Here is a 288,358-nt window from a genome sequence, read left to right as displayed (position 1 = left end):
TTTGCTCCTGTATCTCCGGCCATGTTTTATGAAGTAAAATAGCACCCACTGTTGCCCTGGGTAACCATAAAAATCTAGTGCATGCATGAGCGCTCAGACTACCATTGAGATTATCTCAGCTTGGCGATAAAAAAAAATCTTTGGACTCTAATTTCTATTCTGAGTTTTTTGAGCCACCATCTTTTTTGAGGGCAGAGATGGCATCGTTGTCCCTCTAGCATCCTAAGACTGGACTCTCCATTTCATTTAGGCACCTTGGTTGGTATTGGTTTAGATTTCTCCTTTATTTATGACCCAAGGAGAGGCTTGCTTTGCAGCCTCATGCTGACAGTTTACAGCCAGCTTGTAAATGTCCCTTGTCGCTTGATTTATGACGGGCCCCCTTGGCACTCATGACCTCTTTCTCCCATGTCTGTCCTCGTGTTCATCTCAGGCAACCAGTTGAAATTCATTAGCCTAGGTACCTGTTGAAATAGTAAGGCCAACATGGAGACAATGTCTGTATTATCATCAGCCTCTCCAGGCCAGTGTGTCATACACAAGTCTGAGGCCGGCTTAGGCGAGAATCCGGACTTTGTCCTTGAGTAATTAGAGAAAAGCTAAAAAGGCAAAACTAGTTGGGGGTAATGAAATTAATTGAGAAAAAGCCAGTCTAGCTGTCAAAAGAGAAGAACCTTGGGAAGAAAAGCAGCTTCTAAAGGTCAGTGCTCAGAGAGTTGTAATCTTTACCATCTGGTCTCAGGCTGGTGGGATCCTGAGACTGTCATCTGCAGTCCTCTTGGAAAGGAACAGACAAGGGAAAAATGGCTCGCCTGACAGGGAGCCTGGATGTACTTAGCTGGACGGCAAAGTAAAAACACTGTATGGTATAAACTCAGGTTGACCCTTCCTCTCCCTTCTCTTTGACCTACGCGGGGCCACATATAGTTTCCCCAAAACAGTATGACAGCAAACTGAAGGGTCTCAGACGCCAACAAAATGGACTCATATATTTACAAGGCGAGTTGCTGGACTCAGGGTGGAAGTTCTTTATGTCTGAATCTGTATTCTTCGGCCAGCTAAACATGGTGGGCTTCCTTTGTGTCTAACAGGAACTATTTTTAAAGGAGGTAGGAACAGGTGGTTGGGTTCTCTTTGTCTAAAGGTTTGGCAGGCATTATGCAGTTGAGAGTGCTGTGAGTTGGTTTTGTTTTACTTTATTCTATTCTATGCTGTAACAGTGATGTTGATGCTATAATTGTAGATTTTATGCTTTTAAGACTTTTACCTGATATACAAAAGCTTTTGATTACTGAACACAATAATTACTTTTACTTAGGTTTCTTGAATCTGTAGAATTTCTGAACAATGATAAATGAAAACTAGAAAACTCGTATGTAGTATTTATATATGTGTATATACATGTGTTATACATGCATAAACTTTGTATGTCACATTAATGTTTACTCAACTCATTCTCCTCTATGAACTTCAAATGACTGTTGGAATAATGTGACCTATGATGAATTTTCAGAAGTGCAGAACTTGCTATTTTATCTGCTATCATTGTTTACAAAAGATATTTTTGATATTAGTGTAAGAGTGTATATTTCTGTTTGTTTGTTTGTGTCTAAGACTTCAATCCTTTGGAGATTTTCAGGAATAGCTGACCTTTCCCACAGTACTTACTCCAATTATGGCATTCCTCACTGGAAACCTCTGCACATGTTCTTTAATTTTCTCTGTGTATTTCTCTCCCTTTCTCTCTCGTCCTCTCTATCCTTCCCTTCCTCTTCTCACCCCCTCTTTTTCTCTCCCGCTGTTCTCTGTTTTTATTGTGCTTTCTGTTGACTAGAAGTTCTGGTGGGATAGAACATCTGTCTTTGAAGAAAGCTTAAGACAGTGGATGCTCTAAAGGGAGGTGAAACATTCTATCCTTTGAGGGGAGTTTTTAAACTCAGGATATAAACAACTCAAAGGCTTGAGGAAGTCCCTGAAACTGACCAGATTCACTAAGTCCTACCTTCTCAGGCATATATAAGCACATATAAGCTGAGAGACACTATCAGAGAAAGAGAGCTTCACAGTAAACACTTAGAAAAGTTGGGTACCTAAAAGAGATTCCGACATTCTCCAACCTGATGAGATGCCTGCAAGTTGTGCTGTACCTTCTAGGTTCTGCTCTTTTGTTTTTTAACCTATGCCCCTACCCTACTGGGTAGGCTTTTGGTGACACTGCTGCTTTTAAGTCATTTCAGCTCCTGTAATTAACCCATAACTCTGATAATACTCATCTGTCACCAGTTCCCTATCTAAGATGAGTATGTACTTACTTATATCTCCACAGAAATGGTGTCACGTAGTACCTTTTCCCAGCCTTTCTTCTCTGTTTCTTTTGTCCCTCCCTCCTTCCCTCTTTCCTGCATGTTTGTCTTTATTCCTTTCACCCTCTCTCCCTTCCTCACTCAATTTTTCATCCACCTTTCCTTACCTCACTCAGTCTCCCTCTTTCCCTCCTATCCTTTCTCCTGTCTTCCCTCACTTCTGTCTTTGGTTCTGCCTCTTTTATATCAACATTATCTGATAAACGAAATGAACCACCTGATTCCAGTGGCCGAGCATGCTTCTCTGCTGCCAGATAATCCAACTTCTCCTTGCTATTCTAGCTACAACAGGGGCAGCGGATTTTTTATGAAGCATGCTAACATCTGAACCTCATAGATAAAGACAAGGCTCTCTGACTTATTTTTCCTCTTAATTTCTTTGTGTTGTTTCTAAAACACTAAGCAGGAGTTTCAACTCTCTGCAGTGTTTGTCTCTGCTTCTACAGCCTCTCAGGAATAGGGACCATAAAGTCTTTGACATAAAACATAATAACACTCTCCAAATGCTAGTTAATAAAACGTTCCACCTCTTTAGGGGAAAGAGATATTTTATTTGCTTTCGTTAGGGTGATCTAACATTGCCAGTAGCCTTCATTCTGCTTCTCCCAGCTGATGATGTGGCTTGAACATGTGAAAAGAAGTCTGGGGACCAAACTGTTCCCTCACCTCCTGTGCCTGGGACTTCCTAAACAAAGATCTTTTGTTTCCCCTTTCTCCCTGCTCCCTTTTATTTTCCTCCTGATCCACCTCCTCTGCTTCTTCCTTCCCTTTTCCTCCTTTCTCTGCCCACCAAGCCCTCCCCTTACAAGCCATTCTCTTTTACAGTCTAAAGGCAATCTGATAGTTAAAGCCCCTGTGAGATTTTTGAGTTAGGCTTGCTTTTGTCATCGTTGTTCAAAGATTATAAGTTACATATTTTATACCTCACCTGACTCACGTTGTTCTAAAAGCCTTTTCTTTTCATTTCTTTTCTTTTTTTTTTTTTTTTTGTTTTTGGATGAATGCATCACTATTGAAAAGTTAATAAAGATTTTTTTTTTTAAATTATCTTCGCTAAGGTTGAAGGTCAATAGCAGAGTGCTTCTCAGTAAAGCCAAGGCCTGCAGGGGTTTGGTCTTCAGATCCAACGGCAAAGAAAAGAAAATGTATTATTATTTTTAATGGTGCGTCAGAAGTGGTATACACACATGTGTGTAGGTACCCAAGGAGGTTAGAGACCTTGGATCCTCCAGGATTTGGAGTTCTGCAGCATCAGATGTGGGTGCTGGGAACTGAGCTCAGGTCCTCTGGAAGAGCAACAAAAGCTCTTAACCACTGAGCCATCTCTTCAGCCCTGGGGAAGAAAAAAAAAACAAGCTTAATTATTGAAAATAAAACTGTAGAATAAAAGCTGGTCCTAGGAAAAGAAAATTAGAGAAAGAAAAAATACAAAAGCTTTGTCACTTGAGGGCAGTAAGTGAGGATGCTTATTTTTAAGTTTTGGAAAAAGAACTGTGACCATTAACGACACTGCTCTAAGCCAATCATGAGGACTATGGTATAAGTGACTGTCAATCACTGTGCAGTTCACAGGGCAATAATTCTCCGTAATAACCAAGAGCTCCAGCTAATATATTTGCATCATTTTACTTCAGAGGCTTATGAAATGCAAATGAAAACTCCACTAATGGATGCTCCTTATTTAATTAGTTCTACCTGGTGGGCATTGTCTTTCTTTGGTGAAGACTTCAGAATCAGACCTCTGTCTCTGAGGCTGACACAACCACCTGGCCATTCTCTGTTTGTACAAATGTCACCTTTCTTCAGAGTTGTTGACCAAAGAGATGGGACCTCTGACATGAAAAATGAGACCCTTTCTGAGAAGCATACCTTATAGGAATAGAACATTCAGCATTATTGTTTTGACGTGCAAAGAAAAGCATCCCCACATCATATTATTAACCAATCTTAAAATGCATGTTTAAAATTACAGATCATGTTTTTTCCCTCAGCAGATGCATCTGCCATGAGTGTCAGGTTAGGCCATTCTGCCACATGTATGTGGCATGTTCGTTCAGGAACCCCACCTTAGGGAAACACTGTTCTCTTCATTCCAAACAATTCCTTTTGGAGCCTCGTTTCTTGTCCTTCTTGCTGTTGTTTTGAGACAGGGTCTTGCTGTGGGACAATGGTCTATAGTCTGTCAATTATATTATAAATAAATGCTGATTGGCCAGTAGCCAGGCAGCAAGTATAGGCAGGACAACCGGACAGGAAGTGGAGGTGAGTCAATGAGAACAGGAGAATTCTGGGAAGAAGGAAGTCCTAGTCATCAATCCTGTCCCAGCCACAGAAGAAGCAAGATGTGACTGCCCTGCAAAATAAGGTACCAAGCCACGTGGCTAGTATAAACAAGAATAATGGGATAATATAAGTTATAAGAACTCTGAGCTACTAGGCCAATCAGTTTATAACTAATGTAGACCTCTGTGTGATTTCTTTGGGACTTAACGATTGTGGGAACTGGGCAGGACAGAAACCCCCACAACAGGGTCTCACTCACTCACTCCTGCCTCTGCCTCTCTAGTACTAGGATTATGGTATGTGTCACCGCAACCTGAATTTCATATTGATTCTACTCTGAATCCTTTTACTGCCTTCCAGTGCAGATCTGCATATATGTAGGGTGTATCAGCAGTGCAAGCCTGGCTGGCCTGAACATCCCAGCATCCTGAGTCCACTTAGAAGTGGAACCTGAACACAAGGCAGTGTGTGAACGCTTATGACCATTATCCAAGATCTGCCCTTCACTCCAGAAAGGAGGCACTCACTTACTAGTCTGTCATTCTTTTGCCCCGACTTTTAGTTCTGTGTAGCATGGCTTCACGTGAGCATTGCCAAGGACTCAAGGCAGCTGGATTGCACTTCAGGAACGCGGGCTTTAAATCATGAAGCTGATGTGTTCACAGACAATTGGGAACAATGTGTTTCACACACATGTGCTATTCAAGGGTGTTTTATAAGACATTCCGAGCTATCTTCACCACGGCTGTGCCATAGTATCAATCTGATTTATTACTTTGGATTATGGTAGTGACGTTCTTTCTTTTATAACCCCTCTATAACTTCAAATCTCACATGAATTCAGAAATATACTTTATAAATAAGCCAAGCCGCTGTTACACAATGGACAAGAATTTCTCTTTTTTCTTTTTATTCTTGTGAGACTTTCCCATTCTCGAACCTCTGGCACTTTAAGTGTGTTCTATAGAGACCTACGTACCTGTAGGAAAACAAAAGGATAGAAAATGCAAAGACACTGAATTATTCATTGTATAAGCTCCATCCCTTCGGGCTATATCACTTCCTGTCATATTTGCCTATGTCCTCAGAAGTACTGCATTATTGATTTTAGTGCATATGGATTGATTCTGGTTATACGTACTGTGGTAGTCTAAATGCTCTTGGTCCCCAGTTGGTGGCACTGTTTGAGGAGGTTTAGAAGCAGTGGCCTTGTTGGAGGAAGTATGTTATGGAGGGAAAGACTTTGTAATTTAAAACCCTCATGCTACATCTAGTTGATTTTCTCTGCTTTGTGCTCATGGTTCAAGGTGTGTTCTCTCACCTTCCTGCCCCTGCTGCCTGCTTCCCTGCCTTCCTACAGAGATGGATTCTTATCCCTCTGGAGCTGTAAGCCCAGATACACTCTTTTTATTGTAAGTTGCTTGATTATAATTTTATTGCTGAAACAAAAATGTTATATAATGAATACATATGTATGTGTATATATGCATGTTTGTGTGCACAAAAATATTAATGAAAGACTGAGGGGGTTACAGTAGTCTAGAGGACTGAGCTTGGAAGTTATAGCTATGATTCCACAGTTAAATGAAACACTGGCATGGCAGTTGGCACCATGTTCCTAAAGAGAAGAAAGTGATTTAAGAAAAAATAAGAATAATAGGTAACAAGTTAGGAATGCACCTTCATGGACTACCCGACTGTGCAAAGGGATGTGCCCATCATAATCGCTTTCCTTCTTGACTTGGTATTATATAGCTATTGCCATTGCTGAAAATAAGAATGTATCCATTTTGGGCATAAAGATACTGCCACCCACACCCATATGTGCTAATTCGTTTCCTGCCAAAACATGTCTTTTGAATCATGTAGGCTCATGCAAAGGGAACAGAAACCAGGCAGCATGTTCAGTGGAATGTAGAGAAATATTCATGAAGTCATGACTCTGTGACTTCCCACAGGAAGTTTTGGCTTTTGCTTTTAAATTAACCTGTCCAGGTGCTGCTTCGAGGCCGTTGGATTATGGAGATCAGTTCAAAATGCCCACGGGAATGACTTTTGTTGTTGGATTCTTTGAACAGGTTTCTATGTGGTTAGCAGAAGAGGCAAAAAATATGTATCTCAGTGACCAATTTGTTTCTAAGACACAGGAGTCTAGAGCCATTGCTCAGACAGAGACAAACAAAAGCGAGAATAAAGCTTGCAGATCGCACCTGAACCTTCAGGGTAAATATGAACAAAGTGCAGTCTATATTTTTCCTATTGCGTCTGGGTCTAAACCTCTCCTCCCCTTTGCCAGAAACCATCATGTTTATAGGCGTGTTTTACTGGGATTCTGCTGCCTCTCACAATGTTTCCTGTACAACTGTCAGAGGGAAACTACATCTGGAAATGACAAGCATGCTGTTGTCGATCTGGAAGCCAGTGTGTTGTAATAGCTTGCAGCTACAATATGGCTGTCTTGCTGAATGCCAGAGTGAGTTCCAAAGACACAAGCCAGCTGTATCCCTCTGGAAGGAGTGCTCTTTTTTCCTCGGGGTAAGGGATGGGGTTTAAGAGGTTTGCCATATCTCCTATCAACCAAATAGACCAGGATAGATTGAACAGATCTGTCTTGGACAAACCAATTAGCTTAGAAACTTGGAGAACTTGCTTGGATCTACAGCTGATAGGTGGTCTGAAAGCATGAAGACACCTGTTGAATCACAACCTTCCGGAATCAGACTGGGTATCGGCCTGATGAAGTCTGGTCTTTTTGGATGACCAACAGTCACAAAATACCCATCTTGGGAATTATCTTGCACATCTCTGTTTCTGAGCCCTGGTTGGCTGAAGTGATGCCTAGCAGGGTTCTGAAGAAAGTGGTCCATGCATCCAGCATGCTGCCTTCCCAATGCCCTACTTTTACTCTGTCTCTTTCAAAGTTCACTCATTGTAGTCTAATGTTCAGTGTGCTGGGGTCTTTGAAAAGTGGGGGTGTCTACAAGATGATGAGGTCATGTTAACTCCTCTTTCCCTTCGTAGTGGAATTAAGGTCTCCACATCATTCAGCCCTTTTTACCTTTGGTCCCTTGTACTGTGACAAGGTGACTTCCCCCTCCAGAGGAGGCAGTATCAAGTTGCCGCTTTAGAAAGAGAGAAAAGTTATCTCAACCAGACACTGAACCTGTTAGAGCAGTGGTTCTCAACAATCCTAGTGTTGTGACCCTTTACTACAGTTCCTCATGTTGTGGTGATCCCCAACCATAAAGTTATTTCATTGCTACCTCATAACTATAATTTTGCTACTATTATGAATCATAATGTAAATATCTGATATGTGACCCCAAAGGGTCATGACCCACATGTTAAGAACCACTATACTCGATCTTTGATTTCTCTAGCCTGTGGGACCATGCAACATTATGTTATGAATTACATAGTCTGTGGTATTTTCCTGTTGTGGTGCAAATAAAATAATACACCCTCTGTTGACAGAGGTTTCTGTTTCACCCGGTCCCACAGCTGTTCAATTGCAAGGAAATATACAGAGGCCTACATTAATTATAAACGGGTTGGCCTATTAGCTCATGCTTTCTTATTAACTAACTCTTACATCTTACAGTAACCCATAATTTTTGTCTGTGTTAGTCACATGACTTGGTACCTTTATCAGTGAGGCATTCTCATCTTGCTTCCTCTGCATCTGGGTGATGAATGCAGACTGAGCCTTACTTCTTCCCAGAATTCTCCTGTTCTGGTCACCCCACCTATACTTCTTGCCTGGCTACTGGCCAATCAGCATCTTATTAAACCAATACAAGTGACAAATTTTTACAGGGTACAAGACCATTGCCCCACAGTGGCCCTACATTTCTTTGACTCTTCTAAATTAATGTGGGGAACCAAAGAATCAGGAATAGTGTTTCATTAAATCCACTATGCAGAAAAACCACCATTAAGAACAGCAGCAATAAGCCGAACCAACATTATGTAGTAATGGATCAAAAGTAAAACTAAAAAAATCAATAAAGTAACCAGAAACCACAAAAGTAACCCTAGACTGATAGATGTAAATATCATCATCAGTTTTTCTTTATCCTTCTGTTTTTCTGTCATTGCTACAGGTTTAAATAGTGTGGACTCCCTTACTATCAACATCAGTAACATACACACACACACACACACACACACAGAAGGACGGAAGGAGGAGGAAAGGAAGGAGAATGTTTTCTTTTGTAACTTTCATGACCCTAATGTCATTCTTGTCCAATTTCTTTATCTATCAGTCTTGGTTTCCTCACTGTTTCTGGCTTTTCAAGGATTTATTTTCTCTCAGTAGCAGATTCTCTGGTTCTTATATTTGCATTTGTCTCACTTTTCATCTTGGTGACTCAATGGCCACTCATCTGGTAAAGAGGAAAAGGGAAGAAGGAAAAGGGACAGAGTTTTAATTAAGCTTGTAGTTGTATGTTACCTTTTTATATAAATCCAATGCATGCCTCTTTCCTTCTCCTTCTACTTCTGTTTTAACTTTTAGTCTCAATGCAGCTTGTTAATGTTGATGTTCAGATCACCCTAATTTTTTATTCCTAGTAACAAAGAATCTGAGGTTTAGGTCACCCAGAGCTAGAGTAGGAAACAAAAGACTCAAAGAAGGATTTGGAACATTTTCATCAGGAAGAAATGGTGTGGGATGGTCTTTCTGCACATTGTGAATGTGTGTTGCTTTCATTGGTTAATACATAAAGCTGCTTTGGCCTAAGGCAAAGAAGGATACAGCCAGGTGGGAAATCTAAGCAGAGATACAGGAGAAGAAGGGCAGAGTCTGAGAGATGCCAGTAAGCCGCCAAAGAAGCAAGACATGTAAAAAAATGATGTAACAAATCATGGACTATGTGGCAAAGAATAGATTTTAAAAATATGAGTTAATTTAAATGTAAGAGCTAGCTAATAATAAGCCTAAGTCATTCGTCAAGCATTTAATAGTAATATTAAGCTCTGAGTGGTTATTTAGGAACTGGTGGGCAGGAGAGAAACTGCTGATTCCAAAGAAATGTTAATCTTAATTCTAAGTTTATACCACATATTCATAATATGTGTATACAAACATACAAATTATTATGTGTCCAATCACATCTGAATATTTTATGGTTCAGTTAAGAAAAATGCATATTGTAATCTGGCTGGTTTTTAATCACCCACATAATAAATGACATTTCTGTATAACTAGATGTCTAGAGTAGAAAGAAAGGGAAAGGTGAATTGATTAATAAGCAGCACTAGCTCATTAGTCTTTGTTTCACTAATACATTAATATTATTCTGCCACAGTCCCAAGAAACAGAGTATTCATAGACTTCTTGGTTCCGGTCCTAACCCACTGTCTGGTTGCATTATTCTTCTGTGTTCAGAAGTGACAGTTCTCCTTGGGGACGGTGCAATGGCATACCTCGCAGGCTTGAGGGGAGGAGACACAAAGGGCAGTAAAGCAGCATTATGGACTGTCTGTCTTCCAGTCTACTTCATGGTCAGAATGCCAGGACTCTGTTTACAAACAGCTGTGTCCTTGATGTGTTCAGCTGTGTATGTTGTTTGTTGCTTGCTTGTGTTTAGTTTTCCTAAGTGCCTTCTTTTCAAGAGGCTCCTTGCTGATAACTGACCTTAGACATCTGAAGAGATAAAAGATACATCATCAAGGTATAGAGCAACTGTCTATCATCTCAGCCTTAATATGGAGAGATAGATGGCAAAGACCAAAAAATCCTGGAATGCTCCCAGGTCAGCTAACCTGCTGTGTGTAGCAGCAAAACGACAGCTATCCGGACTGAGACCAAGTGGAAGACGATGACCAACACTCAAGGTTGTCCTGATATCCTCAGGTGCACCATGGCACCCGTGGAACTGCACTCACACACATGAGTGTACGTGCATGCATATACACACAAGCACACACACATATGCAAACAAAATAAATTGGAGATATTTCTTTGAAGCCAAACAGATTTTTTAGATTTATTTATTTTATATTTTATGCATGTTTCACCTGCATGTATGTCTGAGCACCACGTGTGTGCCTGGTGCCCACAGAGGTCAGAAGAAGGCATCAGATCCACTGGAACTAAGATTATACATGGCTGTGAGCCACCACATGGGTGTTAGGAATAAAATCCAGGTCCTCTGCAAGAGCAGGTACTCACAACTACTGAGCCAGCTCTCCAGCCCAAACCCAAACATTTAATGTCCTTGTTTCCACCAAGATAGCAGGAGTGTGTCACCACACTTGACCTGTGTAGTGCTGCTGGGTATCAAACCCAAACCCTCATGAATGATAAACAAGCACTTTGCCAACTGAGGGACATTGCCAGCCCCTGTGACTATGTCTTAAAGGCTTATTTTAAGAAAAGAACTCATACCTGATATTGTAAACTGTGTCACATGTCTGTGGCAGGCTCAGACATAGGACCTGGGGGTAGGGACTTAATCCTATTGTTTAGTTAAATTGAAATAACACCAAACATCTCCTAAATAAATGTATTTATGCCCATAGACAGTTACTATTCTTTGCCTTCATCAGTGAGGACAAAGGGCGAAACATGGCTTCACAGGGTGCTGAGAACACGTGACCTTTTGGATGTCTATATGATCTCTTCCAAGGCTCGTGGAGTGTTGCAGAAGAGGGGCCTGAAAGACTATAAGAACCAGAAGATACAATCAGGGCAGTGAAACAGACTCTTAGACAGCACACAGTCACTGAAATCGTCAACTTTCATCAACTATGCATGACTACACAATCTTTGCAAAAAAAAAAAATTAGAACATTAATAGCAAGGCAAATATGAAGAAGAACTCATGGGTCCCCATCCCTCACTAACCGAACCATTTCCTATGGATAGATTCAAAAGAAAGAGGATTCATTTGTTTCTATTGTATTTTAACTGGTGACCCCACCAGGTTCCAGTGACCACACAGTGGCCCTAATTAAGCCAAATGAGTCATACAATAAACCAAAAATTATTAATCTGGGAAAGGGAGGGGCCGTTAGGATGAAAACAGTAGGAGAGAGATACGAGAGGCTTGGGGGTTAGTAACTAATTCATTATAAACAGGTATGAAATTGTCAAAGAATTGACTCAATTAAAAACAAAACATTCAAGGTAGTTTTTATAATTAGTATCTTAATCATTTCATGGTGTTCATAAACATATGCATATATATGCCATCATCTTCTAAGTGAAATAAATTTATATTTATATGAATAAAGATAAGGAGCTACTATAAGAAAAAATATCTTTTAGCATCATTTCAGTATTTAAGTATAAGCATCTTTTATTTAATAAGAACTCAATGGATATGTTTTAATGTTCATATGGTCTTCTACTGAATGGCAATCATATAATTGAACTGAATGTTTTTCTCTTCTGGGTCGCTTGAGAGTCTTTCCATAGAGTCAAATAGCATATCTTTGAGAGAACGGCAGAAAGAAACATATTTGTTTGTGTTTTCAGCTGGTTTGTTTTCCCACGGCCAGGGCACTGATGCAGACTCTGTGAATCAGAAAGGATGTTTACGGCTCTTGCCGCACAGGGCGCTTGCCCGTTTCCAAGGGTGATGGTTTGTTTCACCTGGCTCCAGATTGTTGGGACTCCGCGGAGTCAATATTTATTTATGAGAACTGTTAACTAAAGGTAACGGAAGTAATTGAGGGGAATTTAAAAGGGGAAGTAATTTGCTTGAAACCCCTACTTGGAAGAGTTATTTTGTCCCTGATCATATTGTATATGTATTTTAATTTGGCTCTTCCGACTACAGAGAACATGCCAGCCCCTTTGGCTTTGCTTTATAAATCATCTTTAACTTTGCTGTTGGTTCTTATGTCGGCTTTCTCTTCCACTTCTTGAGGGAATTTCCTCTCCCTTTCATTGTTTTGCTGCAAGTCTCTCCAGGCTGAGACAAAGGAGATACATTTTCTCTTTCCTCGCTTTTTGTATCCCTTTCACCTGGAACCCAGGTCCTTCCGTGGATTTCAACAGTTTTGGGACTTCTACTAATCACCATCCAGAGGGCCAGAGGACCTCTAGAGGCCACCATCCAGAATGTTACAGTGGGACCCCTTCAAAACATCTTAGAGGTGTTATTCTTATTGTTGCTGAACTCACATGCTTTCCTATGCTTTTCTGTTTTCCTGAAACGGCACTGCATCCTTTGGTTGAAGTCCCATCCAACGACCAAGGCTAGCAATGGATCTGAGCAGTCACAATGGAGAGACACCCTGGAAGCAACAAAATTTGACACAGCAAACTGGGAATGAGTAAACCCAGCTGCCTTGTGATTTCTGAGTTTTGTTTGTCTGTATGATTTCCGCAAGATGGGCAAGAGGATCACAAAAAAAGCGCTAGAACTTGTCTTTTGAATGAGGAACATGGCATTCTGCTGAAGCAGTTCCACATGGAGACTTGTTGCCTAGCAAATTAGGAACTGAGCAAGGAGTGATTGGAGAACATCTTCAGCTTTCCCCGTAAGCAAGGAACTTACTGAAAAAGGGGGACTCGAAAGCATTGGCCTCTGACTCTGGTTGGAAGCTGTGATCTGTGTTTTAGGTCAAAGGCAAGAACACGCTTCCCCTGATCAGTTTCCTGCCTGCGAACGATCAATCATTTATTCCCCAGGGCGTTGTAGTTCATGGGTCTGTGGCCTGTTTCCCATTGACTTCTATTATCATTTGCTAATTAGATTACAACCTAGTATTTACCTTACCGAGGCTCTCAGAGCCCTTCCCCTGCAGTGTTTTTCTGTTAGCTTTAGAAATGTGGCTAATCCTGATGTCTCTGGGCCTGTTTTGTCAAACTGAGCCGAGGGGAACTTCAGATTCTCCTCTGCGTGGAGAGAGCAGCAGTGGTAAAAAGAAAAGAGAATTCAATTGCCCTGATTCATGTTCAGAACCTCATTTACCTTTGAGAATACGCACGTAGGAAATTTGAGAGATTGCAGCATCCCTGGATTGCCTCAGGTTTTAAAATAGAACTCTCACCTTGAATTTATATCTTTCTTATGCTTAATACAAAATTATTTTCTAATATAAAATAGTATCACGTCCTCTATTATGGGCAATCTGTGTATCCGCCTGCCTAGGCTGTGGAGCCATTATTTAGTCAAACACCAGTCTATCCATCATTATGAATGTGGGTACTTCTCTGTATGATTAACCTTTAATTAGTGAAATCAGAGCAATACATATTCTTGTATCTAATGGCAGTGGATTGTTCTGAATCAGTTGAAGTCCTCAGATGACTGATATCTCCTCCGAGAAAGGAAGTTGCATTTCCAAATTGCAGCAAAGAAATTCTGTCTGAGGACCAGCAAGATACATCAGCAATCAAGTTTTCCGTGGCCATTCCTGATAAGTTGAGTTCTAATCTCAACTTATGGTGTAAAGAATGAGAGTAAGAATGGATGACCAGGAGTTGTCCTCTTACCTCCACTTGTACGCTGTGGCATGTGCAGACATCACATACACGCACACACACATACACACACATATTCACACACATATGCATACACACACAAATAAATAACAATTGAATATAGTAAAAAAAAGAGAGAGAGAGAGATCAAGTGGCATCAGTGATCCTATCTGAGGGACAACATAATCAGGCTTTGAAATTATCTTTCCATGTGGCTCCTGGTCTCCATTGTTCTGTGGTTCCACGAATGTGGCTGGTGAAGTAAGCTTTCTCCCTCTGCTCCAGCCAACCAGTGTAGACCAGCGTCTTACTCAGCGATGTCTCAGCTGGCTTTGGGGACTGGATTTGGGCTCTTCTATGGCCAGCTGGTATACAGTAAGCTGGACTAGGGCCCTCATCACTTCTATCCAGTATCAAGCTGTCTACTTTCAGTGGTTTTCTTGTTTCTATATTTTCACAATCAGAAAGGAAAAAAATGGGAAATATCAAAATGGCAAAACCATATCTGGGTCAGGAGACATGAAAATTCTCTGTCAAAATCTTTCCAAATATTTCGTCTTAAGATCTCACCAAAGATTATTGATACACATGGGCTTCATACATATTTATTCCCTCAATTGGTAAAAATCTAGTCTTCCTTTTTGGCTTGAAAATATCTTTTCTGATTAGGAATAAAGTAGAAAAGAAATCACATAAACTGCCAAGAGGAAAATAATACCTCAAGACGTCTGCCATATCCCACTGTAGTTATAGTTCTCTGAGCATTGTTTTGAAATCATCAAATGGAAATTTATCAGAACCCTGGACCTTCAAGTCAGCTCATCTGGAACATGGCATTACATCTGGAACCATATTATCAATAGTCAGAGGGATATGATGTAGGATGTCCTTCTGTATGCTGCAAATATGTGTCTCTCTCACTGGTTGATCAATACAGCTGTTCCAACCAGGGGCCAGGCAGAATAGAAGCAGTCAGGAAGTCCAAACAAAGATACTGAGAGAAAAAAGTTGGAGTCAGGGGGACACCATGTAGCCACATGAAGGAGTAACATGCCAGGGCATCTCTGGTAAGCCACGGTCATGTGACAATACACAGATTCGTAGAAGTGGGCTAAATTAATTGTGAGAGCTAGTCAGTAATATGTCTAACTCATTGACTAAACAATTATAATTAATATTGAGCCTCTGAGTGGTTATCTTAAAAGCAGCCGCAGAGACTGGTAGAGAGATACTGGACCAGGCAAGATGGAAAAAAGTCTCTGTTTACATAAGAATTCCCTGAGGAAATCTCTGGGGCTTCTGACATGTCATAGGTAGGAGGAAGTGGTGGCTATGACAGACACTGTGCAGCCAAAGGCCTGGGGTCATTGAAGTTACGGATGAAAGGACTTTGCCATCCATGTCAGGAAACAGATTTTCCAAACACAACAAACATGATTGGACCTGTTTGGTTTGTTTTTCAGTCTTCTGTGAAACTCTACCTTCCTAAGCGTATCCTTCTTAGCCTTGCCTGCAACTCAAGGGATGTCACACGCTGTAGTGTCCTGGATCACGCAGAACCGGGAGCCCTACCACTTCTGTGGCTCAGGCACCTATCTCTTTGATGACTTTTAACACTTGGGTATTGAATGAATCTCTCTTAGGTATGATTTTGAAAGTACTCGTGGATGCTGGAGGATTACGCAGACTGTAAGAAAGTCTGCACTGAAGTAATAATATGATACCCTTGAAATATTAAATACTCCTACACACTGGATTTTCAATAAAATCAAAGCAAACAAATCTTGAAGCTATCTTTCCTGTTAACTAAAAGTGACACAAATTTAAATTAATAAGTGATATAACAATAAAGTTGCTCAAAGGTAGGATTCATCATGCACTAAGCACTAGATTCTTTATTTAGGCCAGACATGATTATGTGATAATAGGATAAATGCCCTGCTAAGTGCATAAAAATGAAAATGCTCTATATCACAGAGACATATTACATTTCCAGGGCATTAATTTACTTCATTATGCAATGAAATTATATTTTTAAGTGAAATCTCAAGAAGAAATCAATTTGCTGTAGGGAACACAAGATGTATTCACCTTAGATAAGAATCAACATTTACCACAAGTCCCATGTCATGCAATAGCCTTCCCAGGCCCTTTTAAATTAACCAAGCCTAGAAAAATCCTAACACATCTTGACAAACATTCAAGCATTCTTTCTGTTGATGCAAAGTTTTCCCAGAAGAAGAAGAAAGAAAGAGGAGGTAGAGAAAGAAAGAAAGAAAGAAAGAAAGAAAGAAAGAAAGAAAGAAAGAAGGAAGGAAGGAAGGAAGGAAGGAAGGAAGGAAGGAAAGAGGGAGGGAGGGAGGGAGGAAGGAAGGAAGGAAGGAAGGAAGGAAGGAAGGAAGGAAGGGGTGAGGGAAGGAAGGAGGGGGGAGGGAAGAAGAGAGGGAAGGAAGAAGGAAGGTAAAGAAAAGAAAGAGAAAAAGAGAGAAAGAAAAAAGGCTTGCACAGTCCCTAACATGTGTAGCCGATCCTGTTATCTGTTAACTTCTGTATCTCTCTATCCTGTACTCTCCCCCGTATCTAACCTAAGACTCCATCTTATCAGTCCAATTGGCAAACCGCATTTCAAGTTCACCCACTTCCCTCTATTTTCATAGAAACCTGGACCAAGACACCATCATCTCTTTCCTTGTCTGGGAAATTGTTTCCTAGTCTGGATTCCAGACAGAATCTACTCTGCATGTAGTAGGCAGAGGGATATTTTGGAATGTAAATCTTGTGTTATCACCAATGACACTCACTCCCAGTGATATTCTACTACCCAATACATTTCTGTGATTCTCTAGATTATTGGTTCTGTGGAGATGAGGAGAGAGCACGAGACACAAACAAACCCACGTGTATAAGTTTATTAAGAATATCTGTGCACACAAGCTCTGGGAAACTGTGAACAGAAGGAAAGGAAGAGAGCATGGGAATGGCGCTTTTAGCTTTTAAAGGTTTCCCAGCACATGTGCATGAGGGGGAAAGACGTGCCCACGTCAAACACTGGTGACGGGAGACACTACGCCCTGCGCCTGCATATGGGGACTTCTATGTCAGATGCTGGTGACGCTGATGGCAGGCGACTCACGCATGTGCACCTGGAATACATGCGCTGGCCTCAGAACCCGGAAGTGCAGCCTTTACGGGTGGCTAAAGGAATTACAGTTCTCAACCTGTGAATTGGATATCCTGCATATCAAACATGGAAATTATGACTCATAACAGTAGTAAAATAACTTCTGAAGTAGCCATGGAATTATTTTATGATTGGGGTCACTACAACATGAGAAAATGGATTTAAGGGTCACAACATTAGGAAATTTGAGAAGCACTGCTCTAGATCCCATGTTCTTTTTTTCCAGCCCTCTTTTTTAATTGATTTTATTGAGCTATACAATTTTCTCTGCTACCTTCCCTTCCTCTCCCCTCCCATCCAACCCTCTCCCATGGTCCCCATGCTCCCAATTTACTCAAGAGATCTTGTCTGTTTCTACTTCCCATGTAGATTAGATCCACGTATGCTTCTCTTAAGGTCCTCATTGTCTAGGTTCTCTGGGATTGTGAATTGTAGGCTGGTTTTCCTTGCTTTGTGTCTAAAAGCCACTTATGACTGAGTATATATAATATTTGTCTTTCTTGGTCTGAGTTACCTCACTCAATATGATGTTTTATAGATCCACCCATTTGCCTGCAAATTTCAAGATATCATTGCTTTTTTCTGCTGTGTAGTACTCCATTGTGTAAATGTACCACACTTTTTAAAATCCATTCTTCGGTCAAGGGGCATTTAGGTTGTTTCCAGGTTCTGGTTATGACAAACATTGCTTCTATGAACATGGTTGAGTACATGTCCTTGTGGCACAATTGAGCATCCTTTGGGTATATACCCAAAAGTGGTATTGCTTTGTCTTGAGGGAGGTCGTTTCCTAATTGTCTGAGAAATCACTATACAGATATCCAAAGGGGCTGTACCAGCTTGCACTCCCACCAGCAATGCAGAAGTGTTCCCTTTACCCCACAACCTCTCCAGCACAAGTTGTCATCCGTCTTTTTGATCTTGGCCATTCTTATAGGTGTAAGATGGAATCTCAGAGTTGTTTTGATTTGCATTTCTCTGATGGCTAAGAATGTTAACCTATTTAGGTCTGTACTCATATTTTTTTTTTACTGGATTATTTGTTCTTTTGATGACCAATTTCATGAGTTCTTTATATATTTTGGAGATCAGTCCTCTGTCTGATGTGGGGTTGGTGAAGATCTTTTCCCATTCTGTAGGCTGTCATTTTGTCTTCTTGACCGTGTCCTTTGCTTTACAGAAGCTTTTCCATTTCAGGAGGTCCAATTTATTAATTGTTTCTCTCAGTGTCTGTGCTACTGGGGTTATATTTAGGAAGTGGTCTCCTATGCCAATGAATTCAAGTGTACTTCCCACTTTCTCTTCTAGGAGGTTTAATGTGGTTGGTTTCATATTGAGGTCTTTGATCCATTTTGACTTGAGATTTATGCATGGTGATAGATATGGATCTATTTTCATTCTTTTACATTTTGATATTCAGTTATGCCAGCACCATTTGTTAAATATGCTTTTTCCCATTTTATATCTCTTGCTTTTTTTTTCAAAAATCAGGTGTTCGTAGGTGTGTAGATTGATATCTGAGATCCCATGTTCTTAATGTGTTCTGCTTTCTCGCCTTTTACCATAATCAATCTGTTGGTCTACTTCATTTTTTCTTTCTTTTTTTTTTTTTTTTTTTGGGTTTTTCGAGACAGGGTTTCTCTGTGGTTTTGGAGCCTGTCCTGGAACTAGCTCTTGTAGACCAGGCTGGTCTTGAACTCACAGAGATCCGCCTGCCTCTGCCTCCCGAGTGCTGGGATTAAAGGCGTGCGCCACCATCGCCCGGCCTACTTCATTTTTTCAAAACTCCAAACTTATTCCTATTTTCAAGCTATTAAACAATTTGTTTGGGTGGAATGTTTTTATTTTTATCACTCGGGACAAAACCTCCACTGTTTTCTTCTTGGAAAGATCTCAGACCACACTGTGTGCAGTGGCCTTTCCAAGTCCCTTTCCATTCCTTCAGGGATTTTCATATTCATGACAAGGACCTAGCTCATCCATCTATTGTTGGTGTAGGAAGTTCTTCTGTCTATGTGTTGCTTTCATTGGTTGAATAAAGAAACTTCCTTGACCTTTTGATAGGGCAGCAGCTTAGGTAGGCAGGGAGACAGAACTGAATGCTGGGAAGAAGAGCAGAGTCAGGCAGATGCCATGAATCTCCAGCCTGAAATGAACGTAGGTTAGATAGAATCTTGCCAGTAAGCCACAGTCATGTGGTGATACACAGATTTAATAGAAATGGGTTAATCAAGATGTGAGAGCCAATAAAAGAATAAAGCTAATGGGCCAGGCAGAAATTTAATTAATACAATTTCTCTGTGGTTATTTTGGGTGTAAGCTAGCTGGGCCGTGGGATGCAGCCTACTGCTCCTCCTACAACATATTGTGGTCTGTTTCCCTGGTCCAGAGGCTCCAAGGGAATAGTAATTGGGTTGCTTGTTTGTTATAGCTCTAGACACTGTGCTTGGTACTCCCCTGATTCTCCACACTTACTAAATTGATTGACTGACTGACGAGTGTAGATTCTTAGAGATTCCACACTGGGTCATGACGTGTTCTTCTTGTCTGTGAAACAAGAGATATAAAAACACAAATACTCAATCTATTTGCATTGTCTTAATGAGCCATCACCAAAGACCATTTTTAAAAGAGCACATTCATTAAGAAATGATTGGTCTGTTAAAATCCTTTGAACCACCTCTAGAGGCTTGGGATTGACTGATGACATTTTGTGCACTTTTATAGAGGTGTTCTCAAAGTTCCTGTGTTCTCTTATGGGCTATTTCAGCAATACATGTTACTATGTGACATTTTGATTTTCACTCCATCAAGTACACAAGTCAAAAAGGATGCTGCTATCATAGATGATAGGCATTTTATCAATTCCTGCTGCCAGCATTGAAGATAATATTCAGACAATTCTTCCTGGTGCATATTTAATTCTCTTGATAAATTAAAGTCTAGTTTTGGCCTCTGACAGAATTTAATCTATGCAATTAATGAAATGGGATCCTATGCACTCTTGCTTTGGGATGCTAACAATGTACTTTGTACACTTCCTGAAATATAGATGATGGACAAGCAAACATTCCCGATTACTCGCTGTCCAATCCACTCAATTTCCCGCAAATAAATAGAGCTTAAGTGAAGTTACATGAATTAGTTGCTCAAATCAGGAAAGGAAGACATCAATAGCAGAAGGGTTCCTGAGACTCTGCACGACAGTTGAGCCAGTTCCACATGATATGAAGAATGCGGCATAAGAGCAGGGGGGAACATCTGCACAGTACTGTCCTCCCCTCTAGCTTCACAGAGGTCCTACATCAGACCATGGGGAAGCAGGTCACTGTGTCATCGGCTGGTCATCAGCAGCTGGTAGATTCTGGCCATGTGTTCTGGTGTGATCTGTTCAGAGCTGATAGTGACATCCTGAAGCTTCCACTATAAAGAAGACTTTTGCTCCTGCTGGGCTTTCTCCAGTCCCAGAAGACACTGTTCTTCAATTCTATACCATTCATCCTTCCCCACCTCCTGATATCTGCTTCCCTCTCCTTCCATGTCTCATGTGCCCACGATCCAGAGAAAGTATTTGGTGTCTCTCTGATACATTCCTCACCTGATCCAGCTCTCACTGCCCCACCTCTGCTTTCTTCTCCCAAATAGGCCTCCATCTGAACTGCTAAATGAATGAGCGAGTTAGCATCACCTCTTTCGGGTGCCTTGTGCAAACCAGCATCAAAATCCTCAGGGAGTGAGACTCCAGCAGAAAACGTCAATACGGTCTCTTTGGCTTTGGTTAATGAACACATGAGCTTTTTACCGAAGAACGTGTTTAAGGAGGACCTCAGCTAAGACTCCTAGCAATTGTGGGTAGGTAGCCTGAACTGGCCATCTCCTGTAATCATATTGGTGACTGCTTTAAGTGTCAACATAGAACCTTCATCCTGTAGCTCATAAAAGCAGATGTACAGATCCACAGTCAAGCACTGGGCCAAGCTCCAGGACTCCAGATGAAGAAAAGGGAAAGGATTGTATGAGCCTGGGTGGTGGAGGAGGAGGGCTCAAAGTCATTACAAGGAAACAACTAATCTGGGCTCCTAAGAGCACACAGACACTGGACTGACAGCTAAAGAAGCCTGCATGGGACCCACCTAGACCCTCTACATATATCTATGACAGTTGTATAGCTTGGTCTACTTGTGGGACTCCTAGCAGTGGAGGCAGAGCATGTCTTTGTTGCTTTGGCAGACTTTGAGGAACCTATCCCTCATACTGCATTTCCTTACCAAGCCTTTATACAAGAGGAGGAGCTTAGCCCTACCTCAACTTGATATGCCATGCTTTGCTGACATTCATGGGAGGCCTGTCACTTTCTGAACAGAAACAAAGGAGGATCAGGTTTTGGGGGAAGGGGCAGAAGGAAGATGAGGGGAGGGAATGGGAAAAGAGGTAGAAGGGAAAACTGTAGTCACGGAGTAGAATAAATGCATAAATTAAATTAATTAATGAGTTTATTTTCAAAAAAGGAACTTGCTTAGCTGTTATGAGCCTTAAGTCCATAACACGTTCATGCAGGAAATGTCAGTGGTCATAAGTCCCTGAAAAGAAGCAGTGGCATAACCTCCAGGGTCCAAGTAGGAGATGGAAGAACAGGGGTTAGTGAGAATAGGAAATGTCTTTGCCTTGCTCTCTTTAAAGAGTTGCCTCTAGCCGAGCGGTGGTGGTGCACGCCTTTAGTCCCAGCACTCAGGAGGCAGAGGCAGGCGAATCTCTGTGAGTTCGAGGCCAGCCTGGTCTAGAAGAGCTAGTTCCAGGACAGGAACCAAAAAAAAAAAGGTACAGAGAAACTCTGTCTTGAAAAAAGAAGAAGAAGAAGAAGAAGAAGAAGAAGAAGAAGAAGAAGAAGAAGAAGAAGAAGAAGAAGAAGAAGAAGAAGAAGAAGAAGAAGAAGAAGCAGCTTAAAGAGTTGCCTCTGACTGGCTTGCCCCCAGAACAAACCTCCTCCTTCCTTGGTCATGAACTCCTTCTTTACTTGGAGCCTTCCTCTAGCCACTGCCCGACCATTCAGACTGAAGCGCAGGAACCGCTCTTCTACTAGACCATCTGTAAATCATCGGCCTTTGAATATGCTTTTAGCTTCCTGTACTTGTCGGGTAATTATTCTCATCCTGGTACCCTGCCGAATGGCCAAGACCCTGAGCTGAAGCTGGGGAGATGGAAAGAGAAGTCATCTCAGTGTCTGCTTCGGGGCATGCGCGTGTTTGAGATGATCAACACCTGGCATCCCTCGGGTTAATAAGCCTGTGGGATATTTTGCAAAAATGTTTGCCTCCTTTTGGTGTTATTGTACCTTGATTTATGCCTGTATTCAGAAGGCAAATGAAGGGCAAAGGAGCACAATTAATCTTTGCCTATTTTGCTTTTTTTAAAATTAAGTACCCATTATGGTGGGTGGAACATGGGGACAGAGGAGAAATAAGCAAAAATGATTTACCAGTCAGTTAAAAGGACTCCAGAGTAAAACAAAGTTGAGTGTCAAGTCGGGCTTTCCATTTGAGGCAGACTGAGCAGGGAGGCCTCAGAGAATGGGTATACATTGAGCTAAGGGGAATCAGGAATGGGTTAAGAGGGCCACAAGCCCTTCACAACCCATACTGGGATTCCTCCACCCGGAGACCGTATGTAATCATGCAGGCATGTATTCTGTGGTCATAAGGACTCAGCAGAGGAAACTGAGAGGAGGAGCAATCTCTATTTGGAATTTGTTGATCCGAGGTAGCTCAGTGCCCTACCGTATTCAGTTCAGCCACCGACAATTGTTTAACTAAAGATGCCAGTGTAATAGTGAGCAGAAATAGGAAAGGTGGAAGTCTTGAGACTCGCACAGCACAGCATGTGCCGTGTGTGTGTGCGTGCACATGTGCACACGTGTGCACATGTGTATGTGTTTCATTTAAAACAGGCTGTTGTGAACCATGCATCTTGACATTTTCCCTACTACCTTGCAACCCTGTGATCCCCACGTAGGTCAGGCTGTTGTTCATGGGTGTGGGTTTTGCCCAGGACCTGAGCTGAGCAGAGCAAGAGAACCTTTGATAAGCACAGATGTGGTTGCCTTTCAGGCTAGAAGGATTTACCGGTGGCCCCTGATTCTCATAAGACTGGAAAGCTCGGCAAGAGGGCAAGGATCTGAAAGAGAAGCTCTGCCTCAAGGGCTCTTTGTACCGACGAGAAACCCATTGACACTCAAGAGGACTTCACTCTCTTCACTGGAAACTAAAATAACTCAGCTTACATTTTTTTCTAGGCAATTTAGACTCAAATTGATCAATTTATGGGCTGTCCTTGTAGAGAAATGTGACTTTTTTTTACAGATTTCTCTTTCTCTTTGAGTATGTTCATAATTTCTTTGAAAGTGGATCATTTGAGATCATTGGTTTAGACTTCACATGTACTTTATGCATTTTTTTGTTTCATTTTATTACAAGATTTCAAAAATAGTAGGATTAATAATCTTAGGCTGTGCCTTTAATAAATTCAACGTTTTTGAAACAATACGCTTCTTACCTAAAAGCCATTTAATATAATCCTCCTGTGTATTCAACCTGCTCCGCCATCTTCTCCTTAGTCACTGAGGATCTTACAAGCTTGTTAATGCTCCTATTTTACTACCTTTGAATAAAAACAGGGATGCATCCCATTTTACTCTATAATGTATTATATTGAAAAGCATCCTGAAGAGGAATCAGAATGATGGCATCCAACTAAGGTTTGGGTGCTCTAGCAAAGAAGCCATGCAACAACCAAACTCCAGGAAGATATTCCAGACATGTGTGTCCTGGAAGCCCCCTCAGGCCACTGCCAGGGATACCAGTGCCCGGGGCCTTACAAGTTTGAGGACATCCAGAGCTGTACATTGAGATCCTGTTTCTCCACCAATGATGAGGTTCCAGTAAACAGAGACCTCTTCCTTGATTGGCTCAATGTTTTTGGCAAGATGACTTACTTTGTCTTAAACTAGGAGCAGGCAGAATGAAGGTTGGAGTTGAAGAGAGAGCCTGCTGAGTCATTTCTTCACTCCATCAAAGAAAGGTATTTCCTTTCTCTGGTAACTCCCTAGTACCCATATTAATAACACATACAAGGCTTGGTTGCTGGAACTGGGCTGTACCTCATTTCTTTCTTACAGCCCTGAAGCACATAACAATTCATCTCCTGTGGCACCGAAAGCAGAACAAACTTGGTTCTTTGCATATTTAACTTGAGTGGTGTTCATGATCAATTACTGGGAAGGAATATTTAAGTTCTACTGACCGGTAGTCCAGGTAGAAATTATTCGATGGACATTTCTAAAGAGAAGAAACACATAAATGTGCTAGGGGATAATTTGGGGGGTGATTAGTACCCAGAAATCTAAACCATTTTCTAGCTGGTTCTTTTCAGTTGATGATGGCCAGGTGAGCATGGCCAGAGGAGCAAAACCTTGTAATAGTTTAAACCTCTCTGATTATAGGAATAAACAAAGCAACTGTTTGATTTTGTAAAAAAAAAAAATAAAAATAAAGTAAAAAGCCGGGCGGTGGTGGCGCATGCCTTTAATCCCAGCACTTGGGAGGCAGAGGCAGGCGGATCTCTGTGAGTTCGAGACCAGCCTGGTCTACAAGAGCTAGTTCCAGGACAGGCTCCAAAACCACAGAGAAACCCCATCTCGAAAAACCAAATAAATAAATAAATAAATAAAGTAAAATAAAAAAGCAAATTAAAAAAAAAAAACCTTCCTTCTTTTTCTGATGGCGTTACACTCATCCTGAGATGAAGTCCTCAGGGGCTCACACACAGGAATGTGAAAAGGGGCAAAGCAGAGACTAGCTCTTTCCACAGTCCCTGTGCACTGTCCAATTTCCATCAATGTTTCACGATTCTGGGTGATCTATAGAATTACCATGAAGGCGCTGCTAAGGCTTGACATTGTTGTTACTCTAAATATTGAGGGAAAAACAGTTTCTTTGAGGTTACAAGCTCCGCAAAAGCACCCCATAATTATTTCCTCTTCTTAAGCTCCATTTCAAGGGTATATTTTTGGAGTTCAACTCATTCTTTCCTCCAAATTGTATTTATGTATCCTTTTAGGTATTTTTGCTGTCTCCCCTATTCCCCCACTTCCTCCTCCTTCTTTTTCTTCATAGAAGCAGTGGGAGATTAGTACAGATGGCTATTAAATGAGGACCAAACACACGAATTCAAACCCAGACATGCATACACCCAGCATTGGTACTATTTCAAGACTTATGATAGATGGCCATCATCCGTTGCTTAAGGCAGACTTACACTTTTTATTGTACTTTACTTAAAAGTTGATTACCCAGTAAAGATTATATTTAATAAAGCAATAGAGTATTTTCCTGACCATAGAGCCTTTTTTACTTGATTTTCACAACAATCCAGGGATACATTCTAGAGCAGCAGGGCCCAAGCTGTGAGTTGTGATCCCTTTGGAGATCAAATGAACTTTTCATGGGGATCATATATCCAATATCCTGCATATCAGATATTTACATGATGGTTCCTAACAGTAGCAAGATATAGTTATGAAGCAACAATAAAATAATTTTACAGCTGAAGGTCACCACAACTGTATTATAGGGTCACGGCATTAGGAAGGTTGAGAACCACTGATCTAGAGTGTGAATCCTTGGGGCAAACATTTCAGTTCCTCTAGGCATTCCATGAGCTGTGTAATGCTCCTATGTCAGTGAGTTACATTTGGTAGTCCCCATTTTTTTTTTACGCAAAATTTCTTTAATCTCTTTTACTCTTACTGGAATGAATTTAGATTTTAGAACAAAATGTATGGTCCTTTGAGGGTAAATGCAACTCTGTTATCTAAGCATGAAATGCCATATGGAAAGACAAAATGCTGGATGGTTTGTATCCTTGCTAAAAATCTTGCCTCTTCTTCAAGCTCACCATTTGCATTGTATAGCTTGTTTGAATCTACTCGTAAGACCAGTTGGAACGGAGGGGTGAAATAGTCAAGCAAAGGCTGGAAATACACCTCAAAGTGGAGATGTCCCTTAAGCAAAGATGGTGGTTCTAAGAATTCTGACCATGACCTGGTCTTGACCTGACCATGTAGCTAGAAACTTTCATTTTTGATCCTAGAGTAAATTCTATATGTAGCTCTCCCCTGGTTACATTTTCCCTCTTTTAAAAACCTAAAAGAAATAATAACAATATTAGAATTTCTCATAAAAGAATCAGCAAGCCAACCTAATTGCAGAAGGTCAATTAAACATCATACTTGCCAGCTGAAGCAGAGTGCCATCTTCTATACAAGATACAACAATTACATGGTTAATTTGACATGTAACCAGGATTCAATAACCCAACATGCAATCCCATTTCTTCGACTTTTAACTTGTTACTTTAACCTGATTTTCATGAGGATTCATTTGTAGGTTAAATTTTCTTCCTAGGTTGCTTTGGAAACCGTGCAGTTGAGTAAGATTCAAAGATACATTTAATGTAGTCTGACTCTATCCTGTGGTTATTCTACCAAAGCTGTCTTTTGGTTAATTCTTGGCTTGGTATCCAACTAGGAAGACATTGAATGAACGTCCTTATGAAGAAAATAGCCAAGTAAAACCTCTTTCTAGTGAATGAAGAAATTTTCATTTTCTTAAAATGGTTCTGAAATAGCAGAGTTTTATAAACATTACCTGGAGAGGTGATTAAAACAAACCAGTTCCAAGGCTTCTGAAAAACACACTTGGTAAACATCTAGTCCACAACTCTGCATTTTAATAAGTATACACTAGTGAATTTTTAAAATGTAGTCTACAGAATATATTTAGAAAGGGACGACATATTAAATACATGCCAAACCCTCTCCATTGCCTTCCTTTCACAGTTATGATTATTAAGCTAAGATGGATAAGTGATCTTAGACAATGGGGATTCCAAGGACCAAAATTCTATATTCTCAGTTAGAAAAAAATCACTTCCTGAAACTATAATACCTTAAGCTTAATCTTTCTTTAGACAGAATTCCAGAACCAGCTGCCATTCCTTTCGAAAGCCTAGCCATCCTTAACCATGTGTTTCTCTTGATGAAAGGTGTGTGCTTATAGCTTCTCCATATCTCTCCAGGCTGTGTGGACCCCTCTGTCTGCCATTGGGGGATTGATTTCTGTGTATAGTGTAGTTAGGCACATCCAGAGGTCCTGAGACATTGTACGGGTTTCTGGATAGCAGTTGGAGTTAACAGGGAGTATTAGACAAAGACCATGGGGAACAGAGATTTTTCTTTTTTTTTTTTTTTTTTTTACTTATTTGTTTATTTTTATTCTTTTTTAATTAAAATTTCCACCTGCTCCCCATTTCCCATTTCCCTCCCCTCCTCCCAAATATTGCCCTCCCCCCACTTCCCTCCCCCTATCCCCACTCCTCTTCTCCTCCCCCCACTCCATTCCCCCTCCCTCTCAATACTGAAGAGCAGTCCAAATTCCCTGCCCTGCGGGAAGACCAAGGTCCTTCTATCTACGTCCAGAAAGGTGAGCATCCAAACAGGCTAAGCTCCCACAAAGCCAGTTCATGTATTAGGATCGAAACCTAGTGCCATTGTCCTTGGCTTCTCATCAGTCTTCATTGACCGCCATGCTCAGAGAGTCCGGAATCAACCCATGCTTATTCAGTCCCAGACCAGCTGGCCTTGGTGGGCTCCCAATAAATCAGTTCCACTGTCACAGTGGGTGGGTGCATCCCTCGTGGTCCTGATTTTTTGCTCATGTTCTCCCTCCTTCTGCTCCTCATTTGGACCTTAAGAGCTCAGACCGTTGCTCCAAATTGAGACTCTGTCTCTACCTCGATCCATCGCCAGATGAAGGTTCTAAGGTGATATGCAAGATATTCATCAGTATAGGATAGGGTCATTTCAGGTTCCCTCTCCTTAGTTGCCCAAGGTACCAGCTGGGGACATATTCCTGGACACCTGCGAACCCCTCAAGAGTCAAGTCTCTTGCCAACCCTAAGATGGCTCCCTTAGATAGGATATATACTTCGCTGCTCCCGTATCCATCCTTCCTATATCCCAACCATCCCAATCCTCCGAGCTCCTCCCATCCTCCCCTTCTCATATTTCTCATCCCATTTCCCCTTTGCCCCATGCCACCTCACCCGCAAGTTCCCAGTTTTTGCCCTGGAATCTTGTCTACTTCCCCCTCTCCATGCGGATGACTATATGATTTTCTTTGGGTTCACTTTCTTATTTAGCTTCTAAAACAAAGCAAAACAAATATCACAGACTATCACAAAGCTTCCTTATTCATCAAGATCTGGTCTCGCCAGTAAAAAGAAATAAGCCTTACAACATGGATTTAGGGGAAGGCTTGTCTGCCTTTTGAAGATATAACTGTGATTCATAAGAAAAAATTCATTTTCAGAGTCCAGCAATCACTGAGACAAACCAAATAATGGTATCCTTCAAAGTGTGCTCTAGCCTGGAGTAACTGCCTTCTAGGACAGATCCTGGTCAGCCATCATAAATAGGTGGTCCCCAGACCCATCTTTTGAGCAGAGATACTCTTGACTCAGTGCATGTGAAACTCAAGTTTTGTTTTTACTTAAGTAACCTATGCAACCAGACTAACGACAGCTCTGCTATTAGAGTCCCCAAAGCTTCCATTCTGGGTTTGCTCAGCACCTAGGGTTGGTTTTGGACCTCCTAAAGCAGGATCTCATGGACCCTAATAAATGATCATGCTATAATAACTTGTAACCCCAAATAGTACACTGTTCCAAAAAGTTTTCTAGATCACTCTTTTGTGCACTAATCCCAGAACTCCTAGAGACTGTTACCGTAGAACTTTCTTACATTCAAAGTAAGATTTTAAGACACTAAATATTACAAGATCTTTGGTGCTAATATGCCAAGGACAACAGGCCCTCTCAATTATTCTTATGCCATTTTCAATGCCCTTCAACCCAAATCATAGAGCTAGCACCTCCCAGAGGATATTAGCCTCCCAAGAGCAAGGCTTCCCAAGCTGAATCGGGCCCAGCCTCAGCCTCGCCTGGTAGGTGGCGAGGGACTAGATAAGTATGAAAGGTTTTTGTAGAGCATGCATTCCTTCAATCACAAATTGGCTTAAAAACTTAGGATGAAGAAGAAATTATGTTCATATAAACATCTGGACATTTTGGATAAGGGTGCTTCATTTTGCAACGTGAAAATAAGATTACAAAGATGAGGTCTACTTGCGCTGGCTGCTTAGACCCCTGTCTAGTAATTACGTCAGGGGGCATGTTCATTCTCTCCTGTCACGCGGGGTCTTCATCTGGAATTGGGAGTCATTGCTTATTTCTTCATCTTCCAGAAGAGAGAAACTGAAGCCATGATTTGGTCAAGGTCAGCAATAGGCTATTGTCAGAACTAATCAAACTTTGTCAAAGCCAATCTTCATATTTTAAAAAAAAAAAAACTTACAGTGTTGTGATCCCAGTGAGCATGAAAGACATCGATATATTTTAAAATATATTGGCCATTGATAGGTTTTAGTCTTCCACAGGAGAGAGGAGAGGCTGAGTACGATGGAATGTTGAAGTGAGTGTGACAGCGGTCTAAACTGCGTTTGTGTGTGTGTACGTTCATGCACATGTTTCTATAAGTATCATGAGTCTAGATTTCTGAGTTTTGCAGTCAAAATGCACCAAAGCCAGAGAAATAAAACAAAAACAGTGACTGTTCAGAGCACCGAATATTTATTTTCCTATTGTCCAATTGGTACAATATAATAGTGCTCATTAAAACACAAGTGTGGCCCACCTAACCTCAGCCCTTTGCTTGGGAAAAAAAAATCATGCTTTCTTAAGTGTTTCCATCATTCAAGTGAAAATCTAAGCGGGCTAAACATCTTTCCACTCGCAGCTGCCTGCAGTAATGGATTATGCCTTTGAACTTGCCAGTAAACTTCACGGTCCTCGTATAAATATCAGACTTGTCAAACTTGCTTTCTAAGGCAGACGGATAATGAAAGGCTTATCTGTTTGGGGAGTAAGTTAATGCCTCAACTTCACCTCAAAGTCCGATCCTGAGAAAGTTTCAATTCTAGAGAAGTTCCTGTCAGCTATCGGGGTCATCTCTGGCTAGGCCTGGAGGCTGCGTTCACTGAAGTTTGGGCCCACTGTTCTCGCCACCTTCCAGAGCCTCGAGCACTCTGATGAACTCTGTGCCTTCCTTTGCTCTCCCCTTCCTTTTGAGTCAGGGTACCTGACGATCAAAGGAGTCCAAAGGCATGAGGTACTGCGGAAAGAAGTCTGTGCGGATGTGCCCGGGTTACCCCAAGGACCTAAGGGGTAGCCAGTGCTGTGAAGTGAATAGTCAAACGCTACCCACCTGGTGCAATTCAGGACTCAGGCTGCCTTCCCAAAGGGGCCAAGGGCAATTTTTCTGTATCTATAAGAGGACAACTAACAGTTCCTCCTTTTCTAAGAAATAAATATGTGTATATATTTACATATATACAAGACATATCTCATATATACATATATGAGTATTGTGTTTATGTATGTGTGTATGTATATATACATATACATGTATACACACACACACACACACACACACACACACACACACACATATATATATATATATATATATATATATATATATGAAATGTCTATCTTTAATCTGATAACCATTTCTACCACCATTTTTCAGCATCAGATTGCGGGGCGCTAGGGAGCATGTTGCGAATTTTGAAGGAGAGCATTATTTAAAATATGAAGAATGGCTTTTGCGCCGGCCGCCATCCATTTTCGCTCCTCCCAAGCGCTCACACTCACATCATGTTTTCAGGACACAAAGCTTGCTTCGCTCTCAGATGTCTCGTTAACTTCTTAACAACCCCCACACGGTACTGACCACTTGGGCCACATAAAGATCCCTCCCTGGGAAGATGGGGGCGGGGGGGGCGAGCTTTGTTTTCCTCGTAGGTAGTTGAGGAATGAACTTCTAATGAGAAACTTCTGGACTTCTTCAAACATGAAACTCTGTGATCTCAAGTTTCTGCGGCATGCCCCCAGAGAAAGGGCTGTGGGTTTTAACGTATGCAGTGGTACCGGCTAAGGGGAAATACAGGAGCAATTGTGGACCCCCAGAGCCGCCCCCTTGGGGCAAATCTCTACCTGGGCCTTAACAGAGACATCAGAATTCTTGTGCTTGTCCCACCACCTAACCACTCCCAGATCTATGGCCAGCTGTCTTGTAGTTAAATTTCAAAATCCTCATTTAGCAGCTTTCTACAGTGGTGCGGGCGATGGTTATAAAACCCGCGGCGCACGTTGGAAAGTGGCAGGCACAGATACACACTTTAAAGAGGCATAAAACGACCGAAACACATTACCGATGCGAGACCAAGTATTAACCACATTCACCTGAGTTGTATGCTTGTGCCAATAAACCCATGGGGCCAGGTGTAAAACAGGCCTGTAAAGTTTCTGTCCACATTATCATCTACTGTTGCTATGTGCAAACACCAGTGAACAAAGGTGATGTCTTTCTTTAAACGAGTTGAAGCAGTGCACACCACTCCCAGCACACGTGCATTCGCAGTACACCATGTATGTCGATACTCATATACCACATAATGTATTGTTATGCATAGAATGCCCAGGCATGTAAGTATATGTACATGTGTTTCTATAGAATAGTTACAACGACTTTGACCGCTGGGGAAATTGAATGAGACTCTGGTTTCCCCTTTGACTTACGTCAGAGAATTTTTAAACTTATGTTAAAGAATTCTGAAAAGCCCATGTTCCCCACACTTGTCCCGTGACACTGTTCTAGAAAGAGAACTGATATTTTGTGGGAAAGTTCTCTGATGTATTTTCAGCCAGTGCACCCCATCCATTCTTCAGACAGAAGCATCTGGATGTCCCCCAGGAACTCCACCTGCTGATCAAGTCCCTTTAACTCAAGAATGAGTATCAGGCCTGGATAAGTTGGTCACTTGGTACCAAGTGTCTCCAGTTAGTTTTCCTGGATTGCCATATAGGCCAAATCAGTACCGTGTGTTGGGACATACTCTATTTTGTTTTTCCTGACAGTAGGAGAGACTGAAGCTAGTGTCTCACACGTGCTGGTGTGTGTGCAGTCAACTGCTGAGCTACAGCCCAGCCCCGGGGTTGAATCTCATTAGAAACTTTGGGAAGTCAGAGGTAGTGGAATATGTCTGTAATCCTGGCGCTTGGGAGGCAAAGCAAGGAGATCTTGAGTTCAAGTTTTCCAGCCTGGGATCTAATAGAAGGAAGGAAGAAGAGAATGGAAGGAAAAGGAAGGAAAGAAAGAAGGAGGAAGGAAGGAAAAAGAAAGACATGAAGGAGGGAAGGTAGGAGAGAGGAAATGAGAGAGGAAGAAACAGAAGGAGAAAGAAAAGAAGAGAGGAAGGTAGGGAGAGAGGGGGAGGGGAGAAAAGAAGGAGGGGTGAAAGAAAGGAGGGAACATTTAGAAAATAAGATGCTTGTCTCTCAAATCCCAAAGCTGTGAATGAGCTTTGCTGTTACTAATAGGGACATCTTAGGAGGAAGGGCCACCCAACCATGGAGCTGACTCGGGGAGCACAATTAAAGCCAGAAGAGGAGTTCATCGGTGATATCATCATTAAAGTGTCTGACTCCCAGTGCCTAAAGCTGGTCCCTCCATGGCCTTAGCAGTTGATTTGATAAATCAGTTTTTAATGCATAAGTACAATGTTGTGTTAGGTTCTCCATTGTTGGCTGGAATGGAGAATGAATGCTGGTTAAAGCATTTTGGTTGAGTAAGCTCTCGTCAGTCTTGTGATAATCGGTGAGACTGAGATTACTGTCATTTATCAGATCCTAAGTACCTGAGGATTAGAGGACACAAGTAAGTTCACCCATTTGCCTAAGACCACCCAATGATGAAGTCATAACTCAAAAACTTGGTTTTCAATATAGGTAAACCTAGGGTTTAAATGTGACTTTAAATGTAAATATCTTTAGAAGGAGAAATAATTTATTCAAGCTATAAATAATTCGAATCTCAATTAAGTAAAAGAGCTATGTGTTCTCTCAGTTCAGAAATGAACTTCAAAGGAAGAGGCGGGTAGAAGGGGGCCAGATGTGAGTCTGTATAAGGAACACCGGGAAGAAGCCACAGTGAAGAGTTGACATTCACTGAAGACACATGTATGAAGCTGACTTCATTCCCCGCCAAGTCCCACGAGATAGATCTTCTCTGTGTTCTCACTGTAAAAACAAGGTGTTCAGAGGTGGAACGGGAGACCCAGCATCACACAGCATGCAGATGGAGGAGCCTTCTCCATCTGGTTCTCGCCTGGTGTACACAGACGGGAGGCAGGACCGCATTGCCTATGTTGACAAATATTCATTAACTGCTTTGGCAATCAACTCTCGAATCCCACAGCTTCAGGAAGTTGGTCTGAGATGGCATATAATCAGACAAATGGGTTCATGTTTGAGACTTTAAGGAGAACCTGCTGCTGTGTAGAAATACAGCATAAACTCTCATTTCCCACTTAGAGTTCTAGAAACAGGTGAACATTCTCCAGGAGATCCAGACTACAAGAGCTCTTGCTATTGAAAATCTTACCGCCCCCCCCCCGACTCTGAAACCCAAAGATGTTTATAGTGTAGAGGATAAAGAGAAACTATGCCAGAAATATTTTGTGTCCTAACTGCTGAAGGCATTTTAGTTGTTTGATGATTACAGACTCAGTGCTGCAGAACCTGGGGTATTTGGAAGGGCTCTCAGTAATGATTTTTCATGACTCTTGAGAATTTGAATAAGTTCTGAAAAGGAGCACAGCTGGACTGTGGGAAGGGGTATTTGGAGGTGACACACCTGAACTGCCATCTTCAAATCTTCAGAGAGCTCATTGATAAGGAAAGGGACGAAAGGTCACCTCCAACACCCCTTTAAGCCCTGTGTATTTGAGTGGCCCCGTTCTCAGCCCATTTTAAATGGCCCATGGCTTTTAGACAGTTCTAAAAAGAGCTTTGTCTAAAAGGCATCTTTAGATGGTCCTGTATGACCCTACCCTAATTTCCCAGTGACATTGGGCTGGCTTCTTTTTTGTGGCGGAGGTCACACAAGAATATCTTAAAAGAAGATGAAAGGGAGGTGGAAGAAATGAAGAGAATGTAATTCTCTCAAAGCCCTACCATAAAGCCACCTCCGTGTGCTAAGAATAATTCCACATTATAGATGCCTGCTACTTTCGGGGCTTTTATGTATAAATAGTAACTTTAGAGGAACTTGCATTTGGTCATTTTTGCTCCCTGTTAGCACTGCCCAACTTATTAGACCTCAGATCTCCAGCCAGGACTTTCTTGGACCTAACAGAATAAAAAGGGAGAATGATCCAATCCATTTTAATAATATATATATATATATATATATATATATGTTATAGTGGATTTTATTATTTATAGGCATGTACAGGCAAGACACGAAGGAATATTGCCTAAAACTTTTGAAAATATCCCATTTAATTATTCCATAAGAGGGAAAAGTCAGTCTCCCAAAGAATAATTATTACTTCATAAATGGGCATAGAACTTCCTACAGGTGTCTTCCAAATTTTGGGAATCCTCAACCAGAATCTCAAGTTGCTGTTTTTGTGCTAAGTGGGTTCTCAAACATGAAGGAATTCTTACCAAAGCTGACAGTTCATTTTCCTATTTCATTTCTGTCAAACAGGGAAAAGAAAGTAAGTGAAGAGCATGTCACATTTTGATCATGGTTTTACTTTTGTTTTCCTCCCAGGGGAAGAGCTGAGATTCCCAGGGCTGTAAATGGGGAAGTATCATGCCATCAAATCGTAGCGTCTGGTACATCCACACTGGTATAGGCAAGCACTGACCCAGCACAAGCTATGATGCAGATGAGTCTCCGTGTTGAGGGGCAAAGGCCCAGCCATCTTCTACTTTTCTCTGTCTGAATTTTGTATCACTCATATTTTGGTTCCCCTTCATTTGAGAGGGTAATGGAGAACGCGCTATAATTGTATTCAACTCAGTGCTTGTCAGGGTTGAGGTCATCAGCTGGCTATTATTTCTTGGCATTATAAATTTTCCTACTCCTGTGATGAGTGTCCTTAGATTCCGCATATTCCTGGTTGACATTTTAAAATTTGAATTTAAGAATTTCTCTAATACTCTTAGAAAATAAAGATTAATAAACTGTGCCCTGCATTAGATAAATCAAGCATGGATAATTACATTCATTTTAATAATTTGCCTTTATAATAGTCTTCCATAAAAATAAATCAAAAGTACTTAGATTTGATTACTAATCAGCCTTTCTCATACACAGCATACAATAAAATGTAATTTACTTAAAAATCAATACTTTAATGGGAACCCATTCTGGAATACCAAAGCATATAATACAAGTGAGCAATATCCTTTGGATGTTTTCTGCAACCTGTATTTTGTCCAAGATATTTTCTGTGATGGTTCCAAGCATGGAGCTTCCTTTAGTTATAAAATAAGATCTCAGTTTAATAATCATTTTCCAGGAAAAATAAGATTGAGTATCTAAGTTTTAATGTGCCAATCACAATAGTAAATAGATATCTCAAATTATACCCCTTACTTTCTTTTGTCTTACAAAGTATGAATCTAATTATATTTCATATACATTATATACATTTCTATTGATCATGTTGGCCTTGATATATATGTTTACCATTTTTCCTCTGAATTCATATCCTCCATCTTCACATACAAAATATTCTTAAAAGCTGGGGGCTGGGAGTGACCTATGCCTTTAATCCCAACAGCCGGGAGGCAGAAGCAGGCAGATTTCTGTGAGTTTGAGGCCAGTCTGGTCTACAAGAACAGCTAGGGCTGTTACACAGAAAAATCCTGTCTCGAAAAACAAAAAAAAAAAAAAAAAAAAAAAATTAAATAAATAAATAAATAAATAAAGAAAGAAAGAAAGAAAGAAAGAAAGAAACACCCCCCCAAAAGCATTCTTAAGACTGACAGCATAACTTCAATATATAGAAAACATGCTACGCTATTTAGTCTGCATTTACATTTAGTAAACAATATTATCGTCTTAGTTTGGGAGTATTCGAAATAGTTTCCTTATTTTTTGAAGTCACACGAGAACTCTTTAAACTCTGCCAGAAGATATTGACAGATGTTCAGGTCTTTCAACTTTCAAAATTCAAGAACAAATTATATTAGCTTCACATAGCTATGAATATTCTATAGTCTTTGCTAAGTGTTTTGGCAATTTCTACTGCTTTTAATTATGTGTAACTTGCTGTATATACAATGAACTTTCATTTTGATTGTGTTTTCTATCACGATTTTATTGGAAATAATGAATTTTAATCTTTAGTGAAAACCCAACTGCAAGTGTAGCCACTGTTGCCAAAAATCTAATTAAGGTGACAAAAGAAAGTCACCTCCATACACAGCTGATCTCACATATGTGCCTTCAGAGACCACTGCTTCACAGCGACTCCCTGCTTGGTACTGATTGGAACAGAAGAACCAACTTCTCAGTGATTTCTTTAAAAAATGAAATAAAACTTATGCCTTATACTTGGGTGTTTCCATTTTCAAACCCCTTTAGACCCTCCCATATATTTATTATTAAAACTTCTATGAATTTTTCAAGACTTCTGTATCCTCTGGCAGAGTAATTCCTCTCTCTTATAATGTGTAATGTTGCATGTTTATTTATGGATTTGTCTTATTTATTCTACTAAATTGTAATGATGGAAACATGTGTGGAGGACCATGCTTCTCCATGCATGCTTAGCCTGGCTTCTGGCTGGAGCACACTGCCTTTCCCTGCATTGTTCTGAGAGTTTCATCAAAATTCACTCAATGCAGAGGATTGGTGTGATTATGGTTCTGCCTTATTGCATAGTCATACTGTAATGTTATCAAACATTGGAACTGAAAGAGCTCTAATTCATGAAATATTATTTTCTGGGAAATAACATGGAAAATATTCAGTTATAGCTCTGTATCATCCTAGCAAATAATACACCCAAGGTAGCCCCGAGGATGCAGCCTAGTGCAGACATAAGTGATTACTCAGCTCGTGGTCTCCGTTTTTGGAAAAAAATAGAACACTGAAAGTTGTTGAAGGTCACATGCAACTTTATGTCATAGTCAGTGCCCCCAAATAATGAGTCCTGCTCTTCCCCGCCCTCCTCATGATACATTGCCCTATTCAGATACTTCTGGTCCTCCAGCTACTTCCATCAGGCTGTTCTAGCATCCTCTTATGGCCTCTCGGGTCTGACTCAGATCTCCAGGTGGCGAGCCTCTGCATCAGTTTCTCTTTGCTCGGGTTGAGAAATTAAACACACATTGATAATTCCTTGCTGTAAAAATGTAGGAATTGAGGCAGTGGGGCTAGCTGATGGTTAAGTGCTTGCTTTTCAGAGAGTAGGACTTCAATGTGACCAGTGGAACCCACATAAAAAGCCAGGCAGAGTTCCTTACACTTGGAATTCTAGTGCTTGGGAGAACAAGACAGGAAGGTCTCTGTGGCTTGCGAGGCAGCAAACCTAGACTTGGTGGGGCCCAGGTCACTGAGAAGGGCTGCCTAACAACAAACAGAAGACAGCATGGTTGTCCTCTTACAGGCACAGGCACAAGCATGCACAAACACCTGCATGCATGCATACACACAAAGCAGAAACTGAATCTGCATGGATTTCCACACATGTACTTTTGCTGCAAGCAAAACCCTCTTAGCGGATGGCTGGCAGTCCTCTCCACATGCTGATTGCTCCATGAGTCTCAGGAAGGAGACATTGAATTCCATCTTAGAACAATTTCCTGGCTTTTGTTTGCCCTGTTTTTAATCTCCCTGGTTTCTCTGTTCTTTCTATGTAGTTAACAGTGACTGATTGCCCACTATGCATACAAAGAATGGCCTTTTCCCTTCCATTCCTTTCAGAATTTAGATCCATGGGGATCATACTGAGGACTCAGTAGAGTGTGTGCTGTGGACCCAAGGTGCCCAGGTTCCAATCTAGGCTGTCTTGAATTAGCTGTGCAAATAATCCTTCCTTTCTGTCTATTGTGAAGAATGAGCAAATACATAAAATAACTTTAACAGTCTTTTAAGAGTTAGCTATTCTAATTGGCATCAATCCCACACCAGCATATTACTGTAAATTCACCTATAAATGTGGACAATCTCTATTTGTGGGGAGGAACATAGATTTGAATCTAAAAGATCATGAAGAGTCTAACACTGATTAACAAAACAACATCATCTGCATTGACTTCACCTATAAGCAAGAAAAAGGCATTCTCTGAAAATAGAAATTAAAGGGAATCATAGAAGTCTGTTGTTAAGTTAGCTTAGCTATTAGGGTGTGTGAATTGTAAAAGGCTACACTACTTACTGTCCATCAAATCACAGTAGAATATTTAGCAAGATGCTGAATGGTAAGGAAGGAGACAGTTCATACACAAGGTGTAAGAATTCTTCAGGGCAGAATGAATCTCACTGAAACCAAAAAACACTAGGGGAAGAAGATGCAAGGACTCCATAAATAAGGAAACCACTTTGTTTAATTCAAAAAGTGAGAAACAAATGACCACCTAGAAATACCTATAATTAGCAAAGCTGTTTATGGTATCTGGAATGAAGCATGGTGAGGAGCCAGTCTGTACTGCTAGGAAGACACAAGCTCTCCCAGGGAGTGGTACAGACATATTCAAGACATCATGAAGGAGTCATTGGGGGTTTAAGCAAAGGAATTATAGAAGTTATGAGTTTTCATATGTTTTCTCTTACCAGTGGGCAGCTTCCCTATGTGTTACCTGTTCTCTCCTTAAACCCTCCTGCTGCAAGCATACATGCATGTGTGTGCACATATGTACACACACAAGTATACACACACACACATTGGTAGATGATTGCATAGGAGCCTCATGGATTCATAAAATAAAGGAGAAGAAAAACTATCATAATAAGTAAGGGCAGATGTTTCTGAGGGTTTATGTTTTTTTCAACGAAAAGAACACAAGCTTGAATTTTAAGTTACAGTGTTTGTTAAATTCCCGCTCTTGCCTCAGCAGTGGCTTGTGTAGAAAGTCAAGCCTCCTGAAACTTTTGAACCCCCAAGGGAGCCATGCCCAAGAGGAACTATAAGAACCTGAACTCCTCAATAAAAGAAGACATTGGTGGAGAAAGAGGGCGCATCCCACCGGTATTTCGAATTCAGCTTCTTCCAGCTCTGACTGGTTTTGCCCTTTCTTCCTCCCTCTTCTCCCTCCCTCCCCAGCACACACGTGTGCATGCTTTAGATGACACATCTGCAAAACATTTGGTCACCAGGAGAGTCAAACACACTGAGTCAAGTGATTGCCAAGAAACCTGATTTCCACTCTCATCTTCTATCAGGAGGACCTTGTGATCATTCTGGAATGGTGAAGAGAAACAGACAAATTTAGGACCCTGAATGAGGCAGTCTCCAGATCCCTCCGCCGTTTCTCACTCTAGTTTGAAATATGATGATAAAGAGATGCAAAATGGGTTTCTTTCAAAAGAACTAGAATGGCTCCTGGTGAGCGTAGAGGGAGGTGGGAGTGGACGGTTCAGACTTCTCAGTTTATATTTCATGCTATTTTCAAAAGGATGAAAAAATATCCTTTGAAAAGAAATGGATGATTCAAATATGGTTGGTAGGCATACAATTTTTATTACCAGACTTAGGTGTCTGAATGTGTGTAAATCCATGGGCTGGGAAAGGAGGGTTCATGAGCCTCTTGTTCTTTGTCCTGATCTCAGCATCTTGTCTTCACATCATGACGAAGGGCAGTAGGGGACGCTTGTTTTATGGCAAAGCTCCACGCATTTAACCTATGAATAATAACACTGATTCTGTCTTAAATGTTCTTAATTTTAAGATGTTCATTACCAAAAAAAAAAAAATATTCATCCTCTACTTACTTTGTCTTTATCTATTTGTAGGGGTTTTCAAAGCTTCCAGTTTAACCACGTTCTTCTCAACCAACATTACTCAATGTTAGGTCTCTAGTCGTAGTTCTTGTGAATTGTCTAAACCTACTCTGTGCTACTTCGTAAACATTCTTAATAGTTTCACAGAACCAGGAAATGCCTCGAGAGTTGATTAACCCACCTTCTGTTCCCAGCTCTTTTGCCCCCACACACCGTGTTCCGCGGAACACAGCATAAGCTGGGCATCAACAGACAAACATGTACCTTTATTTGCTGCGCCAGGAAGGATGGCATGTGACCCTGCCTGTTGACCCTTGTCACCCCTGTCTTCGCTTCTCAAAAACTGTCTTGCACTCCCAGACGACTCTGTGAAAACATAAGCCCCCCCCCCCCCACCAGAAAAGTGTTCATCAGCTTCAATCCTCCCACTTTATTAATGAGGAATCTTGCATCTAGAAAAATGAACTGGTTTCTAGAACATCACGGAGGCCGTGCCAACGCATCTAAGGCTTTGTGTACACCTTATACCTATTCCGGATCGTGCAAAGTCTAACATGTTGGAGGTAAAAGCTTTATGATCTAATTATTTTTAGTCCTTTCCCTAATTCAAATCAAGTTGGAATTTTGACATCGGATAAATATTTATTAATTAGCTGTCTCTGTTTCGCAAACCAGTGCAGAGATGAGTGAAGTGTTAATGGTGGAGAGTTAGGTTTAAGTAAACAGCAAAGCTATAGAGTGATGGAATGGGGAGATTAAATCTCAAGGGGAGGAGATGGGCTGGCTGTAAATATTGCCTACTATCAAGATACGTTAAATTCCAAACCAAACGGATTCAAAGACACTACATTTCTCATTCTGAACTATTTCTTTGCAGTATGACCTAATTGTACTATGTGAAGTAACAGGAATGCCATACCCCCTGTAAAAAAATTAATACAGCGCATTTTCAAGTTCAATACACATACCTTTTGGATTACCAATGATTCCTGAATTCTTCACACACTGCTTCTTCCCATTAAGACTAATGATCAAGGACTAATGGTGAGATTAGCTAAAGGGAGACCATCACAAGTCCTAATAAATTCTTTCTATCTTTGGTAACAAAGACCACACCTGAGCGTTAACTCACTGAGAAGTCCTCATCACAGAGAGCCACCGTCACGTTTCATCAGAAAAAGGAATGCAGATACTTGGGTTTTATGCATGCAAATCCAAATGCTATTAAATGAAGAAATTAAATATAAAAGCACAAATATCAGCAATTGATGCAATGCTAGAAATTATTTTTCCATCCAACAGTTGTGTGCCCCTAACCTCCTCTGGTATCTTAACTGCAAGTGTCCTGTAGTTGCTATGGCTCTATTTGGGAGTCAATTTAAATTATTACTACTGAGGCCATATGTTTCAGATTTCCAAGGAGGGTTCTGATTTCCAGAGCCATCCTGATTGCCAATATCCTGCCCTGTTATTAAACCATGTGTTCCATGATTTTTCAAAATTTTCTGTTAAAAAAAATATTCTTGAAGAGCCCAGTTAGGTTTTGGTAATAGGTCACCATTCCCATGCTCCCATTTTGGAAGTCTACTCAAGCTTGTTTGTTCAAAGATTTGTTCTTCCCCAAGGGACATGGAAAGACAACCTAGTATTCCAACCTGTTGTATGTTAAATATGAGGCATCTCTGGCAAGTGACAATGACCTCTGAGACTCTGATTCCACAGGGTGAGACCAGAAGACAACAGACTCCTTTTGTGCCCAGTCTTTGCCCTTGTCCCAGACGAAGCATCTAGCTTTGGTCTTTCACTGACCCAAATCCCTGCGTTGGTGCTAAAATCTGTTTAAGTCCCCCGAGGGGAGGTTTATTAATGCCCCTCCCTCTGTTCTCTTCTTTAAATTGCACCAAAAAAGTCTGCAGCTTCCAAACCCTCTGGTTTGATGAATGTAGTGCAGATGGAAAGCAGAAGAGAGGTCAGAGTTCATTCCCCTTGGGCTAAGGTTGTCCTCTTTTCTTGAAAGTGTAAAAGATGACTTGTAAAGTATAAAACCAATGTTCATGTAGGACCCACATTAAACTCACAAAGCCCCATTAGCAAACAATAGCAGCAGTACAAAGTCTCTCATTTCGCAGGTCAGGTGGCTCTAAATCTTTTTCAGCCTCCCACATGTCCTAAGCAATATCAGGAGATAGAAAATAGGATGGCATTTGTGTGTGCGTGTGTGTGTGTGTGTTTGTATGTGTGGTGTGTGTGTGTGTGTGTGGTGTGTGTGTATGTGTGTGTGGTGTGTGTGTGTGGTGTGTGTGTGGTGTGTGTATGTGTGTGGTGTGTCTGTGTGTGTGTGTCTGTGTGTGGTGTGTCTGTGTGTGTGTGTATGTGTGTGGTGTGTCTGTGTGTGTGTATGTGTGTGTGTGGTGTGTGTGGTGTGTATGTGTGTGTGTGGTGTGTGTGTATATGTGTGTGTGTGGTGTGGTGTGTGTGTGTGGTGTGTGTGGTGTGTGTATGTATGTGTGGGGTGTGTGTGTGTGTGTGGTGTGTGTTGCTGTCTTGGTTCCATCTGGAAACTAATGAATATAAATGGACTGTAGGTAAATGAATTAAAATATAGTGTACGTGTGTAGGGTGTGGACTTGTGTGTATTTGTATGTGGGGGCCTGCATTGACATCATATTATTGACATCAGTTATTCTCCACCTTATTCACTGAGGCTGGGACAGTGAACCCAGAGTTCACTGGTACGGATTGTGCAGCTAGCTAACTTGTTCTGGGGAATTCCCCTTTCTCTGCTTTCCCAGAACTGGAATGACATACAAGGTGCCATTCCTACTTGGCATTTACTTGGGTAAATTTTAGTCTTCATACATATGGGCCAAGTTCCTATACCTGCTGAATCATCTGCTGAGCACAAATATACCTGTCTATGCTTGCATCTATAGCTGGATATATCAGTGAGGAATCACATACCACCTTTTGGAACTCTACCCACTGTCTGTGATACATAGTCACTCACTGGCCTTGAACTTCCTAAGTAAGGATGACTTACTGGCCAATAAATCACAGGGATGTCTCTGCCTCCCCAGCACATATCTGGCAGTTTTATATACTTTCTAGAAATCAAATTCAGTTCTTTGTGCTTGAATTACCTCCCATACCCATGATACATACCTTTATATGATTTGCATTCAATTACTTTAAATCTGTCCCTGATAAAAGAACGAGTGATCAACAAAACTAGTGTTCAAATGGTTGACAGATTTGGAGTTTTTTTACACATTACTTTGACTTTTTTTTTTTTCTGTATCTGGTGAATGGTGGTATTGGGTAGGGGTCTTGGAATTGAATGGTTGCCTCCTTGGTTAGGTAGAAATCCTGGAAGGGACTCTACCTGCTATGAAATCTTCAAGTACTCTTTAACAAGTTTCCACAAGTGGTTTTGTGATCAAAATGCTTTAGAACCCCATAAACAGGATTCATCTTGGGACTTGGCTATGCAGCTGGTTCTACAGCTGGGAAACTGGACCATGGATTACTCAGTCAATTCATTTGGCCGATTCCATGATTGCCAGTAATTGCTCCAGCTGTCCTGATGTGCAGTGATCAATATTCATGGTAAAGATGGCAAAGTTGGACATGGATGGCCCCCTTGTCTTTTCATCTCACACACGTGGACCTGGCCTTCTAAGCATAGAGTGATTCATTCACCAGACGGCACCTGGCTTCTTGTTCTCCCCCTGCAGAATTTCACAGCATCAAATAATTGTTAAAACCATGAAAAATAAAGCTCTCTAGCAACTGGATGTCTTCATCAATATAAAAACTAGTTTGAAGATGGATGGTTGGGAGGATGTGTGAATGGATGCAGAAGATGGCAAAATGCCAATGGTCCAATATGCAGTAGGAGAGACACAAAGCCACATCCTGGAAGAATGAGTTGAGCCCTTGAACTTATGAAGAAAAGGAAAGTTGGCATCCTAAGGATGATCAGAAAGACAGATTGAATCCCCAACACTGCAGAGTGAGGAGGTGGCTTTTACCCTTGGGTTTCAGTCAGCTAAGCCTCAGTAGGATGACTGTCTCTTCCTAAATTCCCTTAGCCCAGTGGTTCTCAACCTTCCTAATGCTGCAGTTCATTAGTACTGTTCCTCATGTTGTGGTGACCCTCAACCATAACATTATTTTCATTGCTACTTCATAACTGTAATATTGATACTGTTGTGAATTGTGATGTGAATATTTTTCAAAATAGAGGCTTTCCAAAGAGGTTGTGACCCACATGTTGAAAACCTCTGCTTTTGAACAACTTTCTCTTCAAGGTAACTTTCTATATTATGTGTGAAATGAGACTCTCTAAGATAAGAAAACTTGTTGAAACCATTACCAAGCAACCTAGAGGCCTAATATTTAGGGTTGAGGAATGCTAGAAGAAAGAAGGCTCTTCACTGACACCATGGCAATTGGCCTTGAAACCTGTCCTCTACCCCTGAGGGACCAGTGGGTGTCTCCTCATGTGATACTTCCTTTCATAATAAGTTTTGAGTCTATAAATGGGAGATTAAATGTCTAAAGACAAGATTTACAAACAAAGTAAATGGGAAAATGAGCAGGTGATTGAATAACAAAGGTCATATCTCTCTACATAGAAAACATACAGTTGCCTAAATAATAAAATACAGATTTCAGTCAAGTCATCATTATAGTCTAGAGGGCAAAAAAAAAAAATGATGCTTGGTTAAGTTAGCAATGCCAAGCTGAGCTATTTTCTCTCGTCTACTTTTTCTTTCAAAATTATGTTGTTAGTATGCTTTAACATAGCTGAACATGGTCTCATCAACACGAAACGAGAGTTTAAACCTGGAATTTTTCCTGGACTCAGCATGTATCCTCCCACTATTACCATAACATCCTAGACTTCAGTTACGTTGGTGACAAAAGTTAAACTCAGCCACCTTTAAGTGGAGGGTGATCTATAATGAGAAATGACATACTAGGTAGGGAACAGTGATTAATTCTGTGTCAAGAGCTCTTGAAAAATGACCATTTGCTTTTCCTTCTCTCTTCTCCATAACATTAATCTGTTCCTTCCATAAATATCTGTCTACTACATAGTCTTATTGCCTTTTGATTCATATGATTCAGTTAATCATGTGATTATACATGCATATAGACACATCTACATATACACAATGGCACTGTGTGAAGCAGATCAGAGGTTGGCACACATTGCCTTCTTAATCACTCTTCACTTAATTTACTGAGATGGTGTCTCTCATTGAACCCAAAGTTCACCTATTTGACCAGTCTAGGCAGCCAGCTTGGCTGAGAAATCCACTGTCTCTGCTTCCTGAGTGCTGGGATTCTAAGTGGGCTGCCTCGCATGCCTGACTTGATGTGGTCATAGGGATTTTCATACGCGCAATGCAATGGCATATTCTCCCAACACACTTTTCTTGGACTGAGAGTTGCAAATCTCAGTGTTTAGCTCCTATTGGTACTAAAATTGCAGCAGAGCCCAAGCTTAGTGCCACCAGTCCTGAGCCAAAAGTGACCCTGAGCGCTCTAGTACTAGTGTTCCCCTTATGAGACTTAGAGGTGGAGTTTATTCTTTTAACCATTTCTTTTCTGGATTCAAAATGAAGAAATCATTCCTTAAGATCTCAAATTCCAAGTTCTAGATTCCTTGGAATTGGTAGCAGGACAACACTTTAGTCCTAGGTATTACCTTTTTAAATCAATTCATTGGTTGTATTTTGGCTTTTAAATCAATGTTCATAGTCATAATGACCCCTGTGGCTGTCCATATTCAGTCCTGGCACTTGCTTTGCTTCATGCAGCTAATCACATATAGAACAATACAGGGAAAAATAGAGATTGAGATTCTGAACTGAGTATCACAAACAGATTTTTTTAATGGAAAAATTTTATTCCTATTAATTAGAGATGGGGCATTAGTACTTAATCCTGTGTGAGATTCAAAATTAATTGCTTGGTTATCTATATATCATTCAATGATTTAAATGACAGAGAAGCTCGTGACTATTTGCATTGTATGCAGAAAGGAATTGAACTTCAGAGAGATTTCTTGGTGAATGTTACAGTGCAAATGAGTGATGGGTTTGGGGTTCACTTTTGTGTGCCTTATGTATCAAAAACAGTGCGCTGTGTGGTGGTTTCTCTTTGTTTTCTGAGACAGGGTCTCACTATATATTCAAGGCTGCTCTTAAATTGGTCCTCCTACCTCTGCTTCTAATTGCTGGTCTATAGGTGTACAGCATCATGAGTGTTTAATCAATGTTCTTAATGATTACCTAGTAATATTACCTTTAAGAAAGTGATTGCAGTACCATCAGCATATTGTGTATTGTGTGCCTACACTGACATGTACATGTGCTTACACACATGTGTCAGAAAAATATGTCTGTATTAAAGTGAAGGAATAGCTGATGGAGAACTAGGCTACAAGTATGCATGCAGGCAGCATTGTGCCTGTGTACAGTTTTAGTTATACAAGCTTCTTTTCTAACTCAAAAAACATCATTCTTTACCAACTGGCTTTCTGAGTAGCTGCCAACAACAAATGTCTTCTTTGTGCTATATTTTTAATATTATATATATATATATATGGAATTATATATCTACATGAGTAGAACACAAACACAAAACCCAGGAATGCCTTTGAAACTGTCTACCATTTCATAAGAGTCAGAATAGCGCTGAACAGTAGTTGAGGGAATGTTGATGTGAAGCCCTGCTGGTCGATTGGAGAGAACTGATTGCATATGGCAATTGACTTTATTTACAGTCTGGTGGCTACTCTAAACCGGGTAGTTTTTCAAAGGAAGGCTATCTGTTCAGTAGACAAGGTGGATATTCTTTAGAGTAATATTTCTTGCAAATAATATCATCAGATACATTGATTTGTTAGGTAACAAGAGCAGAGCAAGCAAGTCACCATTTAAAATGTGCATGCCATTCCAAAATTCCCCTGACCATATTCCTAACCCTGAGTGCACTTGAGCTATCGACTGTCCAGAAACATATCTATCTTTCAGTCTATTATGCAGCTACTACATCTTTTCTTTGAGAAGAAAGACCAGTTTCATTTGGAAGTTATTACCCCTTAGATGACCAAATCCTGCCCCATGATGCCTAATATTTACTTTGCCTTTGAAGCATGATAGTTAAAGTTATTTTCCCATCTGCATGACTTTTTTTTAAAGGCTTCTTAAACTCTTTCTAGTTATGACAGAGACCAAGATTCCGCAATGTAAAATGTGCCTCATTAATCAACTGTATTATTTAGGGGAGTAATGAATATGTTGCTTTTTGACATCTGGTAGTGATTTACAGTAACAGGAATTCCTAGTTTGCAAAAGTGCGCATGTACGTTTTGATTTCTTTTGGTGTATTAAAAAAATCCCCATTGCTTTTCTTGGCAAAAAAAATTAATGTAGGAGCAAGAGAGCTATCAGAATGGGGTTAGAGCTTAAACTGTATATAGATTGATAACTAACCAGCCGGTTTAGTGCTAACCTTCATATGTGCTATGTAATGGGTAAAACCTGGTCTTTATGCAGGTCTGAGGCTGGCTTGATACCAGACACTAGTGAGTGGTAGCTAAACATGAAATAATTTCTACATAAACTGTGGATTTGTAAAACTGTAAGCACTGTATTTTTGTATAGTCTGAAAGAAGTGTTCTTTCCAATAGATTATTAGTGCAGGGTACAACTTTCTCTCTCTCTCTCTCTCTCTCTCTCTCTCTCTCTCTCTCTCTCTCTCTTCTTTCTTGGAAGGTTGATTAAGAAGTTGGGCCTTTACCAAAAAGCCAACATGTACTTATAAAGATCTTGATATGTGATCCACTGATGAAAATGAAGTTTGTGATTTCCTTCAAGTCGGCCTTGCTACTGTGCAATGCTTGTTTTAAGCGAACGCATAATCGTTAGGAATGTGTAGCCTCCCACTAAGCCATCAGTGCGCAGGCAGACTTCTTGGTAGTGTTACCTTACAAACAACACTGATGCTATGTTAATGATTAAATATAAAGAAAAAAAATCCCTCAGCTTGAGGCGGAAAGAAAAATGAGATTAGAAAAGATTTTCAAATCATGAGAATTAAGCATTAATGGGTAGTTGTTTAGATTGAAGAAATGCAATACTGTCTTCTACAGTGGGCTATGAAATTAGGTATTTATCCCTTTTAACAAATTCCACATGCAATGGATGAATGTCAGGGCGAGTCATGGTACATTTTCAAAGAGCACCTTCAAGCCTTCTTTACATACTCAGACTTCTTGTGTTCTCTTGTTAAAGTCATATCTAGCTGTACATAGTCACCTAGACATCTTGATAAGAGCCAATGCTTCCAGAAGACAACAATGGGGGTGGACCCATTGGATACTGCTGGTAAAAACAAAGATAATCTCATGAGGGACAATAAATCAGGAAAGGGATCAGTTCAAACCCAGAGGTTTCTCCCTAGTTCCTGGCTGCCTCTTGAGCTCAGAGGCGGTAAAACCTTTGTCAGTTATTAGAACTCTGGAAAGACAGAGTTGTGAGTATGATCTATCAAGTGTGCTTACCTGCTACTGCAAATGACTGGGTCTCATTGAAAATGGATTAGAAAAGGCATAGTCTTATTAGCTGAGACTCTCAGGGATAATGTCAGCCTCCAGCGCAGTGGGATTTGAGATCCATGCCTCATCAGGAATTAGCTACTCGTCCTGTTTTGGCTTCTTTCCAGTGTAACAGATTTGATCATTGTATAGTGATCCTTAGCAGCTCCCTACTCACAAGCAACACGTGTCTTAGATCCAGGAACACCAGAGCTCAGTAATGCCACACCTGCAGTTTCATGAGCCCACATGTCACAGACCCAAGGAGCTGGGTGTTACTAAAGAAACGGGATTGACTGTGACAGGAAATGGGGGAATTAGATCTGGAGCAAGCACCAGCCACAAACCTTAGGGCAACTAATACTTGTTGCATCAGAACAATTAACCATTAACCATGGCTTTCAATGAGTGCTGTGGCAGGTCAGGCTGCTGACATGGGAGGTGAGCACTTCTTTTGAGGACAGGAGTATCTTAGGTACCGCAGGCATTACATAAGAGAACGGTAAAACTTGTTAACCTATCAACTCACCCAGAAAGCATAAGGAAATATTCATCCTGGGTGATTTGGAGTCTTTGTTTTCTTTTTGTATCCCACTCCACGGGTCAGGAAGGACACATGAATTAGCACCACACTTCCCATAGCTGGGCACTGTGGCTGATCAATACAATATAATAGACTGTTCTTCTTAAATTTGTACATATTTACATCTACATAACTCATACTAGATGAATATGCATGGAATGGCCACTTACCCTTGGAAGCTAAAGTAACTGTGACATTTTTATGAGAATATTTAATAAGACTTGTTTCAAAAATTAAAGTGAAACTTCACTTAAATATTCTCATTAAAATAATTTGAAGATAATTATAAATAGTACATTCTCCTTTAAAACTATCTCTATTTTGAATATTAAGAAATACTTCAGAAGCTAAACTTACATTTAATTTTTACCATGTAATTTTATTTACATTTTTGATTAAAATATACTCAGATATTATGGTTTTGTTTTACCCACAGCCTTTTAGATGATGAGATAATTAGCTAAAAAGGAGAATAAATTGAAATAAGAAGCTTCCAGCCTTATAAAAAACAAAAAAACAACAACAAAAATACAAACAAAACAAAACAAAACAAAAACCCAGTAGCATTAAGCCTGGTTCCACTTTTTTTTCCAGCATTTTAAAGGTCAAGATGTAGATGGGGAACCAGAACACAGGGTATTAAATCCTATTTTTGTGTTGAGGTATAGCTTTAAGAGGTGACTAATGTTTGCCTGGGTTTTTGTTCTTTATCCAGACTATAGACACCGGGGAAGGGTCGACTCATCTAATTTCAGTACCGTGACCAGCAGAATAAAGACTCCTGGAAGCAAGGGAAGAAATGTCACTTAAAGTGTTGAAATTCTGTTTACTTGTATTAAACAGTTTGATGTCATTAAATATCCCTCAATTAATACCCATCGACGTTTGTGTTCAATACTGCTGCAAGAGAATGAGTGAGTGGATCAATGTTTTTAGAGGCTTTCAAGCTCTGTATCCTGGGTCACACATCGCAAGTTCTGGCACATAGTTCTAGGAAAAAATTAAATATAGTTTAGTTGTAATGGTGAGGGCATTAAACTCCATGCCACTCACAGGCATTTATGTTCAGTTTGAGAAGTTTTTGCTTTGCCTTACAAAGGTGACCCCAAAAATTAAAGATGAAAGCTTTGATTTTCTTTGTGCATCTGAATGGTTTCACTCACAAGAGCCTCCACAGTTCACTTCCCACCCGAAACATGCCTGCTTGTGGGTAGACATGGAACTCACAGCTCGATGTTCATATTACTACACACATAATCGGGTTAAGTCTAGCATAAAATGGATAACCATCGTGCGAAATATAAGCCAGCAGCTATCTGATTTTAAATAGCACACCATTAAAAGAATCCCAAAGACTAAAACACTGGTAGAAACTTACTAATAATTATAATACTATATTACCTTTTGAAAAGTTTTCCATCTTTTGAAAATGCCCTGACACACACACACTGTCTCATTTTGTTATGTAATTCCAATAATGTATTTCATGAAATTGCCTTGGCTTCCTTTTCAACGAAGAGGCATGCTATGCAAGGTAAGATGGAGAAGCATTTTTAAAATTAGCCTAGACTTTAATAGGCTTATTTTTAATACCATATGTGTGTTTGATGTGTGTGTGTGTGTGTGTGTGTGTGTGTGTGTGTGTACCTACATGCTCATGCTTGGAAGGCCAGAAGACAACCTCAGGGACTCCATCCCCTCCGAGACAAGACTCTCATTAGCCTGGAGCCTACCACTTAGGTTTCATCTATGGTGGAGGGGGTATCAGGTCCAGGGACCCCTGTCTCTACCTCCTCAGCGCTGGATTAGAAATACACACCAGCATGCCTTTTCACATGGGTTCTGGAGTTAAAACTCAAGTCATTGCAGTAAAATATCTTCCCAGTCCTGGGTTTACATCAAAAATCTTTACTTAGTTTTGGTCTTCTTCGGTTGTATCTAGAGTCCCTGAAAACTATTTAAATAAAATGGCCAAAAGTTATGATAGGGCAACTTACTAGCAGTTATCAGTATTGGAGGTCACAAAGGACATGACATCCCCATCCCCAAATATAATTGATAACTGAGTTCTGTAGCTTCGGGAGGATACATTTTATATCTTGGTATCAGAGGAAGGTGCTCACTCTTCAATCTAAGTGCATGATACCACATGTTTTGCTCCCTAGATTGGAATTGGCTCCGATGTATGGATATTCTTTGAAGGGCATACAATACTTGATTCACTCATTCATTTATTTCACAAGAAATGCCAAATGATGAGCAGAAGGAGGAAGAACATGAGCAAGGAAGTCAGGACCGCAAGGGGTGCACCTACCCACTGTGACAGTGGGGCTGATCTATTGGGAGCTCACCAAGGCCAGCTGGACTGGGACTGAATAAGCATGGGATAAAAACGGACTCTCTGAACATGGTGGACAATGAAGGCTGATGAGAAGCCAAGGACAATGGCACTAGGTTTCAATCCTACTGCATGAACTGGCTTTGTGGAAGCCTAGCCTATTTGGATGCTCACCTTCCTGGACGTGGATGGAGCGGAGAGAACCTTGGACTTCCCACAGGGCAGGGAATCCAGACTGCTCATCAGACTCTAGAGGGAGGGGGAATGGAGTAGGCTGAGGGGGAGAGGAGTGGGAGGAGGGGGAGGGAAATGGGAGGCGGCAGAAATTTCTTTCAACAAAAAATTAATTAATTAATTAATTTAAAAAAATGCTTTTTGAGCAGCCTTCCTCTTGCTAAGACTAGTGTATCTCAGGGAGTCACACAGCCTGAAGTTACGTCAAGAGGGAGGCATTCTGTTTTGAAGGCAACTTACCAACACACATCTAAACTTTAGCCTTAGGTGAAGGCAAGGTCTTAGGCTGAAGCCACGTTTAGCATATAGTGGAGATGAAATCTGCTTGATGAGTCTTCAGCCAACTCCACCTCCCCTAGGCTTTCCCAGCTCGTCTTCAAATTCCCTTGGCTGACTCCACAAAGAGGTCTTTCCAAATCTTGCACTGAGACTATCCAGGCTATCTTTTTGTCTTCCTCTAGTTACTCAACCATGAACGTGATTTATAGATAGAAGAGAAGCTTTTTTTTTTTTTCTTTTTTTTTTACTTATTTATTTATTTTTATTCTTTTTTAATTAAAATTTCCACCTGCTCCCCATTTCCCATTTCCCTCCCCTCCTCCCAAATATTGCCCTCCCCCCACTTCCCTCCCCCTATCCCCACTCCTCTTCTCCTCCCCCCACTCCATTCCCCCTCCCTCTCGATACTGAAGAGCAGTCCAAATTCCCTGCCCTGCGGGAAGACCAAGGTCCTTCTATCTACGTCCAGAAAGGTGAGCATCCAAACAGGCTAAGCTCCCACAAAGCCAGTTCATGTATTAGGATCGAAACCTAGTGCCATTGTCCTTGGCTTCTCATCAGTCTTCATTGACCGCCATGCTCAGAGAGTCCGGAATCAACCCATGCTTATTCAGTCCCAGACCAGCTGGCCTTGGTGGGCTCCCAATAAATCAGTTCCACTGTCACAGTGGGTGGGTGCATCCCTCGTGGTCCTGATTTTTTGCTCATGTTCTCCCTCCTTCTGCTCCTCATTTGGACCTTAAGAGCTCAGACCGTTGCTCCAAATTGAGACTCTGTCTCTACCTCGATCCATCGCCAGATGAAGGTTCTAAGGTGATATGCAAGATATTCATCAGTATAGGATAGGGTCATTTCAGGTTCCCTCTCCTTAGTTGCCCAAGGTACCAGCTGGGGACATATTCCTGGACACCTGCGAACCCCTCAAGAGTCAAGTCTCTTGCCAACCCTAAGATGGCTCCCTTAGATAGGATATATACTTCGCTGCTCCCGTATCCATCCTTCCTATATCCCAATCATCCCAATCCTCCGAGCTCCTCCCATCCTCCCCTTCTCATATTTCTCATCCCATTTCCCCTTTGCCCCATGCCACCTCACCCGCAAGTTCCCAGTTTTTGCCCTGGAATCTTGTCTACTTCCCCCTCTCCATGCGGATGACTATATGATTTTCTTTGGGCAGTTTGGATGCTCACCTTACTAGACCTGGATGGAGGTAGGTGGTCCTTGGACTTCCCACAGGGCAGGGAACCTGGATTACTCTTAGGGATGATGAGGGAGGGGGACTTGATGGGGGAGGGGGAGGGAAATGGGAGGTGGTGGCGGGGAGATGGCAGAAATCTTTAATAAATAAATAAACAATAAAAAGAAAAAAAAGAAAACAAAACAAAAAAATAAAGAAATACCTAAGGCTTCAATGATTTTACTCTCTACAAATAAGGAAATAAAAACTCAGTAAAGAAATAATTTCAACCAATTTATCTGGCTTTTCATTGTCTATTACACTTCCTGCTGACCAAGAAACAAAATTCTCTTAGCCCTTAATACCTTAAAACAGCTTCTCTAAAGGTGTGCCATGATTAATTTTCATTATCAAACCGGAAGAACTGAGAACCATCATGAAAACATACCTCTAGGAATTTCCAAAAAAGTTGGACTGAGCAGAGATGATCTCCCTATATGTGGGTAGAAGTTTTCATGGGTTATATCCTGAATTGAATTAAAAATATATAAAGCAAACTAAATGCCAACATTTGCCATAATTTGCTTCCTGCATTCAAATGCAATGTGAGCAGTCATCTCATTGTCTATGGCCATAACTTTCCCCCCATGATGCACTGTTCCATCCTTCTTTTCTGAACCTTGTGTGTGTCAAGTATATTGTCTAGTCGATGGAAAAATTAACACAGATAAGTGCTCGACTGATTGCTTAATTTGCATACAATAGTTTGCTTGAACAAAATGGGGAAATTTATCTCTGAACTCAGTGACAGAATACACCACACACACACACACACACACACACACACACACACACACACATATATATATATATAAAATCCTTGTATAAGTATGAAGGCTCAGAGTTGGGTTTATGAAATATGTGTGAGATGATTTCTTATACTGCAGTACATCATTTCTCAGAATATCCTGCGTTATATTCTACACAGACACCTCAGTCCTTTGTGTCTTGGGAAACATAGATGTGAAGAAACATATAGATGATGGTCCCATCAGAACAGGGGCTAGCACACATTGTGTGGGTAGCTGCCCAATAGGCAGAGCAACCTCGATCAAGAGGAGCAGGGTTCAGAAGGTTGTGATCTGTTGATTTACCTTCAGGGGTCACTTTTAAGAACTTCCCAATCACTTCTAGTGATTGTGAAGATGGGCCTCTTCAACCCAGGAAGCGTGAGAGTGAAACTCCCCACTAAGCCAGCTGCTCTCACAGCGTCAGCTGGGATTTTGTAAAGTCCAAGTTTGCCAGTTTCTGACTAGCTGTGGATCAAAGCAGTCTCTAGCCCTCTGTCAGGCCCACGACAGCAGTTCCATCCATGACTGTCACTATTATTATTGTTATTATGGGGAAAGACATACCACAGGATGTCTTCACTAGTTCCAATGAACTGGGTGGGTGCTGACTCACCGAAAGTAGGTGGATGGGAATAAAAGGACGATCTATTTAGGTTTTAATAAACTCCTATTTTTTATGGGAGCTCTGAGTTTATCATTAAAGTCTCAATATTGCTACCGTCCAGACAGTTTTTGTTTCCCTACCTCTACCTGTTTGCAACAACCAAGTAATCAAACCGTGTTAACATTTAGTTAACCTTCTGTGAGAGAATACCTGAAATAATCAATTTAATAAACAAAGGGATTATTCTGGTCACAGTTTTCGAGACTATAGTCCATAGCAGCGTGGTCCCATGAGCCAATGTCAGAGAAAGAGTGCCTGCCAGAGGCAGAAGCTCATTTAACATGAGAGGAAGCAAAGACAGAGGAAGTTGAGAGTCTAGGACCCGTCTATGACTTTAAGGGCATGGTCTCCAGTTACCTTACTTTCTTCTATTATATTCTGTTTCCTGAAGGTTCTAGCACCTTCTAGTAGTGTCAGAGGCTAGTGACCAAGCCGTCAACTGTGAGGAAGACACTCAAAATTCAAAGTGTAGCATTGATAGAGTTCTTTCAGTATTCAAATCAATTAGTACCTTGAAGAGTCCTTAAACGAGAACATGCCTCTGAGCTTTTCTAGGCACCCTGGAGCAGCTCCTGAAGCATCATGGTCTGTATGTCCCCTAGAGTTGCAGGACTTCATCATTGCACAGTCATTGTATCTGGTAGACCCACAGGCATGCTACATTTGCACAGAGCAAGGTTAGATCTATGCCTTTGATTTCTCAATAAGATTTACACCATTTTTGGGAAACAAAGATCTCCTTTTGTGTCAGTAGTCAAATACTAGGGAATTGTTTTCTCAGGGGTGTAAACCCCTGACCCACTTAAGCAAGAGATAAGCAAACAGATGATGAAAGACTGTTTATATGACCTCTTCAGACCTGGGGGAATGTCCCCAGTGAGAATGAAAGGCTTGCCTCCCGACTGTGGGAATGGAGGTGGGGGAGGAGTGGGAGAAAGGGAGTTGCCCCCTCCTACTCAGAGCTGACTCCCGGCATTGGTTTTGACTTTGCCCGATGCGGTGGGCTCGCTTCTGCGCCCGATTCCTCCCAGCTTCCATCAGCTACGAATCAATTTCTAAATTGTTCTGGGAAAGCCACATAATGAAAACTTGTCAGGGAAGAAAAATGACTAGCGTCAGTTGTAGCCCTGACTCGTGACCGCTGACTAGCGGGGGTTTAATGTTCCTAGCATCTCCCTTAGTGGAATATTATATACACCCCCTTCCTAATGCACACGGAGGGTGCGAATTAGCCTTCTGAAACTGCAGGAGAGGCTGTAATTTAGACACTCCAGGCCATAACCACAGCAGAGGAAAGGATTAGGGTCAAAAATAGAATGGTCCTAAAATACCATCAGAGACATTTTTACCTAGGTTTTGTCAAAAGAAAAGACAGCGAGTATACTCTCAATATCTCCTTAGAGGACCTTCAACTCAGAAGTATGGTTTAGATTTGTCAATAAGATACACAAAACCCAATACACCATGACGATAATTAAATCACTTTAAACCCCCAATCTAAAACACAATAACATCCTAGTGACATTGTGTTGTCTGTGGAAAGAACAAGGACATTAGAGATAGTGGGCGAATTGTCGAAAGGTGGAATTGTATTGTATACTCAAATGAGCTCTTGCTAACTCTACATGAATGGGTAACCAGAATACACAAGAGGGGTTTCTATGACTCCATGGGAAGATGTTCCCGAAGTTTCTCTGTATATTATTAAAACCCACTATGCAAAGCAAAGTGGTTGTTCACATGTTGTACTCTGATGCCAAAAGCCAAAGGCAGGGCCAGAAGATCCAAGCCCAGCAAGGATATTTGCTTGAAAATTCCCATTGATCTTGCATGTAAACCCACCAGAGAAGAAAGCTCACAAAGGACTCCCGAGGTTGTTAATCTGTTTGAAGATCATCTAAGTTCTTCCTAGTAGGAGGCACTGTTGCAGACTCTCATTCCAGATTTCCTTTGACCTGTGCCCTCTTGCAGGGCACACGATCACACTGCAGTCACCTTGACTATGGCTTCTGAGCTCCCGACCTTATTTCTACTTCACTCTCGGTCCTCTGAAGCCTTCAGCACTGAAGTGATGGACCAGAGCTTTCTACTGTTCTCCACGACCTAACCCCCTCCACTCGGCCTCACACCACCCAGCCTAACCTTGAACTTTCTTTCTATGATATTTTGCACTTTCCCTCCTCAGTGACCCCACCTACTTGTCTGGGCCTTTGGGGTCCGCCTGAGAGAAGTCAAGTCTTCTACTTCAGTCTTCCAATTCACTGACCCTACCCCCACTCCTAAACATTGGTCCTCGGTTAATTTCAGAAAGTTCATTCAAACTTCGGGGCAATTTTAACTTTATCAGGAATCCGAATATGAAGGCCACAGACAAAGTCACGCTACCACCCACCTCTCTCTCTTGTTCCTATTTTCCCAAAGCATCTCACACGACCCTAGCCTGTTCTCCACTGCTCTAACAGACGCACGAATGGGTGGCCATTCCATAGCCCCCCTTTCTCTGAACGAATGTCATATTCTAGAAGGAAGAAGCCATTTGCATTTCCTGTTATATTCTTACCACCAAAACCAGAAAAGAATCAATAAATCTTGAGAGTAGAGACATCCACGAGTGTGAAAGAAAAGAATTCGAAACGAAATCCATGCAAGCAGAGGTGCTCACAAGAATGACACTTTACACTAGTAATTTCAGACTCACCAGATCATAAAAACCACTTTGATTGCTTTAAAAAAAAAACAGTTAAATCAATAAATACAATTCTTCGGACTTATCTCAGACATAGTAAATTAGGGACTCCAGAGTGAGACCTCCCTTCTTGGTCACCTGCAGCTGACACACTGAAATACCACAGACTAGGTGACTCAAATGGCAGATTTATTGTTTCGTGGGTTTAAAATATATTTGTTTATTTATATTCAGAGATGGGTACTCAGGGTCTTATACTCATCTCATCCCAGGCCTTGGCAATTTGTCCTTTTATGGTTCAGCAGTATAGAAGTCACAAGTCAGGATCCTGAAGATGCAAGGCCTCAATTTCTGAAAAGAAGTCTTCACTTGGCCCACACATATGCACCTTCTAACTGTTTCCTCCGGTGGCCTCTTGTTCGCAGCACTGGACAGATTGCGGGGGCTCCTCCTCCACTCGTGAGGGCCCTTGTCTTGTAGGATTGGGCTCCCACAATTGTGTTCTCCTCATTTAACCTTAGGCAGGGTCCTTGGAGATCCCACGGACCTATATTGAAATACAGTCACATTACAAGGAGACACCTTCAGCATCTACCACAAAGGAAGACATGATTCAGTTCATAATGCCCCAGAAACAGAATTGATAAAGCATCCCAAGTTTCCAGTGAGATCCTAGCGAGGGAAGTGTGGGAAGCAGGACTTGAAACCATGCCTACTCCTTCAAGCTGTGTTGGAAAAGGGTTCTGTTGTTCTCGGTGGTTGAGTCAGTGGGAGAATTTGAGAGGAAATCATTTTAAAAAATGAATTGCTGAGTATTTAAAAATAAAAGATCATAAGCACTTCTGTAGACAGCCAAAAGGGTTCTCCAGTCTCACTGAAAGTTAACTGATTCTCTTTTTTATTGAGCTGTTTTACAGGGGCTGCTAGCATAAGGTTGAGGGAAAGGAAACGTTCTAGGACTTCCTTCCATATCTTCAGCTGTAACCCTTGGAATCTCCCATTGCAAACCTCAGTTGCAAGGCTCAGAAATAGCAATAAAATCCAAGTATTCAGGAGGCTGGTCATGTTCCTGTCAACTGACAGCTTGATTCACAGATCCACTAAGAACTCCTGACCAGCCTCTAAGATCATAGAGGGAGGTCTGTAGAGTACCCCGCCATGATGGTATCCTGCCATTATGATACCCCACCATGACGGTGCCCTGCCATGATGCTTCACACTCAAGACTAGGGAGGATGTGTGTGGGAAGGGAGGGTTGAAAGGACAGAACTACTTTGCACTAAGAGATGCAGTATTCTCCCTGTGGCTTCTGATGCTTCTCTATGACATAAGAATTCAAATCCTATCTTGTAGAAATATCAGTGAATTCTGCAACAGACACCTTGGGAAGGATCTCCAACCCATAGTTGCTGGCTGGAGAGACAGACTATGCAACTCTTTTGAAATTCTCTTAGCTCTCTCCCCCATGAATGTACACTGAATCTCTGCCCATCTTCATGATACTTTAATGACTAATGGGGAAATGGCAAAACAGGTCAAATAGTAGGAGTCCAAGATGCTTCAACATTGTGTCATTTTCCCTCATTGCTTTCTCTCCCTTCCTTCCCCTTTTTTCCTCTCATAATTCTCCCCCCCCCCACTGCACCCCTTCTGTTTCCCTCTCCTTCTTTCTTGTCTTCCCACTTCCCTGATTCTTGGTTGAAGAGACACCCTGCCCATGGAAACTACGACAAAGGAAGACAGTTAATTAGGGTGACTCGCTTACATTGCAGATGCTGGTTCAGTCCATTGTCACCATGGTGGGACACGGCAGTATGTGGGCTCACACGGTGCTGGAGAAGAAGCTGAGAGCCCCGCCTCTGGCAGGCAAATGAAAGTGGTCTGTCTCACTCGGCATGGGTTGAGCATCATATGAACCCTCAATGTTGGCCCCCACAGTGACACACTTCCTCCAATAAGACCATAGCTACTCCAACAGAGCCACACCTACTAGTACCACCCCCTGTGAGTTTATGGGAGCCAATTACAACCAAACAACTGTAACTTACCTTTTCTTCTCCTGACCACTCCCCTTTTCTTCTCCCTTCCCCTCATTTTCCATCAACTTCCTTCTCTTTCTTTCCTTTCCTTTCATTCATCACATAAATCAACATATCTGCTATCCACCTTTGTATCCGATAAAAGATGGGAAGGCAATCTTTCATGCTGTCGCTGTCCTCATCACTAGCAGCATCCATCCCAAAGTGTCTTCTGCCACCCCCGTCTGGAGAGATCCTCAGGTCTCCTCTGCAAGCTAATCCCTCCCTAGACTGGCTTGGTATTCCCTTTCTTCCTGTATTTTTGATTACCAGAGTTTGGAGGGAAGAAGGTGGGATACAGACAGCTGATTGGACCTTTCTTGACCCAGAACAGGTTCATGGACATCCAGAAATGTTATTCTTACCATTAATGTCTTGCTGCAGTTATGGGAACACTAAGAAAGTCCCTTTCAAATTCACTTTCAAATGTTTCAATGATATTTTCAGTGTGGACTCAGTGTCACGAGTTTCTGAAAAAGGCAACTCAGGATATCATGCCCTTGGTCATTAAAGTGTCTCTAGAAACTTCTCATGGACTATTAAATGGCAGGGTTGTTTGTTTTGTTTTGTCCGTATGCTACTGCACAGCAAACACGTTTGATATATTCAACTTGATCAACAAACCACGCCCTTCCTTATGAAAATTAAATGCCACAGAGATATTGTATGACCACATGTTGGCTAGTGTGGTGATATTTTGTTTGTGATCTAACAAATAAAGCCTGCTTGAAGATCAGAGTGCAGAGCTAAGCCGCTTGTCAACCATAGAGGCCAGGCAATGGTGACACACTCCTTTAATCCCAGCACTTGGGAGGCAAAGGCAGACATAATTCAAGGCTACCCTGGGCTACACTAGTTTATCCAGTCTCAAAGAGAAACAAAGTCAGGCAGTGGTAGCTCACAATCCCAGTACTTGGAAGTCACATGCCTTTAACCCCAACACTGGTAGGGAAGTGGAGACAGGAAGGGATATGGCTGTCAGAGAGAGGAATATAAGACAGGAGGAGACGGGAGCTCAAGGCATTCAATCTAAGGATTCGTAGAGACAGGATCTTGCCCTCTTGATTCTGAGGATTTTGTAGAGAGAAGAACTCGTGGCTGGCTGCTCTGCTTCTCTGATCTTTCAACTTTCACTCCCTGATATCTGTCTGACTCCAGGTTTTTATTATTAAGACCAATTCAAATTCAAACTACAGGCTAATCCTTAGGAATGTAACAAAACCAAGGCCACCTGAATGAGGAAATATCTCCATCAGATTGACCTGTGATCATGTATTTGGGGCATTTTCTTTATTTTCGATTGATGTAGGGGTGCCAAGCCATCCCTAGTCAGGGCCTGATCTGTACAAGGATGGTAGCTGAGCAAGTCAGAGGGAGCAAGGCAGGAAGCAGCACTTCTCTATGGTCTCTAGTTTCCGCCTCCAGGTTCCCACCTTGACTCCTTGCCTTGGCTTCCTTAGATGATGGGCTGTAGCTGTAATCCAGATCAGCCCTTTCTTCCCAACAGTGCTTTCAGCCACTTTTTTGTCACAACAAAAGAGAAGCTAATTGGGACAGCCTGTGGATGTGATTGTCTGATATTTTTCTACCCCTATCCCAAGAAGTTATTTTACCCCCTAGAGGACAATATTGTTCCACTGAGACCGCGCAGGGCTAAAGGGACAGTGGTGGAGCTACAGTTTTTAGTTTGCTCTGAAGTATAATAATATATAAAATATCATAAAATGTATCTGATAAAGTTGCTGAAATGATTGGTATGAATACCTTTTGTCCATTCTGCAGTAACTCCAAGAGTTTCACACCAAGGTTCCTGGGCTAAAGGAAAAACAATTAGCAAACTTACTTCTTAAAATAGGACTCGCCTCCATCACCTGCACAAGCTCCGTTAATATATTTCCTCTTCGGCTTCCATTTTTAGCTCTTTAAATTGCAAGTCCTTTCCTGTCATAGATAGCCTCTTTATAGACACAGAACTTCATTTGGTCTTAACCTCTGAGGACGGGGCAGCTCTCGGCAGCTTCAGACAGGTGAGTGCTGGCGTTTTCAAAGCCTAGCTCCCCACTGGAGTCTGCTATGTCAGAGAGGGGCCCAGCGTGTGATTTTTCTGCCCCACCTTCACTGTAAAGGCGAACTTCAAATTTCAATTAAAAGTAATAGTCTATAAACCTCCACATAAAATGTACAATTTTCCTTCCCGATATATAGTCTTATTCTTTCTCATTAGAGAGCCATAAGGAACAATGGGGCTTTGCTTGTGTGCATTAATGAGAGTGCCAAGCCTGGGAAGAGAAAGCTATAAACTGGGAATGAAAACAAAAGGCTGGAGAAATTTATATAAAGATTTGGGGCTTTGTGTAATACCTCTGGAATAGTGCTACACACAGTGCCTTTTAAATCTCTTCTAAGACTACGGGGAGGAAAATTGGGAAATAATAGACCAGTCCTTTATTTGAATATTCTCTTTATGCCCTCCTCCCCCAAACCTAATCAGCTGAGAATTCAATTGTAACAATAATTACAAAAGTGGAAATTAGAATTTGGACTTGTACAGAAGGTAGTTATATTTTCTGTTAAAAAAAGAACTCTACTGGAATAAAACACACACAAAAAAAGAGAAAAGCTGAATAAAAGATAATAATAGAAAATTAAGGGAAAAAAAGCCAGGAAATAATCTTTACCTATTCTTGTATTGTATTCAGCTACAGGAAATAGAAAAGTCTGATATCTTAATAAAAAGAAAAGCCCAGGGAAGAAAGAGCGATGAATTGTTTGGTAATGGTGTTATGGACCCATCTCTGCTCTGCCATACATCCACAGAAACTATTTTCCTCATCGTCACAAGATAGCTGCAGACGTTCCTAGCATCTTATCCATGTCTGATAAGGACAAAGTGAGGTTCTTCCTTACATTTACTTTTGTTAGTCGGAGAAACGGTATCGAGAAGTTCTCCAGCAAATTTCCTATAACTGTTACTGACTGATATTGTGTTATTTGTATACTCTGGATGAGGCAGATCTCCTAATTTAAAAAAAAAAATAAGGTGTGGGGTTGGGATGAGTGGAAGATAGAAGCAAAGTTACTTCCAAACTCTGTTTGCCAGGCAAAGAGGCTATGATAAGGCAGTAATTGCTTGGCAGTCACCAGCATCCAGTTTGTATTTCAAATTTAACTTGACAGAAACACTTGCAATTTCTCTTTTGAAAGAGCTAAACTATCTAATTCAGAACTTCTGCAGATATTTTACCTATTTGTCTTGAGTGTGCCTGTATTTGGTACTTATATGCAGTGTTCTTTCTTGGTATCATGGTGAATGTTGAGGAAGGACTCCTATCACTGTCCTTCCAAATGAATCCTGCTACTTTGTCTTAGGCCTCAAGCCAACCGCCTTGACTTCAGTGGTATTCACTGTTGATGTCTTCCTCCATTGAGCTCCCCAATCTTCTTCAAGTGCCCCCTTCTCTCGATTTTCATAGCCCCTCTCCTGAGTCACACACTTGCTTTCCCTTACCCCATCTCTGGTGACCCTTGAGCCCATCCCTTTGATTTGGGTTTACTATCTCTCACTCTGCATTGGTCCTTTTGTATTTGTCATTAGCTTTCAGAGGTTGAGTGTCCAAGTCTCTGAGGCATAGCTCAGAGCTCACTAGTCTTGCATGTTGCATTTGCTAAAGGAAATCCTCCCAACCTTAACACAGCCAAAAGTTATGCCCACATATTGCTCTCCAGTTTATTGAATCTCCAGATTTCACAGTATCATCCTTCTGATATGCTAAGACTCAAAATTCTTGTAGCATGTTTGAATACTTATGTATTACCATTTGTATTATCAAGTGAATTCTACTTTCTTTTTCCACTGATCTGTTTCTCACATTAGCGTCCTAAAAAGATACTGCGTGTAAAGTGTTCAATAACATAGCATAAAAAAGCAACCCATGGTTGTGGCTAATGTTGTTCTCATAATAGCGAAGAGTATCCCACTTGGGTTAAAGAGAAAACTTTCTTAAAATCTACTCTAATAAATTTATGATTCAACCTTTTTTTAACATTCACCTAGTTTCTTTTCCTTAAGAGGCTTCATATCTTTGAGACCCACGTAACACTTGTATCTCATCCCAGCATGTCAGCGTGAATGTCAGATCCCTCACAGGCAGGGTTTCCCACCTATCCCCAACACACCTCTCATCCCACCAAATTCATCAAGTTTATAATCTTGCTTTCTTGAATTGTTCACTCTGTTTTCATTTTTCTCCCTTTATTCCTACCTTTAGATGTTGCTCTAAGTTGGGAGAACTTCATCTACCTTCCTCAGAGTGTAGATATGAAGACTAAACACCACAGTCTTGTCTAGGGACCATAATCACCAAGAGAGATCATCAGGAAGAAACAGAGTTTGGATTCATACTCAAATGTTCTGTGTCCAACACGACTAGACCAACAGGATCTCTCATGTTCCCATCTCTGCATCCCCTCCCTTCCACCCCCACTTTACCCAGGAGATCTCATCGATTTCCCCTTCCAGGGAAATCCACGAGTCTCTCTTAGGGTCGTCCTTGTTATCTAGATTCTCTGGGGCTGAGGGTCATAGGCTGGTTATTCTTTGCTTTGCATCTAATACCCTCTCATTAGTTAGTACATATCATGTTTGTCTTTCTGGATCTGGGTTACCTCACTAAGCCAAGCACTGGGTCAAGCTCTAGGAGTTGAAGAAAGGAAGAAGAGTTTATACAAGCAAGGGGTGGGGGTGGGGTCAAGATCATGATGAGGGAACCCACAGATAAGCTGACCTGAGCTAGTAGGAGCTCAAACTCTGGACTGACAGTTAGGGTGCATGTATGGGACTAACCTAGGTCTTCTGCATGTGAGTGACAGTTGTGTAGCTTGGACTGTTTGTGGGGACCCCCAGCAATGAGATCAGGACCAGTCCCTGGTGCATGAACTGACTTTTGAAACTTATTCCCCATTCAGGGACCCCTTTCCCAGCCTTGATGAAAGGGGAGGAGCTTGGTCCTGCCTCAACTTGATATGTCATGCTTTGTTGACTCCCATGGAAGGCCTGCCCCTTTCTAAATGGAGGGGGGAAAGCTGGGGGGGGTTAGACAGGAGGTGGGAGAGGAAAGATGGGAACAGAGGAGGGAGGGGAAACTGTGGTTGGTATGCCAAATAAATAAAAAAAATAATTAAAAAATGAAACAAACAAACAAACAAAAAACCAAATCAAATATTCTAGCTTTCCATTCAAAGATTTTCCTAATTCTTCACATCTTCATATTGATACTGATTTAAATTGAATTAGTATTTAACTACCTCTCTTGTTGACTTTTATGTAAGTCAGTATAAATTTACACTAACTAGTATACTAAAACTTTGACAGAGAGACTATTAATTGACTCTCAATTCTTAATTTGTTAAAAGCACTTAGATCCAAGGCTCTGTTCTGACCTATGCTACCTCCTCAGCTCCAGCCTTTTCATGTCAGTAATTCTTGGAGCCAAACACCAATGTTAGTTGATGTGGGATTTCCCTCTGTGAGCTGTGATTACCATTAGAGAATAAAAAAACTGCTTTGTACCTATAGCTTTGGCAGAGCAGAACTTAGCTAGGTGGGGAAAACTAAACTGAATGCTGAGAGAAAGAAGGGTGGAGTCAGGGAGAAGCCATGGAGCCACTGCCGGAGACAGATGTGCTGAAATTTTGCTGGTAGGCCACGACCTCATGGTAATGTACAGATTAACAAAGATGGGTTAAATTAAGATGTAAGAGTTAGCCAATTAAAAGCTAGAGCTAATGGGCCAAGTAGTGATTAATTAATATAGTTTCTGTGTGATTATTTCGGGGTTAAGTGGCCAGGAACCAACAAGTGGCTGGGAACCAACAAGTGACCTCCTTACTACAGTTAGTATCCAACATATGAGAAATACTGAATAGGATCCAGTGACTGACAGCGGAAGCTCAGGGTAAGATGTACACACTGGTGAGCCACAGGCAATATAGTTTGGTCTCACTCACAGAAACTTTAGTGAACCCAGCCTCACACAGCTCTAAGTAATTTCTTTAACCACTCGGTCAGCATTGTGTTTAGTGCAGAACCGGGTCACATAAATCACCGCAGAGACATTTTCACAGTGACTCAGTGTGCTAAAGTATGTGTGTGGTGGGGCAATAAACAACCAAAGCTTACTCTGCAAGCTGGAACATGCTTATCAATAGCACCATGCTCATAATGGATGCTTCTGTAATTCTGGCCTCTCATTGTCCTGAGATGATGCCAAGACTAATAATTACATTCCTATTATCTCAATCTGTATTTTCATATCAACTTTCTCATTTACATCATAGTCCCATCAACAGAGGGGGAAAAATGCAATATGGGTTATGCCAGTCTGACTCTGAGGTTGGGGGAATGACAATAAGGGAACTGACAGTAAAGAACATATGTAGTCTAAACTTTACAATCTTTGATGTGCAGCATCTAGAAGAATTCAGACCCGATACATGACCCTGTAGGACAAGCTGATCTGTGCATCAAAGGGTAGGAAGTATAAGATGAACAGGGTAGAGTCCATCTTCAATAACTCATATGCAAGTGAAAATAGGAGTATGCACAACAGCAGGAAGTAGTAAAGGAAGGAACGACTTCAGGTAGCTCTTGGCAGTGTCTACATCATGGAATTATCCCTCAGCGCCTCTCACAGTTTTGTATCAGGGTTGATATGGAGGATGTGACTCAGAATAAAGGTTCTTGGTGTGGCCTTGGAGATGCAGTGAGGAGCAAACAGGCAGAACTGATGTCTAAAGCTGGTGCCAGCAGTGCACCGGATAGTTGGCTTGCAGACGAAACATTTGCTCTTTTTTTAAAAAAAAATTTCATGTGCATTCATGCTTCTCCTGCATATACGTCTGGGAAAGAGTCAGATCTCCATGGACTTATAGACAGTTATAAGCCTCCATGTGGGTGCTGGTAATTAAACCCAGGTCCTCTGGAAGAACAGCCAGTGCTCTTAACTGTGGAGCCATCTCTCCAGTCCAGAAAATTTACTCTTCAATGAAGATAATACAAATGTGCCATTTGCCCCCTTGTTCTGCTTATTGCCTCGCTCTGTGGTCCTGATGTACTCAGGGTCTGAAGACAGGCCTCTGACACACTGGCAGAGTCCTCATGCATTCATCTGGCTTCAGGCTCACCTCATTCATTTAGGAGAATTTGACTATTAAAGAAAACAAAACTCTTTCCTGAGATATAAATTGCTTTCCAACAGTCTCTAAGCTGACTCTAAATTTCTGTAACTGCCTCTTCTGAAACTCATATCTATGACCTATTTTAAGTGCACCATTGCCCCAGGGGAACCACTCTTTCTTATTATGACACAAGATCCAATTATCCAATGAGTCAGTATAACCCAAGAGATAACATACATGTTTCTCCCCTGAAGATTTCCTTAGACAGAATGACTTGGTTTCTCTCTAGAAGAGACCAATGGGATTTTCCTCTAAAAGCAATCATTTATACTAAGATTAATTCTTGTTCAAACACTCCCCTGATGTGTCATTTGTCTCCTTAGTACAAAGCAGGTATTGATTAAGAATATTTTAGCGTCTTTAGATTTAGTGATGAACTCAAAGTAATAATGATAAACTACTAAAATAGCTTGTGTTTTATCTTTCATGATCTCTATAATCCTTGACAATAGAGGATCAATTAGCTTTAGAAGAAGTTTAGCAGAAAAGATCTGTGTTAACCATGCTGTCTGAAGTTTTATTTACTACTTCCAAGGGAAAAAAAAATACGTCAAATCATTCATACACAAATATTTCACCTTCCAGACCAAAAGAAGAACTGCACCCAATCGCCTTCATTTAATCTCTGATCCTTGGCTATGTTTTTTTATATATCTAGTGTTTCCTACAAATATCTGTCTCAGATCATCTCGAATAGCTCAAAATGGCTTGAGTGTAAAATGGCATTTATTTGAGAAATTCGGGATGCCTCATGGTGTCTGTGTGAGTGGCAGAACTGAAAGCGGGGAAGGATAGAAACACCACAGGAGGCCACTTACATGATGAAGGTGCTGGGGGCAGTGAGGAGTTACACCCACCTTTCTCTTGCTTCCTTTCTTAATTCGGATTGCTTTGCTCTAATCCCTGAATTGATAGGTGAGCTCCTGAAGATTTCAGTTCCCCTGGAGTTCAGGACCTTGGGTAATAACAAGTATACTTCTATGATTTTCCTAAGCAACCAATTCATTGCATAACTCTGGCTTCAAGAGCATTCTGTATGCCGCTGTATAATTTATTTTGAAATATGACCAACATCAGCCTTCTGTACTTCCTCACTCAGGTATGTTCATTGACCATGTTCCTGTAAGGACAAACTTCAGACAATTTGTACTTTTGTTTCTCTCTGACAAGGGAGGGTTGTAGGAGACATGAGAAAATACAGCTAGTAAAGAGACGCAAGTATAACCCAGTTATAAGATGGAGAAACTAACCCATAATGGTAGTTGATCACTCTTAACTTGACAGCACCTAAAAACCCCTAGGATACATTTGGGCATCACTCCTAGGATACCAACATCTGTACATTTCTCTAAGAAAGGGTCTACATCAGATTAATTAAGTTGGGGGGAGAGCTATCTTAGATGTGCACAATTCTATGACTTGGGCTGGAGTTCAGAACTAAATACAAAGAAGCAGTGAGATGAACTTGAGCGTTCACCCTTCTATACTTCCTGACCAGCTCACACTTCTGCCACCAGGCTCTCCTCATGATGATGAAATGTACTTTCAAACTGCACCAAAATAAACCCTCCCTTTTTTTTCAATTGCTTCTTCTCAAGTATTTGGCACCAGCGAAGAGGAAAGCAAGTAATACACCTGCCGAATTTTGCAGCCAATGTGCAAGATGTTCTTCCAAAGGCATTTGAAGAGCTCCCTTAACAATTGAATGGTGCCAGGAATTGAACTTCTGACCTTTAGAAGGGCAGCCAGTATTCTTAACCACTGAGCTATCTCTCGAGCGCTTGCTGGAAACAACCTAGATGTCCTTCAATGGAAGAATGGATGAAGAAAGTATGGAATATATACATATTAGAGTACTACTCAGCAGTAAAAAACAATGACTTCTTGAATTTTGCATACAAATGGACGGAAATTGAAAACACTATCCTGAGTGAGGTAAGCCAGACCCAAAAAGAGGAACATGGGATGTACTCACTCATATTTGGTTTCTAACCATAAATAAAGGACATTGAGACTATAATTCGTGACTCTAGAGAAGCTAAATAAGAAGGTGAACCCAAAGAAAAACATATAAGCATCCCCCTGAATATTAACCTTCATCAGGCGATGAAAGAAGACAGAGACAGAGACCAACATTGGAGCACTGGACTGAAGTCTCACGATCCAAAGGAGGAGCAGAAGGAGTGTGAGCACGAGCAAGGAACTCAGGACGGCGAGGGGTGCACCCACACACTGAGGCAATGGGGATGATCTATCGGGAACTCACCAAGGCCAGCTGGCCGGGGTCTGAAAAAGCATGGGACAAAACCGATCTCGCTGAACATAATGGACAATGAGGACTACTGAGAACTGAAGAACAATGGCAATGGGTTCTTGATCCTATTGCATGTAATGGCTTTGTGGGAGCCCAGGTAGTTTGGATGCTCACCTTAATAGACCTGGATGGAGGTGGGTGGTCCTTGGACCTCCCACAGGGCAGAGAAACCTGCTTGCTCTTTGGGCTGAGGAGGAAGGAAGACTTGATTGGGGGAGGGGGAGGGAATGGGAGGTGGTGGCGGGGAAGAGGCAGAAATCTTTAATAATTAAATTAATTAATTAATAAAAAAAATCAGCAAGAAAAAAAAAACAAAAAAACAATTGAATGGTGTTGCTAAACATATGGCGGTAGAAATAGTCCTTGAATTTGGAAAGCAAGCATTGTAACATATACATCAAGGGAGGTGCCTGGCATATGATAAACAATGAATGTCTGAATCATAATCAAAACATCAAAGCAAAGTGTTAGTTGTTATCCTTGATGAAAGAATGTGGTGTGCCCTAAGTTTATCATCAGGGTAAACTTCACAGAGGATGAAAATAGCATCAAAAATTATTTAGACATGCAATTATTCTGTTATTCGTTATGCAATAGTGGCACTCCAACTCCAGATTTATCTCTCCACTCCTGTGTTACTCTTGAGTGGTTTGCAGTCGCTGATAGGATGGGATGAGTTTCTGCATAGAGACTGAGTTAGGGGTTGCTATCAGGAGATAAAGTGGGCTCCTTACTGCTTGGTTGGGCTGAAAGGATTCACCACATTCCCGGAGTTAGCAAATGGAAGAGGAGTTTTCCTTCTGCTGTGGAGCTGAGTGAGAATGGACCCAGGATGAGGTCTAAGCAGAACCTAATTCTTTTAGTCTTGGAACTCAGTCAACTGGCATCTCTAGTGTGAAGTCTCAGAATCATACACCAGCATAGCTGAACTGAATTTTTTCTCAAACTTTGCTAATGGGGATCTGCAAAAGATACACACATTATGACTCATCGCTGCTTGGAAAGGACCTAGTATCTGGATTATTATTAATTGGTATGTGTAAATATTTTTATGTGTATTTATCCTTTTACATGTGTGTGTACATGATATATAGAGCCTTTCTGTTTATGAGGGTGATTTGGTACCACAGTACACATGTAGAAGTAAAAGGACAAAATCCAAGGTCAGTCCTTGTCTTCCACACTGTTGGGATTCCAGTGTTCACTGCTACATGAATCGGGCTACCTGCTCCATGAGCTTCCAGACTCTACCTCCCACCCCTCTCTATGAATGAGATGGAATTACAGAAGTTTGCACTATGCATATGGATTTTACAGGGTTCTGGGGCTCCAAACCCAGGTTGATTGACAGGCTTACGCAGTGAGCACTTTACCCACTGAACATCTCTTCAGATTTATTTACATACATTTTAACAGCACATGCAAACTAGTACTAAGTTCAATAGACTGGTGTGCTGGGCCTGCCTTTAAAATTGGCTATGTCTTTATAGGGACTGTGGGTTTAGAGTCTCACATTAATTATGTTTGTTGTCCTCATGTTAAAGCCCATGATTTGATTCATGCTTCTGATGACCATGAGATTCTGAAAGACTGCTGAAGTCACATGCCTCCAAGATGGTGCTGGCATGTAATCCCCATGGCCAGCAGCAGTGCTGTTATTTTCCCCATTAGCACTGGCAGCCAATGGGTCAAGAACTCAATGACTATACATTGAATGAATTAAATGGATAATGATGTTTTCTTAAACAGAAACACATTAAGAAAAATGCCCCTTAAATCCTACAATTAGGGCCAATAAAACAAACTAGGAAATTCGTGCCAGGTCAAAGTTTCATTGACGTCTCCCATTAATGAAAATCCCTGCCTGTGCCTCAAATAGGTTAGAACTCAAACTGCTTCATTCCCCTCCGGAGCCATCTTTTTCTAGGGGCATCTGGGCACTTCAGGGCTTTTTACAGACTGCGTTTCTTTAAAATGCTAATATACACACAGACACCAACCTTGGAAGCAGGCATTGCCCATCTTTAAAACAAAACAAAAACCACATGCTTTCGGAGTACTTTGGAACAAACACATTAACACATCCTTGTAAACTTTCTGAATAAATTAAAATTTTTCATTAATTAAAAATGTATGAGAACAATAATTCAGGTACTTGAAAAATTGTTGCGATGAACCTTGTGTTACTTCTTTCTTTCTTTCTTCTTTCTTTCTTTCTTTCTTTCTTTCTTTCTTTATTTATTTATTTATTTATAGACAGCTCTGTTGGTCCTGGAACTCACTTTGTAGACCAGGCTGGCCTCAAACTTACTGAGATCCACCCGCCTCTGCTTCACAAGTGCTGGGGCAAAAGGTGTGTGCCACCACCGCCCAACTGTGTTACTTATTCTTTTCTAAGCTTGTCTTCTACATTCAAAAACTTAAAATATAAGATTTTGGGGTTGTAGAGATGGCTCAGAAGTTAAGAGTGTTTGCAAAGCAATCACAAGGACCACAATTCAAATCCCAGCACCCACATAACAGCACCCATTCCTTTTCTGAGGGATCTGATAGCCTTTGTTGGCCCCTGTGTGTACAGACAGACACATATGCATACTTGCACACACACACAGAGAGAGAGAGAGAGAGAGAGAGAGAGAGAGAAACACAGATAAACAAATTTAATTGTTTTTAGAAAAGGTAGGCTATTTTTAACATGAACTCATTCATTCCACAGAATTGGTATGTATGGTCGTGAAGAATGTGATAAAGGTGGCCGTCTAGGTTTTGAACAAGTACACTGACCTTCAGAACAGTATTTTAGAAAATACTAGAGGATTCTTCTTAGAATTATTTGGCAGCTGTCTATAAACATTTAAGCTTGTTGCAGGGGGAAAAGTGGCTCGCAATATCAAGACAACAGGCCCATTAAAAAGAAGTGGTTCTGAGCATCACATTCTTACAATAATACTATTGGCCTTTTGCCTCTGTCAAAACACACGTTAAATATTCATGCTGATGTTTATTTTCTAAATACAAAATGGAGTTAGAATAACAAATAAAGCCCAGCATCTGGTGATCAGATTTTGGTATATATTATATTTTGTTTTGTTTTGTGGTTTTTTATATCTTTGATCAAGGTAACTCACTGAATAATGCATAAACATTTCAAAAATGCATTTTCATGGTTGAGGTTAGGGTGGGTACTCAGGTTCTCATCCTGAACGGAAACTGGTGATTTTCTCCTTCAACAGGACAAAACTACAGTGAAGATAGGCCTTGCACCCCTAACCGGTTCTGAACCAAAATATTCTCTGTCAGTTCATTTTCTAGAAAAGCATAATGCTATTTGCAATAAAGACTAGATTACATGAGACATCTTCCTTGAAGTGACCTAACAATAATCAGAGGGTCTAAGAAATGTGTTGTATTTATAAAAGGTAAAATTACTGACCAGTGTGAAATGTAGCAGAGAAAATACTCTAGAGAGTTACTCTATGATGTTTGTGCCTTTGGGGGTGGTGGTGGTCATTTTTATCTCTCTCTCTTCATTTTAAACCAAATGGTTCGTGTAGTTAAACTTTTCTTGGGGGTAAACAGATATTGGAGCTTTTGTCTCTGTGCTGAGGGCTTTCAAAGTGATAACTATCTTAAAAACAAATAAACAAACAAAAACAAGGTGTTGTAGATCTAAACTCAGAGAATTGCTGTGAGGTTGTCCATGCTTGGTTTAAACTGACTATAATTTGAAAAACCCACTGAAGATGAAATTCCTCCGTGCTAACTTTTGACAATCAACATAACCACACATTAGACCTACCAGCTACATAATTGGCAGAGTCCCATGTCAAACAAAACCATGCCTTACCTCATTCAAAGTGACAGGAATTTCAAGCTAGTAGTCACAGAATAGCAAATGTAGCCTCGCTGAGAGTGAAAGATGTGAGCTACTGCATGGTCACGTGTTCACAAAACTGGCCCCAGTTCCACTAATACATCTACCATAGACTGTGTGTAAGTATTGAGGAGGGGGGTTTGACTACACACCGTATTCCCCGCAGGGCTAGCTCAGTGACTCTCCCTAGTGCTGGAGAGTGAAGAACACACATCTGTCCTTCTCACTGCTGGACGCCGTTATTTAGCTCTGTGGCCTTCTGCTACAGCAAGGTGGTGACTCTCTCTGTCGAGTTATAATCCAGCTGAGCTGATAACATCTTTTGTGAAAAGCCCCTTGTCTTTTTAATTGGATTCCATAGATGATCCCTTTCGTAGGCCACTCTTTGACAACATTCTGTACATAATGGGCTGGCTCTCGGCGATTTTTATTTCAGAGGATTGTCATTCTCAGCTTTATGTCTGAACTGTGAAGAAACTTAGAACAATAATCTTTTCACTGACTAGGCAGAGGCTCTCATTCAACACATCTTTATTGAGTGCCTCATGCTCATGTGTGCGGTGATTCTGCATTTGCTATAGTTTAACAGAAAAACAACACGTCTCTTCGCTTTTCTTGACCATGAATATTAATTAGGATCATATTAATTGCACTAGTGAAATTTAACTCAATCTATTCTAAAAATTTCACAGGTATTATAGTTACTTAAATAGATGATAGATAATAGATTTATCTGATGGGTGAATAATAGGAAGTTACTAGAATGCTTGGTATGTGTATGATCAATAGATTGATGATAGATGATTTATAGACAGGTAAGTAGTTAGATAGATGATAGATGGGTGATTGACAGTTTGATAAGTAGATAGGCAAAAAGACAGACAGATTGCCTTCATGTTTGTTTAGATTTGGAATACAAAGCATGCTATGGGAAAAGTGTTTCTCTGCCTTCCTCCTTCCCCTTCCCTCTGTCTTCTTCCTTCCCCTTCCTTTTGCCTTCCTCCCCATCGTCTCTTTCTTTGTTAGCACACTTTCCTATGGGTTGGTTTTATAATAAAAGCAGGATATTTTTTTTCCATGTGATGGGACAAATGCTCATAAATTCCTCCATGGCACACGTCAAAAGGGAAAAGACTCTCCATTTTATCATCCAAAATGTCTATCTTCCATTGGAAGCAACTGAATAGCCTTGCCTCTGGTAGGGAGGGTCTGAACTGCTATTTCCAGGTTCATGGCCTCTGACCCAAAGAATTGAAAATGGAGCTCACACATACACACACACAAAAAAAAAAAAAGAAGAAAGAAAGAAAGAAAGAAAGAAAGAAAGAAAGAAAGAAAGAAAGAAAGAAAGAAAGAAAGAAAGGAAAAGAAAAAAAGGTGCAGGTGGTAGGGGGATATACTATTAAGACGGACAGCAAGTCACATGTGTGAGGATGCTCCGAGGGCCTAATTCTCAGGGCTCCTTTCTGAAGGGTTCTAGAGAAGAAGTAGTTAAGTGCTGTAGCATTGCAGCATGAGTGGTTCTTTGTTTTGATTGGTAGATGAGGTCAAATATTCACTGCTCCTCCTGTTCATGTCTCTTCTCATAATGCATCTGATTTTGGTCTTAAGCATTTCCCAATATTACATAGTCATAAGATGGTAAGTAAGGGATTCTCCACAAAAAGTTAGTAGAGGCCACATTTTTGCCTTACTACCCATGGGCACAAAACAAGTTCAGGTCGGAAGAGCCCTTCTGTTCTTCATACTTGGATACATTAGAACAGGTTTGAATACAAGTGTCTGAATTTGATTGTTACTGGGAAAAGGGAAACTTCTACCATTGTTCAGAGGTTGGAGTAAGTGTAGCCCAGTACAGATGAGGGCTTGAAATGTTCCTGAGGTTCCTAGATGCACTGCTTTTAGAGGAGTGTGTGTGTGTGTGTGTGTGTGTGTGTATGTGTGTGTAAGTAAGTGCAGGTAAAAAACAACAACAGCAAGGAATTAGGTGCCAAATACATTGTTGTAAGAGTGGGTGGACACAATCCAAACCCAAATGGGGGGCAGCTAAACTGTCACCTATGATTGTCTACTTAAGTCATAGTTGCAACACATGCCTGATGCCTGCTCTGAAGGAATAGCCACTTCCTGAAGTCTGAGATACTGTTACTAGCCATCCATGAGACCAATAGTTGGCATCCCTTAATACTCAGGGAAGTAGGGGTGGGAGCTTTTATAAAAGAGAGAAGAACAGCTTTGGTTACTTCATCTGCAGGATTCTGGGCACATGAAATAGTGACTGTCTACATCATGTCTACACTAAGACCCTCAGCTCGCTGCAAAGGGACCTGGAGATCTAAGCTCTGGAGGGAGATGTGTGCTGCTGAGACCTGCTGTCCTAGTGGGTGTGGTCCAATCACTGCACTAAGGATAGTTCTTCAAAAGCCAGGTGGTGGCAGCGCACACCTTTAATCCTACACTCCGGAGGCAGAGGTAATCAGATGTCTGTGAGTTTGGGGCCAGTCTGATCTACAAGAGGCAATTCCAGGATTCTATGAGCAGCCATGTGTGAGGGCAGTATTGAATTTTTGAACTTGTTCAAAATATTTAACCTTTAGTGACCAGAACTGCTAGTCAGTGAAATGGGACATATAGTAGTCATGGGGAGCCATTCCTCTGTGACAAGCAACACAGACAATGGTAAGACATCTGACTCCCCTTAAGGAAAGACCAGACACTCTGGAGTTCTTTTGGCCTTTTTCTCGAACTTTGTTTGTTCTTTGTAGTGAACTCTGAAGAAAGGTCATAGTGTCCCTGTAGAAGGCTAGGGAACCTGGTTATAGAAAGACAGCTGGCAAACAGCCTTGCGTGTGACAACTAGGAGGAGTGAGACTGTCACTATGTCATTTCTTCCCCCCCTGTGAGCGACCAGACACAACAAACCCAGAAAAGTCACAGTGCTCCTTGCAAAGACATGGCGGGCCTCTCCTTCCCCAGTGCTACCTCGTCCTCCACACCCACACTCTAAGCGTTTGACAGCACACTCTGACCCATGTGACAACACCCTGGGAAAATGTCCCTCTTGTATATATTCTTTACCAGTGGGGTGATGGAACCCTTAAGCTTGTCTCCAAAACTCCTCAGCTGCATCAGAGGACACTTCTGGGGGCCATGGTGTTAGTTGGAGTACATCTTCTCCTAATGGAGGGAGGTGGTGATGGGAGCATTCCTGTTGCTCTGTGAGATGCTCCACCAGGTCCCATTGTGTGGCAGTTATTGCAGCCTCTGAAATCCCCAGTCAGTGAATTGCTGGGCTTCTGAAGATGAGATGACCAAAGCAATGACTTCAGCAGCAGAAAAGCTGACCAGTTTCAAACAGTTGCATCATTACTGTCTGTTCTCAATGTGGCCTGAGTGGTGTGGTCATTTTGGCACGAGTCTCAGGGCAGGAGTTTGAATGAAGTGGATCAGAGCATCTGAAGGACAGGGATGGCACTGGGCTGGTGACAACACCCACTTGGAGGAACAGCACAGTAGTAGCAGGTTTTTATTGGGTAACAAATAAATTCACTGTGTCCGGGTATGGAGTGTGTGTGTGTGTGTGTTATTGTTTTTAACTTTAGACAGGAGAAAGAAAAGGAAGCAAGGTAAATAAAATGGTATGAATAGAAACTTCAGGAACCACCTAAGGAAACCTAAAAATACCACATTCCCTAAGTGGCATTTGCCAGCTGCCTGCAGCATAGGTTTTGGAGCCTGCGCTGTCCAGGGGATCTACCAATGTCCCAAGAAGATCATTGTTTTCTACCTTTAACGCATCCTGTCAGCACACTAACAGCCCCAAATCTCTCTAATGGCAACAATGTTCCCAACAGGCCAGTTGGCAGGTGTCTGAGGGAAGATCCTCTTCTCAAAATGGCACAGTCCTTCTGTGCTGCCGTCCTTCCTACGGGCTCTGGGACCCTCACAGGTGTCCTTCTGGCTCTAAAGAAGCAGAGCTGTGATCCCAACAGGGTCTTATTTTTGCCTCAGGTTGCTGGAACCTAAGGCAAAAAACTCAAGACAGCTTACCTTTATGAAATGTCATTACAATAATCTTGCTCGTATTAAATAATGACAACAGGAATGGATTGCCTGATACGGGTCTTTGATTTGATTTAATCTATCAAAAAATGTCCACAACTCCTCTCGATCTGCTTTTTACCTTATATCCTTTATTTTAGACTTGTCAAAATCTTTCTACCATGCAAGCTCAGACTTAGGTCTTCAGTAGTGGTATTTATTTCTCTTTCCATAGATATTTGTTCAAAGTTGCCTGGAGGCAATGTTGTGAAGATGCTTGCCTATGGTAGCCCTTATCTGTCTTTTCTTACTGTGTCCACTTGAAGGCGAAGGCGTAAGTCACAAACACCAGTTTGGAATTATGATTAATAAAATGGTTATTTATTCAAAAGGGAAAAACTTTACAGATCACCGTCACAGACAACAGCCCTCTGCGCAATCAGGAAGGGAGTCCAGTCATCGGAAGCGAGCAGGAAGTAAGAGAGAGCAAGGAGGGAAGTGGCCGCTTTCTTAAAGGGAGAGAGACCACGCCCCAATGGGCTGGTTTCTCAGCAGCTTTTGGCTGGAGGAGCAGAAGGACCTCCCGCAACACCCACTCTTTTAAAGAGGCCTTGCTCCTGCTTCCCTCAGGCTCACAGGATTTTTTTTTGGTTTTGTTTTATTTGCTGGCTACTAAGGATCCACCTCTATAATGAGACCTCACTTACCAGTCCTTGCCCAGGCCAGTTCACCCCAGAACTCCAAGGGCAGAATTTGGGAAGGTGAACTGGAGCAGACACCTTTCACTGGCAGTCCCAAACTGTAGAGCTCCAGGCAGCTCAATTATAACGGGTCTCACTGATGTGGGATTCTGTATTTGTGTTGCTTTTATTGGTTGATGAGCAAAGCTATTTTGGCAAGTGGCTTAGCACAGTAAAGCCAGGCAGGAAATCTGAACAGAGATATATAAAGAGAGTAGACAGAGTCAAGGAGACGCCATGTTGCTACCTAAGGAGAAAGATGTCAGAACATTACTGGTAAGCCGCAGCCCTGTGGCAATACATAGATGAATAGCAATGGGCTAATTTCCAGTGTAAGAGCTACCTAGGAATATGCCTGAGCCTTTGGCCCAACAGTGTTGTAATTAATATAGTTTCTGTGTGATTATTTAGGTCTGGGCAGCCAGGAAACAAAACTGCAGACTCTATTACATCTTACTTTTCCCATCTGTATCACAGAAAGATATTTACTACAGAATGCTTTCTCATGCCTGAAGCCCTCTTCACAGTTGGGTTCTACCCTGCTCAATCTCACATCTCCTCATCAGCTCTTTTTTTCTTTTTCGTTTTTTAACAGTCTAAGTCCGACCAGATGGCTTAGCACTTGCTACCAAGCCTGAAGATCTGAAGGCAACTCCAGGTTCCATATGGCAGTAAAAGAGAACTCCTAGATATTGTCCCCTGGATTCCACATGTGTGCTGCGCAACATAGGCACACACATAGACACACACGTGTGTATGCAAACACACATGCAAACACAATTATGTAAGTTTCAAAACTGGGAAAAATCTGTTCCAAGGACACATAACTATTATTCATATGTGTGTAGTATCCCATGATAATTACATATACATATTTAAAACATAATGATGCCAAAATATCTGTATGTTTAACATTTGCTGGTTTTTTCCATAATGAAGCCTCAGATTCCTCTTGTGTACAGGCGGTACATGACATCGGCTTCTGTAAACTGGAGCGGTTGCCTATGCTGAAAAGCTAGCCCTCCCTCTTCCTCCTGTGTACCTTTGTTACTCTCCCTTCCTCCCACCCTTCATGCTCCTCTCTCCACGTCCAGCCTCTGGTCACAACTATTCTATTCCACTCCCTTATGGTATCAACTGTTTCAGTTCTCATATTGAAGCAAGATCATCTGGCATTTCTCTTCTCCCATTCTATTTGCTGCAGAATTTCGCTATTTTTAAAGCACAATGATGTGATGTCTCATCTTGTATACATGCTACCTTTGCTTTCTTCTTCATCTGCTGATGGCTGACGGATACCCTGTAGGTTGGCTATGGTGTCTCGGGGAGTTCTTCTTTGGTCTAGTGCTCTTTTACTTCTCGAGTCTCACCTTAAGGTTTACTTCAGGGAAATCAGTCCCACCTGTATAAGCCTAGTCAGCGAAGCATCCTTATTTTTAGCCACCACAATTTTAAATCATCTTGTGCTATTTATTTATCCCACTGTTTCCAGCTTTTTAAATGTTGGATGACTTGTTCTAGTAGGTTACAATCCCTCTTAGGGGAGTGACCACCTCACTTCTTTCTTGTTATGCTTCTTAGGATAACACCTAGTGACCAGAATCAAGTTTTTTTGTTGTTGTTGTTTTTTGATCTTCACTAGCATTTATAGAGACATACCAAAGGGGAACTAATAGCCTATTTACTCAGACTGTTATGCAGCTAGAGACAGCCACAAGTCCTTATGTTTGACAGATACTTAAAGGCTATCAGGAAGTGAGACAATTCACAGTAAGAGGAAAATTTAATAAAAAAGCATGATATAATTTAGACTTGGATGTACCCTAAGGCTTGTGTGCTAAGCATGAAATAATTTAGACCTTGAATGTACCTTACAGGCTTGTGTGCTAAGCATGATATAATTTAGATATTGGATATACCTTACAGGCTTGAGTGCTGAAGGTCTCTAGCCTGTAGCAGAATTGGAAAAGGATAGGAATCTCAAAGGTGGAATCTAGTCAAAGGAACTTAGGCCTTTGAGTGTGTGTAATCAGAGACTGTTCTGTTGTTCTCCAGCCACCAGACCTGAATAATCATACAGAAATTATAAAAATTGCAACACTCTTTGACCTATTAGCTCAGGCTTCTTACTAACTAACTCTTACATTTTAAATTAGCCCATTTCTATTATTTTACATTTCACCATGAGGCTTGTGGTTTGTTACCTCTTGCTTTTTGGCTGCTACATGGTGTCTCCCTGACTCCACCTTCTTTCTTCCTCTATCTCTGCTTGGATTTCCCACCTTGCTATATTCTGCCCTGACATAGGCCAAAACAGATTCTTTATTAACCAATGGTACTAAAGCATATTCACAGCATACAGAGGGGAGTCATACATCAGGCATGTGCTCTTGAAGAGGATATTGAGAGCTCAGACCTTCCCCCACTACTCTGTCACCCAAACCCAGTGCCACAGAACCAAGTTACATGGACTGTGTCTTAGCTACTTTTCTAGTAACATCCTAGAACATCATGACAAAAGGTAACTTATAAAAGAAAGCATTGAATTGGGGAGCTCACAGTTCTGGAGAGTGTGGCAGAATGTCCCCATGGCCTGGTGCCAGAGGGATAGCAAGTAACCTCCACTAGCCATGAAACCCCACTGGGTTATACCAGGCCTGGCTCCAGAGTTTTCACACAGTATCTAGCATTTCCTTTGAGTTAAAAATACCTTGTGTTATCCTATGTGACTCTTGACTGGGAGTTTTCTACGGATACAAAGTTTATGCAAAACTTGGTTCAGGGGAAACCTGGGAAATCGTGGTACTTCATGAATCAGATATTTGCACTTGGTATTGTATTATTAGAAGTTCCTCTCAGTTTGTTTTGAGATATGGAAATATTCTAGCTAAAGTGTAAATATAAGAAAAAGGTGAAGGCAAGGCACTTCAGTTCACTGAGACTGAGCCCAATGCAGCCACAGAGGCTAGGGTCATTCTCCATGTGACTCTGAGTCTTCATTTCTCAGATCTGCATGAACTCACACACCAATGCCAAAATATTAGCAACATGAGAGTTAGAGTCCATGGCCATCATGACAGGAAGCAGGGGGACAGGCAGACAGGCAGGCAGGCTTGATGCTTGAGCAGTAGCTGAGCACTTATATCCAACCCACAGGCATGAAGCAGAAAGCAAGAGAAAGAAAGACAGAGACAGAGAGAGGCAGAGAGAGTTAACTGAGAACAGCATGGGCTTTGGAAACCTTAAGTCCATTCCTGATGCCAACAAGGCCGTATTTCCTAATCCTTCCAAAACAGCCAGGAACTAGGTACCAAGCATCCAAATATGGGGGCTTATGGGAGCCATTCTCATTCAAACCACCACAGACAGAGACCTCTAAACTCAAGAGCCCAAATAAACCCTTCCTCTTCATATCTTCTGTACTTTGTCACAGTATCACCCAGATCACCAACCCCAAAGAGAAAGAGAAGAACACTATTGGCTTCTGAATGGGGACTATCTAGCCAGGAAGCTGGATGAGCGTTCTCTGCGGGAATGGCATCTTGAGGGATAGGATTTTGGGGTGTTTTTGGCTTTCTGTGGGTGGGTTTGGGTCAGAAGAGGGAGCAAAATGAAGAGAAGCTGGAGTTGTTGATCAAAAGCTGATCTTCTGGTCTGGTGGCCACAGAGGTTGTAGGTGAGATTGACTATGGCCGCAAGCAATTTAGCGACAATATCTACATTCAGTCTCTTGTTCCACTTTCTTCTTTTTCTCCTTGTACCTGGATCATAACTTACTCTACCAAAAAGCTCATGGATGAGCAGATGGGACATATAAACTATCTTCACAGATGCTGCTGAGAATATGTCAAGGCCTTCTCAGTGCCCAGGGAAGTGACATTAGAATTATTGAAGAATTAAACAAAGCACTAGATAAGGAATGATAAAGACCAGTAAGGTGAACATTACCGGGGCGGGAGCATATTTTTTTTTTATTCTATTTACAGGGCTCTGTCAAAACAATTCTGTGTTGTGTTTCTTTTTAAAATAAACAAATAAAATGGGGTAGAAATTTCTAGCAATACTAAACTTATTAAAGAAAAGCCCAAACTGCTACTTTTGATGCCTAGACACTCCATGTATGTACTTGCCTCTGCAGTCCTTGTGTCTGAGACTCTATGCCCCTTGCCAAGAAAGATCTGGTTTCTGCCTTTTGACATATACATGAGAGTCTTCCTCCACACAGTCAGCAGCCAAAACAGGGATGCAGCCACTCACTGCCCTCTGGATTCCTGAGTCTTTTATTTGTGTCATTCAACCCATAAGACATTTTGCATTAGGGTATTTTTCAAGTCTGTGTTCTGTCTAACCAACTTGGTTGAAAGTTCCCCTGACTTTGTGTATCCATGGCAGCGACCATTAATGTGTCCTTCTCCATTAACAGCAGTAGAGAAGGTAGCAGAAAGGGAGTGCTACGTGATATTTAATTACAGGAGCTCTTGCTTTGGCTCTGAGGTTTAGGACTATAGTTAACTATAGTGACTGCACAATCTTAGGTTAGTTTTTTAAAATATCTTTAAACTTTGTCTCCTTTCTTTATGAACTGAAAAGAATAATAAAATAACCCCTTAAAGCCTACTGCAAGCCAAATATTTGGGACCAAATCAATCATGAATGTTACTTCTTATATTATTTCAAATATGAAAGCCAGTTGAAATTAATTAGAAATAGTTTCTTTGTAAAATATGTGTGCACATAAATATTTCCAAATGTTAGATTGTTATGAAAATGGGCTGTTTTTGAAAATGTTCAAATCAATGTGAACACTAATTCAACTAGAAATAGTGGGAATATGTTCATTCTATGATTATTTACATCAGTGTGAGGGCCAAATGAAAAGAGAGATTGATCTAGAAATATAATATATCAGTAAATGTATATATATATACATATATGATTGATATTCTAGAAGAAACCATCCAAAGTACAGTTTTCTTCTATGAACTTCTCAGGCAATATATTCATCCACTGGACAAATGACAGCTCCTGAAAAAATTAAGGTCACACGATGTGGTAAAAAGACCTGAACTTGAAATCAAAACTGATGACTTGCTAACCATGCGGCCTCCTGTAAACTGTCTATCTTAAAGAAGTCCTTTAACTCCCTTATAAAATGGGGCCATAACTTTGAACTCAGGATTAGTGAATCATACATGTGAAGAAACTTCCATTCTGGGCTATTATTGGCATGCTCGTCTGAGAACAGAAGTTGCACCACGATTTAGCTGGAATGGAGAAAATATATACAAATGTATTTCCATGAAGACAGTGGGCGGAGGCACAGGTTAACCACGTCTGAGAGTTAAGATCCTACAGAAAAGCGCAATGGCCACAGTTTAACTCAACTTCTCCTCTGTCTTTCTTTCCTCTTAGGACTTCGGTTTGTTTTTGTCTGATTGAGAGCCTGCAAAGCCAGGGAGAAGGTGGCTGCCAGAGGGCAGGGGAGCCAGCAGTCCTGGCACTGTCCTGGGACTATGCAGAGAACTGGAGTTCAGGCCAACAAGGAATCAAGGGCTTGAGAGACCAAGATCATTGAAAATAAAGAGGCACAGAGAAGGAAGCCTGGCGTTGTCTGATGCTCTGCCTTAGGCGTGGGCCAACTCTTCATTAAGCAATGTCAGAGGTTAAGAAGCTCAGTAAAAACGCAGCTGAAAAGAGAAGTGGGATCTGGCAATCTCACAACACTGAGTAAACAAAACTCGGAACTCAGCCCTGCCAAGGAGAGAGAGGTCATTTGTAAACACTCCAGTCTTTTTAGTCTGTCTGGGTCCTTGGCAATGCTGCACTCTAGGAACTAGAGAGAAAACAGAAGTAGGCCAGGACTTAAAGTGAAAGCAAGCTATCCAAAGGTGAAGTGCTTGAGAGCAGGAAGAGATGAACCTTACCTGCAGGGAGGAAGTCATGCAGACTCCATCACGGGGTCATAGGACATGCCCAGAGTGCTGCAGTTAACCGCACACAGGCCCCGAAATCTAAAGAAGAGAGAGTTACAGGTCAACTGGATGCTGATAGTTTTTAGACACAGACATTTAATTAACAACTTGAAGGAAAATGATAAGTGCAAATTTCAATAGATTGGAGGCTGTGCTCAATATTCAAGTGGAACCACTGAGTTCTGCAAAGCTGGTGGGGAGGATCATAGGGAGAGAGAGCCACCCGTGTCTCAGACCTTGGAGCTAGCAGATTAGGATTTTAACTGATGTTCATATGAGATTATTCTCTTTTTCTGTGAGTTCTTGCATACATATTTACCAAAGTGTAAGTGGGTTTCCATGTGTGCACATGTATTTGGTGACCAAGTTGATATAAAAGGCCTTCTGCCTTGTTCTTTGAGGGGGGTCTCTCAAGTAAATCCAGAGTTTGCTCATCTAAAAGCCTTGATAACCTACTTTCCTCAGGGATTGCCCCCATCTCTCCCTTTCAAGGTTGGAGCTACAGGCATCCAACAAGCATTTAGCAGTTACATGGGTTTAGGAAACCCGTCTCTGGTCTTCTTACTTATACCTTAACGTACTTAGCTATATTCTTAACCCAGAGAGTATCTTATTTTGATCAAGTTCTTACTTTTCTGCTAGGAAAAAAGTGAAGACTGTGGCTTTTCTCCAGCAGTGCAGAGTTGAAGCAGCTTTTGCAAAGTGAAGTCCTTGTGCATCTCTGGTCCTCCCCAGGTGTCTCTGCTCCTCCCCTGTTCTAGAACATAACTCTAGAATTGAGGCCGGTGTGGCTCACAGGGGTCCAAGCCCCTGTATGTCCTGCCTTCTAATTGAAATCCAGTCAACAGTTTGGAGTTGAGGAGTTTCTGTTCTGGATGTTTCCAACGGTTTCCCTGCTGCCTGTTCTACACTCTCAGAGTCTGGAAGATGAGTGGATAGAAACATGGAGACATCATTTGGTGTTGGAGCCTTGACGTCCTCGTTTTTGTTTTTCTGGTGTTACAGAACTGTTTGCATCTTTTCAGCCTTTTTCCTCAAGCAGATCCTGGATTCTTGGCCTGGTGCCCACACCAAGAATCTACACATCCTCCTAGGGAAAAAGAAATTTCTAGAAACGAAATCCCCACATGTATTCACTGCTCCTCTCTTAGGAATCTTGGCTTTTCTAGCTCGTTCTGTTTTAGCAGCTTTCTCGCGGCTCGAGGGAAATGTTTTCTTGTAGACACATTTGAGTTGATCTTATAAAGAGGCTTTGTCTGCTCAATTTAAACTTATTCTTTCCCGCTAGGTAGGACCAATAATGCCTCTTGTTGACATTTATTGATAGGAATATGTCACAAGCCTTTTGTTCTAGCACTTTAATCCCAGCAGAGGCAGGCAGATCTCTGTGGATTTGAGGCCAGTCTGGTTGACAAAGCAAGCTCCAGGACAGACAGGGTGACACAGAGCAACCCTGTCTTCAGGAAACAAAAGCAAAAACAAAACAATAACAACAAAAGAGGAATGTGAATGGTGACTCTCACACTGTCACTGAGTCAGTGAGAAATAATAAACACAACCGCTTAGAAAAAGTGACATAAAGTGTCTATCTCTAAGGTGTTAGTAATGCTTTTTTGCTCACTGTGACAGAATACCTGGAAAGAAGCAACTTGAGGCAGAACAAGTTTATTATTTATGGCTTACAGTCTGTAGGAGTTCAATCCCCACCCCCCCGGCAGAAAAGCCTCGACTATGGGTGTCCCAGTGATGGCAGGAGTGAGGAGACATCTTACATCAAACTCATTGCTTCCCCACATCTCAGGGGATCAAGATGGGGCAGAGATTTTCTGGAAGCAGAACCAGGGAATATAAACTTCAAGTCAAAGTCTCAGTGACCCACTGCCTAGGCTAAGCTCCATCTATCTAGTGCTCCACAAAGTCTCAAAACAACACCATCCACTGGGGACCAATTATTCAAGTATAAGAGATGGTGGCCGGGTGTCGGGGACACCTCACATTAAAATAATGTCATCCGATTAGAACAATTCTGCACCAACACGTTTATGTATTTATCAATGCATGTGCACTGGAGTCCCGTTAAAAACAGCTCAAGTCTTCGCCCCAGAAGAATGATGTCAACTGTATTCTATTCATTCAGAGAGAGAACAAACTACAGCCACTGTGGGGATTGAGGCTATGTGTCCACTTAACTGTGCCAAACATATTATCCACGCAGCACCAAAAATAAGCCAAAGACAGTGGAAGGAGAGAGCTGCTGCTTTTGATTGCCACCTGCTTGAGCTGGGACAATGGCCTTCTGCCAGTGGATGGTCACTTACCACTTGCCTACCTTCATCTCCAGTTTGCAGGTGTCTAGCAGGTGGCAGAAGTTGTCAGCTTTCATAAGCTCAGCAACTGATTTCTCGGGATGACCATGTTTCTAAGCATGCTGCATCTGTGTGAATGCACGCTCTTGTGTGTGTGGGCATGTCTGTGAAATGGTTGTTTCCCCGGAGAATCCTGGCTTGTGCAATCACTTACACCCTGGGAATTTCACAGTTTTTAGCAAGTTTTTAAATCCTTAGGAATCGAATGACTTGAGTTCTGAGAAAGAATTGCTAAATAACAAACACCACTGACTTAGTTGATTTCTAATATTCTATATAATTTCAGTGAAAATTTATAGGCAGAAAACTAATAAAAGAGAAAATAAAAAATGTACTGCTCTAGAAATAAACTTAGCAACATCAACAAGTTCTGATAATGCCTTCCCCAAGTCTTTTATTATTATTGTTATTTCTGTAAACTATGAGTGTTGCCAGTATTCCAGCTTATTTTTTTTTGTTTCTGCTGCTCAAAAGCAAAATACATTTTTTATATTGCTTTTGCCAATTGTCTCTTAGTTTCATGCCTTATGTTTAAAAATGTCAGGTTCTAATTTGTAGTGCTGTATCTTAAGTCTGATGTGTCTGGACTTTAATGGATGTAAAGGGTACTTTACCTGGCTCGTCTCAACATTCCAACAATAACAAGACCCTTTGCAGTAAGCAGCGGCTCTTGATCTCATTCTGTGGTCAGACATAAGAATAATGCAACTTTCCCTGCACCAGAGGGACTATTTGAGAAAGATGTGAGAAGACAGAGACTTTTACAAAAGTTACACAATGCCACGTTTTGTTCATAGAAGTGACCTAATATAAAGGACTATCAATACTTCACAAACTCTCATAAAATAAATTATTTATGAGACTGATTTTCTCCCAAATACAAATTCTTGCATTTAGAAATGTCAGCATGTTTGCTAAAAGCAGAGCGGCTTGCCTGAATTTTCACTGTTTCCTAATGCAACAACTTTGCAAACAGACCTTGAACTTAGAAAAGTCACTTCTCAGTCAAAGTCAGGATTCTGGTTGTTTCTGTAATTAAAGGGCTATCTCTATGCTGCGTGGATTTTTTTTTGTCTCATTTTAGAACACACCTGCATACTTTTACAGAATTTCAACTGACAAGCTTTGTAATAATAGCACAAGGGACCGTTATACATACATTAATCTTACTTACCAATTGTTTACAGTAAGTATACCTTCTTTATTCACCCTGTTTCCCTGCTCCTTTTCATATATATATATATATATATATATATATATATATATATATATAGAGAGAGAGAGAGAGAGAGAGAGAGAGATGAATAGAAAGTATTATGCCATCATACCTCTAAATATTCCAATATTTCCTAAGAATAAGAAATTCTCACAAGTACAATTATCAGAGATTTCCATTGATCCTGTACCATTTTCTGATCAACCATTCATATTTTATACTCATTTCTTTAATTTTTCCCCAGTACGGGATGGCCCAGCACACTTACTGCACATGTCTTTCCTGTCACCTGGGCACACTGACTGTTTGCCATTCTTAAACTTGACATTTTTAAGTGGTAAGGAAAAATTAGACTGTGGGCTCCTTTTCCCCATGGATTTGCCAGGTGTCCTTGCATGAGTGGATTCAGCCGAGCATCTGAGCTACAGAGACAGCATGCATGGACTGCTGTGTCCCCCTGTTTCACATCAGAATACACATGATGCTGGGCTTGGTGCTGTTTTTAAGGCTATCATTTGTCACCATAAGGTGCCAATCAGATTATTCCTCCAATTTTACCCATTAGTTTTAATAACTCTGTGGTGTATGTGTGTGTGTGTGTGTTATGTATTCCGTGGTACATGTCTAAAGGTTGGAGAATAACTTCAGGTATCTGTAGTGATGTTTTGTTTATGCTATAACAAGCAAAGCTTGCCTGAGGATCAGAGTGTGGAGCAAGTCACTAGTTAGCAATGGAGGCCAGACAGTAGTAACACACACCTTTAATCCCATCCCAGCACTCAGGAGGCAAGGGCAGATGGATCTCTATGAGTTCAAGGCCACCCTTGAGGTTGATCCAGTGTCAAATAGAAACAGAGCCAGGTGGCTCACATCTCTAATCCCAGTACTTGGGAGTTATCTTTAATACTAACCCTGGGGAGGTGGAGACAGAAAGGGATATGGCTGGGTAGAGAGAGGAATAAGGTGGGAGGAGATGGGAGCCCAAGGCATTCAGTCCTTGGGACTTGTAGAGATTCGATCGCCCTTTGGCCTGAGCATTCGTGTAGACAGGATCTTGTCCCCTTCAGTCTGAGGATTCGGTAGAGGTAAAAATTTTCTCTAGTGGCTGACTGCTTTACTTCTCTGATCTTTCAGCATTTACCCCTATATCTGACTCTGGGTTTTTTTTTTTTATTATGAACAATTAGAATTTGTGTTGCAGGTTATCCGTCTTCTCATTCTACCCTGATTAAGGTAGGGTATCGTGTTAACCACAGTGTATGCCAGCTTAGATGGCCCTTCTGCTTTCAAGGATTGGTTCTCCCATCTCAGCTTCCCAGCCTGCAATAGGGATGCAGGAGTCTCAAGCACACCTTACTATGTGTGGAATTACAGAATTATAGGCTCTGGGACTCTGAACTCAGACCTCACTTTTGGTGCGGGAGAATTGTCTGTATTCTGTCAATCATGTTTTAAATAAACACTGATTGGCCAGGCAGGAAATATAGGCAGGAAAACCAGACTGGAAGTAGAAATGATGTAATGAGAACAGGAGAATTCTGGGAAGGAGGAAACTGATTCCTCCCACTCCTGCCCAGACCATGGAAGCATCAGGATGTGATATGCCTCACTGAAAAAGGTACTGAGCCACATGGCTAACATAGATCAGAAAAAACGGGTTAATCAAGATGTGAGAGTTAGCCAGTGAGAGGCTAGAGCTAATGGGCCAATCAGCTTATAATTTATGGAGACCCATGTGTGATTTTCTTTGGAGCTAAACAGTTGTGGGGTATCGAGCAGGACAAAAACCCCAACAAGCAGACCTGGCCCTTCATGTTACAACCTTTGTAAGGCAAGCATTCTACCCATCTCTGCAGATCCTATCTCCCCCTCTGTGTTGCCGAACAGCTGCTCTAATGTTCTTCTACAAAGATGTTCTTCCCTCCCTTGGATTTGGTGCCAATTAACTTATTTGATGACTTCATTATGGAACCAAGATTCATAGATTAATCAATGTATTATAGTGGTTGCAATCTATTAATGACATTTTTGTGCTCAAATTTCCCAACATTTGGCTACTCTTCAAAGATGATTCACATGTATGTGAATTTGTATGTGCAGATGTTTCTCTGTGTATGGGGGGGTATGTGTGCATGTTTCTGTGTTTGTGAATATGTATGTGAGTGTTCCTTTATGTGTGTATGTATGCATAGCTCTGTGTGTGTGTGTATGCAAGTCTGCACACCTCTGTGTGTGTGTATGCCTGCCTCTTGCATGTGTTCAAATATTCCCTTTGTTCACTGAGTACTTCTTTACTTAGCATTTAAAGATAAATGTTCATATCTATTTATCCTATTGCTTCTTTAAAGATTGGCTGAAGATTGAAATCCTAGGTCATACCAATCTTTCTTCCTGCATGTGTGTATCTTGTAGGATAAATTGATCTTTTACCAAAAGGTTTGGATCATTCGCTAGTCATATAGAAGGTACTGGCTGACTGAAATCTGTGATCTTCCAAATGCTGCAGAGTTCACTGCATATTCTCAAAGAGAATTACATTTATTAAAATCACCTCTAATGTCACCGGAAAGTTTCTAAGTACCAGGATGCTATCAAGTTCACAGTAAATGGTATGATTTTTTTCCAAAATTCTAATGTTTATTTGAAAGTTTGAATTTAATACTGACTGCAAATACTATCAACTGATTTCCTGAAACTGTCAGATTGATTTCAATCTATCCCAACATAATTCATGTGTCAATCACTTCACCACTCAGAAATGGTATTCCATGAAATGGTTGGCAAGCTCAGTTCACAACTCAACCACCTGTGCATGCTTTTTACGTGTATTTCCTATCTTATCACATACAATAATAAAAAAAAATGTAACTGGGCTCAGGAGATGGCTCAGTTTGTAAAGTCTGCTATGCACCCAGACCAGATGCAGCAATGTATATCTGCAATCACACAGCAGTATGGAAGGTCAACAAAGAAGCATCCCCAGAAGTGTGTAAGCAGTTAGCTTGGTGTATGGAGTGGTAAACAAACAAACAAAACACAAACAAACACTGGCATATTTCTATCCAAACTCACTCATATTAACACATACACACACATTCACATATATGAACACATCCATACCTACCCATGAACACATGAGAACACACACAGAGCCGTATACCCAAGAACTATGATTTTTAAAAAATTAATCCTTTTGGTGCTTCACCTAAGGTATTCCTATGTGAAGTCTATACTCCTTCCCCTTTTGATTGTTAATGCAGAGCAGAGGAAAGATGATTTCCCAGTACAGGTGGATGCCACGGCCTTGAGGCTCACTGGGTGCTAACAGTTTCTCTCAGTTGCTTATCATGGTGTTCGTGAAAATGCTAACAGCACCAAAAAGAGAAGAGAAAGTGGCTGACCTTCCAGTAGTACTGTGAAAATAGTGTTGTCCCTTCTGACCCCTCAAGGCTGTTCTTTAAAAATTGCTGACAGAGCTTTACCAACTGTGAGGGAGTTAAGTTTTATATCAATCACCATCGATAGTTCTTAGCAAGATTTTGAGGACAGAGATGTGTAGTTTCATTTGAAGTGAAGTTTGGCAGAAAGGCTTTAAAACGGAGGATGTGTTGATAGTGTTTTTTTTTACAGAAAAGAGGAGGAGTTTGTCAGAGAAGGATCGTGGTGGATCTGAGCCATATTACATTTGAATTGTCAAAGAAATACCTAAACAGAATGGCTTTGTAGCAACTTCGAAGTCCAAAGCTCAGAGTGAGTTCTACCCTAAAAATCTGTGCCTAGGGCTCATTTACATACAGATAGAATTCAGAATTAAGGTAACTGAAGTTATTAAATAAGAAGAAAGTTACGAGAAGGGAGGGGGAAACTCTTAAACTACTCGTGCATTTCAAATATGTTGCAATGGTTCATCTTTTGAGAGCAAATGTGGAGGAATATAGATAACACGAAAATAAGAATTCACTTTTAAAAACTTTACAGATTCCAGAGAACATGTACTTTTCTGTTTTTCATTGAGGTAAAATCACTGGTAATGAACATTCTGATTTATTGACCAATGAAACTGTGTCTGTGGTCAAGAAGATGCCATGAAAGCATTTCCTGGTTACTCTTCAGAACCTACCTCTCCTCCTACCCTAAGTAGGAAGTTACTATAAGCTGCGATAACTTTTACTCATCAATAAGATAAACAAAACAATGAAATAAACATAGAAAACACAATTTTAAGAAGAGTAAGAATCTAAGAACTGAACTAGCTTTCTCCAAGTGGTTAATTTTTTTATGAAGCAAAGAAGGCTCTAAACCCCAGTGCTTGACTCACAATGGAAGGATTTCTCTGTCCCAGGCTCCTTTCACTGCACCATGATCATGTTTCTTTCTCGTTTGACTCTTCCTGGGATCCTTTTTGACAATTCTGAGGGAGAACTTCTTGCCTGCAAGTTGGAGTCACTCCTTGATATGAGATACACAGTGCCTTCACCTGTAACAGTTCCTAGAGACTGCTACCAAACAGGGTTATCAGGCCTCAGAAACACACCAAAGGCACTTCACTCTTCCCCTTCCATCAAGAAATTCTTGTGACATTTCACATTTTTTATAAGATAATTCAGCAAATACTACATAACTCTGAAGTTTTGAAATTGACCAATCATTGAGCTTATCCATAAGGAAAGAATTAAGAATGGGATAAGACACTGATTTTTTTCATGTTATTGAAATTGTATTAGTTTTTAAGTTGTCCGTTAGTGGATTCTCCTACATGCAGCCTTTGAATCACAAATTTGAATGCCCAGGAAACTCTTGGATAGAGATGAGGAACTGAAATTACAAAGGAACAAAAATCAATTAATGAACAGTCATGATGAACAGCTAAAGTTCAGTCTTGCTGGCCAACTAGAAGATGCCATAGGCTGTGCCTCAGAACTGCTCTGTCTGAAGGATGGTAAGGTGAAATGCCTAGCCTTTAATCACTTCTCAGGGAGTGTGAATCCGGTGGATACCCACCTGCCTCCTGCTTGGATGAGTCACAGTGAAACCTTTGGTGGCGAGGCCTGGATACTGATATTCACATGATTTAGGCTAGGTGATGGTCTCCAGGGTCCTGCCAATGTCTGCTAAATGAACTATAGAATGACTTACGTAGAAAGGTAATTAAAACTTTTGAGGAACCATTTATTCATTCCTATCAGTTCACTTGTGCTAGACAAAAGCTAAAATGGGACTCTGGCAGCCCAGTAGATGGGGATTCATTTCTTAGTCATGCTGGTACCTGATTATAGCAAGTACTCACAGAGTACCTAACGGAGACTGTCTAACCATGGCTGGGAAGGTTCCTGTGAACCACACTCAGGCTCCCTACGAAAGTGTATGTTGGAGTTACGGGCAGTGCATGCTTTATTGTCAGACTGCTCAGTAGTATTTTAGCTCCATCCTTTAATCAATAGTCTAGGTGTCAAAGTTCCTTACTTATAAGTCATGGTGTGTTCATATGTTACATAATCAGTTTCTATGTAAATGTATTATTGTAAGTATTAAATGAGGTAGTTCATGGGAAACAGTTATCACAATATTTGGCACTTGTTAAATGTGAATGGTCTGTTAGCTATTAACAGCACTTAAACATAACCAATTAGATCACCTGACATTTAAAGGGGCCGTATTATGGTTGGCTACTTGAAAGGGCACACATACATACAGTCACCCGAAACGTTCCTGACCTCATCTGAGACACACTTGTCAAAACCACTCACTTTGCAGCAAAGGTAGACATAACTTCATTCTGATCATCACATCCCTCTAGGTCATGTTTTCAAACCTTTAATTTATTTGAGGAAGTTAGAACCGTGTTTTGAGTTAGGAAAATAATACAAACCACTTGAGTAAGAGGTTAAAGTAAAATCTCAGATATTACTTTTCAGCATTATACAGAGTCGAATTTACAAGTTCCTAAACATCACTTTCACAGTTTTTTTTTTTTGGATTTTATTTGTACATCTATTTCTTTCTAAAAGTTTTATTCTTAATTGATTTTTTGATAACTGCATATATAAATACACTATATTTACTTAATATCCACTTCTTGTTCTTTCAACTCTTCCAGGACGCTCCCTTTCTCTTCCAACTTCATGTTTTATTCTTATTTTTTAGATAAGAGAAAGCAATAAAAGGAATACAAATAGGAAAAGAGGAGTCAAATTATCATTGTCTATGGATGATATGATACTGTTCTGTACATATGAGATTCCAAAGACTCAAAAAAGGTCCTAGAAATGATCCACCCACACATCCAGCAAACCCATAAGATACAAAATACATATACAAAATTCAGTAGTCTTTCTGTTTACCAGTAACAAACATAGTGAGAATGAAATCTTGAAAACTATCCCATTCACAAAATCCTCCAAAAAAAGCCTACCAATAAATGTCACAAAGGAAATAAAAGATGCCCACATTAAAGCTTTAAATATGAAGAAATCCACAAAAACACCAGAATATGGAAAACTTCCCATTTTCATGGGTTGACAGATATATTATGTAATGGCCATTCCAGAAAAAGCGATTACAGATTCAATGCAACCCCTAGTATATTATGCACAGAAATAGAAACAATAATCTTAAAATTCGTATGGACAGGCCATAGACCCCCAGATAGCCAAAGCAATCCTGAGAAAAACAAAGCTGGAGAGAGTACCATGTGTGATGCTTAGGCTCCAGAGCCATACTAATTAAAACAGCATGGTATTAGCAGAGAGGAGTGGGTCAAGGGAAGAGAATGGAGAACCCACATACAAGTCAAAGAGGCTGGAAGCACACACGAAGGGAAAGATAGCATCCCGAAAAGATGATGCTGGCAAAACTTACTGTCTGCATGTAGAAGAGCAAAACTGGCCCCTGCCTTTCCAGCTTTTGTTAATACGTCACGTATCTCTCAATTCATGGGTCTACTTTTCTTTAAACTGCTAAATTCATTCTGGGTAAGAGGCATCATAGTAAATGTTTGGGATCTGATTTCCAGCCGCAGCCACAGTACTGACCTCACCTCTCTGGAAAAAAAAGTTGTCTCTAAAGGGAATTTGGGCAGTTTTTTTCAATACACCACCAGAAGCAATGATTTTCTGTATGTGGCGCAGCACTTACATGTCTTTCCTTTCTCCTATCTCCAATGGAAATTTAAACTTAAAAAAAAAAGCCACAAATCCTTTTGAATGTACTTGAAAATTGGCATTGATTATCTTTATTTTGTCTGGACTAAATGGTCTGTGGTTGACTTTATCCTTTGAGGTAAAAAGCAAAACAAGCAAACAAAAAGATCTATGGTGGCAAAAAAAAAAAAATTTAAGCCACTTATGAAGTTAGCAGGAAATCTGAAGTCTGGTCTTATCTTTTACCTTCAAGCCTTTATTTGGTGATATCACAGACAGTGTTGACGATTGTACCAGTGGGCCTGGGACAATCTTGTTAAAGTCTACACATACAGAATTATAAAAATAGCCAACATTTTAATTAGATTTTAATTAAAATTATTTTAGACAGTTTCCCACATGCATATAACTGCATTCTTGTTTCTGTCATCCTTCATCATTTCTGGTCTTCCTCCCACTCCGTGTACCTACTTCTTCCCTACAAGTGCCCCTTTCCATTTTCCTATCATTTGGTTTGATTTTGATTGTAGTTTTGTGATCACAGTGTTGAACCAGGTTTATCCATATGAACATGGATACAGGAGTATTCACTAGAGCCTGGAAGATGTGCCAGTGACTGTGTCACTGAAGACAATACCCCTCTTCCTATCCTTGACAGGATGTTGATGGGAACATGGATACAGAAGTATTCTCTAAAGCCCAAAGGATGTGGCGGTGGCTATGTCACTGAAGACAATACCTCTCCTCCCATCCTTGACTGGATATTGATGGACCCATACTTGTGCAGATCGAGCACAGGTGACCACAGCTTCCTGGAGTTCAGGACTGTACCAGCCATCCATGTCATGCCCAGAAGACAGCCTTTCACTTTTTTTTTTTTTTTTTTTTTGCCTTTCACTCTTAACCAGTTTCTAGCTATTACATTCTTTACCCATCTTCTACCAAGTTGCCTGAGCTTGGAAGGGATGCTATAAACATTTCACTTAGGGCTGAGTATTCAACAGTCACTTATTCTTACTGCCTTGAGCAGCCATGAGGTTTTACATTCATCACCAACTTGCATCAAAATGCCTTTCTGATTAAGACTGAGAGAAGCAGGTGCTAAACACAGCCAGCTCCTGATTAGCACAGGCAGGATCCAGAAGTGATAGATTGACCTTAGGTGAACTGGGAAAGATGTCAGTAACATTTTTCTATACCTAGGCCAAGAATTAGGAGTCCTGTTCAAGCAAACCTGAGTGAAGACACTCCATGATTCCAGCAGGATGGCTGCAGTTCACAAGAGAGGACAGGAGAAACCCAACACAAGCATTGGCCTTGGAGCAGAGTTAGCAGCATTCAAAGGTAGACTGTTGTTAAGGGTGAAAAGTTTGGCATAGTAACAGAGAGCTGAAGAAAAGCATTTTGAGGGGATTTCATGAGCAAAACTGTCAGATGAACAAGGGTTTGTCTTATTTAGAGGCAAAATGAGAAAAATGGGCAAAATAATCAAATTATTATGATAGATTCCCATAAGACGTGCCACGCTAAAAACAAAACATGAATATTTTCCATTTTCAGTAGGACAGATTATAGGTAGAGGGCTTCTCAGCATAACATCTCTCCAGGACAGCAATAAAAGCATAGACCAGTACTGTGCTTTCTTCCATGTGATCTGCTGGACCAGTCTCAGTGGGTAGTAACCATATAGTGTCCATGCATAAAAGGTAGTTAGACTAATGACCTTGGTTCCTTGCCAGAAGTTGACAGGGAACGGCTCCTTGTCTTGTGGGTCTTCCCATAAAGTAGCTTTCTTCCTACAGTCCCAAAGGAAGGGTCCCTACTAGCAAGATACAGGTCAAGTTCTCCTATAGTCTAATTAAAAGAATTGAACCTCATCACTTTTACTGTATTCTACTTGCCAACCATTCTCAGGTCAGACACATTCAAGTGATAACAGGGTTACAAAAATTAAGAATATCCAGGAAAGGCTAGAGAGATCGCTGTGCTTCTAGAAGACCAAGGTTCATTTTCCAGTACCCACATGGTGGCTTAAAGTCATCTATATTCATTCCCAGAGGATCTGGAACCTCAGTGGCTATCATTGGTTGATGTGGGATTCCCCTCTGTATGCAGTGATTACCATTAATGAATAAAGAAAGCTGACTTGAGCCTATAGCAGGGCAGAACAGAGGTAGGCAGGAAAAACTAAACTGAATGTTGGGGGAAAGAAGCCAGAATCAGTGAGAAGCCATGAAGCCCTGCTGGAAACAGATGCCAGAACTTTACCCAGTAAGCCACAGCCTCGTGGTGATACACAGATTAATGGAGATGGGTTAATTTAAGATATGGGTTAACCAGAAATGTGCTTAAGGTATTGGCCAAACAGTATTGCAAATAATATGGTTTCTGAGTGATTATTTAAGAGCTGAGCAGCCGGGAACAAACAAGTGACTCTCCTTACAAAAATTGGTATTCCTCAGGGTCTAACCACTATAGGGAGCTCATATTTTACTGGGTAATATAATCTGTAAAGACTGTGAAAAATTTAAAGTTCTATTTTATTTATTTTTTTTTCTTGCTGATTTTTTTATTAATTAATTAATTTAATTATTAAAGATTTCTGCCTTTAATATGAAATCTTGGGAATGAATCAGAAATGAAAGGCTGTGGCTTGATGATGATGTGTTTGTGTGTCAAGTAGACGAAGGTTCAATTGTGCTGGTTAGTTTTATGTCAACTTGATGAAAACTACAGTCACCTGAGAAGAGGGAACCTCAATTAAGAAAATGCCTCCATAAAACTGAGTTATAGGCAAGCCTGTAAGGCATTTTCTTAATTAGTGATGGATGGGGAAGGGTCCAGCTCACTGTGGATGGTGCTATCCCTGGGTTCTATAAGAAAGCAGGCTGAGCAAATGATAAAGGAGCAAGCCAGTAAGGAACACTCCTCCATGGGCCCTGCATGGAGTTCCTGCCTCCAGTTTCCTGCCCTGCTTGAGTTCCTGTCCTAAGTTCCTCCAGTGATGGACTATGATGAGGAAGTGTAAGCCAAACCTGTTCCTCCTCAAGTTGCTTTTAGTCATGATGTTCATTGTAGCAAGAGTGACCCTAATTAAGACCTGTAGCTACTGTGGAAAGGCACAGTATTAGGAGCTGCTGAAGCCTTCAGTCTTGTGAGGAATGCAGACATCTAGCAGAAAGTTTGTCTGGGAGCTGGAATAAAAATGCCCTCCCTCCCATTTCCTCACCTTGCTTTCACCCAGTTTTCTGGTTTCTTCTCTCAGGAGCCTTCATAAGCATAGCACTGAAACTGTTCCAGGTTTTCCAGATTTCTTCTTCCTTGTGGATTCTGACATTGTTCTTACTTTGAAAAGGATTTGCTAGAGTGCAGTAGACCTATAATAGAATAAGTACTATAGTGTATAAAACATACCTCAGCAAGCCAGCAAAGGCATTTCTGAAAAACATTTTAAGCTACAATTTTTGTATACTGTGTAATTTTACCACTAATTTGCCATAAAATAAGCCACCACCATCCTCAAAAAAAAATCTAAATAAAAATATAGTGCTGAAGAAGGAGAAGTTGAGGGGAAACCTAGACACAGACTGGCATATTTTTGTGCATCTGTGTACCAGGTAGACTAAGACATTTGCCCTTGTGGCTTTATTTGGAAATGAGAGCCGTTACTTTTTCAAAGTATCCCTCATATATTTCATAAGGATTTCTAACCCCTTTAAGCCTCGAGGCCAATCTGTTACTCGCGTTTTCTCCAAATTTCCAATTACCATCCAACTCCCTTACTCAATCCCTTGAGGTTAATGTAGAAAATATATTGCATATGCCTTTGATAGCAAATTAAACTTGTACATGATTTTTGGTCGCTCCAAGGAAGCCTGTGATGACTGGGTTGCTCATGAAGTCATGAAATCTGGGAATGAACTCCCTCCCTGAATGCATGCACATGCTGGCTAGAGTAAGAACCAAATGGCAGGTGACGGGCAGTATGGTTCTTGTCTTTCGTGAGTCAGCAAAGGCTCCAATTTGTACTGAAACAGCTCCTTCCCTCTGGGTCAGCCTACTGGCTGGATTTAATCATAGCTTCTAGTCTGGGCTTGATTCAGTAGCTCAGTATAGACCCAGCTTCAGTCCTTGGCCTTTTACTGCTCCTAAGACCAGTTTTCAAATAAATAACTGGCTCAATGGCTTCCAGATGCGAAAATAAAAACTATACAGATGCAAATATATTACATTTAATTTCAAGGCTGTTTAAGTTTTTTTTTACAGTGCCTACAGAAGACAGCTATTAAAAATGCACATCACTTCAACAGCATACTTCATCAATTACTCCATTAGCAATAACAATGTGGGAAATAAAGGGTGAAATTGAGCACAATAAAGCAACGAGGAGAATGAGCATAAACAAGAAATGGAAATCTAGCAATGAACCATACTTACCCAGAATACATTTCAGGTCTTTTTGGAAAATATGATGTTTCTGACCACCGATCAAAATCCTTGATTTTTAATCGTCTTTCTTCTGACACTGAAGTGCAGTGGATGCTTATGGAGTGATAATCCTATGTCATGTCCTTGTCCTGATGTATGTTACATACTCACAAGATTCTCTGTGGGGTTGTGGTCTTTGAATAGAAAAACCATCTGTCAAATAAGTTCAAAAATGCTGACTTTTTCACCTCCAGGCAGGGTGTGTTAACGCTCACGTGATGCAGGGTGAGAAGAGATCGGTCATGTCCAGGTCACATATGTGGGTACCCCAGTAGGCACAGAAGCAGTTAGATATTGGCCGTCATAGACTTGCCTTCATTAACAACTGGCTATTCAATCAGAAGTTGGTCAGCCCCTGCATTTATTTAAAAATATGTAGGGCACTAATCAGATTAAGATGTAGTAGGAGAAGGCAGCTGAGAGAAATAACAGCTCAGGGATGAAAGCAAAGAGTGGAGTTCACAAAAAAATAAGTTTGACATTTGTTTTATGGAAACCATGATCTTAAAATGACATGATCTCAATTTTGTTAAGGTTTGAACAATTAATGCGCAATGTTTCCTATGAAGGCAGAGAGGTGAACTGTTGTGGTGAAGAGAGCCTTAAAGAGAAACAGCAGCAAAAGCCGAGCATTCCAGTTCAGTTCAAGTCAGCTCTACAGGAGAAAAACAAATCATAAAGAGGAGAAAAATATCCTCGCTTCTTATGCGCTCATCTGACAAAGCCAAAATGCTGAGTCCACAGCCCTTCTCCGGTAATTCTTGAAAAGGCATTGCCAATTGGAAACCTTTTAGTTCCTCCTGAGTAACCTGGCGAATTGGCTAAAAAGAAACTGGACACCTCTGTGGGAGGACTGGGACAGAACCAGGTGCCAATTCCCTCATCATATGGAGGGGAACACTCATGGGGTTTGTCACTCTGACATTATGGCACAGATGTTTCTCTGCACATGCCCAAAGCTGGGGGAGCCCGATAAAACTATCCTTTCTGCCCTGTAGGATTGAAACTCCATGGGCAGTGAACACGTGTGTGTTCTCCCTGGGTTTCTTTTTTTTTTTTTAAAGATTTATTTATTTATTATGTATACAATATTCTGCCTCGATGTATGCCCTCACGCCTGAGGAGGGCGCCAGATCTCAGCACAGATGGTTGTGAGCCACCATGTGGTCGCTGGGAATTGAACTCAGGACCTCTGGAAGAGCAGCCAGTGCTCTTAACCTCTGAGCCGTCTCTCCAGCCCTCTCCCTGGGTTTCTAACTCATTGCTTCTGCAACCAAATGCTCAGGATTGCCAATTTACTATCTTGCTTTGTTAATTGAGTGACTTCTAATTAACTTCTAGATCCATTAACCTCAAAGTCTTCTCATGAAAGACTGGGAACCACGAAACTTTGCACCAATATCCAAAAGCAGGCTCCTGATTTTTCTGACCTTGACCTCAAGATCTCAGTCCTTAATTTATCCAAAATGGAAAAATTATGTATATTCTAACAAATACAACTGGTAAGTCCAGATCCAGTGACCCTGGATACTTTATGCCTGAGTATTCCATCAATGTGTAGCTCTTGTATGGATCCTTTATGGCCAAATATCAGGCTCCATTTGACCACACTATACAACTCCCTAGACTAAAAGAATCAAGCTGAAGACATAAGAGTGAGGCCTTGAAACATGGGGAAAAAATGACTGGGGTAAGAAGTCAAGAGATCAGGATTCTAATTTGAGAGATGTCATATACTTGTGTGACTCCCAAGAAAGCAAAAACTTGGATCGTGTGCCTCACTTCAAAATGCAGCATGTTACCCGGACTTCCCAAGGCTACATTGCGGTATTCCGCTGTGTCAGATGAAGCTGTGTGGTGCTAGCTACTCTAGAGGGAAGGAAAACTCCAGTCAGAGACTTTCTACCTCTTTGCCTGTAGTTTTCTCTCTCTCTGCCCAGTTCCCACAAAGATGAAGAAAAATGAGATATCAGAGGCTGCATTTTATATCCATGAAAAAAAATGCCTTTCAAGAGACTCTTCATTCATGCATTCAGATGTACTGTGCCGCAAACCTGTAAGAACCTGCTGCGTTCATTTACACTTCTGTCATCATCCCTGTGAACACAGCCAGAAGTCTCCGTGGGCTTGCAGATGAAATGCTGAATGGCAACGAAAGTAAACAAAACAGAATCTCACCTTCTATTCCCAGGACTGCTCCACTAGCATTGAATGACATAAGAAATACCCGGAAGCCTCAGCTGTGTCAAGCATGAGCATAAATAAAGTGACAATCCACAGAGAAAGAATATGAATACCCTTAATTCTGAAATCAGAACCCTTCCTCTCAGGGCACCTTTCAAGCTTGAGTTATATTTTTCTATTGTCCTTGCAAAATCTAATGCAACCCTGGGTCTTTCTAAAATCGAAGCTGTAAGCTTAGGAGGTGGGGAAAGATTTTGTGTGAAATCCTCCCAAATTCACCTCTCACACTTTCTCTAGGCACTTCCTCCTCCAGAACAGAGCATCTTTCTGGCCACTCATGCCCCAGGTTAAGGGAATGCAACGGTCTTGATATGTGGGCTACTTAAAACAACTAATTTGTTTTTGTACATATAGCTTGTGTATAGTGTGGTCAGGAAAACAGCTGTTTCTTTCTCTCCTATGGCACACTGGTACTTTGGAATGATAAGTTAGAAATTCCAGGTTAAATGAAAAGAGCAAAGAAACATGTCAATCTAAATATCACCAAGCATCTTTAAAACCAGCGAACCTTCAATATGGCCAGAGTGCACGCCTTTGAACATGTATCAGAGGAAGTGGGAAGTATTTGTAGACATGAGTTGAGAAGAACCTTTTCTACCATATGGGAGCGTCGAAAGTCCCCGGATCTGGAGGATAGTAGAAGTAGCAAGACCATCAGGAAGTTTCTGTGACTATATTGGCAGGCAATGATCAAAGGCAGAGAGGGACCCTGGCTGAGAATCACTGCAGATGCAGTTTGTGGACAGAGTTTCACTCACTGATGGGAGTCAGACTGAATCAGGTTGAGCTGGTTTATGAGTGTGTCTGGGAACAGCAACTTAAGGAGTGGCTCTCGATGTAGATTCTCCCAGCTTCTTTATTTGGTGACCGGGGACACTGTGTCTCTGTGAAGCTAATTCAAGCACTTAGAAACTAGGATGACATCTGTCACTTTGTTAGTCCTGTTTCAGCTACTTAGAGTTATTCTTATTACCAAGAACAATACCTACAAAGAAGACATAAAAATGACTCACATATTAGACTGTGATCTGAAAGTCACCAGTACTAGGCAAGCTGCAGGCAACCGGGGATCTGAGAACACTGAAATTACCTCAGTAACATGAGGTCCTGTTAAGTCATGCCGGTGCCTTCTTGCACCTTCTTAGAAACCGCAGATACAGCCACCATGAATCTGCCTGCCTGTTAATATTCTTCTTGAAGACTCCATAGTCATCCCGAAACATCTCAAAGGATGAGGTATGGGAGAATGAAAAACCAAGTGCCATGGATTGGGATGGTAATCCCTACTCTGTTTCTAGGATCCCTACCTTTCAAGAGATTGTTAGTCTCAATAAAGAACAACAAAATAATCTGCTTAAATATGTTCAAGAAAATATGGGTTTGAACAACATTAAGTAGTTTTCTGTTCAACACTAGACCCTGTGATATTTTATAGAACAGCATACATGATAGCTTCAATGTACTGAAAACACACCTTGAAGTAGGAATACTCAAGTTCAGAGCTACATGGCCATTTCCAAAGACAAGGATCTATTCTGTGCTTGCTTCCTTGTCTCTAAAAGAAAGGTACTCTCCCTTGTAGAGTTGCCATGAGGATTAGAAAGATGATGAAAGGAAAGATATGGAATAAAGCTTAGCATAAACAATAAATCAAGCTTAAAAACCAAATAGGCCAAAGCAGAATTTTATCAATTTGATCTAGGATGTTGTAGCCAGGAAGAGAAGGGAACATTAATTCATGAAAGGAAATTTTTTTAAATTATGGATAAGTAAGTGTTTGTGTCTGCATACACCATATGTGTTGAATACAGGCCAGAAGAGGGAATTTGATCTGCCAGAACTGGAGTTAAAAGCAGTTGTGAACTGCCAGATGTGGGTGCTGGGAACTGAACTCAGGTCCTTTGATGAGTGGTAAATGCTCTTAACTACTGTGTTACCTCTTAGCCCAGAAGGACATTCTTCAAGACAAAGTTCACGAAATTCTGTACCATAAACACTGGTATCTCTGGAGTACATTGAGAGACAAAACAACTGGTAAATAAAGACGAAGAAGGGATAAGAAAAGTAAGGCAAGGATTGGGGTTTGAAGTGGTGATGAGCCTCTGCTCCTCCGGTATCTTTGTAAACAGTGAGCACAGGCAAGCAAGGTGCACCACTCCAGAGGGAAATAGGGTTTTGTTTTATAGTCAGGACTATGTCATGCTTCATGCTACCCCAAGGGAGGAGTTCTGCAGTAGGAAAATTAGGAAAGTACTGCCAGGGTCCCAGCCTCAGAAATCCTGATTCCGTCATTCTAGTTACAGCCTGATATTGTTTTGTTTTGGTCCCAACTTCCCAAAATGTTTCTAATTTTCAGCAAGGATTGAGATCCCTCATGAAAAGTATATACCATATTATATATGTGGTAAATGACTTGTTTAGGTGATGTTTCACAAAGTAGTTACTCTCTGTAACGAAAAGATCAATGTATATGGATTAGGAACTACCTGGAGAATAGAAAAGTTGTGAAAAAGAAACTGAAAATGTGTATGAATCCTCAGGAGCTGGACTGGAAATGATGTTTCTAAGAGTGAGGTCAAGGATGAGAAAACAGAGTCAAGAAAGCTTGCCCTGCATCTCTTCCTTCTGCCATGGAAGCAGCTGAACATTCATAGCAGTGAGCATCAAGAGAAGACAAATGGTGCAACCATAATAACATCAAGAAATGGTATATCAATGAAAAACTTTAATAACAAGTCAGCCTCAAATACACAGTAGAAATGAGATATTTCTCCTCATGCAATTCTCGGAAAATTTTTAGGTAGACAAGAAATAAGAGTCTTACATTTTAGGTATTTTGACCTTTCAAGGCTGCTTTATTGATATTGTGAGAAAAGTTGATAGATAAATAGATGATAAATAATAAATGTTTATATTAAAAGGGAGATAAGCTATAGATATTTGCATTGATATGGATCTTAGTTTATTGATACAAATTTAAGATCAATATTGTTATATGTATATATATTTCTGCTCTTGATTAAGGTATTGTGAATGTGTAGCTCTTCTAAAATGTATTGTAGAATTAAGAAATATAGGTTAATAGATAGTCATCTACAATAGTCAAGCTTATAGTCATGTAGATGTACAGAGCTATATTTCAGATGAATAGGCAATCCTCAATCCTTTCAAAGACTACAGAATATGGCATTTAAAAATGTTTAAAGAACTTATTGCTTTTCATGACAATGAGACACTTTTATTCCTAACTACAACAATCTACTTCAATAGGAAGATGGGCATCAAAGAGGCTCCTTAGGAGTTCGTTAGCCATTTGGACAAGAACCTCCTTGTCAAGACCATACTTGCCTGGTATGCTCGATAAACTGGACATGCAGAACCCACAGAGAAATGACTGATGAACTTGTCTAAAGGTGGGTGAGATGATCCTTCGGGGTTCCAGCTACACAAAGGAGTCTGCCAAAATTTCTGCAGGACAAAGAAAAATGTGATGGACAAGCTGCCAATATAGGTGAAACTGTCTTTGAAATTTCCTGCTTCATGGAAAAGTCTGCTGGATACTATGGGCCTGTGGGCTGAATATTGAATGTCCAACGGTAGAGAAGGACTTTGGGTGACTGTTCAGGCAGCGAGATGTTTCTGTCAATTCTAGAGTTTTGGAAGTTGCTTACAATACACTTCCTATTTACCTAGGTAATATTATATCCTTCTGTAGTCTTTGATAAGTTGAAGAATTTATAGTTATAGTTATAGCTTTCCTTAGTTATGATAAAAGATAAAATAGATATAAATATTATAAATGTAATCTCTTGCTTGATGCCTGTTTTGTTATATGTAATTTTACTATGTTAAAGTTCACACCTTCCTTTTATTTAAACAGAAAAGAGGAGGTGATGTGGGACTTCCCTATGTATGCTGTGATTATCATTAATGAATAAAGAAACTGCTTTGGACCTATGGAAGGACAGAACTTATCTAGGTGGGGAAAACTAAACTGAATGCTGGGAGAGAGAAGGGCAGAGTCAGAGAAAAGCCATGTACACCTGCTGGAGACAGATGACAGAACTTTAGCCAATAAGCCACAGCCACATGGCAATACACAGATTAATAGAAATGGGTTAAATTAATATGTAAGAGTAAGCCAATTAGAAGCTAGAGTTAATGAGCCAAGCAGTGATTTAATTAATACAGTTTCTGTGTGATTATTTTGGGTCTAAGCTAGCCGGGAGGCCGGGAACCAACAAGCAGCCTTCTCCAACAAATTGGCTCTTAACATGGAACTCAAACCAACGACCCTAAAATTAAGAGTCTCATGCTCTACTAACTGAGCTAGCTGGATTACAACAAGCAGCCCCCTACAACAAATTGGTGCCAACATGGTTGACTAAAATCCACTTAAATCCTGAGAGGGCTTAAAAGGAATTCCAGACATAAAAATACAGAGTTTAACACAGCTTCTTGCTGTTTGCTGGCAGCTTGCTGCAGCTCCTTTAAGAGAGGTTTTCCTGACCAGCAGCAGCAGAAAAAAAGCTGTGCCATTTTGAAATGCAGGCTTTCTGGGCCTTGCTGCCAGCAAGACCTCTGGCTCTTTCAGGAGATCAAATATCTGGATGGGGTTTGTGAACAGCAGGTTGTGGCTTGCTTGATGGCAACTTGGACCAGTTATGTATCTAAAAGTGGGGCTGTGTGAGTGTCGCTCTCAGAGGCTGCAAATGGCTCCACCATGCTGAACTGGGCAGGAGGGCAAGCAGGAAAATCTGTATTACTCCTAGCAATGATGCAGCTTAAGTTTTAAAGAAGCACTTAGCATTTTAAGAAGCCATCCTGGTCAGAAAAGGCTTACAGATACATGATAAAAACATATTCAGACATAAAAGACCTCTAAATGGGTCATAGTGTTGGATAAATGTACATAGGCTTGGGAGAGAGAAGAAAAAGTGTATAGAGTTAGAAAAGAAGTAAATGTAGCCGGGCGGTGGTGGCGCACGCCTTTAATCCCAGCACTCGGGAGGCAGAGGCAGGCGGATCTCTGTGAGTTCGAGACCAGCCTGGTCTACAGAGCTAGTTCCAGGACAGGCTCCAAAGCCACAGAGAAACCCTGTCTCGAAAAACAAACAACAAAACAAACAAACAAAAAAAAACAAGAAGTAAATGGTTTAAAAAAATAAACAAAGTCTTTAAAGAGACAGAGTAGTAGAGTAAAAAATAATAAACCATTTAAAGATGAAAAGTCACAGATAGTCTGGATTATGTATATTATCGTGTTTTCTTTGAATTTTTGACTGTGAACAAGCTAAGCACAGAGAGACATTTTATTGTGTGTGCTGCTAAGCTAAACCAGCATATGTGTTCTAAAGTTATCATGACTTCTAAATTTGGGTCTAAGGATATATTGCTTTGGAAAAGAGGTTCTTCTTTTGTTCCCAACCCTGAGAACCAACATTTTGGGGATAGGAGGCATCATCCTCTAGAATTGTTTCCCTCTGTCATGAGGGTGATGTTTTCTTAATGAGATCCTGCAAAAATAAAGTGACGGTTAAGTTTCAAAATTACTGTCTAGTATAGTTGCAAACAATTTCAGAGCAGTCGATAGGGTTGTTTTTAAAATTTTTATTTGGAGTTCTGGCCAGAACAACATGAGAAGGTACACTAAGTCAGCAACTGTACACAAAAACTGGTCTTATAGTAGCACTATCAGCATCATGATGTGATCTCAACCCAGTGGAGTTGTTGCTATGGGGTCCCATCTTTTTCCTAGAAACTTCAAAGATTACTGTAGGAAAAGGATCTGTAGGAAAATCTATTGTTCATTGTGGAAAACTTAAACATCATTCATATAAGCATACATTCAATGAAGAATACAATACAGACAACACAGACATGGAGAAAGTGAAATTTTTTTTCTAAAGTCTTCCTTCTGTCCCATACCAGTTGACTCCTGATATGAAACAGAAACTCTGAATGTTCCTTTTAACAACACATTTGGATTTAGAGAAGTACAGAGCCATTGTCCAATTCCAAAACCAGTTCTATATATTAATAAAGATATATATAGATAGATATTTTAATATATATGTATTAATTGCCTGACCTTATCACTCATATTCCTTTTTGTAGATGATCTTTAGTGGATAGTTATTTTTACTTTTGTCAGCATTGAAACATCCAGGGTCTCTTGAATTTTTGAAGATGTGGATTTTCCTGGAAAGATAAGAGCAGAACCCTGCCCCAACCCTATATGCTTTCCTGATCACCTGTATAATACAGATAGATAGATAGATAGATAGATAGATAGATAGATAGATAGATAGATAGATAATAGATAGATAGATAGATAGATAGATAGATAGATAGATAGATAGATAGATAGATGATAGACAGACAGCACAAGCACTCTTACACATGTACATGAGCAGTGAGTGGCTTTTGTGTTTAGACTGTAAGAGACTAGGTTAGGGAATTGGTTCTTTCTACCATGGGTTTCAGGGATCAGACTGAGGCCATAAGGCTTGTGCAGCAGGCATCTTTACCTATGGAGCCACCTTGCTGGTCCTGATCTATAATAACTTTTAGAAACGGGGTTAGTCAATCAAGATAAATTTTTACTTGACTTCTGACCACACATCAAAGCAGGCCCCAATCCAAAGACTAGCTAGACAATATCGACTGAATTTAATGGGAGAGAAATAAAAGGGAGGAAGAACAAGAACAAGAAGAAGAGAATACAGAAGTGACTTCAAGGCTGGGTGGGAAAAACGGAACTGTTCAGAAGATGGCAAGGGGAGAGTTGGGGGGAAGTGAATATGTTCACAATACATTGCATGAAATTGTCAAAGAATTAATTAAACTTTATTTTAAAGATTAGTTGAATGCCTTGGGGGACTAAAAGCTAGTCCAATGATACAAAGTCCTTGCCAAACTGCAGTTCTGTAGTGTTTTAGAAGACACTAGAGAATGAGGAGCAAGGAAGAGAAAAAGGAAAGGGGGAAACCCCCTCTCATAAACTCTTGGTATCACTGTTTATTCCCGACCTTGGAAGAAAGCAATATCACCTTTCAGAAGTCAACGAATTATTTGCTGCTACATTGCAGGTGTTTGGGAGGTAAGTCTGACCACTTCCGTCATGCATTTGAGACATTGGACTGATACCATGTGGAACCTGGTGGTCAACCAGAACTCTTGAAATGAAGTTCAACTCCAGATGTCAAGGACTGTGGCCAGAATAATTTAGTCTTGATACTCTTTCTGAGATGAAAGCTACAGAATACTATCACTTCCCAGCCCTATAACTCTGTCCCTGTAATCATATCCGAAGAACCATCTCATACTAAATTGTCCATGTCTTAATGTAATTGTAGGGGTTTAAATATCCTTCATTACTTTCCAAAACATTTGCTGTTACAGGGGATGTGAGGTATGGCAACGCCCTAGAGTCTGTTCATCTCACCTCTGAATAACACGGATCTCCCAGACATACCACCTTGGAAACTTAGTTTCCTCACTTATCACTGTTGAGTAATAAAAAACAAATCTCTTCTCAGTTTCTGCCAAGCCAATGCACCAGGGATTTCCATTGTTCCCTGGGCGTCATTACTCTGTTTTGGTTTGGTTGGGTTCAGACCCCTGGAGATGGCCCTTGAGTTTCAGGTTCATTTGAACTGCTGAGTTAGGCCTGGTTTCCATCTGCAGCCATGAAATTGCTTTGAATTTCTCCAAACTCAGCCCAGGTTTTCTGAAAACTCATCTAAGAGTAGGCTCGGGTTCACTGAGAGGTTTGCAGGTCTATTTGATTAGTTCGCCTGTTCAGATACTAATTTCTAAATTGCCAGGTGACAACTTTCTCTGGTTGAAGATTCTCTCCTCTGAAGGCTGTTGTGTATTACTCAGGCCCAATTAAAGATTGATTTTTTTTCACTATAATTTTTTCTAAAAAGAGTGACTAAGGTATTTGAGAAGAGAAAATAAGTCTCCAAGTCTCAAACTACCTCTTGACTTTCCTCCCAAACAAACAGAAGAAACATTGCATATCAAACCCTACTTGGAGTCTCTTCTTCCATTTGAGGTCACTGAGATATCTTCCAACTGAGTCAAAAGAGGAATAAGACACAAAAATTGTGAATAAATTTGAAGGTTCTGGTTTCAAAATCAATTGAGACTAAGCCATGTCTGCAGGCGAGGGGCAGCAACAAGTTCCTGTGTATGAGGAGAAGAGCTAGATCAAAGCAGTTGCATAGTTGAGACTGGAGAAAAGGAACTGGGAGCCATTTGTAAGATATGTTGAGGGCAGTTTCCTCTGAAGTGTGCACTGCACAGAGAAGAGAGCTCTGTAGTTTTATAAGGTTTAACACAATTTTAAAATGTTGCTTAGGAAATAAATGTTTGGATCAATGACTCATTCAACTATGTCTCCCTTCCCCTTCTCCAAAAGGTCTCCTTGCTAAATTGATTTAAACTCAGATCTTTCAGATGTATAACTTATACATACTGTCATCATCTTCAGGCTTTTCCTTCACAAGTCACAATTTTTTTGCACTATGGCTGCCGAGCAGATCAGCTGTCAATCATCCATATACAGAGCTGTGAATGTGGCTAAAACGAAAACTAAAGTTAAAACATAAAACTCATGCGAAATGACTACAGATAACATTTTAAAAGATCTTTTTGATGACCTGAACACCCAACTGTGATGGTGCCAAAACCTAGTCTCATTTTTTTCACTATAGCTATTAACGTCAGTTGTCACTGTTCTCAAGGTCATGGGACCTGGAAGAATGGAGCCAATAAATGAAGGAGACTAAAGTCTCATGCAATAGCCAGCTTTATTCAGAGCCCCAGACAATTTATACTCCGAAGGTTAAGAAAGGTCGCAAGAGTAAAGTTCTCATGAGTTCAAGCTGTACACAATCCAAAAGCAAGCTACATGTGGTAAAAACATGTTTTTCCATAGAGACATATAGAAGATGGTTTAAACATTTAATTGAATACCAACAGCAAGAAATAATGAGTAATCTGAAGTAAACTCACTCCTATTGCTACACTTGGGAAGGGCCCAAAAGCATATTCCAAGAACAATTCCAAAAAAACTGAGGTCACAAGACTCTTGTTTTCTTGAAGTGTTCGCCCAGCACTCGGAATGCTCTTCACAAGACTCCATTCTTGGACCACTTTCCCACAGTAGGTGCCGTGGTGTAGACTTTCACACTCAAGAAGTGAAAACATAGGAAGGAAGGTGGAAATAAAATTACAAAGGAAGATAATGAGCTGGGTGGGTAACCGATTATTTTATTTATTTTTTCTGCGTCACAGAAACTCTTTATTTGTCAAACGCTCAGGAGACAAGTGGGTATGCACATATTATTAGAATTTCACACGGTTCATTCTGGATAAAAACTAGAATATTGCTGGAGACAGCTGTTGGAAGATTTAGAGTTTTGTGAATTTTGATTTTATCCATGAAACTCAGAACACTAATCATAGTATTTAAGTATAAAATTTTACTGCCTGCCATCAAAACAGACCCATCGCACAAAGCCACCGTCTTTGAGGATAATTAAGATTCTACAGAAGATATTTTCAAGGCAGAATAGCTTTAATATATCTGGCCCCACTATGCTGAGGTAGTTACTAGGTTTCATATCTTTGCCCAGTATGAGATAAACTGGTGATTTCCTCAAGCACTTTGAAGGTTAGAAGGAGTAATCTAGAGGTTTCAATCTCAGTATGAGTTTAATTGCTCTCTGACTTGCACAATTTATTTCCACTGAGCTTGGATTTAGTCTGCTTCCGGAGTAGTCACCTCAGAATAAATGATAACCACAGCCTCTTACCCCAAAGAGAACTCTTACTAGACACACAATGTTTATTCAAGAACTTGTTTTTTATTTTTATTTTTCCAGAATTAGTTTAATCTGAAGCTTCTAATAGCAAAAACAAGATTAGGAAGTAGAATAAGCACCTAGCAAGGTGGTTCATGGCTATAATCCAGGTATTTAGGAAGCTGATATAGAGGGATTTGTAAATTCTAGGTTTTACTGGGCTACATAGTGAGTTTGATGCCAGCATGGGAAACATGAAATTCTGTCTTGATTTTAAAAAAGTTGGAGGAGTGCTGAAAGACAAAGAAAAGGGAAGAAATTATCATTTTTCTAATACATGTATATATGTGCTAAGAAATGGAGAATTTTTAGAAAAATTTAAGCAAAGAAGAAAAATAATCTGAAATACTTGGGTTTATCTGTCCAATAATATTTTATCCATTCTATAAAAAATAGATTTTAAAAAAAAAAAATCTATGAGTAAGAGTTAATATTTCTAAATGTGCTTACATCAAAGATCCTTTTTAAGATTCTAAAATGAAAGTAAAATCTGCTAAAAAAAAGTTTAAACTTTTATACTTTTATCCTGTTATTTTATTACAAGAGTATTTTTTTTTACAGAGAAAAAATTTAAATGAACAAGTTTGACAAAAATAGTTTATACGAAGTAAGTTAAATTCTCTTTTTCTATCAAATATGTACTTTTTGGGTCATCATATTTTTAATCAACATCATTGTTGTGTGGCCCCAAAATTCATATTTCGTGTTCCCAATGACCCAGCATGTGCCCACAGTTGGAGATAGAGTTTAGCAGAGGAAATCTAAGCTCATATGAGTCACTAGGGCGGGCTCTGTTCCAAGATGACTGGTGTCTTTATGGTACGATGAAATTCAGACACTTACCTGAATAATGGGAAGGGACTGAACATAATCTCCTCTCATCTCTTAGAAGCAACCAACCTACCGATACTTTCTTTACCCCTACACTATGAAAGAAAGTATCTGGCCTTCAAGCTTCTCCACGTGTGATATTTTATTTCTGTACCACTAGCAAACTAATAGCCAAGCCATTGGCTATGACACTGAGCAACCATCTATGTAAAGTGCTATTCTGTGTTGGTAAGGGAACACCATGAGGACTTCAGGAGATGGAAATAGTTACTACTGACAAACTAACATAGGAAAGGAGAAGAAACATGGTTGGAGATTGGAAGGAAAGTCACATTATGGGTGTTTCTAGAGATAAGATCTCTCTGCAAAAATAAGATCTCTCTGTATTTGACATGGGTAGTACAGCATAGAATACATAAGCAAGGAAGCAGCAGATAACACTGGCAATGGCTGTGGGTAGCTTTCTTTTAGTCTTCTCTTTTCCAGTAGGACAGTTATCCTTGCTAACATCTCTCTGTTCTGTTTCCTTGTCAAGGAAGGATGACCTAGAAGTAGGAAGAAGAAGCCTTCTGTAGCTTGCAATTCCCTGAGTCTGCTAGGCAACCTTGATGACCTACCACCTCACGTGATGAACCAGATGGCCCAAAGGGACTTCCCACTCCAATAATCAATCTATTCCCCTTTTGTCAGAGATCTATCCTTCCATTTACCACTGTGTTTACCTCCAGAGGTCATTTCATCAAATGTCGCAGCTATCATCTTGCTACTTCCATGGTTTAGATGTCTGCCTGGCAAAGAAGAGCATAAATAAGTTCTCTACCATAACCCTACTTGTGTTCCTTAAACTTTGCAACAGCTCATATAGAAAGTTACCACCCAGGAGCTGGCAGGATGCATCAGCAGGTAAATGGTCATGCTGTAAGCCTGATGACCGGAGTCTGGTCATTAGAAACCATGGAAGAAGAGAGCAAAGTCTTGAAAGTTGTCCTCAGACCTTGTGGTGGCTTCAATGATGAGAATGTGCCTACCATGGGCTCATAAGTTTGCATGCTTAGTCCCCAGCTGGTAAACTGTTTGGAAGTATTAGGAGGGTCTTTTGAAGGAGGTGTGTGACTGGGAGTGGGTTTTGAGGTGTCAAAGCCTACCCCAAGCCCAGTCTCTTCTTTCACTCCCTTCCTCCCTCCCCCATCCCAGCCTGTGAATCAGGACGTAAAGTTCTCAGGTTCTGCTCCAGCACCATGCCTGCCTGTGCCCGCCATATTCCCTGCCATGATGGTAATGGCCTAGCCCTCTGAAACTGTAAGCAAACCACCAGTTAGATGCTTCCTTTTATAAGAATTGCACTGGTCATGATATTTCTTCATAGAAATATACTCTAAATATAGCAAAATAGGACTAAAATAGACTTCTACCTACATATGAACCATGGCAGGCATTCAAACACACAGACTCATACGTGCATTAATAGATAAGATTTAAAGAGAAAGGCTACCATTAACTCTCTTTTTAGAGGCAAAATTAAAGGCATACTTTATGTAAATATCAGTCTAAATCTAAATGCAAGACTTTATAGTCTCCTGAAAAGTTGATTTTTTTTCCCACCTCGACAAATACAAGGTTCTTTTTTTGTCATTTGCGTGTGTGGTAGGGGTTCCACACATGGAGTTTGACTGTGGAGAAGACAATGTTGGAGCCTCATGTGCTGGTCACTGCCTTGTTTTTTGTTCACTGATGCACAGGCCAAGCTAACGAACCCATGAACTTTAGCATTCCACTGTCTTTACTTCTGGTCTCCTGGTAGGGTTGTGCTGGGATTACAGAGGTGTGCTCTACTTTCTCAGTCTTTTGTGATCAAACCATCAAGCTTATAGGACAAGCCTTTTATGCACTGATTTCCCCACCCTAAAGATAGGCTGTTGATCCCTTGATAATATTTTATGGACGGGAATTTAGAGCCAATTCCATAGATCTATGGGAGTGGGTAGTAGGGTAGTGGAGTGCCCAACCTCTTTCTGATCATCCAAAGTCTTGCTCCCAGAGATTGGGCTTCATCTGAGCTTAGATGAAGGCAAGCATCAAGACTTCTAGAAGTTTTCTAGAAAATTTTACTGTAGGCTCAAACTAGAAAACTAGTGGTATGGGTAGGAGGCAGGGAATCTCCTTAGGAGTTCAAAGCAAATTAAACTCTTCAAATGGAAATGTTAAAAATCAGTCTGAGGATTTCTATTAAATCTGCAAATATTATACATTATTTGTTAATAACTCTATCCATTAATAATGTAATTATTAATAACATTCAAATTTCTTATTTGGATATGAATTGGTCAAAGACTGTAAAAATATTTAGAGACTCAAACCCAGATATATAACAGCCAGAGTGTGTGCCTTCATTGACACAAATCTGACTCCCATAAAATAACTTAAGAGCCTCTTGCTGGGGACCCTTTTCCAGGCTCTATTTGAGTCTTTATCAAACACCAGTTGACCCAGCAATCCCACAATGTTACTCATCCAACTGCTCACACACTGCCCTACTGAGAACTAAATGCCATCTTTTTCCTTGGGCTTAAAACAGTGAAGTCATGGATTCATTATTTGAAAAAGCCAGAATTCAACAAACAGAGATTTGGGTTACACTGCCATGCATGGATATTTAAAAAAAAAAATAGAAAGTGCTTTATTACCATTGATTTAAAGCCACAAACATGCTTTGAATCGAATTCAATCTATTTCTTATTTGTTTCTGATTTTCCCTTTCTTTTCTTTTAATTATTATTAGAAGGTATAAATTTCGAGAAAAGCTCGGCCCTGACAAAGCCCCATTATTTGCACATGACAAGGTTGATCAAAAACAGTTGGATTTTCCTAAGAAGTCTTTTATGTCTCCTCCACAGAGTATAAATAAATGAAAAGGATTAGACCGAGGAAGCTGAGTGTAATTCATGACCAATGCGAACCACAGACAAGGGGTTGCAGATGGATGAACCCAGAAACTTGGAGGCTGCTTTAGGCAAGAAAACCCTCTTGTCTGTGCCAGCTTCACCAGCACCTTTAACTTTATGAAGAAGCAGGACCCATATTTTAGCTTGTGGTGTCGTCTTTATTTATTAGCGCTCTTTTGTACTTTAGTGCTCAGTATATAAGTATAAAGCTGTTTTTGACTTTCAAAAATCTATCATATTCTGACACTGACCCTAAACCACGGTTAAAAATCTCTGCTGTGTTCCTGGCCCCTCAGGCTCTCCTGCTGCCTCATTCTTACCAAAACTCCGAAAAATACAAAACAGCTTAAAGCCCACAATGCACTGACCTCCGTGACAGAAGTGGCCGTTACTGCATGGAGCACCCTGATTTAATAGATTTTACATCTTGAAGTCAATAATTTGAGTAATTTGGGGAAAGGATTTTTGTGTATAAACACTATGCCTCTCTGACTGTACAAAATCAAGCATTTTCACCAGATTAATCTGAAGCCTGATGAAAATCATTTTGACTTGTATATCCACCTCTAATTTGATCGACCTGGCTGTCAGACACTCTCCTAGGTGAGACAGAAGTTCATGGCACAATTTCCTCCTCAAATCTGCCTGAACGTTCTGAAATAAGAGACTTTTCATGTCCCATATTCTTCCTCTGAGTTCCCATCTCTATCTAATAATAATAAAGCGCTTTATAGCATATAAATCATATTTCTGCTTAAAAGTGGCCTTCCGCATGGCCTCTTTGTCTCTGCCTGTCAGCACATATTTTTCCAGTAATAATAAGCTCCAGCCAAGAATGGAGACTCAAATTAGAACAATTTCAGGGTAAACCCTTATGAACGCCAGGATGCAGTCTATTGTGCGGTAAAATATTTAACAGCTTTTCCCAAAGTACCTATGAACTGGGTGGTGTCATTTTTAAAAGACAAAAGCTGATTGATACTTTTGAAGAAGAGAGAAAGAAAACATATCCCCAAATTTTGAGTTTGAGGGAGGTGAAGTATTTCCAAGTGAAAATACCCACACATTGCAGCATCCGCTAAGGCACAACAAAGAATTGATCATTTCTTTTTAAATCCTAGCCCAGCTCTCAAAGCCATAAGGAATTAAAACCTTAAGCTGGATTGATGGCTCAAGGGTAAGAACACTTGCTACCCAAGTGTGAAGACAAGAATTTGGCCCCAGGTACACACATAAAAAGCCAGGCGTGTAACACTAGCACTGTGTGTGTGTGTACACAGGGGTGCAGAGACAGGGGGATGGTTGGGGATTTTCATGCTACAAGCCTAGCTCTAGGTTCCGTGAGAGAGTTTGTGTAATAAGGCAGAGAATGATAGCATTCAGCTCTGGCTTCCACATAGGCACACACACATACACACACACACACGCACGCACGCGCGCACACACACACACCTTACACATAATCACAAACATGCAATAAAATAAAAATGGTAAAAAAAAAAAAAAAACACTCAATTACAAGGCTTTAGCATAAATACCACAAGTGCACAATTTTCTAAGTTTAGGATTTCTTAGTAATGTTATTTAATGGCTGTAACATTTGTTTAGGGAAATTTGGGACAGGACTGAACTTTTAGATGCTGGCCCCTAGAAGCATTTTAAGCTGTCTCTCTCTGACAATGGACTGAGGGGAGGTGTGCTTCTTATCAAGGAGAGCAATTCATTTGAAAATACTGCTGGAAATATTTCTTAGAAGCACAGTTCTTAAGTTCTAGTAAGAGGGCATCTTTCCTCTGCTGGACTGGTGATTTTTCCATCATGTTCTGTATTGAAGCTAACAGCTTCCACCTAAATACAATGAGACCTGCTGTGCAATGTCCCAGACTGTGAAGGGTGCCCTGCCTAGTTGCACAGACCTGTCAAGGCAGAGATAAAGGAGAGTCTTTGACCACCTTTAAAATCAGAGGATTAGAAAATGTCCTCTTGGCCACACATTAGTCAGCTTCCAGGGGTCAAGGTTAAGGTGAGGTAAGGTAAGGGGGGCTTGCTGAAGACCTGGGAGATCTAGTCCCCTACCCTTCAACACTGTCAACATGAACACACAACAGAGCTGAAAGCTTTCAAGGAACAACCCCCCATTTTCTCGTGTTGAACCCAATGGTCCTTGACTTTAACTCCATAGGAAAAACTTTGCTCATCACAAGCACTCAGATAATTTGATTATAATAACAATTTTCTAGGAACAGTGGCCTGTGAACCACCGCTTTAAAACTCACTGTTTTAATAATAACAAAAAAACTCAGAGGAATAAAGTACCAGCTGCTGAATATCCTAAGGAGCAATGCTAGAATCCCAGCCTTATAACCAACCATCTTGCATTTTTTTACCTAACAACCTCGGAAAAAGGGGCTAATTACATGCTACCTCTATACGGGTAGTCCCATTCCGAGTGATTCTCCTATATCACTGTCTTGATTCATTGAGATAGTTTCCTCAGGAGAGTCTCTCTTGGGCCCCTTTGAACTACAGGCCATGCGAATGATCACGGCCACTATGGAAATATGAGCCTTGCAGTAACATCTTGTCCAGTCACACACAAAGACACATGGCTGGGTTCACTGCTAAGAGAAGCACAGTGGAAGATAAAAGACTCAACGCACATGCGAAGACCCTGACTTTAATAAATGTTCCCCTCACATCTGGTTTGTTGGCTCTGTTCCCCAGGAGTCTTCCTGCAGACAGAATCAGCAGCAGCTCAGTTTTGTCCCCTTAAGTTAATGAAGGGTTGGGAACCAAAGGCAGCAGGAAAGTGTCTTCCTTATTCTTTTCTCTCATCTATGAGTCAGTTTATTTCTCTCAATTAAAAAAAAAATGACTGAGTTCACAAGTCAACTCCATTGCTCAAAAAGTGTGAGAGAAAGAACTCTTAGGGTCAAAATGCTAACTCATCTGGCATAAAATTGGACTGGGAACCAAAATTTCAAAGGAAGCTTGGGCACGTCATAAAACGTCCTAATGGCGAGCAGAGGGAGCGCCCCACCATCTCCGTCCCTTCTACTCACGCTGTCCAGGCTGCTCCTATCAGTGACTTTGATCTTAGCCTATCCTTCTGAATGTCTAGAATGGGCCAGGTGGGAGATTCCCAGGCTCTTGGGGGACTTTACAAAGTTAAGTCTTAAAAAGAAAAGAAAATGATAAATTGCCAGATGCCTGCTGAACTATGAAGCCCCATTCCCTTGTTTGTGTTAGTAGCAAGCTATTCTTCACTGTCTGTGTCTCAGAGACAAAATGCAGGCTTCACTCAGGCCTGTCAATAGCAATGACTTAGAACTGTGAAGAACTCAGTGGAGGGGAGAGGCACCGTGCCTCTGTTCCTCATGGGAATGGTTGTTGATCAAATCGCCATGTTCAAATACCATGCCCAACAACAGATGGGAAAAAAAAGACACCTCAGAATCCTTAATTGTCTGTGACACTGTGTCTCCTCGATGCTAGCCCTCAATTGTTATAAGATATTATAGGTCTTTGTCTTGATTATTTTCCCTTTGTGCTAGGGTAGTGTCTGTCAATGTTTAACATGCATAGAAGTCACCTGGGGATTGGTTGAGCTACAGATTCCAGCTCAAGAGGCCTGGGCTGGGCCCTGGTGAGTTGCCACATCTCTTATGTTGTTCCTGGGTAAGACTCCTGCTTCTTCTAATGTCCTCAACCTCCTGAGTATCAGAGATCCAGCACACTAAACTGAGGACTGAATTGCTGTCATGGTTTCTATCAAGTGTTCAAATAAATCATCAAGTCGTGGGCTGGATTCCCAAATAGTTGCTTGGAGTTCCTGCTAAAAGTTAGGGGTGGCCCATCTTACAAAGTCAGACTCCTACTGGGGTAAGCTGGGAACCTTTGTGCCTTTCAACCACTTCTTCTCATTTATCATCATAGTTCATGAGCTTTGGAATTTTCCAGCTGAAAATGAATGGTAAAGGGCATGCCATCACAGGTTTCAAGTGGCACCTACTTGAACTTTTCTTCTCTTCTGCACACTAATGGAGATATCAGACCTCAAAGGTACTTCTGAATGCTCCTTTGTCAACCCCACCTTTGCCAGGCGAGGCCGAAGAGCAGAGGGGAACAAGGTCAACCTTTGAATGAGTGCTGTCGATTTTTAAAATGCAATCCATTTGTATTCACTTCGGGCAATGTAAAGGTTAAAGTCTGCATTTGAAAGGCAGCTCAATCATAATTCTTCCCTAGGCCGGTATCCTGTAAGTGTAGTCCAGAATATTCACTCCCTCTCTTCATTCAGAGCAACCAACCTGGGATTAGGAAACAAACAAACAAACAGTTTTGGATTGTTGAGATGCTGAATTAGCCGGATACTTCAATCTGTGCATTGAAAAGTAGGAATGGTTATGAAATCACTCAACTCTGGGGGTGAGTGAAAACAGGGCCTTACTCATGAGAAATAGGAGGACAAGGTTGGAGGGTATAGCCACGCCCACCAGTGCCTGCTTAACAATACCAATCCTAGGTTACCTTCACGACCTGCTTTCACCATGTTCTGATCTGGCCAGGCCAACCTCTCCTTGTTACTGTCCTAGCACTTGGGGTCAACACATCCTGCCTCTTTCTCTTAACTGTAGCCAGCCTGATGGCAGGAAATGCACCCACTTCATCTCCCAATCTCTCCAAGGAACATCACAGAAACTCAACTCTTTAGAAAAGAGGGTGGGAAGCCGGGCGGTGGTGGCGCACGCCTTTAATCCCAGCACTCGGGAGGCAGAGGCAGGCGGATCTCTGTGAGTTCGAGACCAGCCTGGTCTACAAGAGCTAGTTCCAGGACAGGCTCCAAAACCACAGAGAAACCCTGTCTCGAAAAACCAAAAAAAAAAAAAAAAAAAAAAAAGAGGGTGGGAGTTGGTGTGTGCATACCTCTAATCTTGGCACTTTAGAGGCAGAGGCAGGCAGATCTCTGTGAGTTCAAGTTCAACCTGATCTACAGAGTGAGTTGCAGTCCAGCTAGAGCTATGAACCTGTCTAAAATGGTAAAAAAAAAAAAAAAAAAAAAAAAAAAAAAAGTGGGTGAGGAAGTAGGGACTTGAGAGACAACTCAGTGGTCACATCAGGAGATTCACAACCTGCTTATAATTGCATATCTGGGGCATCCAATGCCTTCTCTGATCTCCACAGACAGGAACACTTCTACACGCTCGCGCCTGCATGCATACACACACACACACATGCACATACACACATGTATGAGCACACACTCATGCACACACACAAGTGTGTGCATTTGTGGTGACTTGAGGTTGATGTCATACATCTCCCTTGATCACTCTTCTACCTCATCTTGAGACAAGGTCTTAGGGACCAAACCTCAAGCTCACCTGTAGAACTAGTCTTGCTAACTAGTTTGCGCTGAAAATGCCTGGTGTCTGCCTTCCCAGCCTTGGAATTACCAGGTCATGTCACATTTACTTAGGTTTTGGGGTCCGAAACTCTGGTGAGCAGCAAGTGCTTTAACCATTGAGCCTTCTTCCCGGCCCTACTTATTTCTTTTAATTAACAGTTGGCACATTAGCATTATTCATGGAATGGTTTGTTTAAGCATAGATGTTTCTGTAAATCCTTATTTTCTCTAACTTTTTCTTTTAATCTGCTATCTCAAGCGACCAATTTTCCATGTACCACCCTGACTGTATCCTCCCATTCTTCCCTTCCACCTTGCTGGCAAATCAAAATGCATGTCCATTGTTTCTGTTTATTTTAGGAAGCCTCAACATGGGGCATGATTTCAACTGTAATTTTCTTGGTACTTTCCTAGAAGTAAATTGTAATGATGTTCAAAATACACTTAAGGTGCTAATTAACAGATTGACCAGCACCAAATGTTGTCAGTTCATCTATTAGCCTAAGTCCTTCAAACTCCATTGTGCCTTTTATGTTTAGGAAGCTGCTGGGAAGTGGGGCCAGTATTATATCTTTTGATGGTGGATTTAATTCAGTTTAACAAGAACACACGGACAGTAACCAGCAATTCAAGACCTTGTTTGTGTTGGATACAAACTCATTCATTGTTCTTCCTGTTTCAGGGGACCAGTTTTTATTTACTTCGTCTCCGACTGACTCTTTCCTTAATGATGCTGCTGATTTAGAGAACTATGAGCCAACGCAAGCATATCATCTCTTTAGATTGCCACTAAGAGGAAACATTTACCTTAACGTAAAGTTAATTTAAAAGGAAATAGGAGCATAGTTGGTCTTTAAGTCTCTGATATTTTTGACATCTTTGAGATGTTTGATGTGGACCGTAACACAAAGTGAGATGAATAACTCCAACATCCTAAGTCCTTTATCTTTAATCAAACCTTTAAATAATCCACAGGTTAGCGATCCCGAAGGAAACTCACTTCTTCGGAAAGGCAAGATCTCGGCGTTACAAACCTTGACCTTCTGAGGGCATAAAACAAACTGTAAAAGCAATAATCCTAAATTCTCAAGGTGTTAGACCAAGTTTATGTCCTAAGAATTGATTTTATTTTCTCACTGGGTCATTAATGCAGCCTGGCTTCACCTACTGAGCTGGCTCTCTCAGTATGAACTGATTAATGACGTCAGCCTCTCTCTGCTTTAGCTTTACAGGGCACGGGTTATATTTAGAAACTTGTTAGCATTGGCATCCACGGGCTTTCTTCTATGGACAAGCCTTGCGGAATATTTCTTCCTACACTGGCACAAAATGGTTTTCTTTTTCTTTACTTTCCCCTCTCAGCAAGAAGAGGATAAACCTCTGTCATTTACAGAGATTTGTGAATAAACTCCTTGAGAAGCCTTAAGAATCTGTAATGTTTTGCTCCAACTCTCGAATGTAAAGGGAAACACGCGGGGCGCCTTCCTCTGACCTCAGCTGAAAGTCACTGTGGTCTGGATGGCTCACCCTTCTTCGCAAGGTTCTGCAAAACTCCCATTCACATCAGAAGCAAGTACAGACCTTGTTAATATCCTTGCATGTTCATTGCTGTGGATGTTGCTCTGAATAACTTATTGGAGCCAGCGCCCTATCGATCGCACCACTGAAAGCCTGGCATTTGTAAATATTTCTCATTTTTATTGGGTGATTATAGGGTGCTATACCTTACGCAAAATTCTCTTACAAGATTTTTCTATTCATTGACTAATACCTAAAGTGTTAGGCATCCTTGAATTTTTTTTCAAAAGTCAAGGGATCAAAATAAAATTTAAAAATAAATAAAAAGCAAAGGAGGCCAGGTTTGGCGGCACATGTCTTTAATCACAGCACTTGGAAGGCACTGGGAGGCAGATCTCTGTGAGCTGGAGGTTGTGCTGGTCTGCATGGGGAGTTTCAGGCCAGCTACGGTTACACAGTGAGACCCTGTCTCAAAAAAAAAAAAAAAAAAAAGTTGTGTTCTTTAATACCAAAGTTGACTCGGTTGTCTTAAAATGACAAAGATTCATAAGTTTTCTGAATTGAAAAGAAATCAAGCATATAGCTTGAATTTACTTGAGTTCAAATCCAGTTGATACACCAAAGGTTGTACACATTCACTGCTCATTCCTGCCCAGGATTCCCTTACCCCAAAGTAAGTATCTTGGTCTTGACCCCATCTCAATGGCAAGGTTTCTAAGAACACATTCTTCCCACTGGCTGAGGGGTTCGGAGCAGAGTTTTCAGTCATGGCTCCAGCAGTTTACAATATTCTGTGAAGTGAACCAAGCACACATCATCAAGTCCAGGCTCATCTGGACCACGTTTCCCTTCTTTACAAGTATGTTTAGCTCTGTGCATCCATTTGTTTGAAAGCAGCTTTGAGTCATAGGTTGCCCTAGTGTTTTCAGTATCTCCAATGACATGCTAACTTTTCACTGGTACCCAGCATACCCGTGTGTACTTGCCACACAATATCCCACAGAACAGCCTTCATATAGGTGATTCCCATCTTCTCAAGTTTCAGCGAGACCTATGATCACTATATTGAAAACTGAAAAACATTATTCTTTCATTCAAAGCAAAGCAAACAGATCTGATGGTTAAATGGCATCTTCAATAGAGGTGAACACTGTAACCATCCTGATGACCAGGTTAGAATGATTAGCAAATGCCTGTAGGCTTGCTACATAGCTTCAGCACCTGTTTCAGAAGTCGAGACGACAGATATATTCTTGGTAAAATGTGCCCTCTCTACAGACTTTTTTTTTTTTACACACAGCAATTCTATGAAGATATCTCCTTATCAAAATTAGGGTTCAATAGCTGTTCTTCTATTGTGGGAAGAGAGACTTAAAAAAAATGGAACTAAGCTTCAATTTACATGAACCCAATTGTGGTTTAAGGCAACTAAGTACAAGTACCAAAATCTAAGACATTTTATGGCTCACATGAGGAAACGCTTCTAAACCCCTGTTTTCTCTAACAAGGAATTCCTTCGGTATGTTTTGGAAACAATTCTATAAATGTCAGTATGTTTTATGCTAATTCTTCATATACAATGCATTAATTTTATGGGGATGTAAATCACTAGATTTTATTATTCCTTTTACATTGTGTGCTTCTTTGAGAAGACTCGTGACTCCTTGATTTATCTTTATACAATGCTTTAATTGTCGGTACTGGCTTTTTAATAGCGGGTCAGATTCCCTCAGAATTGAACTTGCTGATTATGTTTGTACAGATGCCAATACAAGATTCTTTAGCTGGGTATTATTAGTGCCTCTGAGGGTTTGCACTCTACCGTTAGCATATAACTTTGCGTTGCGTTAGGTGTGTGTTAACACATGTTCATGCATGTGTGTGTGAATGCACATGCACATATCTGTGTGCATACACATGGAGGCCAGATGTCGATGCTATCTTTCCAATAAGACTTGCCACCTTATGATTTAAAGTCAGGGTCTTTCAGTTAGCCTGGAGCTCACCCATTTGTCTAGACTAGCTAGCCAGTAGGTTCCAGGGATCTTGCCCTCTGCTTCTCAGTGCTGGGATTGCAGGTACATGTTAGTGTGCTCAGCTTTTTATGTAGGGGCTGGGTACCCAAACTCGGGTCCTCATTCATGATTAGCAAGTAGTTTACTGACTGAGCCATCTCCCCAGTCCCCAATGCTTTATTTAAAAGTATCTAAAAATTGAAAAATATCTTAGCTCTTGATATGATTTGTGTAACCATGACATTCTTTTCTGCACTTACATGTCCCCAGTTTTGCACACACACACACACACACCCCTCACTGAGCTGTGTCAACTCTCGTATCCGGGAGTTAAATATTTTCACCACTCTTTAGACACTGAATTTTTAGTTTAGAGAAATTACACTCTTTGTTCGAGATTAAGATAGGAGTCAATGCTCCTTCTCCTTCTAGCCCCCTGCCACTATATCTGGAATTGTATGCTGTCCAGAGGGATAACATTCCCCTCGCGGTATTTCAGTGGAGATCAGATCAGCCCATCATATATAAAGTTTCTTTATAAGTTTTTAGACTCAGGATCAAAAGATTAGCTTCATTTAATTTATTACATTCATTTAAAAGAGCCAAGTAAAGAGCAGGCTTAGTGTTGCCAGCCCGTGTCTCTTAGAAAAGGACGGAAATTGACTTCAATGAATTATAAAAGCCACAGTCCCCTAAAAATATTTATGTTAAGATGATTTATGGTTTGTTAATACTTATAAAAAATAAAAATTAACCACGGCTTGGATTTTAGTGTGTTCTTTAAATGTCATTTTGCTTTTTACAAAACATACACGTTGTCCTCACTTAGAGATATATTGTAAGCAGTTTCCTTCAGCCATGCACACTCTGCTGACATACATTCTGTAATCATATATATTGTATGATAGATTTTGTTTCTGAAAGGTGCTGTAATAGCCTTAGGCAGCTTCCTTTGAGTGCTCTCTTCAGCTGCTTCCATTTCCCTTTTGTTTTTCTGAGAAACAAATTCTGTTGTCAAAAATCTTTCTATCGTTCAGGAAACACCAGTGCACTATAACCTTACAAAACATAGGAAGCTATGTCCATGTTTGTTGATCAGAAATACAAGAAGATTTGTACCCTGAGATGAGACTCTTGAGACTTCCTAGCCCCCAACTGACTTGCTAGCATTTTCAAAATTTTAACAATTTCCATTTTGGTAGCTAGAGACTGTTATCTTTGTTCTTGATATGATTTGAGGAAGCCTGATAATATTTTTCCTGTCCTTATGTTTCCCCCAACTTTGCTACATCAGTACTTCTGTTTGCCTTTTGGAAATACCTTACTTGTCATTGAGTGGAATTTCGGTTTAGAAAGGTCTACGGTGTTTTAATATTTCATAAATGCTTACCCAAGTTTTCTACATGTTAATGATTTTATTGGTGAGCCTATTGTTTTGGTTGATCAGGCATACATATTGGTGTGTTACATACGTACTTACATTGAAGTTTTCTTCCTAAGTGTATTTACTGGATGACAGCATGTTGGTTTCACAGTTTCTGCAAGTAGCCACACATAGCAGAGCCAGCTTCTGTCAAGCCTATGATTAACGATGGGAAAGCTTTCACAGAGCTTTTTGTGGTAAAATATCTACTACACATGAGTAAGAGGTTTCCTGATGCCAATAGCAATCGTCTGAAAATATTTATTTTAAAATTCATTCAAATAAATGAAAACTCATGAAACTTTATATTTGAAATGTCATGTTATCATATCTTAAATGTTATTATGTAAACGGTTTCCATGAGTATCTATTCTTTCCCATGAATCATTTTTTTACACAATTCACCAATTTTGTAATTCTGGATTTGCCTCTGCTTTACTTAAATTATAGCTCTTTTATAAAGTATTATGTAATCTAATGATAAATATCTATCTACATTATTCTGATTTTAGAAATATATTTGACTCTTCCCAATGAAATTCAAAGCCATTATGTTAAGTTACAACAAAGTTATGATGAGTTTTTAATTGAAATGATCTTAAAAATAAAACTGACTTAAGACAAAGTACTTTGGTCTTTAAAAATTTTATAGAAAATAAGCGTATTTCCAAACATTTGTTGGCATTTATTCATGGTACACAGTGTTGAGTTTCAAACAGTTCTTTCAATGATATCAGGCATTTGATCATAATTATTCCCTTTTACCCCCTCACCTTAATTCCCATCCACTGGCTTTTTTCCTTCCCTTTGACAGCCTCTTGTTTACATATGGCTTTACATATCTAAAAACAACTCTAGGATACAAAAATGAGAGAAAATACATGTTATTTGTTCTTCATTTACTTCCCTTAATATGAAGATTTTTAGATTCATCTATTTTTATTTTAATTGTGTTGTTTAATTTTGCTGTTATTAAAAATCTAATGGGACCTTCTCCCCATTATTATCTGGAATAGTACTGTTAGCATCTGAAAATTCATTATCTGTGTGCACATACTTTATAATAAACTGCCCTGTGGAAGACATCCCATCACAAACATAGTTATGTTGGAAGCTGGCTCTGCTGAGTGGTCACTTGGGAAATCTGATGGGGCACTCTAAATTTAGCACGTTTGCAGGGAGCTCTCTCCTAGTGATTTCTTTATCATTAACTAATTTCAATTTTCATTCATTCACTCAACAAATATGTCTGACTCCTCTATAGTCTATGGGCTACAACAAACAGAAAAAACTGTGGGACAGTAGCCTTGAGAAGTCTCCTTGGACAACCATAGGAGGGCATTTCCTAACATCCTTCAGTCTGTCAGTCATCCCACTCTAATGACTTCCAATACTTTTCATACTTTGTTGAGCATCAAACTCATACAAAGAACTTGGTAAGATGTCAACGCTCAGGCCTAGTTTTGTTTCTCTGTGCCTAGGCACCCACATCCCCTCTTCAGATGATTCTAAAATTCACCCACATTTAAGTTTTGCAACCTAAAACAACCTCAGAAATCAATGGCATGGGGATCAAACAAGTTTTGCTTATCCTAATAAGGATAAGAATTTCTCATAGTATTTACTGAGCCCTCTTATATATAAATATTTTACTGAACATGTTCAACTCTCAAAACCAATCTAAATAATAGCTACCACCACTGTCCTCACTTTACAGTGAGTCTTCCGAGGTTCGGCAGGGTGAGGTAAACTACCTGGACACTTGCCTGGAGAATAGCTCTAGTAGGTGAGAAGCACATAGTCACTTCATTCTCCACAATCACTCTCCTGTTCCCCAGTAACCCTCACCTCAATTAACTTTCATATTAATGCACTCATTTTTTGTATGCTTTTTCCAGGCTTTTGGTGACAGTGGATCAATAAACTAACTTAAAATACCACCAATAAAATGGAAATTATGATAAATATTTGTTTAACATTTAGTCAGGCAAGAACTTTATAGACTTGAAAGAAATAAAAAGAAATCACAAAAGCATTTGTTGTTTATTCAATTGTGAAGTCTTTTTAAAGGTGCATACCAAAATCAGTGGGTTGAATGAGAATGTCCGCTAAACCCAGGACTTCAGCTATCGTGGTTGTTTGTGGAGGTATGGAGGTGTGTCCTCGCTGGATGAAGTAGGTCACTGGGGACAAACTTTAAGATATTAAAGACTCAAGCCACTCTCAATTTTGTCTCAGATTTGTGTCCCAGCTGGTTCCACAGCTGTTCAGTCCCAAATAAACATACAGAGGCCTATATTAATTATAGATTGCTTTGCCTATTGCTCAGGCTTATTGCTAACTAGCTCTTACATCTTAAATTAACCCATAATTCTTATCTATGTTTAGCCATGTGGCTTAGTACCTTTTCTCAGAGTAGCATTCTCATCTTGCTTCCCCTGCATCAGGTTGGAGATTGCGTCTCTGCCTTTCCTCTTCCCTGAATTCTCCTAGTCTGGTCACCCCACCTATACTTCCTACCTGGCTACTGGCCAATAAGCTGTTTATTAAACCAATATGAGTGACTCATGCCACCTGCTCCAAAGTCAAGTCACTGGGAAAGTTTATGTGAGGGAGTTGGTGTTTGTCAACAGTGCTTTATTTTCTTGAATGTTTTGTAGCACCAATTAATAACCCTCACAGGATAGAGAGCATAGATTTATTACAGAAGCCTGGAAGATTTTCATTCCATCAGCAAGATATGAAAGAATCGACATCTTGCTTCTGCTTCTAAAAATGTCTAATACTGGCTAGCAATTGAAACAAAATTCTATATGTAAGGAAGGAGAAATATCTCATATAAGAAGGATAGCATGAAACATGATCTCAGTTTAAAAGTTCAGTAGGGCTCAGAGGACAGCTTACAAGGGTTTATTCATTCCCTCCATCATGTCAGAACAGGGATATAGCTGCTCCTTAAGATTGGCAATAAGCAACTTCGCCAAGCTGAGCCATCTCTCTGGTCCTGGGAAGAGATTTCGTTCATTGAAACATACCTGAGTTCTAAAGTTTGGAAAACTAAGTTCAGAACTTAAGTCAGTTTTGATAAGTGAACTGATGAATAGTAAGCAGGTTTCTTACAGGGTCTAGTCCCTTGTTCCATTCTTACCGAATAGTGATAAAAATATCCACTCTGTATATGGTGATGTTTGTAAAAGACAGGAAATGTAAAGTGATGAACAGAGAACTGAAAGGAGTATAATACTCATGTGATGAATCAAATCTTATAAAATTTATGTCATGTCACCTATCACTATACTAGCAGAGATGTACTCCTCATTGTAGTTTAAACACATGAAGGGAAGAAGTCATGTGATTCTATGTTTAGTGTATATGATTCTATGTGTAACTACAGTATACAAGGATTCTAGTAGAGCTGGCCATGTAGATTCCGTGTAGGACACATAGCTGGCACATGAAAGGCTAGAAATGTGATCTCCAGCACTATAAAACTAGGAGATCCGTTGTATATGATCAAGGACAATACTTAAACTATGGTAGAAATATCAAAAGGAGGATTGTTCTTATTTCACTATGGTCAGATTCATGCTTCTGAGGCGTGACGGAGCCTGACCCATTTAACCATCATAGAGGGTAGGAGACACACCATTAAATTGTGCCTTCTGGAACCCACTTATATAGATGCAAGTTGTTATCCTGTCATGTCATGACGTAGGTCTACCCCAGTTTCCTCACCTCTCTCCCATTTCCACACTCTGTGCTTTTCAGTGCAATCTCAGCAGAGACAGGATCATGGGCTTCTGTCCTTCATAGGGATCAACTACATGATTTGCGTGGATCAACAGATATTAACATATAGGATGTAAGGAAACTTCTGATTAAATTCAGACTTGTTCTTCCATTATCTGGGACACTGTCACCAAAACATATGAAGACTAGCTTGGTGAGAAGCCCACAGTTGCTCAAGTTGAGAGACATCTGACATCCAAATATGTGTATCTACAGTTCAGAACCAACACAGCCACCTAGCTAAACTTCACTATTCTCCAAACATGTGAAGGCAAGTGGATTGAATTATATTGAAACATTGTGGCTGTTTGTTACAATGCTTATTTTGATTAAAGGTAACTGTTGCATCAATTCCATAAATACAGACCTATCTACATGTAGACATATACCGACCTTGTAGTATTCTGAGCTGGAAATATATCTCCCAAATAATCTGTCATATCTCTACTTTTTAATCTTTTCAGAAGCTTATTGAATAATTAGGATAATTTCAAATGTTGATCGTTAACTGTTTCTGAAAAGGTACAGTAAGGTGAATGTCAGAATTAATGCCTACTCCAAGTTCAAGGTTAATGGTCTACACCTAGATATAACAACCTTCTCCCCACTGTCTATTCTTCCAACAGTAAGAGGAGTCATTATGTAAGGGCTAAATAATTATTTTCTAAGGATTAATTGGCGTGCCGCCTAGCCCATGGACACAACTCTTGAATAGATGCTGAAGTCAAAGGCACTTTTCTTCCACAAAGCATTTATAAACTTAGTTGTCCTTTTCTAAAACCATCACCAAGCAATCCAAATTGTTCATGTCCTCTCATTACTTCAAATTCCAGATCCTGAGCAGTCCCCCTAGTTCCAGAGAAATCTATCAGGATGCCAGCTAAGCATCTCCAATGGGAGGTGTCAGGCATCTGCAACCCAGCATATACAGTGCAGAAGCTGGTGGTTTTCAAATGAAATCTGTTATTGATTCCCCAAATCTGAGGGGCTCCATCCATCACCAGGGTTAAGACTTGAAAATCATCCTTCATGATTTGCATGTATCCAGAACCCATCTCCCCATGTTGGGGGTGACAAAAAGCTTCACACTCCTTTGAAAATAGTTATCTCTTTCTTCTTAACCTATGATACCCATGTTTTTCTCCCCTTTACTAATCCATTCTCATCAGCCCATTTATTTTATATACTAACCCGTTTAGGTGTGCTAGCATAGCTCAGAGGGAAAAAAAACCATAAGAGTCAGTTTTTTAACAATGCTATAAATTCATCATTTGCCTTTATGATCCTTAGTCCATGGAAAGTTTTGTGGGGAGGGGGAACCTTCAGAAAGGTCTGAGAAAGTAGGGTACACCCTTTCTAATCAATCCCCCCTCCAAATCAAGTCTTTCCATGCAAGAGTTAAGGAGGGGGAAAAAAGAGAATTTGAAAGTTAAAACACACACATGGTGATCTGACTTGAATGTACTGAAGAAATTGCTAATGCCTACACGCTCCATGCTTTTCAGTGGCCTGCTGCCTGAACTTAAACAGAGCTTTAATAAAAGTCATACAGAAAAAATAAATGGAATGGAATCCAAGGAGCTCAGCAATTATGTTAGAAATGTTTATCTAAGGGAGAAAAAAAACCTAAACATCAATTTTTAAATCCTTTTTCATTATAAAATTTAAAGGGACTGAAAGTTTATCTCCAGATTGAACTGGGCAAATGAAATGCATGTGTGTTTGCATTAGTCAGCGTTCTCCAAAGAAACAGTGAAACTGTGTGTGTGTGTGTGTGTGTGTGAGAGAGAGAGAGAGAGAGAGAGAGAGAGAGAGAGAATTATGATCAGAATATATGGATATATACATTTAGATGATATTTATTGGAGAAATACATACTTACACATATATTTTGAGATTTATTATAGGAATTGGCGTAGGTGGCTATGGAGTCCAAAGTTTCTGCCATCTGTTGTTTGCAAGCTAGAGAAGCAGGGCAGCTAGAGTTATCGAAAAAGCTAAGGAGTGGAAAAGGATGATGGATGTGTTGATGCTGTAGATCTGGGGCTGGGTTCTGAGGTTCAAAGTCCAGAGTTAACGTTGCAGACATGCAGGTTTGGTCTCTAGCAGAGGAAGGTGGCTCCCTCTTCCTTTGCATCCTCTTCTATTTAGGTCTCAATAAACTGGATGTTGCCCACCTATGGCTGCTCTTCTCAGGTCAGCAATTCAAATGCTAATTTCTTCCAGAAACAGTCTCCACAAGTGATCCTCAGTATCCACATAGAGAAGAGATGGTGTTTTATCAGCTATGTGGGTATCCCTAAAACCCTATCGAATAATATTTGACAGCTACCTAGGGCATACTACATCCAGCTAATTTGTCATATAAAATATCCTCTATCATGTGCAATATACATTGGTGTTTCCCAAATGAGACTGCCACGTGGCTTATTCTTCTCTTCCTTCTTGTGAGATCTTAAAGGCTCACTTCTAATCTTCTTCTTCAATCTAGAAATCTGGTCATATAGGGGTCTTCATAATGATTCCTCTTATTCAAAGCAGATGTATTTCTGCCCATGTGAAAGATGCCAGCAAGCTGGTAACAGAAGGAAGGGGGTGATCATTTTCATTCACCTTCGGCTGTTAATGAGCTGATGCGCCGGGATGAGGATGTGTGTGTTCATGTCTGTGTCCTGTGACTGTGGGCGGGGTTATTTAATAACATGACATCAGGCCCATTGTAGGATAGAGGAGATTCAGTTTTCATCTACATATTTATCAGGAAGCATAAGTTTGCGAACACTTGTCTCTATGCTCCGTCTTGAACATAGCACAGAGGGAAGACAGAACTGGAATAGTCAGGATCTTAAACAGTCAGTAAATCAGCAGAACAGAAAAATGATTTTTTTTTTTTTTGGTTTCTTGAGACAGGGTTTCTCTTTGGAGTCTGCCTAGAACTAGCCCTTGTAGACCAAGCTGGCCTTAAACTCACAGAGATCCACCTGCCTCTGCCTCCTGAATGCTAAGATTAATGGTGTGTGCCACTACCTCCTGGCTATGCCAGTAAAAGTGATTTTAAAAAGACAGCATATAATACAAAAAGCAACTTGTAGATTCGGGGCCTGGAGTACCACAAGCACTGGGAAATGTGAAGACTGGAAATCTGTCATTTTCTTAACATGATATAGGTCATGACTAAAGTCAGAAAAATCTCAAAGCATAGGATCAAGGCAGAACAGATACAAAAAGAAATCTCTCAGACTTGGGTAACATATGTGGACCAAGAACCCTAAACAAAGACAGCATACTGCATAGTTTGATGAGACAACTGGAGATGAGAATTCAAAGACACTACTAAATACTGACAACTTGATGGATTCATGTGCTTAACTTAAAATATCTCTCCGAAGCAATGAGGAGTAAGGGTTTATAATTCTGTTTCCTTGGTGCATGGTGAGTATGCAGTTAATGGTAAGTGCCAAATGAATAGTTTTTCTTTTAATACTTCAAAGCAGGAATTTATGATTTTCAATGCGGTCTTTGACTGCTTGATTCAAATTTGCTTCTCATTCCTCTGTAAACAGAAGATGCAAGGATTCGCTTTGGATTTGTTTGTTATTGTTCATTTTGCGTTATTGTATAAAAATAGCCCTTAATTTGTGGATCAAGCAATAATTTTCTCACAATTTCTACAGATCAGAAACCTGGAGTCTGTTTGACTCACAGAGGTATGAGAGGTACCTAGGGTTATCTCGAGATCCGAGTGGGAATTCATGCCAAAGTTCCTTTGTGTGTCTGTGGGAAGGATTCGGGTTTAGCCAAGTGGTTGGACTGTGTAACTCAGTTCATGCCTGGCTTTGGACCGGAAGGTTCTCTTTGTTCTGTGCCACTTGGATCCCTCTCAAGGCTTCTTATGACTGTTTGCTGCATCAAAACAGCCAAGAAGGAAAAGTCAAGCAGAATGAGGGTAAGCAAGATGAATTCCATGGTCCTTTCTGACATGATCTTGAGAGTGTGATTTTGCAGCACTGATTTTACATCCTTTTCCTTAGAAGGAGACCATACCTCCAGTTCACACCCAAGGACAGAGCCCTAACTCCAGTTCACACCCAAGGACAGACCTAAACAGCGATATGAGAACGTTATAGGTCAAGAACCGCTAGGAGCCGTCTTAGAAGCTGTCGGCTACAGAGTTCATTGAAAATATAGCTCTATGGACAGAAGATTCTAGTTTTGTCTCAGACCCTAGCCTTAGCCAACTGCTGGGTTTAAGCATGGCCCTTGGTGGTGCTAAAGCGCTGTGCTCTAGCGGTTGGTCTGGGATAGACCACTGGCATTTCAATCACGCTTCATACACAGTGCAAATGAAGGACATTCCTAAACCTCTTTGTGGACATTTGCTTTTGTTTCGGCAATACTGGGGATAGCGCCCAGACTCTCACATATTGTAGGCAAGTGTGCTTCCATTAAGCTCCAATCGAAGCCTGCAAACTGGAAAAATTACTAAATGTCTCCACAGTTTACTTATCTATAAAAATGTGAATGATTGCAATAATACTTCATACCATTTGTTGAGAGAATGGAGCGAATTGATACTTAGGAGTCATTTCGCTGATAGCCAACACTGTCAACTCTATGTAGACCGTGTGCTTATTGAGAGGATTTTTTTTTTTACTTATTTATTTATTTTTATTCTTTTTTAATTAAAATTTCCACCTGCTCCCCATTTCCCATTTCCCTCCCCTCCTCCCAAATATTGCCCTCCCCCCACTTCCCTCCCCCTATCCCCACTCCTCTTCTCCTCCCCCCACTCCATTCCCCCTCCCTCTCGATACTGAAGAGCAGTCCAAATTCCCTGCCCTGCGGGAAGACCAAGGTCCTTCTATCTACGTCCAGAAAGGTGAGCGTCCAAACAGGCTAAGCTCCCACAGTGGAAGTTGTTAGCACCAGGCCTGACTAGTTCACTAACAATTGCTCCCACTAACGATTTCAATCCCTTCTTCTGCGAAAGGAGCCTCCAATTCCTCTTGCGCTATAGATTCTGCTCTTCTCAAGTTTCTTTAAGAAGATTTAACTGATTCTTCTTACAGAACACAAGTCAATTAGTCCCCAAAGCTCATAGTGGTCAGCCTGTGGCAGTGCAGCTTTCCGACCTTTAGTGTTTTATGATATCCAGCCAAGTACTAAGGAGGAACCAAGATAAACATGCACAAGTCCTCACCCAATACATAAGCCAGGCTTAATCTTCTAGAAGACCAGAGCGAGTGATAATAACAGGCATAGACATGACACCAGGCAGGAGGACTTCAGAACACGTGAGGTTCTGCAGTGGGGAGGTGATTCTCAGGGCAGAGGACAGTGAGACCTGGCTCGAAATCCCTGAGAAGAATGGGAACATTTTTGCACAGTTTGGGGGTCCTGTGGAGGTGTCTCTGGGGGGGAAATGCCCCTGAACAGCCTTGATGGGATAGAAACGGTGGCATTTTCAAGAGGAAAAATAAAGCCCCTCTGCTACTTACGTCCAAACACTACAACAAATACTAGGACCCTGGGTCTTTTAATGTCATTTCAAAGCTGCAGAAAGAAGCACAATAAAAGTTGAATAAGGGATTTATGTTCTGTAGTCATCCACATGAACAAGTGCCTGGCAAATATAGCACAGGGTGCTTATTACGAGATAGATCCCAGACAGTATGTGCGAGGAATTTATTGCACTGGGGAACTAAGCCTCCTATATTGAGTGAAGCTCTCTGGACATTTAATATGCTTTTTACAGCCAAAACAGCTCTTTAAATGGGAAACAGTACAGTCATGAGCCAGGAGTGGAGGGGGGGTTCATCACACATTGAATTGGGGGGAGGGATATCATACAGTCTATGCTTCTCTTTAAGTAACTGTAAGATACTGGTTCTATCTTTTCCTTCAACTCAGTACCCCCATGACTACACCGACAATCTTTGGTTTTGGAGAGCCAGCATCATAGATAGCACAGGAGAGCTGGATGGGAGCCAAGCATGCACAAAGAAATCTTTTAAATGCAATGTGATCTGCTAAACAAAATTTGGACAAAGTGAAAGTCCTTTGAAAGAAAGTGAGAGAATGTTTCTTATATATTATATAGAGTTTCTTATAAATACATATACCAGATATACATAGACATACATATGCACAAAGACATAAAAACAAGCATATATGTTACACATATCCACACACATTAAGATACTAAATGTGTGTATATATAAACGTTCATATAGCTATATGCATAAATGGTGGTTCTAAAAGTACAGTAAAAAAGAACTAATGTCTAAATTTATTTTGTGTGTGTTATATGTGTGTACGTGTTTGTGTATATAATATGCATGTGCCATGGAGGTCAACATCAGGTGTCTTCTTTAAATTTTTTTTTTTTGAGGCAGGTTCTCTCAGTCAGTCTGAAGCTCAGCAATTCTGCAAGACTGGCTACCCGATAAGACCCAAGGATACTTCTGTGCCTGCTTCTCGGGTGGTGTAGTTACACGCATGCGCTATGACTACACCCGGCTTTTCCATGGGTGCTGAGGATCCAGACTCACTCCTCAGGCTTGAGCTAGAAGCACTTTACCGACTGAGTCATTTCCCTAACGCCTGTAACTAAACACTTTTTGATTTTTTAGTAAAAAGACACAGTGGGTTTTGGCATTGCAACAAAGTCAGTGATAGGTCATCTACAGTTGTATTCTAGAGCAATAACTATCAATGACATCCATAGGCCATCTGAGTTTCCAGAATTTAAAAGCTTATTTTTCTAACAACTAAGTGGAAAATGTTACCATTTGATGAGAATGAGGTTTTTTTTTTTATTTAAAAAAAAAAAAGCATTTCTCAGAAGGAATGACTAAAATCCTGAGCATTTTTTGAAAATTGTGATTATGTTTGTTCAGCAGACAGACATTCTGCTTAAAATCCCCCTTTGATCTCATAAAAGCAGACAATACAGCAGAGGTCTCCGGGCACTAGGGGAGGAGGGGGCTTAGGAGGTTGGGTACCATTAGGCAAGAGATGCTGATTCGGAGTTGCTGGAATCCCTTGGGTTTAAGATGTACTTCTACTAGCTCCAGAAAAGCAGTAATTAAGTAGAATCACATCTACCTTGGGCTGGATTCAAATCAGATGCTTTACAGTAAAATGGTTTACTTGAGTCAATTTATTATAGTCCATTGGTTTAATTTCAGTGACACATATTAATGGTATGTGTGATAATTTCTATATGCAATGCGAATGACCAAATCTGGGTAATTAGCTCTCGCGTCTCCTTATGCATGTATCACTTATAATAGGAGGCTTTGAAGTCTTCCAGTTTATTGTGAGATATATGAGCCGCGCTTATACACTATAGGTGCACCACTGTATGGCAATGCATTTGAATTCCTCTTTTCTATGTAACCTTTGGGGTGCTTTCATCTAATTTTCTTCCCCAGTTCTCCCATTTCTAACTTCAGGTGCCCACTCCTCTATTCTCTACTTCTATGGGCTATCGACTGTTTTAGCTTCAATCTATGCACAAGTACATATAACATTTGTCTTTCTATGCCTGGCTTAATTCTCTTAATATGCTATCCTGCCCCTCTTCCATGTTTGCAATTTAAGATGACAAGATGTGGATCGTTTTTATGGTTATTGGACATTTGAGAAATATGTCTCCCTCAAATAAAAGGTATGGCTTTTCAGATAGTTCTGACTTCTCTGCAATGTATTATGTCAATCTTAATCCATAAGACAACCTGTTCTTCTGAGCTGATATCGTTTTAGGGAAATGATCATTTCTATAATTCTTACTGTCCAAGACAGGTGAAGACTACAGGACGGTTCCAAAGAATTCCTGATGAATCTTTACTCATCTTTGACAAAGAGCTGGGGAGGCTTTTCTGCACATGGGTTGACACTGGTTTTCCCATTTGAGAAACTGGGTCAAACAGTGGGGCTCTGTGCAATTGAAATATTTAATTGTTGAACAAAGGGTGTATCTCTTGTAATAATGTGCATATTATTACATATAAGACTATTCCATGTTGTTAATTCTCATATGCATAATATATGGATACATTATGTTATTCTTTAAGGAATCCGCTAGGAGCTTCCTTAAATCAGTATATTCTATTGCTTCTATTTCTCAGGTACTCTACTGGCTGCTCTTGTTAGATACCTAGGACCAAGGTCAGTGAGAAGTGAATCTTACTCTCTAAAATTCTCTAATTCATTAATTAGAAATTAAAAGGAATTTATGCTGAGTGAAAGCACAGAATAAGGAGGAAGCTGGAGGCCAAAGAAGATTTCCTGACAAAGGTTGCCTTCCAATTCCAACTCTACCTAATAGCCACGTCTCCTCCCACTGTCCTGTGGGAAATGGAAGAAACCAAATGCACTGGAATGAAGTGTCTCTTAGAAAAATCACAGGGAAGGGGTTGGCACCAAGGTCACCAGAGAAGGGTGAGATGCATAGGCCTGTGACCAGGTGCGTTCTTAGGACCAGAGCCAGAACCAACCCTTGGGAAACAATTTTAAGGGTAGATTTTGGTAAAGGCTCTCAGCCACAAAATGAGACATAATTACTTAAGGAGACTGATGTAAGGAAAATCTGGCTTCCAACACAGGCAGTAGCGTGTGATCTTTAGGCTGAAATGGTCTGTTACCAACGTCTTTGTTCTCTCCCAGTGTCTTCAAGGTAGACTTTGGATACTTGCATTCACAAGATTATTTTAGAATGGATATTGCAAGGTCCTTCACATACATTAGGAATGGTGGGTTCAGACCAGCCCTCAAAACACAACAGGGAAGGCCTAGTGACACTGTCTACAGTCTTTGTCAGTAAATCTTTCCCTTTTCCATTTTCTTCTCCCACCATCATCCACCATAATGAAGAATTTCTAAGTACATCCTGGGGGTTCTATTGGTAAAAGGGACTCACAGAGTATTCCCTGCCTCTCCCCATGCCAGAAAGATTATTTTATGTTTTCCTAACTCATGGATGATTGCATGATGCCCCCAGGAAAAAGACCAAGGAGTAAGTCACAGCATCAGGATAGGGGAAGAAAAGATGAATGGATGAGCTGCAGTGCTTATAGCCAACTTGTCTGTGAGATGTAGGGTGAATAATGAAGATACCAGTTCCTCAGCCCTGCTCAAGCTGCGTCAGGAAAACTTAGGACCACTTAGGACATGTTTCTCAACCTGTGGGTCACGACTCTTTTGGGGTTGCATACCAGATATTCTGTATATCAGATATTTACATTATGGTTCCTAACTGTAGTGAAATTGCAGTTATGAAGTAGCAATGAAAATAATTTTATGGTTGGGGGTCACCACAACATAAGGAACTATAATAAAGGGTAACAGCATTAGGAGGATTAAGCACCACTGTCTTAGGAGGACAGGCACACTGTACTGAAAGGGATAAAGCTTCAACGAGTCCGGGTTTCTTGAACTAAGATCCATGGAAGCTCAGAGCCAATTTCTCCCAGGAAACTGGACCTCTGCCTCCAAAAGAAAGACAATCAAGAAGAAAGTAAGACTGAGAATAAATGTTTACAGTCAAAGTTTTGCAGGACTAAAATTTACTCATTTAAGAAAGTTTAAAGAAATGCAAAGGAAAAGAGGAAGGGGGTAGAGGACATGGCGGTGAGAGTGGGGCAAGGGGAGGGCAGAAGAGTCGCGCGTGGATATGATCGATGGATCTATGTAGGAAATTGTCCAAAAATAAGCCAAAGTAAAAAAGAAGGAAGAAACATCAATTCAGGTATCACATGTTAGTTATTTTTTCTCTATTTAGGCAACGCAAAACCACCTGCTGAGATGCAGGAGACATTAAAGAGCTGTCAAAGTGTTTAAGATCAGAAAAAAAAAAAAGATTTCTTCCTTGACTCTGGGTCACTGTGGAAAACACCAAACTTAATCGGAAGACGATGCTAAAGAGATGGCACAGTACCTTTGATGTCATTGACTCCGAGGAGATGTGACAGATGTCGGAACACCAGTAATACATTCTTCCCTGGAAGAGGTTGGGGACCCCTATCAAAATGGATATGAGGATGCTATTGGTTTTGAGTATTTAGTTCATACCACCTAGAGTCCTTTGTGGTTAAAGTATTTTCTGATAGATCTCCTTTTATTTAAAAATGGAATTTACAAGCATTTATTTTTGTCACCACAAGCGCATTAACTCTTAAAGTCCCTTACAGAATTTTCTAGTCTAACCTCATTTTGTTGATAGAAAAAATCAAGACCCAGCCTTGACTGAGATGACCAGGCTCATATATTTACAACGACAAGGATCTCCTAACAGGATTTGTTTGTTTTCATTCCAAACATTTTCCAAGTAATTTCTTCCCTTTTGTGCAATAAAAATGCAGATACTACATGTAAAAGTGTTTGTGGTTCATCTTATTAAGATACAAGAGCAGTGTTATCTGTGTGCTTCATCCTTCTGGACTTGCTCGTAATTAGTATCCCAACCAGCTGGAATGACAGTCACACCATGGACTGAAGCTAATCACACTGTTTTTTGTAAATATTCCTTATTTTCAGTTTTAGTTTTGAGTCACGCCAAAAGAATTGGAATAGGAATACATTTACTACTTCAGTTTGCAATTATTTGAAATTTAGAAAGCAAATTTTGGAATGAAAGTCCTTTTGGGTGAGTCTGATACAGTGTATTAATTTTAATTACATCATTCATGATGATAATATGGCTTTATCATTTGCTTCTGAATTTTCTTACATGGAAATCTATTTGTCCAAGAATGTCTATAGTGCCTATAACAGAGCACTTAAGAGCCTGCATGGAGGGTGAGATTAGTGCAATAATAGCTTCCTTCTCTCTGTAAGGATGTTTTAATGTAGATAAAATGAAAGCATATTAGAACCAGAATTATAATTATACAGCAGGGTTTTATTTTTTCTTAGACCTGAGCCTCAGGTAGTCCAACATCCATTTAGCATCACGAAAGTCTTAAATATTAAAGACAAATGTCTTATGCAAGATACCATCTATGTCTTTCTTAAATTCTTGCAGCTTTAAGGTCATGCCCTTCCAAGTTTCCATTTAAACTGTTCATTCCACTTTATTTGGGTTTCTTCTACCTTTCTGGCGACGATTTTTTAAAAAGTATTTCTTAAGATTTGTGGAATTCGTTTATACTCGTTCAATAAAAGAGATCCTGTTCCTATTCAAACAAAATATTGGAGGACTTTGAAAATGTTTTTAAGTTTAAAACGCCATAATTTAGGCTTGTAGTTATTTCTGGCAAATAAGAACAGTCATGAAAACTGCATGTTAGACATGCTTATATTTCCCATCTTAGTGACATTTCTAATTCAAAGCAGCATCTGAATGCTATTAGATGAGGTCTTCACAATAATTTTTAGACAGATGGTGATGGACGAGGGGAGTCCACTGGTCAGTTGTGAAGGAAATGAACAAGGCTCCTTGGGATGCTTGACGAGTTAGTCGGCACATTGGAAATTAGTAAGCGTTTTGTATTTGACTTCTATGTTTGGGGAAAATGACAATCAGTGTCCTCATCCAAATGTCTATTGATCTGGAACGCGTCCTCAGACTAAGAGACAGCGACAAGTCGGAACACAGACTCCCACCACTTCGGATGACTAATGATTTTTACCACATCACCCTAGGCCAGACTACAAATGAGTTTCTATCTTCTCTTTTCTTCCTATTCATTCCTACCCTGTTCTATTTTGTAGAAATCTGTAAGTTACCATGTAAGCTTTTAAAGAAGATGCAGTTTCCCTGATGCATTTCCATTTAGGAAGCCTGAATTCTCCCAGACCTTGAATCGGGAAGGCCTGGACTTCCTTGGTATTGGCTGGCTGCAGGGACTTCTAGGTCTGCTTTGTAGAATCAAGACGTGTCTCCGAATCTTACCAGGTACCATATGATATAGAATGTAGAGTAGTGGATAGGACACTGTGAGCGTGTGGGTAGTAGGGTCGGGAGGGCGTGCCAGCATCACTTTCCCCAAAGCATTATGGGTACTATATTCAGTACAGTATGTTAACTTGCCTAAGAAATGGCTTTTATCTTTTAATTGAAAATACGAGGAACACAGCAGAAGAGGGTGAAAGAATGTAATAGCCACCAGAAGGCAGGGAGAAGAGCTAGGAAATGCCGTCTTCCATTCATGATGACAAAGCCTACACACATAATCTCACAACACCTATTCTTGCCTGTACCGGGCCTACTCGAGACTGGACCTGTTGACAGCAAATCATACCTGGTGAGGGGCTTAGACAGCCCTGTCCCTCCCTGCTGAACTGTTGGTGACTGGGAGATTATGGGTGGGGATCCCATTTTCAGTTGTTTATCCAGCGGTGAGTCCACCGTGCTCAATGGAGAGTTCCAAACCTGTGATCACACGAACATTCCTGGTAAGATCCGGTGAGGGACTTAACAAGACCACATGAGTGTAGGGACAGTATCTAATAGAGAGAGTTGGGGGGAGGGGTGACAAGGATGAGAAGCAGAAAAGAGAGGGTTGGGGTGAGAGTAAGCCAAATACACTATGCACATTAGAGAATTGCCAGAGAACAAATTTAAACCATAAAAACGGGCAAAGTATTAAAAGAGAGAGAGAGAGAGAAATCCTATACTGGACACTTAGGAACTACAGTTCCAAGCAAGTAAAAACACCAGCCATAGTTCCCTGAGAGTCTGACTAAAGTTTAGCTTCAGTATTAACAATGCCCGAGCCCTTGGTGAGCCACCGGATGCTTGTGAGCTCTGTTCACCCATCTACACAGCGAACAGCTTAAAGACATCCTCACAGCTCTTTCTCCTTCCGGCGGTCTGCAACAATAGACAAGCTGCCGCTCCCCCAGTTCCACCCCAGTGATTAGACGGCCATTCTCTGGAGGGGTAATCTTCATTTAGTGATTTCACAATCTGGAGCCAACTAACCTCATCTATATGTTGACCATCTGCATTTGGTGATTTTTTTGAGTCCTTCTCACTCTCAAAATTCCAGGATTCTATGTTCTTATAAGACACTATTATTAAACATGTAAGAATACAAATGATAGGCCGCTTTGCAGATGCCGCTGTCCCCTCTCACCGCTTGCTGCAGCCATGGTCAACCCCACCGTGTTCTTCGACATCGCGGCCGATGGCGAGCCCTTGGGCCGCGTCTCCTTCGAGCTGTTTGCAGACAAAGTTCCAAAGACAACAGAAAACTTTCGTGCTCTGAGCACTGGAGAGAAAGGATTTGGATATAAGGGTTCTTCCTTTCATAGGATTATTCCAGGATTCATGTGCCAGGGTGGTGACTTCACACGCCATAATGACACTGGCGGCAGATCCATCTACGGAGAAAAATTTGAGGATGAGAACTTCATCCTGAAGCATACAGGTCCTGGCATCTTGTCCATGGCAAATGCTGAACCAAACACAAACGGTTCCCAGTTTTTTATCTGCACCACCAAGACTGAGTGGCTGGATGGCAAACATGTGGTCTTTGGGAAGGTGAAAGAAGGCATGAACATTGTGGAAGCCATTGAGCGTTTTGGGTCCAGGAATGGCAAGACCAGCAAGAAGATCACTATTTCCGACTGTGGACAGCTCTAATTCTTTTGACTTGCAGGCTTCTTACCCACCAGACCATTCCTTCTGTAGCTCAGGAGAGCACCCCAGCCCCATCTGCTCGCAGTACCCTGTAATCTCTGCTCTCACTGAAGTTCTTTGGGTTCCATATTTTCCTCATTTCCCCTTCAAGTCTAGCTGGATTGCAGAGTTAAGTTTATGATTATGAATAAAAACTAAGTAAGAACTGTAAAAAAAAAGAATACAAATGATAGAAGCAGAGTACAGCCTTTATTTTCATTCTCTCTCTCTCTCTCTCTCTCTCTCCTCTCTCTGCAAGCTAACAAGAGAATTTGAAAATTCTCATCATCTTTTAATACATTACATTTCTGATTCTGAATTTATAACTACAAAGGTGGGGGAGACCCCAGGAGGCTGAGAGGTAACTACAGGAGCTTTTACTAGAAAGGGGGGGCAATGGGGCAAGATCAGAGAAGAGCAACAAAGACACTGAAGAAATGCTTGATGTCTGTTTTGAAATGTTGGGTTATTTTGAAAGCACATCACTGAATACATAGCTATGATTCCATTTCTGCATAGAGTATCCTTACAAGATTTAAAATACAGTGCTCTCCTAGCTCTGTAGGTGTTCTAGAAGCTAGTATTATTTAGCGAACTTAATATTATAGCAGATTCTGAATTGTAAAACTATTTGGAAGGTTCTGAGCTCACCACGGTTCCTCTTCCACTTCTCTGCTAACCTCCCCTGCCCGCCCACCCTCAGCGCTGGCCATGCCAGTCAGAATTCTTCTTGGTGCCCCTGAGGAGTTAAGTTATTACCCTCCCAGCTTCAGGCTCACTATCTCTCTCTCTCATGCTCCAACTTTCCTCCTCAATCTCCTCCTCCCTTCCCAGAATCCATCTCGCTACTGTCTGCATATCTAATTCACTCTCCTCTCTCAGCCAAAGTGCTTTTTTTAGCGGTTCCAGTTTGATACAACTTTTTCAGCTCCCGGCTTTATATCCTGTTAGTTCCAGACATCAGCCCTAACTAACTGGTGTCTGCCAGCCCCTATTCCAAATTCACAGTGGGGAGCATGTAGCCATTGAACTCTGCTCCGGTACGCACACCTGGTGGTATCAGCCCCATCCGGACAGTTGCAGAAGTTACCCCCTCGCCGAGCTGAGATGTTGCAGACAAACCCAAGGACTATCAATAGTCCTCATCTCTGTGACTCTGCTCCTTAAAAGATTCCGGGTTCATGTGATCTTTCTGCACACACAGGTTGGGAACGTCCCGCACTCCCACAATCCTCCAATTTACCACATCATTAAGAATTACACATAGCCCATTACCCCCCATGCAAACAAACGCACATTCTGTGACGGGGGAGAATCTGGGCACCGACCCGTGCATCCTCTCTTTGCTTCCGCCTCGCTCTGCTGACATGGATTACACGACATTATTCACTCAGAGCGCCAGTCTCTGGAAATCAGAATTGTCGAGGGGCTGCAAGATTCATCAATGCCCAGCCTTCACACCTCCCCCCAAGTGTCCCGATTATCCCTGGCCTGTCTCCAGGCATGTCAAGAAAGCACGGGTGGTTTCCCGAACAGTCCATGCGTGTGAGCTCATAATCCCTGCCTGAGATCTGACTAATGGGTCATGCTGCCAGCTAGGTAATTAAGTCGTATCACCCAAACACAATGGAGCTGAGGTAGGGGAACAGAGAAACAGCTCAAGACAGCGAGCAACTCCCCTTCGAAAAATGTGCCGGTCCTTCCCACTTAGGCAACACCCAGCACCTCCCCTCCTGTGGGTAATCTAGGGTCTGGCATTTTCCCCTCAAAGAAGGAATGGAAAGCAACGTTGACTTAAACCAGTATTGGGCTGAAGGGCAAGGAAAGCAAAGTCATCCTTGAAGCAGCCTATTAAGGGGGGGAAACCCCTGTAGCACCCGTGTATGCATGACTGGGTGCACACATGCTTAAAATTATAGGATGCACGGTTTGTACACAAGCAGATCATCCAAAGTTATGTAACAGCCCATCTGTCAATCAGGGTTAAGGAGCCGCCCCATTCTTGCCTCTGGGTATCTGCTCCTCCCTCTGCCTCAACTCATAAAAAGAACCAAAGAACCACGGCTCCCCCGCCCTTCAAAGAACTCTGGGCTCTGAAATTACATGCTCTTTTCTGCTTCTCTCGTTCTGCGGACTGTATTCTTTGCTCTGATCTCGCTTTTAAGGAAACCTGTATTTTTGCTAGCACTGAAGCATGGCCTGGCCAATTGATTGTTTGAGATACAAAACTGACCGTTATGACTTGAGAAAGCCAAGGCTCCATCTGGTGATCTGTCACCTCCCTTACACAGGACGTTTCCATCTGGTCTCATCTTATTGAGCTAGCTATTCTTTTGGACTGGCTGACTCCAAATGACATGTGTGTGCTCCCCAATTCAAGTACCGATTTCCTAATCCCGAGTGTACGTGGACTTGGAGATAATACCTTTAAGTTAAGATGAGATGAGATCCTAAGGGTCTGCCTCTAATCCAGCAAGTCTGGGGTCCTTATAGGCAAGGCTAGACACACCAAAGGTAAGCGTGCACAGGGGGAGAGGAAGATGAGGATGCAGGATGCCTAGGAGAGCAATATCACCAGGAACAGCCCAGCACTCCAGGTAGCCCTGCATCTTGACCCAATTTCCAAAACTGTGAGACAATACATTTTCGTTCTCTAAGCCATTTGGTCTACAGCAGCTCTATATGGTAGCCTGAACAGACTGACGCAGTGGCCCCTATACACTTGCCTGGGCGTTAAAAACAGGGTGTTCATCTGTGGCCCAGCCACTCTGAGAGAAAACATTAGCTTTCCCTGAGGTCTGTTTCTCCAGTGACTTTTACATCTCATCGCCGCTGCATTGATCAGATCAGCTCTTCACTGATCTGAACAGGTCACCAAAAATCTCGACTCAACCCTGCCCGCGCCGGCTGCATCTCGGTTGTCTAGACATGCTCATAAATAGCTGGATGATTGCCCACTATAAATTTTTAATGAGCGATTTTGAAATTAGGAAAGGAGGGAAGCAATTGCAATTTATGGCCTGGAGTTAGTCAATAAGCAAGAGCCCCTTCGAAAGGCCAATCGTGCTTCCCCATTGGTCCGCTCACAGCCTTGACCCCCTCAGTTAAGCAAACCAAGACCATCAGTCACAGACTTCCACCCCCACTCTTCCCATAGAAACCCCACAGCAACCCCTCCCGATCCTCGGCTTATGAATGAGAACTGAAATCATTACTGAGGAAGCACAGGTTTAAATGGAGTGGAAATGACTGAGGATTAGCTCTGCGTTCCTAGAATTAAGCAGTTCTAACACTGATTGGCTCCTTAGAGAACAAGAGGCGGGAGACGGGTCTGCAGAGAATATCACAAATTGTAAAGTAATGGTTAGGAACGTTTAGGTGGTCAAGTGCTTATGAATGCTAGCTTAGTGTCCTTACCATACCACCTGTGTCTCAGATCTCTTCTCTAAAACAAACCTAGGTAGTCTGAGCTCTGTTTTTATGTAAATTTTGATATTCAGAAAGCAATATACTGGAGGTACCTTGAATTAAAACTGGTCTTTAATATGGTGCTATACTCTCATAAAGGAAATGCGTTACAGATATTGGTAAAATGTTTGTGTAGCTGAGATGAAGGTCTGTGGGAAGAGAGGAAAAAATCATCACAATATGTTCATGCAACCCTAAACTCAGAGGCAATACAATAATACAATTTGATGTTTACCTTTTTGTTCCTTGACACACAGAAATCCTAGAGCTAAATTATATTGCTTATCACAGTAAGCAATTTATTTTCAGTTCCTAGAAATTTTTCCTTCAAGTTTGTCTGCTATTGTTTTTACTATTTTACCCCATAGGAAATCTTTGAGGGCATAGGTAGGCTATAATGATAAAACAAATAAATGTCTTATTTTAGTAGAGCAAGACTGGCTTTTACAATTTCTTTGTTAACTCAGTAGAATGAATGGCACTCTCCTCTCAAGAGAATGGGGCTAGCCATTGTGTCCTCTGTGGGAGATTCCTGTGTTCTTTTCACACACTTAGATAGCAACTACAATGAGAAGTCAAATACTTCACCCAAAGCAGTGTCACCCCCACCCTTGATCTTGACCAGTACCACAGCAGTCAGTGGAAGAGTTTGTAAAAAATGCAGAATATAGAATCCTAATCCCATCCCCCGAGTGAGAACAGTAAAGAGGACAGGTATCAAGAGTTAGCAATCTTTGAGGGTGATGGTTGTGCAGAAAGGAACACTGTACAAGTAAAAAGGACTTACCCAAATGGCAATTTCCTGTCTAAGTTGCCCCTGCATGCAGTAATCAACTCACAGAAGCATTGAATGGTCACAGTGGCATGCTTGGTGCCACAATATCAACAATAATGACCTGAAATTTTAACCACAGGATCACGCATGAATGCCTAGAGTGATAACTTTAAAGAATGGAGTATGTTTGCCCTTGTAGAAGAATTCCAAATGAAATGTGTTAGAACAAAGGGGAAAAGAAAACTCACCATTAGGCAAACATCCAACAACTCTGTAGACATGGTCGGCCAATAGGTGCCAAAATCTGTGCCTGGGAAATGACAGAAGGGTGGCTACGGGGCCTCCAAGTCCCTTTCGGGAGACACTTCTTTATTACAAAGCAGAGTTTATCAGTTGATCAGGAACGTGACAGAAGCTTCCTTTATCATGAAGTCAAGATTAACATCATCAGGAAAATGAAGCACCAGACCAACCCTTGATAGAAGGCTCCGACAAGAACACAGCATTAATTCTGATGCATTCTTGCCAAAAAACCCTATTACCCCACAAGGACACCAAAACACCTCAGACAGATCCAAACTGTGACACAAATTAACTGTTCAGTATTTCTCAAAAACTGTCAAGGCAAAGAGAGAGAGAAAGGAAAGGAGGAAAGAAAGGGAGGGAGGGAGAGAAACAGGGAGGGAGAAAGGAAGGAAAGAAGGAAGGGAGGGAGGGAGGGAGGGAGGGAGGGAGGAAGGAAGGAAGGAAGGAAGGAAGGAAGGAAGGAAGGAAGGAAGGGGAAAAAAGAAAAGAAGAAAGGAAAAATAACCCAAAGAACAACAGGACCCTACCTATAATCCTGAATAACTAAAGAGCACAGAGGGCTAAGGGGGTTAGTGAGATAGCTCAGTGGTTAGGGTACTTTCCACCCAGGTTGAGGATCTGAAAGCCATCCTTGGAACCACATGGTGGAAGAAGAAAATCAATTCCTGTGGACTATCCTCTAATCCCCCCCTTTCTTTCTCTCTCTCTCTCTCTCTCTCTCTCTCTCTCTCTCTCTCTCTCTCTCTCTCTCTCACACACACACACACACACACACACACACACAAAGTACTTTCTTAACGGACATTAACAGGAAAATTGATAAATCCTAATCTTAAAAACAAGTTGGTTCTTAGTCGCAGCCAAGGTTGATTTCCTGGGTTTGACTATTAAACTCTGGTTATGTGAGGATGCTAATGTTAGTGGTAGTTGGATGAAGGACATAAACTCCTTCGTTGTAGCTCATTTTCATTCTAAAATTCTTTCAAATACATATTCAAATATTAACACATTCCTTGATTTGCACTTTCAAATTCTCACCAGTGTACTGATAAATTATACGACCATCAGGAAACCCTGCAAACCTAACTTTCTTCCTAAGGTCAGAGTCTTTGAAGAATCCCCTCTCAATGGGTCTAGTGGTGTAGAAAGGAGAAACCTTTCTAGCCAGCAGATAGCTCAGCCACTAAAAAGATACGAGGCGGAACTGAACAAAGAGAATAGGGGGTTACTGTTTTCTACTTCCTCCAGTGTCTGCACCTGGCTGGGAAACGCCAGGTCTCTTGAAGGCAGAAACCAGATCAATGCAGTGTAGCTCTCTGAGGAAGCGGGCATTCTTGAGTTCAGACAGCACCTCTGTGGACCTCCGCTATCTGCCTGAAACACTGAGCCGGTTTGGCACACTAAAGGCTCTGGAGACGGTGTGGCGCTTGGCTCCCTCGTTCCGGAGCTGTGACAGCACCTGTGTTTGTGCAGTGCCCAACTCATCAGCCTTGCAGCATCGATCTGGGGACCAGGAACAGGTCATGGTGGCGAGGCATGTTTCTGATCTATCCCGTAAAGCCTGAGAAGAGAATCTCAGCAGAAAGTAGCCTTGCGGGGACCTGAAACCCAAGCAAGAAAACCTGATAACGTCACCAACTTATCTGTAAACACAATGTGCGATATCCCTGGATTTTTAGAAGTGATTGGAAACCCTTGTGCAGTACTTAGCATGCTGGTTGATCGATGCTCATACAAATCATGGGAATGTGACTTACTCTATGCGCTTGACATGTCAGAGCTCCAGTACACGTGAGCTTTTGTTTTCAGTTTTATCCCATGTGAGAGTGCTCTGTGCTCTGGCTAGGGATATCCGCCTGAATGCTAGAACAACTAGAACAGTCAGAACATCTTTCCAGGCGCTGTGTGAGGTGTGAGCGAGAGGCAGAGTCGCAGGGAACAGTGAATGGACAGGGGCATCTGAATCATGGTGTGTGCTCTCGCGCGCTTCTGATCGTCTCCGAGCCCCATAGGTCTCCTTGGACAAATTGGAATGGCTCTGATCATCGGGGGCTTCGTCCGCAAAATTCCTTACACATTCTCCACATTCATTCATTTTCCCGAGCCTCGATCACTCAAGCTCTTGGCTTTTCTTAATTTCGGTGGAAGGCAGAAGGCGTTCCCTAGAGACGCAGTGCCTGGATGTTCGCTCTGATCCCAGAGTGGCTGAAACTCCAGTTGACACTGTTGTTCGGTGAAGTTTGAGCAGCCCGGCTCTGGACTCTTTATCACTGCTCAAGGAAGAAAACTGAGGTTGGCTCCACAGAGAGAAGTGACTCCTCTAAAAGCCTAGAGAGCAGAGGGGCCCCATTCAAAGGCCTGCTTGTTTGTTTGCAGAGTAAAGATGAGGCCTAACTTGGAAAAGGCCCTTCTTATGCATCAGGCATTGGCCTAATTACTGGATGAAGAGACTATCGCTAACACTTGGAGACCCTATTAAGTTGCTAGAATTCTCCTACTCAAATTAAAAAACTGGGGTTCTAGAGGTTAGGGACCATTCTAGATGTCAGCAACATGGCTGCAAGTGGTAGAGAATGAACTGCATATCAGTCTGGAAAGAGCCAATCCAGAATCATTCACAGCACCACAATAGCTGGGAATGGTGACCTTGCTCCCTTCCCTTTTCCTCTCTTCTCTTCCTTCTCTCTCTCTCCTCTTCCTCCCTCCTTCAGTCCATCACCCCCATCACCACCTCTCCTCCTCTATTTCTGCTCTCTTCCCATTTTCCCTTCTTTGTCTGTCCACTCTTCTTAACGCCTGTTCTTACTACCAATGATGCTCTCGTCCCTACCATAGATACAAGAGTCACACAAAAACAAAAGACAAGAATGGGCCGTCTTTGAATCTGAACATGAATTTTCCTTGAAGATGAAAGGAGTTGTTTTAAATCTTAAAACATACATTGTAGATTAATCACTAAAACTGACCTAACATTTTAAAACCCAATATATAACTTTAAAAGACATATATCAGGGGCAGTGAGATGCCTCACTTTCTATATAAACAAAGGGGCTAGAGGTTGGATCCCAGAACCCACAAAAGTTGACGAAAGAGTGTGTACCTATAGTCCCAGTCCTGAGGTTGTTTTCTGAACTCTACATCTGCAATATGACATATATGCACCTTCATGCACGCACAGAGAGAGAGAAAGAGAGAGAGAGAGACAGAGACAGACAGAGAGAGAGAGACAGAGACAGACAGAGAGAGAGACAGAGAGAGAGAATTACATGTATCATAAAAGCATCTGCTTCAGCTTATCCCAGAGATGGGAGAGTTTAGTATCTAGTCCTCTGGTTCTCTCTGCATCTGGAAGCCTTATGGAAATTGCACATATACCCTGAACTGTATCCATCATACGAACATGTGATCTTTGTAATCAAACAAGGGACCCATAATGAAGTGTTAAATCTCGTTAACAAATTCCCACTATTTCATGTTTAATTTGCCAATAAAAGCACCACCATGATTGATGCACTGAGCCAGGCTCAATAGATATCACATGTCCTTGTCAATGAAAGCTCTCACCTCCTAGTTCAACTATTGCTTAGCTTCTACCCTGAGCTCCTCGGGGGATTCTGTGCAGGCAGACATCATCAGTACTGTGGGCCTTTACGATAAATGCAGAATCTCAGACTCCACTTCCTTCCGGCTGGGTCAACATCTGCTCTTGAACAAATCTCAGGAGATGCATGTGCAGGTTAAATCTGAGAAGTACAGCTCTTCTTGTCCACCTACTCCCAAAGTAAATACCTCGATAATTGCTTCTCAGAGCCTGCTCCCTGGATGAGCAGCTCCAACGCCAGAAAGGAACTTGTTACATAACCAAACGTGTGGCTTGTAGACCTAGTGAATCAAAAGCCGTGGTGACAGGGTCAGAATTCCACGTGTTAACCCCTGCGGATGAAGTTCAAACTGTACTCCATATTCAATTGCCTGGACGATATTGCTAAAAATCCGAATATTTAGACCTTTTCTTGGTCCAAAAAAGCAGTTATTCTCACCTCTGGACACATGATAGAATCACAAAGAACATTTTTCAAAAACACCAGTGCCTGAGCCCACTGTTCTGGGATCTCAATTTAATTTTCAAGGATGATGTCCAAGCATGAGACTTTTTACAAAGAATTTTCCCAGTGTATCCCCGCTCCCCTCCCTCCCCCCCGTGGGTACCACATCATCACTTCTAAAAGAGTCAGTTGGTCTCTTTCTCTTCCACTTTCTGAGTGTTTCTATTTCTAGCTTACTCTAGTATGCTATACTCTAGCAATCCAGCCCTCCCTGACCCCTCACTGGCAGCTGTTACCAGCACCCACTGCTCAGTTATAGCCTTCCCCTCTCTGGAGCCTCACTTTTCTCCACACCAAGATGAGAGATTTACCAGAGGCTATTACTACAAACATGCCCTCATTTTCATATTAGAGTCTGGTGTCGGAATTTTCTCTGACACCTGGGATGTTACCTAATAGAGAGCCTTATTGGGTATTCCTAATGGTATCTCTAGTGAACTCTCACCCTGCCCAGCAGTCTGGCAAACATTCCTAGGTGACGTCACTCCCTAGTCATCAGTGTGGCCTGAACAGCTAAAGCTGTCCTCACCCCTGAAGGCTCAGCTATTACTCCTCTGCTCTGCACCCATGGCTGATGCCCTGTCTTCACACTTTAATGTAGAAATGTAAGAAACTGGAAGAGAATGCTCTCTTCACAAAGGCTGTGCTTGGCTTGCATCTGGAACATTGTCACCTGCTTGCCTTCCAGTCTGGCTGGAGGTTGGGGATGCAGTAGGGCAGGCCTCTGTGTCTCTTTCCATCCTCGTATACAAAGGCTTAGTTTCTGTTGGTATTGTTGTCTCCTTTTCCTACTGAATAACACATCTTTTTCTTCTCTACAGGACCATTACTATCAGCTGTGAAATATTTTTATTTATAGACATTTTCCCCCTCTAATCATCTCCACTTCCAGAATCATTTCTTGGTTTACTAGAAAAGCATCATGGGGATGAATTTTCTCCCGTGCTTCACTTACATGGAACTGGACCCACCTGCATGAACCCTTGTCCAGCACCTCCTGCTTCTCCCCTCCAGAGAGACTATCAGTGTCACTTGGGACTTTCACAGGGGACAATCAAATGGCCATTTTTTTCTGGATCTTTTTTTTTCTGAACAGTATCAGACAAATCTTATCAGGATGTCTTTGATGTACTTTCTCTTTTTTAGCACTTGGAAAAATGAGGGGCTCACAGGTTAAGAGCACTTTCTGCACCCACAGAATACCTGGGTTCAGTTTCCAGAACACATACAGTGACTCACAAGCATGTAACTCCAGTTCTAGAGGATCCAGTATCCTCTTCTGGCTTCCAGGGGCATCAGGAATCACTCAATATACTTACATATATACAGGCAAGACATTCATACATATGAAAATAAAAGCAAATTTTTTAAGAGGGAAAACAAAAAATGTATTTCTGTCTATATCCAGTGTTTGCTAGTTTTCTTGTGTTCAAATATCTAAATCTGTAGGGTTTCAGGCTGTAGTCTCTTGTGCTGAGCTTACTCAATAGATATTTTGTCTAAAGCCACGGAGTCCCGATATCATTGACTCCCCAAAGTTTTGACCCAACCATACAACTTAAAGAAGGGGGTCATTCTGTATTTCTCTCCCTGTTTCCAAGAGTTCAGTTCATAGTCTCTAGGCCCCATGAACTTAGACAGAACGTCATGACAAAGTGGGCACATGGAAGTGGTTGTTCACTGATTGGCAGACAGGAAAGAGAAGGAGGGAGGGTCCTGGAACCAGATGTAACTTTCAAAGGCATGGGCCCACTTCTAACCAGTTCCCACATCCTGAGTTTCTATCTCCTCCCACAAACAGTGTCACCAAGCAAGGACTAAGCACTCACCCCATGAAGCTGGGATAAGAACTGTGACCATTTACAATCCTGCTTATTCCCACCAGTGTCTCTGTAGCCCTGATCTCTACCTTGAACTTCAGGCACTTACCACCTCCCTGTTACCTCGGGACTGCTCATAAGGTATCTCAAACCCACTGCGCCCAAACCCAAATGCTTGACTCTTACACGTGAATACGTTCTTCCCGGAACTCTCTAACCTAGTTCACGGCTTAACGTGGTCACACAGACACAGTCTGTGGAAAGAGCATTGACTCTTTTCTTTCTCTTGCTCTGTAGAGATTATCCATCAGCATGTGTTGTCTGTTCTAAGAAAATAATGTTCCAAACTATCCATCAGATTCAACATCAAGCCTTAGTCTCTTTGAGAGCAGGCCCACTACCATGTTGACCAGTAAGGTATGAGCTTGGCATTAGTCCAGGATTGGCTACTTTCGGCGTGTCTGGAGATTCAAGTGTAGAATGCAAATGGGCGTGTGTGTGTATGAGTGTGTATCTATAACATGCATGTCTTCATGTGTGTAAGTTAGATGGACAACTTCTGTGTTTGACTTCTCAATGGCTTCTTTTGCTTTTGCCTGGATAAGCAGCAAATGCTTCATCATTTGTCTCTCTGTTTCACTGGTGACTATCTCAGGTCCATATTGTATTCCCTACCTTCAACCTGGGTGACCATTGTGACTCATATGCCACTCATTCTCTTGTTGACATCTCTTAGTCACTTTTCACACCATCTGAAATAGCCCCAGTGTCCTAATGGTACAAAGCTCATGACAATGGCCCTGCCACACTGTTCCCCAGGGTCCCTCTACTCTAAAAGTGCTGGAACTCCACCCCCTCCCCCACAGCTGGCTCTAGCATTTGCTGTGTTCCTCTACACAGCAGGGGCGTCCTCTGAAGCTCTGTCCTGGGTCTTCCCTCTCTCTGGACTCTCTCCCTCACGCATCTGCATTTCTCATTTCCGTCCTTCGCTGACATTCCTTTTCCGATCCCTCCTCACCTCTCCACAGATGCCTTCTCTGTCCTCCAGCAGTTTGCTGAAGCCAGCTCATCCCAGCCTGCAGGAAATTCCCCTTTCAGTGATGCCTTGCTGGTAGTCAGCACCTAGGAGAGTGAGAATGTTTAAGGGATGGAATCGCAAGCACTGTCAATCGAAGATTCCCCCTTCCTTTTCCCTTAAGAGCACAGCACCAGCTCTGGAATATTGCTTCTCTCGTTATTTTCTTTTCTTTTTCTTTGTAACATCTAGTACAACCTGTATTACATCTCTTCTCTGTGGCAAAATGCCCAGTCAGAAAGAAGGAAGAGATTTCAGTGGCTTACAAGTTGAGGGGGCATCTTCCGCAATGGTGGGGTGAAGGCATGACTACAGTACAAAATGGTGGTCACATCGCGTCCACAGCCAGGAAGCAAAGGATGACTAGGAAGTGGAATGAGGCTATGAAACATTGAGGTCCCCCATCCCCGGTGACCTACTTCCTCCAGCAAGGTTCCTCTTCTAAATGGTTCTCGAACGGTAGGAACCAAGTCCTTAGCTTGTGAGTTTATGGGGTCATTCCTCCCTTACCTGGCAGCACTAACGCTTCGCACGTGAACATTTTCTTCCCATTTTCCCCACTGGAATGCAAGTGTCATGAAGGCAGAGATTTGTGACCTATGTTTTCTACAACTTTATTTGTGATGTCTAGAACAGTGCAGAGCAAGTCAATGTTTTAACTGTTAACTGACTGAGCAGATATATGAACCGCACACTTGAAAGGTCTAAATTAGCCAACTGTATTTATCCCATTATCTGTGCTTTCTATTCCTCCCTTCCCTTCCTTCTCCTTACAGCTTCTCTAACCTCACGACACTCTCAGTCTCTATTCTGCCAGCATGACCTACTCCCCGCTTCCCAACATACTAACTTGCTTTGATTCTCCAACTTAGACTTCTTGACTCTCTAATCAAAAGCCTGTGGGGTGTTCACTTTCTTGTGTCATCAAATCATTTTCTGACCTATGTCTAAAGTCCCAGAGGTCCACAGAGTCACAGTCCTTTATAGTACGATTCATCCAACCTATGGTTATGCCTAATTCTTAGTCATAAACTCATATGTCATGAAAACAAGGAAGAGGACCTGGATAGACACAGAGGCAAATAGGGAAGAAAGAAAGGGGAAGAGATTCTCTGATGCTTGGTGTATTAAGGAAGTCGAAAGAGTTCTATCTTTAAACAAGAATTGCCTCCCTTATTTTCCAGCACATGACTCTCATGTTCAGCTTTGTGACCCCACTCCCACCCCTTCATATACACAAATCCTGTTTAAAAATCCTTCTGAAGTATTGAATCCGTATTTTAAAAGTCATTGACCTGAGACTGATTCCACTGAGCTCTTTCTGTTAATGGACTTAATGTGCCCAGGAGTGAACAGCAAGGACACTGTCACGGTGGCTGATGCCCGTGTTTCGTTACAGGGTCTTGTAGACAATCAATGGGGTATGGGGGGGATGGAGATGCATTCAGGTAAATAAGAAAGCATGTTTGGATTCCCCTGGATCCTGTCAGCAGAGTCCTGTATTTGCTGAGCTTCACTGAACTAGGGCAGCTACTCGATTGTTTTAGAGGCTGAAACGCAAAGGAATGATGATAAATGATAAATCATAAATCTTTGCTTTCTACTGTGTTCAAAATAATAAAATGCAAGAAAATAGACAATTGTGTCTGCTACAATCTTATAAAATGAAAAATTTTAAATTATCTTTTCTAAGAATAGTTAAAAGCACAAAGGTACCAGGCCCCGCCATGCTCGGAAGAACCATATGATAATAAATCACAATGTCATTTGTGTCTTCAACCTTGCATTCCTCGTGTGTTACAAACACTCTCACAAACAGTTATTATTTGAATAATAGACTGGAATTTGCTGTAACATATATCCTGAGATGTCTCTTTGAAAGGACTTAAAGTTAATACTGATAATAAGTATGTCAAACAGAAAAGCCCCCAAACTAGAGAAGGGAGCCTTGATCTGGAGCCCAGATAGGGGTGGCAGCCAGGCACATGTCCCCGAGGGAGGAGAAACAGCATCCTGGCTTCAATTGCTCCCTTGGCTGGTTTAGCAAAACTTCAAATTGAAACACTGACGTTTTTCCTTTGCCTTAATGATTGTAAAATAACACTCTCACCTAGGTGGAATGGTGATTTCTGTTCCTTGTGTGTGTCAACATATGAGTCTCTGTATGTCCCTGTCTCTGTTCTCGTCAACATATGAGTTTCTGCATGTCCCTGTCTCTGTTCTCATCAACATATGAGTCTCTGTATGTCCCTGTCTCCATTCTCTCTGTTCTCTTCTCTCTCTCTCTCTCTCTCTCTCTCTCTCTCTCTCTCTCTCTCTTTCTTTCTTTTCTTTCTCTCTCTCTCTCTCTCCTCTTGCTTTCTCTCTCTCTCTCTCTCTCTCTCTCTCTCTCTCTCTCTCTCTCTCTCTGTGTGTGTGTGTGTGTGTGTGTGTGATGTGTGTGTATCTTTTTTGCCAGAGAGGTGCTTGGTTTTACGAAGCCAGAGGAAGTATCTTGAAGATCATGAAGTTTCTGTGTGGACCTGTGTGTACATGCATGTGTACATGATGTATGACACTGTGTGTACAGGCAAGCATCTGTGTGATGTGGGAGTATTCTTGTACATTTGTTTATGCATACATCACACGCTTTCTTGGTGTGCGAATAGCTGTCATTATGAATAAGCATGCTTCTTTGTATGCATATATCATAGGACTGTGGATCCCTTCGTGTGACTTTCTGTATGTGACATTTATGGATGCTGAGTGCAGGCCTCTCTGTGTCCTATATGTATGAATATACATATGTACATGCATGGGTCTATGTGTGTCTGCCTTTGGAGTTGTGACAGTCGAATGAAACACAGACATGATGGCACTCTGCTGAGGGAGACAAGGAAGGAGAGCCAGGAAGAGAGAGGGGTTCAGAAGTCTGAGCGACAGCAGGAGGGAGAGGGCTGGGTTTCCAATAATCAGCCCCAAAGGTTTCAATAGAAACATTTCGTTCTTATTGGCTGGCATTTTGTGAAAGTGTGTGTGTATATGTGTGTGTGTGTGTGTGTGTGTGTGTGTGTGTGCATAAAAGAGCCACTTCCTGACCACCAGTCCTCGGTCCTCCATCCTTCTCTTCTCTTACTCTGGTCATTTTCTCATTTGTCATCCTCAGAACTTACGCTTGGCTCTTTGTATGTTGGGAGTTGGTGGCCAGTAGCACACGCTCTCCCTAAAACAGCAATAGTTCAGGGAGAAGCCCTGTGAGTCCTTCTGAAGCTGGAAAACTATTCCTCCTGTCTCGGTCAGAGCACGGGCTACGAGCAAGGTTCACAACCCGGAAGTGCACGAGAGGAACAGGCACAGCTGAAGAGGGAGCTGGTCCTGCCCGGGCATGGAGCCTTTACTGTAGATGTTCAGGAGAGCCCCCGGGGACACTTAGCCCAAGGTTCAGGGAGTCTGGGAGGCTTTGTGCAGCAAGAGAAAGAAAAAGCATGGGATGACCTAGAAACTATGTGTCCTCTGTGATATAGATGAGAAATTCAGAGAAGCAAAGGGACAGAATGATCTGCTTTGGGACAGGCTCTGGGTCAGGCTCCCTGGAACCTGGCACCTGTGCCTCGTGCTGGAATGAGTCTGGACAGAGCTCACAGCTTCTTTGTTCTTCACGGAAAGTGACATGAGAGACCACGAAACAACAAAACATAAAATTTGCTCCTGTTTCTTCTTAGATTAATAGAAAATATATATAAGGCAATTCCTAGATGGTTTGAAACATGTAAGCATTCAGCAAACTTTGTTATTGCTGCCCCTGTTATTTTTTATTGTCACTGCTTGGATTTGTCCTCTTAATCTTCTTGCTGTTCTCACCGTACCCCCACAGGCTGCTTGGACCCGGACAAATAGCTTCTCAGCTATTAAATTTATGAACTAGATTGAGGCTCTGTTACCCTAGGTACAGGATAAAATGCTATGGGAAAACATTGATCATCCAGAAAACACCGCCTGACATCTATTTACAATCCAGGAGGGTATGGAAGCCACACAAAATTACAAAGCACCTCAAGAAAAGGCACTATTTGATAAATACCATAAGAGAGAAATAAACAATGGGCTCCAGGACCTATGGAAGATGAAACACTTCCAGCTGCTGGTTTCCTTAGTCATGTTGATGCAAAGATGGGTAGTTAAAGAGGATCAACGGGAGCAAAGGGATGAATGGGGGAACCAGGTCAGGGGATTGGAGAGATGGCTCAGTTAACAAGAGGCATTCCCCAGATCTCACTTAAAAAGCAGGGAATGGAGGAATGCATGTATGATTCCAGGAAGGGGAAAATGAGAGGCAGAGGCAGTTGGATCCCCAGAGCTAATTGGCCAGGTAGCCTAGTCTAATGGATAGTATCTAATGGATAGTATCACAGGCAGATTGGAGTCTCCACCTCAAACAAAAAGAGTAGAAGGTGCTTGGGTAATAATAATACTTGAGGTTGTCTTCTTACCTCCATATAGACATGTGCACGCACACACAAATTTACACATTTATCTCCTACACACAGGGAAAAAGACAAACAAAAAATAAATAGACGGTATTTCAGAAATATAGACACAAATATGTTGCCGAAGAGGAAAACTGTCATATTCTACGCTTAGAAGCCCAGAAAGGTGACAAAGAGAAAGCAACGACAGTGACGGAGGGAGACAATCTGTTGAAGGAAGAAAAGTGATACTTGCTCGTCCGTGTGGAGACTTGAGCAAATGAGTTCCCTTCCTACCCAAACTGGACATCTGCCTTAGCCAAGTTCTCCCACGGAAAGCTGTGTCAGTATGAGCTGTTATTTATTTTTCTTCCCGCCGGCCTCAGAGTTCACTGGTGTTCTGTGGCCGTTTTGCTATGTCACTGTTGGGTCTCCTATTCTGATAATATTTCCCTTTGGAATGGTCATCAGTGAATGAATTTCCTCACTGTTGGGAGCTGATGGCTGTCTATAAATAAAACTGCAAAATCCTTTCGTCTGCCTCCCTAGCACAACTCAAAGTCATCAGTAGCCACACCGAACCCAAAGAAACAAGCGAGAAGCTTGAAGCCAAAGGATGCTGGCTATGGATCACACCTGCTCCCCACTAACAGATGCTTGCATGGTGGTGACATATTGGCAGAAAATTCTCACTCGGTGGCCCTTGTCCTTTTACTCCCAACTGTGCTGTGTGCTATTGTTAGTATTTTGGCTCAGAATAGAACACATATTGTAGAAATACCAGCTGGCTCCTGAGTAAGACACTCAAGTTAATTTTTCTCCAAAGACTGTGTTCCTGTGTTCATCTGGACTAATTATTTTTGTGTTTATCCAAACAAAAGGGCATATTGCAGAAAAGAGAAGTCACTACCGTTTTCTACACAAGCCTTTGGGGCCATGGTTAAGGAGAACTTAGGGCTCAGGCAGAACTCAGACCCTATGTTCTAACACCAAAAAAAAAAAAAAAAAAAAAAAAAAAAGCTAGCACCAGAGAGCAGACTTTATAGATACTATTGGTTACAGGAAATGAGACGACGGCATAGCGAATCAAAGAGCATGACTTTGCGGCTGAAGATAAAGGGAGAGCCTAGACTGGACTCTAGGTTTTGTGACCTTTCAGTATCTTAGTACATACACACAAAAAGAAAACATACAGACAAGAGGAGGTAGGCAGATAGATGCATACCTGACCACTGCTACCCCTCTCAGTCCTGAACCTGGATACCACTGAGACAGGATTGTGACCCCATCAGTACATGCTGAGCTAAGGGAGTCTTGCCCGAGCTTTCAGATTGGTATGTGGTTATTTTCACATAACGCCGGGCATGGAGGCTAGGAAAACTGGAGGAATAACAGTGTGATTTGCCTCTCCGCTTTGGCAGGGATGTCTTCTTCTTCCTGAACACGCTGGCTGCTAAAAGCACCCACTCTGCAGTTCTTCTGTGATTTGTCAAAATCGAAGGAGCAAATGGGAAAGTCCTGGAGGATGCGTTAAGACCCTTCACCACCCACGAGTTAAATGGATCTGGGAGAAGTCAGGTCAGCTTGGGGCGTCCTTCCCTTCATGAAATGAATGCAGGAGCACACACCTCTCTCTTCAACCAGAGTGTGCCCCTTATTCTCATTCTCTCGACTTACTGTCAACCCTTTTTTCTACCTTTCGCGACCTGGCTGAATCTGACCTGCAGCCATAGATGATTGAACCTCCACTCTGAAAAGTGAGCTATTGGGAAAGCAAGGAAGGGTGAGGGGAAAGGAGGGCCAGCCGTCAAAATGCAAGCATCAACTACATCTCAAGGGTCCCCAGTCTCTCCTTACTATCAAATGACCGTGAACAGATAAAGGCTGGATGCACAGGTGTTGCTAGCCTCCTTCAAGACGCACCAAGGATGAAACAGAACACAGCTGCTCACTGTCGGTGTCCGCTAAGTCCAAAGCGACCTAACTAGTTAGGCATGTGTGAATTTGCCATAAACATGGCGTCATGCTACACTGGAATCAAGGAAGACAGCAGTTGCTTTTGCTTCCCGATTAATGTCTCCTAAATCCCAGTTTCCTTCCGTGTAAATGCACTGGAGATTTTCAGGGATAAGTAATTTCTGAAGACGTTGACCTACCTTCACATTTCCTCCCGCGATAAAAAAAAAAAAAAAAAAAGAAACAGACTGCGTCTTGCGTCTTGACAATGATAGTCTTTTGTTCTGCAGCAAAACCAAATAATTTGCTTGGATATGGATTTTGGTTCTAACGATGGGAAGCCGGACTGTCTGCCCAAGTCCCTCACAACTGTGACAGAGTGGAAGCGGCTGCCCCTTACCAGCTGCAGCACTTGGGAGGGTGGCCCCTCCACCTCACCTAGGCAACGCAGTAGGGCTGGTCCTGAAAACTGGTGTGGGAGAACTGACCCTGGAAGACATGAAAGCCGGAGAACCGACCCCGCCCCTTGCTCCCCACTGCAAGAATGAACTAGACAAGAACAGAGTTGGAGATCCCATCCTGATAGCGAAGACAGGAGAGCTGGCGGGCTGACCAAACCCAGACCCAGAACCAGGGTTATGTGTTATCCTACCCCAACACCCACCCCATCTGCTAGAATACGGGGTGGTGGGGGAGGTATCCTGTGGACCCACAGCTCAGATTCCCACAACACAGGGCAGGAACGCAAAGTCCAGGGAGAGTCCCAGTGAAGTATAACAGAGACCAGGGCCCTCAAACCAGACCAATGATTCTTTTCAATGCACACCTGCATGTAAAAATAAAATCTATGGAGAAAGGGGTTTACTGTGTGACCTACTGTGTCACACGGCAGCTTCCGTGATGAGATTTTCTTCCTCCTTCCTTTTTCCTTTCCTCTTTTTCTATTAAATTTTATTTTGTTCTATTTTGGGGTGAGAAGGGAGATGATTGGAATCGGGAGGCGGGATACAAAAGACACAACAAATAAAATAAAAAAATAACAGTTTTTAAATAGCAAGCTGTTTAATTCATTCTTAGCAAGGTAACATTCCAGTTTATTATACCTTGGAGCTTATTGGCTGTCTACTTGATTACTTTCAGAAGTGAAGAAAAGGTGAACGGGTGAGCCTTCCTCATTAAAGCATACATCAGCCACATTACTTTTTCCAGGGTGTCGGGATTTTCTGTACTTACCTCTTCTGTCCTGGTGCCTCTCGTCAGAATTCGGGGTTAATTCTGAGCTTTCACACAAAACAATAGTTAAAAATACCCTTCAAACATCAGCCCTCCCAGCCAGCCATACCCGCTGCCTCTTTCCCCACAGGCAGTGAAGCTCATCCTCAGGTCTTGGACCTGTCCTGATTTTGTAACTGGTGTGATTAGCCAAATGAGGCAGTCTCAACTTTTCATTTACAGAAATAGCCTCAATCAGGTCCACAAGTGTGTGAGCTTCTCTTCTTTCTTCCATATTACCACAGGCAACTGTTTGAATAATTATTTTATTAGCTACTGTATTTAAAAAGAAAAGCATGGATTTCTTGCAGTGTTTCTTATGTTCACCAATAGACCTTGAAGGTCTTGAAAGTCAGTTCCCCAGCTCTGTGGGAGCGCCACGCTTCTGCTACCAACTCTGGACTAATTACTCATTGCTACTGACCTCTTTATCCACACTTAGTGGGGTTTTTTCTTTTCTTTTTATTAAAAACACATTTTTCTTCTATAATTTATACTGATTACAGTTTTTCTTCCCTCTATTCCCCAAAGTTCTTCCCTTCCTCCACTCCCATCCGAATCAACCCCCTTTCTGTCTTTCATTAGGAAGCAAACAGACACTTAAGAGAAAATAATAAGCTATAATATGAAATATCAGGATATAATAAGATGGAAACAAAAAACTAACACATCAGAATAAGACAAATAAAATAAATAGAAGGAAGGATACCGTGACCCACTTGTCTGCACACTCAGTAATCCCATAAAAACACGAAGTGGTAAGCCACAATACATACACAAAGGACCTGCATGGTAAAATAAGGGAAAAATTAAAATACTAAAATATAAAAATAAGATAAAATTAGAGACAAAAACAGGCTCCAACAGAACATTATAACATAAGAAACTTTCAAAGATGACATTGAGTTCATTTTCCTTTGGACTTCTATTGCTGGACAAGCAGCCTACCCTTCAGAATAGTTTTTTTCCCCAGAGAGACTCCCTTGGGGCAAACTAAATTTTCATTTATAAGTGGTTATCAGTTGGGGATAGCTTTGGTATTATGGATAGAAGGATGTAACCACTTCTCCTTTCAGCTCTGGGACCCCATCTGATATAAACTCATGCTTGCCCTGAGCAGGCTGACTTCATCTCCATGAGGTCATATTGTACCAATCCTGTTGATTGAAAGAGCCCTGCTTTCTTGGTGCCCTCCATTCCTTCTGGCTCTTATAGTGTTCCAATCTCCTCTTCCACAGTTCCCTGAGCCCCCACAAGGGGCGGTGTTGGAGAAATCCTATTTATGACCGTGTTCCGTGGTCTCTTGCTCTCTGCATAACATCTGGCTGTGGGTCTCTGCATTTGTGCCCCATCTGCTACAAGAGGAAGCTTCTCTGATGAGGACAGAGCAAGACACTGTTCTGTGAGCATAGGAAAATGTCACTAGGCGCCATTGTATTGCTGTGTTCTTTCGGTAGAACAGTAGTGTTTCATTTTGCTTGGTCACCCAGGCCATGTCAGCTATGGGTTCTATCTCACGGAGTAGATTTTAAGTCAAGTCAGATATTGGTCAGTTACTCCAACAAGCTTTGTGGGACCTCTGAACACCATTGTAGAGCAACAGTTTGTAACTGGGTTGGTGTTTACATGTCTTCTTTGATATCATGCAGAACACCTTCCTGTACCAAAGACTCGCACATGGGGTGAAGGCTCTATATAGGGACCAGCTCTGTTTCTTAAAGTTCAATGAGTTGTGCATCTGTTGTGTTCAGCAATAGGGTTTTGTTCTCAATTTGTGGAAAGAAACTTAGAGTCTTCGTATCAGTCTGGGTTGTTTGGGCATTCCCATTGTACCCCTTTGGCCAACAATTCAGTAGATGTAGCCCATGCCTGATACTGAAGGCTTCATTTGGTGATAAGAGATGGCAATTTGGGGCTCTGTGTCTCCCATTATTTGGCAATTTCAGGTACATTGCCTTTAAATATCTGTTTCCCCCATTATTTACTCTTGGAGATTGCCTTCATATATGTAATATACTTAGGAAGCTTCTACTGTATTGGGTTTCCATACCACTTCTGAAGTGTCCCTTAATTCTATGTGCTTCTCTATATTCCTCCTTCATTCCCGTCTCATAACTTGATCTTACTGTTCCAGCCCCCATATCTATCTCCAGTAATCTATTCTATTTCACTTTCCTAGGGAGATCTTTCTGTCCCCCCACTCCCTTTCTTTATACCTAACTTCTGTGGCTCTGTGGAATGTAGCTTGATTATCAGTGACTTAGCAGCTAATATCCACATATAAGTAAATGCATACTATATTTGTCTTGGTCTGTGTTACCTCACTGAGGATGAGTTCTTTTAGTTTGATCCACCAAAATGTAAATTTCAGGATCTCACTGTTTCACTTTTTAAGACAAGAATTCTCTGTGTAGACCTAACTGTCCGGGAACTCACTCTGTAGACCAAGCTGGCCTCAAAACTCAGAGATCCACCTGCCTCTGTTTCCTGAGTGCTGAGATTAAAGGCGTTCTTTAGCATTGCTCAGCAAGAATCTCATATTTTTAATGACTGAGTAAATACTCCATTGCGCGAATGTGCATTTCTTTACCCATTCATCCGTTATTGAAGATTGGGTTGTTTCCAGTTTCTAGATATTATGAACAGAGCAGTAGTAAACATAGTTGAGCAGGGGTTTATTTGATGGAATAAAGCATCATTTGGACATATGCCCAAGAATAGTAAACCTGAATCTTGAGGGAGATCTATACTCAGCTTCCGGAGGAATAGCCATACTGACTTCCAGTGGCTGTACAAGTTTACAATCCCACCAGCAGGTTTAAGGGAAACATCCTTAAACATGTTTAAGCTCCACATCCCCTCCAGCATGTCCTGTCACTTGTTTTATTGATCTTAGACATTCTAATGGGTATAAGAGGAAATCTCAAAGTAGCTTTGATTTGCATTTCCCTGATGACAAGGATATTGGACTTTTCTAAGTGTATCTCAGCCATTTGATTTTTTTCTTTTGAGAATTTTCTTTTCAAGTTCTGAAACTTTTTGTTTCCAGATTTCCTTCAATTTAATATTATTATTGTTGTTAATAAATTATTATTATTACTATTGATTATATCTCTGTTTTCAGGACTTGAACTGTTTTATTCATTTCCTTCTACTGTTGTGTTTTCATGGATTTCTTTATGAGATTTACTTATTTCCTATTTAAGGACCTCTATTATAAAAAATAAAGGTTATTTTAAGGTCTTTGTTTTGTGCTTCGGCTATGGTACAACTCTCAGGATCTGCTGTGGTAGAATTGCTGGACTCTTGGGGAGACATATGGTCTTGGCTGTTGTCGTGTTTTTATGCTGGCATCAAGGCATCTGGGTTTGGGATCATTGTAATTATAGGTGCTGATATCTGGTCTTTGTTGAATGGGTGTTTTGTTCCTTGGTTTCTGTTGCCCGCTTAGTAGGATGTGATAGCTATGTGTTGCCCGGCAAGGAATTCTTCTGGGATCCTGATAGGTGTGGCTACTGGGTGTTCTTGGTAAAATGTGTTTCTGTATATTGGCAGCTGATAAGAATGGGGATAAGCTAGGAGAGGGGCACTGAGTGGGTACACAGGAGAGAGGAAAGCAGGGTGTCCCACCAGGATCTGCTTAGTTCCTTTGGAATGGGGGCAAAAGGCAAGGAGAGGCCATAACAAATGATCTGGGCATGAAACTAAAGAGCTGAATTGGGAGGAGAAAAGGGAAAGGAAAGATCTGAAGCCTGTCTACCTACTTGGCTGGCCTACTTGTTTCTGCATTGAGCTTGGCCTGTGGGCTCCCAAAGGCCTTCTGGAGTTGGGGGCTGGGATGACAGGAAGAGAAAGGAAGACATTTGTAGCAGATTTGCCTGATTCACTGGAGATGGAGGCAGAGAGTGGGAGGAGGCCACGGCAAGTGATCTACTACAAAGTTGGGGGTGAAACTGGAGGACTTATTTGGAGGCAAGGAGGGAGGGGTGAAGATCCACAGTTAGGCTATCTGCTTCCCTGACTCCGGTGGCCCAAGGATTTCCAGGAAATCTACTTATCGGTTTTGAAACAGCAACAATTTGGTTATCTGTCAAGCGTGTGATTCAGCTGAGATGTTCTGTGGCTCTGGGGAACCTCTGACCGAGCTTCCTGGGCTCAAAACTCCACTGTGGCTTGTCTTCTAGCATGAAGGTGATTTTTAGGTCATCCTGGACTGTGCCGTGGGATGCCTACTCATGCTGTCTTCTTGTAGCTTTTCATTCCTATAGCAGAAGTGCTCTCAGAGGAAGTGGGGTCCGAAGAGGGAGCATTAATAAAGAGAAAATGGAAGCTGCCAACACTCCTGGGCTAGCACCAGATCTGGTCCATCAGCCTTTGTTGCATTTTACAAGCTAGAGCTTCAGCAAGCCATTTCCAAAGGAAATGAGGGAGCTTTTCTTTGTCTTGGAATAGCATCTTCCTTGTGTGCTTCATCTGGTTCAGAGCGAGCCTTTCTTCCTCTCCTCCCCCTCAGCTTTGCGACAGAGGCAGAAGCACCGTGTGTCCTCTCGTGTCTTGGGCCACCTGGAAACATCACCAGATACTCAAATTTACAGTGTAGACAGAACGCAAACAAAAACATGGGTAAGTAAGCTGTATTGATAATTGCTGCAGCTAGGAGGCATGATCGGCTAGGTCAGATTCTCTACCACTGCACGTATTCCAGATTTTCCACTGGGAAAAGTAAAAGCTGGCTAAAATAAGCGATAGGGATATATTCTTCATCAATAATCTTGAGGCAGCACATAGCAGAGGGGGGCATCTTTGTCTGCTCATAAACTTTCTTTAAAAACTTTTCAAAGTTCGGAAATGCACACAGTATAGTCACAGGGAACCCAATTAAATGTGTGGATTTACCTGGTAGCATAATATCGGGTACAGTAGAAGGACATTGTTCTTAAACCATTTAATGGCCTGAACCTTAGGAGGCAGAATTGTATAATTATTATACTGTCAAACTTGCAGCAACAGGAAGGGCCTGATGAAGACTTGGTTTTGTGCTCTGAGTTGGAGCTACAGCATATCCAGATGGATTTAGAATGTTCTTTATTATGCCAAGATTTGATACTGTGTTATCTGAGACACAGGCCCAGAATACTTCCTGGTATATGCAAGCACCATGAAGGCAATTTCTATCGATGCATTGCGGGGGCGGCAGCAGCAAGAAGTGACCTGGCTAGCAGTGACCAGTGTGACTCTGTCTGGGGGTATGGCTGTGGAACAATAGAGAACAAAGCACAGACATAAATGTCCACATCACAGGGAGAAAGAATTGGTAGGTGATTCCCTGCATCCCTTTCTTAAAGTCTACTGGCCAGTTGGAGTTTGATGAGTTCATAAATCTTGTGTTTTACTCGTAATTTTTAAATTTCATTTTACATTTCCTCCACAGTTCTTTCCACCTCTCACCTCCCTTCCAGCCCACCCTCCATCCACTCCTCCTAGTAAGGGATCCCATGGGAAGTCAACAAATCTGGCACATTAAGTTGGGGCAGAACCAAGTCCCTCCCCCACTGCATTAAAAATGAACGTGGCATCCCACCATAGGGAATGAGTTCCAATAAACGTTACAAAGGGAACTGGGAAATTGGCTGGAAACACTCAGAGGCATACTGAAAGCCATTGTCTTGCTCTCCAAATACCAGTATCCTTAAGTCTTTTGTTTTATTATGAAGAATCCATTTCCCTGGGACAGCTTTCTAGTTTGACTGTCTCACTACCATTGATGAACTGACAGCAAGTAAACCCTAGAAAACTGCTATTTCATCTTTTCTTTCCTTTCCTGGCATTCAAGTTCCGAGAGGGCAGAGTTAGCGTTTGTCTCATTCTCTGTCTCGCAGACAACACCCTAGAGTGTTCAATAACTGATTGTCAGCTGGAAAACATAGCCTAGTTATGTCCTTAGTTCAAAGAATTCCCTTAATTAGCACTAACCATAACTTTCCAACAAGGATAAATTAACTTTTTATTTGGTCGCTATCATGATTTTCCAATTTGATGGTAGAGGTCACCTTAGTGATGTCACTTAAGTAAGGACCCTTTCTGTTTAGATATGCACCTCACCTTACAAATAAACAAATGGCTAGCATCAGGTTGGTTCCTTGTCTACCTGGCATGGGTTTTACTTATCAGGTAGATAGTATAATTTATTTTGAGAGAACTCTACCTAAACACGTTTTAACTTTGAGTTTGCTAAAGTTGCCCTATAAATCATATGTAGCATGCACCTAAAATTAAATCATGAAATATACATTTACATTTGCATTTATATACGCGAACATAAATATGGATATATTTTTATGCTTGTGTATATATATGTATTTAAACTCCTCTACCTAAAATTATACCATGAAATATATATATATATATATATATATTTGCATTTATCTTTCCATACAAATATACATGTTTATATATCTATGTGTACATATTTTAACTATTCTATTTTTCCTAGGTTCTTACATCAAATATAAATTGGCTTTTAAAGTAACTGATCAGTGTAGGCCTAAAGTGGGACTCGGTTATGATTGCAATTTGAAGAATTATCAAAAATGCAAAGCATTACACGCCCCTTGCAAAATACTCTGCCAATAAACATAGTAGCTAGTACTGTTGTGCCCGGCTCGTAGCCATTAATGCTTATATAGGCAATATTTTCCTAGTTCTTGAGAGTTTGAAATGTGCTTTCACTCAGTGATTTCCCTGTCAGTCTTCAACATAACTCCACACCTAATGCACTGATTTCTGCCTCAATAAAACCATAGCTACAATGCTGTTTTTTTTTTCTTCTCTTTGTGTAAGCAGAGTTGAGGATTGAGTACCTTGATTGACTTGTCATGGTTTTTAACCTATTGGAATTCTCGTTTATTTAAATGTCATGCATTCCAGGGCGTCTTAATTACACATAAAGCTCTTTAAATGTTTTCCTTCTGTGCAGTCACTGGACCAGCCACATATCAGGAGAGATGAGGCTCCTTCACAGGCATTTGGGGGCACACGTTGCTGGGACTAAACCGGGTGAAGCAAACTTCAATGCCTTGACTGTGGAAGCCTGAAGACATCTGAGGACTAAGTTTCCCTCTTTCTGAGCAAGTTTTTAATCATTCCAGGCCTCTAGAATTCACATCTGTTCATGACATAATGCTGTAGGTCAGCCTGGGTTCTGTCAAAATGAAGCCTGTATTACCAAATCCCAAATTACAGTATGTTTTACTAACCGGTTTTATAGACTAGACATTTCAGTCAGGCAGAAAGGAATTCCCACTGCACTTGAGGGGTAGCAGAGCCTCGTGAACAGGCAGGCTACTGGTTCTGCGGGGGTCTGTCCTGCCCACAGCCTCCAGACACCTCAAAGACAGAGGAGCCAGATACAGCTAACGAGGGATGTAATGGGGGAAACCAGCGTCTTTGATTTTATTTACCCTTGTTTGTGGATGTCATGACCTTGGGCTGCATTTCAGCCAAGGGTTCAAATCTAAAAATAAACATTCTTCAAAACAGAAAATCCAATTCCTGGTGATTTGTGTTTTCTGTAGAAAGAAATGGGAAGAATAGAAGAGAGTGAGAGGGAGAGAGACTGCTTCAGCTCTGGCTTTGTCTTAAGACTTGTTGATGAACTTATTCAGAGCTAATGGCAAGGTTCTAGACACCTAATTTATGCTTTCTATTTGGCTTTACTTGGTGAAATTGCTTTCAAAGATGCTATTTTATTTCTCAGGTACTCTTGTCAGTGTGACCACCATTCTAGGGAGAGAAATTATAAACCAAGACGTGAAGCAAAAGGAAAGGAAGAGATACAAGACCCATAACATGAAAAAAAATGCAGGGCATGGTATGAGACCTTTGCAAACATGTTTACCCATGCACTAAAATGATTGACAGCCATGATTTTTAACAGAACATGTGTTTAAGTATGTGTGTAATAAGGGTCCCAAATTTATGGCCTAAGGTCTATACCTACTATAATTTTGTTTGTCCCTTCATCTGTCTCTTGACATTCCAAATAAATAGTTACTGAGTACCTAGCATGAGCCAGGCAATATTCTAGGATGGAGCTAAGAACAAGGGGGAAAAGGTACCTGCCAGCCTCTTACTTATTCTGTGGTGAGAGACATAGCTAATAAAGAAGTAAGTCAATACACACAAATAATTTCAGCTATAAATCAGTGCATGAATAAGAAGGCAAGCAAGAGGTGATTCTGGGAGCTGAGTAGGACTGAGTATTGTTTTGGTCTAGCTTAGAAATGCCAGCTGAGTGGGTAGCATTGGAGAAGAGTGTGGAGACCTGGTCTAGCTGCCAACTAGAAAGAACTCTATGAAGCTTCATGGATGAATAATGAATGGACTCCGTTCGACACTGGTTCCCAGCTGGGTTTCCTAATCACCAGGACATCCCTAGATGCATACAATGGGAGAAAGGATTCCTGATGAAAGAAGCAGCTTCAATGTTCAGACAGCACCAGAACCCACGCAGCAGACAGAGAACCACTCTTGAACTTCTGCATGAGGTGCTTACTGTCCCCAGATTCTCCAGAGGCCTGGGGCTCTGCCTGTTAGAGGGCTTGAGGGATAAACTAGAAGAGGAGGCGCGGCAGTACCCACCTCACACCATCACCTTTTCCACATTCATGGCTCCTGGTATAGAGTGACCGCTGCGTGGGAGGAGGGCTTTATTTTAGGTTCGATCTTCTCCCACTGCTTCAGAGCATCAGAGAAGATGGCCAGCGAGGTGTGTAGTGGCGGTGACATGTTTGGTGTCTCTCAGACCCTCTTTCCTGAGAAGAATTCATTCACTGTGAGTCAGGTAAACTCACTCACCGTGACGGCGAGAATGACATTTTTGGCCCAGTCAAAATAGACTTTAAAAAGAAAAAAAATAAACTATCACCAAGGGAAGGGTGCTTGACACACACCCTGCTGGTGAGAACCCGTGATAGAATGGTTCTGAGGTGCGTGGTTTTCAGCAGACAGTTTTTAATCTCTGAGAATACTAAAGTTGCCAGCTGTCATTCATGACAGTCATTGCTTCATGGCGAACAGTGCTTCTGAGGAGAGACAGGAACAGTATCCTGATGACAATAACGAACACTAGCTCCATTTGGAGTTACAGCCATAGATATCCCAGGTATATTCCTGACTTTGCTTTTAAACACATTTGTTTGGGATTAATGTAATAATCTACTGGGGGAAAAAGACCTATCTAAGGCTAGCAAGGGATCTAGGTGACCGCATGAATGCTAGAGGCCTCAACAACTGACTAGAGTCAGCAGGGTCATTCTAGGAAATAGAGGAACAGCACACAGAAGAAAATGAGCCCCGCAGATGTCTACAGTCATATGTCTTGTGCACAACAACCTCTAGAGCGAGAGGGAAAGGACTTGTGAGTAACAGTCCATGTGTTCAGAGAGTCTACCCAAGAGCATGGCTGCTTAGGATCAATTGAGGCTCTCTGGTTAATATGACCTTGTCTTAGTTAGGGTTTCCAATCCTGTAATAAAAACACCGCAACCTAAAGGAAGTTGGGGAGGAAAGGGTTTACTTAGCTTCTCCTTCCATATCACAGTTCATCATCAAAGTTCATCATCAGAAAAGGAACTCAAGCAAGGCAAGAACCTGGAGACAGGAGATGATGCAGAGGCCATGGAAGGGTCCTGTTTACTGGCTTATTCCTCATGACTTACTCAGCCTACTTCCTTATAAACCCAGGATCTTTAGACCAAGGACGGCCCCACCCACAGTGTGCGAGGTCTTCCCCAATCAATCACTAATTAAGAAAATGGCCTACAGGCATGCAAGCAGCCCAGCATTATGGAAACATTTTCTTAACTGGTGTTCCCTCCTCCCAGATGACTTCAGTTTGTGTCAGGTTGATCTAACAGCAGCCAGCACAGGCCTATTACTGGCACTTGAATTTACTTTCTTTGATAACTGCCATTTTTAGAATGGGTCATGGAAAGTCCTGGATTTTGATGTTTATTTATCACACATATTCAAGGACTGGGCATGGTAGATTCTGGAGAACAGGGACACAAGTGTTGCTTTTCTTGAAAGTTTCTCAAAAATGGCTACCAGGTTACCACACTTCTAGCCTTCTTGCAAAATTGAAAAAGTCAAATGTCTACGTCAAATAAAATGGTTTGTTCTTACTTCTGAGACAAAAAGAACAAAACAAAAGAAAGATAAGAAGGAAGGAAGGAAGGGAGGGAGGGAGGGAGGGAGGGAGGGAGGGAGGGAGGAAGGAAGGAAGGAAGGAAGGAAGGAAGGAAGGAAGGAAGGAAGGAAGGAAGGAAGGAAGGAAGGGCCTACAATGCTTAAAACTTCCAGAAGAATGAATATCAAAAAAAAATGAATAAGGTACTTAAATCCTTTGGACTGCCTTACAGAAATATTGTGCATGAATTCAGGGTTATATTTTTATGGAACTTTTTAGATTACAATAACACTGAAAAGGAGGTAAGAGGTACAGTTCTCCCACTGATTTCTGGTCCCGCATAAACTGAACCTCCTCATTAACAACACCCCCCACCAACTGGCATGTTTGCTGTAAGTGACATGCCTAAAATAACACACTGAAATCACCCAAAGTTTAAAGTCCATTCTTGGCTTTATTTATTTATTTTTGGTGCTGAACATCCCATTGGTTTGGACAAACATATAATACTATATACCCACCACACAGAATCATCCAAAAGAGTTAATACTCTAACAATTTGCCTTACAGTTAGGCATGGTGAATCATGCTTGTAATTCCACCAGGTTTGGAGGTGGAGACATCACAAGTTCGAAACCTGCCAAGACAACTTGGTGAGACCTGTCAGAACGGAGAAAGGGGCTGGCGGTGTGGCTCAGTGGTAGAGTGCCTGCCTGTACTTGTCAATCTCTACTCCTAAGAATGCTGTTCTCTGTGTAAGTGTGTGTCATGGGATTCACTTTAGCCCAGCCTAGAGGCATCAGCTGGCTCACTCTCTCATTCTGGAAGCTGACCCCTGACGTGTGTCAATCCCCAGGACACTGGAAGTATTGCTTTCTGGATATAGGGTGCACAAGGCAAGGCAATCCTCTGAATTCAGCCGTCCTTGGTGCGTTTTCTCTCTCTCTTTGTCATAGGGAATTGTAGCTTCTTCCAAAAATGACTTTAAGTACTTGGCAATGACAACCCTTGAGCTTCACCAAACTGGTGAAGATGAATGCATTTGGTGGGAGATATGATAGAAAACATCCTCCGATGCTTGTCCTTCTCCTGCCCCAGACCTGTCACCAGGAGCTGTGTCACTGCAGTGGAGATGCAGTGAAGGATGTCACTGCACTGGGCATGCAGGGATTTGGGAAGAGCAGAGTCCCTGGCCAAGGTTTAAATAACAAAGAACAGAGAAGGTGGGAAACAGAAAGGACAATGTGGCACTCCATCTTCCATCCTGGATGGCACACCCAACTCTAAAGGAAACCCCTAGTGCTAAGAAGTGCACTCTGAGAGATGAACTAACTCATGCAAAGACACAATGTCCCTGCAAAAGAGACCGGGTGGCCGTCCTGCTGGCCAGGGCTTGTGTGACTGACTATGCTGCTCTTTCCTTTCCTCTCACAGTATTACACTGTTCCTCATGCACTGAAATCATTTGTGGTTCGGGACTGTGGCTACCAGGGCAGCTCTGGGCATGCGGCCAGCCACCTCAAGAACAGAAGAGGGCAGCTGCTCCCGTGTGCTCTTCAAAATATGAAAGAAGAAAGCGGTCTAAATGTCACTGTGCCCTCTCGCAGGCGACAAAGAACAGACTTATCAGAATTTCCGACAGGGCCTGCACAGTTCATCTAAACTCATTCAAATTAACAGACTGTTGGCTGAAGGGTGTGTTTCTCTCTGTGATGGATAAAACCTAATTTAAATGTGGTGGTACCAGGCAGGGAGCTCATTCCTCCAATGAAGTAAACAAATGTTATTGCCTTCGCTTAGAGATTCTTGCCCAATTAGGTTGATTACGGTGGTCACAGCGATGTATCCTGAATGCAGAAGGGGATAGGCATGTGCAGATTTGTTACGTAATATTTAAAGACAGTGGTAAAACTTCCGATGATTCAAAATATACAATCACAGCTTTCCAAGGACTAGCAGAATGAGATCCACATGTTTGCCAAAAGTGAGAGGCAGAATCAGCAAATTCCCTGACATTTGCATTGATAAGACCTTCTCGGGGAAACTGCAAACTCCTGCTGGCAATCACTATTTTAAACAAAACCCAAGCCGCTTGGCTCTGTCACCTGTGAGCTTTACCTTAAATCACGGCTTGGTCTTTACCTGACATTAGAAACTCTATCATTTTCTCGCTGGCTGACTGACTGATGAGAGCATGTTCTGTGTGAAAATAACATGGCTGACACATAGCCCATGGAATTCATTTTATCATGCCCCAAATGTTACTGGTAATCTCGCTTTCTTAGATATGGCCGTAATGAAATTCTGTGTTTGCCATATTTCTGTAACTATGGCTTGCTAGGCCAAGGCTGTGGTTTCGTTTGTTGGTTGGTTGGTTTTTAGTAAAAGAAACACTTTAAATACAATTCATGTTCGCCATAGAATATGTATTTATAACAATTGAGTTAATAGAGTGGGCTATAAAAGGGGGGGGGGTGGAGAATCACGGTGGAAATTGTGGAAAAGGATTTACTCTCCCCAGACCTGAGCTTCCTAACATAAAAGTACAGAGTTGCCCTGTGTGATATCATAGCCATAACCCATGTGTGCCACATTGGCACTGTGGACAGTAGCCAGCTTAGACAAAGACCTGACTCAATATGACCCACCTTTGTAGATGCTTGAAACCAAAAGGTATCAGATTCGTTGAGACCAGGAACACAGTCAAAACTAGAACAGCAGTAAAAGAGCAGAATGAAGGAATATTGATATATATACACATATACACACATACATAACTGTGGGTGTGTGAAAATATATTTACATTCAAAATAAACATTTATTTCAAGTTCTTATGAATATTATATGTTTTAGGAGAACTAGCTCACTGTTTATGAAAATGACCCAATGGGCTTCTTTGAGTATAGAAACTGAGCCTCATTTTGGAATAGAAAAGAATTGAGGTAGGCTGTCATCCTAACCTTAGGCTCATCCCTCTGCATGACCTAAAAATGGGATAAAGCCACCAATATCAAGCACCATTTTAATTGCCTTTGGCTTGGTATCAGGGTTTCTCCTGTTGATGGCTGCCTAATTGATTTGCTGTCTTCAATCCATGCATTATTAACAAGGGCTGGATCACTAACGAGGGCATGGGTCTGATCTTGGTCCCGATACAGTTTGTTTAAATGCTCCGTCATTGCTTCAGTCTTCATCTTCTCGCTGCCAAACCCTAAGAACACACAGGTCACTATGTGGAGACCGCATCAGAAATGCTGAGAGTCCTAGCTCACAGACTTTGAATGTCCGTGAATCACTGAAGAGATTGATGAGATGTGTATTTCTGGATCCTTCCTGAGAGATATTGATTAGAAGAGCATGGTGGAAGCCAAAAAGAAAAAAAAAAAAAAAAAAAAAGAATTCTCTTGCTATCAGTCTTTCCAGGCAGATTCTGCAAGTCAAGAGGAGGTCCTGTTCTGGGAGTTCCAATTTGCCACATTTTCTCCACTGATGAGTCCCAGACTTTCCTCCACTGGTCACTTCCAGTCCTTCCCTAGCTGCCCTCCCTACTCCATTCCTCATTTTCAGGACCAGTCTCTTGCCAGTTCAGCCAACTGGCCTTACGCAGTCATGGACTGGCCTTGAACATCACCATAAAACGATATTGCTGTCTCTTCCAGGCTGGACATGAGCGATATTTTCTATAGGGAGGGCAGTTGTGATCCCTTCCATTATCATGTCCTTATGGAAGGAGGGAAGGGCTCCCAGTGCCCACAAGACCCCCACAAAGCACCTCTCCTTGAGGGCGTCTGGAACGTGATTGTCCAGGGTCAGTCTCTTTGGAGGTCTGTGCCCAGGGATCTTGTCAATAACGCAGTTTTATGTGAGTTATCCATGCTGCTGCTGGGGCTGCGCAGTGATGAGTTTCCTGTGAGTCAGAGACGCCAATGGTGTGAATTCTCACAGTGTATGTGCTCTCGAGTCCCCTGTGCTCCCGTGAGCAACATCATTAGTTAAAGTCACCAGTTCACTGAGTGGGATGTGGAAAAAATCCTCTCTTTGATACGTTGGTATCCTCTCTAAGGAGAATACACCCAGACATTTCTCACACAGAAAAGCTCATGTAATAGTTACAAAGAGTAGACAACTGGGTAGCAAGTATACACATTTTATCATCAACTCACCCCAGTTAAGACAGATTTTCATGAACATTTTAGACTTGAATCAGACTTCTATGAAAATAAAATTACCTCTGCTGACATTCTGGATAGTCATGCTACAGGGAAATACACAGCTAATTTTTGATTAGGATCTACTAAACTACAGTAGAATACATTATATGGATAATTTAAGAACTCTAGATTCTATCAGTCTAAGAACAATTATGCCTAAATGTTCCGTGGTATATGAAGAAGATTTCTTAAAGCAGGGAGCCAAGGAAGTGAAAGTATAGATGGACTAATAAGGAGAGTCAGAATGATGCCGGATTGTGAAGTAAATAATCAGCAAATCATTTAATCAATCCACCATAAGCTTTGATCAAGCATCTTTGCATGGGGTCACCTGTGCATATACCAAATCAAACCATCCCTTGGATAGGAAAGAGCAGCTGGAAAATAAATTGGAAAAAAAACCTAAACTTTGGGTACTTTGTTTGATTCATTCCTTTCCATAATTGTAAAATGCATGTGGGGGTAAAATTTATGGTCCCCGTGCAATAGAAAAGCATCGCCGTAAGGGATGGGGTGATGGGACCAACTGCTGGTTTCTGAGATGCGGTTAGGATGTGTATTTAAAGAAGACCCTATCAGGCCTTTATTCTGTAAAATAGCTAGACAAATAAATCTGAGGCATCTGAAGGTAATGGCAGCTTGAGAGACAATGGATATTCAATCTGGGAGATGGGAGAGAGATAAAACCTTGGCAAGGGTATGTTTTTAAAAAAAGAACCTCAGACGGCCTCTTAAACTGCAGGATACACTAGTCTCTATAAATTTTCAAGGAGTGTCCTGGGTTTCATCCAGAAGGCTGCTGCAGATGAGATACACACTGCTAAAAACTCTCTCTCGGTCTTTGGGAAATTTTAGGACAAGTCTCATGTAATGTACACCTCATGCCTGGGGTCAATCACCAGTAGTTCTTGGCAGAAAACAACTGGCAATGCGCTTAAAGGAACCCATGAAAAGGGGCGAAAACCTCCTCGACGTTTTACTGCAAATCTGGGATAGGTTCCCTACCTTGTCTCCTGTACACTGTTTCCCAAAAGCTGAAGGAAAAATTAAGGGATAATCCATTACTATTTTTGCTTGTGTGCTCCCCGGAAGTTATGTCTTACCTCCCTCATTTCCGTACTCTTTCAATCCATAGTGTTCTGTATAAGTTTTCTGATGCTCACCGCCGCTTGTATTAGTACCCTTTGAGCAATGTCTACATTTTAAAGCAAAGCGGTTTTTCATCACTATTGCTTTTGCTCAGATTTCCGAGGTGGTCTAGAGGTAGGAAAAGGGTGCAAACAAATACAGCAGTTTTTACAGGTGGTTGACAGAATGAGTGTAAAAACACATCCCTCTTGGGCTCTTGCCCTTTGTCTCATGTTCTTCTGAGTCTGCAATCAGAGGAATCCATGAGTTGCCAAGTGAAGGATAGAAGAGCAGACCTGAGTGATCCAACTGCTCCAGCAACCTGTTTCCCTAGACTGGTCATCCACTGGCAGATGTCTTTCAAAGATGTATGACAGTATCGTCAAAGTCCACAGACCTGGAGACTTGAACTCATCACAAACATGTGTTTGTTCTAGTCAAGTACGAAAGACGGCCCAGCTGACTTTGAGTGGCTAACATCATCGCAATGATAAAAAACTATTTACAGCTACAAGCCATGGAATTTTTAGTATTTTTATAGCTAGTGCATTGATATTGCTGGTCATATCAGCAAATAGTGCATTAATGGGAAAAAATGGGCATATAGTTTTTTCAGAGGGGTAAAATTGTCAATACAATGTTTCAAACTACCATTTATGGCGAGGGGCAGTTCTTCGACTCTTAGTTTCTGACATGAAAAATATCCATTGCAAAGATGACAATAGCATTAAGAAATTACACGTGAAAAAAAATCAAACAAATGTAGATGGACCTTATGCAGGTGGAAGGGGCTTTCTCATATTTACTGTTATTTTTTAAAAGGACCTTCAGATATGCGCCATACATTCAAGCCATGCATCTCATTTTGCTATATATTTCATTAGGCTATAGGCTTCATTAGACACTCAAATCAAGAATCTCATTACACAAACCAGACACACATCTCATTACGCCGTGCATGTCATTAAGAGCTCAGCCAGGAACAGATGTAGAATAGACACATTTCAGCAAGGCTTTGATTCCAGCCCACATGGCACTCTCATCAACAACTGAGCAAGGATGGACCAACAATTGGGTGACTTTTGAATGACACTTGGCAAACGGGAACCAGCTCAAACACGCACTATGAAGTAACCGAGAAGCAAAAAATAGCGTGGTGTCACATTCCCCTTCCCTGTCCACTCTAGGAATGTGCGCCTACTGTCAGTCAGGAATCACCTATCAGTGAAAAGCAGGTGATGGGGTGGAAGAGGGCATGTGTCTGTAACAATGCAATCATCTGTCACGAGAGACACACACAACAAAGGGTGTCATCAATGTCACCTTGTGGTTCCAGCAACTGTGGCTGTTAGCCTTACCAGTTGGAATCACAACTGGCTTCTTCGTGGACAGGTTCCATGTGACATTCCTAGCTAAGCAGTATATCTGTGGCCAGAAATGATAAAATACCAACTCACACTAATATTAGATTAGGATATTATATATATATATATATATATATATATATATATATATATATATATATACAGAGGTGTGAGAGTTTCAAGCTCAACCCTGACCAAAAGTGACATTATCTACAAGAACATGCGCTCTCTGTCTCTTGGTTCTGGTTTAATGGGTGTCAGCTTCATCGTTAGGTATACTTTCGACATGAGAGAGTCACAAGTGGTTCTAATCTTTTTAAATCATCTTCATAACTCCTAATTCTAATAAAATTCAGTGAGTGTCTTTCCAAAGAGACACCCAAGTCCTGGGGGATGATTCTAGCAAGAGTCAGGATGGTAAGAGGTTGATGCAAACACACATATTTACTGTTCCTAATTCTTAGACGTGGTGATAAGAATGCAAAAATGATTGTCACTAAGGTGTGAGGGGTGTCTCTAAAGTATCATAGGAGCTGGATAAATACCGTGGTTATTCCTTGGGCTAATACCAAATGAAAATAATTCTTACTCCAGTTACCTGAGCTAATGTGAGAGTGCTGCTTCATACGCCATGTGGCTTCTACACACACCGTCAAGGCTTCCGTTTGGAATGGCGCTTTAACCGAAGAAGACACACACCAGAAGGTACAGATTAGTGGTACCGCATTTGCCGAGCATTCAGGGAAACTCGAGTTCGGTTCCCTCATTACTACAAAAACCAGAAGATAAGCAAGCAAATACACAAAAACCAAAAACATTAAAAAAAAAAAAAAAAGACCTAGGAAAAAAAATGTAATTGATCAATTCCAGACCTGGGTGCACATGACATGTTGACGGGGTGAATATCTTCCTGAGAGTAAGTTGTGGATAGAAAATAAAGCAGAGTCCTGAGAGTCCCCTCTGGATAAAAATAGAAGGACAGGAAAGACAATGTGGAATAGAGGAGGGGGCGGGAAAGAGGCATGAAGGTCAAAAATACTGATGGCAAATGCTTCAGCTTCATGGACTGCCTGGGGCTATCCCCGGGTAGCGCTCTGCAACTCTGAATAAATAGAATTTTCTAATTTAGAAGGAAAGAAGTTTTGTTATACAGGACTGTGAAGTGATGTCCAACCAGAAACAGTTATTAAAGAATTTTTTCCAGTGGACTTTTCTGCCAGTATTACTCTGAGAAAAGCAATATCAATATCACTGTGACCTACGCATCCTTGTGAAACTCTCGCCTGTGTAAACACAGCGTGTCCATGTTTCTTCCACATTCTTTGGAGATGAAGTGCAGCCTCCACACACCGCTCAAAGCAGACAAAGCAGGCTCTTTTTCCAACAGGGGAATTTTCTCTCAGAATGGTATGGCTGGAAGATGCTGGAATAAAATGATTCTGGGTCAAGTTTGAGTTTCATACTGTAATGGACTCCCTGGGATACAATGCTTCCCTGAAACCAAAGGAATAAACCATTTTTCCTTTGTAATTGATTCTTAATCTAAGAACACCCAGGGATGGAGGGATTGGATGCATTAGGGTTGCTGAAAGTTGCAAACTTCTAACACCGTTTAGAACCAGCAATTCTTATTTATTATTACAGGGTGAATATAATGACTAATAAATCACAAAGGATTAAAAACTTAATCCCTGCTTTTGTTTGACATGATTTGTCTTTGAACTTTTGGAAGCAGCTGCTCGCATCCCATTCATCCTCAGGATGTAGAAAGGAATGCATGCGTAGAATGCATGCGTGCAGGTGCTCAGCTCCCTGTCTCCACCTGCGCAGTCAAGAATCCCACCTAGGGAATGCTGCCTCCCATTATGGGACAGAGCGTCTCAGCTGAATGAATACAATCAGGATGACTCCCATATACAAGCCCAGTGGTCCTTTCCCTAGGAGATTTAAGATTCTGTTGACAATTAACACTAACCATCATAATTTGGAATCCTGGAAACCTATTCGTCTGGGCTTTGCAATGATGAGCTTTGGAATGTGTGTTAATGATGATGGCAAGTTGGCAGACAGCTCTGCTTCTAGATAACACAGAGGAGATGCTTCTATGAGGGTCTCCCCTACAGCGCCATCTTTTAATTTTTTGCTTTAATTAATTAATTAATTTTGGGTTTTTTGAGGCAGGGTTTCTCTGTGTCACTTTGTTGCCTGCCCAGGAAGTTCTTGTAGACCAGGCTGGCCTTGAACTCACAGAAATACTCCTGCCTCTGCCTCCCTTGTGCTGGGATTAAAGGCATGTACCACCACCACCCAGCGAAAACATCCTTTCGACTCTGCTTTAAAAGGACCAGGCTGCATGTTTTTCATACTGAACTTTTTTTTTTTTAAGATTTATTTATTTATTATGTATACAGTATTTTTTTCATGAAGGCCTGCACACCAGAAGGGGGCACCAGATCTCATTATCGATGGCTGTGAGCCACCACGTGGTTGCTGGGAATTGAACTCAGGACTTCTGGAAGAACAGTCAGGGCTCTTAACCTCTGAGCCGTCTCTCCAGCCCACACCATCTATTTAAATGGCAGGAAAAGAGTCAGTGAAGAAATAGGGATTAGGCAACCAGGCCATTTAACATCCATAGCTACGTGAGTCTGCTGCTCAACTGTCCCCTCTGGACCTTCCTCAACTCGTGCCAGAGTTACCTGGTGGTATGTTTGGCTAGGAATTTTGAGCAGAAGCACCTGCTGTCTGGAACTTGACTCCTCCCACACAGTGTCTCTGCTCTTCTCGCAACCCCAGGTTGATGTCTCCACGTTGTTGGGAAACACTTGGCACTTGGATCTCCTTTTACATCCACAATAAATAATATTTAGACTTTCAAAGCTGGAAGGATATGCTCAGTAGGCTAAGGGGGCAGCATATGTCGGCAAAAAGAAAGTGTTCTGACCTTTGGGTGAACAGAAGACTTTAAAAAGCTATTGTTAAAATGTGGCACAGGGAAAGCATGATTTAAATGTAAATCTTTTATCTCCAAAGCCATAAAAGACTATGCCTTGGAGGTACAAGAAAATGCAAGCTCTAATGTGCGGCATATAAAAAAATTAAAACATTTAGTGCTGCAGCAAATCTGCTTTTCTGAACTGCATTTTCCCCATAAAGCACTTAGAGTATATAGGTATTTTATTTATATTTAAAATGAGTTGTTCTTTAACCATCTCATCTCCAGTTCCTCGAGTTCAGGGTGTTACACTTGGAATCTAGCTCCCTGGCAACCCTGCCTTTCTCTTGCTCTTCGCCTCCAAGATCGCCCTGTTCCTGTCACCATGCGGGGACTTGAGTGCCCTTAGCAGGCAGGTTGACTCCCTTGGATCCTCTCCAGCTCCAAGGGCTACAGAAGTCTCTGGGAAGGCTAGACTCAAGATCAAAGTTCATAGTTCCACATCCACATTCTTTGACCCACTCCATGGCTTTGGGGGAAAAGAAATAAAAAGCCTGCAATGATTTGGACTAAGCCGCAGGGGAAGTGGGCTCCTGGCAGGCATTGGATATGGGTTGCAGATTGAGCACAGTTGGAGTTCAGGTTCTTGCCCAGACTTCCCCCCTCCTTCTCCATATGGCTCTTTTGGTGCTGATTGTACCCCTCTCTAAACCAAATCTGCTTTCCCCTTTAGGAGTTCCCTGCCCTTCCCCCATGCTCGCCTTCCCAGGGTGATTGCCCATCCACCCCTGGCATTTGTTTCCCAGGCTTATTCCCTGATACCTCTTTTGGATTGGGCAGGTTTCTTCTCTCACTGTCTCAAAAGGAAACAAATTCCTTATACAGCCTTAACTTGAACTTGGAGCCTCATCTTTTGGATCCCCAACATTCGCAAACAATAGACATTTGATTGCCTTTTTCAGTGCACAAAGAAATGTGATTTACACATAGTTTTCGTTCTGAATTTATTTCTTTACCATTCCATATAACCTGGGGTTAGTTTCCTCTGCCAAGAAGCCTGTTCTGCTCCACCCTCCCTGTATCCAGACTAGAAACTTTCATCTTCTATGAAGTTTTACATACCCATGTGTTTCTTCATAGCCCCAGTGCAATGATTAAAGGATGATATGCATAATTTTATATTTATTGCTTCCCCATCTAGACTCTGAGACTATTGAGAACAGACCGTGTTTATTGTGTTTTTCACTGTGTTTATAATGCCAGGGCAATGTTTGATATTTAAGGCTACAGTACTATTTTTGTTAGCTGAGAGATAAAGGGTGTGAACCAATGATTTTCAAGAAGCACGCATGCTCACTTGTTTTTCCTTTTTGTTCAAAGTAGCTTTAGTTATTCTTCTAAAATCTTTACATTTCTCCAATGTATTTGTTACTAGCCAGATTGTTGGTCTTCAAGCCTCAACTTCTCTTGTTTCTGCCACGGAAGTTACACATGTATCCAGAACAACCTCTATGTAGCCCATACTGGGCTGGCTAACTTCCTGTCAGCTTGCCATGAGTGAGGGTGGATCATCTGGGAAGAAGGACCCTCTACTGAAACAGTGCCTCCATCACATTGGTCTGTGGACAAGTCTAATGAGAAATTTTCTTGATTCAGGGTTGATGTGGAAGGGCCCCCACACAGTAAGCAGGGCCTTGGACAGGCAGTCCTGGTTTGTATAAGATAGCCGGCTGAGCAAGTCATGAGGAGCAAGCCAGTGAAAAGCACTCTTCCATGGCTCTACTTTGGTTCCTGCTTTCAGGTTCCTGCCTTGAGTTCCTGCCCTGAATTCCCTTCATGATAGACTACAACAGTTTGTAAAATAAACCCATTCTTTGCCAGCATGCTTTTGGTCATGATTTTATCACAGTAGAAGAAGCATGACAAAGACAGTCACATACATTCTTGTTCAACCATATATAAGTACTTTAAATTCTATCACTGTGGAAATTAAACCAGAAGTTTTTCCATATGCTTAAGCACATAGGACTATATATATATATATATATATATATATATATATATATATATATATATCAATGGTCTGTAACTTTTTTTACTTTCAAGCCATTGTCCCTGTGAAGCATTGCCATGCTATCTCATATTTAAACAATGTGAAATTCCCTACTATACATTAGATGGTCATTGAATCACTCTACACACACAGGTCCAACATTACCATTAGTCAAATGGCTACCACTTTCTCAGTAGCCACCAAAACGCTTCTCAACTCTAGTTTCAACATTCATCACCTTCAAATGCGTGCTGGAGCTTTACTTCCCCTGAAACACTGTTGAGAAATAGACATCATAAAGCTTGTATAGGCCATGAGGGGTCTACCTTCAGTGACTGGTTGTGTGTTGGTTTAAAAGGGAAATAGTTGTCCTCCTATAATCCATGTCTTCCTTCCTAAACTTCTGCCATGGGACTATGCAACAAGAAGACCTTGCTCAATGCTCTGAAGCAGCTCTTTAAACTTCCCTGCTTCCAGAACTATGAGCCACTATGTGTCTATTCATCATTTATTGCTTAGTCTTAGGCTTTTTGAAAAAAAGCACAGACAGATTGAAACCCTGTCTAATCACTCAACAAGCTTCCTTTTTGAAATCCTACCTGAGGTCATTATATATCTTTCTAAAAGTTTATATAAAAATGTTTTTCACTGTGCTGGGTCATATACTAATCTAGAAAAAGGAGACAATGAGATAATTCATTGGATAGATAGTGGTATTTTATGAACATTGAATTTCTAAATTAAAAAAATATGTTGCCATGTAGAAGCATACCAGCTTTTAGGAAAATATACAGATTGTTCTCAAATTGTTTAGATAGTGGGTATGTGTGAGAGGTGTAGGCACAAATGAGCAAAATGTAAAGAATTGAGGCGAAAGCTCTATGGAAGCCCCTCTATTAATCTCGCAACTTTTTTGCTAATTTTAAAATTATATGAAAGCAAAATATAATAAAACAAGCTTTTAACGGTGTTATTTATAAAAGTGGAGGGGGAAAGCAGAAACAACCCACATCTTAAAAATAGGAGAAAAACTAATTAAATTATGATATATTTACATGATGAAAAATAAAGAAGACAGTAAAAGTGTTTACCAAAAAAAAAAAATTGTCAAGGAAATGAAAGCTGCTTAATTTATAGCAAAGGAAAAATAGTTAAAGAAAGTTGAAAATATTAAATTAGTTAGTTAGGGTCTTTATTGCTGTGAAGAGACACCATGATCATGGCAACTCTTATAAAGGAAAATACTTAATTTGAGTCTGGTTTACAGTTCAGTGGTACATTGTTGTCATGGTGGGAAGTATGGCAGCACACAGGCAGGTTATGGTGCTGTGGAGGTAGCTGAGAGCCCTGCATCTGGTCATGCATGCAGCAAGAAGAAAGAGTGAGGCACTAAGTGTGACTTGAGCATCTGAGACCTCAAAGCCCGCCCCCAGTGCACACTTCCTCCATCGAGACCACACCTCCTACTAGTGCCCCTCCCTATGTGCCAAGTATTCAAACAGGACAAGTATCCAAAAAGGAGCCATTCTTATTCAAACCACCACAGCTTTGTAAAACTATCATTGATGGGACTGTGGGTGATTTTTACTGTTTATCATAGTGTTCCTTTTCTCATACATCTAAAATGACTACTGCATATGAAATTTATAGAAACTAAAAATATATTATTTCCTGGTCTCTGTTTTCTTTTTCTGGGATGTGTTTACTGGCTGGGGATGATGAGAGAAAACAACACTTGTTCTCTAGAAAGGGGTACCTCGGGGTCCAATGTTATAATCCAGCTCAGCATGAGAATGGCAGACATCTGGTCAACCAGCTCTGTAGATGCTTCTCTGAGCCTGTATTCCCTGTTTACAAGATAAGCTTCCAGCACGGGAAAGCATACTGTGGCTATTGTTTTCTAGCAGTTCTGAGTTAGGGAGGTGGGGGAAGGCTGTCCCTGTGCTGAAATGCTTGCTACTCTGGATCCTTGGCAGTGTTTGAAGTCACAGCTTTAGTGATCAGGAAACCTGAATTTGGAACTAACCATATGACCTTGCAAGGATTCTTTTTTTTTATTATTAATTAATTTATTTAATTATTAAAGATTTCTGCCTCTTCCCCGCCACCACCTCCCATTCCCTCCCCCTCCCCCAATCAAGTCTTCCTTCCTCCTCAGCCCAAAGAGCAAGCAGGTTTCTCTGCCCTGTGGGAGGTCCAAGGACCACCCACCTCCATCCAGGTCTATTAAGGTGAGCATCCAAACTACCTGGGCTCCCACAAAGCCATTACGTGCAATAGGATCAAGAACCCATTGCCATTGTTCTTCAGTTCTCAGTAGTCCTCATTGTCCATTATGTTCAGCGAGACCGGTTTTGTCCCACGCTTTTTCAGTCCCCGGCCAGCTAGCCTTGGTGAGTTCCCGATAGAACATCCCCATTGCCTCAGTGTGTGGGTGCACCCCTCGCAGTCCTGAGTTCCTTGCTCGTGCTCACTCTCCTTCTGCTCCTCCTTTGGATCGTGAGACTTCAGTCCAGTGCTCCAATGTTGGTCTCCGTCTCTGTCTTCTTTCATCGCCTGATGAAGGTTAATATTTAGTGGGATGCTTATATGTTTTTCTTTGGGTTCACCTTCTTATTTAGCTTCTCTAGAATAGCAATCAGGGAAATGCAAATCAAGACAACATTAAGATACCATCTTACACCGGTCAGAATGGCTAAAATCAAAAACACCAATGATAGCCTCTGCTGGAGAGGTTGTGGAGAAAGGGGCACTCTCATCCATTGCTGGTGGGAATGCAAACTTGTGCAACCACTTTGGAAAGCAGTGTGGCGGTTTCTCAGGAAAGTCGGGTTCAACCTACCTCTCGACCCAGCAATACCACTATTGGGAATATACCCAAGAGATGCCCAAACATACAACAAAAGTATATGCTCAACTATGTTCATAGCAGCATTGTTTGTAATAGCCAGAACCTGGAAACAACCTAGATGTCCTTCAATGGAAGAATGGATGAAGAAAGTATGGAATATATACATATTAGAGTACTACTCAGCAGTAAAAAACAATGACTTCTTGAATTTTACATACAAATGGACGGAAATTGAAAACACTATCCTGAGTGAGGTAAGCCAGACCCAAAAAGAGGAACATGGGATGTACTCACTCATATTTGGTTTCTAGCAAGGATTCTTAAATCTCTTCGAGCTCTAGTTTTCTCATCTATAAAGTTGGCATGTTAGCACTTAGCTTGTCATGTAGCTATAAAGATAATGGGGCTTCACCGTGCATTTGATGTGTGGTATGCCTCCAACATGTCAGGCACTCCTGTCCATGAAGAGACTGTCTCTTGATCTTTTACATTCTAAGATAAAAAGAGAGATGCATATGCAATTCTCTTTAACCAATAAGCCCTGGGACCTGCACAAACATCCTATGATATGATTTTTTGACACTAAAAGACAAGATAAAAGAGGACAAATTAGAAAATCATCATATTAATAATGTTGAGGTTTTACCATGTCATGTTCTTGCCTTGAAATTCAGATTCTCCCCCCCCCCCCAACTCCAAAAGAAATGTGTTCCTGTGCTTTTGCCAAGGGTCAGAAACTAAAGGTAGTCCACAAAGGCCACCCAAGTGTTTCTTTGGATTCCATTTCCTGTGATGTCACTCACGGAGAGCTGCTCCCTACAAATCTCCTCCTTTAGAGCCAGAGGCTCCAATGCCAAATGAACAGCCACACAGTGGACAGCAGCCACACACAAGCCAAAGACTATTTCCTCCAGAGCAGTGGCTCTGCTTCTCACCCGAGGGCCTGGTGCCTGGACCAAGCTGTCGGGATGCAGCAAGCTTTGGAGGACCTGTCCCTTCGTTGTGTTCCCACATTCCAGGAATGGACCTTTAGGGCCTAATGTCCCCCCTTCTGAGTTTTCGTTTCACTTTGACCTCATCTTCCTACCCTCATTTCTGTTTCTCCCTTTGGAATAGGGATGCCTAGTGTATGCCTGTCCTATCTGTCTTACGTAGGCCTTTCCCATACCTGAAAGTGTTTAACTTTGTTTTGGTCTTAAGGGGGACATAGAGCCCACCTTGAATCTGATTAACAATATACTACCGGAGGAGTTCTGAGAAATGCTGGAACACCTAAAACTCCAGGCATTATTAAGGACTGCATATTGCATTTTTCACTGTGAAATAAACATGAAACACTGAAAGCCAAGGGTAGGTATAGGCTGGATGTTGATTAGACGCTTAAAGGTTTGGTCCCCATTAGAAACTAATGAAATCTTTTGGAGGCAGGGCCTCATGGGCAGTCCCTTGAAGAGCATTATGAATACCAGGCATCTTCCTCTTCTGTTTTCTATTTTCGGTATGAGATGAGTCTGTACTACCACATACGTCCCAATTTTTCCATTTAGCACTTATCTCAAAGGCCCAAAGCATGGGTCTACCCAGTCATCAACAGAGGTTGAACTAACACAGTCTAAAAAACAGGAAAAGCAACTTGGAATAGTTCAAACTCCCCAGACAATGCATACATTCAGCTTTCAGGAAACCTTGAGAATATTTGGCTTTTGAATGAAAATGACCCTGTCTTAGTTCTTTATTAATGTTAGCCTTTTTGTGTGTGGGGGGCGGCGATCAGGGAGGGACAAACAAAACCGCACATTTTATAAACTTCCCATTAAGTAAAGACACGCTAATTAAGAAGGTGAACCCAAAGAAAAACATTTAGGCGATGAAAGGAGACAGAGACAAAGACCCACATTGAAGCACCGGACTGAAATCTCAAGGTCCAAATCAAGAGCAGGAGACAGAGCACGAGCAAGGAACTCAGGACCATGAGGGGTGCACCCACACACTGAGACAATGGAGATGTTCTATCAGGAACTCACCAAGGCCAGCTGGCCTGGGTCTGAAAAAGCATGGGATAAAACCGGACTTGCTGAACATAGCAGACAATGAGGACTACTGAGAACTCAAGAACAATGGCAATGGGTTTTGATCCTACTGCACGTACTGGCTTTGTGGGAGCCTAGGCAGTTTGGATGCTCACCTTACTAGACCTGGATGGAGGTGGGTGGTCCTTGGACTTCCCACAGGGCAGGGAACCCGGATTACTCTTAGGGATGATGAGGGAGGGGGACTTGATGGGGGAGGGGGAGGGAAATGGGAGGTGGTGGTGGGGAGAAGGCAGAAATCTTTAATAAATAAATAAATAAATAAAAATAATTTTAAAAAAAGAAAAAAAAAGACACTCTAATACAAACCTGTCCAAAGTTAGATTCCCCAGTCAAATTGTTTAAGGGCAAAAGCAGAGGGACCAAATAATTCTAAGGACGAAAGAAGTGATAAGAAAGGAGTGTGTGAGCATGAATGTCTTCTAGTTCTCTCTCTCTCTCTCTCTCTCTCTCTCTCTCTCTCTCCCTCTCCCCCCTCTCCCCTCTTCTTTCTCTTTTCTTCTCTCCCTCACTCTCCCTCTTTCCTTCTCTCCTTCTCTGTCCCTCACTCCTTCCCTCTCTGCTCCCCGCCTTTCTTTGCTCAGGCTCACCCACTCAACCACCAGTCTTTGTTCCCTGTCCTCTAGCCGAGCTTAGCAGAACGTGGATAAATCCATAATTATTAACTAACAACAACGATGTGCTCTGCTTCCCCTCAAGGGTATTTACATGGAGGAATGCATATGTGTGCGTGTAATAAGGAAATGAAGCTCTAATGATGAACTAATCAACACCGAGTTGGAGATTTAGTCTTACATTCATTCGTTATTTGCTGTGCGGGTGCAAGGCAGATGCCCAATCTCAAAGAACTCATGGTGCACAGAGTGAGAACACACTTGTCATGTAGTCAGATAGTCAGGCAATTCTTTCTCTTTTTAATATAGGATTTTCCTGTGTAGCCCTGACTGGCTTGGAACTCACTATGTAGCCTCATTTTGCCTTAAGCTGATGGGCTAGCCTCTTGCCTAGGCATGTACCACTACACCCAGCTCTTAGAAAATATTCTACACAATAGTCCAGCTTTCATTCAGGACAATACTGGGTTACCCAAAGCATGGAGAAAGCTCCTCTGAGGAGGGGATTGGGGTCCCTGGGGATTACTGGAGAGAAATCAGAGAGCATTGTTCAGTTCTCATCCCCTATGTAAGATGGGTTAGGGCCATTTGAGAGGTGTTGGTGGTGAAGTATAGAGCAGCTAATGGGCTTAGCCCAGGTAATGCAGCCAGTCATGGCAGTCCCAACTGCATCTCTAACCTCTGGCCACTTTCCCAGACAGCCTTCAGCCTTCTTCCTTCCAGATCACATCAGTGGGTGGCACACTAACAGCAGTACCCCTTCTTCTCAGATGTAGAATGGACCATATGACTGCAAAGTTTCAGATCAAATCTGAACGGCATCACCCTCGCTCAAGGACTCAAACTAAAGCCCCTTCCTCCTCCTTTTAGGAAGAGAATGGGAAATGGCAATCCAGTTCCCTGAGCCATCTGTTATTTATGAGAAAAAAAAAAAAAAACCAAAATGTTGGCTCACTAGAAATATATACATGTGTGTGCATACTGTGTTTATAAATACAAGTAATTATTTTATATTATGCTCAATTTTTTTGAAATCTTTAAATTTTAACTGAGAAGGTATCTGATTTCACCAAAGCCAGAGAACAAGATCTTGACAGCATCGTTGTTTTTAAAACCTCAAAAGCCCATTTATGGATTCATTGAATGAATGTTTGAAGCCTGTTTTATTTAGTCACAGTAAGGGGACCTCAGAAAGCTTAGTGCCACAAAGGGACTGCCTTTCAAATATGTCCAACCGTGGTAGGGTGACTGGTATGGAAAAGAGCAACTTGATTTCAGTTAAGTTCTTCCAGAGAACATGGGGTTCACCTAATCCAGATCTGAAAGCAAAGGACAAATTGGACCACCAGGGCAAAGAGGAGGGTGATGGTGGTATTGGGACTGACTCAGAGGTAGCTGATATCCAGGTACACAGACAACAAAGTGGTGGCTATGTTCCCAGAAGGAAACCATCCAGGTTGCGAGGAATTCAAGGAAGAGATGGGTATGGATGGCACCGGAAGGAAAGCAGAAGCCAGAAACAAGTAGAAAATCAAAGCTTCGTGACAGCAATGGAAATGTGATGACATATTTAGAGCAGATACACAACATGTCAGGGTTGCTCCCTGGGCACCTGGCTGGTGATTTGACTGTGGATTAGGAAATGTTTACAGACACATTTGTATGTAGAGAACATGTCCAGGACCAAAAAAAAAAAAAAAAAGCTGAATTCACCAGATAAAATATGACCACATTAACATACTCCTTGCTATTTAAAAAAAGGTGGTGTTTCAGTGTAGGTTGAACTAAAATTTACCTTTGCGTTGTTGCAAACATTTTAAGACAGTATTGAATGAAGACAAGATTGCTATGCTATTGTGTTTTAAAAAGAAGCTTTTCTTCTGACGTTGTTCCAGACCTAGGATAACCATTTATACATGAAAACTGTACTTGGATAATTACAAATAAATATTAGTTATTCATTAAGAGAGACCTGGCATTTCACTGATCTTAAAATTTTAAGCCTGCATTTAAAAAAAAAAAATCAAACCAACACATGAGTAATTTAGACCTGGCTTCTCTCCAAAAGCAGGATTTACTTTGCCAGCTTTAACTGATTCGCTCACAATGCTAGCAGGCAATTTTGGAATTGTGTAACCAAAATCTAAATGACTCTTAATAGCCCCAAAGAATTAATACATCTTCTACAATGTGAGCAATTTATTCTCTTCACACCAGCAGGTTCTGGGTCACTGATTATTAAATTCTTGGATTATTTGTAGGAAAAGTCGATGAATAAAGTCCTCTTGTAGCTTTGTCCTTTTTTGTTTGATTTTCTTTATTTTCCTTGGGTTTCATTCATTGACAGTAAACCATTCATTTCTCAAATATTGGGCAGAATTGTGCACTAAACACTGCAATGCATTGTGGTTCCTGGGTGATGAAGGTTCTGTTCCTGTCTTCACAGGATCCACCAGATGGTGAGGGACACTGGAAAAGAGAGGACGTGTGTTTGAATGATAAAATAAATTGCAGGAGTTTACTCTGGGTCTTAGGAACCACGACAGAGCAAGCACCCACCTATGGATATAGCTTCTCTGAGCAGGGGGGGTCTCTTTGAAAGCCTGATTAAAACCTGTCCCTGACAAAAGGCATTTTAGACAATGAAACAGAGACACAAACAATGCTGGGTATGTTAGAGAAAGTTAATTATTTGAGACTGCACAGAGATATTTTCTATAGAATTTGGAAGGGATGCAGACTGCCAACAGAGGTGCGACATCTCACAAGGGCTTCACATTCCATACTAAGTATCTTGGCAGCTGCTAACAGGTCTGCCCCTGAATGCCGTGCAAGCCTCCAGCTCCCTAATCCTAGAATACCCTTTATGTCCCTTCTCATCATTTCCAGAAGGTGTTGGCATCCTGCTCAAGTGATAGAGCAACAGGAGATTATGAGAAATCTAGAAGTGAAGCCCCATGTCCCCGAGGCAGCTTCTACTGGAATAACATCATACCTGTCACCAAGTGTCCTTTCCAACACTCCTTGTGTATTCTCACATAAAAAGAAAAGGCTTTGGGAATTTAATCCCAATGATTTAATTTATAAAATAAATGAAAGAACAAGATTAAAACAGCAAATTGGTGCTTTTAAGAATAGTTTCTCTGAGTGGGTTTCTTTGGGCTTTAAGAAGCCTGGTGGAAACTTATAGCTGGTTTTGAAATACTTGGTGCTCAAAGACATAAAAGTCAGAGGCAAGTGGGATATGAAATGCAAAACCGTATCTCAAATCATGTGTGCATATGTCTTCATACATGCTTGAGTGCCTGTTTCGTGTGTAAGCATGTGAGCATTAGCTTTCCTTTGCACCCTGACATTTAGGCAGCAGTATGGTTTTCTATGTGGTAACTATTAGTGGGGTGAGGTATCAACCACAAGAATTCACAGAAAAACTTTTCAAAGACCTAATTTGAATATGAAGAGCAAACACAGGAAGCCTCAAAGCAATGCAATGACATCATCAATCTAAGAATCGGGGAGAATTTGGAGAGAAGAAGACCCCCCTGGGAGCCTTGATCTGGAAATATTCTCAATCTGGGATGGGAACATGAAAAAGGAGACCTCAGCTTTCTGGAGAAGTCTGGTTCCCCTCTCTGTCACCCACTTTTCTTGTTGTTGCCGTAAGACAGAATGAAGCACAACTTGAGAAAGCAAGCATTTGCTGTGGCTTAAGGTTCAAGAGGATACACGCCATCATGCAGGGGAAGAGACTGGGGCAGGACTGGGGAGGCAATCGGTCATATTGCATCTACTGTCTAGAAGCAGAGAGTAAAAATGAATTGAGACTAGGCTGTAGAGCCTCAAGACCAGCCTCTAGCAATTCATTTCCTCCTGGAAAGCTCTAGAAAGAGCGCAGCAGTTTGGAACTGCTTAAACGCAAACACTTGAGGGTACATCTGACATATGAACCGTGGCAACCTCTGCACCTGCCTCCTGGAGATGGAGAAATTTTAGACCTGAAGAAAATGGTTGCCATGGAGGATCTGAGTAGGAGATGGGTTCTTGTGCTGTGGTTGTCCGAGGATTCCTCTGAAAATCAAATCTTACATTCACAGTCCTTCCCATTATAGAACCTAAGACTCTTAGGAAGAGTGGATGGAAGAAGGAAGTCCTATCTTTAGAAAATCAACAGAAAAACTAGGGAACAAAACTATAACATAGCAGCTGCAGTGGTGCACTTGGGAGGCAGAGACAGGCACATCTCTGAATGCAAGGCCAGCCTGGTCTAGAGTGAGTTCCTCCCTGCCCCCCAAAAACCCCACAAAACAAGCAAGCAAAAATGTATCATTGCATCCAAGATTCTTCTAAACCATACTTCATAATTACCCTAGATGTCTGGACAAACTTTCTGTGTGATGCCAACGTCTATGGTCTGCTGTTCAGTGCCATTCAGAAAAACTCAACCCTCTGCTCTAACCATCTAAGACATGACAAAAAGCAAAACAAAACAAACTTTTGCATCCAGAAAGCAACCAGGCCAACTGGTCAACCACGGGGAAATTACGGGAAAAAAATGTTTTGTTTTGTTTTGTTTTCTTCAATACAGCCCTGTGTTTTAACTGCAGAAACCAAAACTGCTCCCTACAAGTCAGGACCAAGAGAGAAGCATGAAGTTACTAATTATACACGCAGGGCTTTATTCTTCCCTAGATACGGATGCCTAGCTTGCTTCAAAATGAGTCAGAGTGGCAGTCAAAGGTGGCGGGGAGACAGGGCTCTGTGGCAGCCACTGCAGAGGTAATGAAATCCTCTTATAAGCCCACGTTGCCTCATAATGATGGAGCATTTTCAAAGCGCAAGTTCGTTAAACAGCAAAGACTCAATACGACTATTCACTGCGCCGCTTTCCAGGGAAAAGCCTCCAGTGTGCATTGAATATTTTAGTATTTTCTTAGAAATGATTAGTTCTTTTAATTGCTACAAAAAGTGTTTAAGCAAAACCACCTTCACAACTATTCCAGCAAGAAGTAAAGTCGGGAACTAAAGAAAAACAGAATGTTACCAAATCCTTAATTTTGCTCTTTGTTTTTTTAACCACATTAGTGAACAAAGTAATGAAATAATACATCGGTATGTGCATGCGATGGAAGTATGGCAGGGTATTATTTATGATAAGGAGTTGGAGGGTAGAAAAATGTTATAAAAGCAAGTGGTGTGATGCCATGTTAAGCAGAAATCTGAATTGCCACTCAATGCACTTACACGCATGTAAAGGCATTTTTCTTTGGCTTAGAGACTAATACTTGGAGAGAAACTAAAATATATGAGTGAAAAATAATCTTACCCCTAAACTCTACTATCTGCAGACTATCAAAGCCAAGGTTTTCCATTTCTCAACTTCTTCTCCCCCCCACCCCCGCCAGGTACATTTAGTTTTACAAAATTGAGATTCTGAATCTGTGTAGTTTCTGATTTAAACTTAACACCTAATAGGTACACTTTATTATATTTTCATTAAACAATTTGTGAAAACATTATTTTCATCAGCCAAGTTAGTGAAAGTGCTATTTTAATTAATTTCACAAGCAGGGTTATTTGGGTCCTGTTTCCCTTTTCCTTTAGTGCTATAAATAGAGTGAGGTCTACATTCTTGCCTGTACCTTTCTCTAGATCAACTACTGAATGCATTCTAAGTGAGATTCCTTAGTAGGCCATTTAGATAGACAATGCCTACTGAGAATGCTAAGCCGGTACCACCAGAAAGACAGTTGAAAAATCAGCCTATCACCTATCTTTTGCTAATATCTGTCCTTTGAGACACAACCCCACTACTAGGTTGTCAGTATATTTTCAGAAATATGATGGCATGATTTTTTTTTAAAGAAGACATCGGCACTTTACTGTAATTCATTTAAAGCTCGATTTTTAGTATCTGTTGGCCTGTGAATGAAGCTCTGATTTGTGAGGGGTCTAACAATATGAAGGACAGTATCCATTGCTCTGTCTACTATGTTTATGCCCTTACTTTCACTGTTCTTGTTAAGAAAGACTCAGAAAGAAACTGCAACCAAATCTGGGCCACCCATACTGTGCCAGCCACTCTTCCCACTCAAATCCAGAGATTGTTTGGGGAGGGGCAAAGGACATTCAAGGTGGGAAATCAAGGACCTTAGTGCATTTAGATGCTGTGGCTGTCATGGAGTCCTTGCTGACAGTGCCACAGACCTGTGTGTCTAGTCGCCATGAAAAGAATGAGGCTAATTCACAAGAAAAAGAACCAAGAAATACAACTGAGCATCGGTAGGCATTGTTTGAATCCGCGATCCAGGAACTGGATTAAGTGACTAGAGTCAAAAGCAAGGTTGGTGTTCAAACACTAGCTTGAGCTATAGTTCTGGCACTCAGATGAAGAAAACTTCATTTCTAGTAAGTAATTCACTGGGTGGTGGTGGAGCATACTTTAATCCTAGCACTTGGAAGACAGAGGCAGACAGATCTCTGAGTTTTAAGTTTGTGGTCTACAGAGCAAGTTCCAGGACAGCCAGGGCTACACAGAGACGTCCTGTCTCAACAACAAAACAAAAGAAACAAACGAAAAAAGACATTTTCTTGTATAATAACCACTGGTTTATAGCAAATAAGAGAAGCTAGACTTCACCTCAGACGAATGCCAGGGAGAAATACAGCACTGGGGAAGATTCCAGAACAGAATTGCCCCATGAAACAGCAATGGCTTGAGAAACTGAGGCAAAATGTAACACAAAATTAGGCCATGCCTCTTGAATGTGCAGATGGCTGTATGCATTGGGAGAGCAGGGAGTTGCAAACACTGCCTGGTGCACCATCCAAAAGGAAGCTTCCCAGCATCTGCCTGCCCAAGTGAGCTTACCTCGCCTTCTGAGTACGACCCTTTGTTTTCTTCTGGTGCTCATTTTTATTATTGAGGAAATTTAGAGCAGCTACCTGTAAAGGTTGAGTGACAGAAAGAGAAGCCTGGGATTTAATACCATTCAAACAATCATGCATTGCCAGGCAGGGAGAACCCACTTCTGAGATCTCAAGTGGCCCTCTTTGCATGTTAAGCTTGGAGGGTTTAGAAACAACTGCCTAGCACTCATCTTTGAGTGAGATCAGCCGGGCTTGTTCTTAGACTCGCCCAGATGGAGTACATTGGAGAAGCAACTCGGCACGAGAAAGACCTAACTCATAAAAGTACGTATGCTTGCTCCAAGGACACACCTAATCCCTTCACACATGCTCACATATGCATGCACATGAAAACCCACACTCTCAAGTGTTTAAGCACACCATCCATGATGTCCATTAGCCATTATGATGATAACAGGTGCTCATTTGGGGAAAGTCATCCCTAAGCTTCTCATGTTTCACGTGGGTTTGAGTTTACACTGGTAAGAAGGAAAGTGAAGAATGCACTAGCATTTCGTCATTCCTTGACAGTCATTATTTGCAATAAATCCCCAGGAAATTGGGGCTCTTTAATGCTCAGATGCTCCCAATCTATTTGCACAGTTCGCTGAGGTCTACAGATGCCCCTCCCTCTCATATCTTGCTCTCTGTCTCGTTGGTTTGAATTGTAGGAGCAAAGTAAACAGAGGGCTCTGTTCAAGTTTCCTTTTTTACAAATGAGCCATAAAATCGTCCATTAATCAGTGCTGGTTCCCAGGGGCCAGTTTGCATTGTGGACATTTCCTTTTCCTTTCCTGATCCCCATTTTGTTGAAAAGATTATTCGGGGAGATGGGGGGGGCGGGAGGCAATGGCATGACACACAGTTATAAGCCCTGAAGAACAGAGTTAGGAAATCCAGCTTTTGTCTTTTCCTGTATGCAGTTTCTGGCCTGAGCCAAATTCTCATCGTTCAGCCATTCAGATTCCAGAATTACTCTTGTTCACTTTAGACATACTTTAGCATTTAAAATGGCCTTTCACCTCCGCCGAGGACATGGAGTACCCATTTACTCAGACAAGTGCTACATGTAAGTTCTTCGGTCTCTTAAAAAATCCCCATAGGGTCTTCAGGGAAGAAAGCCACGAGCACTGAAAGGCTGAGACAGGGAGTCATGTGACTCCTGCATTTCAGCCCTCCCACCCCCACTGCCCTGTCTTCCTGCACAGGCTGTCAGTTCTGACAGCCTCTGCACTTCTCTGAGAGGATTCCCTCCTTCTGCCTTTTAAAGGAAACAAGAGAATAGCAGGCCTAGACTGCCCACCTCTCAGCTGTGACTTTCTTTCTGGGGAGCTGGATCAGAGGCCAGCATGCTACCCGCATTTTCCCTACACAGCCCAAGTAGGATAAGACTCCTGCACACCGAAACAGACACCGCTGCACCCTCATCAACAGACGAGCTGTTTGACATCCGTATATTTAGTACAAATTGGTTCTGAGCACAATCAAATATGCTAAAGTTGGTACAAAATTGGTGCAAAATGTTGGTTTGTTTTGTTTTTGTTTGGTTTGGCTTGGTTTGGTTTTGAGGCATAGTCATTTATCATCCACGTTGGCCTTGAACTTGCTACATAACTGAGGGTGACCTTGAACTCTTGATCCTCTTGCCTCTTACTCTTGTGCGCTGGGATTATAATGTGTTCCCATTCTCTGTTTTATGTGGTGTTAAGGATGGAACACAGGATTTTGTGCTTTCTCAGCAACCACTCAACTGCATCCCCAGGACTCCCCTAATTTTTTTTTGAAAAGTCTTTCACAAAAGAACTTCCTTTATTTGGTTCAGGATGACTGTGCTATGGGGAACCCCTTTCTCTCTATTTCTTCTTTTGTATCTAGCCTCTTATTTACATTTAGAATAGAGCTCCCATACCATCTCTTAAGGGATTTCTTCATTTTTGCTTTACCATTTTCAAAAAGCTAATCTGTTTGTCTAACCCAGTGGGGAGGGAGACCCATAAGTATAGAATAACTGGCGAGAATTTGTACTTCTGAAAGAAAGTCACGCTGAGCTTAATTCGGAAGCTAAGTGGTATTAAAGTTTATCTCACAAGTGTTAGGACAAATACTGATCACCCTCAGTAAACGAAATATGTTGATCTGGATTGATGCTCTCAAGTCTTCCAGGAGATCAGGATGGCTTGCTACTCCATCCTTCAATAACACTGCCTGCCCATCTGAACGTCTGTACTTGCATTGGATGTGACTCACTCACACCCAGTGAGCTGTTGTTCTCATTCAGAGAAGTGTGAGACCCTTGAATCATCGATTTTGTAAGTACAAACATGTTGGATTTCGCTGACATATTTTAAGACTTTATTAGCCTACCTTCCTTCACATGTCCTACAGGCTTTGGCAGTTTTGCACATTTAATTGAAACACACTGACTTCTATAAAAATTAGGAAGAGAGGATGGATGTGTTTAAGTCAGAAAAAGAAAAAGAACTTCTCATAATCTCTCTGAGTGCTTGGACGACCGGCAGTCCCAGCTGCTTTGTGCCCCACAGCGTTATTTACACGGTTCAGATCTGAAGTTTCGTCTGACCCAGGATCTGTTTCAGCCAAGCTTTGTGAAATCTCTTGGCCTTCGTGTGTGTGGAAGGGGGGAAGAAGGTTGGGGTGCTGGGGGTAGGTGGCACTGTCCCCCCTGGAAGTCAAGAGACATCTTCATTATGCATGCTTCCCTTGGCATCTGTGTCACCCAGGAAAACAGTCCTGGAAAAGTCGTGAATGGATGGGCAGTTCCTGTGTCAGGGGATCTATGTCTGGACAAGAACTTGCCAAGTCTGTTCCATCCATCTGCCCAGGCCCACTGACTTCTGTGGCTTCCTAAGCAACTTAATGCTGATTTACCTCTGGGTGAGCCAACGACTGCTGAGTTCCTCTGTGAGGCAAATCATATTATCTCCCTTGGAAACAAACGATGCATTTTAAGAGGAACATACTCAGGCCCTGGTCTTGTTCTCTGGCATGCTATTAAGAAGCCAAACCTGACTCCTGCTAGGACAAGGTGGCCCTATTAGGAGTTGGTGAAAATCTCAGATAATCCGCATTCCCCATGTAGCCATTCCAGTAATTCTTTCCTTGTTGACCTTCGCAGGAGAGACCAGGTTGTTCTTGGATAGCAAAGCAGGATTGCAGACACACTCACACGTCACTGAGAAGGGAGGGAAATGTGCTGCCTTCTCTGTGGGAACGTCACAAACACCCAGGCACTCCCAGAGAAATGCGGAGGGACTTGAACACAATTCGGGTCAGCGATTTAAATTGGTTTTCTAGACATGAGGTAAATGTTCCATTTAAAAAAAAAAAATCTTTTCTCTCAAAAGCAGGGTTGTGTGTTTGCAGAGTGAAGCTGTTTAACACCCTATGAACAGAGGACTGAGAATGAGATGACCAAGAAACCAGGTTTGAGGAACATCAGCCACCTAAGAAGGCTAATGGGGTCCCAGTTCTCTACTGACTAACGCCATGACCTCCAAGGTGAGGCTGGGAGTTCTGTGAAGTTCTGGATGTGTGAAGTTCTGCTTGTGGGCCTCAGTCACTTCCCGCCTCATATGACAAACTCAACCGTTAGCACAAAGAACCTCCCCGAGGCCTTTGCCACGTCACTAAAGCTAGAGAAATCTCTAAGACAGTGGTTCTTAAAGTTCCCAACGCTGCGGCCCTTTAATACAGTTCCTCATGTTGTAGTGCCCCCAAACCAAAGTTTGTCACTACTTCATAAGTGTGATTTTGCTACTGTCGTGAATTGTAATGTAAGTATCGGATATGCAGGCTTTCTGATATGAAACTCTGAAAGGGTCATTTGACCCCCACAGGGGTTGCTTTATGTTGAGACCCCCACTGTTCTAAGAAAACCACTCCCACACCCCACACCCCACCCCACCCCCCTCCACCTTTCTCTGGCCAGGAGGTTCCTGCTGAGGCTAATCTGGGATAATATGGCAGCTGAGACACAACTCTCCTCTAAAGTTCATAGAATTTCAAATAATTTCTTTTAGGAATAGAAGGGTAGGAGGGAACATTCAATACTACAAATATAAAATCTTGTACAGAACTTAATATGATGGAGAAAAATGATTTTAAACAAAATATTAATCTTAAAAAACTGAAATTACTACAAATATAAAAACAAGGAAGAAATCGTTTACATTGCAGTCTTAATCACGGCTGTGCAATTTTCCCTTCAAGTTTCAGCTATAAACTTTTCGTTGCCTCTTCATTTAACAGGGATTTATGTCGTTTTCCATAGAGGCAAGAGCAATGATACTGAATGCCAGATCTTCCGTGGTTTATCACCATTGCCTTGTAGCGCTGAGCATCGAGAAGTCAGGTTCACATGAAGAACTTGGTACTGGGGAGGTCATATGAGCCAGATTCGTTGCAAGGTTCATTTCCTGAATGAGCTGGACAGTGGAGGGATTTCTAGCTGTCTTGTTCAGTGACTGATTTTTATGCTCTTCAGGTGATAGCACTAATTGCCCAGTGTGCTGATTTCCACGGAGCACATGCTCATAGGAGCTTTGAAAAAGTCATCATCCACATGGATACCTCGCGTCCCATCCACAAGAAAACCAAGTCTTTCTCCAGTGTGGTTTTCTAACTCCTGTCTGTTTAAGTAATCAACCATTCCAAAACGTTGACTCATTATATTGATGGGAAAAATTTGTTTCTTCTCTGATATGACTTGAAATAAAAGCTTGTATTGCAACTTTATTTGGGGGTGGTGAACTATTTTATCAGATTCATAGAAATACATGAACCTGCTGGGCAATAGTGGCGCATGCCTTTAATCCCAGCACTTAGGAGGCAGAGGCAGGCAGATCTCTGTGAGTTCGAGGCCAGCCTGGTCTACAAGAACTAGTTCCAAGACAGGCTCCAAAGCTACAGAGAAACCCTATCTCAAAAAAACCAAAAACCAAAAACAAAACAAAACAAACAAACAAACAAAACACCCAGAAATACATGAACTTAATTTTATTCCATAGTTCACTTATGGTTATATGTACTGCTTACAAAGCAAATTCTTGGCAGGAGAGAATTTTAATTTTTAAATAAGTAGCAATGAAAATTGAATCCTCAGTTAGGAAGACTTTGTGCAAATGATCAAGGGGAATTTAATTTTACAGAAACTTCTGGTCTTGTAGCTCTCACACATTGTTTTTCCTCTGTCAGACCAACAGAGAAAGAGAATATGAGAATTTTCTGGCCTCATGCCTTGATACCAATAGAGTTATTGTATTGTTAATTTAACTATGACAAGGAAGAACAGTGGTAAAAACTTAACTGTGTGAAAACTATGCACTATTAAGCAGTCTCCTCTAAAGCCACAGCTATACTTCCCCAAATGAATTTCTTAATTCGGTGCTAACGTGGCTTATTTGTACCTTGGTGAGCAGAGGCAGTTGTTAATGTTACCTTACTTTTGTGAACACACTGCTAGAGCTGGTTCTAGATGTTGCAGCTCAAAACCCATTAACTCCATCATAAATTCATCAATATATGAAACCTTCGAAGTAAATCCATGTGGATAACAATCTTGTCACAGGGCCGGGGGAGACTGGAGGAATGCAGCTGAGGCACAAGCAACACAAGGGTGTAATGCCTGTGGAAAGGTTTCTTGAAAATAACTTAATCACTAAATTAAAAAAAAAAATCTTGTTTGTGAATACCATGACCCAACAACACTAAACAATGCCAATGATTAAACTATCCTTTGCTATGGGACAATGGTCTTGTACCCTGTGAAGATTTGTCACTTGTACTGGTTTAATAAAATACTGATTGGCCAGTAACCAGGCAGGAAATAAGGTGGGGCGAACAGGAGAATTCTGAAAAGATGAAAGGCTCAGTCTGCAATCATCACCCAGACACAGAGGAAGCAAGATGAGAATGCCTCAATAATAAAAGGTACCAAGCCACATGGCTAACACAGACAAGAATTATGGGTTAATGTAAGATGTAATAATTAGTTAATAAGAAAGCCTGAGCTAAAAGGCCAACCAGTTTATAATTAATGCAGGCCTCTGTGTGTTTCTTTGGGATTGAACAGTGGGACTGGGCAAGACAGAAACCTCTGTCAACAATCATTTTCCTCCATTTTTTTTTTACTGGTTTAAGTTCCAAACAATTGCAAAAATAAGTATTAAATGTGAGTAACGTGCACATAAATCTCAACTTAGCAAAAATTTTTATGATATTACACATGGAAATTTACTTGTGTAGGGTTATGTCCCCAAGAATGCTCATCAAGACAGGTTACTTCGACATCTGCACTTAGAAGGTGAATGACCTTTAAACACTCATGCAAATAGTAAGTACCATTTTTACCTTTGCACCTGTTTGTCTTCACCTTCCCATTCCAATCTTTGCCAGGGCTCTGTCCTTCTAATGTCTCAGACCAAAGCCCTTGGTGGTCACTTTAACTTCACTCCTTTCAATACCCCACTGTACTAGATATTGTTGACTCTAATGCTAAAGATACTCATAATATAACCTCCCCTGGTCCCCCATCACCCCTCGCACACTCTTGTGTCAGCCTACATCATCTCATCTAGATCACTCTAATGGAATCTGCTCTGCATTTTCCTTATCAACTAGGCTTCCTAGTTATCAGCCTGAGTCATCCATGCAAATAGTCCATTGTCCTGCCCTTCTCTGGGGGAAGTATTGGCTGTTGATGGCTGTTGAAGGCCGTTTTCTTCAGCATATCCCCTCTGGTGAACCCACCAACCTCCACGGCATATCCATAACCTCAAGGATGACTACGGTTAAATGTGTTGGCTCACGAAAAGGCACCAAGGTGGGAAAGCGACCTGTAGGGAAGGGGAAGGGTTGGCAATTGTGACAGTAAGATAAAATGATGGGGTAAATGGAATTTCCCTATATGTGAATGGAACTGTCAAAGAAAAATATCAATAAGAAAGACTAGAAGGGCATATATTGGAGCACACCCCTTATCCGTCTGACATTTTCTAATGAGTGCTCATTTTTCTTTAAAGTGGCAGTCCTCATGATTCAGGCAGGGTGCCCTGGACCCTCCTGCAGTTTTACTTAACTGAAGAAAACAACAAAATTAGAAGGAAAAAAATGGAACTTAAAACTTGTATGCCACTAGTATTATTTCTAACAGAGCCCATCCTCAGGAGATAATCACAAATTCAAACTCATGTTTACATACATTCCTCCTCTTTAACATCCATAGTAACTGACATGGAGTGTATATTACACCACACAATCTGTCTCCACCCAATGACATGGGATTACAGAAACATGTGGCCATGCATGACTTTACATGGGTGGCTTGGGATATGAACTCAGGATCTCTTGATTTCACAGCCAGTATTCTGATGCTCTGAACTCTCTCCAAGGTCTAGATATAGTATTTTTTAATCTATCATGATATAATATTTGTGAAATTGCTAACTGAAAATAATTAGGCCATGCAGGATAATCTAACCTTAACAAATATATGCACATACATATGTGTATACACACACATATATGCATAAACATATATAAACATAAAACACACACACACACAAAGAAAAGCCCCTAAAGAAAAATACAGTTTATTGTAGAACAGTCTACTTACTAAGTGGTTGTTATCTTTATTTTTACTTTCTTATCCTCTCCATCTCCCTCTACTGTGTATTAGCTTCATGACCAGATAAGTTGGAAAGGTTAAACTTGTATTTCCAGACTACTCATTAAATGGGCATATGGTAAATTCACATGAAAATGATCCTAGCTAGGTGCAGTGGTGCATGGCTGAATTCCCTGCACTTGGGAGGTTGAGGCAGTAGGATTGCAGCCCGGTGAGCTGCTCTAACAGACATCCTATAACGGTGTGTAATACAGCTATCACAAGTTTTCTACAAGTGTATTAATATGGCCATGATAGGTTTCAAATGTTTTCTTACCAAAGAGAGTTTTTAAGTTCTACTACATTAAGACCCAAAGTTTAAGATATATTTCTGTAGTGTGTATATGTGTTTGCCCTCCTGAGTTTAGGTGCTCTGTCTACAAACAGGAGTCTGTAACCATCAGATCAGGGCATCATAGGCAGTTGTGAGTCACCATGTCAGAGCTGGAAACCAAACCTCTGAAAGGGTTGTGGGTGCTCTTGACCCCCAAACCCATCTACGTTAAGAGTATGAATAGCTCTACGTATTTTAAACATTTTTAAAAAATATATCCAAAGACACAGAACTGAAGGTTCTTCAAGGTTCTTGCCTTTGCAGCAAGCTGAAAGGCCCAACGTGGCTTGCTAGAATTCCTGCCCAGAGCAGGGAAAATGTGATTATGGATTGAGGTAAATCAGACAGCATAATGTAACCCAGAACTTTCAAAGATGCCAACCCCCCTTCTCCACCTTTGCAGAGAATATTTAAGCAGGTAGAGGCTGTGTTGATGCTGACAAGGCTGGACTGAGCTGCCTGATGAAAAGGCAGAGGAGAGCCATGTTATTGCACTTGAACTATGATGTCATTTGAAATGCATTCTGCCAGCCTTGAGAAGCAGGAAACTCAGCAAACAGAGCTGGGTGCTCCCTCTTCTACATGCACTGGCATGTCCAGACTCATTTTATCCTTACCACAAGACGGTACGAGGGAGGAAAAAGAGGAATCCGGAGGTTAAGAAATAGTGTCAAAATATATAACTGTTAAATTACAGAGCTGGCTTTCAAGCATTGAGTGTCATGGTGGCTTCCTTCTTCATCTCCCCTGGGCACAACAGAAAGAAGGTGCACAAGGTATTCATTGTGATCTGAGATCGTTTTCATTGTTTTGGTAGGGGAGGAGTTGTAGCTTGTTTGTAGAAGACATTGATGGTTTGCATGTGGGGTGTGTGTGTGTGTGTGTGTGTGTGTGTGTGTGTGTGTGTGAAGTGGGAGATTTGCTGATGCAGTCTTTCTTCTGTCCTTCTGTTGCAATAAGACTGAAGCGCCGTCCTCCTGGCACAAATAAACCCACAAATGAAACTAGGAGCCACAATTGTTCTCCTCTGTGAACCGCTTGAAGGGCAGACAATCCCTGATCCATCCATTACCACATGAATAATTAAATACCCGGAGCCTGCAACGAGCCCAGGTTGGGCACTTGTGAAGCAATTGACATTAAATATTGGTGAGCACACACTTGGTCAGTCGTTAGCTCCTCCTAGTGGCTCCTTTGGCCCGTGGTCACAGGGCAGCTAAGGTGTTACTGTCCTGGAGGAAGCTCAGAGCTTCTCCTGCAGTGGCAACTGTCTCCCGCTCTCAAGACACAAGACCTGACCACGCTGAGGAAACAGTCACACCCCTGAGTGCCAAAGCTGATTTTGTCAGCACTACTTTTACAAAACCAGAGCAGAGTCCTGACTCTTCCACTCCCGTGGCGTTTGTCACAAGTCACCCAACCCCAATGCCTAAGACCACCTAAAAACAGATTCCAACCACAGTTCCATTCTCTCCTGGAGATGGGTAGAGACTCTGATAAGAGATCAAAACAAATACTGTCCAGGTGACCTCCAGCTGTTTCACAATCTCTCTGTGCCCCTGCACGTGAAGAAAAACTTAAGTACCCCAAGAAAGCTTAATCACTTCAAATACAGTAACAAGGCCACCGCTCCGTGAGAGAAAAAGCAGGGGTGGGGTGTGGGAGACTTGCTGCTTCTGGTTTCTCCATCCAACCCTCCTAATCACCTCTTCTTTGGAAATGACTCCCCTTTGAGAACCAGCAGGTCCCAAGCCTCAGCTCCCCACACCCACCGTGGGTTTTGCAAGACCAATTTTTAGGTCCCCAGGGACATCTTGGCAACTCAGAGGGAGCTGAGTCCCACAGGTAGGATAAGCATTACCCGTGAATTTGCAAGGAAATTCTTAGGCAAACCTAAAGTAGAACTGCCTACCTTGAGGTCGCTAGGACAGGACAATGACAGCTAGGTGAATCCAAATAACACTATAACCAAACATTCAGGGAGACCCCTCTGTTCTTTCAGGATCTTCATGCCCTTTCTGTCATCCAGGCTGACTTTCCTACGTCTCAATCTTGCCAGACCATGTGCAATCACAGTTATGTGTAAGACCTGTAATCTACCCCACACTGAGTAAATACACATTGATTTTTATTATTGATGCCATTAAAATTGGGCGTTAACATTCCACCTGCCCCCCCCATGCACACACACTGGAAGTGACATAATTGAAATGGAAAGGTTATTTTAAAGGATTGGCACAGTTACTCAGCAATGCTTAGAACATAGGCATTCCCATAACACATATTTGAGAACTCACTTGCACACGCGTGTGTGCGTGCACACACACACACACACACACACCACTACCACCATCACCACCACCGAACAGCTTGGGTTGCTCAGAAATGCTTTAAGCCTTCGAAAACCAGCCACCATTCTAAACATACTTCATTGTGGGGCGAGGTTGTCTAGAAAAAAAGTAAGGACGCCAGAATTAGAAACAAATCTAGGTTAATATCCTGGCTTTGCCCTTGAGCAGGGTTCCCGTAAACAAATCTGGTGACATCTGTTAGTTCCAGTGCAAAAGGGGGCCACTAACACCCAATTTACAAATCTGCCTGTGGGAAAGAGATGATCCTACGTATGAACTACTTCATAGAGCCTGATACCAAGCAAACCTTCAAATGCCCAGGGCTCTGCCCCTTCCCTAGTCCTGTTACATTGCTCTTCCAGTGAATCTGGGTGCAGGGGAGAGTAGGGGAGGGAGTGGGTGGGATTGTGTGTGTATGCCAAAGAATGTGACTACTGCCATAAGATTGCCAGGCAAGAGCCTGGATCCTCCATCCTCCAGCAGTGACCTCTAAGGGTCCTTGGATGTTACAGATAGATCAGCGTCCCCAGAATGGACCAGCCTGCCACGCTCCCAGCCTGTCTCCTCCTCCGTTTAGTTTGTGTTTTTCTCAAACCTCTGGCTCCTCCCTGGGTTCCTTACCCACTCAGGTAGGGTAAATATTCAGGAAATCTTGATGATGAGCCCATCGCCCTGGGATGCAAGGGCGAGAAGAGTATTCTGAGCTCTGCCTGCACAGGGAGAGCCTGTTCTTGGGAAGGAGAGGGGAGAATAAAGCAGGCATTCATTATAACCTGTGACCCTTGGGCCATCGCTATGTCAGTGCTCCAATAGACAACAGAAGTGTCGGTATTGGGGGTGGGTCACCATGTTGCATGTGCTGATTAACTGGGCATCTCTGAAAGGAATGATAAGGCAAAAAAAAAAAAAAATGCAGGGATCTCAGGAGTGATCAACAGTAAACCTTGATGGGACCCTTGTAGGGGAATGAAACGCGTAGGGGAGGGGTTGGGGTGGTGAAGGGCCAAGTACCCCCACACTTCCTTCTCTAGAGACTCCTTCACTTTGACAACGCTGAGTTCCTGTCTAAGGACTGAGCCATACGGACAATTCTGTGTGACTTCCTCCTGTGTTTAATAGCAGCTTATTTATTTATCGTACATTTTTTTAAAATTTATTTAGTTTTGCTTTATGTACATTGGTGCTTTTCCATGAGCATAGGGTGTGACCCTGGAGTCATCTGATAGTGCCCCTCACGCTTCTGTTTCTCTAGTTTTGATGGTCTCATAGATGCTCCCATTGGTGCCCTGGCTGCCAAACTCCCGAGGCATCCAGGCTTCCCATAGGGCCTTCACCCAGGATAGGCCTTTACTTCATACTCTGCAGGGTATGGAGAGCTTCTGCCAGCAATACCTCCCCTGGACAAGGCACCGCAGTCAGCTCTGGCCGAAGAGTTATGCGCTTCTGGTGGCCACCCTGCCAGCAAAGCCGTTCCCAGCATTTTCTCCTGAAAGCTAATACTGAGTCGTCTCAATCCCCCCTCCCCGAGCTAATACTCCTTCTAGAGGGCATCCCAAGTTCTTTTGGCACGTTTTCCACCTCCATTCTCTCCTCCCACTCCTACTCGCTCTCGCCACCCCACACAGATCCTGTGCTGATTGACTAACGTCACTGGCTTATGTACCAGGGAATCAATCAGAAGATGCCTTCCCACGCGGAGCAAAGCTCTTGCCTGCCCTCCAGCAGGCTGCTGCCTCTGACATTTCCTGCATGTCCAGACTGGGTCTTCGGAAACCTCGCCCCCTCCCGTTGCTCTGGGCCAGTGGTTCTCAATCTGTGGGTCGCGACCATCAGAAACCATGTCTTTCTAAGGGTCTTAGGGACTGAGACAGAGCTTAGTAACAAAATTACAGTTAAGGAGTAGCAAAGAAAATAAATTTATGGTTGGAGTGCCAGAGTGTGGGCATCCAAGGGTCTGGCAGAGGCTGCTCTGAGAACTGACCACCAACCTACACTGGTCCTGCTGAGTCTCCTTTGCACTCTCTGCTGAGTACAGATTTCTTCCTGCTGGCTCTCTCACTGTTTGAATGGGATCCAGGCAGGAAGGGCTCCCTGAAGCCCTAGATTCCAGCAGCTCGCCCCTTGCAGGCTTCCAGATAAAGGATGTTGGACCAGTTCACGGTTTTTGGTTCATAAAAAGCAATCAGTTCACCAACGTCTTTACCAAAGCCAGTCAAAGAGCCCTCTGTGCAGATGGTGCATGCCGGCCTGGGCACTGCCCTAATTTGATTTCTCAGAAGCAGCTCTTTCTGCCAGAGTGCGATGGAGCTCAAGGACTGAGGGAATTGATAAATGGATTGTATTTGAGCTTTGATAGGTTTTCTTTTTCTTTTTCTTTTTTTCTTCTTTTTGCCTCTTTGAAGCCAAAGCTTTCCTCTGCAGTCTAGAAAGAAAAGAATTCCTCTCTTGCTGTCTCTTCCCACACAGATGTTCCCTTCTCATGTTTCTGGTTCCATTCCAGGTAGCGTAGCTAGATGCAGAAACTGCTGTTGCTTCTTACTCCAAATCTCTGCTCCCCCACTCCCTGCCCCCTGTGCAGAGCAACCCAGAAAACACAGAGAATGGCAAGGAATTCAATTTGCAAAACGTTCTCATCCCGAAATCAAGAGCTAATAGCTGTTCACACATCAGAGTATTGCCTTGCAGTTTTCTGCACTGTGGATGCAAAGAAGAACTAACCGCATATACTGGATGTCTCCCCCGCCCCCGCCATGTGTGTGTGTGTGTGTATGTGTGTGTGTTTGTGTGTTTCTCTCTCTCATCTTTCTTTGTCTCTGTCTCTCTCTGTCACTTTCTGTCTCTCTCTGAATGTGTCTGTCTCCATCTGTCTCTCTCTCCGTGTGTGTGTGTGTGTATATGTGTGTGCGCATCTGTTTCTCTCTTTGCTCTCTGTTTCTCTCTCTCTCTCTCTCTCTCTCTCTCTCTCTCTCTCTCTCTCTCTCTCTCTCTCTTCTGCACGTGAAAGGACCATCACTTGACACATCTTACAACCTGCTCTAATGCCATACTTTATGAATCTTCAAGTCAGGATTACTCTTTGATCCAGCTGTTGACCCTTAGAACAGACAAGCGCCTCCAAACACACGTCAGGGTGCTCACCAGAACAGCCATCATATTTAACTGTCTATCAGCTATAAGCGAGAGACAGTTTAGAGTCCTGAGAGTAAGTGATGGAACACGGAAACTGTAAGCTTGTCATGGAATATAACGCTATGAAAACACTAACCGTCATGAATAACACCTGTGTTCAGTACATGCACGAGCATAGAATATTGTTTAAAAATTCATTGCGTTAAGTGAAATAACCAGACTCAGAAAGACAAGTGGTACACACAGTCTCTTTTATAGGGAACCATATTTAAAATTATGTTTAGGTGTGTGTGTTTGAGAATGTGTATTTAAGTCATGAGAGTTAGGGAAGGGAGAACAAGATATCAAGGGTGATGAAAAGTAGAAGCGATAATGCATTCTCCATAAAAGAAGGGCAGAATAGAGATGTAAGGAGAAAGGAAGGGAACCAGCCAGAGGGGAGCAAGGCACAAGGGGAGGATGGCAGTGGGGACATGAATGAATGAAAACAAAACATACATGCCATAATAAAACTCAATAATAAAAATAATGCCAAAAAATAAAAATTAGAAGATCACAAATTAGTATATTTACAAGGGTGTGTGTCTACATACATGGGTCTCATCTTTGAGAGAACATCCCAAATATTAATTTTATTGATCTGTGGACAGATGTTTTATGAGTATGGTATGTTTATAGTCTGCTTATCTCGGTGATTTAACAATCAACATTTATGTTTGTACAAAATTTAGAAAGAGAAAAACCACTAAGGATCATTTTTTTTTTAATTTCAAAATCACTATTTTTCTCAAAAATGACAGTCTGTGGCTGACTGCCACACTTCCTTATCTCAACTCCCTAATTTTATATTGAGGGGTGGGGTAATGTGGTGTAGAAAAAAGAACTATGTGACTAATTTGCGACAAGCCTGGACTAGAATTCCAAGTCCTCTGTTTCAAAAGTCTAAAACTTCATCGTGCTTCCTGACTATAATAAACCTAGTAACAGATTATGATACTGTTGTGAGTTGGGGTGTGTGTGTGTTGTGTGTGTGACAGATATGCACACTCAGTGTCTTACACTGCTGGTTTTTTTTTTTAAAGCAGTTGGAGCTATACGTTTGCACATTAGTATTGTCGAACCTCTGGGATTAAGGTTACCATTTTCTACTTTGATCTCATCTCAGTTTTCTCTGTGGCCCCTGAGCTGGGGTCCCCACTCAACAGCATCACAGTCTTCATGTAGCATTATGAGGAATGCAGATTCTGAGGCCTCCTCCAGGCACGTAGCACCTGATACTCTAAAGACTTGAAACTCCAGGGACCCACCCACGACCATGCTTGAACCGCTTTGCGTCTCCAAGTGGCTGATGTTTGCTCTGCTTTAACCACCTTGGCAGAGCCAGCAGGCAAAACCAGGATGAGACAAGCCGAAAGGAAAGTGACTGTGACCTTCCCATTTCCTTCCTTTCTCAGCCTGCCTTCACTTCCGTCTCATCGTTCGCAAATTAACCTAGAAAATTGTTAAGAACCTGAATTTTCAGGGTCAAATGGTCTGTGCTTAAAACTAATTAATTCAAATATTATTTCTATGAATTTACATGGCCTACCTAACATCTTTGTTTCTATCTCTTCATTTACAAAGTGGGGTGAAAGTCAGTTCTACCGTGTTGTCATTGCTATTTGAGGCTTATTTGGCCCCAAGGGTCTCCATCAGACATCTTCATTGTTCCCATTCTTTGTGTTGCCTTTTGTCCCATTAGAAGTGTTACACGCTGAGTACACCCCCCACCCAATGCCTACAGATATGGCATTGGGCTTCCCAAGTTTCACAGGCTTATTAAGAATTTTCTTAATGGGCAGCGGTGGTGCACACCTTTAATCCCAGCAATTGTGAGTTCGAGACCAACCTGGTCTACAAGAGCTAGCTCCAGGACAAGCTTCAAAGTTACAGAGAAATCCTGTCTTGAAAAAAGCCAAAAACAATTTCTTATATTCTAGTCTATATTAATGGTTAGTTTCATTATATTAATTTAGTAGGTTAAATTATATTTCCTTAAAGGCAACCTTTGTCATAAAGCAATACCTGTGATCGTTACTTCATTATATACATTGCCTTTCTACATTGCTATCATTTGCATCTTGAGTGTACCCCAAAGGTCATGGTGCCAGGGTGGTGCTATTTGGAGGTAAGAGAAGCTTCAAGAGGTAGGATCCCATGGAAAGTCTGTTGTTCATTGGGAGCATGACCTTGAAGGGGAGCTTTTGACCCTCACTACTTCCTCCCTCCCCTATTCTCCCCCGATCTGAGGTGAGACTCTTGCTCTGCCACATTCTCCAGCCATGCTGCTCTATCGCAAGTCCAAAGCAATCAGGTTCCTCAATCAGCAACACCAACCACGGATGGAATCCTCCAAAGCCACGAACCAAAGTAAGCCTTTTTATAAGCTGAGCTATCTCAAGCATTTGTATAGAAAGGAGACGGACACAGAGATGACATAAAGCCATGATGAAGTCAAACAGCGTAAGGGCAGGGCCTATAGAATGACTGGTGCTCCTCTAAGATGGGGGAAGTTCAGACATAGAACCACACAAGGAGGCCATATGACATGGTGTGGATATCGGAGTTATGCTCTATAAGTCAAGAACAAAGTTGGCTAGCAACTGCCAGAAGGTGAGTGTAGGTGACTTTGGACCTCTGTGTGACAGTGTATACATGCTATTCTGTACATGTAACGCAATTGGTGGCAAATTGTTGCTTCCACTTTGGCAAAAATATATGTGAAGGGTTTGCCATTATATAAAAAAACAAATACTGATACTTCAAAGATAGGGATTTGGGGTCAGGTGGCACACGGGAAAAAGCAATCTTATGCAGGAAGAACTCTCAAGTGTATCATGGACTCATCAATCACAGTACAGTGATTAATGGCAATCATTACAGACCCATGTTGTTGAATAAAGCCGAGCTCGTATGGGCTATGTTGTCTTTGTGGCAGAGAGACTATGTGAGGCTTCGCAGAATTTGCTTCTCTCCAAATCTGAAGGCCAAATGCACCGAAGCACAGGAGAGACATTGGATTTGTTCAGACGTTTTCTTCCCAGTACGAACTACTATCACAGTTCAAGTACGTAGCCCCTTGCAAGCTCCTCAACAGGCAATGTGTAAGTAGTGACTTGTTTGCTTCCACAGATAACTGAACTGCAAAAAGTCCTTGTAGAAGACTAATGCTAAATGAAAAGTATGAAGTAAAATTTTGGCTAAGTTAAAGAAAATGTGCCCCTTGAAGGAAAGTCTAATAGAGTTACACTTTTCTCCTCTCCAAAGACCAGAATTCAATTCCAAATATTGTCCCATTTCTTACAAATCTAATATGTGTAGATGGCCCTCTTCTGTGGTTATTATTATTGAATAAAAATTTAAACAGAAAGTATTGTCCCTAAACACAGCAGGTGAAACAGGAAATATGCATCTGTAAGGCCATGTAAAAATCACAGAATATTAACCCCCTAGTGACAGATGTTCACACTTGAAGCTTGCATTTTACAGATCTGGTTGATGCCAGAAACGTCTGCCTTGTTTCATTTCCAAGAAATCTTTAACAACAGTCAACAGGAGCAGAGAAGATGGGTCTGGATCTCACTAACTGCAATAAAAACCCACCGCAGGCTATTCTACCAAACACGCTCTACCTTTAGTTCCCAGGACTGGACCATTACTATCCCGTCTCAAGGCTTAGGAAGAGCAGAATGTAGAGACTAACTAGAGCTAGAAATTATAAGCTATGGGAACCTGAAAAATTGTAATTATTTATCCTGGAAAAGGTAATTAGCTGGCAGATGCCCTAATTAAAACACTCTGTCAATTACTTGGTCCCATTTATCAAGATCTCCAACTTCTCCAGATCATTTTGGTGTTCAAATTATTATGTGCGGGGATATTTTTCCACTCCCTTCATTAGACTAATACGCTTCTCCTCTTGCATACTTAGAAACGATAGGAGAATCTGGTTCCACTACCTAACACCTCTCCAGGCACTTTCCCATGAGAGGAAAACACTTGAGACATCTCTCAAGATCATCCCACTTTAATTATATTGAGTTTTAAAATATTAAATAACGATCACGTACAGTCATTCAAATAAAGAGTGAAGAAAAATGAAGGTCAAGAAGAGAGATTCATGTTGGAGAAAATATTTGTATTGGAGGGCTTATTGAGCATTAAAAATAAAAACACTGCCCACATTGTTACAGGTCTTGCAGTAAGGTATAATGAAAGCCCGAGACTGTCTTTAAATTTTAATGCACCAAAAAACGAGTTTTCAAGATTCTTTCCTACGTTGCAATAATGGGAACGCTGGCATTGTATGAAGTCCACCAAGGGCAGAAAGGAGACACCGTAGCAATTTATATATTCGTTTCCATTTTACATCATGCTGTGGCCTAAAAAGAGCAGAGCTAGTTCTATCTTGATTTATGACTTCGAGAAGGTATGGAGTTGTGGGTTGGTGAAATCACCCAGAGAATGCCAGAGTCAAGTTGGGGCATCACAGCTCCAGCGAGAAGGCAGAAGATAAATTGGAAGGAGTTCAGAGACAAGCATGGAGAATGATAAAGGAATTGGAAGACATGACTTATGTGGCAGATTGAAGCTCCAGACGATGCATCCATGAAGCTGGCTTGCCAGGATGGTGACTAAGGCCGTAACATGATAAGACTTGAAGAATGTAAACAGCCAACTCAGAGAGCGGGAGGAAGGCTGGGGTTCGAGGTGCGTGTAGCGTTCAGAGATGAGTCATGGAGGCCTTCAAAGACGTGAGGGGGTAGTCTGAATGTCAGGAACAGCTACGCTCACAACGAAGGTTCTCGGACCAGCACTGCATGATCGCTCTTAGACCATTTGATGTATCAGAGAAAGGAGGAAGTAAAGCCCCCACGGTAACCATGGTTACAGTACCTTCCCAGGACCACCACTCTTTGCATACAACCTACCCAGATAACTCAAACTAACCAGTATAACTTCTTGCAACAATGATGTTGCCAGATCTTCATAAGCTACTAGGACCCACGTAAATAAAACATCTGGCATTTTAGTGGAACCCTTTCTTAAAGGTATATAAAGCAGCTGGCATAAACATCTGGCCTAATACAAGAAGCTAAAGCATCTTATTTCTTAAATCTTTTTAAGCCTCACAAAAAGACATCATGGAGGGGGATGTTCTTCATTTGCTGATTTTCTTGTTTTCATGCTTGTCTGTTTTGACTTTCATTTTTGTTGTTGAGGTATTTTTAGTTGTTTTCTGGGGGGCATGCTATAATTTTCTCCATGAGTTTTGGGGATCAGAACACAGGTCTTCATGTGCATCAAGTATTTTAGCAACTGAGCCCTCTCCCGAGTCCAGAAAAGCATTTTTCTAGGGCTAACAGGTTAACACTTAAAGGTGCTCCTGCCATCTAGTTTCTCATTAACCATTCAAGCCTGTGATAGCCGTGGGAAAACAAACAGGAAGGAGATAGAAACAAGTGATGTGACCATGTTCCAATAAAACTTTATTTGTAGACACAATGTGGATATCCTATCCTTTTATGGGCTGTACCAACTGCTTGTCCTTCAGCATTTTACTCATTTAAATATGTAAAACATCTTTAATCCCCTTGGTTAAAAAAAATTAACAGGGAAGTAGATTCCTTAAACTAGGAGGCTGAGCAGTGTTTGATTTTATTTCTAGACACACTCTCTATATTATATGATTAAATAATTTCAGATGCTAAGTGTGATACTAAAAACTGTGAATAGAGAGAAAATCCTTTAGCCATGATTCAGCCAATAGGAATTAGGAAGCCAAAGACGATGCCCCTGAAAACAAGAGAAGTGTGTCTCCTCAGATGGAATCTCCAGGGCAATCTGAAATCAGCTACTGTTTCTTCCAAAACAATCAGGTGGATTTCCCCCAAAATCATGAACAAGGAGAGTAACAAGCAAGTATAGTGTCTGTTTACCTTAGACTCTTTCTTCAAGTTACCTTGTAAAAAGGAAGACAATAAAAGACAGTGTCGCTGCCACTTAAAACCTCCTTCCTTTGCAGCAGGGGTGGGGGGAGCACAGAATATAGACCCTCTGCAACCTTGAACCTTCCTTCTGGATGTCCAAGTCCTACCTGCTTCCTTCCTTCAGTCTGGACAGTTGGTGGACATTGCTATTTCCGTGTGCTTCTGAGTCGCTAGGCTGCAGATGCGTAATGCCTAACATGGCCATTGAGAAAGAGTCAAACTCACAACTGGGGTTAGTCAGCAATCCAGCTGTTCCTGTAAATGCTGAAGTGCAGGGACACTTCTTTTGTGCCTCACCCCCCCCCCTTCATACAACTGTTTGGATTTATTCCCTGTGGATTGGAGTGTCCCTCAGATGGCTAGTGTGAGACCTATGTAAACAAGCCAGAATCTCAAAGCGGCATTCAGACATGGGAAGGTTCTGTCAATGGAATGATTGTTTCAAAATTGATGCCTCCAGCTCGGAGAGTGACTCACGGCATGGCAGCCTAAATGTTTATCTAATGTTGTCTAGGAGAGAAAGGGATGGCTTTGGCTTCTAGTGTTGCCAATTCACTTGAGGGTTGGGGAAGGAGGCAATACAAATGAATATGCATAGATATTTGTAGCTAAATAGAAACGACTGGTTCCTTTCAAGCCTCATTCAGCACAGTAAAAATAAGCTGCGACTTCCCAACTGCAGCTTTCTCCCAAATTTATAGGGATAGTTTTGTGGTTTTCAATATCTTTTAATAGGCGTGCAGCATCAAAGCTGGCAACGTCTACTAAGGTCAATAAATAACCGCTTGGTATTATTTGAATGTCTGTGTCCCTAAAAGGTAACAAATTCACTACTTGTGGGGGTGAAAATATTTCACGACACCAGCGTGGAAGACAAGAGGAGAAGAAACATACCTGTGGTGGGAACAGTTGTCAGGCTGGTTGAATTACTAGCGCTCTGTAAATCACCTTCCGCAATAAGAAGGTACAATAAAAGAACATTGTCTCTGCAAAACAAATTGCAGGTTTGATCATTGCTATGAACTTAAAGGCATCGCCCTGCCACCACAGAGTGTGTAGTCAAATGGAGAAATACGGCCGAGTCCACAGCACACACCTACTAATTTTGATCAGTTTGCATGTATATAAGCAGTAAGATCTGTTTAGAACTTTTTCAGTTCTCCAGAAAAATCAAAGAGAGAAAACACATAAATTGGAAGGCTTACTGAAGTTTTAGAACAAACGGAAGGGCCAGGAGTGTCTCTTGGGTCGGTACAGTGCATGTTTGCTATACCCAAACTCTAGGCTTGATCCCCAGTTTGGGTCTGTAATCCCAGCCTTCAGCAGTAGCAGCAAGGGGATCAGCAGAGAATGTCCAAGGCCAGCTTGAACTGTGTCAGAATCTCTCACAACAAAACCAAAGGACAAATGTAATACATGACCATGGGAGCCTGAATGGGCCCTCTAGATCTAATCTCAGAAGCTGGCCGGGTCAGGCTTCGTTAGTACTTGAATGGGGCAACAATTATAACCAGCTGATCAAAACAGAAGACATGAAAGCAGCCACAACACAGGAAGAGCGCGCTCTGGAAAGTGGGAGGCAAGGAAAGAAGGACAAGAGGAATCCTAGGAGTTCCTGCTCGACTCAGACAATCAGGGGCGTGCCAGTAAGGACTATTATAAAAACATTTCAGCGTAAACTCGTAAAGCCAGGAGTGTGAACTCAGCAAACTGCAGCTCGGGTGCTCTCTGTGTGTTCTGGTGTCTGAGTTGCTGCTCTTGTGAAGAAACACCGTGACTGCAGGAGATCTTGCACAGTTTTAGAGGATTAGTCAGTGAGCATCGTGGCAGATAAGAGGTGTGGTGATGGAGAAGTAGCTGGGGGCTACATCCTGATCTGCAGGCAGTAGGCAGACGACAGAGAGACAGACGGACAGACAGACACTGGGCCTGTCCTAAGTTGAAATCTCAAAACCTACTCCAAGTGACACACTTCCAACAAGGTCATCTAATCTTTCTCAGAGAGTTCCACTGCCTGATGACTAAGCATCCAAATACATGAGACTATAGAGCCATTCTCATCCACAACACCAAGGAGAGCTATCTAGCTTTCACATCTTTAAGATCTTTTTCTTCCTTCCTTCCTTCCTTCCTTCCTTCCTTCCTTCCTTCCTTCCTTTCTTTCTTTCTTTTTCTTTCTATTTTTCTTTCTGTTTTTCTTTCTTTTCCATCTCTAAATGGGAGTAGAACTTCCTTCACAGGCTTAGAATGAGGACACGTTTGATAGACATAAAAGTGTCTAGAACATTGCTTGAAAGTAAACCTTATGAGCGCTGGTGAATAACGGCTTGGACTCCTTTCTCTTCAATGGCCAAGAAAACCACAGTAGCGCATAAACTGCATTGAATCCCCTCAGAGGCAAGTCCTGGCTTTACCCGAACCCCTCACCTTATCTTCCTCTTAGCAAATCTGTCTTTTTCTAAACTCATCCTTTCAGTTTGCTGACTGTGTTGTTTCTGAAGGGTGAGGTAGGCTCATATCAAATGCCAAGTTCTTTCCCTTTATCAAGTCATTTGATTTCATTTGATTCTGTGAGTAAAGAACATTCGATCATCAGAGAACCAAGGAAGCAATGGTTTGAAGAGCAAATGAAGGTCACAGCATCACCCAGCCAACAGATGACAGGCAGAGGCAAGGTAAAGACCAAAGAGCCAGGGCTGAGCTCTCTACAGGAGAGAACTGTCACAATCGTGCCCCTGCGAACCTAATCAGGAACCAACCTGAAAACATTTACATACACTGGTGTGTTTGAAAAGAGGCCTCTGCAGAAAACACTGGAACCCCGCGTTTCAGTCACACACACACTGATAAAGAAGCGCTGATGGGAAGGAGCAAATTACAGTCACTGGTCAGTCTCCCCTCTCTCATCAACTACCTGTAGTGTTCTCTCTGCCAAGCTCCACAGAACTTTACAGGGGTCAGGAGAAATCTGTCATGGGTGGGAGCCATAAGAGCTGGGTTTGTGTCTTAATGAAGACTGCTTCCCACTTTAAATCACATAAATAATCCAGGCCTATTTCTCAACATGAGAGTAAACACCAACCAGAATTGTGTGTGCAACATTATGGGTAGGGATCATCTAGGAAGAAGTATTAAGGTTCTCATAGAATGAGTGGCCTTGACCCTTCTAGTTAGAACATCCCTAACAGCCACCTAGAATCTATTTAAAAAATAAAAGCCTCTCACACTTTTCCTTGATGAAAACTGTTCCTATTTAGTTACTCAGATAAATGATAGACAGAGAAACAGAGATAGGTGATGGTGACATAGAAAGACATATATGTACTATATACATACATGGGTAGAGACATGGACATATAGATATTTAAGTTCATGTTTTAATCCACTTAACTCTTCTTCTACTCATTACTAGCTTCCTGATGACTGTTTAGCTTCATCAGGTAGCATAAGGCAAACCAGCTTGACGTACTTCTTGCAGTGACAGGGTCAACACTGGGAGCTTGGTCCATGTGTCGGGTAGTTAGAAAGGCACAGCCCCTGGGCATAGCGTCACATAGCTCTTGGGAAGCTGGTAGTAGTCGCCCAATTCTTGGTGAAGGTGACTGATCAGAATCTGTCCATAACACCAGGAAACAGAAAGGCAGCTTCTCTCTCCAGAAGGAGAAAAGGATCCAAGGGCTATTCAGAATGATACAAAAACTGATATGCACAAAGTGTTTGCTATGACATCTAAAGTTCAGCTGTTAGATTGAACTCTATGAAACAGAAATGAAAAACAAAAAGAAAAAGGAAATGGGGTTCCCTTAAGAGCTCACAGCTTCCCCAACTGACTGGCTGCCTCAAGGTACGGGTGCTTGCCGCCAAGTCTGACAACCTAACTTTGGTTTCCGGGACCTGCAAGGTAGAAGGCTAGAAAAGGTTCTTTCAAGTTATTACCTGACCTCCACACCCCTACCGTGGCACAACCACATACTTGCCCACACAAAATGAATGAATAAATAAGTAAGTAAATATAAGAAAATTTTTAACAAGTATCCATAGCCTCAGATTGAAAAGTCCTGCATTTGTTCTGATGTAACCCCTTCTTTCACATTTTTATGTATGTATGTATGAATATGTATATATATATATATTGTTGTGGGGGTTAATATGGGTGTACACACACATTCATACACACACACTCCAAGCCATCTCTCTGCCTAGAAGTCCCATATTGAATGAGAGCTAGGGTGGACTCCATTCAGGGATGGCTTCAGTTCTATTTGTCCATGGAGTAGAACAGACCCCTTTCCCCAGTGATGCTGGCTGGTGCCTGCAGTGGGGCACACAAATGTCTGAACCACACGAACGCTGATGGTATGTAGCTATGCAGCATTCTCCATGGGACAAGAGGTCAACCTTCATAGAGAGAAAGCTGGACTTTCACATCAGGCATGGAGCTTGCTCTTGAGAAGACGAGGGGCTGGAATCAGTGGACATATATGAATGAGTGAGTGCCATTTGGAAGCACAGTGAGTCGTTGAAACATCAACACACTTAGCTTCTGGTCATTTTTCTGATCTCTGCATTTTCAGATTCTGAGGCAATAGTTCCTTAAAGTTTCTCGGAATTAATGAAACTGTAAAATCCTCCTGATGGCAGATTGAGCTGCAGTTTAGAAAGGCCTTCTCAAGCATGAGCTATGTATGTGGCAGGTGAAGTCAAAACACAAAGTTAAGAAATTGCTCTCCTCTCTCCTCCTTCCTGACCCAAATACCGACATTCTCAGAGCACTCGGAAGAGTTTGCCATACACCAGGCACCCAGCTGTCCAGTTCCAGTTTTCTACCTTGCCGATCACTCATTTTCTTAATTCATCATAGTGGGTTTGATTTTAAAATTAATTCCCCTGCTAATGTTCAGATGTATGGCTGAGTATTTCTCTCTGAACCTGACTACATTGTGTTGGCGGGGGGAAGCAAATGAAAAATAATGAATTGGGTATTTCTAAACCGTCTTCCCACTGAGTTTGAAAGGGTACATTTTCAGTCCAATAAACGAGGTCTAATTTATGAACATATCATTTTTTAAAGATAAGCAATAGCTTTGAATTTCCAGCAGGTTAAATTCTCAACAAGACACACATGTCCTTAATTTTGGAAGAAAAGTTGCTGGTGTCAGAAGGAAGCTGGAGAGGAGGGTTCTTGTGATTGAGGTGTCTATAGTGGATCACATTTCATTTAATCTTGCCATGTGTTTTCTGGGGAAGGTGTCATTAACTTTGTTTTATGGCTTAATAAGAATATTCAGGTATAGAGTGGTCAGACAGACTTATGCAAGGGCCCCACATATCACCTAGAGAACCATGCCTTCCTGTACCCGTTCTAGTGTGTGCTTGAGGGGTCAGGGTTGGGGTGACATGGTACCCTAAAGTCTTTTTTACTCTAATATTTTACATGCTGCTTCTTCTCGGACTCCTTCCCATTCTTCCCAGTCAGCAGAGACCAAAGGCTGTGCTTGCCCAATCTACCTGCATTCAAAGCCGTTTCCATTCCCCTCAGTGTGTGATGCCTACATGCTAGACAGCCACCAACTTTAGCCAATAGTATCTGGTTGTGTGGTGAAGCCCTTCTCTTTCGGCAACTCATCAGATGAAAACTTCACATTGCTTTTGGAAAAGTCCATTGCACCCCTAGCATCAAGCAGAACACCTAACCACATAGGCTTCAAAGAAACAATGAATTCAGAAAGAGACATTGAAAGATTCACCTTATTTCCCTGAGGCTCTTGATAAGGGGTAAGGTGCCACCCTGAGTTTTGTCCCCAGACTTCCCAACCCAGGCACCTATGGAACACTCCCACGTTGGGTCTTTGGCTAAAGACACACAGTGTGAGGGCATGAGGTGTAAGGATTGCTGGGATGAGGGAAGAAATGCTGTATATTTCATAGAGAAGTACAAAGACACCAGACTCCACAAAACAAAGTTAAATAAGGAGTTCTACAACACTGAGCAAAATTTCCTCCAGAGGTCATATTCTTAATCACACTTGTCAAATATTTTTCAAGAAAACCTGTGGATAAGTTGTTCCCTGATTTTTCATGACTTGGGTATATTATTTTTACAATTGAGGGAGAAAAACAAAAGCACTTTCTCTGTTTTATTTATAATACTGGGATGTGGAAGACACTCATCTGCCTCCCTTCCCTTTCCTGCTGCCCTTCTGAGTGATGCCGTTGCTATTCATAAGCCAGCAATTGGTTTCATGAGCTTAGGATGGAAGGGCTCTTTTAAGACCTTTTGGGTATTTCAAGACCAAAGCACACATATTTAAAACAAACAAACAAACACCACAGCCCCCCCAAAATGTGGAAACCATTTCTTTGATGCCTCTCCAGGTAACCTCTGCATGGTCACTATTATATTTGAACAATGAATATGTGAAAATATGCAGAGGTGTATGTAACTATGGTAGACAAGCCCTGGCATTTCCCATGGTTCATTTGGACATGAAAATGCTTTAAAAACTTTTGGCATACTATGTCTGTCAAAAGTAACCTTTGTATTCTACATGGGGCATCTAGAGTCAGATACTTGTTCTGATCAAACAATTCATGGTCTGGTGAAAGTTCTTTGACTACCCAAAAGAGAGTATGTTTATTTAGGTTAAAAAAAAATTCAGACTAGCAAGTGTCTTGTACTGATAACTACTCGATGTGAATCTGAGAATTCATTGGACATTGTTGTGAGGTATTTAAACAACCTAACAGCAAGCAAGGGAGTAATATAATCCATCTTGCAAAATAAAAGTCTTGTTGCCATGATTAAAGACATAAACCACTAATCCAGAGAATGTGCACTCATGGAGAGGCACAGATTACATAAAGGAATGCACATCCTCCTGAGTTCTATTCCTGTCTTGCATTTGGTTCATCTTTAAATGGTTTGATAAGTACAACAATATCAACGGGTAAACATAATTGTATAAACAATGAAGAAAATAAACTAGGTTGCATTAAATATTAATGTGCCATATGTTGCTTTAAAATTATACATAAAAGGGGAAATTTTTATATACAAATACACAATTGGATAAAAAGTGAAGATTTTTAACTCAACTGGGATTTGGGGGTACTGCAGCTTTAAATAAACATCTGGATTTTCTCTGAACTAAATGCATTAGTCGGTTTTTAAACCACATACAATGAATATATTTAAATAATTTTTAGGAATATGGAAAACAGAAGGATCTTATAGAAAGACAATTAGAAAGAAATGAGACTGGTTTTTCTTGTGTGTTCTATAAGCCAACTCTGAAAGCAATTAAATAAAAGATTTAAAAAAAATATTTTTAGCATCCACGAAAACAGATGGATGTCAAGGTTCAAATTTCATCTGTTCCCTACCAAATAATGAAATGAATAAAGTCTCGTAGGCTTAGGAAACTAAACTTAGGCACTCTGAGTGCAATAGCCCATCTTCTCGTATATAAAGGTAAGAATGGCGTCTGCCCCGTGGATTTACAAAGATTCAAAGAGAATTAACGTGAAAGCTGCCATCAAATCTTCCTCGCTGCAAGTTCGTGGACCCTCTGGCCACTATCACTATTATTTTATTATCATCGTGATTGCTTTCCAGGATTTTACTGGGCTTGTTAAAAAGCCAGCGTTTCTCTTCCTGTCAAGCCACTTCTGGTCCTGCGGTTTAAACACAGCGAAGATCATATATGAGGAGTCAACAGACCATTTGGACCGCCTGCGAGCCGTCTCCAATGCCATAACTGTTTGCTGATGCCGCGTTGGGAAGAGAGCAAAGATCAGCGAGATCAAGAAAGCGTGTGAAGAGGTGTTACTAAGTTCAGGCTAAATTAGGAAAAGCTGTCCCGTGGTGAGGCTGCACGGCACTAATGTGGTGTATACAGAAAATGCAAGGGTTTCTAGGCCCAGCATCTTGGATTTTTTCGCCCTCATTTACGAAGACTAGAACAAGCAATAGCACAATTGCCTTGCTGCTGATGCCCACGCGCTAAGCACTTAGGAACAGCCTGCAAGAGCCTTTGAATCCTTCCTGGCTGGGCTGGTTTCTAGATCCTTGGGGATTAAGCGCTCATTGACAGCTAAGCCTGGGAAATGTCTTGAGGGTTACATTTGGTACCAGTTCTTGTTAATAAACGTTAAAATACTTCTCTAGAAAATTGGATACAAATCCTGAGCGGACCAAAATCCAATTCTAAGAAGAGCGTTCAAGTTTGCGAGGATTTCTGTCTGTTTAAGCGAACACATAGGTCTCGCTCATGGCAAAACAGATTTAAATATAAAGACTCCGGGGAGCCTTCAGTGCTTCCCTGTGTGGATTTTCAGCAAGGGGGAAAAATGGACCTTTCATGAAAAACAATCTCCAACTACTCCCTTCCACTTGGAATTCATAATTATGCCTAATCTGCCGCTCTTCCTGGCTTGCTTACAGGTCCTGTTGGCAGGTAGTGAATGCAAGATCATCTTAATGGGGGGTCCCCTGGGAGTGGAGCAAAAGTTTTGAGCATTTACTGGTTCACAATGGAGGAAGGCCAGCTGTTGTGGGCGGTGAACTTGCCCCCCCCCATCCCCAGAGCAGCGGTGCGCATGTGTGGCCTCACATCCGCAACCTGGGAAAGACAACCGGGTGCGCAAAGGATGGCCCAGTGTGGGAATGGGGAAAAAGCCAAGCGCCCCACGATCATGTGCTGGCCTGCAACAAAGCCAGACAGAAAAGCCGGGTGAGCCTGGGAGCCAGTCTATGCCCAGCATGGTGCACACTCCTCGGGTCGTCTTTCCTTTGGCAGAGGTCTGCCCCAAGGGGCAGGTGCTAATGAGACCAAGCACTGGGAGACCAAGGCTTGGCCCCAGCAAAAGGCTCATTCAGAGTTGCCCTGTCTCTGCCACCCACTCCAGATCCGCCAAGCCTGCTTAAGTTACCATCCTCACAGCATACCTAAGGATATGGTTACTTATAGTCCCTTCTAGAAGTGAAAGGGGCATTTCTCAGTGTGTGTGTGTGTGTGTGTGTGTGTGTGTGTGTGTGAGAGAGAGAGAGAGAGAGAGAGAGAGAGATGTTTTGCTATATTTTGTTTCATCGGTGTTTTCTTTATATTTAAACTAGATTCAAAAGCAAAGCATTAGACCAACTCCAAAGGCAGTTGTTCATTTTTATCAGAATCATTCTCGTATTCATTCTTTTGCGTCACTGGCTTATGCCTTTGAATAAACATGTTTGAGTATGTGGAGCATCATATGTAGTACACCCGTGGCCTTTTAGAGACTAAAGGTATTTCCAGGGAAACTCCTTCAGCAATGTTTCAGAAAGACACTCATCCTCAAGCTGACGATGCTGTGCACACACTTCGGTTTTAACCTTTATTTACTCTTGGGAAAAACAGTTTACCAATATGACACATTAATTTCACTTTTGATTTCTATAGTTTCTTAAAACTGCACATGGTGTGCGTGTGTGTGTGTGTGCCAGCGCGCGAGTGTGTGCATTCAAAGCATTCATCCCGAGGTCCTCTGCAGTGCCTCTGTCTCATTTTAGGACTCACCTAAGTGAAGCCATGGTCCAGTGATTGCTTAAGTGGCAGGAACCATATTTGCTGTGGGTTGTGGAGCCTGAAGCAGTGCTTAGGTGCTGTGGCTGGAGAGGAACTGGCATACAGGCCTGGTATATATCTGGGATCATGTGTGAGGGTCCCCTGCCATCTTTAAATTCCATAAAGACCCACAATGGCTCAATATGCGATTTAAATAGCAAAGAAAGGAAAGGTCCTGATCATAGGATCACGTCTTAAATCATCCTGGGAATCTGTTCAAAAACCACACAGAAAGCACAGCACAATTCAACAGGTTTTCATTATGGGGAATATTTATGAAATATGCTTAGGAACTGTTTTTTATTCTTTTGTTTTGTTTGTGATAATAGTTGGCTACAAGCCATACAGCACACACAAATGCATATCCCCATTTCTAAACAACAGACACTGACCATGCCAGTTAAACCTACTCCAGTGCTCTTTGGGTGACTGGCATTTAGCTCCTTTTTGTGTCCTTGAAACATTGGCAATCTGTGTATTCCTTTGTCCAACCAAATTCTCATTGAACTTCTCTTTTGAACCAGGCATTGTTGGTGCCTCCCTCCACCCTTCCCCAAAAGAGTTCACAGCTAAGTGATTACAGTCAAGAAGTATTTGCACAGGACAAACTGAATACTGGGAGAGACAGAATCTGAAATGACTAGCAGTTTTTGTTATTAATAAAAAGTCATTGAGCTAAAATACAAACCCAAGAGCATACACTAGTATATGATTAAAGGAATGGGGAAAACAGAAAGAAGAAGAAAGTAAGCTTGGGTTGGAGGGAGGAAACAGCAAAAGGAAAAATGAAGAGAATGGCTTGGATTACCCCAGTGCAGGCTGGAATTAGGAGCAGCGCAGGAAGTCTGAGAAGATCTTTTGGCTGATGTTTCGTCCAGCTTTTTCCCATGATTCCTCCTGAACGGAATCCAAATGGAGTTCTTTTCATGTGAGTCTCAGAAATCCAGGAACAATGGAATCCTGTCTAAACACCATAGATGGGCTGTAAGCCTCTTACTCCTCCTTTATTTTACTTCTTTGGTTTTTCTGAGACAAGATCCCATGAAGCCCAGACTATCCCCAAACTTGCTACGTAGCCAGAGATGACCTTGAACTCAGAATTCTCCTGTTCCTGCTTCCCCAGTGCTGGCATCGCAGGCCAGTGCCAACAAGTAGTGTTAAGTATAGAACGCAGAGCCTTGTGCACTGTAGGCAAGCATTTTCTAGCTGCTCTCTTCTGCTGCTGCTGTGTGCCCCTGGTGATCTTTTTCTGCCTTCTAACCATTATCACACTTTTTTCCATAATTCTGCCACAACACACACACACACACCTCTGGATGGTGAACTAGTCACAAGTGATCTTATTGCCTGTGACTTTTTGTTTTGAATCTGTTGAAAAATCAGCACTGGATGGATTCTTCCTCTTAGCTGTTAATGAAGTCCCTCCTCCAGGTTCCTGGGCTGGGTGTCAATTTGTAACGCTATGTATGCTTGCCTGTCTCCTGGCTCTTCGCCTCCTGAGGGGAAATATTCTTCACTACTAGTGGAGGCAAGATACTATACTTGTATAGCTATGATTGAAATATGTATGTATTTAAACATATAACAACATCCTTGCTCATAACTATACGGCTACAATCCCGATTCTTCCTGACCTTGTCTAATGTGCTCCATCTTAAACAAAACTTGAACCACAGTGGCTTGCTTTCTGATCCTTGAACTTGGCCAGGTAGCCCTGCTACTGAACCGTGCATGGCTTATTATTTTCTACCTCTTCCCCCAGAGCCCCAGCTATCTACCAAGTTGTTTCCTTGTTACGCTTACAAGCACAGCTCAAAAAATCTTAACAAAGATGTCTTCCTTGCAGGGAATGGGTTAAGGGATGTAAACAATGAGTCCGACAAAACCCTTGGTACAGAAAGCAAGGAGAAGGATGCATTTAATCAGTGACAGAGATGTGTACAAGGGACACAGGAGCCCAGCATGAAGGAGCTCTCAGCAGCCAAGTCTGAGACATTCGGATCAAGAAAATGAATATTATGAGATGATTCAAAATATTGAGTAAAGTGGGAAGCAAGGAGAACTCGTGAAGTCAGCTCAAGGTGGAGGGAAGGGTGGGATTAGATAACAACATTTGGAAACTATATCACCATAATTAATGACTCAGGCAATAATTACAGGAACTGCTCATGAAGCTTTCAAAGTTTGAGAAGTAATGGGACCTTTTTGCTAAGTATCACCTCAAAAGATACATACTAACTACCAAGGGGAACATAATAATTTTATAGTAAGGAAACATTAGCTTTAAACAAAGGATCCAATTAGAAATGGGGACCAATTAATCTCATGTGCATATTGATACAATGCCTAATGTTGTTTCTTATGTATTTACATACAAGCGTGCGCGCACACACACACACACACACACACACACACACACAAATGTTGCTATGATTTGAAAGTGCAGTGTTCCTCATGTATTGTGAGTACCTGGTCCCAACTAGCGTCCTATTCAGGGAGTACATTGTCACCCCAAATACAGTGAGTTCAAGGCCAGCCTAGACTACATAAATGAGAACTTTTGACGAGAGAGAGAGACAGAAAGAGAGACAGAGACAGACAGAAATAAAGGAAAGAAGAAATAAGAATGAAAGACAAGACAGAATGACAGAAAGAATGAAAGAAGGTAGGAATAAAGGAAAAAAGAAAGGAAGGAAGAAAATTCTTTTCTGGTAATATAGTATTTTTCATATTTGATTTACTTCCTCTGTATTACACTTGCCACTATTTCTTTTACCTCTGATTTTTTTTTTGTTGGTTTGTTTTGTTTTTTGTTTTTCGAGACAGGGTTTCTCTGTGGTTTTGGAGCCTGTCCTGGAACTAGCTCTTGTAGACCAGGCTGGTCTCGAACTCACGGAGGTCCGCCTGCTTCTGCCTCCCGAGTGCTGCTATTAAAGGCATGCGCCACCACCGCCCGGCCCTCTGATTTTTTTTATCACTAGTTTATCTGTGTGGTTCTTACCTTCCCTACTACAATATAAACTCCCAGAGGAGAAAAGGCTTGGCTTTTTTACTCCTGATAAAAAGAACCACAGCTAGGCCGGCAGTGGTGGTGCACATCTTTAATCCCAGGACTTGGGGGCAGAGGCAGGCAGATCTCAGTGAGTTAGAGGCCAGCCTGGTCTGCAGAGTGAGTTCCAGGCCCGCCAGGGTTATTACACAGAGAAACCCTGTCTGGAAAAACAAAACAAGAACCAAAGCTAAAGGTGTCCATTTATGACTCTAAATGTCCTTAACTGCCTCACCCTTTCAGCATTGTTATTCTGGGTTAAATCAGCCTCACACCCTAGAGAGGAGAATTCTGGCTCCTCTTAGATGGATTCTCTACCTACACATACAGTTAACTTCCCAAACCACTCCAACAGCACCACTTAGAGAAGCTGCCTAGATTCCCTTTAACAAGCCGACAGATCCCGTTCAGATGAAGAATATAAAATTTCAGGTCTTTCCTGTGGCTTAGGAAATCCCTCACCTCCCCCTGCAGCTTTCCTCTGCTTGTCTTCCCTTTTCTGAATCAGGGTCGCTTAAATGGCTACTCCCTGAGATACGGATTTTTTTGCTTCAATCTCTCCCATTCTCTCATAAACCCGTTCAGATATTGCCTCCAATGCTCCCTGATTCATTTAAGCAGCCTTCCACTTACCATCAATGTATTACAGCTCCTTAATCTGAGCCATTTGAGAGAAAGCTACTCCATAACCTCCAGATCGTTTAGCTCTCGCTGGTGCTAGAGATGTCCTTTTCTTTGTATTGATAGCCTTGTCTGACTTCCTACAAGAAGGGAGACACGGTTAGAGCACGGATTCTATTAGCTGTTGACTAGTTTAGCTGTAGCCTAGGCACACAGTAGGTGCCTAATTAATTTGTCTGAAGTGTATGAACACTTAGTGCTTGCCAGAAATAGCCAATGCTGCAGTAGAATATTTAAAAATAAAATTTGGATATAACAGGTCTTATGTCAGTCCTTTTTCTTGATGCACTGTTTATGAACAAGACATGGATATTGCCAGTAATCAATAGTCTCTAATTTAGAGAATGCCTTGCTCAGAAAGGCATCTTTTGATTCACGACTTAGGAAAGGACAGCTCACAGGTGTCCTATGAGAGCTCATTGCTCCCAGAGTCACATTCACAGTTTGCCCCAACTGAAGGAACTCTTGGTATACTGTGCGCACAACCTACTTTGATCAGTCTGGTCACCCTGCACTGGACAGCTCAGCCAAGAACTGGCCAACCATCCTATAGTCTCCATTAAGGCGCCAATATCTCTCAGCATGTCCCTGGCATTCTGTGAGAGGTTTGTAGTTTTGCCTCCATAATCTGGGGTCGACAGGAGCAGTTGCTGTGGAAAGCACAGCCGTGATAGAATTTCTGCAGAAGGTAAATTAAAAAAAAAAAAAAAAAAGATCGCTTTTTCTATGGCTTTTCTCTATTCTCTTGTGGTAACTTCCCCCACATCAGAGTAAACAAGATAAAACATCTGTGCTTAATACTCTTAAATCCTGGCTTTTAGTAAATGGGGTGGGGTTTAATCCCAGAGGCCTGATCCCTTAGCCCCTTCCTGCCCTTTGCTTCATTTTCTAAGCAAATATCTGCCAAGCTTCTCATATGTTGTTACGCGAACAATCAGGATGATACACAGTCATCCAAGGAACCAAAGTGTCATACTGGGGAAAAAAGACAATTTTACAGCCACGCATACTTGGTTTCCAGTCCCAGTTTTACTACTGAGTAGGACTAATAAGTGACCTTGGTCAGTGATTTAATCTCAGTGGCCTTTCCATTTCTCAGAGGCTTTGACTTCTGCCTCGGTAGGATTTGGGGAGGATTAAAAGAGGAAACAGATGTTTGCCACCTAGCACGGACTCTGACACAAAGTCAATGTCTATCGATTATACCATGCCCGTTGTGTTGGCCTGGCACATACAAGACATGTGATAAATACTTGCAGAATAAAGGGACGGATGAACGTGTGCAAAGTGTGAGATGCCCATGCCTCCCTCTTGCCACTAAGTAAAAGATCATCTTCTAGCTTTCATGAGAATCACAAGAAGAATTGGCCAGTGTGGTTGGTTAAAAACCCCATCATGTGTCCTCATAAGCATTGCCAAAAGGGTTAGAAAGATGAATCTTTATGGAAAGAATAAAACAAATAAATCAAGAAGAAACTGGTAATAGAACCTTATTTTGTTCTGCTAGCCAAAATCTCATACGAGTTGCAAAGCCTAATTTCCAACCTAACAGGTGGTTCTTCCAGAAAGCAAAGGAAAATAAATGAAATTTAATTTGCAATTTAATTAAAATGAAATTTCATTAATATATTCATGGAGGCCCGCCTATCACAGTTGTGCATTTGATTCTGAGTTGTTTGGTACTTCAAGAAAACTGCCTTAACCTGAACAAATGTCACTGATCACTCCTCCGCTCAGGCAGTCACTCATTCTAGCCCCATTGTTTCTGGTGGAGACTTATGGTCAGGCCTCTAATCCTGCATTCTTTCCTTTAGTCTGGATACAGATGGACTATATTTCCCATCTTCCCTTGTAGTCAGATATAGCAATCAACCAAAGCCCAGACCACGAGGCAGAGAATAGAAATACAGTCTGCCATCTCATGGTGTGATCTACTGACACCTCCTATTCAGCTCTGCCAGGTTTTTCTACTCTGAGGAATGGAGACAATCTTAAAGCGGCCCCAGAACTTGCCATCTGAAGATGGCTGTGCTTCTCGAAAACTCAGCCCTTGGATGATCTCTAGAAACATCAGTTCCACCAACACGTTTATCTGCCTTGCGGTGTGCATGAGAAATAAGCTGCTTTTGTATTGAGTCCTAATATAGATGGCAGCCCATTTGTGAGGGAAATTCTCCAGCTCTTCCAACATAAAACCAAGCAGCAGCCTCTCTTTGCCAATCACCCCACACAGAAGTGAAAGGATGCCAAATCAATGTCCCGGTGAGCACTAAGCATACGCAGAATCCCCACGTTATCTTTCTCGGGGTTCCTGATTCAAACTGGGGCATTTCTACCACACCCTTGCGTTCTCACATCCCGGGTCCCTCGGTGCATCTTGTACTGAACAAATACTTTCTCTACTTTAAGAGAAACAGTATTCTTTCTTCCATTTACTTCCACATTTCTATCATCTATCCTAAAGAGAGATATTGCTTAAACGTTTTTTTCTTTATTTTATTCTTTTTTAATTAAAATTTCCGCCTCCTCCCCGTTTCCCATTTCCCTCCCCCTCCTCCCACACATCGCCCCCTCCCCCTCTCCCCTCCCCCTCTCCCCATTTCTCTCCCCCTCCGCCCACTCCATTCCCCCTCCCTCTCGATACTGAAGAGCAGTCCAAATTCCCTGCCCTGCAGGAAGTCCAAGGTCCTCCCACTTCTTTCTAGGTCCAGGAAGGTGAGCATCCAAACAGGCCACTGGCTTTGTGGGTGCTTAACGTTTTTATATCCAGTGCACGTCAAGAATCTTCTAACCTTTCTTCTCTCCATAGAAAGATTTGCTGGAGGACAGCGAAATGTCACTGACCTGTGAAAACCTAGCATGTCCAGGCATCCGGGGGAAGCCCTAGGTAAACATCAAGTTTCCAGGGAGTAAAGAAACATAGTCATGGAAACTACATGTCATACTCAGAGTTTCTGTAACTCTGGTCAACTAATGGCACATACATGGTGCATAAAAAGTTCATGCAGTGATACTGCGGGCTACTCAGAGAATGGGATTAATGGGAAAGAAACAAAAGAAATGTCCACTTTGCCCAGTAATGAGTTCTGGCGATGGCATAGCACAGCAGGGGTACTGAGCTGGAGTTTGTAACCCCAGCAGAGGGCAAGAGCTGAACTAGGAAGCCCGTGAGCCTCTGGTTCTGAGCCTAGTGCATTTGCGCACCCCTGCTACAGTTCTTAGGGGCTATTTTAAGATTCGGCAGCCTTTAAGCCTCTTTTTTTTTTTTTTTTAAAGAAGCTTTCCTAAGCCTTTTTTGTTACACAAAGAAAAAGCTGTTTCTCCAAAAATAAAGAGTTGCTGAAAGCCAGAAGCTTTTGATTTAGCAGAAAACTCCAAACTCATCGATTTTAATCAACGCTAAAGTGGGAGATCTCAGAGTCTTAGATTCTGTGCGTTTCTTAGCATCCAGTGTTTTAGAAAATATTTAATTAAATCAGCTAACCTGAAAAAAATATGCAGGGAGAAAAATACAGAGACATGGTTTGAGGCTTACATAGAGGATCATTTTATTCATTGTGAAAGCTGAAGGCTCATGAGCCCAGAAGCCAAGAAAAAAAACAGTTCATTCACCTTTAACCATATGCATGGGTAGGCTGCTCATATTTTTGCCTTACCCATGCTAATTCATAACTGTCAATCAACTATTAAAAACCTTAATTATGTATGATGACATACAATGTCACTGCCACTTAAATGGAGTCTTCAGTCTGTTTGTATATCCTACTCATTGCTCGTCCGAACAGTTTTAATATTGCTATGTAAGTGATACGCACATTTAATACACACAAGTCAGTAGAAAGAAAGAATGAAGCAACTTCAATTAGTACAGGAATTTGGATTTGTTTTAAGTTTTAGCGGCCTTTCTGGAAGGTTTCATCATGTGTTTTCTTTTAGCTCCTACAAAGGACAATTTATGTGATAACATTTAGAACTCCTGAAATAGTCTGGGTTTTGCACAGGAGCACAACCTTCATAGCTACAAGTCCATCTGTTCAACTTCATGGCTCCATATGGACACCACCACGCTTCCTGTCTGTTTCTGAAAGCAAAAATGGTCATGTGTGACCTGTTTACATGTAAATATATTATTTTCACTTTTGTCCAAGGAGTCTGGATTATTTAGTGAGAGCAGTGTATAAAATGGAGACTATTTTTCAAAAATATATTTAGGCTGCAGAACAAGAGCTAGGGATGCTCTCTCCTGGTTTTCATATGGCTCTGGGTTTGATCCCCAAGGCCGCACAGAAGTGGAATAATTATACAGTCTGGTCTCTTTTTCTAAGCTATTGTCTCCATCTCTCAGATGTCTATGTTCATCAACTTCTTCTCCATTTTTCCAGAGTTCCTTTGTGCACACAGAAATTTAAAGCTCTATTGTGGCAATTTTGACACCATCACTGATTCTAACTATTCCTTAAAATCCTTATTCCTATCTTTAAGAAGGAAAAGCTGAATATCATTTATAAATTCTAAACATGTCCTCCAGATATTGTCCTCTAAATACAAAAGCATTCTTATCTTGTTACCATAGAGAGACAGAAATTACATCGAGATGATCAAAATGGCAAAAATCAAAAGATGATATGAAAGGCAAAGGCTAATGTATAAAACGCTGATTGTAAGACAACAGAAAAATGCTGGCAATCTGGACACCTTGACAAAAGCACACCTTTTGTCTGTTGCTGACTAACCTTGGCAGGACCAGTGAGGTCAGAGTAATTTGTAAACTTGCGGGATAAACAAGGAACATGTTTTAGAAGTCATTGGACTCGTATTGGATGGCCACCTTTCTAGTCACTGACAGTCTACTGCTGGGTATGATGACAGTATAGCCAACAGAAAATTCTACTGGTTCTTGCATCCCAATGGGAAGAGTTGAAATCCTTGAGATAAATAGAGAGGAAGTTCTCTGAGTGGAGATGTTTTAGCAAATTTTTGAGATGATCTGTAGGTATGGAAATCTGTAAAGGGAAACCTGAAAGGGGGATGAGTATGGATGACATGCTTAGGGCACAAGAGGAAGAAGTTGAAGATCGACAGAACCTTAAGGTTTTTGACAATGAGTCAGAGCAGTGGTTCTCAACCTTCCTAAGGCTGGGACCCTTGTGTTGTGGATCTATAAAATTATTTTCATTACTACTTCATAACTGTAATTTTGCTACTATTACGAATCTAATGTAAATATTTCTGGCAATAGAAGCTTGCCACAGAGGTTACAACCCACAGGTTGAGAACCACTGAGTTAGAGTCTGCTAAGAATATGATAGCCAGATCTTGTCTCAGGAGGAGAGTGTCAAGGCTGGAGAGATGGCTCAGAGGTTAAGAGCACTGGCTGCTCTTCCAGAGGTCCTGAGTTCAATTGCCAGCAACCACATGGTGGCTCACAACCATCTGTAATGAGATCTGGTGCCCTCTTCTGGCGTGTGGGCATACATCGAGGCAGAATGTTGTATACATAATAAATAAATAAATCTTTAAAAAAAAAAAAGAGGAGAGTGTTATGTTCTTGTGACCTCTAGGAAGTTCACACTTGAACTTCTCCCATACATTTGATCCCTGACTTTCCTCATAACTGAATTTAAATAAAAAGAAAAAATCCCTTCTATTCTACCACTAGGAACATTCCCAAACCTCTGCCGTAAGGGAAATGGCTTCACTCTTTTTTGATAAAAGTCCTGAAGAGGTTAAATAGTTCAACTCTGCCTCCTAGGTCATGAGCTCCTCAGCATATTTGTAGGTGTCTCTATCAAATTTGCTTGAATCGTGACATCTGCTATGATCAGTCCTCTCCATGACGGCCGTAACTCTTCAATCCTAAATTTTTCAATGAGAAAATAATTGAGGACTAAAATTATAGATCCACAATGACCTTAGAGACTGGGATCAGATTTCATGGGGAGACTGTCCTACTGGTACATGTATGTAAAAATAGAGTGTTACTTTGTTGAACAATTATCTTTAGAAATCTGAACTTTTCTATTTCATTACTTGACTGGAAAAGGATTTTCATGAAATAAAGTGCAGATGTTTTAAATGTCTTATTGCTAGAAAAGAATGACTTTCAGTTTGCTGATAAGCCACACTTTAATAGAATATGCTTGTGTTTGCTACAGAGGAACAGGAAGAAGAAACTCAAGTTCCCCAAGATGAAGAGGGAAAAGCCAAAACCACTTTTCAAGAATGAGAAACTCGGTAGCAGGAAAATTCTGTCCATTTATCTGAAACAGTTTAGGAATGAGTACCAACCGGAAGAATTCTAGCCCACTTTACTGGATAGACTCAAGTCTCTTCCTGGCAAGAATGATGGATGGGTCAGTGAGATGGTTCAGTGGGAAGAGATTTCTACTGCCAAGCCAAGAGATCAATTTCTGGGAACCACATGGTGGAAAGAGAAAAGCAGTGCTTGCATGTTGCATTCTGACCTCAACACATGCTCCATGGTACACATGCCTCACCCACACACATGTGATGCTGTAAATTAAAAAAAAAAGTAATAATAAATTTTAACAAAACCAATGGATAGACAAGAAATAATGACAGATACTTTTCTATACAATATTTTTAAAGATTTTAAAGTGTGTAAATATATTCAAGCAACAAATTCAATAAATTTAAGTTATGTTGAACTTTACCTCCTACCTGATCCTGCGTTTCTGCTTAGCAACACTTTTTCTTTCTATGGGTATTACTTTGTGTGGAACAAAATGATGACTATTTTTATATCAGATATGAAAAGCAGACATCAGGGGCTGGAGAGATGGCTCAGGAGTTAAGAGTATTTATTGTTCTTCCAGGGAACCAGAGTTCAGTTCCCAGAACCCACATCAGGTGTCTCACAACCTCCTGTAACTCCAGCTCCAGGGAAGGACGTCCTCTTCTGGGAACTACCAGTACCACACTCACAGGAGTACACACACACACACGCACACACACACACACACACACATAGACACACAGGGCACATAATTAGAATGAAAATAAACCTTTAAGAAAGAAATAAAACATACAGAAAATTAAATCTCAAAAGACAAATATCTGTCTCCATCATTTGTTATACTTAAGAATACCATCCTAAAGTTTGCTTTTGAATTTATGTTCTCTCCATGTTTCATCTTTCCAAATATAGAGTCACAAGGTAGAAGAACTATGAACAGTTTGGAAAACAAAGCAAAGAAGGAACTATTTCCTTCTTGCCCATAACAAATAGCTCCAAGGCCTTACCCTAATCTACCATAGGAACCTGTTCAGTGGGTTGTAGTTGTCATCCTCCTGCCTCTGCCTCTTCATCATATACTACTGACATGTGCCACCACAATTCCAGCTATAATCACATTTCTCTCTAGCCAGGGAGTCCCATCTCTACTTTATCAAGACTTCCCCAATAATAGCTAAACTATAATAGGCTACTTTCAACTTTGAGCTCAAACCAATTCTTTATGCCAGCCCAAGTCCCTATGAGCTGTGCCTCTGCAAAGCAGATTCTCAGTTCCAAAGTTTCTTGATGCCATATTGGGGATGTATAAAAATATAGATGCAAAGGGAGGCTGGCTTGTCTTCAGAACAGTTGGATTAGCTAAATACATGACAGAAACCAGCACTGGCCTCAATAAATAGCCTTGTGATGAGAGGTTTCCCCTTTACTAAAACAAGAAGAGGAATACTGGAGGAGAGGGGAGGCGTGTCTCAATGTGAATTCTTTGTTCAGACGACCCTAAGGAGGGCGGTGAGTTATTAAACAGGAGCTCTTCTGTTTCCTAATGAGTTGGGGTTAGATATCAACAGGACAGAGAGCACACAAGTCAAGAGGTATACTAGAAACTCTAAGAGTAATATACTCCCAAGACTTGTCCCAGACCTCAACAGTGAGGATATAAGTGTAGGTCAGTATCCCACTATTCAAGAATAACTCCCCCCCCCTTTCCATCCAGTCTAGAGAGACATTTCTTCCTGTCGAACACTAATATTGTTCATCTTAACCCCTTCATATGCACAAGACCTTGCTGTGTTGCTTGGAGGAAACAGAAAGATTGGGTGGTGAGGTTTTAAAGGGGGGGGGGGACTCAGATTTTGCATGGTGAGGGAAAATCAGAGAGCAAAGTGGACTGTTATTCAGAGACTTCCTGTGGAGCCAGACGTTAGGTGAGCTTCTGTAGGGCCTTTTGTTAGAGTGTAGCAGAGCAAAGGTCCCTTTGAGCCCTGCTCACACACTGTGATATCAGAGCACCTGATGCAGAGGAAGTATTGGCAGCATCTATCAAAGTCCGAGTCACCTGGACCACAGAAGTGAGGGGTTTCCCAAGGAGTATGGCTGGGGGGTGAACAAGCACAGTGAAAGTTTCCTGATATCATGCCAAATGGGCTCATGGGAAGCCTTCCTTTAGGTGTGATCCTAAGGAACAGGAGGTCCACTGCATTGCAGGCAAATCCGAAGTCCTGCTACTTGGAAAATTAGCCTATTGAGGGAAAGGATATTTGGTACTTAGAGGTGACTATAAGCACTCAGACACAGAGAATTGATCATAGTATTTGCTCAGTTTAGCCATGATCGATATTCACAAAGTTACCTGAATGATATTAAAGAATTACTTGGCATGCAACCCTGCTTATAACTTGGTAATAGGTTTTATTTGTTGTTTTTGTTTCTGTTTTTGTTTTTTGAGATAGGGTTTCTCTGTGTAATAGCCCTGGCTGTCTTGGAACTAGTTCTTATACACCAGGCTGGCCTCGAACTCACAGAGATCCACCTGCTTCTGCATCCTTAGTGTTGGGATTAAAAGCATGTACCACCACCACCAAGCTGGTTATGGGTTTTAATACAGGTATCTCTTTCATATACTTATTAAAATATTAAGACATAAATACTTATCTAATATACATATAAGTATCTTATTTAACCCCTGTTTATATCTTAATTATATTTTGTCATCAAATAAAGGTATCTAGTGAGAAAAGTCATCAATAAGAAAGGAGATTTTCAGTCAAGAGGTGAATTTGCATAATTTTACCGAGATAAATTACCCAAAATTATAATAGTATATCCACTTAGTTCTATGGTTCAGAAACTTAAAATGATCTGTAAATATGGGCTTCTTCTCAGGGCTCTAGGCAAAATCTCACTTCCTCTTCTCCTCTGACTTCCAAAAGCTGCCCACATGACTTGGCCCAAGTTCTTCTTCCATCAAGAGAATCACTGTAGCCGGGTGGTGGTGGCGCACGCCTTTAATCCCAGCACTCGGGAGGCAGAGGCAGGTGGATCTCTGGGAGTTCGAGACCAGCCTGGTCTACAGAGTTAGTTCCAGGACAGGCTCCAAAGCCACAGAGAAACCCTGTCTCGAAAAACCAAAAAAAAAAAAAAAAAAAAAAAAAAAGAAAGAAAAAGAAAAAAGAGAATCACTGTATCTTTGGTCAGTGTCTTCACATCCCCTCTGCCTCTACTTCTGCTAGCTCAGTTCCTTCTCTACTAGAGGTCACCTGTTCCTTCCAAAGAGTCCCTGCCCATAGACTGCTCTCACCAGAGTGATCCAGAACGTGATAGTTTTGGTCTGGACTGTTTCCCATGGGTTGAAAGCTTGGTCCAGGCCATCGGGACTATACCTTTGAAGGGTGGTGCCTGTGCTGTTGTTTGAGCTCCTCTATGACAGGATCCTGTTTCTAAGATGTTCTTCATTCATTCAAACCAAAGGCCCTAGAACGAAGGCCCTAAACCAGTGAGCAGAGTGAAGCCTTGCTCAGTTGTCTCAGATCTTGCGTCACAGCAACAGAAAGCTGACTAACACAAGACTCTCGGTCTTATGAGCCTTAATGTCATCTGCATAGTTTCTTTGCCTTGTCAAATAAGGTATTTGTAGTTCTGGGGGAGGGCTAAGTCATGGGTAATTGGGGGCAAGAAGACATCATATTCATTTTATCTCAGGGTAATGAAGAAACGAGGTTAAAAACAAGGTGAAATACTGACAGAGCCCAGATGAATGAATCAAAGCTCAAATGGAATCCGGGCCATTCCAGCAGACTTGCCCTCCCCATGAGAACAGACATGCTGGTTTACACCTTACAACGGACACCAACTCCCTGTAGCTCTACCTCCAAACTTCTCAAGCAGCCTTCTGTGGACTTAGCTATCCATGAGATTTTCTTGCACATCTGGGGCACAGTCCACACAACCAGCCCTCGTACATAATCTACCATTGGGCAACTGGTTCCCACCAGAGCTTCCCAGCCGAGAATTGCTAAGAATATCATCTACAGCTATGCACTCAGTGCAGCCACTCTACTGGGCACTGCATGAAGCTTCATATACTGTTAATTGTTCAATTATCCAATAATTCCAGAGATATTTTAGTGTCTTCATACTTTTTCCCTTCAAAACCCAACTCATATTCTATCTAGTCCTTAGAAAGGGCCATAGGAAATGAACTCATTTATAGCTGGGTTCTCCAAATTGAGAGTCTGTCCACTAGACTCGGGGGTTTGGCTAGCAAAAGTAGACAATGGTTGTCTTGTTGAAGGTTGAAGAAAACGTCTCTTTACTAATGGGGAAGAGGTTAAGTGAGAGAAATGAAGAGCAATTTCATAACTCCAGTCATATTTAAAATCGGGACCTCAATGAGTTTCCTGATTTTGTCACATACTCCCAATTTGATACAGATTTAGGGTTACCTGTCTTGCTTCTCAGCTACATCAAGGCTTCCTCCTGGTGAGCACTGACTTACTTGTCTACTGAACATAAATCCAACTGAAGGGTTTCCTTTCCATAGGCCGGCTCAGAAAATTATATGTGGCCCTAAGAAAGCTGTTGGTGTTGATATTGGTGACTGTGGAATGGCAAGAAGTTGAGAGACAAAGGAATGCCATTAAATTAACCCAAAAGAAAGTAAGACCAAGTTGATACATGAGAATAATGTTGGGGAAATGTTTTGATTAAATGTAATCAAATTTTCAAATCTCATTCTAATGCCACTATGAAAGAATGCCAGCAGGAAGAGCACAGGATCAAGTGGACTTGCATTTGACCTCAATTTTTGCACATCTTCAAAGAGCAGAGCAGTGTTCATCTCTTTTTAAATACTGAAAGCTGTTACCATGGCAGAACAACTTAAGGCAATAGATGTGGACTTCAGAAATAAAGAGACCATACCTTGTCCTATCTCTTGAATTTAAAAGATTAAAGAATATCATGGATGTGTATAATGTGTTCTGATCAAATCCATCCTCTAGTCCCTCCAATTCCATTTCTCCCTCATGCACACACTGCTTTCCCTTTCCAACTTTAAGTTCTCTCTCTCTCTCTCTCTCTCTCTCTCTCTCTCTCTCTCTCTCTCTCTCCCTCCCTCCCTCTTTCTCTCTCTCTTTCTCTCTCTCTCTCTCTCTCTCTCTCTCTCTCACACACACACATACACACACGCATGCACTGAGTCCACTTAGGCCTGCCTGTATGTGCATGAGTCTGGAAGAATCTACTGAAGCATGGGTAGCCTCTCAGTAAGCACATCCCTGAAGAAAGATGGCTCTCCTATTCCATAAGATGCTCAGCTAGGGCAGGTACTTCGTGGGATGCCCTTTAAGAGCTATGTGACTTTTTAGGGGAGGGGGGATTCCCAAACAGCAGAACACTGCTCCTATCAGAGACTGGACCAGGCGTGGATCTGATCAACCACTGCTGTTACCTCCAGCAACAAGGAGGAGGAAGGAGCCCAGATATGTGTGGCATCTGCTCAGCAAATTTTTATTACTTCTTCCCTTAACTATCAAAACCAAACAAGTATATTCTCTCTGGGGGCAAAAACCTGCTTTGTTGACTCCTTTGCCTAGAGCCTCTAAAGCCCAGTTCTCAACCTGTAGGTCACAGCCCCTTTGGGGTTGAATAGCCCTTTCACAGGGGTCGCGTATCAGATATTCTGAATATCATATGTTTACATTACAGTTCCTAGTAGTAGCAAAATTATAGTTATGAAGTATCAATGAAATATGTATGGCTGGGCATCACCAGAGCAGGAGGAACTCTATTAAAGGGTCGTAGCATTAGGAAAGTTAAGAACCGCTGCTCTCGAGCAATACTTTGAATGTAGGACAACAGAATGGGAATTTCTACTGCATCACCATATTCTTGCCCCAGAAACAGCTCTGAAGTCCCTAGCATCATTTTCTAGAACATGCTTGTTCTCCTAGAGATGAATCAGAAAGCTTTACTATAAACCAAGTTTGTCCCACTGTCTCTTTTCACATAGTGTAAGAAATAAGGATGTTTTTATATATTTTCAAATGGCTGAGGAAAAACTCAAAGGACAAATGATATATTGTGACATGAAAAGTATGTGAAAGTCAACTATCAGCATCCAGGAATAAGAATTTTATTGATCCAGTCACACCCATTCATTTATGCATTTTTACTATGAGAGAATTGAATATTTGTGACAAAGACCATGAGCCATAGGAAGTCTAAAAATGCCCACAATTTGGCCTTTTCCATGACAGAATTTTTCCCCCTGATATTAGAAAGTATATCTGCAAGGGACTGGGGGATATATACAGCTCAGTTGGTGCATATTTTACAGAACCCTTGTGTGATCCTCAGAACCACATAAACTAAGCACAGTACATGATTATAAAAACAGCACCGGAAAGATGGGGTGGGAAGATTAAATTTCGAGGTCATCCTTAGCTGTACAGTAAGTACTAACTCAGTAGGAAGCTGAAATGATCCCTTCTTCAAAAAACAAAGCAAAGGGAGGAAAACAAGAAGGAAGGAAGGAAGGAAGGAAGGAAGGAAGGAAGGAAGGAAGGAAGGAAGGAAGGAAGGAAGGAAGGAAGGAAGGAAGGAAGGAGAAATGGAATGGAAAAGGAAATGAATTTGTCATGGAACAAAAGAATAACAATGGGGTGATGGGTGTAGGTATTTGAGGGGGCTGGTATCATCCTCAAAAGCACTCAGAACATCTTATCTATAATCATATAAATTTTGTTATAACTCCATAACATCATACATCAATTATCTATATTTATGTACAACATGGTAAAATGCTATTTGATACTAGTTTGTAAGAAATTTGATACAAAAGAACAAACTGATTTTTTTTCTTCCATAATTGTGATTCTTTATCTTCCATGGGGACTTGTGGTCTATTTAAGATAAGACTGTAAGCTCTCACTTATCGACTGAATGGTGCCACATCAAAATAGATCTCAGAGTGGGACTTTATTTGGAGACGGGGCTTTTAAATGGGTAGTGTACATTAAGAGGTGTCACTTAGGTAGCTTGTAATGCAAATTGGCTGCTACCTTTATAAAGAGGGAATTGTTTCAAAGAGAGGTACCAAGGACACACAGAAGCCATACAATGGCCACATTGGGCTGGAAAGTTGGCTCAGAGGTTCCAAACACTCATTGCTTTTGTCAAAGACCTAGGTTAGTTTTCCATAACCTACGTATCAGATCTATCAACTCATCTGGCCTCTGTGAGCACCAGACACAAACACGGTACACGGATGCACATGCAGATAAAACATTCATAAACATAAACAAAGTTTTAAAAGAGAAAGTCATCTGAGGACATAGCCAGCTATCTGGATCCAAGGACTTCATCCCTCATCTGGTCCTCCAGCATCCTGACTTTCCTGTCCCTTTTTTGTGTGTTTTGGTTTGTTTGTATTGTAAGCTACCTTGAGAAAGAACCTGGCACTCAAAAATTTGCTCTTCTCACAGGCTCCTCCCTGACCTGTCAGAAGGCAAGGTATTTACCCCCATGGGTTCCCCCCGACAGGCGTGTTCCCTCTATATCTCTATTTCCCAGCTCTCCCTTTTCCTTCTCGATCAGCAATAATGTATGACTTCTCTATTTTTCCTCCTGAATATTACATGGAAAACTTTGATCAAAGGTCTTTTGATGTAGATTTTTATAACAACCGCTTCTTGGGTCATTGGATGTTTTCATCCTAATTTAGAGAGACATCACTGTTCTATTTTGAAAGGATCTGGCAAGTCCTTTAACTATACAATAGCCGACATGAAACTTCAGCAAACTTCAGTATCTGGGACTTTTCTAGGGGGACTCAGCTGTATTGCCTGCCCAGGTATTCTGGTAGAGATAGGGGAATGCTTAGTACTTGGGAACACACATTTTGGAGCACAGTTTGTGGGCTCCAATCCTGGCTCACTGGACTTACTAAAATAATAGAACCTTTAAAACTCCCCTATCCTGGTCCCTCACTGTACTCAAGTAATAAGTGTGTCTATATTTTACAGTAATTGAAAAGATTGCGTTAATTTAGGAAATAGATAATAACTTGGGCCAGAATAAGGTTTACTATGGCTAAATTTAGTTGTTTTTTTACATACACAAAAGGTAGTTATTACATTCTTATAATTCAGCACTTGCCTCCTCAACATACTCTTTGTTCCTGGGCAACTAGTGTGCGCTAAAGCTGTTCACATGGTTTTAAATATGCCATATTGCATGAGGTCCAAGATGCAACTCTTTTATCCCAGACTACATACTATGATATATAAAGGTTTCTGAGTACCTTTAGATGACATTCAAATCACACAAATTTTAGAAATCACTTTCATGTGTAGTAAACGTGCAGGCTTGGAACACAACTGCTAATGGATGTGAATCAGTGAGAGCATTCCTATGTGTTACGTTCTCGTGTAATTTAAGATGACTGATCAGTAGGTTTGTAGATCTCGGAGGGGGGATTCTATCCATCAAGCAACATTTTGAAAAGGCCAACCAGGAGTAATAAACTTACAATAACATGCTTCCCACGCTACTTTAATTAGGTGCCTATGACCGATGCATTGCTCCTCTTTTTTGATTTATTTCTCCTATAGTGTTAATTTTCCTGGATGAAGTAACAGGAACGTTTTGGGCTGGGATATTCATGAATACTTTCTTGACAAAGAAAGGAACTGATGAGGTCTTTAGAGACAAAGAAATGAAGACTTCAGGCGAATGAGAGGATTTCTGAACTCATAGGGAACTCGTCAGCTGTTTATAAGAATGCTTAAGACTTGTTCAAATTTCACAATTGAAATATGTTTGCACTCAATTATTAGGCTTCAGTGTTTCAGCTTCTTAAGCTATATTCATGACTTTCCCTTTACAGGTGAAAAGAAAATCATGGTTTTAAGGAGAATTGTGGATGTAGCTGTTTATTATGTACTACACAATCTGAACATTGTTGTCTTTAGACAGAGCAACTGTTTGGGTATTGTTGAAGCATGGGAAGGAGGACATAGAATTGTGGTCAAGTTCAGATGTATTTTGTACCATGATGGATTGGGTTTGAATGCCACCTTTACCTCCCAACAGCCTTAGGCAAGTTACTCAACATCTGTGAGACACAGCTCCCTCACCTGTAAGGTGGGAATTAAATGTATTTCCCTCATCCTGTTTTAATGACAGAGTGAGTGACGCCTAAAGAATCCTTACAGCACTGAAATGTGGCAAGTGTTTAGCAAATGACAATCCCTGCAGGCTGGGGGAGCTAATACACCTCTGATCTCTTAGCTCTCAGTAAGAACTGGAGAGGTGGTTCAGTGGTGAAGAGCCCTGGCTGCTCTTCCAAAACAACCAGCACCCACATGGTGTCTCACAACAACATCACTCGAGTTCCAGAGAATCAGAATCTCTTTTCAGGTTCCGGGGGCACTAGGCATGCCCATAATGCAAATATACAAAAACCAAAAAAAAAAAAAAAAAAAAAAAAAAAAAAAAAAAAAAAAAAAAAAAAAAAAAAAAAAATGGTGACGACAATAAAAAAAAAAAAACAAGCAAAAAAAAAAATACCCTCATACTCATAAAATAAAAGAATATAAATTTTATTTTTAAAGAACCTGGTTCCTTTCAAAAGTATTTCATCAGTTTTTAGTTTTGAATATTTTAGAAGCTGTTTGAGTACAGGGCGAAGGTCTCAATAGAAGCCGTGTAATTCCAATTCATGAATCAGTGACATCTCGGAACACATGCTGCCTGGACGTCTTCGACATAACTTCTGAAGCTGTTTCCGTGCAAGTCTATATGCTGACTTGAGCGGTAGAGATAAGGGGTAGCAGAGGCAAGGCTCTGTGAACATCCTTGTCTATTCCACATTCTGCTCTGAGATGGATATGGGAGGAAACCCATGGGAGGAAACCCAAAGGATGACTGTCTCTCTCCCAGTTGTTTCAAAGACAAAGGAAAGACATAAGTAAGAGAGTTTATGTCAGTACACATTTTATCATAAATAGAATTTTCTCTACCAAAGCAGAAGGGAAAGTCCCCACCAGTGGCTCAATTACGAGACTGATTTGTATCATTGTGGCTGTATAGTCTGAGAACACCTTGCGGGTGAAGGTTTAGTTCCCTGTGATGCTGTGCCTGCTCACAGTGAGTGGAGCCATACTAAGGGAAAAGGATAAGACACGCCAGTCATCAGCATGGGTGATAATGGGCACGGATGGAAAGGACTAGGTAACTGGCCCACAGGCAGAGCCTTTGCTGGGAGGGAAGATACACACAGACTCAAGCCCAGGAGCCAGCAAATCGTTCTGTATGGGTTAAGGGTAAAAATCCTTGGAGACACATTTCTCAAGTTAATTCTGCAACTCAGCCTTTACCTGTGCCCAGGTCCTAAACTTCACCACACCCCAATCTGGGCTTGTAAATGAGGGAGGACTTGTGAGGAGAATTAATTAAGATGGCACAGAGATACTGGCAAACACAAGACAGTGCCCAGGTAGCATCTGTCTCAGGTTGAACTTCCATAACAGATGAGATGTACAGTTCAGAAGGCTGGAAGTCCAAGATGGCGGCAGCATGGGCTCTAGGGAACATTCTGGTGAAACCACACACACTCGCCCTCCTTGTCGTGCCTACTGTCTATGCCAAACTACCTTCTAGACCCAACTGCTCCCCTTGCTATTCCTACAACATACTCAGTAATATTTGTTTGAATGGCTTCGTTACTCATGGCCTGTGTCCCTGCCCTTCAAAGGACTCTAAGGACTTCCTTCCTTTGCCTAACAGGGAGTGACTAGTCTGCTAGCCTTATCTGTGACAACTCAAGGAAGTTATACCACAAAGATCCTGTCTTTCACCCCTGTCAGGCTGGTTCCAGGCCCCCTTCACGCCTGGAGAACATTTACACACTCACATGTGTTTACTCCAGTGTGAACAATAGATGAGCCCAGTGGTTCACCACACAGAACCCTGAGTGCCACCTCCTAGGCACAAACCCAAGTGGTACCAATTACCTGATCCAGCCATTTACTTCTTTGTACCATAGCTTCCTTGTCTATAAAGAGGAGATAAAAAGTTACGATGCATATAAACTGCTTAGCATGAATAGTTGGCACAGCCATTGTTGTTGGCATATAATTATCTAACGCTTTGCCAGGCCTTTTAAAGTCAGTAATAATACAGCAATTCATATGTGCATCCCTAGTGCCTACCAAAGTATCTATCAAGACACACACACACACAAACTGAACCACACATAAAAGCTCTTCTGAACAACAGAGCCTTTTTCAAAGGTATTAAACACTCTGTTTTGTGCCATGGTCCCCACTGACAGTGTGAAAATTCCATGAATTCATTCTCAAAACAATGAAATGTGTCTAGTGCTACAAAAAATACAATTATATTAAAATAAAGTCATCATAAATATGCAAAAATAAACTTGCGGCACAATAATATTGTGTTTCTGATTCATTAACAAAATCTAGCGCAAGCTCCAGCTCCAATCATTTCAGAGAAACAATGAGTTTAAACACTATTGAGAGTGATGTAGAACAATGAAGGCAGGCTAGAAAAATAACCACTGAACCTGTTGCCAAATCCAAGATCAAGGCTTGCACTGTGACTGTGTGTTGTTTTGATTAGCAGTAGACAGAAATGCTAACTTGCATTTAGAGACTGGCGAAACATAGAAAATGTTTCCCTACCTCCCAGTTTAAGGCATTTAAGACACACAAATATGAGGCTTGGTTTCCGGGAATTTGTGATGCCTCCTAGCAGAGGCTGCACTGTGTAGAGACGGAATTATGGGTTGGATTTTCTGAACCCACCCACTACACGAATTCAGCTCCCTCCCCAGGATGGGCACTGCCCGCCTGTCCAGCTTGCTGGAGTTCACTGAATGACTGGTGAAGCTTCAGAAACAAAGTGCTTTTTCCAGGCCCTTCTTGATGCTTTCCTTCAAACGCAGTCCAGTTTAGGAGCTTCCTTCTTAATGGCTTAATCATTACGTTCAGAAAAAGTAAACATGATACTTCGGCTTCAGCTGGAGAAGAAATATGTCCCGTTTGCAGTGCTGGTACCGCGTCGAAGGGCGAGGCAATTTGCACTAGAGAAAGCTCATTCTCCTTTGGGCTTCCGCCAGCAAGCTCAATAATGCTCCCTTTTATCTGGGTAGATCCTGGGCTGTTGCCCTGTTAACATTCAACTTCTCCTGAAGCCCAATCCTTCCTTTTGAATGAAACCCTGAAATCAGATAGGATTATACGTTCCTGGTTCCTCCCTCTTAGAAGCCGGCAGTTGGTATCATTTTATTAGTGGGTATTAACTGTACAAGGGAAAGGGTTTCATTAAGACATTTCCATACATTTATGTAATAGCTTCGATCATACCCAACCTGTCTGTGACCCCTTCTTGTCCCTTGCCTCCCCTTCGGCCCCTTCCACCTGCCTAACAGCCCTCCTTGTACTGTTGTCTTTGTTTTCCCACTACTACATATATGAGAGACACTCCATGATGCTTGTCTTTCTGAATTTGGCTTTTTTAAAAAAAATAAATAAAATAAATTCCTTCCATTTGTTTTCTTGTAAACCACAGGATTTTGTCCTTTTGTCTCACCGAGTAATATTCCCTTGTGTATATATACCACATTTTCTTTGCCCATTCCTCTGCTGACAGCCACCTAGTCTGGCTCTTCATCCTGGCTATTGTGAGGAGTGATGCTGGCAGAACTGTTGTGTGACTTTGATTCCTTCCGGTTTATACCCAGGAGTGGTCCAGGTGAGTCATTCATCGCTTCTATTTTAGGTTTTTGAAGAAGCTCCATAGTGATTTCCACCGCAGTTGTCCTAATATACATCCCTACCTGGTGCAGGACAATTCTGTATTCTGTCAATTATGTTTTACATAAACACTGGATTGGCCAGTAGCCAGGCAGGAAGTTTAGGCAGCACAGCCAGACAGGAAGTAGAGGTGGAGTAATGAGAACAGGAGAATTCTGGGAAGGAGGAAGCCCATTCCTTCACAGTCCTGTCCAGACACTGAAGAAGCAAGATGTGACCTGCCCTGCTGGAAAAGGTACTGAGCCATGTGGCTATCATATACTAGAATAATGGGCTAATGTAAATTATTAGAGTTAATAAAAAGCCTGAACTAATGGACCAACCAGTTTATAACTTTATAGACCTCTGTGTGATTTTCTTTGGGATTTACTGGCTGTGGGACCTGATGGGAGGACAGAAACCAGGCAGGACAGAAACCCCCACAAGCAGGCCCTATTGACAGTATATCCATGTTTACTTTCCCTCAAATGTTGATTTGTTGGCTTATTTGTTCTTATTTTCCTGGTGATAACCACTCTGACTGAGGTAGAATGGAATCTCATTGTAGTTTCTATCTTTATCTCCCTAACAGCTAAAGACCTTAAAATTTTTTAATATATTTATTGACTGTTTATAGTTTTTCTTTTGAGGGTCATACGTTTTATTCATTTATAAATTTGTTGATTGGATTCTTTGCTCTTTTGATATTTAATATTTTGAATTCTTTATGGTATGAATTAATACCCCCTCTCTCTTTTTCTCTCTTTCTCTGTCTCTCTCTTCCTCTTCTCTCTCTCTCTCTGTATAAGAAAAGACCAAAAAGAGACGGTTTCACTAAAGGAAATGCCTCTGTGCCTATAACTACACTGTCAGAAGAGAGCTGCACAAACTGATTTTCTGATAAGACCTGAGCTATTAGATGAGTGTGTTCTGGTTTTAACTAAAGTGACACCTGGCACGAGGAAAGTGAGAGACATTAGTGAGCTCCTCCGTATAAGGCGAACTCGAGTGTGTCTACCGCCCTTGACGGTGAGGTGTCATGGCGCTCATCACCCTAGTGGGAGACTCTAGTGGAGCCTGTTGTGGAAAGCATTTCCCAAACTCCAAGGCTCCGCGAGAAGATGGCTCTCACTGGGAAATCACCCGTATGCCCCCTTCCCTTTGCTGGAGAAGGATTGCCCATAATAAATGACAAAGAGAATAGGAATAATTCAGTCTGGTGAACATGAAATGCAAGTCCACTTGTGACAGTGTTTTTGATTAATCAGCAACACTGCACCAACCCAAAGAGGGAATTTCAAAAAGACTAAGGAACACTTGAATTGCCAAATTTAATTTTTTTTCTTAAATCCGAGAACACTTAGAGTGGTGGTGGTCTAGGGATGCCTGTCTCCATGAAGACTGGCAAGGATGGCCTCAAACACTCACTAGTCCAGAACTGACGGCAAGTGCCACGTTCCAAGTCAGGCTTCCAGTGTGAAAATCACTATCGCACGCTTGGGGAAGCTGCAGTAACGTTATTGTAACTTGTCTGCTGTTTCATTGTTTATAAAACAGCTAAAACACTAAACTGAACCAGGCCATTGTTTAAAAATATTATTAAACTCAGTTCTCTGGATCCCCGAGGGCTGTGAAATCCATAGACAGGCTCAGACAATTAAGAGTTTGTATATTTACAAAATGGCTAAACCCTATGATCCTGGAATTAAAAAAAAGAAAGAAGGAAAAAAAGCAATTTCAAATTCCAAAAACGATGCAAAGCAAAAGTTTGTCTTCAATTATATTCTAAGTTATTGTAAAGACGTTTCTATTTACATGATTCTGCCTCTGTTCATTAGCTTTGCGCTCTGTGCAATGTTTTGGACTATTAATTCAGTCAATAAGAACAGTTCAATAATTAGTTTTGCAGTGTTATTTATCTTGCACAATTTTGCAAAAACATTTCCCTCTGTCATTTGAAAGTGTGGGGCATTTATAAATAAGTGGCAGGAAGCTCAATCCAGTTTACAGATGTGAGTCGTTTGCGAGTAGAAGCTAGAGGCCTAAATTAAATTTCTATCGGTCTATGATTTGAAAGCCCTATTTTTCTTTATATCACATTATTAAAACTTAGTAGGATAACTCAGACCGACAATTCCCTATAAATTTGGATGGAAATAGAAAACACTATCCTGAGTGAGGTATCCCAGACTCAAAAAGAGGAACATGGGATGTACTCACTCATAATCGGTTTCTAGCCATAAAATAAAAGACATTAAGCATATAATGTGTGATCCTATAGAAGCTAAATAAGAAAGTGAACCCAAAGAAAATCATATAGTCATCCGCATGGAGAGGGGGAAGTAGACAAGATTCCAGGGCAAAAACTGGGAACTTGCGGGTGAGGTGGCATGGGGCAAAGGGGAAATGGGATGAGAAATATGAGAAGGGGAGGATGGGAGGAGCTCGGAGGATTGGGATGGTTGGGATATAGGAAGGATGGATATGGGAGCAGCGAAGTATATATCCTATCTAAGGGAGCCATCTTAGGGTTGGCAAGAGACTTGACTCTTGAGGGGTTCGCAGGTGTCCAGGAATATGTCCCCAGCTGGTACCTTGGGCAACTAAGGAGAGGGAACCTGAAATGACCCTATCCTATACTGATGAATATCTTAATTCTAGAAATTTCAATTTGGGGCGGCAGCATATATTTGGAAGAACAATGTCCAGAGCTGTAGTAACACACAGTTATTTTAAAAGTACAAAACTTGATACGTAAGGCCTCCACAAACTGCAGTTGACATATTTTATGGAGAAGGGAGAGAACAAGAGTTTATTTTGAAGGGTGACTTGAGGTGTCTGTTGTTTAGAAATAAAACTAGGTGTTTCTTTCGCCTTAAAATACAGCTTCTGATTTATCACCCAGCATCCTCAGGACTGGCCGTATGACTGGCCAGGAGCTAGGTGATGGGTTTACTGAGCCAGATGAACATTATTTTTACAGTCTCCTATCCAGTGTGCTGTCTGTCATCACGAGGACTCAGGGTTGGGAATTGACGGGTTTCAAATATTGATGGGCAAAGGCAGGCAGATGCAGAAACTTGGGCCTGGTCCAAGATATCCAAACCCCGCTGGTCTCTAATGTGAACCACGAAAACAGGCTGTGTTATGAAATGTCCTCAGCCTGCTATTTTCACATGGGATAAAATCAAATACCTGGGGAGAAAGCTGCCCTCTTGCTACCTTAACATGTGGCCATCTTGAAAGTGTCAGCACCCAGGTTTAGGGCTTCTCCACTTAGAACAGCCACTACAACTATGTAAGAAAACCAGAGAGTTTCATAAAATGGACTTGATGCTTTAAAAAAGTGACTCAAAACGATTTTTATTTATTTTTTCTTTGTTGCATTTAAAAAATATGTTTATTCATCCATGGCATTCAAGAGGGAACCTGAGAGGTGGTCGCTACTTCAGGGAGATGTCTCCTGTCAATATAGCCATGTTTCCTTTGTGACAAGTGACACTTGCTAAAGCTATGTGTGCCTCAAACAAATCTATGCTCCCCTTTCCTTTGCTGTCTCTGCCCCTGTGAATAGTTGATAGAAAAGCTGGTTCTCTATGCAAACAAAAAGAGTGTGAGATCCACAATAGTTATCTAATTTTCTTAATGAGTCCTTGTTCATCGATTGTCTGTTTGGGAGCAGAAATACTAAAGACTAGCTAAACACATTAAAAGGCATTCCGTACTGTGTTTGCAAAAGTCTATTGTGGGTATACATATGTGTGTGTATACAGGAAGTGTGAGTGCAAATGTAATGTTGGATGTGCATGCACGCACGCACACACACACACATAGAAATACATGTCAGTGTGGGGTGCTTAATATAAAAAAGTAGACTAGGGAGAAGCTACTAGAATTTCTGGTGGTAAAGGAAAGAGAGCATACTTCAGGATCTGAACAATTCCATTTAGTCAATAAAGGGATAAATCATGCCACAGCAGCTATTTTGCCTTGACGTGACTTTGAGTTAGAAAGTCAGTCCATCTCTGCACAGTACTTATGCAAATGCTGGCGACAGCAGTGGAGCTGATCACATTAGAACTGCAGGTTACTAGATCACCTGTGTGGCCGTGATGAAAAGATCAGCGCGTCTTCATGCTGAGATGAACTGATACAACGCGTCGGATCATGTCATCAGCAAATGTCATTTTAATAGCACCACAAATCACTGTGACACCAACAACCTCAAACAAATCCTCTGGATAGTTAAAAATGCTGATTTCTGCCCCAGCGGCCAATGAAAGATGTAAAACAAAACAAAGAGAATGTCTTCATGATGTAGCAACATCTAGATGGCAGGGTTTTCCATTTAAAGCACCCTATGTAGCCAGAAGAGAAGCTTTCTAACACTGTAAAGACTGTGGAGGGATAGTCCTCAGTCAGCTCTGAATCAGTTCTCAACCTGGGTGCTAAACATGGGAGGTGGTGGAGATTAAATGAAATGATACCCAGGTAAATCATACACAAAACAAATATGGTTTTCTTGAATTATATATATTTATGATGTTTAGATAATTGGTGTTCATATGTATGTGTGCATATACATATGTACATACATACATTTACATATGGTTTATCCTCTTGTCCTTGCAATCAGTGATAATTATTTTCTGCAAGGAAGAGTACAGGCAGCAACGTTTGTGAAGCCACCCTGACGTCCATAATGCCCTTACAGTCCAAGCCAATGTTTCCTCCTAACAGATTCACTCAAAAAAAAAACCACAACACTGACAATTTATGCTCCTGATATCCTATGATTCTTTGAGAAAAACAGATCATTAAATGGTACAGTTGCGGAATTCTCTGAGCATGAGTTCAGTCGGCCCACAAAAGTCAGCTGAGGACCAGGACAGCCCTAGCATATTGCGGTAACTACTGTCTGCTTCTCTCCTGAGCGGTCCTCTGCCTGTTTTGCATAAAGCAGGGGTACATAAGATAGGTCATTTGGTTTCTAGTCACTAAAAACTTAATAGAAGAAGGAGAATAAAAAGGATAAAGGAAGATGGATCGGATTTGGTTCTTTTTAGTCTTTTTAAGAAGTGAATTTAAGGTGGTCTTGGAAGTTATCTGAAGAATGCCATCCTATACTCCTTGAGAAGTACAGAAAAGGCGTATATGCGGCATCAATAATACAACAGAAGGCTCAGAAAAGCTTGGGAAATGTATTCGGAGCTCTGGATCGAGCAGCCCTGCCTGGAAACTCCGCTGATGGGACCCTGAATGTGACCACAGGTTATATCCAAATAAGGGCATCTCAAGTCTCACTTATTTAGAAATTCCTAGACTACAGAGTGTTAATGATGCATTCTGCCTACAGAGGAGAGTCTGTGATCACACCTAAACTGTTTCCAGGGTGGAATTATTTCAGAGTTAATAAGACAAAACTGTAAAATGGCCAAAGATTTGTGAAAGTGCAGTAGTGCAGAATGCAAATCATTGGCTTTTCCTACCACCGTGGGTTCTCTATGCTTCCTCACTGGGCAACCTAATCCTTGGTGCTTGCACCCACAAAATTAAGCATTCCTTTTGAAATATTACAAGCAGAGTATCCATCTTGTTATTCTCTTTTATTTCCCTTGAACAAACATGAAAATGCTTTCTTTTGTCTTTTATTTATTTTAGGAATGTATAAATATCTCTGGGAAAAAAACTTTTTGAGTTATTCCCTTAGTGTGTGTGTGTGTGTGTGTGTGTGTGTGTGTGTGTATGTGTTCATATTCATGGGTGAGTGCATACACACATGAAGATGCCAGTGGACAACCTTCAAGGTCTCTGTCCCCCAGCCATCATACAGCTTTCTGAGACAGAATTTGCCAAGTGTGTAAGATTGGCTGGCCAGTGAGCCCCAGGGGTCTAAATGCCTCCACTAACCCATCACTGGGATTACAAGCATATACTACCATACCTGACTTTTTTATAGGGGCTCTGAGATTGAACTCTGGTCCTTCAGTCTTCAAGGCAAGCACTTAATCGATCCAGCCATTGCTCCAGCTATTTCCTAGTCTACAAATAGAAGGTCTGCTTTCATAGTCATCATAACCATGGCACTATATTTAGGCTTCAATACTGAGCATATAGTGTTATTTACCTAAATTTCAAAATGATGGTTGGGGCTACTCTCAACTGGTAAGGATGGATATAGTAGTATACTGTGAAAATAATAACATAAAATAACCACCCTGCTTTTCAGTTCCAAAGCCCAATGCAAATTCCTACTGACAACAGATTTACTTCTCTAAGCAACTCACAGGAAATGTTCATAATGCACACACAGATATTATTTTTCATATTTTATTTTTGAAACATTAAATATGCATACATACATAATAAATAATCCCCGGAGAGTTAATTTCTTAATCAAAGTACACATTGGATCAATCTACCAACACAAAGGTAAACTTGAGGTGGGGGTTAAGTTCTGACTGTAAAAAAAAAAAATGCACACCTTCCACTTTTTTTTTTTTTTTTACCTGATTGGATTTTAATCAAATCTAGGAGATATCTCCAATTAATGTTTGGTCTCAAGGACAGTAAATGAAAATGCCAGTCTGCTTCCAACACACGACATGCTGGGACCTGGGCTGGAGAAGCATGGCTTGGCAAAGAGTACATGTGTGTTCTGCCTTGCAAACTGCAGTGTTGGCTGTTGCCTCTCGTGTATTCTAGTTAGTGTTTTTCTTATAATCTGTTTTCAGAGTACAACAAATGAACTGAAAGATTATCTTGAAATTTTTTTTAATTTAAACACCTCACTTTTTCCCTTCCCTCTCTTCTTCCTAGCCCCTCTCAGTACCCTTCCTCCAACCCCTTCCATGATTCCAATATCAAATTGTTAGCCTCTTTTTATTTAATTATTACTATTACAAAAACACATGTATGCACAAATATATAGATACATTCTGTGGAGTTCTTTTCTGTCTTTCTCCCTCCCTCCCTCCTTTCCTCCCTCCCTCCTTCCCTCCCTCCCTTCATCCCTCTCTCTCTTGCCTTCTGTGTATATGGTTTCAGGACTGACCACTTTGTATTGATAAGCTCATTTGTGGGAGAGGCTAATTCTCCCGCTCCAAGTAGTTATTAGTTGTCTAGAATTTTTTTTATTATTATTTTATTAACTTCAAGAACCTTTGAAAGTATTTTTCCTCTACTGGGTATCCAATGTATATTTTAACCCACAACATTATAAGAACAAAATAGAACAAATATATAAAATATGTTAACAAATTATGAAGGAAAATAGTTTTCATTAAACCAGATAGAAAGTGACTAATTTAGTCGCCTCAATCATCTAAAATCTTCTCTAGTTTTTATTCTTTCACATAGCCACTTTTTTTATTAATTTATTTATTTATTAAAGATTTCTGTCTCTTCCCCGCCACCGCCTCCCATATCCCTCCCCGTCCCCCAATCAACTCCCCCTCTCTCATCAGCTCTAAGAGCAGTCAGGGTTCCCTGCCCTGTGGGGAGTCCAAGGACCTCCCACCTCCTTCCAGGTCTATTAAGGTGAGCATCCAAACAGCCTAGGCTCCCACAAAGTCAGTACGTGCAGTAGGATCAAAACCCATTGCCATTGTTCTTGACTTCTCAGGAGTCCTCAGTGTCTGCTATGTTCAGTGAGTCCGGTTTTATCCCATGCTTTTTCAGACCCAGTCCAGCTGGCCTTGGTGAGTTCCTGATAGAACATCCCCATTGTCTCAGTATGTGGCACACCTTCCACTTTTAATGATACCATTGTAACGGTGAGCTCTAAACTGTGCAGTAAGCTATTGGCACCCCCTAGCCTGAAACAGGAGAGTGTCCTTATGCATCAGTTGTGTTCATTATTATGAATCAGTGTTGAAAATTCAGCTTAAAAGAACTCTTGAAGGCCGAATGCTCCAAAGCAGTCAGGAAAAGAATGTGCCTCCTCAGGACTTAAGGTCAACAGTAATGTCCAAACCATGCCCAAATTAGCCACAGATGCAAATCCGTAAGAAAAGTCTTTCCTGGGAAGTCGCATTGGTTAAATCAACATTGGGATGTAGAAGGCTGGAAATTTTTAAAAATTATGCTTACCTATGAAGTTAATTTAAGCATTAAAGTCATTAATATTGCAGACTTCTAATATTATTACTTTGAAATTCTTCAAAGGTCTGAAATCTACCAAAAACATTTAAAATTATAATTGTTCAGCAAGTGAGAGCTTCATCATGAAATTGTGTCCTTGTTTTCCTGGCATTCAAATACCTTGCAAGTTAACATCCCTGTAAACATGGCTCAATTGCTCTGTTATCTTTGCCCTCTAAGACTCCTTGTACAGCCAGTCACTGGGCTAGGCACCAACAAACACTGACAAGTGAAGAGAGATACCTTCCTTCCTGAACCACTGGCTAGTGGAACATGGCATCCCTTCCTTTAGCTGTATGACCTCAAAAAACAACTTCTTAAACTATGAGCCCACTGAGTGTTGGGTAATGTGAAGAAAACAAAGCCCCTATTGCAGTGCTGAGAAGCAAATTGACACCCAGAATTGTCACTCAACTGATGGGAGTTATCCTTCAAAACGGTAAAACGTCAAATCATCTAAACAAGGTTGTCTGAGATGAATTCCTGAGTAGAGGAATGGCGGGTGCTTCTTGAAGTATAGTCTTCCAGACCATGATGGCTGAAGAAAAGATATCTATGTTACCAGCCCAGGCAACCGCTTCCCAAAAGCACCAAGTCAGATATGGTAACCACAAGAGTTTTGATGCCTCTTTCATGAGGAATTTCATCTGGTCTTGGGAAGAGATGCGGAAGTTCCTCTCTTAGAACTGAAATTCACAGTCTGTCATAAGAAGTAGCCCAGAGGACTGTGATAAAAATATGAATGGTATCATAATTTGGTTCTTGAGCTACATTTTTGTTAAGCGTGGCACAGCTTAGGAAAATCTAATAAAACATCTGACAAAAGCAATAGATTCGGGCTGACAGCATGGCCTTGGGGCATGTGCTCCCTCTGACTGTGAAGTTAAGATGTCACAAAGATCTCAAGCCTTCCCTTCACTTTACCCACGAAGTATTGGTGGCGAAGTGAAGTACAGAGGCTGTCATATTTAAATTTTAAATAGATTCATATGGGGAAGCATGGGATTTTATTTTTTTCAGCAAGATTTTTGTACTCATTTCCCATGGAATCAAGAGGAAAAAGAGGAGCAGTGCCTTTCTGCTCTATCATGTTGGGGCCTTTGATGAAGCTGCATTTGCACCTACTCACAGATCCCGCTGAAATGAGAGGATAAGTGTTTCCCAGAGGGCTCAGTTTAGGATGAGTTTTACAACCCCTCTCCTGGGTCTTTCTTTTCCCTCCACCATGAAGCTACTTCTAAATTTAGATCTAAAAAGAACCAATCTCATATATCTGTAGACAGAGGCTGATTGTTCGTTTCCCAACTGCTCAGACTTGAATAGAAACTATACAAATTACAATGCTGTTCGGCCAATGACTCAGACATATTTCTAGGTAACTTCTACATCTTGAATTAACCCATTTCTATTAATCTATGTATCAGCATGAGGCTGTAGCTTACTGGTAAGGATTTGGCATCTGTTTCCTTCGGCATCTACATGGTGTCTCTCTGACTCTGCCTACTTTCTCTCTCTATCTCTTCCAGCCTGGCTATATTTTGCCGTGCTATAGGCTAGAACAGCTTTTTTATTAACCAATGTTAATAAAAACACATTCATAGCATACAGAGAGGAATCCCACCCCCATCAAATGCCTGCTTATACCTGGGTGGATGTTACTTTCAAACTCCTAATTTTTCTGATGTAGAACAATCATGTGTTCATTCATTTACTTTACATAAGTATGTCCTAAAGGAGCAAGATACATGGGTGAAAGGTGTGAAAAGGATATAAGTTTAATAAAAGTAGCTTATTAGGTGAGTTTTGTTTGCAAGGATGAAACAATCTATTCTATGACCAAACCCAGGGATTTGCACCAAAGCCCAGATTCTTCATCAACTAATAGACCACTATGTTAATCATATGTAGAAACTCATAAGTAAAGAAAACAAACAGAACTTCCAGTTCTCACAAATAATTATATAGTGACCTTTTAATTACAATGGGGAGAAATTAAGAATCAAAAATAAGAGAAATGGACCCCAGGTCTTTGATATTAGCTCCACAGCCTTTCTTTGAAGAATAGCAGAGAAACTACTGGATTATTAAGAGGAATAGGATTCAGACAAGTCAGAAATGAAAACAGAAATCCTAATAATCTGAAGTCTCACACAGTGAGGTGGTTTGTGGGGCTCGGAGATCGTGAAGCGCATGCTTCATTTCATGAACTAACAAGAGGCTGCTTTGAAAAATCATTCAGGTTTCTCGGAGGGACAGACTGGATTCCAATTGTATGGATACCAGTAAAGGAAAGGACATTTTAAAACCATTCAAACCAGAGAAAGAAGAAAGTGCCAAATTCATTTGTGCAGTTCCAAAGTTATGAAAAAGACTGAGATGCTTAGCTCTTTTACAGATTTTGGGTGCTAGAAGCTGATGAATTGTACCTGACAGAGGAGGAGGAATGTCTGTAAAGCAGAAACCGGTAATTAGTTCCAGATCTGGGCTCCATAGGACGCAAAACCTTATCAGCTGAAGAAGTGACATTTGGTTGTGTTCGGTCCTGTTGTTCATATTGATACTATTAATTGATCCCCCCATAGTAATTCTTATATCTATCTTGTTCTTTTGCTGTTTATATAATATACCCCTAAACAAAATCAAGAGGATATTTTATCAAAAGGACAAAAAAATACTGTTGTGAAATATACCAATGCTTTTTGTGTGTGAGTAGCAGTATATTCACTGAGCAAACATTTTTATTTTACTGAAAACAGATTTATTTGTCTTACATAAAATATTCCAGTTTCCCCTCCATCTACTGCTTCCAGTTCCTACCAACCTCTCCTCCAACTCAGATCCACCTCCTTTCTGTCTTTCTTTAGGAAACAAACAGGCTTCCAAGAGATTATAACAAATATAATGTAATACAATATAATAAGACAGAACAAAAGCTACACATTGGAATAGGACAAAACAAAGAAACAGAGGGAAAAGAGTCCAAAATAAGGCACAAGGGACAGGTACAGATGCAGAAGCCTACTTGTTCACATACTTGAGGATGCCCAAAACACACTAAACTGGAAGCTATAAAATACACTTGAGGGACTTATTGGTTAAAAAAAGAGAAAAAATATATAAGTGAAAGAAAACAAAAATGAAGATAAAAAGTAAGATAAAATTAAATAATAATGATGATGATGATGACGATGATAACAGTGATAATAGCCTTGACCTGTCATAATGAGACAGGAAAACTACAAAGATGCTGAATTCATTTTCTGTTGGCCATCTACTCCTGGGCACGCAGTCTACTCTTAAGAGGAGTTTGTTTTCCCAGTGAAATTTCCTTAGAGAAAACCAAATTTTAATTTTAAGAGATTATAGTTTGGAAAAAGCTCATAGATTAAGGGATAAAGGCACAGGTCCACCTCTCCTTTCAGCTCTAGGACACCGTCTGGTACAGACCATGTAGGCCGTGTGCATGCTGCCTCAGTCTCTGTGAGTTCACATGTGCAACCATCCTGTCGACTCAAAGGACCTCATTCCCTTGGTGTCCTCCATCCTCTCTGATTCTTACAGCCCCTTTGCCCTCTCTTCCATAGTGTTCCCTAAGCCTTGAAGGGAGGTATTTGATTGATACATCCCACTGAGGACTGAGCGTTCCAAAATCTCCCACTCTCCTGCTGTGGGTCTCTGCATTCCTTCCCATCTGCTGCAGGATGAAGCTTCTCTGATGATGGCTGAGTAACACACTGCTCTATGAATATAGCATAAGGCCATTAGGGGTCATTTTATTGTTACATTCTTTCAGTGAATCAGTAGTATTTGATTTTAACGTAGGTCCTGGGGCTACCTAGTCACCCAACCAGTGCCAGTCTGGGTTCCATCTCCTGGAGTGAGCCTTAAATCAAATCAGATTTTCGCTGGTTATTTCCACAAGCTTTGTGCCATCAATGCACTAACATATCTTGCAAGAAAAACACATCGTAGATCAAAGGGCTTGCAGCTAGGTTGGAGACTGTGTTTCTCTGTTGGTAGCTCACAGGATACCTTCCAATACTAAAACCACTAAAACTTAGGAGGGAAAGCTCTATGTAGGCACCAGCTCAATTTCTCTGTGCTCAGTGAATTGCACAGAGGTTGTTTCCAGCAATAGGATCTTGCTGTCAGTTTGGAGAGTCTTGTCTAGGGGACCCCTTTGGCCAACAACTCAATTGGATGTAACTAATTCCTAGTAGTAGAAGTTTCATCTGATGGCAAGAGATATCCAGTTGAGGCTCTGTATTACTCATTATATGGTGATTTCATTTAAGTCCCCTTCATGTATGCATATTTAGGAAGCTTCTACTGTGTTGGGTTTCCATACCACCCCTCAAATGGCCCTTGATTTAGCTGTCTCTCCCCATCTTCTCTCCATTTCCCTTTCCACTTCCCATTCCGACTTTATCCTCCCATCGAGCCCCTACTGCCATCTAACCATTACTGTCTATTCTATGTTCCTTTCCTAGGGAGATATGCTGCTCCTCCCAGTCTCTTACTCCATACCTATCTACACCTAACCTCTGTGATTCTATGGACTGGAGCTTGCTTATCGTTGACTTAACAGTTAATATCTACGTATAAGTGAATACACACCATATTTGTCATTTTGAGTCTGGGATACCTCACTTCTCAGAAAGATTTTTTTCTAGTTTCAGCCATTCAACTGTAAATTTTGCTCTTTTAAATAGTTGAGAAACACTCCATGTGCAAATGTAACCCATTTTCTTTCTTTCTTTCTTTTCTTTCTTCCTTCCTTCCTTTCTTCCTTCCTTTCTTTCTTTCTTTTTTCTTTATTTCTTTTTTCATCTTTTTTTTTTTTAATACAGGGATTCTCTATGTAGCCCTGGCTGTCCTGGAACTTGCTCTGTAGATCAGGCTTGTATGCTAGGCTAGTCTTGAACTCATAGAGATCTACCTGCCTCTGCTACCCAAGTGCTGAGATTAAAGGCTTATGCCATCACTGCCCATACCACATTTTTTTTCTTTTGATTTTTGAGACAAGGTTTCTCTGTAGCTTTTGGTTCCTGTCCTGGAACTAGCTCTTCTAGACCAGGTTGGCCTCGAACTCACAGAGATCCACCTGCCTCTGCCTCCCGAGTGCTGGGATTAAAGGAGTGCGCCACCACCGCCCGGCCCCCATACCACATTTTTAAATCCATTCTTCTGTTGAGGGACATCTAGGTTTTCCAGTTTCTTGATATTATGAATAGGGCAGCAATGAACATGGTTAGGCAAATGTCTCTGGGGTACAGTGAAGCATTTTTGGGATATATACCCAAGAGGGATATAGCTGATTTTTGAGATAGACTGACTTCCATCTTTTGGGGGAAGTGCCACACTGATTTTCATAGTGGCTATACAAATTTGCACTCCCCCAACATCGAATGAGTGTTCCCTTACTCTGTATTTTCATCAGCATGAGCTCTCATTGTTTGGTTTTGTTTCATCGTCATCATTCTGATATGTGTCAGATCAAATCTCAGACTAGTTTTGATTTGTATTTCCCTGTTGACTAAGGCTGTTGAGCATTTCCTTAAAGGTTTCTCAGATATTTGACTTTCTTCTTTGGAGAATCATCTGTTTAGATCCATACCTCATTTTAATTGTTACTTATTTTCTTGATATCTTGTTTTCTGACTTTATATATTTTGGATATTAGAACTTTATGGATATGTAATTGGTAAAAATCTTTTTTCATTCTGAAGGATGCCAGAACAAGCACTTTTTATTACAACTTTATTTGTTTGTTCCTTGAAACAAAAAGCAATTCTAAAATGATCGAAAACCTTAATAAATACAATTAATGGAATTCTTCAAATATGACAAAATTTATGAAGTTTATAAATGTATGTGTGAAGGTATGCCCACATACAGATGTGTGTACACGCATAACTAAACAAAGATGTGCATGTGGATGATGACGTCTTTAAAGAATTAAAAATGTTCTCTATATACTGTTAGGGCATTTTCTTTTTAATTTTTTTAAAAAAGATTTATTTATTTTGTCTTGTGTGAGTGAGTGTTTTGCCTGCATATATCACTGTGTAACACACATATGCCTGGTGCCTATGCAGAGTTCAGAAGACGGCATGGGATGCCCTCAAGTTAGAAATGGTTATTCTCAGCATTATGTGGGTGCTGGGAAAGGAACCCAGTTCCTCTACAAGAGCAAGAAGTGCTGTTATTCATTGAGCCATCCTTCCAGAATCTACATCATTTTCTTTTTAAGTCTTTTTTATTTAGTTCACTTAATGGTGGGATAGTTAGGAAAGATTCCCAAGAGATAATATTCAATGATAGCAAGGATATGGGTAAATAGACTCTTCTGTAGACTGTTGACTGAAGTAAAATTGGTAAGCAGTTTTTAGAGAATAATTTGGCAATACAAAATAAATTTATAAAAAAAACATGCATTGGATCATTAATTCCACTTCTAGGAATTTATGGAATATCAATGTACATTGATGGATTTTCATAGCTATTTTTTATAATTTAGTCTGCAGAAATAAAAGTAGACCTTTTCAGTGTGTGATAAAGTACACCATGATAGCTATAGAAACCACTTAATTCCATACACCAGTTAAAATGATGACACCAGTGTGTATGTATTGACATGGAAAGAGGTTCATTGTTAAGTGAATAATGGCTTTGTAAGAGGTAATGGGACTTGATTCTACACAGTGCTCTAAAAAGCAGAAGGCGGGCCCGTGCTTCTTTTTCACAGTTGTTGGTTTTTACTCCTTGATAGTGTCCCTGGTTTATCAATCAAGAAACAAAACCCAGAGATCTGAAGTAATTTGCCAAAAATAAAGCGGCTAGCAACTGACGAACGTGAGCTTTAAAAGCAGGCGTTCTGGCTATGGAGAGCGCTGGCTCACTCTCTCCAGCCTAAGCCTGTCACTGTCTAGACACATGCGGGGACTTGCTCATAAATCCACTCCTGTACGCAGACATACAGAAAACAAAATATAGAATGACATCCATCAAGACTTCACGTGGTTATCCTTGAGTGACTAAATTTTTACTTTAATTTCTCTTCAGCCGTGCAGACTGTGGTGAACAGTATGTTGTGTGTGTATCCATTTTGAAGAGGGAGAAACACAGATAGCTTCTGCTCCCTGTAACCTGAGCATATGGCAGGGGGAGGGGCAGCAATGTTACCTTCCTCACCAGCTCAGGGATGGAGTGATGGAGGAGCTGCCAGGGCCAAGGACGACTTGCTGCCTCTGATCACTGCCCCTTGAACAGCATGAGTCTCGCAGCTGGCTTGAATTTGAGAGTGGCTCTTCAGGCCAGTGGACTACTGCTCATGTGCTTCTAAAAAATACCGTAGTTGTTTGCATGAATGCTCGTCGCATACAAAAGTCTGTCTCTGTAGTTTTCCTTAAGGGGTTGACTCCTGTTAGGTCTTAACTAACATTTTCTTAGCGTGGACCCACAAGCGTGAATATCCAGGCAGCAAAAATTGGAGTTAGTGGATTATAAAAAAAGAATAAAGAAAAGAAAGAGGGCACAACCTGAGAAGAGGTATAGGTGGATAGGCCTGGGAGGGATTAAGGGAAGGAGCAGGGGGTAAATACAATCCAAGTACATTCCATGCATGTGTAAGATTCTCAGAGAATTAAGAAATATTATATATGCATATATACTTATATACACGTATATATTTATATATACATATGTGTATGTGTATTATATGTAGTCTGTCTCTAGCACAATCAGATCCAGGTTGCCTTGTTAAGCTGCTGCAAGTCCTAGAACTTGCTTCCAAGTCTAAGCAAAAGTAAAAGTCTCTGTGCTTAGAATTTACGTAACTAAGAGATTGCAAAGCACAGCTTGCCGGCGCTTCCCTTTCATTTTGTTAGCACATTTAACCAAGGTGCCTCGCTCACTGCCATTTCCATCCAATGAACCTTAAGAAAGGACTGCTGGGGACCCCCGAGAAAACGTCATTCTTTTGCACATCTGCCCTACGTGGATTTAAAACCCCAGTCGCTTCAGGTCTCTGAAAGGAACTCCTCTTATTTTTCCTGGTAGAACACACAGACAGTGCCTTCCGCTTCCAACTCGCTAAGTAGCTTTCTGCGTCTGTCTCCAGCTTTACTCCCCATTTCTTAATCTTTTCCTGTCTCCTCCTTCCCTTCTGTCAGCTCTGTTGTCTGTGTTGTCTTGCAAACACCGACCTAAAAGGAGGACACCCTCGGACCCATCTCCCTCCTTGAAGCCTGCAGCCCTACGTAGGCTTTCAGGGTCTGAAACTGTAGCCACTCCTGCGCACTGCTCTTGTCGGAGCTCTGCGATCGCTTCATTATTTCTCCCCTGGGGATTCGGTGGATTCGGTTCAAGCACTGTTGAACGCGATGCTGTATTAATTGCCCTGGAGGGTAGCGAGGCCTTTGAACTGTGGCTGTGAGGGATATTTTGCTGTAAGACATGTGTCAGCACTTGGCTGGTTAACTCTAGGGCTCTGCTCTGCAGCATGCTGGGACCAAGGATCTGGGAAAGCACTTTCCATCCTAATCTCCCATCTGTTTCCCATCATGGAGAGAGAGTGACTGCCATTCGAAGAGAGGAGCGTCATTCTGGACTAGCCAGAATCTAAGTACAAATATTGGGCTGTCAAAGAATATTAAGAACTTTACATCCTCTTTTCAAGTTCTTCCAAACAGCTGGCACACATAGGTAAGTGGGTGATGCAATGGGTTAATTGGCTAACCTTTCACCCCGACAGGAATCATCTGTGTGTAAGCTATATGTCAGCATTACAGTGCTGAACCTCAAATTGAAGATGATCTCTATGCTTTCAAAAAAAAAAAAAAAAAAGAGCCTCGTTTTTTATTGGCCCAATTGTGAACTCATTCTAGGTTTTCCATACCACTCCCAGCTTACCGTTACTTCATTCCAATGCAGTTGCACCCCAAAGGCAATCAGCAGCGCCTTTGTTTCAGAGTGCACTGGATAGTGGATTCACTGGGGGCCGGATTCTCCTTTCCTCTAACAGTCCTCAATGGTAGCTGGCATGCCTGTTGTTGCAGAAGCAGATGACTGAAAGGGTTGTGGTTGAGTAATACATGCAAATGCACAGTCTAGACTGGACAATCAAGGTGCAGCCCTAGTCCCAGCCTTCTGGACAAACAGCACGTTCATTTCGGTGTCTTCCAGGTTCTACAACATCTCAAACAAAATTGGTCGATCTGACCGTGTAGACTCCCCAATTACCAGCATCACAGATGTAAATACGCGCGGTGTTGGGAAGAAGTTGGTGAATTCTAAATCTCTACTAAAATAGCATTTGTGAGAGTCATCTGTTCTCAGAGTTCTAGGACAAAAAAAAATGAATGCAAATACCATCATTAATCATCTTTCCACAGGACTCTGCAGCACTTGACACCCCTCACTACTGTTTACATCTTGCTCTTTTGAGAGGGGGGATAAGCTTGGGGAAACTGGGTGGGAGGGGTGTGAACCTGCTAAGGGTAGCAGGTGCTATGCAAGCTGCCAAAGGAGTGGGATACTCACCAGCCCTACCTAGCTCTAAAACTGATGAACCGCAGCAATGACCCGCATTGCAAGATATCCCTATGGTGGTTTGAATGCAATCAACCCCCATAAACTCACGGGGAATGGCACTATTAGAGGTGTGGCTGTGTTGGAACCAGTACGGCCTTATTGGAGGAAGTGTGTCACTGCAGAGGCAGGCTTTGAGGTCTCATATATGTTCAAGCCACACCTGGTATCTCGGTTCACTTCCTGTTACCTGCTGATCAAGATGTGGGACTCTTGGCTCCAGCACCATATCTGCCTACATGCTGCCATGTACCACCATGATGATAATGGACTAAACCTCTGAATTCATAAGCCACCCCATTAAATGTTTTCCTTTATAGGAGTTGTGGGACTCATAGTGTCTCTTCACAATAATTGAAACGCTAACTAAGACAATCCTCAAACCTGCAGTAGTGGCGCTTTTGTCTGGGATTAACCAGCAGTTATCTAATTGAATTTAAGACTTGCCAACAAGGAGAGAATTCATGCCTGGTACTTTTAACCTAGGCGCCTGCCTGGGGCCACAGAGCTCATAGACCCTAGAGGAAGGTCTACTATTGCCATTTTCCTAAGCCTATGTTTTTGTAACTTTATTCTAATCTTAAATTATTTTCCTTATGCACACACATAAGTACAGCTTGCCTTTCTCATCAAAGAAACTTTTTATTGCTAAAGATGGAGAATGAAAGAGGTCAAAATGAAGAGAACAAATGTCTTGGAGGGGCCCAACACCAACAAATATATCTGGCAACATAATTCCTATACCTAAGGCTCAGATAAAATCTTGATAGAGTGGGCAGAAAGATTGCAAGAGCCAGAGGCCCAGAGTACCCACTGTTAGATAGTGTTCACTAGTCATGAAAGAAAAAAAAAATGCAGACATGAAATCTCAACAGTATGGCTACCTGAACAAGGCCAGCCCATTGACCGCAACAGTTGCCATGGCAATGTGGCCAGGGGGAATTCTACACATTCCCACCGCTAGATGAAGAACTAATGACTGCTGAGAGAAGGGAAGCAGCCTCCTCCAGGGATGAGTGCCTGCACAGGATGTCCAATCCCAAGCGGCTAGTCCGGATCCACATATATGTGAGCAATGTTAAACGGATTCAGATGATTGTGTGTTCATGACTGATGAGAGAAGGAGGTTGTAACAAGAATAACTAAAGAAGAGATCATGAGTTTTGGAGGGAGGAGGGACAAGAGGAGCTGGGGTGACCCAGATGCAGTGAAACTTAACCATGGCTTTAAAGTTGAAGCAGTAAGAGATGGTTAGATTGCTTTAGGACATTGGGTTTGAACTGCCATGACTGAGTCTTAGTGGCTTTCTAAGGGGAGAAGCCACACACAGAGATGCACACGTTGTTTCACCATGGTAACGCAGAGCCCTCACTGTGGCTGGTGGCACCTTCAGACTGCCAGCCTCCAACATAGCAAGCTAAAACAACTTCTTCCCCAGGTATCTTGCCTCAGGTATGTCCATAGAGTAACAACAAGCTGACTAACACAGAAACCCAGAGCTACATAAATGTTTTGCTATTATCAATTAATTTAATTTGTTTGGACACACTCATGTGACCAAGCTGTTTTTCACTTTGTGTGAATTGAAAAGAATACCTATAAAAAATAAAGCATTATAGCAAAAAAAAAATGAAATTTCTTTTCTTTGAAAGTCTTATTTTGAAGTTAAGGGATCAAAATAACCTTTAGGAAGCTGGTAGTTAAGCTGAAAGCTTCATTTTGCAAGATAGAAATAGGTTGTCACCTAGAAATATTTTGAAGGATATATTTATATATGTCTGTGTGTGTATCCATACGTACATACATACATATAATTTTTTAATTTCAACAGGTAGAAGCAGCATTTCTCTACGGCAGGCCCTGTCTTCTTTACTCGGCAGCTTCTGTTGTTTGTAGTGATTGTGTGACAGATTGGTGCCTCGGGTTTAAAAAAAAATGAGGAACAAAAACCATAACCTCCTGTCATTTAGTTCCTAGATAGAGAGCAGGAAGACAGCCAACTGAGTTTGGTATTTTGAAGTCTCAGAAATCTATACCTTTCAATAAAGTAGGCAACGGTGGGAAATGGGAGCTATCCAACCATTTTAATCACTTCCTTCACCTTCAGGGAAGAAAGACTACCAAGACGAGACAGAAATTTCTATGTCTTATTTAAAATAACAAAGAAAATATGGTGTAAGATGTGTTAAAGAGATGCATGTAGACATATGGGGATCCAGCAGTCTCGAAGAGATTTTACAGCTTTATAAAATCATCCCACAAAGGCTAAGAGCACTTTACTACATTGACAGAGGATCCAAGTTCAATTCCCAGCACCCAGCACATTGGGTAGCTCACAATTCCTTGTGATTCCAGTTCCAGAGCATCTGAAGCCCTTTTCTGGACTCTGAGAGCAGCTGTATGAACACATTCACACTCACACACCCCACAATTATCCACACACATGCATAATTGCAAATGTAAAAAATCTTAAAAGTAACAAAGTAAATGTTTCTTACAGTCATATAGGACCAGGATGAATAAAAACAAGTGTACCAGTGAGTGTACAACGATTACATGTCAATCCGCAATTCAGAAACAGGTCTTTAAATCATTTGCTAAAGTTAGTTAAAGTAAGCTATATATAGTCAGTAATATGGTAGATTTGAAAAACTATGGTAGATTTGAAAAACTATCTGGATTTGAAAAAATCTTTTGCTAAAGTTAGTTAAAGTAAGCTATATATAGTCAGTAATATGGTAGATTTGAAAAACTATCTGAATCATCTTGGTGACTAGACCTGGCTGTCTTTGTGTGGGTCAACCTAACTCTAGATAATTCTCAGATTTTGTTTGGGGAATTTTTTTTTTAATGTGGGGCCAAGTTGATTGTCATCATACCTGGGCAATTTCTCTGCGGGAACAAGCATATGTACTCATCAGAAATCGCCCAGCCACACTCACGCATGGGTCCATCCTATGATGGATTTCCCACCCCAGCCTAAGATGCTGAGTAGCTTCTGCAGTGTCTATGAACACAGAGCAGAAGGAAGAAGCAGAGAAACTGCACACAGCACTGTAAGCAGAGCTGTCAAGGGACAGGCACTATGGAGAGAGCTTTGAGGGAAGATCACAAAAAGCAGCGCTTTGTGTGTAACTTCTAGAGCTGTGTGCCATGAATCAGTAGACTAGGGTCCTGAGAGAGACTTGCTTGTAAACTCTTTTTTTTTTTTTTTTTTTTTTTTTTGGTTTTTCGAGACAGGGTTTCTCTGTGGTTTTGGAGCCTGTCCTGGAACTAGCTCTTGTAGACCAGGCTGGTCTCGAACTAACAGAGTTCCGCCTACCTCTGCCTCCCGAGTGCTGGGATTAAAGGCGTGCGCCACCAACGCCCGGCTATAAACTCTTTTTAAAGCATAAATTCGTTGATTAAGTTTATTCTTCAGTGACTTCATATTTGTGTAGAATACGTCCTGAATATTTCCTTTTATCCGTATTCTTTAACATTGGGCCCCCACTCCTCCTTTCAGCCCCTCCCATGTTCTACCGGTCCCCTTTTCTGATTCATTCATGACTTTTGATTTTGTTCTGGGACCCAGTTGGCTTAACCATCGGTGTGACCCCTGTATTAGGACTACCCCCCGGAGCTTGCTGGCCACGGTACCTCATTAGCTAAAGGGAAGGTCAATGACTCATCTGTCTGAACTGATCCCCGTTTACTTCCACAGATGAAAATAAAGGAGGTTCCATATAGGTGGAGGACAAAATTAATGAATTAACTCTACACCACAGCAAATGAGTATCCATCACTGGCGAGACTATCTCACAGCCTCCCCACCCTGAACTCGAACCTGGGAGCCACCAGCCTGGAACTCATTCCACAATTTTAGTTCGACAGTCTCATGCCAAAAAGCTAGATTTTAGAGCAAAAGAAACTAGTTCAACTTCTCAAATCCCAGCTGTCAAACAATACATTTATACTAACTGCAGAAATACACTTTGGCAACCATTTACCGAGACAGCTTATTTGAGGGACGCTTAACAAGTCAATTGCAGAATAAATCCGACAGAAGAAACATGAGCACTCCCCTTGACTCTGTCTTATGACGCTGCCATGTTACAGTCTTTCAAGCATTCCTGAAATTTTCAGACTTCGAGTTGACTTCCATGTTGATATTTAATCTGATTAAGTTTAAACCATCTGTCTATAAACATTTGGTATTTTTCCCCTCTAGCTTTAAAAAAAAATCAGATATACAAGAATTAAAATGTAATAAACCAACTTACGGTGATTTCATTAAGTTGTGGTATTTTAGAATCATTTGTTGCTTATGGAAATTGGACCCTTTTTAGTAAATGTAGTCTCCCCCAATACCCACAAAGAGAAACAGACAGATAGACTGAAACAGAGACAGGGAGATACTTTCTTTGGGGATAGTGCTATTAGGTTAGAACTCAAGAACCAGTGAGAATCAAATTCAATGGGAAGCTATATTTACATTTCTCTTTCTCAAATACAAAAGCCATGACTTGTATAAAGTACATTTTTTGATGGCTATTAATCTTAAAGCTCTCTTAATACATTCTTATTTATAAAATGAGTCTATGGCAGAGAAATATTTTTGCATTTACACTAGAAGGTGAATTCATTAAAATATGCGTTCTAGGGCCAGAGAGGTGGTGCAGCTAGTAAAGACGTGTACCACCAAGCCCAAGTCCCAGTCCCAGGGTTTATGTAGTGGAAGGAGAAAACTGATTATCACAAATTCTCCTCTGCAGCATGCATGTACAGAGAGAGAGAGAGGGAGAGGGAGAGAGAGAATAATTTTAAAAATCTAAGTGTAATGGAAAAATAAATCCAAATTATTTTAAAATTATGAGCACATATTTATTCAAAGTTGATATGACAGAGAAAAATAAGGTCCAAGTGTGTAGAAGTCAAAGGTGTTTAGAAGTCAGGAAGTGTGATGTGCCTGTGTGTGAAGTTGCCTATGTGATGAACTCCAGGCCCTGGAGCCTGGTAGCCAGCATCGTTTTCTTCCTTGATGCTGTGGATACATTGGTGGGTTATAGAATGACTGCTACGTGGAGATTGCTGGCCTCTTCTTGGCCTAGAAAAAGTTAGTTTAAGAATTCTGCTTAAATGGTAGGAGTGTTAGTTATGGATAGGTTTAGTAGCTCCCAAAAAAGAATGTAAGAGGGGGAAAAAAAAACACCATTATTCTTAAATATACCTTGCAAAATAACAGCCTGCAGGCTGAGAAAAGTCATAAAATGGAAAACATTGCCATTCAGCCGAGTAAAACAGACTTCGCTCGTCTCTGAGAACGTTATTTGTATTTATTCCTGTGTCTGTAGGAGAAATAGCTGCCACCCCCTGCGTGAACAATGCAACCTGGGAGACTCCACTATTTAGAAAGTATTAACACCCACACAGAATTCATACCTCCATTTGTGAGCAAACATTTACAGGGATCATTACTCAGAAACAATTTGAAATATAAAATGATAAGTAAAACTAACACCTGTCACTCGTGTGCTGCATTTGTTTTGTGGATCTCGTCACTGAGATCCTTCACCAGCCCACAGGCTCAACGTAAGAGAAGGATGGCTGGTGCCCATCTTATTCTAATAGTGGCTGGATTGATCTTGTAGGTTGTACTCAACTACCTGACACTTAGAAAAATTCTGAGAGAGAGAGAGAGAGAGAGAGAGAGAGAGAGAGAGAGAGAGAGAGAGAAAGAACAACTACTTATAATGTGTAGGCAAGGAATTTACTGCTTAGCTAGGATACCTGTAAATCTGTGACCTAGGCCATACTGTCTTCCACTTAGCTACCATGCTAATCCCCTGCTTACACCCCACCATCCTAGGTCGGTAACGCAGAACCCACTGTTTTATGACACCTATTCCTGGCCCTGTTGGCAGAAGCCTTTCCTGCTGCTCTCCCATGCAATGCAGCATGAGCTGCCCTTGCTAACCAGGAACATGTGTGTCTTTATTCCGTGTTCATCCCCCTCTCTTTCAGCCTTGTCCTGGCCACCTATATCACTGCACCTTTGTCCTTAACCACCAACCTCTCATGCTTTTATGTGCATACTTAAGTCAGCTCTATCATAAAAATGAAAAGCTTGCCTTTTTAAAAAATTACCAACTCTTCAATCTATGACTTTTCCCAATCTTCCTAGCTATTAGGAAAAAAAAAATTCTACTTCTTTTGTCTGTATCCTACCAAGAAACTCTTTTCTGTTTAATGGGTAAAATTTTGTGGCTTTAGTCCCTCACATATAACTGAGGCTCTCAAAGCTACTCTGGGTAAAAAGAAAGCATATAGGCATCACCACACCTGATTTCAAATTATATTGCAGAGCCATAGTAACAAAAACAGCATGGTACTGGCACACAAACAGACACAGACCAATGAAATAGAACAGAAGGTCCAGATATAAACCCATATAGCTACATTCACCCAATTTTTGACAAAGACAACAAAAATACACATTGCAGAAAAGACAGTCTTTTCAAATAGTTCTGGGAGACTGAACAACCACATGTAGAAGATTGAAACTAGATTGTTACCTCTCTATCTGCACAAAACAAACAAGAAAAAAAACCAGCTTTAAACAGAATACAAACTTTGATATAAGAACCAGAACTCAAAAACAGGAAAAATGTAGAAAAACTATATCTCAATTCACAGGGCATAGACAAGGATTTTTTGAACAGGATCCCAGTCATTCAAGAAATAAGGCCAATGGCTAACAAATGAATGGATAGTTAAAGAGGAAGACTACAGAATGGGAGAGAATCTTTGCTAACTACAGCTGACAAAGGATTTATAGCTAGAATAGATAAAGAATTCTGAAAATAAGACCGTGGGAGATCAAGCAAACTGATTAATAAATTGGCTAATAGAATAAACTATTCACAAAATATGAAATCAAAACAGCCAGTAACCATAAAACAGTATCCAGCCTCACTAACCATCTAAGAAATATAAATAAAAGCTATATAGAGATTTCAGCTCAGCCCAATGAGAGTGTCGGCCATCAAAACAAATGGAAGAGCCTGGAGAGATACCTCAGTGACTAAGAGCACTTGCTGCTCTAGCAGAGGACCCAAGTTTGGTTCCCAGCAAACAGATTTGATAGCTTGTGAACACTTGTAATTCCAGCTCCAGGGGATCCAATGTCCTCTTCTGACCTCCATGGGTACTCACACACATATGTACATATACACAGATATACATACCCACCAATAAAGAGAAATAATTCATGTTTTGTTTTTGTTTTCATTTTTGTCTTTTAAGGAAATGATAGTGTTGGCAAGGATATGGACAAAAGGAAGCTCTTGTATACTGTTGGTGAATGTAAGCCACTAAGAAGATAAGTTTCTCAAAAACTAAAAATATATTTACCATAGTACCCAGCTATATCAGTCCTGGGTATTTACTCAAGGACTTCAAGCAGACACATCATAGACACACTTGCACATCAGTATGGCAGCACTGCTCACAGGGCTGAGCTACGGAGCCACTCTTGTGTCCAAGAGCAGAGGAACCAAAAGGAAAATGTGGCGCATTTCAGCTCCAAAGAATGCAATTATGCAGCCTGCTTGAAAATGAATCCAACAAGGGATGATAATAATATTATGAGGATTAAGCTAGTCTCAAAAGAACAAATATATTTTCTGCCATTTGGGGTTCCTGTTTTTTATATCATTTCCTAGAATCATATATGCATAAATAACATGCAAATAGAGTTAAACTGCCTAGGGGAACAAAGGGGGAATGGGGAGATACAGAGGTCAATGTATTATATGCTTATTCAAAAATCTTAAAAGTCAATTTTTTTGTTTTATCTTGTTTTGTTTTTTACGACAGGGTTTTGTTGTAGCTTTGGAGCCTGTCCTGGAACTAGCTCTTGTAGACCAAGTTGGCCTTGAACTCACAGAGATCCGCCTGCCTTTGCCTCCCGAGTGCTGGTATTAAAGGTGTGCTCCAACATCGCCCAGCAAAAGTAAATTTTTTAAATGAGTTCAACTCACCAAATTTTTGCAATTCTCCCTTGGACTTCATTCTCTTAGCCTTGTTTGGACAAGTAGAAAACACTGAGGCCCAGAGACCAACTGTCTCCCAAATGTACCTACCCGGTCACAAAACCTTCAGGAAGAGGCTACATGGCTCCTATAATTGCACTATGATACTTCTTTCCAAGGGAATTGTCATAGGGTTTCTAGTGCTGTGAAGAGACAGAAATGACCACAACAACTCTTGTAAAAGAAAAAAATCAATTGGGACCTACTTACAGTTTCAGAGGTTTAATTCATCATTGTCACAGACAGAAGCAAGGCAGCCTTCAGGCAGACTGGTGCTGGAAACGGAGCTGAGTGTTCTACATCTTTATCCATAAGCAACAGGAAGTGAACTGAGATTAGACCTAGCTTGAGCATAGGAGACCTCAAAGCCCAGCACCACAGTGATACACTTCTTCCAACAAGGTCCACCTCCTAAAAGTGCTGCTCCCTATGAGTTTATGGGGACCAATTACATTCAAACAACCACAGAATATAAGTATTAAATATATTGACCTCTGGGCCAGTCCCCAGCCCCCACCCCATCTCTCTCATTCTCCTTCACCTTCCCCCATCACTTTTCACTACCTACGAGGAAGATCCTAGAGGGTCCTTGGGCCAAGAGATCCATGAGAGGATTCTTTGTCCTGAAATCCCGCAATAACCATAACTAGGTACTTGGACTGTGTGTAGCACAAATTAAGTTTCTCCTGTGTCAAGGCATTATATTTCATGTGTGAGTTGGTCCATGGGCGTGTGTAGCCCAACTCAAGTGCAGCAGATACAACAGGCCCGCCCTCTGCTGTGTATCTTTTCCCCTGGAATTGTATGTTGTGTACATCTGTCCTGATCCTACATCACTCTGTAATGTGCCCTTTCCTTCGGAGCCCTGTGAATGAACCGATTCTGGTCTTAGGATCTGTCTTTACCATCACTGTATCTCTGATTCAGTCTCTCTTTCATGATCACCTACCCACAATTCTACTGTGGTGAGGGAGAATTGTCTATATTCTGTCAATCATGTTTTAAATAAATGCTGATTGGCCAAGGAGGAAGTATAGGTGGGAAAACCAGACAGGAAGTAGAAATGATGTAATGAGAACAGGAGAATTCTGGGAAGGAAGAAGTTGATTCCTCCCATTCCTGCCCAGATCACCGAAGCAGCAGGATGTGATCTGTCCCACTGAAAAAAGATACTGAGCCACATGGCTAACATAGATCAGAAAAAATGGGTTAATCAAGATGCGAGAGTTAGCCAGTGAGAGGCTAAAGCTAATGGGCCAATCAGCTTATAATTTATGGAGACCTATGTGTGATTTTCTTTGGGGCTAAATAGTTGTGGGGTACTGGGCAGGATAAAAACCCCAACAACAAGCAAACTGCTCATGTTACTGGCCATGTCTAAGGTGAAACGTCAAACGATTCTTTCTCAGAGCCGTGGAAACCCAGTTTTAAGGGAACAGTGTAGGCAGATTTTCTCTCTTATAAATAAGGTATTTTAATCAGAAGCAGGCAAGTCTAAGGAATAATACAGGCTCAACTGTGTATTTACTGCACCAAGATAACGACAATAAATGCTTGATATAGACCCATGCGATTGTTTGGTTTTTTGTTTGTTTGTTTGTTTGTTTTTTGAAACAGGGTTTCTCTGTGTAGCTCTGGCTGTCCTGGAACTGACTCTGTAAAACAAGTAGGCCTCAAACTCAGAAATGTGCCTCCCTCTGACTCTTGAGTGCTGGAATTAAAGGCATACACCACCAACAAAAACCCATTCCATTTTTATATGTGGCTATCCGTACAGATTTTTAAACATGTACTGAGGCTACATATTTATATATATATTTATCTATATATATTATCAATATATACATATATAGTATCAATGCCTACTTTTTCAATGCCATGAATGCTTTTAGAAATCTGCACTTATTAGTTATAAAGTTCTCTATCATATGACATGTATCAATCAAAGTTATAGATCATAATCCATAGAAAATGAATCTGGCTGATTTCAAGAGAAAATTGTGAAAAGTATATCATGATTGTCTGATATCAGAGAAGACTGGGAATCTGGGCTAATAAAATGACATGAATCTGGAAGGTCGATGAGTCTAGTAAGAACACTGTCGCTGCCACCCTGTGGTTCCAGATTCCACAGCTCCCTGTCCTAGCACCCCAACCACTGAGGGTCCAGAAACTGGATACTGCTTCCAGCATTGCCTTTTACTTTTCCCAGGAAGAACTTTTTGCTATCTCTGCTGACCTGTATACATTTAAATTTGGGGACCATGGATCTTACCGATGAGACACAAGTCAAATATGGGAATCTTATCAGACTGGAAAGCAGGTTAGATATTATAAACTGTATTGTCTGCTTACCAAATCTCTACGCCAAACCCCAGCATTGTGTGCCTCCTACAGTGACATGTTAGGATAAAGCATCCTTAAAGAGGTAACAAGTTCAAATGAGGTTATTGTTGGGACTCCCTAATCCAATGTGATGGATGCCCACATACAGAGGGAACTTGAGGATCAACAGATTATAAAAGGGGGGCCTATAAAGAAGTGAGGGGCTCCTCCTCTGTCTACTCTACGTAGAATTCAAGATTATGCAAACATTTGGTTTGAATGAATTTGAAGAGACAATGCCCTAGGAAGAATCACCTTGGAAAACTGATTCTCTTAACAGACTGCAAATCTGAATCTTAGAAACTCCAGGGCTGGTTCCACTCTCCAGATATGGACCAGGTGTCCTGGGTGGCATTTAGGCAGTCACTAGTTTTCAACCTTCTACACTTGTGTTCAAGGTATGGCTAAGTTTGAAAGCTGCATTTTATAAGCAATTTAAAAGAAAAATCAGATCAATTATTTTTTAATTGGGAAAGATATTAATAATATTTCTTCTGAACAAACAGAGAGAGTCTGTGTTCACAGATTGTAAGATCCTCATCAGCTTGGAGGTGGGAACACTGGGTGCAGTGATAGAGCAAGAGAGTGTCATTGGAAGCAAGAGCTGAACAAAATTGTTCCTACATCTTGACAAGAACATTTACTCTAAAGCTTTTGTCAGTTTTCTGTCTTGAGGTAGGTTCTTCTGCAGCAGACTGGCCTCAGACTTTGCCACATAACTAAGGATGACCTTGAACTCCACATCTTCCTGCCCCCACTTCATCAACACTGGGATGACAGGTGTGTGCATCTCCGACCCATCGTGAAAACGCTGTGAGAGGAGCAAAGACTCGAAAGGAGACAAAGCACTTGCAGCTATGGCGGAGGACACTCTCCCCTTGTGCACATCCACAGATGGGTGAACTGGGTCAGTTAGATGTGGAGTGAGAAGGGCAGAAAGGGAGTTGACAAGAAAGATAGAGACAGATGCTGATATGTTAATGAGGTTATGTTCCAGATAACTAGGTCAAGACACAGAAGCGTTGCTGTGTGGAAATACTGGGAAAAACCTTTACAAATCTCCCTATGTCATGCAATAAACAACACTCCAGTCCTGGTTAATAATGAATATGAATGTCAGAAGAGCTGTCACCATTTTGGGAGGAAGTTTCTAGGCTATTATACGGGGAGATGATTATTTACGACATTTAAGTTTTCTGACCATAAAATCAAAACAAATACATTATATCTTTAAAAGACTCAACATATGCCAGGCAGTGCATGTTTTTAATCCAGCACATGGGAGGCAGAGACAGGCGAATCTCTGTGAGATCGAGACCAGCCTGGTCTACAAGAGCTAGTTCCAGGACAATCTCCAAAGCAACACAGAGAAACCCTGTCTCGAAAAACCAAAATTAGAAAAAAGAAAAGAAAGAAAGAGAAAAAAGAAAAAAAAGAACATACTTAAAAATATCAATAAAAAGCTGGACTGAGTATTTCTAGAAGAACAAATTCAGACAACACTGGGCAAAAGTTCATTCTTCTTAGAAACTCAGAAAGTGTGCATCTCAATTAACATTGGAGCTTGTGTTCGATTATCAAAGACCATGAAGTGTGAGGACTGAAGGTACTGTGTGTCTTAGCAGTTTATCACATGATCTGGGATCTTTGTTTGTTTGTTTGTTTGTTTGTTTGTTTGGAGAGCACTTCCAGGACCAGAAAGATGACTCAGTGGATAAAAGAGCTTGCTGCCAAGCTTGACAACCTGAGGATGACAAAAAAGACAAGTCTCAGAAGACAACATAAAGCCTGAGACCCTTTAATGATGTTTAAAAGCAGGGGTTGAAAACATCCTTCTCTGTAGAAACCACATCACCAAACTGGAAGCAGAAAGAAGTGCATAACATTACAACATCCAGGTGGTGGTTACTGTACAGAGAACTAGAGAAGCAAGTGCTGGGTCCATAGTAGATACTCATAATACTTTAATTCTTAGCTAAATAGTGTATTCCTTATTACAAAAATTAAATTATGTAAACAAGAAAGCTATGCAAGGCTAGCTGATTGTAGTCCAAGAACTGTGCTTAAACCAATTCTGCACACCTACCTACATTAAGAACATACAAACTCAGTTCATTTCCCAGTGAGACCTGTGAACCTCTGGAAGAACTGGGATGATCCTGAAGCCATTCACTGTTTCACTTGTGGGATTCCTAGCATGAAGCCAGGTCATCAGGTGAGGTACGTCTGTGCTGACTGAAGGGAGAATGTACCAACAAATTGCCTGAAACCCCACTGAGATGTTTCTGGATGCAAGTAACAGATACCAAATTCTCTCAATTTGAGAATCCTAGTGTTTGACTTAGATACTTCATCTATGCCCTGCCTCCAAATATCTGTTATTCTTTCTACCCGCTTATCCTTTTTTGCCTGGTTAGCCTTATATTTGAGTATTCTTTGCAAGTAGTGTCAAGAGGCACAGGGATGCAATCCGGGACAGAGTCACAAACCATCAACTCAGGTACTAGCCAGGAAACAGCCCATAGAGAATAGGGGAGCTTTTCCAGTCCGTGGACAAATGCAAGGAAGTCGTTCTACATAGCTCAGTTGCCAGCATCAAAGGCTACAGAGACAGTGTAGCCTTGAATAGGCTGTGAGGAAGAAGGGAGAGAGGAGAGACGTAGAGCAGAAAGGCAGCCAAACACCCACTCTACTACATGAGAAATTGATTAGTTAATCAACCAGAATTTAAAATACCATAGGAACTAGCTAGCTAGATGAGTGGGTCGGTGAGGGTTTGCTGTACAAGCATAAGGACCTGAGTTCGAGCCCCCAACGACACATAAAATGCCAGATGCCATGACATGTAGTTGCCATCCCAGAATTGGGAAGCTAAAGACAGATGAATTCTTGGAGCTGTCTTTTTAACCTTAGCATTCTTGATCCAGGCCAGTAAGAGACTCTGTCTCATAAAACAAGATAACTGGTTCTTGAGGTTGACACCTACACAAATCCATCTGAACTCACATATACATATAAACATGCATATATATGTATATATATATATACATATATATGCTGTAAACATCCACATACTAATTAATTATCAAAATTAAAACATGGCAGACATTTTTTTGGTATGGATGTATTAGTTCCTTTGCTCATCCCTCTGACAATATACCTGAAAAAAAATGACTTAAAGGAGATATTTATCTTCACAGTTCCAGAAGACACTGGTCATCATGGTGACTGAAGCAACTTGGACTATGGTGCCATGAGCTTGGGGCTCTATTAGTTCATATCTTGTCAGGTCAGGAAATAGATAGAAAGTGGACATAAGACCAAACTATAAGCCTCAAAGATCCACCCAGGGGTGAGCCACCTCCACCAACCAGGCTCCACAAGCTCTCGAAATAGTGCCACCCTCCTGGGAGCATAGCTCAAAGATTCCAGGCTGAGGGCACATTCTGCATCTAAAACACGGCCATGGGTATCAAGCGTTCTTCACCCTAAAAGGTTTTTCATTTTTAGTATCATAGCATCCTGATTCCAGGCTCACTTTTTCTTTCATTCAAATTCTGGGGAAGTGGATCTGAGCGTCAACAACCAGCGCCGCCAGCCAGCAAAGTAATAATTACGCAATTCGCTTCCACTAGCCAAATGCAACGGGATTCCGAAAAGCTCTTATTTCAGATGCCTTAATAATGCTAATTTTTTTAAACCATAAAATGAAGTGCACAGTGTTTAAGGAGACAATTCATTAGCCTTCCAGATGAGTTAGGAACGAGAAAAACAACTCTGCAAGAGAAATAGGAAATACAGTACCAAACATACTTGGAGTTCAGACTCGGGGTAATTTCTCCAGTGGAAGATTATTTCCAATTAGTCGTCTTCCCACAAGATACTGTTTGCTATAATCCGCCTCAAATCTTTGGATGGTTGCCGCACTATGCTTACCAGAAGCATTTGAGAAGCAACCAGAGTCTCAAAAGCCATCTCTTTGAAAGGTTGTAGGCCATCATCAAGTCATCGATGCAGCAACATCTCTGTGGGTACCTGCACATCTCCAGTGGCTGCGCTCCAGATTTACTTCTATTGCTTTGACATCATTCAGTGGTGGTGCGCTGCTTTTCAAATCTAGAATCAAAATATATAGGCGCTGAAAGGAAAAATGAGGGCTGGGGCGATGGCTCAGTGGGGGAAGCAGTGGTCATATACCTGTGAGCACCAGTAACTGTATAATAGCCAGGAAGTGAGGGTGGCCTGCCCACAATCCAAGAGCTCAGAAAGCAGAGACAAGGAATCACAACGCAAGCTACATCAGTGCTCTTGGAGATCAAGCAGGAAGTGTGCCTCAACATGTAGAGTGGAGATGCCTGATGTCATCTTTTGCCTACAATCATCCCCCAACATGTGTATTCATACCCTCCTCGTGAGTTCACACACATGTAAACAGGCATACATGTATGTATACAATAACACACGCATGTAGAAATGGAAAGCCATCGAATTTGAAAATCCCTTTGTGATGTTTTTGACATGCTTCTGTCCTATATGCGCACGCTTTACTGTCAGGGTGGCGTGCACTAGAATAATTCCCTAAGATGTCTACACCTTAAGCTCTGGACCCTATGAACCAGCTGCTCATGCTACACTTGAGATTTTATAGCTATGATTAACTTAAGACCTTGACATAGAAAGACTGTTCTGCAACATTATTGTGACATTTGCATTTTATTCCTTTCCCAAATACTCAGTTCTTTAGCTAAGATGAAAAGATAGTCTTCCCTTTCATAGGATTTGCCATTCTTGGATATTCTTTATCTCCCAGGATAATAGGGCTGTATTAAGTATAAGGTTGTGGGTATAATTCTCCCCAAGCCTAGCGCTTTATTCTGTTCCCATTGTAAATGGTGAAATGTGCCTCCTTTAGGGGAAAGGAAACTTCTAAAACACATCCATCCATCAAGGAACAAAGATGAACCACAGTTCTGACTTGTACCCTTTCCTGGTTTTCCGTGTGTTAAACAGTTCTAGAGTCAGGACTGAGTTACCTGTGAAAAACTCTGTTCCAGGTGATGGCTCAGAGTCAAGTGATCCAGAGGCACAGTTGCTCGTATGAGGGATCTCCTCAGCAGGTGTGTGGGAGGCTGATGGTGAGCACACTACCTAATGTGTGCACCTTGTTTTTGAGGTTGTCATATGCTACAGACACTCCCGTCACCTCTGCTCCTGCTCCAGTTCTGTCTTTTCCACACCCATGCCAGCTCTCACCCTTGCTGCACCCTGTTTGATATTTCTTAACTGCTTCAGTTTCTTTCCAGAAAACATTGATGGGGGTGTAGGTGTTTCACTCACATCAGCACCATGTAACCATGTGTATACATTGTTATTCTTTATCGCCCAGGAGAATGGGACTGGATTTCCTGAGTCCTGGAACTCTCGTGCCCACTAGACAAAAGGCAGCCTTTAGAGATTCGGGTTCTGTGAGAGCATCTGCTGTCCTGGGTCACATAGCAAGCCTGCAGGACACACTTAAACATACAGATATCCGTGTCCCCATCCTAGCACAAAGAGAGTAAAAGACAGGGACCACATCTCTTGCAATGCTGTCAGCCTACTTAATTCCCGGAGCAGGGCAGAAGGAGGTCCATCTAAACTGTACTCTAAGCTCGGTGGTGGTGGCACACACCTTTAATCCCAGAACTCAGGAAGCAGTGGCAGGTGGATCTCTGCGGTTTCGAATCCAGCGTGATCTACAAAGAGAGATTCAGGACACTCTCCAAAGCTACCCAGAGAAACCCTGTCTCGAAAAACCAAAATAAATAAATAAATAAACAAACTGTACTCTATTCATGAAAACACTATTATATTATATTTCTCTATTAAAAATAGTGCCACTAGATATTTTAATTATGCAAGCAGGAAAATACCTTTTTATATTTTATTTTGTAAATAATTAACATAATTCATGAGTATCAGAAGGTATCAACCCCTTTTAAATCATGAACTTTCACTCCCAAGAACAGTTTGCTGGGTATATTCCTGCTAGTAGACAACTATAATGTTAGCATAATGGGCAAATGAGATATCAAGGTTTGGAATTTTGTTAGAATGGATTTAATTTTTAAATTACCTGTATTGTTACATCAATACTGTTGTTACGATTTTCTATCCCCCCCACGATATATATGTTTTCTCATTTACATGTAATCATTGTGGCCACATGCATGTTGTGTGTATGCATACGTGCACATTCTTGCGTGTTTTGGGGTTATTTTGGGTGTGCCAGTAAAAGTTATGATGCACATTAAATATTTGCTTCAAAAATATTGCAAAAAAGGCTAAAATTACAGCTCAGTGATTAAGAGCAGCTGCTGTCTTCCAGGGGACCTGAGTTCAGTTCCTAACACCCACGTCAGGCACCTGACAGTTGCCTATAATTCCAGTTCTACAGGATCCAACTCCCTCATCTGGACTGGACTCCACAGGGCCCCACATGTGTGTGTGTGTGTGTGTGTGTGTGTGTGAGAGAGAGAGAGAGAGAGAGAGAGAGAGAGAGAGAGAGAGAGAGAGAGAGAGAAGCAGTCTTCCCCAGGGAAGAGCCACTTACTTGTTTACCCAATATCAAGTACTCAGCCCTAAAATTATACACATACAAGCAACACTAAAAACGCAAAATTAATTAATTGGTTTTTAACATTAAACACACACACACACACACACACACACACACATCCCAACCAGTTTTAAAACCAATGTCTAGTGCTGATTGAAGGGAAAAGTGTCTGCCTAAAGAAAAAGAGTTTGCGGAAGGCAGCAGTAGCCTCCGGTTAAATGGGAAACAGAAAGACTATCGCGGAGAAAAACCCTGGAGAGTAACTGCAGGGAACATGCTGGCCTGCTGGACTTTCCTGCTGCCACAGGCAGCTTGGTGCACCAGCGCCCCAGCGCACCAGAGGACAGGTGCACCTGGTGTTTTCTATCACTGCCCAGGTGGCATCGTGCTGCGATTCCCCTTCCTCACCTTCAAGTCTTAGGAAAACTTTTCACACTGTGACTGACCTTGTGATGTGAGGTCAGGAGAGGGCGTTGGATCCCTTGGAACTGGAGTTAAAGACGGCTGTCGTAGTTGGAATGTAATTGGGTCCTCGTAATCCCATAAACTCATAGGGAGTAGCTCTAGTAGGAGGTGTGGCTTTGTTGGAGTGGGTGTGGCCTTGTTGGAGGAAGTGTGTCACTGTGGGGGTAAGCTCTGAGGTTTCAAATACTCAGGGTGCCTCTCAGTGTGTCAGTTGATTTCCTGTTGCCTGAAAGATGTTGAATTCTCATCTCCAGCACCACCTCTGCCCACACGCCGCCATGCTCCCCAACATGACGATAATTGACTGAACCTCTCAAAATGTAATTAAATGATTTTAAGGATTTTTTTAATAGTCTTCTCTCATTTTGCATAACTACCCCTATTCCTACTCCTTCCCCTCCTCCCGCTTCCCCCACCTCCCCCCATCTTCCCATCCCCCCCCATCAGAAAGGGTAAGGCCTCCCACGGGAGTCAACCTCCAGGCAAGACAAAGACCTTCCTCCCTATATCTAGGCTGAGCAAGGTATCCCTCCGAGAAGAATGCGCTAGATATCAGTCCAAGCACTAGGAATAAATCCTAGTCCCACTACCAGTTGCCCCACAGACTGTCCATGTCTCACAACATTCAGTGGGCCTAATTTGGTCCTATGCAGGTTCCCCTGCTACTGGACCAGAGTCAGTGAGCTCTCACTGTTTCTGTGAGTATCACCATCATGATCTTGACCCCTTTGCACATATTATCGCTCCTCCCTCTCTTGGACTGGTCTCAAGTAGCTCAGCCCAGAGCTTCCCTGTAGGTCTCTGTATCTGCTTCCATCAGTTGCTGGATGAAGGTCCTATGATGACAATTAAGGTAGTCATCAGTCTGATTACAGGGAAAAGCCAATTTAGGCATCTACTCCACTGTTGTTGAGAGTCTTAGCTGGGGTCATCTGGAGGATTCCTGGGATTTTCCCTGGTCCTTTAAGGGCTCACTCAATCAGGATATCTCTTTCCTTTCTCTCCCTCAGTGTCCTTCCTCCTTCTTAAGCATCCCATTCCCTCAAGTTCTCCTCCTCTCTGCTCCCCTTTCCCTTCCTTGCAATTTGCATGCAAATAGATGGAACTAGAGAAAAACCATCCTGAGTGAGGTAACTCAGACCCAGATAGGCAAACACGGTATGTATTCACTCATAACTGGATATTAGACATAAAGCAAAGGATAACCAGCCTATAGTCCACGATCCCAGAGAAGCTTCTAGGATCCCAAAGAGGCTGAGCAGCAAGAAGAACCCTAAGAGAGACATAGGTGGATTGCCCCTGGGAAAGGAAAACAGACAAGACCTCCTGAGAAAAATAGGAGGGGGGAAGAAGGGAGGGTGGAATTAATTTTTTTTAAAAAAACAGTTATCATGTTCATGGCGTCTCCTTAGAGTAATAAAAGCCCTAACTAAGCTGTAAACCTCCATGTGGGTGTTGGGAGTAAAACCTGGGTCTTCTGTACGGCTGTATGCACTCAGCCACTGAGCCATTTCTCCAGCCTCTGATGATATACTTTAATTGAGCTTCATTCAGTGTATATGTAAACCCTTTAAAGCTTTTCATACCCAGAACAAGAGTGGATCTCTGCTTCTTATTGTTGTTAATTTTATTGGTAACAGATTATATAGCCTGAAAGAAAATTGGCAATTCTTGGGCTCTTAAAACGGAGTTGACTTTTTTCTATTTCTTCTCCTCTGAACTTAGATTTCAATATACTAGATTCTATTGTTGGATAATAGCCATCTAATCCAATAATCTTCCCTGTGAAAGTATCTTACATTTTTTAAGTTATTGTTTTTTAAAATACGGGGGGGGGACATACATTATTTAGTTAGTTAGTTGTTTATTGATTTATTTATATTTTATTTATTTTTTTTCTAGACAGGACTTCTCTGTGTAGCCCTGGCTGTCCTGGAACTCACTGTGTAGACCAGGCTGGCTTCAAACTCAGAGACCCACCTGCCCCTGCCTCCTTAGTGCTGGGACTCAAGGCGTGCACTAAAAAGAACATTTTTCAAAGAATTATCAAGTCTATATTATAGAATAAAAATTGAGTTTATTTTACTGTGCACTTAAGCAAAGGTTTTTTGTATAAGATACAAACTTTACATCCATTTTTCATGAATAAATGCTAGAACACTAAAAGCCAGAAGGTGGATATGACCAACACAGCTATCTGGCCTGTTCGCTGGGGGGCGTTCCTAAGAATGTTCTAGTTTGCCCACTTTGGACTGTCCACCGGAGGTAGGGAGGAAAGAGATTACTATCTGTGCCAGCCTGAACTGGTTCTAAAACCTGGATCTCCCAACTACACAACATTGTGACATCTATGAACCCTTCCCTTCAACAGTAACTGTTTCCAGAATCAACACAGAGAGTCTGCTGTCATGAAACACTGTGTACTGAGGTCTAAATTACAATATTTATTTCTCACAGCTTTGCAGACCAGAAGGCCACCATTCAGCGCTGGCAGGGCTGGTTTCGGGTGGAGCCTTCTTTCCTGCTTTCTCTCTGCCTGCTAACCCGGCTTCCCTTTTATGCTCTTCCTAGCGTTTGCTCCTGGTCTTACGCAGACACTGGTTCTACTGATTCAGTCTTCACCCTGAAGACCTCCTTTAATCTCTGCTGCCTTCTTCCAGGAGCAAATGTCTCCAAACAGAACCACACTGGGAGTTCAGGCTTTAAGTAGGAATCTTGGGAGGACATAATCCAATCCATTCGCACCAGCCCAAATTGTATTGTCGTGTGACAGGTTTCTCCTGGGAAGACACAGCACAGACATACCCACTTCAGAAAGGGAACCTACCACAGACTAAGATAGCAACTGCAATCAAGTGAACAGAGTGAACGCATGATTTGAGGTGGGGGCTGGGAGTTACCCACAGGAGTAGGGATGAAGGCTTACTTAGAAGAGATGACTCAAAAGCAGTTGCATCACCCAAAAACCCACCCCAACAAAGCTGACACCCCATGAAAACTGTGACTCTGAGCTCGCTGCTCAACCTGCAGTAGGTCTGAGAGACTGGCTCGCTGCAGCTCAGCTGGTTTCCTCCCAGCGTCACTGACTGCTTCTGTAAAGCTAGCCTTCTGCCTAGACACACAAGATCTGCTGAACCTCCAGAGTCTTAAAGAGACGGCTTCAATTCAGAGGAAACTGCCAAAGGACAAGGGTATAAGTTGTAGCCCTTGGTATATAGATCCTGCTAGAAGAAGCAGCATTGTATGATGTAGTGCAAAGGTAGGATCCCATGAGCCCCATTTTTTCAGAGAAGTGACCTTTCTGGTTCTCAGTGGAAGATGCACAAGACTAGGAGTTAAACGACTATTGATTCTAGATTGAGTCATACGGTATTATAATAAACAGTTGTGTATGTGATAGATAAAAACAGCTGTGCACATCTTAGCCAGGATCCAAAGGTTAAAAAATAATAATTTAAAAATAAACTCACTCACTCCCTGCATTCCACGCTAAGCATGTTAATATGTCCCTGAACAAGGAAAAGGGATTAAAAGTTTGGGGCTGTGTTAATGCTAGGGAAATCCAGCATCAGCAAACATCCCGCCTGAAATTTCACCTTCAGTTTTTCTGACACTGGAAAAAGGTCCACTCCTCCTTCTTTTCATTATTCATGAGTTGGGGGCCTTTCTGGCTGGAAGGCATCTTTGAGGTTACAATCTTCATAGGGCTATTGACTTTCTCCAGCAGTATCTGCCTAAATCCTCTTAGAGACTATGATAGCCAGAACTTTTGTTCTATAAAATCACACTCTGATGGGAAGAACACGGGGTGGGGGTGGGGGGGCTGAGGGGCGGCAGAACCAAGCAACCTGGCTGGCTGAGTGTTTAAGCTCCTTTCATCCCCCACCCATCCCCCTCCACTATCCCCACCCCTATCCCACTCTCATCCCACCCCCCATTCCCACCTTTGATGCAGCATGACATTACCAAGCATTCAGTATGGTGGTCTTAAGAAAGCCTCACCTTTGAGGATGAACTGCAGAGTCCTTACTTGGAAACCTCATTCACAGAAGCAAGTAAGCAAACAGACCCAGCCGGAGCCCCGAAAAGACCCTTGAGAGCTGACTGAAGGTGTGTATGCATCCCTACGCGTGTATTTGGAGTCATGTGCTTTCTTACAGAGATACTTTAGGAAAGATGTTTATTTACTCTTGAGAATTTCATACATGAATACAGTGCACTTTGATTCTATCCACGCCTCCTCCCCCGCCAACTCCTCTCAGCCCTCACCACACCTCAGGTCTTCATCCTCCTCCTTTCCTTGTTCTTCTTCCATATAACTCACTGAGTCTAATTAGTGTTGCCCGTGTGTCCAATGGGGAACGGGCAACCTACAAGGGATCAAACACTGACTCCCCCTCCCCTAGCAGCTCCTCAACGAAGAGTGGGGCCTTGCGGACCCATCCCACCTCCATACTGTAACATTGATTGACTTGATCCTGTACAAGCCTTGGGGTGAGCGTTCAGGGGTGCAATTTCCCTGTCACGTCCAGATGACCTAATCTGCAACAATCTTCCTGTCCTGGCTTTTAGAATTGCATGTCCCCTCTTCGCTGAGCCTTGAGGGAAGCAGGTTTGAGGTAGATGGACCGCTGGGGGTAGGCACTGCTCAGTCACTTAACTCTCTGCCCTTTAACCACTTGTGATTCTCTGCATCAATCTCTCTACCACAGGGGGTTCCCCAGATGAGGGGTGAGAGCCACGCTCAGCCTCAGAGACCTAAAATGGGGATCCTATATGTTTATTTTTATTTCCCCCTTTTGAATGTCATTT

At 41.5% G+C, this 288,358-nt stretch overlaps 1 protein-coding gene across 1 annotated transcript; it reads left to right on the top strand.

The window, feature by feature from the left end:
- Positions 1 to 142,260: 142,260 nt before the first annotated feature.
- On the top strand, positions 142,261 to 142,872 carry LOC130869956 (peptidyl-prolyl cis-trans isomerase A-like). Its single transcript, XM_057762487.1, has one exon. The coding sequence runs from the start codon at positions 142,269 to 142,271 to the stop codon at positions 142,761 to 142,763; it is 495 nt and encodes a 164-aa protein (XP_057618470.1). The 5' UTR covers positions 142,261 to 142,268; the 3' UTR covers positions 142,764 to 142,872.
- The last annotated feature ends 145,486 nt before the right edge of the window (positions 142,873 to 288,358 follow it).

Source organism: Chionomys nivalis, chromosome 2, assembly GCF_950005125.1.
Source record: "Chionomys nivalis chromosome 2, mChiNiv1.1, whole genome shotgun sequence".
Taxonomy (NCBI): Eukaryota; Metazoa; Chordata; class Mammalia; order Rodentia; family Cricetidae; genus Chionomys; species Chionomys nivalis.
Note: the sequence above shows the minus strand (reverse complement) of the source record. Positions and strands in the feature narration are given on the sequence as shown.

Excerpts from the sequence above, each read along its gene's own strand:
- LOC130869956 (XM_057762487.1), top strand. The coding sequence starts at position 142,269 with ATGGTCAACCCCACCGTGTTCTTCGACATCGCGGCCGATGGCGAGCCC.